Here is a 235,501-nt window from a genome sequence, read left to right as displayed (position 1 = left end):
ACCAAGTACATGGAATGACAACATGCCAATCCCCTGAGTTACAGTGTAGAAACAAGACCAGGGTAGTTAAATGACTTACCCAGGCCACGAAGTAAGCCAGAGTGGGAACAAGAGCCTACTTCTCTTATCATAGGTCTCCAAAACATGTCGCTTTTGAACTAAACATATTTTAGGTAAGAGGTTTGAAGGGACTTGTGTGAAGGGCAAGACAGCCACTGATGAAGAACAGGGCAAGAACTCCTGTCCCAAACTGTGCGAGAGCCACCACCTACATGGAAGAACAGAAGCATGACATCCTTTCACCTCATCCCATGAAGTGTGGCCACCCAGTGGAACAGCGGCTTCTCCCAAACCAGGAAGTAGACCTCGCTCAAGGTCATCATGAAAACTCCTGGGCAAACTTGGAAGTCCGTGGTCTTCTGCTTCCATCTGATCACCCATTCGCACCTCTTTGTTCCTGCCCCTCCACCTCCTTCCTTTTCTGGGCCTCCACAGAGGTGGTGCCTTTTGGGGGCTCCCTCCGAACCCAGATCCCTGGCATTGAACTTGGGACACTTGGGAAGTTCAGTTATTTCCTCTATGTACAGCCTGAGTTTCCATTACTCCCATTGGTGAGAATACAATTGCTAAGTAAGGAATTTGATTTGCATTTGCAGAATGCTTTTGGTTGCACTTTTGAAAGAAAAAAAAGAGGTGTAGCTGGAGCAGAGCTATTCCCTCTTATCGTGGTCTTTTTATCACGCCAGGGAGAGGGAGTGATAAGGATTCCTGGGAAGCCTGTGCTAGAGGCTCATCTAACCCTTGCCCTGAGTTTGTCCAGTAATTGGTGTTATGACTATATACCTATGAAGTTAAAGCACTTTTATTTTTACTGCAGAAATTAATTCATCATTGTAATTCAGAAACTCTCTAGCTCCAAACTCACTTTTTCACATTGAAATGATAGTTTTAAAAAAGTCTTTTTCAAAAACTTGAGTTTTCTTAGATACAGCTACAGTGGTTCAGCAACACACAAATACAGCCCCCATCCCTTCTCCCTTCTCTTTTTCCCTCCTTTCTTTTTTTTTTTAAATATATTTTTACTGATTTCAGAGAAGAAGGGAGAGGGAGAGAGAGATTGAAACATCAATGATGAAACAGACTCATTGACTGGCTGCCCCTGCAGGCCCCCTACTGGGGATGGAGCCTGCAACCTGGGCATGTGTCCTGATGGGGAATCGAACTTTGACCTCCTCGTTCATGGGTCAACACTCAACCTCTGAGCCACACTGACCGGGCTCCCTCCTGTTTTCCTGAGGAGCACAGACTTTGCTGTCAACAGGGCGGGATTGTTAGTTACAACCCATATCATCTTAGGTACATTACTTCATCCTCAGTTTCCTGAACTGCAAAATGGGGATAATAATAATACCTATCTCATGGGTTTCTTGTGTGATAATGAGCTCAAAGGACTTAGCATGATGCTTTGTACATAATAAACACAGTAAATATTAGTCATCATTCCTGTTTCTTTCTGTAATTAGATTGTCCTTACGTTCCAATAGCTCAGATCCCTACAAAGTGCTAGGTCAACTAATGTGAAACTGTGGGATAATGAAACTATGCAAAATAATGTGAAATGGGATGAAAACATGTGATGGTTGCCCACTATACATGTTGGAGAATGGGAAAAGTGGGGAATAATACAGACCCCTAGAGTCATTCTGGGTCTGGAACAAGAGTATATTTTCTCTCACTTTTTGAGTTAAATGAGGTTAAGGTGAACCTCGGGCTGATGAAAATAAACAGAGAGAGGTGTGACAAGTGCCTTTCTATCACAATAAATGTATGTAATCCTCACCTTGTCCCAGGCACTGTTGCAGGTGTTGGAGATAAAAGTCCCTTGTCCTTTAGACCTTCGAATCTAAAGCGTGTGGGGGAAGGCAATAAACTATAATTATATATATGACATGTCAGATGCCTTAGTATGTGCTCTGATGGGAAATCAAGCAGGGCGAGGGATTTAGAGAAATGGGAAGATTGTTTTATATAAGGCTGTTCCTTGGTGTTAAACTAGCCAATGGTATGTATAAAAGTGGATGGTTTCTTGTTTGTTGTGGTTGGTTGGTTGGTTGGTTGGTTGGCTAACTGGTTCCTTGTTGACTAAGTCACTTCTCTCTCTCCATTGTCTGGGAGACACAGTCCATGTACAGTCATGGGAAATGGTATCTAGAACTGGAGATTTAGCTGGAATCTGATTGCTAGGATCTGAGCAGGCAGGAAGGGACATAGGTAATGGCGGGAAAAGGCTGGGCTTGGCAAAGCTGCATACATGGCAGGGGTGGCACGGACAGGCAGGGTTAGGCTGCAACGAGGACTATCTGTTCTTGGTTCTGTACTAGGCTGTTTGCTCATTTTGGGTAGTCCTGACTCGCGGAAGGAAATCTGTGATAGAACAGTGAAATCAGCACAGTGATGGTGAGATTGGCTAACGACTTGGCTTACAGCCTCCAGGATCCTGGTGTCCCCTAAAGCATTACCCTAGGACGTTGCCTTGATTCTTTGGCCTGCGATGGACAGACTAATGTGAGTTCTCAGAAACATAATTACGGACAGTGGCTGTAGCAGTAGATGGACAGCACAGGGCACTGTGCTAGCTCGTGTGTCATTACTCAAGTCACAAGCTATGGGAGTTACTTCTAAAGCTACAAGTCCCACCTAAGAGGCGAGCACACACAAACACGTGATTCCTTCTTCGTGGAAGGCAATCTAATGACAGTGCTGCCAACCACAAGTGCAGACATCTGCTGCCACCAGCATGTTTTATTGCTGGGCGTGCGAATTCCCGCCTCTGTCCCTTGTTGACTAAGTCACTCCTCGAGAACTGTTCTTCCCCAGGCCTTTGGCCAGAAAGGCCACCCACTGTTGAGAGAATGGCAAGCAGGTAGCCCTGGATGTGGACAGTCCGTGGCTTGGCGCTCATTCCGCTGCTTGCCACGCGTGCGAATCTGAGCGGGTTATTGAATATTGATCCTCCGTTTTCTCATTTATAGTGATGCTGCTCTGAGAGTTGTTCAGAAGATTTAGCAAACCACCTTTAGCGGGAGTAGCCTGCTATTCTAACAGATCTCAACGGTTATCAATAACTGTCCACTCGGTGGATTTCAATTTCTTATTGCGGTTCTCAGACCTATAACCAATTTCCTAATATGCTGTCCCACAATCATTATAGCTTTTTAAATGATTTGCATCCAGTAGCATAGTGCTCATATTCCTTTTTATTCATCCTTCTCTTTCTTTGGTACAGTGGGGCCTTGACTTACGAGTTTAATTCGGTCAGAGACCGAGATCGTTAAGGAGCTCGTTAACTCAAATTACTCTATCAACTCAATGCAAAAAAATCGGCGGAGAGACAGCTGGTATCTCGAAAAACTCGTTAGTCGGGACACTCATAAGTCAAGGCCCCACTGTATTCTCTTTCTTCATCCTCATTGTGTTTCAGTTCAGTCATTGGATATATTTAATTTCTTCTCTCACGAGCCTAACATCTCTAGTTTCTCGGTATTTTCACAGACACCTCAGCAAGTTCTCTGCTTCTTAAGGTCAATTAGCCTTTGCTTAAGTCAGGAAATCTCAAAATGCAAAATATCTTTTCTTTAAATAAGTGCATAGAAACAATTCTTGTAAACACAAGTTCTGCATTAGTTTTAAAATAAGTAACAAGTTTAATGTTATACTTTGTAGAAAGAGACGTTCCAAGCTTAGTTTTTAAAAAGTATTAAATAAATAATTGTTCAGAAACACATATGGTGCTTATAAACAGACACTATCTACCAGATACTGTGCGTGTCAATATTTGGAAGGGTGCGGTTTGCAGGTGGCGACGGTTAGATCATTGACTGGCGTGATAGGTACCAGAGTCCTGGCCTGGTGGTTCTTTATTAGAACTCATTCGGTCTATTAGCTACTTTTAATTTCATTCACAAAACATTTATTGAGAAGCTAAAATGTGCAAAGACCTATGGCAGATAAGCACAAAGTCATGAAAAATGCAGTTTATGCTCCCCTAGATTGTGGAATGGCATAAGGAAAATAAGACACCCCTCCTGCTCCCACAGTCCGAGGCATAAGTCTATCCTGACTGCTTATTCATTCGTAACTACACAAATGGAACCAAACTCTCATGCTGTTGCCATGAGAGCCATTGGGAGAAACACCTGTGTTTTAAAGAACATGTGGTTTCAGAAATAAAGAGAAGGGAAAGCTGTGAAAAGGCAGTCAAACCACACTGTCCCAACCTCAAACCCCAACACGCTTGCCCCAGGGCAAACACGCCTTGCAGCCATCTCTTGCCTCAAATGTCCCCCACCAGTATGTGACGGTTAGAGACCAATTTAGCATGCTTTCTTGAAAATGTACGTGGTTTGTGGCTTGTTTGTTTGTTTGTTTTTTTGAGGATTAAGACATTATTCGTCCCTTGTATAAAACTAGTTTGATAAATATTCAGTAGATGGAATTCATTGAAATGAGGGGAAAGTGAATAATTTTGCAACATGGTTACTAATTCTGTTAGGAATCAGATACCTATGCTCTGAGCAGGCCCAAGTCACGTAAAACTGAGGCAGCTATCACCCATGACTGATATACTCAGGAAACTTCAAAAGAAGGTGGAATTAGAGCTATATTTCTAAAGACAGTTAAAACTTCAAATTTTCAAAGTAGAGGGAATGGTGTGAGCAAGGACACAATATAACAGTTCAGGCTGTATTCTCTGATGTCAGCGAATCCAAGTGTACTGGGGCAGAGGTGGTCATGTGGGAAATCCAGATAGAAAGATTGGTAGAGGCCCTACCGGTTTGGCTCAGTGTATAGAGCATCGGCCTGTGGACTGAAGGGTTCCAGGTTCGATTCCGGTCAAGGGCATGTACCTTGGTTGCAGGCACATCCCCAGTAGGGAGTGTGCAGGAGGCAGCTGAATTGATGTTTCTTTCTCATCGATGTTTCTAACTCTCTATCCCCTTCCCTTCCTCTCTGTAAAAAAAGAAAGAAATCAATAAAATATACTTTAAAAGAAGAAAGATTGGTAGAGGGCAGATTATGACTTTGGGAGGCCATGGGAGACCATTAGAAAGTATCTTAAAGTAATGTTCCTGGAAAATGAATCTGACAGTGTGTGCAGGGAGCTTTGGAGCAGGCCTGTTTCGATCTGTCATTGTCGATCGTAAATTTGGTTGACACTTCTATTATAGAGAAAGTGCAAATAGCGATATTAAAATATTTCTTCTAAGTAATTTCCTTTCAATGTGCACAAATCCGTGCACCGAGATACTAGTCCTATATATTAAAGGAGTAATATGCAAATTGACCCTGACAGCGAAAGGACCAGGAACGACTGGTCGCTATGATGCACACTGACCACCAGGGGCCAGATGCTCAATGCAGGAGCTGGCCCCTGGTGGTCAGTGCACTTCCACAGGGTGCGACGCTCAGCCAGAAGCCAGCTCATGGCTGGCCAGCACAGCGGCGGTGGCGGGAGATTCTCCTGCTTCTGCAGCAGTGCTAAGGATGTCCAGCGGGCCTACGCCGTTAGTCGGATATCCCCTGAGGGCTCCCAGGCTGCCAGAGGGATGTCTGACTGCCAACTTAGGCCTGATCCCCTGGGGAACGGGCTTAAGCCAGCAGGTGGACATCCCCCGAGTGTCCCAGACTGCAAGAGGGCGCAGGCCGGGCTGATGGATTCCCCCACCCCCGAGTGCATGAATTTTCATGCATCGGGCCTCTAGGATTGAATAAAAAGCCAGACATCAGCATCTCATCGGTAGCTATTTCAGTACATATATGTAAGAGACATTTTGAATGAAGAGCATGCAGGACTTAGTGTATGTGGAAAGGAAAAAGGTCATGTGGTTCTGAGGCTGGATATTAGCGCTTGCAACATTTTCTCAGCACACTGTGGGCGCCAGGTACTATTTTTGGCGTGTTCCATATGAACTCTTCTGGAGAAGCGGGAAGCCATTAATAGAAATGAGGTTCCAGGGAGGAGCCCCGGGTTGGACTTCCTTCCTCTGCAGCTCTGGAGTGTGGAGCGCACATGATCTTCGAAGAGAAGGTTTAGTGACCGCGGCCCCACACCCCTGAAGGGGAGCCTCGGGCGTGGAGGAGGCAAAGGGGTGAGGAGCAGTGATGGCAAATTTGCAAAATTGTTGTAGTTTTCTCAATTTCCAGATCATCTCAATCGTCTGTGGCCATGATAGACGGAGCTTAAATTTCAGAAGGAAAGCAAACATTTGGCGATTGATTTAAATCACCCGCTTCCACTAGACAGCGATGTGGGGATTTTTGGCTGCGCAGGAGGTGGGCACCCCTGACCTCCTCGTTGTTCAAGGATCAGCGGTGCAGCGAGGCAAAGTGATGGTCTGGTTGCTACCAGCTGCCATTTCCACTTGATCTCAAGATTAGTTCGTAGAAAGTGAAATGCAGTTTAACCGTTTGATTTGCTTTACGTTTTTTAAACGTTGATAGAGAAACTTTCGGATGTTTTCTTTCCCCACTTAGAGTTGCATAGCCAAAGTGGTACCCATGGAATAAGGTTTCACAAATGTGCCTCTCTTCGCAATTATCGAATATTTCAGAGAGTTCGAGAAACCATGACATCTGCTGAGGATAAGCAACTCAGGATCCGAGGCCCCTGCAGGGAAGGAGGAATGGCAATCAGGAGACGGGAAAAGGCCTAGCTGAGGGGTGTGCCACGCAGAGCAGAAAAAGCGCCCCAGAGGAAAAGAGGAGGCCTTTCACTGTTTCGTTTTGTTTTTTTGTTGTTTGTTTTTTAATGATGAAGAGTTATACAGACTAGCTCAATTTTAGGCTAACACTGTTCTGGCTGTTTATCTTTCTTAGTAGTCTGATGAAAGAGAAGGAAACATACTTTCATTCATTTTTGTGTGTGTATATAGAATTCCAATAAAATGTTCAAATAACAGCTTTCAACTCACAGACTACCAGTGGGATGGGTGTCTATTACTGCGGCAGGCACTTACTAAACTGACCTCAGTACCAGGCCTGTGGCCAGGAAAAACTGACGTAGGAGGTGAACTGTAACACAGCCTTTCCTACACATCTGGGTATGTTTGGTGCCTGACACGGTGCCTGACCGAGACACTCAATGACGCTTTGCTGAGTGACTGCATGTGTGTGGAAATGAATACATAAGAGGGTGGGAGAGGGCCCCATACACATATTTGGTTGCACACAAGTCCAGATGGTGCTGTGAAGGTGTTTGTGGATGAGATTAACGTTTGAATCAGTGGGTGTTGAGTAGAACAGATTACCCTCAGTAATGTGGGTGGGCCTCATATAATCAGTTGAAGGCCTTGAGAGGAAAAAAGACTGATGTCACCCCTGATGCGGCGGGAATTCTACCAGCTGCAGTGTCAGCTCTTCCCTGGGCCCCCAGCCTGCCCGCCTGCCCTGCAAACAAAAGGCAGAGCCGGTTTCTATTGCTTGCGATGAGCCTGGCCTAGTAAAGTAATATTTGTCATTGTTGACAAACTGCAAACACTAGAAAAGGACAAAGAAACAGAAGACATTCACATATACCCGGATTCAACTCACTTAAACTTTCCCCACGTTCCTTCCAGCTTCCTCTAATAAATACGCAAACATATTTGTATGTGTGTGGTGTTTTATTCTGCTTGTTCATTCACATTCATTCTAACGCATGTTGGTGTGTCATTAAATACTGATAATCTTACTGATGCTCTTGGTCCCACTCCAGTCCTCTTGATGTGTGCTCCCTGTTCATTATGCTGCCTCCTTATTTCCTTCGTTTTTCTCTCTTGTCATCTGGGATCTGTGCTGTGTTTTATTTGTGTTCATCTCCTAAAGTGATTTGGAAATACACGTTCTGTTGAGGTTTAAGGGCCATGTGGCTAAAATCTAGTTCTTTAGTTAAAAGCTAAGAACAGCATTTTCCCTTATGTACAGATCTCCTTTTCCCTTATCCTCTCCCTGTCTGGTGTGTGTGTGTGTGTGTGATAACATAGGTTAAGTATTTGCTCATATAAATATTTAAGAATTTTTTTTGCTTAGTCAATTTTGAAATCATATTCCCCCAAATCTGTACATGTTTAATTGGTTTCTATTATTATTATTATCATTAATATTATTAAAGAATTCCTGTACTTTGAATGATGTTCTCGGGAAAGTATATGCTGGTGCATTTTTTGAGCCCTTGCCTATCTGAGCCCATTTTGGTTACTTTCACACACGAATGAAAAGTTGGCTTGCTCAGAGAAGTGCTCTCAGACCATTCCTAGGAACTCCTAATGGCGGTGAGTCAGAGCCTCTGCCTTTCCAGCCATCCCTTACTGCGTGGCTTAGGGAAAGGGCAGGTATGATTCAGAAGAGGAATTTTCAACCCAACCTCATCTACGCTGAAGTCAGTGGAAATCCCCCACGTTCTGGCCCATGGTTTTCTCCCCTCTCTGCTCCCCGTGGCCTGGCGCGCGCACTTGTAGGCACTCCACTAGGAAGTTCAGGAGGGTCTGCCAAGTCAGCTGGGGGGCGGGGGGCGGGGGGTCCGCCGCCACGGTGACCCCACATGCTGGCTCCGTGTTAGTCCGCTCTTCTTCATGTCTTAGCCCTGTCTTCAGAGGCTATTTTTGATTTCCTTCATCTGTGTGGGTTAAGCTTCTTTGGGTGCAAGTATCTGAAACGAACTTGATGTAACCTAAACTAAAAATGGAACTCTCATAGATACAGGAAAGTTTCATGGAACCCAAGACTACAAATATCACTGCCCGCAATAAGGGAATGGAAAGTCCGTAGGACTCTCTGTTTCTTATTTCTGTTTCTGTCTTCAGTGCTTCATAGAGGAGGAGAAATGGCGATGTCTTCTGAGAGCTTGGACGATGCCACGGGAACCCTCGGACAACGGTGTTTTATCATCTCTGTGGTTCCCGTGGGCAGCACACAGCAGTGCGGCTGCTCCTGGCCCGGAGCTGAGGCCCTAACCTCTCCCACCTGCAGTGGGTCCGGAGGAGGCAACAGCTCAGAGGGCACCCCCTCTTGGCGTCTGTTAGGCCCTCCCAGGGGCGGCGGGGGAGAGGAGCAAATGACCTCCCATAGCCCTCCCACCCCCACCCCCACCCCCTACATGGAGCTCACGGGTGCCTCTCTGACGGGTTCCCCGCAGCCAGGTTTCTGTCCTTGGATCACCTCAGCCCCTCTGTTTGGACTTGCAACTTCAATTCTCTCAACGGTGCCCAGGTGTGCATGTGCCCCTCTCACCCTGTTTCTTCTCCACAAGGCGCCTCAGATCACGTGAGCCACCCTTGATATGTAGTTATCTGTGGTAGAGCACAGGTTCTCATCTTTATCAGAAAATAGAGCTCATATGTACACACGTATACGTATATACATACACATATGACTATACATAACTACCCACAGAAATCATTTAAAAACAAAGATTCACATACAAAGGGAGCACTGACCGTACAAGGACATTAATTTAAAAGACAGGGGGGCGGTGCCCAGATTCCTGGAATTCAAGGCACACTGAGGGCTCCTTGCCTCACAACCTCCTGTGAATCAGTCCTGAGCCGGACGCCGGGGCTGACTTCCTTTATTCCTGCCAGGCCCAGTCTTCACGTCCCACTTCCCCATTCAAGAAAATACTGATTTTGTTCATAGTTTCTTCTTAAGTTCTGACATCTTTTTCATTATGGGCAGGTGAGAAGCACAGTGTTGTCCAGCTAGTTTGGTATTTTCAGAACAAGGATGCTTTACTGTTACACCAATACCCAAAGTTGTTCAACGTAGAAATGGTATTTAGGTTAAATGAGAAGACTATTTCCATCACCCAATGTGCTTTTCAATGTTGTTCACATGAAAACTTACAACAATTTTATGTATAAAAGGAGAAAGAGTAAGACAATGAATTATTGTAAAGAAGTTTCCTTGTTAAAAAAAAGAAAGATGAACACATGCGATTTACTTATCTGTTCTCGCAGTCTCTAAAGGCATTGTGATATAGTAGTAGGAAGAGTACTACCTAGAGATTTAGGGAGTAAGAAGACGGGTTTAGTCCTGCCTTTACAGTGAACTAATGACTTAAATAAGTCCTATAAGTTGTCTTAGCCTTGGTATTTTCTTGGGAAAGGTTGGCCTACTTGGTGGAAAAGATATACTTGGAATACTCTAGAATTTCATCATGCAATGTGGCTAGAGCAACAATGAAATCCTTTTTGTCTCCCCAACAAATCTGCCAGGTCTTAGGCTTGCACAGAAGGGTGGTTCTTCAATCAGGCCCGTCGGAGCCATCAACTGATTTCTCTGAGGCTGCCACGCACGGAATGTTTTTGTAAATACGCTCAGAAGCATTCACAAGTCATACAAAAAATGAGTCCTGGGCCTTGACGCACATCTCTTCCCTTACTCAGTGAGCACTTACTGTGAATTGGCTATTTGGATGGAGACTTGTGCTAGGTCCTAGGGTTGCCGAGTCGGAGGTGGGCACAAAGGTGGTAAGACTAAGTCCCTGCCGGCTGAGGAACTGGCAAGCTGGTGGGAGGGGGAAATGCGCACATAGCAAAACAGCAAAAGTGGATGAATAAAAATCAGGGGGTGGGGGAGGGCATATCTTCAGCACAGCATTCATATCTCCGGCGCTAAGATCCTTGCGTTTGAGAAGTAGACTCTTCGGCTCTCAAGGCTTTAAATTCTTGGTGGAGGCTGATAAAGTGACTGCCATCTGATGCTTTTCCAAAGCGACTCTAGTGTCATCAGTCTAGCGCCCGGTGGAAACAGGAACAAGGGCCGGAAGTTAAAGAGCTCAGAGCATCCTTTTGGCCAAAAGCAAACACACTGCCCTCTCAATAATGAAAATAATTAACAAGGACTCTTTTAAGAAGGAAGGTCATGGAAGGTTCCTCACACCAGGTAGGAAGGAATGCTGCTCCCTTTGTTCCCAGATAACCCCAATTAAACACCCCAGGGCTCAGGTATTTCCAGCAAGGGTTGGTTTCTGCTGGATTAGTTCCCCCAGAGCTCTTGTTAAATGGTTTCTTCACAGTCATACCGATAAGCATCTCTCACGTTGATCAGAAATTTTAGTAATTAGTCACTTGTTGATGCTTCTCGGTGCTGCCTCCCAGCTAAGACACTGGTAAGAGGAAAGCTGTCATCACCCCACACAAACAGGAGCTTGTCTTATTGGAACCGGTACGTGTTTCCTTGAAGTGGCCTGACTAGCCATCGCTGGACGGACTGGCACCTGGTCACATTACCGACGTGGCACCCACAGTCTGTCCGGGAAGAAAGGTGTCACCTTGCCAAGTGCTGGAGAAATCTTTGTTGAGGAAGATGAGCGTTTCAAAAACATTAATGAGCCAAAGCCCGTTTGGCTCAGCGGATAGAGCGTCGGCCTGCGGACTGAGGGGTCCCAGGTTCGATTCCGGTCAAGGGCATGTACCTGGGTTGCGGGCACTTCCCCAGTGGGGGATGTGCAGGAGGCAGCTGATCGATGTTTCTCTCTCATCGATGTTTCTAACTCTCTATCTCTCTCCCTTCCTCTCTGTAAAAAATCAATAAAATATATTTTAAAAAAAAACATTAATGAGCCTAATCAGGAATCTCCTTTATGTATTCACGCAATAGTTATTGAAAACTACCAAGGACCAGTCTTGGGGGGCTATGGTTTATGGTTATTTTAGTCAATCAAACAGGTGACTGGCTGATTAGTCCCGGAGGGGGACCGGTTGGCATTCAAAGACAGAGACTAAATTCCTTCTTTGCTTGGCTATGAGGAAAAGGAATTTCCATTGTGTGGTTTAAGACTACCAACATTTCTTCTGAACGGAACAGACAATAGTAATAGAAGAGTCCCATCAGTCATCTAGGCTCATTGAGTTAATTTAACGTGCACTCGCCGTTGGGGACAGTGAAGAACTGGAGACGGTGGCAAAGCCATTCAGCAGCATAAGCCAGCCCTGCAGGAGTCTGGGAGACGCTCATTTAAAAATTCTCCAACACGGTCTGTTTATAAACAAAACAAAATGAAACAGCAAAGGCCATCTTACTCTACAAACCCACAGTCACAGACCGCAATGCATCGAAGTGACTCAGATAAAATTGGTTCTCATCCTATGGTTTCCCAAGGCGATCCAACAGTGCTTATCCAAAGGCTGTTCCACCCTCGGGACTCAGCAAGCCGCGAGGTCTGCGGCGTCTGCTGCTCAGGGAGTGAAGAGCCAGCCAGAAAGGCAGTTTCCTGTCCACGCCCTACCCCCACGTGCTGGAGGAGCAGGCGAGGGGAGATGGAGGCTGTCTGGGATGGAGGGGACAGTGACTGAGAGAGCCCCAGTTACACCATCGGAGCAGAGCTCAGAAGCTGGGCCAGGCCCCTCATCTGAGATCCCGCAATTTCCCTGGTGATCCTCCCCGTGGCCACACCCACTGCCCTGTGCAGGTGCAGGGGTGAGGACAGCCTGTGGAGGAAATGATAGTGTCTTGCTCTCCTTGGTAAATGGTGACAAAGAGGGCTGTTGGGCATGATTCCTGGACCCTGGTCCTCCCTGTCAACCTCCTCACAAGCTGACCACAAATGAACAAAATCCAAGAAACCATCCTGCGGCCTTCCCTTCCCTCTTTCCCTTCTTTGTCGGTTTTATGTTATAATTTCCACAGCAGTTCTCCATCTTTGCTTCTTTCGTCCTGCCCGGGCACCTGTGCTGAGAGCGCCGCTCTCACAGCCGCGCTCCTTCGGTCATGCCTGTCTGCTGTGGTTGGGTTTACGTCAACCGTCTGCATATTTGCTTTTCAATTGCCCCAGCTGCTTTTCTTTCTCCCATTTTTTCTTCCCTACTTTCTTTTGCATTAAATATTTTTTAACATTCCATTTTAGTTCTCCACTGACTCTTTAGCTACAACTCTTTGCAATTTTTCGTAGTTGCTTAAGTGGATTGTGATAAAGACATATATTGTAGAAAGAAATACATGATGTAGCAAGAAAGAATATCGATAGTTCTACATCAAATACCTCATCAGACCATATAGCAGTGTGGTTCCATATACTACACACATACACACACTCACACACTCACACACACTCACATGTACACACACACACACACACACACACAGTCCTTGTGCTACTGTTGTCATATGTATTACATCTACCTCAATCCAGTCGAAGGCCATTTCCTGCTTATAAGGAGCACCAGGATTCCGGAACTTTCCTCAGAGGGAAAAAAGAAGCTGCAAACTTCCAGATCTCACCAGGTAGTTTTCCTCTTTCAGGGTAAATTCCACTCCAGCTTCTACCTGCTTTTTGTCACTCTCCACTGCTTTCAGAATTTTCCCTTGTTATCTCTGGGGTTTGGTCTCACCAAGCTACTATGTCTTTACAAAAACCTAATCTTCACAGTCGACCTTTGTCAGAGAATTTTGTGACATTAGGGCCTCCCTTGAAATCAATTAGCGAACACACCCTGCTTGGAGAGGACGCACACGCTTAGGCACATGCTTTACCTTCAGGACCTAAATGCAACAAGTAGATACCCAAACAAAGACGGGACCCTGCGGTCGTACAGAGCGCAGAGGGACAGGGCCACTGAGGCGTCGCTGGGCCTGACAGCAGACCCCTCCCCCCCTGCATCCTCAGTGGTTTCTTGGATGGAAGCCTGCATGTGGAACCAGGTGACATGGCCACTGTGGACCTTCGTATGACCTTGAAGAACATGGATGTTGGGAGTTCAACCAAATGGTCTCTTACAGTGTGGGTTTCACTGTTTCTCAAACATTTTCTCATGTTTACAAAGTCCTGGAGCTAAAGCTACACTCCCTAGTTGTGATCTGTAGACTCACAGATAGGAGGGACTCACGGACAGGAGGGACACGCAGACAGGATGGCCACCACCTGGCTGTTAGAATCACGGCTCTAGAAGGCTCTAGGCGAGCGGCCCCAAGGAAAGGCTTCTTTTGGCCTTAAGGAGGGTGTCGCCTGATGGACCCCTATGCCACACATTAACATCAACAACAATAACAGACACTGTCCTCTCATGGAGGCAGGAGTTGAAAACCGTGTTGTCTAAATAGCATGGTCCTGAGATGCTGACCCTAAAACTGTGGACCTGGGGGTGGCCAGATACAGCCAAAGCAAGCAAACAAACAAATAAAAACAGGATGTCCAGTTAAATGCGGAGTTAAGATAAACAAGGAATAATTTTTTAGTATAAGTACACGCTGCTTCTCTTACAGCTGTTACACGACCCATACTTACATGAACAAACTGTTTGCCATTGCTCTGCACTTCACATTTACCTGGCAACCCCCCCCCCCCCTCCGGTTCCCATTCAGTGCTGCCAAAGGGGACAGCACTCTGGCCCAGGAAGGCTGCACTCCAGGGAGAGGGGCCTCGGCTGGGATGCTCCCGGCCCCCTCTCTGGGAGGAAGGGGGCCCCGGCAGAGAGGCCCAACTCACACGCCACCACAGCCACCAGCCGGACTTCCCTTGGAGAGCTCCTGCAACAATAATATTTAGCTGCATCAGGAGCTTTCATGGGAGTGCGCTCTGTAATTATCCCTTTGTTAATTGCCACGACATCCTGTTGAGGTTGGTGAATATTTCTACTGCCCTCATGTTGCAATAAAGTCGGCAGGGCCAAGGAGGGGGCGGACTCCCAGGGCAGCCCAGGGAGAGGCTGGCGGGGCCGTGCAGAGAGCCCAGATAAAACCAGAGAAGAGGAATGAGGATGCTCTGAAACCCCTGGAAACTCCACATTCTAAACAGCCCTCTTCTTGCTCAATGAAATCGACCAGAACAGCCTCCTGAGCTGTGAGATAATATGCTTCCGGTGTGTTAAGCCACCCAGTTTTCTGTACTTTGTGGCGACAGCCCTTAAAAACTAGTACAAATGCCATACAAATAATATCACTTTATCTGCGGATAAACTCAGAGAAACACCATCCCTTAAGGACCATCCTAGCCCTCGAATATGATCCAGTGGCCCCTCAGGGGACGCCAGCTCATGGACCCCTTCTCTCCGCCTTCCTCCCCACCTCAGTCCCTCTCTACCTCTTTTTTTCTGAGGGGAAAACACCAGTTTCTTCATCTCTTTGTCCTGTGCAGAACAGGCTAGCTCAGTAGCCACTGGCTTCGGTCCTCAGAGGCAGTTGCGTGGTTTATCAAAGAGCGAAGGCTTATTTTTAAGGAAATTCACGAAGACTCACACAGGTGACTGTGCATTTAGGTGGCCTTTAGCGGCTACTAAAAAAATACAGCTTAAAAAATACAAATTATTAAATGATTGCAGCTTGCAGAATACACATAGAAAGTAGAGGTTATCTTCACTTACATCAGGGGAAACTGAGTCTCAGGCAGCTTAAGCAACTTGCCCAACATGGAGCCAAGGTTTGAGCCTAAAACTGTCTGATTTCAAAGCCCTTCCTTTAACAACATTACCAGATCGACTTCAAAATTTGTAGCCTTGGAAATATTTGGAGGGACTTGCCAAATTTTCCTTATTTTAATATTTAAAATTTCCTTATAATTTTAATATTTTGTAGATTTGCTGGCTGTAAGTAGATATAAGACACTTAAAGAAATTTAGAATGGTGAATCCATATCTCGGTTATTCTTAATAGCATATTTTCACACTTAATAATGAACGTAATAATTATTATTTGGTCGAGCCTACAAGCCTGCAAAGCAATTCTATTAAATTTGTAGACAGTTCCTTGAATAATCAGTTTATTGTGTTATACCTTAAGCTTTGGTTAAAAAAAAGAAAAATCAAACATAGGAATATTCACAAATTTTCTTTTAAACCCTTTCAATAATAATTTTCTTTCAAATGCAAATTTGGTATTGCATGAGATTCAAACATCCTGTGACATTCTTAGCCAAATAAAATAATAAGCCACTCACTTATAAGAAGTCTTTTCTGCCAAACTGCATACCCATTTAGCTCTGGCTTGAGCGGATGGAATTTTTTAGCTTGAGTCACTAACCTAAATGAAACTTGGGTGAGGGAAATTCCTGTTTGACCGAAGCAGCAACCTCGAAGCTCATGTTATTAACATGCCCTCAGTCCCCTAAGTGTCTCCACGCTAGCGAACAGTGCCCCTCTGTCTGCTCCTGCTCGCGGGAACTGCCTCACAAACCACCCTTGGTCCCCTCGCAGACACACACTGCGCTGAGCGGGCTGGGGGCTGCCTCACACTCCTGTCAGCATAAATCAACAATCTCAAGGCCTTGGATGGAGTTCAAGCCCCATTAGCCAAGTGAAGATCCTGCGTAAACACACAGAAGACACTGAGCCCTCGGCAGGAACCGGCTCTGAAACTTGCAGGCCTAACACAAAATGAAAACGCAGGGCCCCTTGTTCAAAACGATGAAGCTTTCAGACTGTTTTCTCCTCTGCGACCTGCCATCTGGGCCCTTTCTCGCCGCATATTGAATCAGTCACCAGGTTCTACTGAAACTGTCACCTAGGTAGCTTGCAAACACACCCATGTTCCCCGGTCCTCTCAAGATGTTTCTCACTTCCGGCCACTCTCTTCCACACCCACCCTGCTCTCAGCAGCCCGCCCTGCCCACGCAGGGGTACTGAGCACCCACGTGGATGAGCCTTGCCGGACCAGAACATGGACCTCCAGACCAGTCCCTTCTCCCCGGCTTCCTTCTCTGGCATCTGCAGCTCGGGCCCCCTGCCTCCCTGGCCTTCTTCCATGCTGCCCCTCAGACAGGGCCCTCCAGCTCTGAGCCTCCTCACAGGCGGCCCCTCGGCCTGGGCCATTCTTTCTCTGCCGTCACCTGCTCTCTGGTCAGGTCTTGGCTTAGGGACAACATCCTCAGGAAACTTCCCCTGCCTCCCACCAGGATGGGTGCCCTGGCTGCCCACCCCCAAGCTCTCTCTCTGCCACTTGGTACAACTTGGTACACTCACTCTGTGTATCTCCTGCCTACGGAGGGGCCTGCACTGCCATAGAAACGCTAGAAGCACTTGTTGACGGACTCCAGGCTCTGTCATAAATTCAGCATCATGGAGCAGCAGAACTACAGTCCGTAACGAGGAACCGTGTTTGCTGTGGCTGCTGGTGCGGAAAAGGCCATAGAACTCAAATGTTCTGAACAGCCGTGGCTCTGGTGAATGGCCGGGGACCCACCTGACCAAGGACTGCCCACTGCCGGCGTCTACTGCTGGTGGGTATCAGTGTGCTTTAAAAGGTACCATTCTGAGATTCTGGGTGATTTAAAAAAAAATTCCTCTCTACTTTTCTAGTTTGTCATAATACATGCATATATTACTCTGATAACCGAAATGAACCACCCCCTCCCCAGCAAATTTTGCTTTAAAAAACAAAGTACCAGGCTAGAGGAATTTCCTATTGGGTTGTTTTTTTTGCAAATGTATTTCCTCCGGCTGGAAAGGGGAACTGCCCCCCTGCTATTCCACACGTGACAGGAGAAAGGGTGAGGAAGGTGGTATGGTGCCAATTAACAATTAATATTCTCTTAAAACATTTACATAAAAGCAAGAAAGCAAATACAGCCCAAAAGCTAGGCCCCGAGTGCTGCTGATCCAGCAATGGGGTTTCTGCTTTGAGGCCCTGAGCTATGCGACCAGGGAGGCAATGGCCTTCTCTCCCAAGGCCATGGCTGTTCAGAGCAGTGGTTCGGGCCTCACTGGACAATCTCCCTGGCATGGAAGAAGGCCAGCGAGACTAAAACACCCAGGACAGGAGACGGGCCACGAGCTGAAGATGCCAGAGAAGGAGTGGGACAGAAGGGCCCGGTCTTTAAACACTTAGTTCCTTCTCTTATATTTGTCTTCTGCTGTCTAGGTAAGAAAGGAAAAGAAACAACATTTAAGAAAGGTCTCTGGGGCAGAGTGGGCAGGGATCAGGTGTCTAGGAAAGCTACAGGGTTCGACGTACGTGAGGCGGGGCAGACCAGCACCTGATGGGGTGACTGACCATCTCGGTTTGCCAGAGACTGAGGAGCGCTTGGACCCGGGGCTTGCAACTGAGATGGTCCGGGACAAACCCAGATGAGTCGATCGCCTTGCCACCTGACGGCTTGTGAGACAGGGGATGTTTCCGGCAGGGCCCTCCCAGAGCGGAAGTTTGGACAGCCCCACTGTGGTGTCACGTGGCTCAGCATCTCTCCCCCCAGACTCCACCCAGGACCTTAGAGCAGAGCAGTACTATCTCCCAGGGCACATTAAATATATATATATACACACACACACACACACACATACATATATATACACATACACATACATACATACATATACATAGTTATTGATTTCAGAGAGGAAGGGAGTGAGAGATAGAAACATCAATGATAATAATCACCAATTGGCTGTCTTCTACACATTCCACACTGGGGATTGAGCCTGTAACCCGGGCATGTGCTCTGACCAGGAATCGAATCCTGACCTCCTGGTTCACAGTTCAACGCTCAACCACAAGCCATGTTTGCCAGGCTCTTGTAGGGCACTTTTGAGAATCAACTCTGCCTGCCGTTGGGAATACAGACCATTCTTTTATTTCTATAAAGTCACTTCTTATTTTTCCTAGAATGAGATCCCTTTAACTTTTTAAAATAATTTGTGATTAAAGAGAAAATGGGATCCTGGTATGAACTGCCAAAATTGTTCCTTTAAGTTGCACGGAATGCAAATTTCAGTTCCTAAAAAAACCCAAATAAGGTAGTAAATACTCAGGGAAGGAGGTCTGATTTATCTCTTTCCCTAAAATGATGACCTGGTAGGAAAATTGCTGATGAAGGAAAAACACGTCAGGGGTTCATGTTAACACAGAGACACTCTGCAAAGCTGTCACAACAATGATTCCATTTCTGCTGAAGTGGGTGGAAGACAGGAAGGGCAGGGTACATTCTAGCGAGGGCCGCCATGAAAATAACTAGCTCTGGGCACCTCGTTACACACATGACCTCCAGTGTTTCCAGCGCCCCAAGGAGTGGATGGCAGCGGCATCCGGGGTCTACAGAGAGGCTAGTGGCCTGAGGACAGGCGTCAGGTCTGGCTGCCTCCAGCCAGCAGCACCCCGGTCACCCGGCTGCATTTCTCTTTCTTCACAGGTAGAAAAAGTCTATTTCCCTCCTGTCTTCCATCACCTATGCCCAATCAACCCGTCAGAGCTGGGGAGTTAGACTGCCCGAGAGCTGAACCCCTGCAGCCGTGTAGGAGAGACAAAACAGAAGCTGCTCTTTACTTTTGAGAAATATCCTCTTAGTTTCCCCTTTTATTTAGGGAATTGTTCTTTGTAGAGAGCGCCTGGGAAGGCACATGAGCTAGTTGTCAGCTGAATCCAGTGGTGTTGGCAGAGCCACATCCTGGAAACATTCCATGCCAGAGGCAGGTATGTGGTCAGCCTGACCCTTCTTAGCTCAGGTGCCAGGGGGTGGGTTTCATTATCTAAGTTCAGCCAGACGCAAGGAACGGACGCAATTATCCGGGCTCAGCCAGGAGTGACAATGACAAAGAAGCCACAAGAATGAAGAATTGCAGCTTGATCCTTAACCATGATTTCACATAATTTCCTTTGTCTTAAACTCTAGTAACACTTCCTGGAATCATGCTATGTATCATAAATGCGCTGCACCAGCTCTGGGACGCTGTCTCTCCATCAGAGGGCAGCTGTCCCACCCGGTCCCAGCTTTCCCTACTGTCTCTGTGTCTGTCTCTTTCTTTTTCTCAACCCTCTGTTGCTCCTACTCAGGACTTGTCATCCGCTCTCTAGACGTGCTGGTTGCGGTCCAAGAGAGAAATACTTATATAGGGTGTCCCAAAATTCACGCAAGATTTGAATTTTGCGTGAGCATTAACAACAACAACAAAAAATAAAAGCCCAATTTTACTTGGTTTATTGAATCAGATTCTAATATCTGTTGCCTTTTGATTTCAATTTCTTCAATTTGATAAGCATTACCAAGTACCAATTATGGCCCAGGAGCAGGGACAATGAAGACCAATGAAGACCACGGCTTTGAGTATGTGCTAGCAAAGCCGTGAAGGCCATTTACCCGATGTGCTATTTCTTTCTTTTCTTTTCTTTTTTTTTCTTTTTAATATATTTTATTGATTTTTCACAGAGAGGAAGGGAGAGAGATAGAGTTAGAAACATCGATGAGAGAGAAACATCGATCAGCTGCCTCCTGCACATCCTGTGCCCGCAACCCAGGTACATGCCCTTGACCGGATCGAACCCAGGACCTCTCAGTCCGAAGGCCGACGCTCTATCCACTGAGCCAAACCGGTCTCGGCCTCTTTTCTTTTTTTTTTAGCCATCAGATTACCAAAGATCTGTGTTTCATTTCTCAGTGGCCACAACACAAGCTAAGTCCTTTGGGACCCTTGACCCTGATACCATGAACATGCCTTGTCCCTCCCTACTCACTCAGTTACAATTTCTTCCTGGCAACTGGGAAGAAGTATCTCCGTAAAAGAGAGATAGTTCAAAGGCAGGAAGAATTTCTTGTTGGTCTGCTCTCCGATGTGCTATTTCATACATAAGCATATACTGTATACTTTATGAATCAATAAAAAATTTACAATTTTTAAATATAAACCTGTGTTTTCTATCAAAATTACTTTTTGCGTGAATTTTGGGACACCCTATAGTTCTTTATGAAGAACTTTCCCACCCATTGGGAAGAGAAGGCAGAGCAGTAGCAGCAATGACAGTAATAGTAATACTACAAGTGCCTGTTATGTGGGACTTGTCACATGCCAAGTGCATGGGCCTATATTTTTTTCTAATTTTTAAAACAGTCCAATTAGGGCCCAGGCCCTGAGAGGTGACTGAGCTGAGACTTTATGCCAAGGCTCACCCCAAAATTCCAGCTTTTCGAACTGGATCACATTATTATGTTTGAGTTAATTTCTCTAGCTTACGGTTTAGGAAACTAAGAATCAAAGAGGCTAAAGGACTTGACTTGCTAAGTTCACATCCTTCGCATGAACAGGGTCTCTGCCGAAAGAATTCAGAGCCAGCGTCTGTGAGAAACTGCAAGACTTTTGATGTTAAATCAGCCCAGAACCCAGAACTCCATGAAATGGTGTGATTCTGAAATAAGAATTTGTACTATAGTTAGAGAGCTTTCCATTGTATGGGCCAGGAGTCACCCAGAGTGAAACCAACAAGGAGAATATAAGTTCTCAGGACTGTCAAACAGAACCAGGAATGAGCCTGCAGCTGAGCCTTGGGATGGACTGGCCACCAGCCTGGGAAGAAATCAGGGCTTTCTCTCTGGTTTCTGCAGACCGACTTCCCCTGTTCTTCAGGGCGGGCGGGGGGGGGGGGGGGGAGGGGGTGGCGGGAGGGGGGGGGGTGGCGGCGGGGAGAGAGCATGGTCCCTGGCTGCTCCCAAGCTTGCACATTTCAAGTCCAGCTAAGGGAAAAGATTTCTCTGTTCCATTTCATTTTCCTGGAGAAGGGCCAGTGACTGGCTAGGCCTGGGAAGGGCGGGCACCTACATGCTGTAGACAGGAGGCAGGTGACCCAGGATGTTCCAGGCCGGCCCAATCCCTGGGAACCCTCATCCCCTGTCAGCTGGACAGATGAGCTGGTGGGTGTCTGTATGTATCCAGGTGTCAGGCTTTTTAAAAGTTAGAATGAAGCATATGACAACATCCTGACAAAAACCACAATACGGCTGAAACCGGTTTGGCTCAATGGATAGAGCGTCGGCCTGCGGACTGAAAGGTCCCAGGTTCGATTCCGGTCAAGGGCATGTACCTGGGTTGCGGGCACATCCCCAGTAGGAGATGTGCAGGAGGCAGCTGATCGATGTTTCTCTCTCATCGATGTTTCTAACTCTCTGTCTCTCTCCTTTCCTCTCTGTAAAAAATCAATAAAATATATTAAAAAAAAAAAAAAAAAAAACCACAATACGGTTAAACAGTGCCTGAGTTCATAAATAAGTAGCTAAGTATTTGTTTCACTAAAACCTTCCAGAAAAAAATGTGTACTATAAATATTGTCTTTATTGTTGTGATCAATTCTTCTCTTTAAGCTTCTTATTTTTAAATTTTTTATGATGCTAGTTTAGTGGGGAAATGGGCTAAGAGAGTCCCCGTCAGCTATGCGGATGGGCCCAAGACCTTCCCTAAATATTTTTGGTACAAAGGAGTCTGCCACGATAGATTTTCCTGGCTCATGTCCGACTTGTTCCCGAGGCTCCCTTGTGAATAATTATTACAGTATTTTTGCGAGAGAGTCGGGATGGAACATTAGCAGATGTGAAATGTTTGGCCCAGGATGGTGGGTGGACGCTGCCCAGTCTAACCCAAGTCCTTTCCGTCTGGAAAATCACTGAACTACATCCAAATGATAAACAAATCAAAAGGTCAATCTGAAAAGGCTTATGACTCCTGGCCTTCCTCCTGGTCCCTCTGCAGAAATCTACGTCACAGGTTTCTACGCAGCCTTTGATACTATTTTGAGTTGATTTGGATCATTTCCATGCAAATCTCAAAGCACTGGCATCTGCAATTGCATTTTGCAAGAGGACTGGGTGGAGCACAGGCCACAGTTCAGCGTTGGAGGCAGTAGCTGTAACTCTGACATGTGGCTCTTTAACTCTAGACAATGCAGAGAGAGGGTCGTCACACTTGGCCCCCAGGAGGAAGTGCCAGCCTTCCACTCCCGCAACAGCCCTGCTCCCGGCCTCGCTCCAGGGAGCCCACCTCGCGTCGGCAGGCGATGGCCCCGCGATGTCAACATGATTCATCGTCAGCTCGTCGGGACAAACAGACTGTAGGAGGGTGCCATATGGTGATACATCCGGGGTTTTTTCTGCCTTCTACTGGGTAACCCTGACCTTATTATCACATGTTCGTGGTGGAAATGTGACGTAATTAAACTGATTTACAAAAGCCACATACAGAAACCAGTGTGACTTTTTTAGCTCGGTGTGGTTACGGTTCGCTTCCTCTGCACACTTACTGTACAGAGGAGGTTTGAGCACGGCCTGGGAGGGGGTGGGGGTGAGGGTAGGGGGGGGGGTCCGCTTCTGATCACAACTGACTTGCTGCTGCTGCTTCTACAGTGTATGCGCCCCCTCGGTTTTACCGAGGAGAGGCTCTGTGGCCTCCGTGACACGGAGGCTGTGCTCCTCTGCCTCCGTGGGCCACTCGGACAGGAGCAGAATACCGACGTGGAAACAGGCGCAGAGAGGGCGCAGGGGTGGGACACAGCGCCGCAGGCTCGTTCAGATCCAGAATGCCGGGGTGAAAAGGATCTTGATTCCGTGCAGCAACCGGCTCAGAACGGGACCTAAAAATGCATGCATTTGCATCGTGTAACGGGGGCCGTGACAAGGCAGCCTGGGTGTCCCCGTGCGCCCGTCTTCGGAAAGGGCCCAGGTGAGGTTAGTGAGCCTTGACGCCTGCTTTGCGGCCTTCCTCTGCCGTGGGAGCGGCGCCTGGCGCGAGGCGGCTCCGTTCACAGACATTCCGCTTGGAGAACAGGACGCCACGTGGCCGGGCAGCTGGTGCCGCACACTAGGAACGGAAGGAGACTGATTCTAAACTTGCCAGGGATTCACTGGAGGCGCTTGGCCCTGTTTCTTCACCTGCAGATTTTTCTGGGATGAAATCTCACGTGACCTCCCCTTGGTGTTTTCAGGAATTGCCAGGAAGGCAGGCAGGTGCATAGACAGGGGTGGGGGCGGGGGGCTCGTGGAGAAGGTGGGACCCCACCGGGGAGGGAAGCTCACTTGGTCTCTCTCCAGCTCAGAAGGCAAGTCACCAGGTTCGTGGCTCCTGGCCTGACCCACCGGGCCAGCCATCGAAGCCCCAGGACCAACGTGACGGCGGGCTTCTTCACATCCGTCTGCGCCAGCACGGACGGACCTCGAGGGTGCCATGCTCAGTGAAATCAGTGGGGCAGAGAAAGGCAGATACCCTGTGATTCGACTTACAGGTGGGATCTAAGGAACAAAACAAACAAACTAACAACACAATAGACACAGACTCACAGATCCAGATGGGAGGGGCCGTTGGGAGGGCTGGGTGGAAAAGGTGAAGGGATTCAGGAGTTCAGATTGGTAGTTACAAAACAGTCACAGAGATGTAAATGATAGCTGAGGGCATATAGTCAATAATATTGTGAGGCGAACGTGATAACCACTACACTACGGAAACGACTAGTCAATAATATTGTGATAACTGCTCGAAACACACTCGAAACATAATGAGGCTGATTCTAAATATACGGGGCCAGGTGCGTACTTGAAATATCAGGGGAACCACTCCGTACAGTACATGACTATCTAACCACTAGGCTGTACGTCGGAAACTGATACAGAATAATACCGAACATAAACCGTCACTGGGGGAAAAGCGGTCTGTCCTGTTCCCCTCGGCTCGGCCTGTCTGTGAAGCACCAGGTAGGTAGCGGGGGCGGCCCTTTCGGTGCCGATCTGTCTCTGCCGTTAGTCACCCACAGGCCATGGAGGGGCCTGGAGATCTGTGCCCACAGCCCCGCTCATTGTGGGAGGGTCTGGCCTGGAAGCACGGGGTGGAGGAGCCCAGCACCCACTCAGCATCCAGGAGGGCAGCGGCCCATGCCCGGGAGCGCTGGCACCCTGCCACAGCACCCCGATGCCAGCATCAGCAGCCTCCAGAGCCCTCTGTCACAAGGGCCGGGGGCGTCCGTGCTTGTTTGGGTTTCCGTCCGATTGGGGACATTTGGTGGCTTCACAGGCTTTCTCTCCCCGTTTTGGAGAAGAAACATCACTCTTCAGAAACGCAGCAAAGGCGATGGCAAGAGAAGGGTCATCGGTTACAAACCGAATCTGCCGGTTGGCAGGGGTGTTGGGGACGCTGCTCCCGGAGCTGCGTCTGGACCTAACTTTTCCCTCCGAGCGCGACACAGGCCCCCCACCCCCCCCCCCCCCCGTGTGATCACTGCTCCCAGGAACCTTCCTTTTCACTTCCCGAGGTGGGTCCCTCCCTCGAGAGCCCTGGCCTGGCTCCTTTCCCCCCTGAGCTGTGCCCAGGGTCCAAGTTCCGGTTCTCACTTTGCCGTCCGCAGACGTTTTTACTCGCCATGTCGGCTGTGGAAATGGAAGTTCCAGCTCCAAAGTCACACGTAGCCGCCCTCAGGTGCTCGCTCTGGGCACACGTTCCCTGGTTGGGTCCTGGAAAGCTTTCTAATAGACATCACCCCTCCCCATGCCTGGCACCCTCATGATAACCCGTCAGAAACTGTTAGCTTCGCTTCACAAATGGAGAAACTGAGGCTCGGAGCCGTTCAGCAGAACACTTCTGGGGTCAGCCCATTGACATGCACCAGAACTTGCTTCTCGGTCAGCCCCTGCACCACCTGCCAGCTTCTGTCTTTTTAAAGAGCCCGCTTGGTGCCCGGACCTCTCTCTGCTCTGCGGGCCCCATTGGAGAATAACGGGAAAGTGGGGACTCAACCAACGTCCGAGTCCTGGTATCGCACGCGCAAAACCAGGCTCTCTGCCTTGTTTTTCCAAAGACCATATTCTGTCTTTGAGAACGTTTTTCAACCCTAAGCATAACGGGCAGGGGCCCTCGAAGCATGCTGCTGTCTGAGAGGAGAGCAGGACACGCCTGCATCACTCTGAAATCCACGCGCTATGCAACTAACAGCACGGAAAGCGACCGAAGGAGGATTCGCCAGCTGTTCTGATACAATCGCTGGGTTGCCTAGAACCGTCAAAACCCACGTCTGTGTGGCCGGTGGCGGCGGGCAGTCTTCCCCGAGGGAGAAGTGTTCTCTCTCTGCCATTGCTGAGAACAGCCACATATGGTGACAATAAAAAACAGGCCAATTAGTTGGTTTTCTTATTATTTCTTTCAATTCTCTACAGACAATGCGACTCGGTTCCCATGACTCCCTCCGCCCGCTCAGCACACCACCAAGGGTAAAAAGTGATTCATGCTGCCTACCCATCACATCAGATTGTTTCAAAATTATTTTTATTGTTTTCTTTTTCTCTTTTAAAATACACGAATCTCACTTCCCACTGCTTGGCTGCCAGATCCTGCCTTCCCCAGCCTGGTGACCCCCCAGTTGCCTGCAGGTTCCTGTCGGCCAGGCCAGAGGCAGGAGAAGGGAAACCCCCTTGCATTAGGGAGTGAGGACTGGGGTCAGTCTGGTGCTGTCCCCACCCCAGCCACCCCCCCCTTGCAGGCACAGTGTGGGTGACCGGTCCACCAGCTTGGCCTCTGCCCTGATCCTGGGTTTCTTCTGACCCTGAAGTCCAGCCCCGAGTGTCAGGCAGGAAACACCCTAATCCCTGCCAATCGCTTCCTCCCTGTCCCCTCTGTCTCCTCGGAGGCTGGTCTCTGCATCAGCGTGGACGGAGCTCTCTAGAGCAGTGACCCTAAGTGAAGAGCTACCCTTGTGTGTACATCCCCCGTCAGCCTCTCCTACACCGGCCTCGCCAGGCTGATGGGGTGCCGGGGTCCAGCCCCAGCGGTCCAGGGGTTCCCAAAGGTGTGGACGGAGTCGGCGAAGAATGAAGGACACGGAGACAGCATTCAGATGATCAACATAGCCAGGTTCTCCCTTTATTCTCCTGTTACATCTGTATTTATACCATTTGATCCTATAAGCATGCCCCTATAGTCACCTCATGGTATGTTTTGGGTCCTCCCTTGACCTTCTACAGTTCCTTGTTTCATGTCCATAGTTTCTTATCTGACCTTTGCCAAAAATCCCATCTCCGTCTAGTTCTGTTGATTTTAATCCTATCCATTCTATTCCAAAGGTTAGGGCGTTTGTTACCTCCATTCCAAGGTCACTACTCTACTGTTCTCTTAAACTACAAGGAAGTAACTGAAGGAGATTATCCTAAGTAAAGATTATGTAGCTTAAGCGTGATTGTTCGTAGTTAAGGTGATTAACTACCGGCCTGGCACTTAGTTAAGGGGTTTTACTGATTTATTCCCTTCCTTAGTCCTGTTAATCCCTAACTCCAGGGAAAAATCCCCACCTGGGGAAACAACCTTTCTCGGGGAGGTGGCTCTGGTTATAACACATAGTGCTAAAAAGGGGGAGCAAACATATTAAGAACAGTATGCCATATACTCCAGGTCCCTTGGAACATATGCTGTGCAGATGTTTCTTCCCTGCAGCAACTGTGTCAAGCAGCAAGGATGGACTGGCTTCCGGCAATGGAGGTCATGACACTCGCCGGGGGAGAACGTGGAGGGGGAACCCCGACCTGGTGTCCATGTGTGCGGTAAACGTTGACAGCCGGGTCTCTGGAAGGAAGGGGCCCTGCCCTCTGCCACCTGGTGGACGTCCTCCCACCATGGCCAACCACCTCCATGATGTCACCGCATGAGGAGCTGGGGAGAGATGCACTGCAGCTCGGTCACGTGGTGCTTCCGCCAGACCCAGGCACTAGATGTCAACCACCTCGAGGGCCTGGAAAGTGTACATCACTAGGAAGTGATGAGCTTTAGGTGTTTGTTTGTTTTACGCTGAGTATAATTTCTTCCATTTGTAAGTTTCTATAGCTGTGTTTCTATGGCTGTGTTTAAGTTGGTCCTCTCGAGCCTGTGGGGGCCAGCTCCTGCGGATCGCTCCCCGCGCATCACCCACTGCGCATCGCCCACTGCTCTGTGTGTTTCTCAGGCCCTGTCCTCCCACCTTCAGCTGTGCTGGCCTTCCCGGCCTGGCCTGCTGTCTGCAGGGCTCAGGATTCTCACCAGCCAGCCAGGGCCATGGGCTTCTGGGCTCCTGGTGGCTACGTTTAATGCATACATTCCAGTCCTGATTCTGCCTGTCCTTCCAGGGGCCCACGGCACCAGCTCCTTGAAACTCTCCAACACATCCTTTCTTGCCATTATTTTTAAACAGCTCTTGTGGGCCTGCCCTTTTGCTGGCCCTTTAACTGCTGACGTTTGCGGGAGCCAACCACGGTTTTTTGGGTCTTCCCTTCTCTTGCTCTGAAGGTGAATGTGGATGCCTTCCCAATCTAGACCTCTGGCCCAGATCTCCCTTTTTTTAAACAATAATTTCTTATTTTTCAATTACAGTTGACATGCGACATTAGTTTCAGTTTTACAACATAGCGATTAGTCTTTATATAACTTATGAAGTGATCATCCCAATAAATTTAGCACCCATCTGACACCATCCATAGTCATTATGATTCTAGAGGCCTGATGCACAAAATTCATGCAAGAGAAGGCCTTCCTTCCCCCAGCTTCCAGCACCCGGCTTCCTCTGGTACCCGGGACCTGGGTTTCCCTTGCAGCCCTGGCTTCGTCTGGAAGGTCGTCTGGACGGATGTCCAATCTAATTAGCATATAGTGCTTTTATAATTATAGATTATTGACTATATTCCCTATGCTGTACTTTACATCCCCATGACTATTTTTATAACTGGCAATGTGTACTTCTTAATCCCTTCCCCCTTTCCACCTATTTTCCCAAACCCCTTCCCATCTGGCAACCATCAACATGTTCTCTGTATGTAGGAGCTTGTTCCTGTTTTGTTTATTCGTTTATTTTGTTTTTTAGATTCCATATATGTGAACTCATATGGTATTTATCTTTCTTTGTCTGATTAATTTCACTTAGCATAATACCCTCTAGATCAGCCGTGGGCAAGCTATGGCCCGCGGGCCGGATCCGGCCCGTTTGAAATGAATAAAACTATTGAAATAAAAGACTGTACCCTTTTATGTAATGATGTTTACTTTGAATTTATATTAGTTCACACAAACACTCCATCCATGCTTTTGTTCCGGCCCTCCGGTCCAGTTTAAGAACCCATTGTGGCCCTCGAGTCAAAAAGTTTGCCCACCCCTGCTCTAGATCCATCCATTTTGTTGCATACGGTAAGATTTTATTCTTTTTTTATGGCTGAGTAATATTCCATTGTCTATATGTACCACTTCTTCTTTATCCATTTGTCTATCATGGACACTTAGGTTGCTTCCATGTCTTGGCGATTGTGAGTAACGCTGCAATGAACATTTGGGTGCATCGTTTAGCTTGGTGTTTTGAGTTTCTTTGAATAAATACCGGTGAAGCCACCAGATCTCTCTTTTGAACTCCAGTCTCATATCTGTAACTCCTGACCTCCTCATGAGCATCTCATATTTACAAGTAGCATCATTCCACCCCCTCACTTGTTCTTCATTTGAACTCCTCGCTCAGGCATTCGTGCTGTCACTCATTCCACAAGGACTTCCTGACCAACTGCTCTGTGCCGTGTGCTCACCATGCAGAACTGAGTGAGCCGCAGCCCCAGTCCTCACGGAGCTTATTCAGAGGAAATGGTGTCACCATCCGCCCAGTGACCCAAGCCAGAGCCCAGGAGTCACCCTTCATTCCTGCCTCACCCACAGTGCTTAATTATAATCAGGGGTCAGTAACCCTAATCTCTCCCACTTCCTGAACAAGCCGTCCAACCCCACCAGGACTGTCTGCCCAGGTGCCTCTCCCCTGGACTCTGCAGGAAGCCCCTCCCGGGTCCTTCCATCCAGAGACCTTCTGTGTTCCAGCCCATTCTCTGCAATGCTGGTGGAATGATATTTTGAAATCACATTTATGATATTACCATTTTCCTGTATAAAATGTCCCCAAAAACCTTCATAGTCTTCAGAACAAATGTCTATGCTCCTTGGCACGATATAAAAGGCCTTCTGTGTGACTTGGCTCCCTGTCGACCTCTCGGTCTTCTTATCACCATTCCACCTGGGACCTATGTTCCAGCTGCAGACACCTTTCTCAGGCCTCCCCACCTTTTCCTCTGCCTGGAATCCCTCCATCCTCCCATGCCACGCCCACCCCCATTCTCTTCTTTGATTGCCTGCTCCTCCTACTCTACCTTCCAAACTTGTTCGGATGCAGGTTTGCCAATAGGGCTGTGCAGTAGGCATTACAAAACAAGGGAAGGGCGCCATTCGCATCTGTAGTCATGTAGATTACCATGACCCTTTTCTGGCACAGGGTGGTATATGAGACAATGCCATTAAAGTCACCCACTCTGCATTTGGTGACTCTTCTCCATCGTGGCCATGACATACCATCCTGTAATCATTTCTTAGGAAAATGAGCTTTTAAAGGAGGTGGCTGTGTCTTTTATCTCTGTATCCCTGACAATGAGGGGCGTGCAGGGCCCCTGGGAAGTAAGTAGTCAAGAAATCCTCGTTTCTTGAGCTCGGGCACCTAATCCACAAAGTCGCTCCTTCATCCGATGAGTGCAAAGCTTAAGTGTCACGCACTGGGCACAGGGCAGTCCCTGGCAAGTATTTTAATGATAGAACGTTTGTAGGAGCTTAAGTTGCTTCTGTGTTGTTCTTCACAGTTCACTTCTCTGTGCTCCCTTTCATTGGGCTGTTAATTACCTTAATCTTCCTGATTTTTACTAGAGAAGTGGCATAATCCTTATGCTATCGGTATTCAAATTGCTGGCTCTTGGGGTGGGGTTGGTGTGTGTGTGTGTGTGTGTGTGTGTGTGTGTAGGAGGCTGGGTGTAAAAGATGGACAGCTATTCCAAGATCTGGTGTGGTGATGTGTGAAGTAATGTCACACACACACACACACACACATACACACACACACACTCCCCAGCTAAAATCCAAAGGGAAGGCTGTCCCGACCATCTGGATGATCTGGTCACTCCCAGCAGCTTTAGGGCCTGGAGCCTGGCCTCATTTGCATGTTGGCACCACTGCCTTCCTGACACCCGGAATTCCTATGGCCACGCCCTCTGCTGGCTGCTGCTGGCTGGGCCCAAAGTGTTGGACTCTGTTGCCCTCTAGGGATCAGGCCCAATTCTCAGTGAATACGTCCTTGCTGGCTGGAGTATCTCCTACCTGCGTGCTCTTAGGAACTACAGGGGCAGAGAGGTGACTCCTGTCCTCAAGGTACGATGTCCATGTTCAAGGAGAGAGCAACTGTAATAATCTTGGAAAAATGTGAACCAGGAGTGAAAGTCGGAAGAACACTCAGTGCAGTGACGCAGGAGTGTCTATGCCTGTGGGGTGATGGCGAGGGATTGTACGCATGGGGCGCTTGCGACATACATTTTCTCGGATAACCCTTTCACCCCCACCAGAGAGGATGGCATTAATGAAATAAAACAGACACTTTGCTGGAGACCGAAGCTGCTGTCATCAGATGTGACTATTGACAACTGTCTTGCCAGTCAGCTGATGCTGTGTCTCATCTCAGAGGTCACACTTGAAACGAAGTCTAGTTTCAGAGGAAAAAACCCGGCGGATATGACTCACCAGTGTTATCTTTCCGAGGCACCGGCGATCTCTACCCCCGCTCACCAGCCATGTCTCAGAAGATCAAAGAGCCGAGGTAGACAGATGGCGATGACTGGAGGACACCTTGTGGGTAATTTTCAATTTCTGTCTCACAACCACGATCCTAGAAATTAGGAAGGGATACATGTAGGATAAAAGCATTTAGCTTTACTTCTTCATAGGAACAGAAAACCAAAACTATTCTGAAGTCGTGCTTTATTTTTAAAGGCAAAACAACTTTTTTCAAGCAACCTCTTTTAAATTCCTTACAGTTAAGCTTAAATCACAGTGATATTGCTAATGAGAGTCTATTTGAGTAAGTTAATTCGAATAGTGGAAAGGGTCCTTTTTCCCCTCTTCAGTCTTTGAGGGGGAAAAAAAAAAACAAAGAAAACTCCAGAATGATGCGAGGCTCTCAGAAATCTCTATCGCTGCACATGTTCAGAGAGAAATGCCCACAAACTCGGAGCTGGTGGTTTTCTCTGGGACGCACCCTCTTCCCACCAGGAAGGAAGCAGTGACTACGGCTCAGGAATATGAGCCATGAGGGGCCGCTAGGAAAGAGCGACAACTGAGCGAGAGAGACTGTGAATCGTTCTTCCTCCGGGAGGGAAAGCTCCCCAGGCTCCCCTGGCAGCTCCTTGGACAGGCTGGGCTGCATGCCTGTTGCTAAGCCACCCCCTGGCCAGGGGGAAGGGGCTGTTCTCAGGGGTAACCTAGATGACCCTTCTGGAGCAGGATGACTATTGGGGAGTTCACACCATTTTGGACACTGTGTGCAGAAACTGTGGGAGCCAGCACAGCTGTCCTTTGGTTTGCAGCAGATCAGAGAGCTTTCTGCCTCCGATTGAGGGTCTTCAGGGATTAAATGAAAGCAAAAAAGAGGAAGAAGTGCACATAAATCCATTGGTACTCCCAACCGGACGTGCAGGACGTCTCTGCTTGTGTCTGGCGGGAGAATTCTTCCGTTCCAGGAGCTCCCCGGCAGCAGGAGGAGAGGGGATGCACTGGTCTCCCTGGGACGCCCGAGCTCGGGCGGTGGGCGATCCTTTCTGCGCGTCTGGGCAGCCCCTGGGCACAGTGACATCGCCCTAATCACCTCAAGTCCCAGCAATTCACTTTTCGCCAAAATTAAAGTCCCCTGATTTGGGATCAGGAGGACATTATAAGTAAAATGAAGCTTTTGACCTTCCTTTCCGCGGGGAAATCTGGAAGCTTCTGGAGAAGGTTTCTCTGATTCTTACAAAACACAGAGAGAAGAAAGCGACAGCCGATCCTCCTCGGGCTCTGCCACAGCTGTGTGTGTGTGTGATCCTGGGAGAGGAAAGCCTCCTGTGAAGAAGGGAGCCAGCCGGAGGGCAAGCTGGCTGTTGGGTAGAGCAGACGGAAGACATGTGAACGCCCGGATCCTTGAGGGTTCTGACTTGTTGAAGTGACGAACTCTGGAGCGGCGGCACCTCTGGATTTCTTGTTTTAGGAGCGTAAGCCCCCTTGTTCAGACCACGCTGAGCTCAGTCTGAAGCCGCCTCAACCACAAGCCACACGAGCTGCTGTCTCTGTGCACAGACTGCCGTGTCCCCCGGGCCCTCTAGCAGGTCCCTCCCCTCCGCCTCAGCAGTTCTTCTAAGATGGGGGGCAACTCTGAGCCTGGAGCTCGTTAGCTCCACTGAAGAAGGGAAATGCATGTTAACACGATGGCCAACACGGGTGCTAACTGCTCCCCTGCCTTCACCGTGGGCCCTGGGTGAGGCCAGTGCTACGTCCTTTGCCTGTATTATCCTATTTCATCATCCACTTGCCTCCACGCAGTAGGGACGGTAATGATTCCCGCTTGCTGGAGGAGAAAAGGCCCACAAAACTTGCCATTCCTCAGAGTCAGTAAGGGACAGAGCTCAGGGTCAAACCAGACGCTGGCCACGCCCTTGCCCGGCGCCCTGAACTGGCCACCGGCCAATCACGGAGGCAGCAGGCACCACGGGGCAGCGACCTCTTCACCCGGCGGTTTCTCTGCATCGATACGTGAGGTCCCCGGAGGTGTGACAGCTAATGAGACTCAAGGCGATGAGGGTATAGATTTGCCGCTGGACACGGATCCTCTTGTGAGTGTATGTAACCTCTCTGTACTTCACATTCTCTGTTTGGGAGGTTGTGACAAAGGGCTTTCCACCGCCTTCTTCCTCAGGATATGAAAAGATAAATGCGATAATGTATCCGAAAGCATTTTGCCATATCGAGAGGAAAACTACCACCGAATGCCAGGCCGTTATTAATGTGATTTTAATACCTCCTCCCAACTGTTAGGGTGCGGACAGTGCAATGGGACATCTTAATTTGTTGAAAATTTTCCATTCTGCTCCTTAAACTCTCAGGAGAAAGGCTCCGTGAAAATGAGAAATCAGAATTATCAGCTATCGGCCGAATATTCTTTAATGCTCAAGGTTTTACACTGGACAGAAGACAAGGTTGCGCTGAGTTAGGGGTGTTCTTATTTTTTACATTGGTGTTTGCACAGCCTAAGTAAAGGACAGACCCTTTCTTTAAAGCAAAAAATGCTTACAGATATCGATGTCAACCTAAATTACTTTTTAAATATGAACAAACTAAAACTAGGTACAGAGCCTTAGACTGCTAGATCTAATATAATTATAAATCCGAGATAAATTTACAAATTAGATAAAAACAAAATGGCAAAACCAAGAAAAGTCAGACTAATAACATTAATCTGATGGATGATGTTGTTTTGCTGAAATAAAATAAGTTGGGTTGACGATATAAAGAGCGAAATTCTTGCTTGGTTCTCTATGTTCAGAGTTTCAGTTCTAGATGCAGGCTGTCTGGGTTAAATTCCCAGCTCTGCCTCTCACCAGCTGTGTGACTGTGGGCAAGTTAGCTAACCTCTCTGAGACAAGAATAGCACACATCTTAGAGTTCAAGTAAAGATTAAAGACAGTGACAGCTCTCAATTACTTCCCACAGTGCCCCGTACATAACAGGGACTCAGGCTACGTCAGCCCCTCTTTTGTTCCGGGTGGGAATATACTTTCTTGTGGGCCGTCTTTATTCTGTGTTTTAGAGAATATATTTTCTCAGAGTTCATATTTCAAATAACAGAAATATTTATTAATCTAAGCCCCAGTGAGTCTTTGGTTCCCTCCAAAAACCTGCAGAAATGTCTGCTGCTGCTGGTTACGCATCCACCTGGCAAGGCCCCCCCTCCCCCCCCTCCCCCCCCCTCCCATTTCCTGCAGGCTCCTCCTCACTCTTAGCCTTGCCCTGGGGTATTGGGTTGAGCTCTGCTTGGCAGGAAGAGTAACTTCCTAAAAACATTAGGGCGTGGGCAGAAGGGCGTGGGCAGAAGCATGCCCCCTTGACGCCCATTACGTAAGGGCCATGCTGAGTGTAAGGGCCATGCCCAGCGTGTGCCTGGTGACAAGCCCCGCAGAGTGACTGTTCACTGTGAATGCCCAGCATCCTGCCCAGTGGGCGAGGCCCACAGGTGGCCTGTTCCGCATTTTTAACGATTACTTTTTAAGAGAAACAACTGTGCCATAAATATATACAAAGTCAATCTTAGAATACGTCAACGTGTAGGCATATGCTCCTCCCATATTATCAGGGTTTCACAGAAGCATTATGTAAGATATTGATAATTACAAATTAAGAATTTCCAGTACATCGGGTCCCTGGGGATCCCTGTAGGATGCCATTTATTAATCCCAATATTTATTAATCCCAATATGTGGTGCATTTTTATTGACTGCTATTTTGGATTCCGTCTCTGTGTGTTTGTGCTCCTACACACAGAAGAACCAAAAGCCCAGGGCTAGTGAGTTTAAGAAGGAGTAACAACATATTTATGTCACATTGGATTCAAGCAACAAGACTGAGAACTCTTCCCTACATTGATTTGTTTTTGTGCTTTCAGAGTGCAGTTGGAGGAAGAAAAAAGAGTAATTTTGGACCAAGGAACTGGCGAGGTTGGAGCAGTTCAGGGTGTGAAAAGCCTCCTTGAGTCCCTACCCAGGATAAGTATCCAAGCACGGGACACTTTGTCATACATTTATTTGTTCACTCCCCTTCCCCCTTAATAAGAAAATCTTTCGTTTTCTCGTCCTTGGGGATTCCCCCTCCTCCTCTGGCCAGTGACACAAGGCCAACCTCACGCCAGGCAGCACGTCGGAGCCAGACTTTCCTAATCAACTTTTCCTACTTAAAATCAAACAGTGCCTGGGAGGGGTCAAGTCCTCTGTTCTCGGATCAACAAATCACAGAGGGAACAACAACATCACTTACTGTACGGAAAGGTGGCTGCGCCTGCGGAGGAGTTTGTTAGGTTTGGAGAAGGAAGAAACGTTTCTGAAGCCGACGACGAAAAGCCAGGCCCGGACTTGCAGGTTGTCCCAAATGGCTTTTTTACCTGCACGCTGCAGCCTTCACTGCACCTGGCTGCGGCACTAATTGCTGCTATTGAGTGAGAACCTACTATGCACCAGGCTGCTGACACATTTCATTTCTACCTCTCACAATAGCCTCGCCTGAAGGTGATGTATCCACACTTGGCAGATGAAGGGGCGGAGGCTCAGAGAAGTTTGAAACGTGATCAAATCACATACCGAGTCAACAGTGACAGTGGGCTTTGCACTTAGCTCTGCGCAACTCAGAGCTCCATCGCTTCCCACCACTTTACCTGTGCTTATTGCACAGACAGGACCCTCTGGGGACCACGAGGCCAGCATTCCAAGCGATGCTGCTGACGGGCCAGATTTGGGAGCCACTGGATTTTCACCAGAGCTCCTCCCATCTCATCTCATCTCATTTGACCTTGGTTTGCCCTTTTGGAAGAGAGTAGCCGATCACTCTCATCTGAACCACGTTTCTTCGTGAATGTGTCTGCTGCCACCTCGCCCTTAGCCGGACGGGATGAGCGCAGTGCTTTGTCGTCAGCCCTTTCCTTCTCCCACCGCCTCCGATCCATGGGAACGCGCTTCCCAACACACCCTTCTCCCCACCAAATGCCACCCTGCGCGCTGTCCTTAAATGTCCTTCTAAACTCAGACGTGGCTGACTGCCTTTTCTCTTCCCTGCTGCTCTTTCGTTCCAAGTCACAGCTTCTGCGAAATGTCTTCTAGTCTGCTTTTGCAATAATGGGCAGGAATGGGGATTGAGGGTAAGAGTGCTACCACTGCTGGAAGCCAAGGCTGGAAATGGGCAAGAAGCAGGTGTTATTTCCTCCTGAGACCATCAGCAGAGCCAAAGGTGTCGCAGTGGGGGAGGGGAGCAAATGGGAGGGCGGGGGGAGAAGAGACCTTTGTTCTCCTGGGCATTTTGTCTTTCCTGGGGCAGGAAGTCAGCTGGACAGACGGACATAGAGAGTCAGGTGGGGCTGGCTCTTCACTAACCCGGGCCTGAGGCCAGCTGTCAGAAACGTGCCCTTGGGGCCCTGGCCGGTTGGGCTCAGCCATTAGAGCATCGGCCTGTGCACTGGGTTCAATTCCCAGTCAAGGGCACTGGCCCTGGTTGGTGTTTGACGTCTCCCCCCTCCATCAGCCCTCTCCCCCCCGCCCCCACTTTCTACTCTCTCTAAAAATTGGTGGGAAAAAATATCTTTGGGTGAGGAGGATTAAAAAAAAAACAAAAAAGTAAAGAAGTATGCCGCTTGGTAATTTCACTAAGAGTCTTATTTTGGCCGCACAGGTAGAGGTGGCTGCCTTCCTTCCCTGGGGAGGGCCTTCCCACTCAAGGCCCGTGTGCCCGGTGGCTTTAGGCGAGGAGCATGCCCCAGGAATACCTCAGCAGTAACCAGTGGGACCATGGCATGCTTCAAAACTCAGATTTAATTAGTTTTAATGACGTGCAGCTAATTATAGATAGATAAGTAAAATTATGATGAATTTTCTTGTTGCAGGAGATAGTCATCATGCTCAGACTTCACCGAGTCACAGCACAGTAACAACACCACAGCATTAGCCGTACCTCCCGCAGAGCTTCTCAGGGTGTGGCCAGTGACTCGTTTACATCAGCGCCCCCTGGGGGTAGCTGTGGAAAATGCAGGTTCCCGGGCTCAGGGGCATCAATCAGAATGTCTGGGGCGTGAGGCCCAGGAACCACATGCCCAGCTGGACTCTCGGGTGACTCTTAGGAACGGCGAAGTTTGAGTCACAGATTAAACGAGTTCCGAGTATGTGTTAGAGATTTTTATCTGATTAGAATAAAAATCTCGACAATCTTATAAAGGAGATATTATTTCCACTTAAAAAAATATATTTTTATTGATTTCGGAGAGGAAGGGAGAGGGAAAGAGAGCTAGAAACATCAATGATGAGAGAGAATCATTGATCGGCTGCCTCCTGCATGGTCCCTACTGGGGATGGAGCCTGCAACCGGGCATATGCCCTAAAGGAGAATCGAGCCGTGACCTCCCGGTTTGTAGGTTGACGCTCAACCACTGAGCCACGCCGGCTGGGCTATCTCCGTTTTTAAGCTGAAGCTTCCAGACATCCAGTAACATTTCTCAGGTCACACCGCTAGTCAAGGCAGAGCCAGGATTCACACTGAGCCCATCTAATTCGAGAGCCGGCGCCCTTTCCAAACTGCCTCACCTGCCCACAGAGGAATCCGGGCTGCCAGGCCATCCCCGCGGCTGTGACATTTGGGCGGCTGAGACAGCTTGTGTGGGTGTGAGAGCCCCTGGCAGGGGAGGGGCCCTGCCTTCGAGGGAAACGGGTGGCAGCTGCGATCTCTCTTCTCCAGCAATTGCTGTGTGTACTCTCCTCTTACTCACGGGGGCTCCTGGCTCCATGCTCCCCGCGGCTCCGGGTGCTCTATCTGGCCTTGGACAGCCATGTTCTTGGAAACTCTGGTGGTTCGAAGCGAAGGGTGGCAGCTGCTGTCGGAACTCACTCTCCCCGTGTTGGGTGACTGTGCTTCAGGGAGGGACGGCCCCCCAACCCCCCTCCCCAGGCGAGTGATTCCTAATGAGCTGATTACCTGGGAATTCCGCTCTGCTTGCCAGTGATTCAGCCACGGGCGAGGGTCCCCCTGGGATGTGACAGAGTCTGCGGGGGGGTGGGGGGGGTGGCCTGAGAGGAGTCCTTCCTACGGGAGCTGTCCGAGCTTCCCTCCGGGAGGGGCTGTGCTCACACCTGCACAGCCACGGGGGCGTCAGCACTTGGGATCCAGGTGGACAGAGCCCCTGGGAGCCGGGCCATGAGGCTGTGCATCCCCTGAAACCTGAGCCACCTGGTACTTCCAATCCCACGTTTGCACGTTAACATCGGCTGAACGAAGATTTGCAAAAGAAAGACATGAACCAACAGCTTGGCTTGGCTGTGTACGAGCAATCGGGAGTGCAGTAGCTGTGAGAACCGACGACTTTCTGCTGGTTACCAGGATCCGTTCGCCTGCACACAGAGTGAACCGGCACTGTTTGCAGGAGCCGTGCACGTCGCCGCGAACGATAAAAAGACGAATCCTGTCGTCATGAACTTACAGTTCAGCACAACCAGACACGTAACAATGACCTCACATCACGGTGCCATCACTGAGTTCAAGTTGGATCACAGCCAGCTCTAACTGATGTGCCCCATCTTCTTTTGCCCCCGTGGCATGACCATCCGATCACTACTTAAAAGATTCGAGGCATACCGTGGAGAGTTGATGGGATGTAATGAGAGTGGCACCTCCCACCAGCCGGAGGCGGCTCAGGCCTCATCCACGGGGCTGTGGTCAGCGAGCAGGGGGACTGACCCTGTTCCAAGGGAGGATGTCAAACTGGACCCTTGTCCCTGACATGGTCTGAAGCTTCGCCAGGCTACAGGTGCATGTCCTTGCTATTGGGTTGTATCAAGAGCTAAGTCTCTTTTCTCCCTCGATTTTGTGTCCTGGGGCTCAGTTCTTGGAGGGTATCCAGAGGTTCCCTATAAAATATTCATTCAAGCCCAAACAGAAAAAAGCCTGGCCGGCTCCCAGCGCCCTCGGGAGGCTGGTGTCTCTGCGCCCGGAGGAAACCTCCCGGGGCCAAGCATCTGGCTCAGGAGGAGACGCCCAGAGGCGGAGGAAATGAAGTCCAGGAAATGGGGCTGGCTGCGTAGCGGACCTGAAGGTCATAGTTCACCGTGAGAATTTAGCCCTCTGGGGGATTAAAAAAAAGAGTGATTCTAGTCTTCTAAGAGAATGCGGTTTCATAAGACTAAAGACACTTTCAAAATTAGGAAAAAGAATTTGATCACCTATGCCCTGTCTGCTTTAAAGGGGCTTGAAGGTGGCTTAACATATGTAAGCGTGTGAAAAGCAGGGAGTGAGGATAGAGCCAGCAGGAGCTCAGGCACGGGGCTCAGGCGAGGTGGCTAATGCAGTGCCCATGGTCTCTAACCAGGACACAAAAGTGTCGTGACCCATGGTGCCGACCATGGTGCCAGATTAGAGAAAACCGTTGAGAGAGAAAGAATATTTTCCAGGGACTGAACTTTATGAGGGAATTTTTTTTGTATGAATCCTCATATGAGGGCCTTGGGTAGCACCTTCAACCATGTCTTTGCAGTGATTTTATAAAAGATCTAAAAAAAACAAAACACTTAAAAAAAGAAAACTCAGAAAACTTGAGGGAGCGTCAGCGTCCACTTGCAGGAAGACCAGAGTCTGGTGCCTTCTCTGAGCGTCCGTGCACTCAGCCCCTGCCAACCTCCCCAGGCAGCTGCAGGCAGAGAGGAACCTGTGAGACTCGCTGACTAAGGGGGCAAACTCGGCCGGGGGAGCCGCCGGAGCTCCCGGAGCGCGGACAGAGCAGTGAGCAGGCAGCCTGGTGACAGAGGCCGCCCCGTCATCCCTGGGGCCGAGTAAGAGCGTGTGTGACCACAGATGCAGGCAAGACTTACAACCATTTCCTTTTTTCTTTTTGTTAATCTTCACCCAAAAATATTTTTTCCACTGATTATTTTTTAGAGAGAGTGGAAGGGAGGGGAGAGACACAGAGAGAGAAACATCGATGTGAGAAAAGACACATTGACTGGCTGCCTCCCGCACGTGCCCTTCCCCCCCCCCCCCCCCCGGGGCCAGGGGTGAGCCGAGGCCTGCAACCGAGGTCCGTGCGCCTGACCAGAATCGAACCCGCGACCCTTCAGTCCGCAGGCTGATGCTCTAACCACTGAGCAACAGGCCAGGGCACAAGAACTTTTCTTCCATCTTCTGTCTCGAGCACTTACAGGGGCATCGCTGAGGAACCTTGGTTAGGGAGCTCATATCAGGCTGAGATAACAAGAGAGATGACTTTACCTTCACCTGTGCCAGCCAACAGGGGAAGGTACTTGTTGGAGAGAGAGCTTTGGCCGTTGCATAAGTGAAAATGTAAGAAGAAACTGCCCCTTTGCAGCTTAGGGGTCAGGAAGACATCACAGCACTTAACCTCCTGAGCCCTGCGCACCTGCAGCAGATTGGCTGGCTTTACAGCACCTGCCTGCACCCGCTTGTCCCCGCCCCTCCCCGGGGAGCCTTTGAAACTGTGCTCAGGACACTGGCCACACGGGAGGGGCTGCAAGCCTCACCCAGAGTCAGAGTCATGGTGAGGGACAGCCCCTCGGTCCGTGGGGCAGGGCCACTCTGAACCCAGAGACGGCCCTTTGGGGGCTTCTGCCGCGGCCTCAGCTGTTGCGTCCAGGCCCGGCCTGGGTCCGCCAGTGGACACGTGTGCTTTGAGTCTCTGCGTGGCGGGCGTCGTGAAGGGCTCTCACCACAAAGAACAGGCACCACACAGCCCTGTTCACTGCACAGGGAGAGGGGCACCGGGAAGGGAGGGGCGGTCTACCAGGCCCTGCAGCAAAGGCGCCAGGCGCGGCCCTGGGGGGGGGGATGCCAGAGGAGGGGGTGCTTCCTGGGGGGAGGCCTGGAGCAGGAAATCCTCTGATGGGGGGAGGGGAGGAAGGGCTGCTCCCTGCAGAACTCACAAAGCGGGTGGAGAGGCTGGGAGGACAGAGACCCCACAAACAAATGCTACAAATGCTCTTCGGCTTTACAGAGGCGGGTGGGGAGGAGGGAGAGGGAGGGAGAGAGCTGGGGCACTGCTGTAAGGTAAGCGGGGGAGCCTATGATCACACCTGGATTTTTTTTAAATTATTTTTTCTTATTGATAGTATTACAGATGTCTTCCATTTCCCCCAGCCCTGCCCCTTTCCCCCGCGCCTACCCACCCTACAGGTCTCCACTACCCCGTTGCCCGTGACCACGGGCCATGCGTGTACGTGCATACACCTGGGCTTTGAAAGGCCCCGTTGTCTTAGAGAAGGAAGCAGGAAGGACCCCAAATCACAGGAGTCGGGACGTCACCCCTCTGAGAAACTGACCTCACGGTTCCTTCAGCCGGGTGATGGTTTGGGACGAGGCCTCGGGTTCGAGCAGTGACGATCAGAGCCACCCATTCCCGTTGGCCTGACCCAGGCCCTTCCCGCCCATGGCCCTGGTATGAATACCGATGGTGCCCTTCCCTCTCCCACGTGGCTGGGTTTGGGCGCTGGATTAACGAGCACCCTCACCAGCAACTCCCCCCACCCGTCCCCCCCAGGCCAGAGTCCGGGTGGCTTCAGCGGCGCTGGTTACCTGGCTCACGGGTCCTCGGCGCCCGGGTTCTCCTCATCTCTCTCTCCTGCCTCCCGAGGTCAGCATGTCCTCAGCCTGGGTCCTCCCTGCTGACAGCGTCGCCTCGGCACCCACAGACCCACCAGCGGAGGGAGGGACGCCTCCCAGCCAACCTCTCCGCGGCTCAGGAGCCGGCTGGGCCGTGGGCACAGCTGCACCGAGGCTGTGATTGCCTGAACGCCGTTCTCTGTGCCTGGGCCCACACTGCAGGGTCTGAGATGGAGCTACCCTGCTACCCCGTTCTCCCTCTTAGACTAAGCGGGGGCCTCCCGATTTGGGGACCCACCCCTCCCCAAACCCATGGGCTGCATGAGGTGGAGGAGGCTCTGTGAATGAAAATCAGAGTTCCCTTAGGGAAGCAAAGGGGAGCGTGGGTTCTAGATCCAATCCACAGAGGATACAACACAGGGGTTGGGACACCAGGATTCTCGTGTTGGTGAGGAGTTTGGGGGGGCTTGCTTGGGGTTCGAGCATATGCCCTGGACAGGAGAATGGTTCTTCTCATTTGGGGAAGATTTTGCTCTTCGACTGAGTGTGCAGCTTTGGGAGGGAGGCGACGGAGCACTGAGGGAGGGGGATGCCCTGGCGAGTCAACCCTGGCCATCAGTGGGGAGACAGGTCACAGCCAGGTCTCCTTCACATCCCTGGTAGCGTTTGGAAGGGGAACGCTCTTTATCTCCAAAGGAGAACAAAATTTCTCATGACTAATATCTCTTGGCAGATCCTTGTGACCAGACCCACTTGAGAATCTTCAAGAAGATTTCATCTCGAAGGGTTTTTGCTGGTTTCCATTGTCCAGAAGCTGCATTTAATACCAGTTAAGACTCATCATGATCCCGTTTTCTCAAGCTTCCGACCAGAGGAGCTGGTTGCTGAGACTAAGGCAGGGATGGTTTCCCCAGGATTTTTACAAATGGATCTCATTTTTAAATATTGGGTTAAGCATTCTCCTACTGGGAATTTCTGTGAAAGCTTTCTTATCGAGTTATATACCTTTGTCTCTTGCAATGATCATGGCTGTTTCTGGAGTTGTTTTTGCTGTTGTTGTTGTAATGTCCATTTTGTATGAAGCTTGCCAAAACTCAGAGATTTACCTTTCACCTTAGAATTATCAAACCTTAGAAATACTCAGAGGCGCAAAAATACGAGTTTGAAATGGAGGCATGGGCAGCAGGCACTAGACTATCACTTTTATTAAACCCAAATATCTTTGGGCTTTTGGACCCCTGTACCCATTGTTTTAAATAGAAATAAACTCTGGCTTATATTTAAAAAAAAAGAATATTCAAGAAGATCCAAACACCTGGGGTCAAGTGTTGACTCTTTCAGGCTCATGCTGGAAGCTGAAATTTACCTCTAGAATTTGTTTGTTAGTTTGTTTGTTTTGTTTGTTTGAAATCACTGAGCCCCTGACATGATATATGTATTTTTCTCCTAATAGTGATCCTGCCTTCAAAACATTCTCTCCCAGGAGAGACTGGGCCGGACTCAGGGGAAGACAGACTTGAGTTGAGTTTGTCTCCCAGAGTCTAAATGTGTTTGCTTCTGTGTCTGAATCCTGGGCTTCATTCCAAAACAAAGTGTAAGCGCTTTAGGATTGACTATTATTTTCTACTTTCTGACCTTAGGCTCTTTTCCATGAACATAACAGTTACCCTCATCATTTTTATTAAAAAATCAGACGTTTTCCCCTGATCTTTGAAAAGGGTGGTGGTGGGGGGGGGGGGGGGATGGGCCTTTCATTTCATTTGGATGAATAAGAAAAATAAAGCAATTTCACATTTGTTGGGCACTGAATACCAAGTTAAGCTGGTTAAGAAAGCAGCAAGCCACATACGTCTAATGTGAACCATGCAAGCCCATCTAGCTTTCATTTTTTCACTCAGGACTGCTAAACTCATGGATGTAGAATTCCTTTATTATGGCAAACCCTCTTGTATCTTCCAAGCCGCGGTCTTTTTAGAATACATAGAGCAATAAGGATTCAGATTTGAGCTCCAAGAGGCTTGTGACAAGTCTCCATTCAAACACAGGCCTGCTCAGCCCCAGTTACTTGCATGGGGCCTGTTATTTCCACAAAACATTTAAGGAGCACCTACTGCGTGCAAGGCCTGTGTTAGGGGCTGGAAGGCACTACAGGCCTGCTGCTTGTGGACACACCCTTCTAGAGCATGCAGGGCAGTACCTAGTAGGACAATGCAGGAATGGAGAGACTGCTGGAGAACTAATAGGGAGGCGGGGAGGTGTGGGGAGGGAGAGGGGGGTTCCGCCTTCCCACGCTGGGAAGGGGGAGAAGAGCCGGGCATGCATGTGACCTGAAGGCCTGCCAGGCAGAGCACGGCTGCTTTCAGTGACAAATGAGCAGGGATGACAAAGATGAACTCTAGCCAACCTTGGTCTAATCCCAGCGGCTCTCCTCTCATTAACTCTAGGAAAGTGTGCAGCGTGGCTGGCCCTGCAGCCCCTGCAGCCGACGCCCCGGCCAGCGCGTGCCCAGGAGATGCCGCGGGAGCCGAGCAGGACGCACGCAGTTACTGGGCATTGAATCTGTTTTGTGTGGCTATTTTCCCCTCTGTCCAACGAGAGGCAGTAATGGACGCAAGGCATCAATCACTTACTGGCAAAATGAGACAAATGTCTAACATGGGCTGCAGCATCAAGCCCATTTCCCATTAAAAGCTGCTCCTAAATGCGGAGAAGCTATAAACCGAGCGTCATGGGGCTTGTCCAGGCTGCTCAGTAGATGCTGGGGCACTGCATTTAGGATGTGAGGTGCTGGGGGAAGAAAACCCTCCCGCAGAACATTTCAGGCAAAACCCTCCAAGCAGAAAGCCTCCCTCCGCCCGTGTGACAGGCCTCACCGCGTCTGCCCGCGGCCTCAGAAACGCACCCCTGGGTGCGTGGGGAGAACACGCTGTCGAGGCCGTGGGGCCCTGGGCCACAAGCCTTCCCATCCACCGAGGGACCTCTTTGGAGCCACTGTGAGCATGAATGAAAAAGGTTACAAAGACTCAGAAGGGGGGTGGGGAGCGTGGGGAGTGACTCACCGGGAACGTCTATGCATAGGTGTGCAGCCCATGGACACGGACAATAGTGTGGCGAAGGCCTGGGAGGTGGTGTGGGTGGAGGGGGTCAATGGGGAAAAAGGGGACATCGGTGATACTTTCAACAATAGAGAGACATTTAAAACAATAATTGTTATTAATAATAATAAAAAGACAGCGCCTGCCTTAGCAGAGTTGCTTGACACATGGCAGCCACCCTGACGGGGTTATTTTTACATCGCGGTCTCCTCTCCCGCACCCTCCTTCCTCGCCGGCTGAGAGGACAGTCAACAGCACCCCTTCCTCTCGGCTGCCTTCCTTCCTTCCTGAGCAGGACAGAACCGGTGCAGGAAGTTCACTGAATAACAAAGCATGACCTCCCGTCACCCTAGGAGACGGGCCTGTGGGGGGTGCACCCAGCTCTGATTTGTTAAGCCTGGGGAGAGTGTGTGTGTGTGTGTGTGTGTGTGTGTGTGTGTGTGTACAGGAGGGGGTGAGGGGGGAAGGCCAGCTACTCCCTCAGCTGTAGGGCTGTTCCCCTGCGGGGGCCGGGCCAGGCAGCCAGGATCCACGCCTGCCAGTTTGGTCATGAGGGTTGTTCTAACTCACTGTTGGGACACAGCCCTGGGAAACAGAGCTGTTTTGCAAGATTTCTTCATTCCTTGGTTGCACACCATCAAGTTACTCATAAATTGAATGTAATTTGAGTTTTTCTCACAAATGAGTCACATGGCAAGAACACAGAAGAGCTGACCAAACCCAGCCAGGACTCCTATTTTTTAGAGTTTGTCTTGATTCCCCCCCCCCCCCCGCCCCGTTTATACATCATTTATCCCATAATCTTTGCAGAAGAGAATAATAAAAACAGATACATGCCGAAACCGGTTTGGCTCAGTGGATAGAGCGTCGGCCTGCGGACTGAAAGGTCCCAGGTTCGATTCCGGTCAAGGGCATGTACCTGGGTTGCGGGCACATCCCCAGTGGGAGATGTGCAGGAGGCAGCTGATCGATGTTTCTCTCCCATCGATGTTTCTAACTCTCTATCTCTCTCCCTTCCTCTCTGTAAAAAATCAATAAAATATATTAAAAAACAAACAAACAAACAAACAAAAACCAGATACAGATAGGGCTGGCTGCTTTATGCCAGGAGTACCTGAGGTCTTAGAAAGAGGCTGACTTCAGAAAAGCACCCCTGACGCGGACACTGGGCGTGAGAAAGACACGGAGACGCGAACGCTCATTCGCTGCCGCGGTTTCTTTGCTTGGGGAAAGGTTCATTGCCACGGGAGCCTTTGTCCAACCGGTATATGAGCAAAAGCAGGTTTACAGTTGCTCAAATAAATAAAATAATTAATAACTAATAATACAAGAATAAACTCTGTGTTTCACATACTCACAACTGTAACCTACTTATATTTTTGGTTAATCCTCACCTGAGGATATTTTTATATCCATTGATTTTTTTAGTCAGAGAGGGAGGGAGGGAGGAGAAAAGAGGGAGAGAGAGAGAGAAATATCGATGTGAGAGAGACACATGAATTGGTTGCCTCCCCCACGCACCCCAGGATCGAACCTGCAACCGAGGCCTGTGCCCTTGACTGGGAATCACACCTGTGACGCTTTGGTGCGAGGGGAGGGCTGTGAATCTACTTGTGCCCATCGGTCGGTCATAGAGGCTCCCTGAGGAGTGGCAGGTTAGGCGAGGCGTGTCACCCTCGTGGTACAGGCATCATTCCGACGCTTTGCTCATGGCAAACTTTGCAAAAGGCACACGGTACTCTTCCTGGCGCAGCCTCAGAATTCTTCTCGGCCCAATACTCAGGCCCGTCACCAGCCGTCCACCAGTGTAGACCTTTCAGTCACCATCCTGAAGGTCAGGTTACTGTGCGAGCCTGGATTTAGGAGGTGCTGTCAGCCACCTTGGCGCAGGGAATGACCTCTGCTCCCCTAAAACCATAACCACCAGCTGCTTCTCACAGAGGGTCGGCCTAGAACCCGCTTTAGAGAGAGGAGTCGGTGAATTGTTTTCTCAAGTCCTGCTTTCCCAGTTAGCACACTGCCCTTCCAGAGACAACCCGGCCAATGAGGCCTTGCATTTCTGAGCGGAGCAAAGCTCATCCAGGCAGAAGCAGGCGTCTGCTGGCCTTTGGGCTGACGGCTGTCTAGGGCCCCCTCAGAGGGACACCTCTGTCCTCTGTCCCTTTACAGCCTGAGGGTAATCTGGTGAAGCCCCTGGTGGGCAGAGCTCTTAGGGGGGCAGAGCTGTCAGAAGCAATCCGAGGTGAAGGGAAGGGGGGACGGGGGGGGGGGGGGGTGGTGGTGGGGGGGGAGGATGAGAGGGCCGGAGCAGGGCAGAGGCCGCCTGCTGGGACTTTTCCTGGGAGAGACATTTGGGACGTGTCTTCTGTTGGTTTCGTGATTCATCCCTCTACGGGTATAATCTGCATTGATCATCTCATTGTTTTCATCGTCTGCAGCACAGAATTTAGGTGGGGCGGATGGCAGGTTTGTGGAGTGATGGGGTAGCAGCCTATACCGGGGTGCAAAGATGAGGAGTCCCCAAGACCACCCTCAGGCTCAATAATTGGCTAGAAGAATTCACGGACTCACAGCCATGGTTTATTATGGCGAAGGATACGGATCAAAATTCACAGAGGAAGGGTTACTGGGCAAGGCCAGGGGACACCAGCAGAAAGTGACACACATGTCTAGAAACTTCTAGGGCAATTTGTCAGTGTGTTTTGTCTATTGAATCTAATAGTGAGATATTGGGGCCTTTCTATTGCATGACTCTTGATTTTATTTTTCCAGTAATTCATTTTTTATCATATTTTACAGAAGTATTAGTGTGCAATGGATAGGACATTTTTAAAAAATAAAAGCTGTTCTTTATGACAGATGGTTTGAGAAACACTGACCTCAGCTCAGTCTCTTCGAACTTGGACATGGCCTTCCAGCTTCCTGCTCTCCAGTTTTCTCTTTTGTAGGATGGGAGTGGGAGAGGGTGGATTAGATCAGTATTTTTTCGAACTTTCTTTTTGACCACTGTAAGAAAGCATAGTTATATCCTGGTCCAATTGCTTGTTCTTGTTACAGGCAAAGCAGTCTGCCACTCCCTGTGTGATCCCGCCAGCCTCTTCCACGCCCTCCAAAAGGCGTGAGCCCCCACTGCACTGATCCACGCCTGCTCCTGGCTCCCACCAAGGCTGGGAGCACGGTATTAGGTGGCCTTTATGGTGACTTCCTGACACCACAGGGCCCTTGAACAAGACTGTGTGTCTGAACCTGCGGCAGGTGAGCCAGGAAACAGGAAGTGGCTTCTGCGGGCCCGGCTGGGACTAGGGATACTCACGTGCTCACACCAGTTCCAGCTACTCTGTAACTACACCGAGCGGAGGCTTCTCCTGTTATTCCTGAGGATAAAACAGTAAAAAACCCCAAGGAACTCATGGGAGGTCACCCCTGCCCACCACATTTCCTGTGTCAGGACCCAGGCTTGTGAACTGGGAGGAGCCATCAACACTCGGCTCTCTCCCGGTGTGTGGGGTCCCTGGAGGGCACAGTCCTCCCTCTGTGAATCAAATGTATTACTTGATGAATTATTATCAAATAATACGTCCTCTCAAATGTATGATTATCCTTTCTTACCACTGCAAAACGTATCAGGACCAAGTCTATAGTCAAAGAAGTCCTGATGTCTTCTTTTGGATCATCTGTGTACTCACTGGCTTTTTATAAAACGCAGAGAATTGAATGTAGTTCGGTTGGTTACCATGGGTTATGAAAACGGAAGTAGGTTCTGTTAAAAAAAGAAAAGTAACAGCAGCAGCTCTGCCCCTCCCCCTGGGAACACGCTGCCTCCCGCAGAGCTCAGAGCGGCCCCTCCCGGCAGGTGCGGGTGCCGAGGACAAGGACGGGCCTAGGGTCGCCTCAGCGGCAGGCCCGCCGGAGGATGGATGGACAGGGCGGGATTGGCAGAAACACACGCCAGCCCCTTCCTTTGGATAAAACAGAACTTAAAAATAGGGCAGCCACAACCACAGGAAGCTCACACATGAAAGGGTTTCTGAAAATATATAGAAGTCCCTTGGTGAGGAGCAAGTGGCACACCACAGGGAAGCCGACACCGCGGCCCGTTTCCTTGGCCCCTGGTTTTCATCCTGGGCGTGACGGCAGCAGGGCTGTCCTTGCGAGGGAGGCACCGGAGGGCGCCCAGCCGGTGACAGGCAGGTCCGACCTTCATAGAGGGGCTCCTCACAGTCACATTTCAGTTACCTGCCAACATGTTCTGGATTAGGTTTTATCTCAAGTTCATGGGCACTGAGATCTTGGGAAGACAACTACAGATGGCGACCCCGGGTTCCAGTGAGAGCGGGACCCCGAGAACAATGGGTTTAGAGCAAGCAAGGCAAACTCACAGGCTAACACGGGCCAAAGAAGCAGGGTTTACGTTGATGTGGGCCGCAAAAAAACCAAAAGCTTCCATTTTCATAGAAACGTAGGTTTATTTCGATAGAGACATGCTGAATACAAAGGGCTGAAATAAATGAGTCACCGTTAACATAAAATAGCACATTTTAATAAAACTTTATAATGTTTCCTGAACATTAACTTACCAGACACTGGATAACTGCACAAATTAATAAGCGTCACGCAAACAAACCTATTTTTGTTGTTCTCCAAAAGCGAAATATTTCCTGTTGCACACACCAAACAAGTCAGTCCAAGACTAATGACGTGGCCATTGGCTGCTCAAGTATTCGCTGCTGGTATCAGTGGAGAGAAATGGTGCGCCTGCGCGGAAAGCCCGTAAGGGAAATGAATGCAACGTGGTTATAGTCATCAGCCATTAGTGAATGTCGTAGTTCATTATTAATAACTAGAGGCCCAATGCACGAAATTCGTGCAAGAGTAGGCCTTCCTTCCCCAGGCTGCCAGCACCGGCTTCCCTCTGGCACCCGGGACCCGGGCTTCCCTCATAGCTCTGGCTTCGTCTGGAAGGACGGAAGGATGTCCGGAAGGATATCCAGTCTAATTAGCATATTATGCTTTTATTATTATAGATTATGTATAACAGGATAGTGTAAAAATTAAGTTACGAAATTTTTATTAAAACATTTCTTACACACTGTTATATTGGCTGGGCTGCAAAAGTATTTGTTGTGGGCCGCATGTGGCCTGCGGGCCGCAAGTTTGACATGCTTGGTTTGGAACAATCCGGTGGCCTCTAAATCCATCTGTCCTCATTATCCCCAGAAATTGTATTTTCTAGTGCAGTTGCTAGGCTGCCCTAACAGCCTAATTAAGTTTCGATCCTCAGACTAGATTTCAATTGAAAAGGGGCATTAAGAGGGGCCTGTGCATGTGTCCCCTCCTGTGTACCTTCCCAGAATGTTCTTTAGCTCCAGCACCCTTTTCAGAGGCTTTATGAAAGAACCAATATTGTGTTCAGCAAGACGTCCACTGTCAGCTACACAGACATGCCCCAAAGCACACGGCACGTTTTCATCCAGGGGCCAATAGAAAGGTACGTTCTCAACCACAAATGAGTCAAGTTGAATTTAGCTGTAGAGTCATCTGGAATTTCTGCCAGAAAATCATCTCAGCTAAAATTCCTGAAGGCCCTAAAGAAAAAGGAAAAGCTTGTTTTCAAGAGAGAGCTTAAAAGATCATTTAACTGTTTGAATCTCTGGAAATAGGAAATTTAAGGATTTTTCTTTTTTTAGTTTTTTTATTTTTTTCTAGTAGAAATGTAAAAAAAATCTAACAAATTCCATGTCTTTTATAAAATGGATTTAATCTACTTGGCAGTGAGGTAGAATTAGCAGCAGCTGGGAAGTCCATTATCTGGGGTCCAGGGCTCCGAGGGTCATAGAACCAGGCTCAGGGCTCAGAACTTAGAGAAGTTTGGGGTTCAGGAATGCTTGGTGGTGTTTTGATCCTAGGACTGTCATTGGTATTATTTCAGGCAAATTATGGATTACTTTGTAGACTGGCTGAGGATCTAAATACCATTTATGATTTTTGTTTCCCTGAAAAAATATATTTCAAGTTCATGGTGAGATTGGAGGCTGATGTGTGTGTGTGTCCCAGTGTGTGTTAGAAGGACGGGTGGATGGGTTTTGAGGACCTGCATAGCTCTACTAGTAAAGTCAATTATGAATTGAAAAAGTTGAGAATCACGACTGTAGAAGGCCAACTTGGGTACCTGTGATCAGAAAACCCCACTGTTCCCCAGGTGGGTGTCTATAGTGTGAATTTATTGCGTGCAAGTTGATCACACTCTTTCCTACACATTGTTGACCTTGACAATGTCTGTCTTACAAAGACTGGCGTTTATATTTGAGGACATTAGCAGTTTTTAGTGAAGGAGGAAAATACTTCCTTAATTTATTTCAGGCTTAAGATCAATTCTGCAAATATTGATTAAAACACGAAAGGCACTTCAATAAGCTTAATTATCTCTGAAAACATGCGATGCTATGTGTTATGTTCACTACTGTTCAGATTCATGGTTTTGAATACACTACAGTTCAAAATGCTATTTTTACCTCATTCATATGAAAATGATTGACTATGAAATATGAACCCAGAATGCCCTGGTGCCCTGAGGAAATGGTTAGCAAGACTTCAATCTTTGTTATATTATTGTTATGTTATTATTTTTGGCTAAAATGATCTCCATTTGAGTTTCCTCAAAAAACTAAAAATGGAACTCCCATTTGACCCAGTGATCCCACTTCTAGCAATATATCCCAAGGAACTAGAAACACCAATCAGAAAGGATATATGCACCCCTATGTTATAGCAGCACAGTTTACCATAGCTAAGATTTGAAAACAGCCTAAGTGCCCATCAGCAGATGAATGGATTAAAAAACTGTGGTACATCTACACAATGGAATACTATGCTGCGGTAAAAAAGAAAGAACTTTTACCATTTGCAACAGCATGGATGGGCCTGGAGAGCATTATGCTAAGCGAAATAAGCCAGTTGGAGAAAGATAAATATCACATGATCTCACTCATTTGTGGAATATAATGAACATAAACTGAGGAACAAAAACAGATCAAGAAACAGAGAAGCATCCATCAGACCGTCAAACCTCAGAGGGAAGAAAGGGGAGCGTGGGGGTAAGGGGGAGAGATCAACCGAAGGACTTTGTATGCATGCATATAAGCCTAACCAATGGACACAGACACCAGGGGGGTGAGGGCATGAGTGGGGGGGGGGGAGAGGCAATGGGGGGATAAGGACACATATGTAATACCTTAATCAATAAAGAAAAAAAAAGATCTCCATTCATACAGAACTGGAAACACGTTTTCCTGTATATGCCGTATGCCTGTTGGTGGAACTACCCATCTTATAACATCCAGGGAACTAAGATAGTTGCTCCTTCCTCTTCATCAGTATGACCACATACCTTTCCAGACAGCAACAACCTGTGGAAGAACAGTCTTTGCAAAGCACAGGCTACGCATCTGCTCTCCAGTCCACTCTGTACCTAACTCCTGGGGCTTCTGAGGCTGGAAAACAATGGCAGTTGAGGCCATTTATCTAGTCTTGTGCAGCTGCAAATTCAGTTGCTCCGGGAACGATCTTGTCTTGAAGCTCCCAATGATCTTCAACGTCCGGATTACTGCACTCACCACTCGTGTTTAAAATCCGTCTTGGCTGCATTATCAGGATCGCGTGCGATGGGCAAGCAGACAGAGGATGTGCTGATTTATTTTTTAAAAACTGTTAGCATCTCTGACCTTTATTTGAAAGAAGACAACGCTTCTTAACATTAATACTGCAGTAACTTATGAGAGAGAGAGAGAGAGAGAGAGAGAGAGAGAGAGAGAGAGAGAGAGAGGCGTTTCCAGGGAAGAACCGAAGGCCGTTTTCACGAGGTAGCACGGAAACAGCATGCAGTGCCACGCACAGACCCTCAGGGCTGTGGAGGGACCAGCGGAGAAGAATTCACAGAAGGCTCTCTCTTTCGGACAAGGATCTGCTAGACTCCCACAGCTCACAGGTGCTTAGGAGAAAATGTGAACATAGATTTGATGGAGGCTCCGCTTCGAAACGGCTGTAGGACATTAATCAGAAAAGAATATTTAACGTCTGTTCCCTTTATTCTCTTCTCTTACCTGACCAAGCACTAGATGGCCGAAACAGTGTACTCACGTGCAGGAAGGAAAGGCAACTGCCTCCGGAATCACTCCTTAAACTATCCATGAAAACCCCGGCCCTCCTGGCTCAACGCAGAAGCCGGAGCCTGGCTGGGCGGGCACTGGGGTCCTGTGGAGAAGATGGTTTGGGGGGGGTGGGGGCGGGCAGCCTGGCCACAGCAGTTGTTTGCTGGGGCAGGGAGCCGGGGTGGCTTCGAGACCCCTCAAAGGGCCAGTCAGGCCTCGCCCTGCAGAAGCCTCGGCAGCCACTGGAAGGTGGCCCCACATGGCGTGGGTCCCAGAATTTCCCTGGAGATGCCACCACAAACTCTTGTGCCAAGGGGACACTTGGCACATCCATTTTTCTTGCTGTTGAATCAGATGGGAGGGCCCAGGCCATGAAGAGCTAAGGGGGGCATGCAGGAATCTACTAATGAATGCATAGGTAAGTGGAGAAACAAACCAATGCTTCTCTCTCTCTCTAAAAATCAATCTATAGTAAGAAAAGTGTAATATGCTAATTAGACTGGACATCCTTCCGGATGTCCTTCCAGATGAAGCTGGGGCTGTGGGGGAAGACGCCCCAGTCTTGGGTGCCAGAGGGAAGCTGGTGCCAGCAGCTGGGGGGGAAGGAAGGCCTACTCTTGCACGATTTCGTGCATCAGGCCTCTAGTAAATGATATAAAAGGAGAAGAGTTAAGGGGCTTTCAAAGCCACTCAGGAGTGAGTAGGAACATGGCTCGTAAAATGGGGTTCACATCTTGTTTTGAACCCCAGCCAGTATCCTAACACGACAGGCGAAGACTGCAGTGCACAGAGGGGTGGGCACAGCCCTGGGAAGCACCCAAAAGGCCTGTTCCGGGGTGCCCTGCTGGACCAGGACAGGTACCTGGCATTTTGCTGGCACAGGGTGGATATCTGCCATCATTCTCACAGGCTGACAGTCCCATTTAAAAGCTGGAACAAGCATTTTTCATGTGGGTACAGCGCGCGCGCACACACACACACACACACACACACACTCACACACAAGCCGGGCCAGTTCTCCCAGGCACAGGGCGACGTGTCATCGCGCCCTCTCAGATGCAGGCTCTTGGCTCCCTGCAGCGTCCGTCCTGGGAGAGCAGGGCTTTCAGGCTAAATTCAGTGCCTGGGGAGCCTGCGTGCTTGGAGTGCTTCTGGGAGAACAGAAGCAGATGAATTTTTAAACAGGAAAAAGAGCGTGGATGTGTGTTCGATAATGGTCCAAGCTTTAATAGCACGGTAAAATGTTTATCTCATTTTTTTCTTTCTTAGCTAGCATGCAATCAATCTGTAACACACTGGCAGAGCTGAGGAGGACCAAGGTCTGCTCAGCCACAGCTAGATGCAACCACTCAACATTTAAAGAGACAGACCAGTTCATGGGAAAGGCAAGCTCATCGCCCGGCAAGCCGCTGTTCCGAGACCATCCCTGACCGGAGGAAGCAGGGGGCTCCCGGCTCATGCGGAGGGCCCTCCGTTCTTCCCCAGCCAGAGGAGAGGGCGGTGGTACCTCTCTGGTTTGGGGTTTTAAGAAGCGACCTGTCTTAGCAAATTGGCTCATTAAGTTCATCTCCCTCGTGGACCCTGAATAGACTGGATTCATTTCACCAGACTTCCCAACCCCCTCTTGGATAAAGGATGTGGGTCCAGGGAACGGGGTCCAGGCTGGGATGGAAGACTGACAAGAAATATGAAGGAAATGTTCGTCATGTCAAGACAAATGAATCATGGCCCTTGCTTCTTGGTTTTTTTCATACTGAGATGGAAAGAAGGGCTGGTTATGGGAAGTCAGGAAACACTGAATTGGGACATGTGAGGAAGGAGAGGGCTCCGAAGGCCCGTCTCCGTGTTCCAGATAAAGAAGTTGGGAACGGACAGGGCCACGCCGGCACCAGAGTGAGACAGAATCACCGGCTCTCTCCCAGGGCCAGCTCTCTCCGTCTCCGGGGAGCGATGGAAGGAGGTGAAGAGCAGAGCGGGAGGCGGGGTGAAGGCAGGCAGGGGCTGTGGTTTTTGGTCACAGGCAGTGCGTGCAGGGGAACCCCTGTGCACTGATGACCGTGAGGTGGATTAAGGAGGGGACACTGTCCCCCTATTCTAAATTCCCAGTGTGTACAAGTAGTTAGGGGGTCCAGAAATGAAATAATGCCACCCTGGCTAAGTGGCTCAGTGGGTTGGAGCATCGTCACGATATATCAAGGTTGTGGGTTCGCCCTAACCGGTGTGGCTCAGTGGATAGAGCGTCGGCCTGCAGACTCAAGGATCCCAGGTTTGATTCCGGTCAAGAGCATGTACCTTGGTTCCGGGCACATACCCAGTGGGGGGTGTGCAGGAGGCAGCTGATCAATGTTTCCCTCTCATCGATGTTTCTAACTCTCTATCCCTCTCCCTTCCTCTCTGTAAAAAATCAATAAAATAAAAAAATAAAAAGGTTGTGGGTTCGATTCCCAGTCAGGGCACATACAAGAATCAATCAGTGAGTGCATGGTTGGGTGAAACTGTTTTTCTCTCCCTTCCTCTCTCTCTAAAATCATAAAAAAAATTAAAAATAATGGCTACACATACTCTACCTTCGTATTTTCTATTCACATATACAGTAGGAAACATAGGGATGGTTCGAAGATACCAGGACCCAAGAACTCTGGTTATTTTCAGCACAATTTTTTGACCCACGGAGAACTGGCTTTATCCCAGATGAGACTTGACATTGTGCTTTTGTCTTTTATCCTTTTTTCCCCTTTTATATAAAATGGCAGCTCTTTCTCAGACGAAACAGCCCTTTTCCATGATTCAAACTTCGGGGACCTCCTGCATCACTGATCAGTGCATCTTGCCTTTCATGTGGTTGCAGGGGCCCGAGCACAACGTGCAGCTTGAGTCGGTTTGGCTGTGGGATTTATCACCTGAGGAGAAGCAGGGACAGTCTGCCGAGTCCCTGCGGCTGCCCCCGAAGGGACGTACTCCTGAAGTCCAAAGCCAGGTGAGAAATGGGCGTGAATGGAGTGTAATTTTCTTAACTCCATTCTGATTAGTGTCTAGGGAAGAACGATGATCTGCATGGTCCCAGCCCACACTGTAAGCCGGTGTCTCCTCCCACTGTGATGCCTTTACTAGGATGGCGGGTTACCATCTGAGCGCTGGGGCCTCATTCGCAGGAGGCAGGGCGGGGAAGGTGGCCCACAGCACACCATGAGCTGAACGGCCGCTCCCCTCGACGTGCCAGAGATATAAACTGCCGCAGGATAACCTGCGAACGCAGAGCATGTTCCGCTAAAACTATGTCAGAAAGACATGATGAAAGAAAAGAAAAAAGAAAAATGACAGGAAGCCCTAGCTGGTTTGGCTCAGTGGATAAAGCGTCGGCCTATGGACCGAAGGGACCCAGATTCGATTCCAGACAAGGGCACATGCCCGGGTTGCGGGCTCGATTCCCAGTAGGGGGTGTGCAGGAGGCAGCCCATCCATGATTCCCTCTCATCTTTCATCTTCGAAGCCAATAAAAAAATATATTTTAAAAAATGACAAGAAGCTGCTCTCTTACATACCCCACAATTCAACAGCTTGGTTTTGGCCATTTGGGGACCACTCCTCACTAGAGATACTTCGATAACAACAAACTCTCCACAGCCACAGGATACCTTGTCATTGACGCTGTTAAGGATAACTTCACGCAGATCCAAAATAACAGAGGGCGTCATTTATTGGCTGTCCACAGGAAGTCTGGTCACACAAGGAGGTGTGGTGGGTGTGGTGGAACACAAAACCTCGGTTAACTACTGCACAGAAGGTTAACTGACTCTCCATTTGCTAACCCCCCAGCAGTCCCCTGCGGCCCAGGCACCACCGACCCGGGTACAAGTACGCTGAATGAACTGGGGATGGATGGCATTGTCCATTAGTCTTGGTTTCTCTCCCACCATCTTCCCACGAAACAGGACTTGGAATTCACAAAAGTAAGGGAAGAAGGAGCGCTTCCGTCCGCAGACCATCACCACCGCGAACGGGCGAGCGTGGCATGCAGGCTCACATCTGGTCGTTTTGTCCTTTGGACTTTTTTTTTTAAAAAAAAATTAACAAATGGAATAGCATGTCTATTTCAAATATTAGTAGCATAACAAATAAGTGCAATCTCAGTCTGGCCACCAGTCTCGCAAGCCTTCTGTGTGTCTGTCCCGAGAGTGGCGACTGACATCCGGGCACGTCCTGTCCCTTGAGCCTCTGATCACAGACCCCGGTTCCCCCATCCCCACGCCCTCCCTGTTCCAAAGGCCTGACAACAGTGACTTCCCTGTTTTCACCATCATCAAAGCGGTCGGGGTGGGGAGAAATGCCCATCACACCGAGCTGGGAGCATCTGGGCCGAGCGCCTCTGCGCGAGGGGATCCATGCGCTCGGCAGCGGTCCCTGTGAGCAGGGCCTGAAGTCCTCGCCACCATGGCCCTGAGTCACCAGAAAGTTGCTGCGGGGGGCAGCACCTGTCAGCCCCCCTGCCTGCAGTCCGGCCGGGCCCGCGGTCACACGGAGCTGAGCTTCACCAGGCCGCGCACCGAGTCCTCGTGCAGCGCGTCCTGGCTGGCCAGGCCCAGCACGTGCGCCGTGCGGCTGTGGGCCAGGGGGCTGCCACCCAGCAGCCGGGGCGGCGAGGGCGCCTCCTCCGGGGTCAGGAACTGGTGGCCCACGTGCTCCTCTTTCAGGGGCAGTATGTCTGTGAGCCCGGCCTCGGCGGAGAGGTTGGGCATGGAGGAGGGCGGCGTGGGCTGCCCGAGCGTCAGGCTGGCACAGGGCGTGCCCAGGCCCGGCTTCCCCGACAGGTGCAGCTCGTCGCTGGCGAGGCTGGGCTCGCTCTGCAGCAGGGGCGTGGCCGCGGCCTGCAAAACGAATTTGGTGCTCTGAATGCACTGGTCTTGGTCGCACTGGAGCAGGAGGGAGCCAGCAAAGAGAAGCCCAGACGAGATGGCACAGGGTGGGGGGGTGAGGAGGGGGTAGGGGGGCAGGGGGAGGGCAGGGTGCGAGAGAAAGAGAAACCCGTTAGTGACACTCAGTCAGCAGGGCAGGGGGCGTGTGCAGTAGCCGGTTTCACGTGGAGACACCCAGCATGTGGTAAACCCCAACACCTGGCACCTGGGAAAGCTGCTCCAGCTCACAGCCCCCACAGGTGCCCAGGGAGTAGGGGGCAGCCTCAGCCTGCCATGCTCCTGGCCCTGGTTCACAGAAAGGACCTCACTTCAAACAATCCCACCCATGCATCATAGAACTGTCCACGGGAAACTTACATAATTTTATTAACCAACTAGAGGCCCAGTTCACGAATTTGTGCACGGGTGGGGTCCCTTGGCCTGGCCGGCCATGTGGGCCAATTGGGGCTGATCAGGGCCAGCCGGGGGGAGGGACTGCAGGAGGTTGGCTGGCTGCAGGAGGTTGCCTGTGGGAGCACACTGACCACCAGAGGGCAGCTCCTGTGTTGAGTGTCTGGCCCCTGGTGGTCAGTGCACGTCATAGACCTGGGCCCACTCCTGCACACACCCAGGGGCACTTTCCGTGGCCACAATGATGATTTGTTAAAACTGTAACAAATCTGCGTTCAGCCTCATGGCCAGGACCCTAATGAAAGGCTCTCTGGTTTACCTGGGGGAAAACTTAAGGACTTAAAAATGTGAAAATAAAAATGTAGCCTAAAGCATTTCATTAAAAGTATCCATCCGTGGGCACAATTACTGGAACCACGGATCTAAGTCTCAAAATGCTGCGTGCATTCCATAACTTCGGACACGGTTTGCCGTTCAACTGATTTCCACTGGGGACCATGGAAATCATGGTCCATAGATCATGCACCCTGGGGCCCGGGGCCAGGCTCCTCCCGCAGCAGCGCCCACAGGAGGCTCCTGCTGGCTCCAGACCGGCCACCGGGATGGACACCATGATTCTATTAGACTCCGACCAAGGACAGTGCAACGACTGGCCAGCAGGGTTTATCACCCTCGTCATATTAACTTTGCACGCTCTCAACATCTCCTTCTCGGAAGAAGCTCAATGATTAGGGAATATGTGAATTTTCTGAAAGGTCAGAGCTTTTCCTCGTTTTGCACAACCTTCATGGTTGTACATCCCATTGGAGAAGTTCGAGGGGGAAAATGGCCAACACTTCAGGGTTCCTGTGGCGACGGCCAAGGGAAGGGTGTCCTGAAGCCGCGTCCTTCCCACCTCTGCTTCTCATTCTTACGTGCCCATCTCTTGTTGATCTTTCCACTGGACGGCGTTCTCCCGGTCCCACTGATTCTCTTCTCTGTCCCGCCCACCTGTGTACTTTCCCTCCCACTTCTCTTTTTCTTCTCTTCCCACCTCTCTCCTCTCACCTTGATCTTTTTATATCCACCCCGCTCCTTTCCTGGCGTTTCTGTCTTCATCCAGTAGAGGGAGACATCACTGCTCAATAGTTTCTCTCCCAAGCCACCCAGCTCCGCAGGATTTATTTCTATCCCAGCACCAACACCCAGAAGCCATTGGGAGTATTTTAATGTATCTAACCAGTTATATACTCTGGGAAAATAACAAGCCCCAGGATATTGGACAACGACAATTCATTACTCTGAACAGGAAACCGAGAAACTCGTGTTTTCATTCCAAAACAACCCCTTTACAAGTTCTTGTTTAACAGATATGGGGTTGAACCACATGAAATCGCCCTTTCTTTTGGCCAAAAATCACCCCCATGCTGAGTCCTGACAGAACAGAAGTGGGATCACTCATGAGCCTGTTTATGAAAAGCGCCCCCTGTTGGCAGCGTAACACGGATACGTCTGCGCCAGAGCGCTGGCCGGACCTGCAGGAAGTCACTGTGGTGGCCGCTGATTCACTGCCCCAACGCAGCACGTTTTACTTGCAGAGAGATTTATGGCTTCAGGTGTTCGAATGTTACAATTCAGAAGCACCCCAGAGATCATTTACTTTTTGTTTCTGCAGATTTTCAAATAAAATCGCTCATGTTGGAAGACGTTTCATTTTACCCTGACTTCATGTCTGCGGTGACCCTCAGACACAGATACATGCGTGCACTTTCTAGATGGTCTTTATACACATTAAGAATGAATGGAATTATTACTTAGTTTGCTCCAATTCTGTCAAAGTATTAATGCTGGGCATTGTTCATTTCTGCCTGCCTATGGCGCTGTGTTCTGGGTCTCTTATAAAAACACCACAAACTTTAAAACCTACCTAAAATGTAGGCTGGGAGCAGAGCTTCCTTTTTATTCTTCTATTAACATTACCATTTAAATCTGCTTAAGTTGTACTGTTCTACAATATTTGATTTTTCAGATTATGCATGAAGAGTTCTCTTGATTTACTAGTTGAGTAAATCATCCCACTGCTGGGTTTAGCCTTGTTTTGATATTGGATTAAGGGGATTTAGACATTAGGTTAAGTAAATATATCAAATGATCTTCTAAAAAAACAAAAAGAAATCCCAACAACTAGGAACTATCTTTGTGGTTAGCATGTGACCCCAAAGGAACTTCGTAGCTACATAAACCGTGACCCGGACGCTATTCACAACTTAAAAGTATCTGACAATAGGTTTAAACATAAACTATGACCCAGGTGCCAGACAGAACTGAAACTGACCATCAAATGAGATGCACTAAGAACTGGACCACGAGTGATGCCACCGCTGTGTACACACGCGCGGAACTTCAATACGGGGTAACAATGAGAGCCAATCGGGGGAGAACAGGTGCTCAGGTGGCACTGAGCGTCTGCACTAATCCCAGTGAGGGTCCGGAATTTCACAGGTGCTCACACGACAGACGCTCTCCTGGGCTGCACGCACCATTTCAATGCTTTCGAGGCCACCCCGGTGTTTCCCTATACTTTCCTCCTGGGGACTGTCGTAGAGGGAGGCTGCTTAGACACCACATACCTGTCCCCAACCACAAACCTGAGATGGCAAGTTAACGGTGCATTGTCTGTTTTTGAGGAAATAAATCAGACCTCAGTGTTGACTTGGATGCCAGGGCTAATTAGATTTGCCTAACCTTTCTGCCCCGCACTATCATTGTGCTTCTCTGAGACCTAAAGCCTTTACCTCTCACTCCTAAAATAGCACCTATTTCCCCAGAAGCACTTTTCCTATCATCCAGGAAGTACCTTGCAGATCTGGACTTTGGTCCTAAAATAAAATAATGTGTTCATTTCCTTCCTCGGCTAAATCGAATGCCTCCCAATGTCCCTCCTTCAAGGAAAGGTCTGGCTAGAGTGCTCACGCCCCAAGGCTGTTGCAGCATTATTATCCGCAGAGTGGGTAACAAAATTGTGCGTCTGGGCTTGTGGCAATGCCGGTTGCCACGTGTCCTCCAATCATAGAGACAGGCTGCTGTTCAAGGGATGATGCATAACCGATACTGGACTAGTATCCCTCTGTATATGGGGGGAGGGGTAATAAAACTGCCCCCAATAAGTGAGATAAATGATTTCCCATAAGGCAAACAGACAAAGGGAGACTGCAATCCTGAGAGAAGGGAACTCACAAGGTGAGGCCCACAGTCAGCCAGCTCTTCCGTTGGGGAAACATCCCCAACCTGGACGCCGGCTCAGGTCTGAGCAGGGCCCAGCAGCTCTGCGGAGTGGGGCAGCTGGGTCACAGGGCAGGCCCTGGAGAAGAGGATGCTGTGCAGAGAGGGGGAACCAGCAGTCCTCGTGGGGGTCCCCCACGCAGCTGTGGCCACAGGCTCTGGTACGCATGTGCAGTCTTCCCCCTGCAGAGGCTGACAAGACAGCAGCTGCAGTGGGGCTGAGAGAGGGACACAGATACTAGAGGGCGAAAGAAGTAGTGCTGGGGGCCACTGACCTCAGGAACACGGCCAACACCTTGCTAACGGCCCTGCGATCCAGGGAGGGCCTAGGGAAACTGTGCCTTAAGGAGCAAGAATCATGCCCTACAGTGAGACCCTGGAAAGTTCAAGGTGATTAGCGAGGAGCTGGACTGCTTGCTAGAATGAGAATCAAGTCTTCTAACGAAGATAACAAAATCCAGAGTCTCTACACTATTGTCCAAAATACTCGGTATTCAATACAATGTCAACAGACATCCAGAGACAGGAAAATGTGATCTGGAGCCAGAAAAAAAGCAGTCACCAGACACCAAACCCACAGCCCCGATGTCCTTATCAGGTAACGACCTTAAGCTTCCCACCCCGGCTCTTCCCTTCACCCAGTTACTTCCATTGTTGCCCAGTTGCTCAGAGTGGATACAATTGAGCTGGCTGGTCTTGCAGTCCATGGCTATGAGGGAAATAATAATAAAAGAATAGCCGAAACCGGTTTGGCTCAGTGGATAGAGCGTCGGCCTGCGGACTGAGAGGTCCCAGGTTCGATTCCGGTCAAGGGCATGTACCTGGGTTGCGGGCATATCCCCAGTAGGAGATGTGCAGGAGGCAGCTGGTCGGTGATTCTCTCTCATCGATGTTTCTAACTATCTCTCTCCCTTCCTCTCTGTAAAAAATCAATAAAATATATTTAAAAATAAAATAAAATAAAATAAAAGAATAATAGCTAATCCTAGATGTTAAGTGCTTTGCGTACATCAACTCACTCCTCATAGAAACCCTGCAAGGTCAGGATCCAACAGTTCCCTGGATGAAAATTCTGAGAGGTTAAGTGACTTGTCAAGGTCACTCCTCTAGTAAGTGACAACCGTCGGGCTCCTCACACACGTAGTCCCCCTCCCAGCTTTGAGGGGGGCCGAGGGAAGGCCTGTTTAGGCCTGTGGCTGGCACTGGGAGGATGTCGCTGCACACCTGTCACGGCTGGACTTCTGGTCCAGGGCGGTGCTGTATACCAGCTCCAGGGTGACCCCTGCGATTTTAACATTTCTCTCTGACAGAGTCGTTCCTAAGGGCCGTTTGTGTGGGCGAGTGCAGACAGAACAAAATGTCCCGGATCGCATGGGGGGGGGGGCCGTGGCAAGGACTGATGTGTACACACTTTCTTCCAAAGAAGAGGAATTATTAGCAAAGCAAAGCAAAGCAAAACAACGCAACACAAACGAAACACCACTCCCGACAAACAAACCTAGCAAAGCTGCTGGGGCTGGGCCTCGCCTCCCTGTCTGTAAACACAGTGGACGGAGGCCACGGGCGAGCGGTCTCCCTGAGCCCCAGTGGTCGGAGGCTGCGCCTTCCCCTCCCAGTTCTCTGTGCTCAGAAGCCAGGGCCCGGGAGCCTCAGGCTCGAAAGGCCTGTCAATCACGGAGCTCTGCTGTGGGTGACTCAGGGCCACGGAGGGCAACAGCGCCACGAGGCCCCCACGCCCATTCCCTTTCAGAAACACGGAACTTCTTTAGGGAATCTGGTCCAGATAAAGCTGGGATTCCTGGTGCCCGCGGAAAGCCCCCGCCCCGCCCCGAGTCTGCCACCCAGAAACAAAGCCCGCCTTTCCACGCGCGGCCACACCCGCAGCCCCTTGGGGAGGCTCCCTCGGCCTTCGCTGGGACAGAATGAACCCTGGTCTGACGATTCGCACTCAGGTGTGCGTGGCCGGTCTGAGATTTGGCTGAACGTGGGGAACTGGCCGTGCCATCCATGGCACACTAAAGGGGTATGGGGTCAGAACAGACTGAGCAGAGGGACAGAGTGGGGTCTGGGCACCCTCCAGCCTCCCAGCCCCCCAATGACTCTGTGGCCTGTGCAAGGGGCCTTTCCATCACCAGGTGCCACAAGCTGTTTCTGGAAGAGATGTTGTGTGTCCTTCCCCTTCACAACCCCTAACACACCTGTCACTCGGCGGCAACAACCCCTTCCCCTTGCCCAAGCCTCCCAGTCCCTGGTGTCCAGGAAGCTTTGAAGGTGAGCCTGGTCTAGGGGCGCCTGGTCTACGGGGGCCTGGTCTAGGGGCGCCCGGGCTAGGGGTGCCTGGTCTAGGAGCACCAGGTCTAGGGGCGCCTGGTCTAGGGGCGCCTGGTGTAACTGGGTTAGCGAGCACAGAAGCGTAAGAGAACCCTTCCAGGGTGTCGCCCTGCAGGCAGCTCCTACCATGTCGCTCTGCGAGGCGGTGGCCCCGTACGTGGCCAGCCCGTTGGAGGGCGCGGCTGGCTGAGGCGTGTCAGGCTGGACGTACCCTCTTCTGTCAATGAGGCTACAAGAGAGAACAAAGCAGAACAGGAGGAGAGTGAGTAGAAAGCCGAAGACGCCATCAACACTGTTTATTTCTACTTGGGGGGTCCCTCTTCCTGTGCAGGGAGCTGAATGTGGGTCTGCAGCTGTCGCTGGGAAACGGGAACCGCCTCCCCCCCCCATGAGCACATTGTCATACCGCGTAGGAATGTCTTAGAGGCAACTCCAGTGCACGATCCCGGGCACACAGCTGCTGCCACTGTTAATGTCATTGTCGTATCATCACCACAACCGCCACTGCTTCAGGCCGCACACGACGGCCTCTAACTATTTTGGCATTGACCTTCTACACAACTCACTCCTAACTCAGTTCCACAGGTTTTCTAATTGCTTCCTGCATTGTGTCCTGGTTCCCTTGCTGTGCTAACGACAGCTCCCTGCTCCCACTGACCCACAACAATAATTCATGAGGTCACATGCCTCAGTTTCCCTATTTGGCCCTGAGGGGATTTATCCCAAACTGGACACAAATTCACTGGAAGAACCAAGAAGGTGTCAAGTGCAACACAACAAACAGCCAGGTCTCTATGGTCTTTATTGCACTGAGGCCGTACCCCAGTGGACCGTGTGGCCTAATCCACCTGCAGCGGCCACATCTCTTCCCAGTGGGGCCTGTGCTCCCTCATCTGAGGCGTATTCTAGGGCTTGTGCTAGGGCGTGTGCTAAGGCGTGTTCTACAGCGTGTGCTAGGGCGTGTTCTAGGGCGTGTTCTAGGGCGTGTGCTAGGGCGTGTTCTAGGGCTTGTGCTAAGGCGTGTTCTAGGGCGTGTTCTAGGGCGTGTGCTAAGGCGTGTTCTAGGGCTTGTGCTAGGGCGTGTGCTAGGGCGTGTTCTAGGGCGTGTGCTAGGGCGTGTGCTAAGGCGTGTGCTAGGGCGTGTGCTAAGGTGTGTTCTAGGGCTTGTGCTAGGGCGTGTGCTAGGGCGTGTGCTAGGGCCTGTGTTTTCGGAGCCTGGTGAGGAGCACCCTGCTTTCTGAACCTCACCTTGGAGAGACGGGCCCACACAGGGCAACACAGCAGTTCGTGAAGATATTTCCGTAGCTGTAGGGGTTGTAATTTTCTTTACCTCTTTTATTTGACCAAGATCCTTTAATCTGAAAGAAGAAGACAGGAACACAGCATCCTTCACACCAATGCCACAGTCTGAGCGACTGGACCACGAGAAGTCCGTGGGAATGCAAATCATCTTTCCTCCGTCTGCGGCAGGGATGGAGATGCTGCTCTCAGGGAAACTGGCATTTATGCCCAACCTGGGAACACCCTCAACAGCAGGCAGACTAGGGAGAACGCATTCTCTGGGGACGAGCTCTTATTGCTGCTACGTAGCGCCAGAGGCCGCTCACACGAGCCACGCGATCCGCTCGCGCTCACATTCAGTGCTCAAACAGCCGCCAAGTGGACGGCAGCGGCAGCGGTACCGGGGCCCGATTGCCAGTTTAGAGCCGTCTGAATTTGGCCTCAACGTGTTGCCAAAGTAACTGTGCAGATTCTAAGAGTCACAGTTACCAAATTAAGTAACTGTTCATATTCTTGCATCTCATCGGTGCTGGTTTTCTCGAGCCTCTACGGCAAATGGAGCGATTCGGAGACATGGGCTGATACTTAGAGCAGAGAGGAAAATGAAGAAGCATTTTCCAACAGAACGTGTCTTGTTTTGATGCCCCCTCTCCATCCGCATGAAGCAGAGGCAGGTAACCCTGCGCAAACGCTAAACTTTGGGTCTGGCCGATCCCCAGAGCCGACGTTAACTGGGAGGCAGGCTCCAGTTCGCCTGCGATGCCACCTGCCCCGTCTCTCCTTGGGCTTGGTGCGAGGGGCTCACATCACCACCGCAGAGGAACAGGACGGACCCTGGCTCCTCACCTCCTCCATCCCTCCCCGCCCCTCCTCCCCGCCTCGGTTCCCGAACACAAAAGCACAGCCCCAGCCTGCGCTGCAGGAACTCACGTCTTCATTGGTCGTCTGGTTGGAGCTGATGAGGTACGTGTGGAAGCCCAGGAGCCCGACGATGGACCAGACGGAGAAGAAGCACACCACGGCCTCCAGCACGGTGACCGAGTCAAGGACGGGACTGGGGGATGGAGTGCCCGGGGGCTGCGGTGGCTGGCGGCGTGGACGGGACACCGCAGACACCCACTTGGGCCTCGAGCGTCTATCTAGCCTCCCGTGGTGAGCTCCCTGCCCGAGGGGCACCTGGGACAGGCCCTCCCCCCGTCCTCCCGCCACCTGCCCAGCAAATGATGGACGGGCTCCCTGCACGTGACTTCTTCACGGGCCTCGGACTGTCCTCCCTGCCGGACCGCCTCGCCTTTTCCCGGTGACTCACACTGGGAAGCCACCGACAGCTGCACCGGGAAGCGAGCGGCTGGAGCTGGCAGCGGCCCGCCTTCGCCGTCGAGGGAAGGACTCCACATTGAGCATCACTTCAAGCACAGACTCTCAGTTTGGCTACTGAGCGCCGAGGGCTGTGGTGCCAACAGGTTTGTCCCCGGCCTGAGGGCGAGGCTGTGGGGGGCTTGTTGCGGGGTGACCGTGGGTGGCTGTGCCGGGGGGTGGGGGGGTGTCCTCAGGGCTCTCCCTGGGCAGCCCTCCCACACCTGGGTGCTGCCTGCTCCCACCTGCACGTGGGCTTCCCAACCAGCGGGGGCATTTCGCAGACTGGCTCGGGGTGAGGGTCATTTTATTTGGGGACGCTCCCCCCGCCCCTCAGCCAGGCCTGACACAGAAGGCTGGGAGCCCTGGAGGCTCACGGTGTTGGGTGACGGGCAGACCCGCAGGTGTTAGAGCCACAGCAGGAGGAGGCTGCGTTCTTCAACAGAGCAGATCATTGCCAAGGGTGGGGCAACGTGAAAAGACTAGAGGGTTTTTCTGTCCCCCAAATGTTTATAAAATTCTATTTACCAGATACAGATGTTTCTCAGGGGAAAAATAATTCTCACAGGCCTGGGAGTTTCAGTCTGCACCATGCATCCCCAGTAATGAACCACAGGCCAGAGAGAAGAAATACTCAGGCTTCCTGATGCCCCCACGCGAGGAAGGCACAGGTCGTACTGACAGAACCACTGATTTTCTTCAGGGCTGGAGGTAATTCCCCTTCAGACCAGAGACATGCGTACACTCCCCGGGGCAGCGCCATGATCTGCCACGTCACAGTGACTGCGCACCCGCCGGGGACGGGGCTGCCTGGGGAACAGAGAAATGAGGGGTCCAAGCTGCTAACCCACCGTCAGCATCAGGACACGCCGCTGGCTGCTCCGGGAGAGGCGGACAGCGCTTCCCTTCTCCAAGGTCTGAGCCTCGAAGCTGCGAGCTCACAGAGGCAGCCCTGAGGTAGGAGGACCTCTGGGGGGAGTGTCCCCGGGCGGGCTGGCCGAGGGGGACAGCCGGGTGGTCTGGAGTCTAGACTGCCAGCACACGATGTCCCGCTGCCCTCACGGAGGAAGGAGGAGAGGAAAGCCCAGGCGGTGTTTGGAAAAGCAGACAGACGTGGCTGGGCAGGGGGTAAACACGCAGGGGTAGGAGGGTCAGGGGGGAATAGGGAGATGCAGAGAGGTGGACCCCTCCCCATCCATGTTTCTCTGCTTTTCCCTGCGCAGCCCGGCAACCCCTTCCTTCTCCCAGGGCTGCCCCGGTGGCAAATGGTTCCGGTGGGAGGCCTGGTGTGCACCTGGGGACACGTGGACAGCGGCCTACGCGCCGAAAATGGTCTCTTCTCACTGCCTTCCGACAGGTCGCTCTCGCAGGTGCCCCTTCTAACCCCCTCGGCCACCCAAGAGGGGCAGGCTGAGGGGGCAGCCCGCTGGGAGCCATGCCCCCATGTGTGAAGGCAGAGGCGGAATGGAGGCCAGGGACAGCGAGGAGGCCAGGGGCCGGCAGCCGGGAAACTGGGTGTCCAGGGAGGTGATGCTGGCAAGGAATCTGCAGAGGCTGGCGGTCAAGCCGAGAGACAGACACATGAAACCAGCCAAGAAATGGTCGCGGGTGGAAAAGAGAGAATAAAAAACGGAAGCAAAGACTTGTCACCGAACAACACGTGACCAGCTGACCTCAGAAGTGCTCCGTGTCCCCAGAAGTTTACTTCCAGGGCGGCCGACGGCCATGCCCAATACACACAACATTCCTATGTGCGAACCATGGGAAACTGCGAGTGGAGGTGAGGGACAGCGGTGAGCGTGGCTGCCCCCAGATCCTGTCCCTTTGCAAAGCCGCCTCTATCGCCACCCCACAGGCGGGCACTGTTTTCCGGTGGATGTGGAACCTTAAAGGTTTAGCGCAACAACAAAATCGGCAGCTTTCTATATTAGTATCTTGTGCCTTAGAAACGTTTTATAAATAGCAGAAGGCAGTCTCCCCATCAGCTCACTGCGGTGTCAAAATGACACGATGCAAGGTGGGGTGTAGACCGCGGCCCACTCCAGCTCCTCCCACAGCGGCTCTGAAGGGAAATCATCACCTTTCCTGCCCATGGCTGGCATCACGGGCACATGCCAGGTGCTGGCCAAAGGCTTCACAGGGACGCACTTAACCCTCAGATCAACCCAGTGAGAAGCACAATTCCCACTTGACACCGAGGGAAACTGAGGCAGGAAGCAGTTAAGAATTTGCTTAAGCAACAGCAGAGCTAGGCTTTAAACCCTGGGTGTGGCTCTTCTAGTGCGACGACCTGTGGGCTGGCTCCTCTCTTCGTTCTTGCTGGGGCAGGCGGCTCCGGCTCCCCGTCCCCCCTCTGCTGGGGAGTCCCTGTCCGGGTCCTGCAGGAGCCGGCCCTGCACACTCACCCTGACTGCGGCACCCACACCTGATGACACAGCTGCTCCCTGACCCTCACAGATGCTGTCTATGCCAGAATAAGAATAATATGAATTTCTCTGAAATGTATAAAAACCCATGGACTGATTTTTAAAAAAAAAGAAATGAGAGGAAACGTGCCAACTCAGAAAAAATGCAACAAACAACAAACACATTTTTCTTATGACTTCAGGCGGCTTAGAAACTCCCCCGACGCAGCTCCACAGACACACACTGACCCCCGGGAAGATGTCCCGGTTTGTTCTAACCCTCTCGTCTTACAGACCGGAAGCTGCGGCTCAGAGTCCTCCAGCCACTTAGAAGAGCTCCCAGAGCAGTTCACGGTGAAACGGAGCTAGAACGTGGCCCCCCAGACTCCTGGGGGAGAGAGAACCTCCCCAAGGCCACCAGCAAAGACACACCGACCAGCGGCCCCGGAGGGTCCGTCCTACCCATCGCACGTACATCCTCACTAACGAGCAGGACTTCGTGCTCTAAGCACATCACGGCCCGGCAGAACTAAAGCACGCTCTTCTGGAATACACGTTCATGATGCAGCGCAACTCACCACTTCCCAACAGCTTCGCTCCACGGACAGGGGCATTCTCCTCCGAAGCAAGGATTTCCACAGAAAACACCCGTCAGGACAGGGGGCGTTTGGCAGTCACCACTGCCGGGGGCCAGGGGTTGGTGACACACATATTTGTGAGCTGTTTAGTGAAAAAGCCCAGCCCCTCACTTTTAAGCATGGACATGCTCCTGAAACCCTCCTCTACTTCCAGAAAGAATAAGGAAGATGAGGGCTGGGAGCGGCGCCCGGACGCCCACTCGCCCTCCTGCTCTGCCGTAGCATTTGCCTGACCCTCGCTCTCGCCTCTCATTTGCTCTGGGGGAGAATTGGGGGTTTTGTCGGACTCTTTTGTGTTGGCTGAGGAGCTGCCCTGGGATATTTTGGCTTTGGCGTTAGGTCACCTTTTTCCAGGCAGGAGCCTGGCATGACAGTGGGTCAGGAGATGCCACAAAACCAGTGGGACCGAATCAGCAGGAGCAAAGCAATACAGATAATAATCCCTGTAAACTGTGCTGGTTCAGTCTTCATGGGGCCTCTGTTACCATTTTCAACTTGAACTCAGGGAAGGGGAGATAGATCGATCGATCAATCTATCTATCTATCATCTTCTTATGTGTCTGTGTGTATAAACATACATATTTTTTTACCCATCCTTTTTTGTCTCTCATCCTGTGTCTCCTTAACAACAGAAAGGGCAGAGCAGGGGAGGGAGGTCAGCGATGTGACTCAGAAGCGACCAGGCAGCCAGGCAGCTGCGTGAGGCCTGAGGAGCAGACAGAACAAGAGCCTCCCCAAGGATGCCCATCCCCGGCAGCTGAGAACACATTGCCTACCAGTCGAAAGGGAGCCCGTGGGTTGCAGGTACGGACCTTGAGATGGGAGGTTACCCAGAATGAGGGCGGGGCCCGTCTGCAAAGGCAGGGAGGTTCTGGCTGAGGCCCGAGTGATAGCAGAAGGGAAGGAAGGAGAGATTCAAGGTGTGAGAGGGACTGGATCCGCTGCTGCTGGTTTTGCAGAGAAAAGGAGCCGTGAGTCAGGGAATGCATCAAGAAATGGGGACCTGTCTCGTTCCCCAGCAATTCAGCCAGCCCCCACGTGAGCCTGGGAGAGACGCTCCCCAGGGCCTTCAGGTAAGAGTCCAGGTTGGAAAACACCTGGATTCCAGCCTGTGGGACCCAGAGCAGGATCCAGGCGAGCCCACTGGACTCTGACCTGCGGGGCTGTGTGACAATACATTCATGCTGCTTAAGCCTCTAAACCAGTGACGGTGAACCTATGGTTCCGGTGGGAGGCCTGGTGTGCACCTGGGGACACGTGGACAGTGGCCTATGTGCCGAAGATGGTCTCATTCTCACTGACACGCGAACTCACTTTTTTGGTTGATTTTTCTTTGTTAAATGGCATTTAAATATATAAAATATCAAAAATATAAATCTTTGTTTTACTACGGTTGCAAATATCAAAAAATTTCTATATGTGACACGGCACCAGAGTTAAGTTAGGGTTTTTCAAAATGCTGACATGCCGAGCTCAAAAGGTTCGCCATCACTGCTCTAAACTGGGGCTCTTTTTTTAAAAAAAATATATTTTATTGATTTTTCACAGAGAGGAAGGGAGAGGGATAGAGAGTTCGAAACATCAATGAGAGAGAAACATCGACCAGCTGCCTCTTGCACACCCCCCACTGGGGATGTGCCCGCAACCAACGTACATGCCCTTGACCGGAATCGAACCCGGGTCCCTTCAGTCGGCAGGCCAACGCTCTATCCACTGAGCCAAACCGGTCAGGGCTAAACTGTGGCTCTGTTACCTCAGCAACAGGAAGCTCACACAGCCAGCAGTGCTACGAGGGGCCTGTCATGCACTCAGGGCAGGTCGAGGCCACCAGGCTCCTGACCGTGAGGCCGGCTTAGGAAACAGCCTCGAGGGACGGCATCAGGCTGTGGGGGAGGTCAGCAGCGCGTTGTGGCGACACCGGAAAGACAGTGGCTGAGGTTCTGTGAGTGTTCACACACCGGGCCATGGGAAAAGCCTTCACCTCCGCCTGAGAACGAGCTTCCGAGAGAAAATAAGCTAAAATTCTGCTCTGGACCAAATAAGAGCATTACCCCGCCCCCCGCCCCCCCTTCCCCCCCCACACGTGAATAGTTTCTGCAGCAAAGTCGGCGTGCCACCCGATACATCCCACTCTTGCCTTCCTTCCTTCATCAGCAGCATCTGCCTCTTCCCCTGGTGGGGAACGCAGTGCACTGGGCTCTGCAGACTCTGAGCAGGGCCAGACCGGAGGGCAGCAGACGTGAGCTCTGGCGGGGGCCTGGCAGAGCTGCCCACCGCAGCAGGCGCCTCCTTGCGATCACTCCTCCCACGCACGTGAGCGATGCTTTGGCACTGAGCATGCTCACATATATCCCAAATAGTTGATTTTGTTGGCGTAGCACTGTCTAGCAGAGTGGTTGACTTCTGTAACCAACAGCCACACATTTAGAGGCTTAAAGCAAAGCCTAAAGCAAAGAACTGAGACACAAAAGCGTTTGAAGAAATGAGCGAACCTCATAATTGGCTGTGATGGAGCAGGAGGTAAAGCTGTTACCTGTCTAGGACTTGCTACCAGTCTTTCCTTACGACTCACCCCAGGATGGTGAGATGATAAGATCCTCCCTGGGTGGGAGGGTCTGTAGTGGACGGCACCCCCCCAGCAACAAGCCCAGCCGCCACACAGCTGCACTGCTCAGCGGGGAGGGCGTGTCTGCAGGTGCCCACGACAACCCTGGGAGCGGAGCAGCTGAGCTCTCTCAGCCCCCCCCCACACACACACAGCGAGGAATCCCTGTCACTGACGTCAGTCTGCCCCAGACTGAGACGTATGCAGGTGATGTGTACGTCATCTCAGTAAAGTTCTTTTCTTAAGAATTCCCGCCGAAACCGGTTTGGCTCAGTGGATAGAGCGTCGGCCTGCGGACTGGGGGGTCCCGGGTTCGATTCCGGTCAGGGGCGTGTACCTTGGTTGCGGGCACATCCCCAGTGGGAGGTGTGCGGGAGGCAGCTGATCCATGTTTCTCTCTCATCGATGTTTCTGACTCTCTATCTCTCTCCCTTCCTCTCTGTAAAAAATCAATAAAATATATTTTAAAAAAAAAAAAAAAAAAAGAATTCCCTACCACGAGATGAGGACTCCTGGGAATAATGGGGAGTTCAAGTCCAGGCCACCTGGTTACCTGAAGACGAAAGAGAGCCTGGGCTCAGATGGATCGGTCAGTGGGGCTGGCTGGCGGGAGCCACACCAGTGAGTGGAAAACCTCAGTAGACGGGGAAGGGAGTGGGAGCCCACGCAAGAACTTAATGGGTGAACATCTGCCTTTCAAGAAGTTTAAAATACTAAGGTACATGCCCATATATACCGAGAGGCTGGGACTCGCCCACATGACTTGGGAGTGACCATCTTTGGTCCAGCCAGGGCTGTGAAAGGTGTTCCGTTTCTGAACATAGATACGGGTCTGTACGGCCCAGAGGAAGGCCAAACTGACCCCAGACAGAATCCAGACAGAGGCTCACGGGGATCCCCTCTGGTGGCCGCCCTCAGGGACACCCATAAAGATTCTGTAGGGACCACCCACTGATCAGAACGAAGCCAGTTTGTAGCTTGCAGCCTTACTTCTCCCCAAACCAACCCGAGGGAACCCAATCTTGTGGGTTCCTGGGGTGGGCAAGACGCACACTTGCTTTCTAGCTAAAGAGCACGCCAACCGAAACGGCGCACTGCGCCACTCGGAGCTGGAGCATTCGGACGCCATTCCTCGTGCAGGTGACGACAGGGAGTTCTCCGGGTGCTTTACGGGACAGAAAGAATAGGATTGCCGGGAAGACAAGCCAAGGCACGGGGCGGAGGGTACCCAGAGGTCGGTCCAACGCGTAACGCCTGAGCCTTCCACACACACCATAACCACAAAGGATATCTGGCGGGACTGTCCTTAATCGCATTAAGGAATCCTGTTTGCTGTGAACCTGGGGGGACAAAACAACATTTAGTATTAAGACCAGCACTTAGTATTCAAACATTCACCCCCAGAAAAACAGCCTGCATGCGACGCTCTCCCATCTGCACGGAAATAATCGGTGTCTCAGGATCAATGCAGGAACTGGGTTGTGTACGTGCTGCGGCCCCAGGGCACGGCCTGGATGGCGATGCCACTGAGGCTACTCAACAGGAAAATGGCAGATTCACGAGAGGCAACAGCTGCAGGGTGACTTTTCAGTCAAAGCAGATGGATGTCTGCATCCTCGCCCATAAATTGTAGTTCTGATGACTCCTTTGTTTCCCTCATTTTAATAGGAAAACAGAATACTGCATGCGGTTTTTTCTCTTCTTTCATGAAAGACTGTTTTCCCAGGGTTTGTTAACCCGACTCTGGAGGTCCTAGGGACGAGGCTACGTATAAAATACGTCTTTCTCTGCGCCCAGAGTACGCACACGCATTACGCTGAGGTCTACTACTGACTCCTTTTGGGTTTAAGACGTGTTCATGTGAGCTGTCTGTGCCGGAAAACATTTCTCTAAGGGCTCAAGTGAAGATGCATCTGACGAGAGGCAATCTTTAGTTTACGGATTGACATTATGGTTTCTGTGACTCACACCCATAGGAGGAACCGTGGCTGTTCCATTGTGGGGGTGATGCGGGTCCCTGTACTGCGCAGGGCCCTGTGTTTGGGGACATGGTGTGGCTCCGGGGCAGCGATGAGATGACCAGGGAGGACTGACAGAACAGGATGGTCCTAGTGCATTCCTGCGGCACACGGGGCTGGCGTGGCTGCAGCGTGGGAGCTGCAGGCAGGGTCCCAGGCCCCGCTGTGTGCGTGGACACCTGTCCAGCGATGGGAAGGCTGTGAGTGGACGGCTCCACGTTCTTCCTCGAGTTCCCATTCCCTCTGTGCGTCCCCCCCCCTCTGCATCGCCCCTCCTCTGTGCGTCCCCGCTCCTCTGTGCGTCCCCCCTCCTCTGTGCGTCCTCCCCTCCTGTGCGTCCCCCCTCCTCTGTGCGTCCCCCCTCCTCTGTGCGTCCCCCCTCCTCTGTGCGTCCCCGCTCCTCTGCGCGTCCCCCCTCCTCTGTGCGTCCCCCCCTCCTCTGTGCGTCCCCCCTCCTCTGTGCGCCCACTGGCCACCGCGAGGCACGAGGATGTGCCTCGTGAACTAGGATGCCAGCCGTGGGAGAGCCAACAAGGAAGGCTTAGGGCTCCTCTTCCATCCCTGCTAGGACCATAGGGCAAAACCCGCAGGGGCATGTGGCAGGTCTGAGCAAACACAACCTTGAGCAAGATGAGACCCGAAGCAATGATTTCTCTGTCCTTCCTGAACCCAATGTGTATCACTTTCCCAAACTCTCCTTCTTCCGTGAGAATTCCAGACCTCGCCTTGTCAGGGATCTGCGATAACAGGTCCTCACCCCACTGTACCCTCCCAGCCCCGTCCCCCATGACCTGGCAGGGAGAACTCGGGTGACAGCTCCCCAGCTGCAATCTTAGGCGGCCATCGGGACTAAGATCAAGCCAAATGGGGGCGGGGTGGGGGTGCTGGGGTGCAGAGCACGAGGAGAGGAAAAGCATTATTTGCGTTTGTACAATCCATTCGGGTAACGTGTGGACAGATCCGTTCCAAGTGGTTTTTGTGTGGAGACTGGATTAACAATACGCAAGCATGAAGCCACAGCAAAACTGTTTTCTGAGCTCGGGCGAGTGAAGTGTAAGGAGGTGACAGTGAACTGTACATCACAACCCGCTGTGGTCAGGGGGGCCTCCGTGTGTGTGTGTGTGTGTGTGTGTGTTCCCAGAATTTGTGTGGCTGAGCAAATAAAAACAGGCCCTTATTATCCAGAATGTAAGGGCAAGGCCATACATACAATGTGATCATATATATAGGAAAGCATTTTGAGGCAACTAAAGATGACAGAAAAACGTAATGTTTAGCCTCAGCTGGTTTTGCTCAGCGGTTGGAGTGTTGGCCCATGGACTGAAGGGTCCTGGGTTTGATTCTGGTCAAGGGCATGTCCTTGGTTGCAGGCTCTATCCAGGGCCCCTAGAGGGCAACCAATCGATGTGTCTCTCTCACATTGATGTTTCTCTCTCTCTCTCTGCCTCCCCCCTTCCCTTCTACTCTATCTAAACATCAGTGGAAAAAATATTCTTGGAGGAGGATTAACAAAAAAATATAAAGTTTAAACACTGGTTTGTAGTGTCACAGAAAGTGTGCTGGAGCAGCACATAACTCTCCACAGGTGTGAACGCAATCGCGTCTTCTCTCTGATTCTTCGGGCTGTATTCACAGATAGGATCCTGGCTGCTTCTGCCATTATCCGGCTGAAAACTGCAGAGCCACACTGGCATCCCCCGCAGGCCGCATGGGGGCGGCCTGAACGAATGTCACCCCTGTTCTTGCAGCCCCGCCAAGTGATGGCATGGCGCTCAGGCATATGTTACAAATCTGTGTCACCTTCAGATGGAGGGATTTCAGTAAGAAAAAATGGGAACTAGGATTTAAAATGCTGTTGAAATTTTGGGGTTCTCCATTTAATGTCCAAAATTGACCAACATCTAAAAAGAACTAATGTGAGTCCCACCGGTGGGGCTCAGCAGTTGAGCGTCGACCTATGAACCAGGAGGTCATGTTCGATTCCGGGTTCCCGGCTCGATCCCCAGTGTGGGGTGTGCAGGAGGCAGCCGATCCATGATTCTCTCTCATCACTGATGCTTCCATCTCTTCCTCCCTCTCCCTCCCTCTCTGAAATCAATAAAAATATATTTAAAAAGAAAAAAAACTAATGTGAAACTTTCCTTACTATTGAATTCCCCAGCCCCACACGGGCCCCCTGGGGAGAAGCGAGGAAACATTTCTGGCTGCAGCCTCAGTGCACCACCTTTGTGGTTTGAGAGCTGCTGCTTGGAAAGAAAGTGAGGCATGTACTCAGATACTTTCTGGAACATTCCAGAAAGAGGCTCTGTACTTGCTAATGGGTGGCTGTACTTCAGGAATGTGGACAAGAGGCCCCGCTGGTCTTTAATGTTGCTAATGGCACTGTAATGGGAGTTTAAAGGCTTAAATTTATAGTTCAAAGCCAATTAACTTCCTTCTCATCACTGCCTATTGTAGGAAAGTAAAAGGCCAAGAGACAAAAGAAACAGTTACGGCCTTCAGAATGGGGAATGAAAAATGCCGTCGGCTTAGACAAATACATATATCAAAGTTCTTTACATCCAAATCTCATTTTTAATCAGGTTGCTTCCTTTCAATGCCCGCCGTAGCTTCCTCATGTTCTAGCAGATAACTGAACATCTTATCCAATGTGAACCTTTAACATGTAGCTCTGTGTGCAAGAAAACCCAGGCTTTATCCCCAGACACCTTTTTCTAGGGAGGTGACTGCTCTGCTGAAGTAGATATCATGTTAAAAAATTAAAAAGCCCAGTGATTAGTGCAGCACAATATCCTTTGAGAAAACGTGGAGGTGATTCTTCCAGGGGGCTCCCTAGCGGACGAGAAGTGCAGTCACTGAGGTGGGAATAGGGGCAAGTATCAAGGAAAAAGTGGGGAGCCTGTCCCAGGTGTGACCAGGCAGCTGCCCCTGGAAGGATGGGGGATGGGGAGTGGAAAGGAGGGGGCTGAGGTGGGAGGGAGGAAGGCAGAAGCAAAGGGGGGGGGGCAGCCGGAAGTGAGGAGGGGACAGGGAGAAGGGGGGGAGAAGGAAGAGAAAGCCCGGAATGATCAAAATAGTAAATCAAACTTAAATCAGAAAACCGAAGTCAGGCAAATGGTTACATACGTAATCTGATTCCACCAGCATACTTACGAAGAATGACGTGGGTGATAACGAATGCAAATATAAAGACTGTCAGAAAAGACAGAGATAAAATAAACATATAAAAAAATCTGTAGTTTCTTTTCCCCACACAGTTGCCTACCCAGGGACAGTGGTGATCAAACCGTTCTGAAAAGAGAGGCAGAAAAGAAAAAAAAGGGGAATCAATTAATCAAGTGTCTTTTTACATGAAGGAGCCTCCCTCCCTCCCCACCCAATGCCGATAATACAACAAAAATAACACAACTACGTATTTACACAGGAGCCCTCAGAGCAAGGCTTAACATGAAGACACTTCAAGAACATGATTAGTCTTTCCACAGAACTTGTCTGTTTAAAGGAAACAAAGAGTATACATTTATTCTCATTACAATGAGAAAAGTAAGATTTCACCCTCTGGTAAAAAACAAAACAAATGCAAATATAAGGACTCTGGTTCACAGAACTGTCTTTCCTTAAGGTGGTACCAACACCTCTGACGTCAGTGCTGGGCAGGATGGTGTGGGGTCCCCGCCTTCGTGGGTACAGGTTCTCATGGAGACCATACAGAGGTCCCAAGGGGCCGGGACAGGACAGAGGGGCGATCCCTGGCCTCCCATCCCAATGACAACTGTTTCCTAAGAAATGTCTCCGCTATTTCAATAGTCGGAGAAGAACTGATATTATTATTTTAAAAATATATTTTTATTGATTTCAGAGAGGAAGGGAGTCGGGGAGAGACAGAAACTTCCATGATGAGAACCATGGATCAGCTGTCTCCTGCATGCCCCCTACTGGGGATTGGGCCCACAATGCGGGCAGCTGTCCTGACTGGGAATTGAACCCGTGACCTCCTGGTTCATAGGTTGACGCTCAGCCACTGAGTCACGAGAAGCAGCCAGTCCTCGCAGAGGATCCGGAGAGAAAGCTCAGCGTCACGGTCCTGGTGACAAGCCAGTGGCCTCTTAGTTGCCGGCTCTCAAAGGAAAGCAGTCCGACTGGCGTGCCATCTGGAGTGCCGGGCTCCGAGTGCAGCTGGAAAGGGAACCCGCGCCCAACTATGTCATTTCCCACGTCAGTGACCTACATGGGCTGTGCAGCGGCGAGGTCCACGGAAAGAAGGGCAAAGAGAAGACACGCGGATCAGCCAGATTTTCCTAAGACGCTGAGGCTGTTGTCTCGGGAGACCTCTTCCTTCTCTACCCAGGAGCGCAGGAGATGGTGAGGCGTGGAGGCTGGACCAGAAGCCTGGGACGGAGCCTCTATTCCAGCTGGAGGCCCACTCCACATCCCAGGGTGTGGAGGCTGAGCCTCTTCCAGAGCTCACGCCGCAGAGGGCAGCAGGGTGTGGGGGCATGGTTAACAGCATGGGCCCCACGCAGTGCCAGGCTGCCTCTCCCCCCTCCATGGACACCCGCTCTCACGGGCAATCTCTCTACCCCAAGTTCCAACACCAGCTCTACCCGATGGCGCAACATGCTGTCTCCAGCAACAGCCTCGCGCTGAGCCACCCAACAACTCAGCCTTGACCCCAGAGAGAACTTCCCTTATCCCTCCCCAAACACACACCTCTTCCCCCTTCCCACCTCCTTTCTGTCAACCCAGAATCCCACCATTCCTTTTTTCCTTTAATCCTGAAAATACGTTTTTATTGATTTAGAGAGAAAGAAAGAGAAAGAGAGAGAGAGAGAGAGAGAGAGAGAGAGAGAGGGAGAGATCGGTTGCCTCCCATACACACCCCGACCAGGGATCGAACCCGCAACCTTTATGGTATATGGGATGACGCTCCAACCCACTGAGCCACGTGGCCAGGGCCCAGGCACCATTCTTGACTCCGTTCTTTCCCTCCCCCTCACACTCATCCACGAGCAAGTCCCATCAGCAACTCCCACTGTTATCTAAAATTATCTTAGTTATTGCTTTTCTCTGCCCTCCCTACTCTGAGCCATTAGCAAATATCTGTCACATAAATGAATGCACCTTCTTACCACCAACAGGACACCCAGGCGATCAAGCGCATCGCCCGATGTCACAGAGCTGACGTGCAGACCTGGACCACTAAACGCCGGTGCCACCAGTGAGCAGGCGCCAGCGCCCGGCAGGGTCCAGGGCGAGGCTGCCACGAAGGAAAAAGGCCACGGCGCCCGGCTTCCGGGCGTTCCTTGCTTTCTTCAGGGAGGACCCTTATTCTCAGACTCCAAATACTCCTCAGTCCCCAGGCATGGACTCTAACAGGGAAACCTAACTCAGTGTGGAAACCAGGCTGCTCTCCCACCACACAACATCCTCCCTTCATGGGTCGAAGATAAACTGGGATGGGGTGAGGGCGTGGGGGTGGCTCGCCCAGTCCCACACGGTTCTGCTCTGAATGTCCGGCCTTGGCTCCAGGGAGGGGCGGGGGGGGGGGCAGGAGCTGCCTGGGGCCGGTCTGAACGGGAGGCTGATGTGGCAATGACTCGTGCTTTTTCAAAGACCCACCCATCGCACACACCCCCGCCTGCCCCCCAGGACAGACCACACCCCGTCAGTGTTTCCACAGAAATACACACACTGACCTCTACTAATAGTTGTTTGAAACGTCTCAGATGTTGTGGGAGGCTGATGTTAGTGTTACGTGGTTTCCAGGGAAGAAGAGCATCGAATCTGGGCACGAGCTGACACAGGCGTGGCTCCTGGGGACCTGGCTGAAGCAGCCACTGGCTGGAAGGGACAACATCTGGAGCGGGGGGGGGGCGACAGCTGGCAGCGTGAGCTGCGTGCAACCACAACATCTGAGACCTTTCAAACAACTATTAGTAGAGGTCGGTGTGTGTATTTCTGTGGAAACACTGACGGGGTGTGCTCTGTCCTGGGGGGCAGGCGGGGTGTGTGCGATGGGTGGGTCTTTGAAAAAGCACGAGTCATTGCCACATCCTTGGTTCTGAAGATGCTCCTGCCAGAGGGAGGGTCTGTGCTCCACATCTCGGCAGGATTCCTGGGAGCTATTCCCTAAGGGGCCGCACAGGAACAGAGCTGGGGGCGGGGGTGGGGGGCACTACACCTAGAAGGTTCTCTAATCACAGAGATCTGACTCAGCGTGCGTGTGTGTGTGTGTGTGTGTGTGTGCTCGCGCGCTGCTCACACCTGTTAGCATCTCACTGCCCTGGGACAGTCTGTGGTTTTCCTCTCCTTCCCCAGGTGAGGCTGTGAAGTGAGAAATCATTTCTCGTCACCCCAGTCGCCCTGGCCCCTATGCAAATGCCTGGCAGGGAGCAGCTGCTCCCCAATATGCTCTAAGTGAGGGGGCACGTCTTCAACGGCCCTTGGTGTTTCTGACTGTTGCTCCTGCTGCCAGGGGGAGACACTGGAGCAGTGGTTCTCAACCTTCTGGCCCTTTAAATACAGTTCCTCATGTTGTGGCCCAACCATAAAATTATTTTCGTTGCTACTTCATAACTGTCATGTTGCTACTGTTATGAATCCTAATGTAAATATCTGATATGCAGGATGGTCTTAGGCGGCCCCTGTGAAAGGGTCGTTTGACCGCCAAAAGGGTCGCGATCCACAGGTTGAGAACCGCTGCACTGGAGAGTGACAGCAAAGGTAAGATTCGGGCGCCGAGGGCAGGAAAGGCAGGGGCCTGTGAAACGTGAATCTGTTCAGGAGGGCTGAGCGCTGGCAAACGGTGACTCGAGCTAAAAGGGCCGTGCAGACGGCTGTTCTGTGCACGTGAATCAGCTGCCAGCGGAGGCAGAGGTGGGTCAGTAACCACAGCTCACAGGACGCTACAGAGGGGGGGACCCTCTGGGGGGGGGACCCAGAGGCTGCCGGGGAGTTCCAGTGGGGGCGGCCGTTCCGAAAAGTCACCTGCCCTCAGATTCCACGTGGGGAAGAAGGTTCCTTTAAAATGGCCAGTGGAACCATAGTCTAGGAAAAGGCGATACATCCTATTTTGTTACCTAGAGCCCCAAACTCTAGGCAATAATGAAAAGGACATTATTAACGACGAGGAAAACTACCATCCACTGAGCGCCCGTGACGTCATTATTGAGTTTATCCTTGACCACAGCCCACACTTTCCACCAGGGGGCGCTCCCAGGGAGGTGAGGAGGTGCCCCAGGACCCGCAGGCTCTGAGCACCTGCCCGGATCGATCCTTTGTCCGCCACAAGCTCTGTAGACGCAAATTCAAATATTGTGGCGTGGGGGATGGTTTCCATTTTGGACGCGTGGCAGTTAATGGTTAAATGAAGGTTTCATTTCTGGGAGAGATGGAATATAAAAAAGAGCCCTTAAAAACAAGGAGAAACGGAGAAGTATTAACATTGGAGGGGACAGGAAAATCCACTGAAATATTAAGGGAAAAGTATCCAAAATGTTCAGAATTTGAAATGTCCCAGAAGCTGGGCTCTAACCCAGGCCCCGGAGAGTGGGATGCAGGGAGAGATGAGGAGAACCTCAGGCCCAGCGCAGGCTGGATGCGCTGGACTGCCCGTCGCCATGGGCTGGGGGAGCCTGGGCCTCAGCGTGGGCAGGAGAAGGGGTCATATCCGACTCCGCTCTCCACGAGTGACTGTGTGAAACAACAGATGTAAGCATGCAACTGAAATGTGAAATCCTACTTCGAATGGTAATTAGATTTTAATGAAGTTAAATGTTCTTAAAGGCATGAAGTGGAAAAGGATGTTTCTTTAAACCTAGGACATTTTAGGTCGGCCGGCGTGGCTTAGTGGTTGAGCGTCGACCTATGAACCAGGAGGTCACGGTTCAATTCCTGGTCAGGGCACATGCTGGGGTTGCGGGTTCGATCCCCAGTGGGGGACCTGCAGGAGGCAGTTGATCAATGATTCTTTCTCATCGTTGATGTTTCTCTCTCTCTCTCCTTTCCTCTCTGAAATCAGTAAGAATATATATTAAAAAATCTTTAACCGACTCAAGTGCTAGAGGACCACATTCTTAGACACTAAATAATTCACGCTGTTCTAAAACTTTTAGTGAAATCCAAGTTCTTTGTATGGAAACTAATACAATAATTAATGCACGATAATATAAGAACGAACTCTGTTTTGAGTACGCGCAACTGTAAAACTACTTTTGCCCCAGCCTGTACTTCTGTTCCCTCAGATGTTCTGGGTCTGACCTGGAGACATAAACTTGCGAGAAAGACAGACTTCGGGATGCGAAGGGGGGGGGGCTCAGAGATGAGCACACGCACTCCCCAGACACCGGCCAGGAGCCCCCGTTGGGGGAGGTGGAGCAGGGCAAACAGGTGACAGACAGAGATGCAGAGAGAGACTTTCGTGACGTGATTGCCTGTGGCTTCTCTGGGTATCGAAGAAGAAGAGCTGCAGTCTGACCATCACAGGCGGCAGTGAGGCGAGCACTTCTCGTGTGATAAACACAGAAGCCGCTGCTCTGTGACAGGTGGCCATCCCCCTGCATCCCCAGGGCCCGAGCGTGATGGCGGAACCCGGACGGGGGCAGGGAGTCCCTTCCCAGGCTCTCACACTTGCTAAGAATCACCTGGTATTTTGCTAAAATGCAGACTCCTGGACGCGGGTATTCCATCTAAGGAATTCATACCTACTGACATGTACTTAGACCCTAACAGAGATTGTTCTGAGCGATTAAAGACTTGGTGGGATTTCACTGTATTTCGGTTATTGCCTCTCTTGCAATTTTAATGTTCATGGAAGTAACTCCTGGTTGAGAAGGAGCCTGCGGAAGGAGGGGGTGGGGAGGGGGGTTATCTGGCTCAAACGAAAGCGTGGCTCCAGCTCCAGCATGCAGACTCGAGGGGGACAGAGCAGGACCGGGAGAGGATCTGGGGCAGCCAGGGATGGAGAGGGAGCCGCTGTGAAAGGCAGGAAATGAGAACTGGCAGGAAGAGACAGAGAAAACAGCGCCCTGACAACCGGGAATGGTTTTAATTTGACACAAGAGGAAGGGAAAGGCTTCCAGGAAAGAATGTCAACTTACAGCCGAGTGAGTCAGAAAGGTGACCTGGAATGTGTCGCCTGTCCCCGGAGCTACTCCCTGAATCACTGATAATGAGCTGGAATGAAAACCCATCTCTTTCTGAGAAACAGCTGAGCTGCTCATAAGAAAACCAGGAAGAAGTCAGTGCCAACATCCATGCCCAAGGTCTTATCTGCCTGCTTACAGGGGGTACACCTGGCTCTGAGCTCGTCATATCGACTGAAACCGCTTACGAAAACGGCCGCCTCCTGCACAGCCATGGGTGAGTCTGGCTCCCTCTAAGACTTGCAAAGTGCGAGTTGCCTCACAGCGACGGCAACGTTCCCCGACTTCTCTGTCATTGTGCCAGCCTCGTGAAACCCCGGCCCCACCATGGATGATCTGTGAGAAGAAAAACCTCCCCCTTTGTCTGCTGCTGACAGATCTCGTGACTGTACGCGCTCATTTCAAGTCAGAGGTGGGGACAGTTACGGCGGGGCTGAGGCGCCCAGGAGCCTCTGGAGGGGACACGGAATGGGAGGGAGAAAACGTGACGGGCAGCTTGAATTCAAAGCATGCACAGCTCTGCTGCTTCAACCAGAGACGCTGAGGAGAGCTGACGGGCCAACCCGAAGGCTCAGGCCGCTCAGGAGCAGAAATCCCAGGGGCCGCCTCCGCGAGCAGCAGACAATCTCGGTGATTTGCCTTTCCCACTGCTTTCAAACAGCCCTGCTCTTCCCGGCTGGTCTCTGAGCCTCCGTCCTACTGTCCTGTCTGTCTGTCTACCTGCTGGGCTTCTCACTCTTCTTCAGCCCAGAAACTCCTACCGATGCCGTGACACCTGGCGTAGTGACCGGCACTGAGAAATCTGGGCTCTCAAAGACGCCCCCCATAGCCCTGAGCGCACCCCACTGTGCACTCCTCTCCCACAGCCTTCCCCAGCGGCTGCGAGGCCCTCTCTAACAAGAGCTGTGCGTGTAATGATCACTTTGGAGACCCGGAGAACGGAAGTGGACAATGCAGAAACCACTCACACACACGCACGCACGGGCCACTCCAGCTGGTCTGTGGGTTAGGAACACACTTCGGACTTCATACTGTCTAATACCGCGTTGTTCTTTATCCAAAATGCTGTTGGTTATTGTGGCTGGCTTGGTTTTGAGTTGAACTTTACTATTATTTTATCTTGTCCCCTGCCTCAAATTGCATTGAGTTTATAAATAATTTTGTGGAGACACTGTGTCTTGACTTCTACTGTGGTTCCTGGCACACAGTACCCTATTTTACTGCATTTATTTGGTGTCTAAAAAACGTACTAAACCTAAAAAACTAGCTCTCATGTTTGTTGGTACCGTTATTGTTGGTTTTCTCATCATCTGTAAGAAAGTGATCATAGTGTCTGCTCACTTATGCTGCTTATATGTTCATAGTTTCCTCATCCTACTATATTAATTAGAAAAACTAGAAATGTTACATATTAGCAGTGATAGTGGACATCCTCATTTGTTCCTAACTTTAATGTAAATAATTCAGTATTTTATTATTTTTTGAAAAAGTTAGCTTTGAAAAAATCATGTTAAAGGAATATTCTTCATTAGTTTTCTATTGCTAGAGAGCAAGTGACCGCGAATGCAGTGGCTTTAAACAACACCAACCGATGGCTTGGAAACGTTAGCGGTCAGGAGCCCAGCTCAGGGTCTCTCCAGGCTAAGATCACACGGGCGGGGTGCAGGCCTCGGGTCCTCCCAAGCGGGTGCGGTTGGCAGGATTCTCTTCCTCTCCCCTTCCCAGCGCGCCCCCCCCCCCCCCGCCCCACATCTTCAAGCTGCACGTGAGCTCCTCCTCCAGCTTGGATCGCTCCATCTTCTCTACAGGGCACTTGCGATCACAGTGGCCCATGGACAGCCCAGGATCCTCCCCCTCGTTTAAGGTCAGCTCATTAGTGACCCGAATGGCGCCTGCAGAGTCTCTCTGCCAGGTGAGGTGACAGAACCCGGGGAGCAGTGTCCCAGGACCAAGGTCACGCAGCCGAGATTCTGCCGGCCACGCCTCCAGCCTTGGTGCTCCGAGGGTCAGAGCTAGAAAGAGGTGCCAGGCTGCGGCGTCCATGATCACAATCACACACTTCCGGCCTCTGACCTATTGATAAATTAATAGGCTCAGGAACATTAGAAAATCATCGCACTCCTGGAACACGCCTTTCTCTGTCAGAATGACGAATCCTTTCTGGATGAAGCTGGCTGTGCCATCACGCCGGCTCTGACGTGCATTTATAAATGAGAATCTCCTTTCCTTCTTTGCATCTCATTTCTGTCCAGTTTTGGGGTTCGCTCTCTTGCTGAAATGAGCTGAAAGGCTGTCCAACTGCTCTCAGCTCGAAACACTCCTCAGAACACGGGGAGCCACGCCTCTCTGGCGAATTCTTCAATAAACTTCTCAGCTTTCCACTGTTGGTCATCTCGTCAAGTTTTCCTCTCGTTCTCTGGTTAATTTCCCATAAAACAATGTTTCATTGAGATTTCCATATCAACTGGTATACAAAATAGTGTATTTTCCAACAAGTAAAAAAACAACTCAACTACATTTATCTCATTTGAATCTGCTATTTTCACTTTTCTTTCAGTTTCACTAGACGTTTACCTTTTTGTTGTTTGTTTTCTACAGAATTAGTTCTGTGGTTGCTTCTTTTTTTTCTGGGTGACTGTTTTCTTCCCTTTTTTTCCCCACTCCTCGTTTATTTTGCTATTCTTTTTATATCTTCTTGAGATGGATGCTGTGTTTGTTTATTTGCTTCTAAGTTCGGTTTTGTGTTTTTGTACTTGACTTTTAAAAACTTCTTATTTCACGGACCATCCACCATCCAAGCAAACTTCCCGTTTGGGGAGAACCCCAAAATAGGTGCCAGGTGAGGCCCCGCTCTCCCGCCCCATTATACAAGCTGGGAGTGGGGCAGGGCCTGGTTGTAGAATGAAACGGGCCCAGATGCTCTGGCCAGGCCTCCGAAGCCAGCACCCACGGGCCTCCCACAGGGAGTCACAGTTCTAATCGGACGTCAGCAGCGGAGTTAGAGCCCAGGTTGGGGACAAACACCTTGCTTGTGGCCCTGGCACCTCCTGTGCTGTCCTGTTGCCAATGTGACTGGCCTGAGGCAGCCACCCAGCCTTCCCAGGCTCTTCCTGGCTTCCGAGCCCGATTCTCCAGCCTTTTCCTTCATTTTTTGAGCTACTTGATAGTTTCCAAATAATTACTTTTCTGCTTAGGTTAACTGTTTGTGTGTTTAAAATTTAGAATTCTGACTGGCATAGAGTTTTCTTTTGCATAGTTCTTAGTCATTCCCTAACTATTCCATACTTGCAATTTCGAAGTTTCTGTCGCCCAGGTGGAGGCCACCTCCCAGCTCCAGGCCAAGCTGCCCAGTTAGCTGGGCGCTGGCTCAGAGACCCCTAGTCAGGGTGGGGGGGGCGGGGACTCATGTGGGATTTCGGGACGCGCGCAGTCAGTCTGCGAGGACCTCACGGTGCATGTGTGCTTCCCTGGCCCCGGTGACTCTGCTTTAACAACTGAGCTGCGAGGGCAGAGCCGGCCCCACCGCCCGGCTGCTGGTTGTGCCGGATGGACAACAACCCAGACACTCTGTTTCGAGTGCGCAGAGCAACGCGATGACAACACAGAGAGAGACCTAGAGAGAGAGAGAATGAGAGAGAGACGGAAACAGGTGACGAAGCCAGGGAGAGAGGCATCCACTTCAGCGTGACCATCACCTCATCCCGCCAGGCTGCAGCAACGGGCCTCCGGCCACCGTGGGGACAAGCCTCGCGCTCCGCAGCATTTGGGAGGTGCGGCAGCGTCTGTCCTGTTACTCGTGGCGGCAGCATTCATGACAAGCAGTCCTGAGCCCGGTGTGGGTGCCGGCTTCCTGGGTGCTTGCTGGGCGCTATCTCCCCTAACCCTAAAGACACCTCGGAGGCAGCTCCGGGGTAACCCCGTCTGCAGGGGTGGGAACAGCGGGGGGGTGGGGGGCAGATCACCTGCCCGGGGGCCAGCTGACTCAACGCCAGCACCAGGACTCAGGCCTGCGTCTGTCTTAGGGCCATGTCCCCGCCACTGGGCTCTGCCCACAGGTCCTGTATTTGCACCAGAGTTCACTCTTCCAAACCGTCTGGGAAACGACATTTTCCTCTCTCCGCTCCCAGCGCAAAGCTACCTTTACTTGTGAGCCTAGAAAGGATCAACCCAAACCCAGTGGTTACTAAGGGAAGGGAAGGGAAGCCAGTGGCAGCCCCAGCTCTCAGCACATCATGTATGTTTCTCCCTGGCTGCAAAGAGGAGAATCCCTTCAATAACAACTTTCCATCTAAAAATAAACTAGTGGCCAGCCCTGCCATTACACCTCCCAGCGGGAGGCACCTGCTTTCCACGCTACTCCCGAGGCGGGAGGTCCACCTCTCCGGTCTGCTAATGGGCCCCACAGAGGCCGGAACGGAGCTCTGTGGACGGGAGACCTGAGCTGTATGGGCCGGAAGCAGCGGTGGTTTCCCAGGAGGGCTGTGAGCAGCTGCATCTGACAACCAACTGTATGCTACTCATTCCCCCTTCCTCCACGGTGCGGCCCCCGGTCGGGGGTGGGGGTGGGGTGCAAGCTGCAGCCCTAGGACCATCACATGACGCTCAGAGGCAGCTGTTGGCAAGGGGCTTTTGGTCCAGGGTTCCTCCTCTTTTTATTTATTAAACATATTTATTTTTATTAACTTCAGAGAGGAAGGAAGAGGGAGAGAGGGATAGAAACATCAATGATGAGAGAGAATCACTGATCAGCTGGGGATCAAGTCTGCAACTCAGGCATGTGTCCCGACCAGGAATCGAACCGTGACCTCCCGGTTCACAGGTCGACGCTCAACCACTGAGCCACAGTGGCTGGGCAGTGTTCCTCCTCTTGACGCCACCCCCAAACCTTCCCCCTCCTCTCCTTTCCCTTCACTGTTCTCCCAGTTACAGGCGCCCAGCATGCTTGGCTGTGAGAGCTGACTGCCACGTGACTGCGATTTATCGCGTCGGTTGCGGAAGGCCCCTGGCTATTCCAGACTAGGGACTCTGGTCTTCCCAGCTGGCGGTTTCCATGAGAGAGGATACCGTCTGAAGCGGTTATACCAGAGGAGACGTGCACTGTTCACTGGGGTCGACACGTCATTTTGTAAGGGGACTTTACACCTGATTCCTCAGGGTTCTTTAAGGAACACGTAAGCCTATGGGCGATGGCGGGAACACAGGAGAGAATCGGATGACCTTTTGGAAAGTGTTTATAACAACCCAAAGGGATTTTAAAACACTATGAGACGGGGAAGAAAGCTGTGCCATGACTAGGAATCTAGCCTAGAAACAAGACACAGAGGACTGAGACCAGCTGCTACAAATGAATGAACAGACGCAGTCAGGTGTCGAGTAAACATTCCACAAATGATGAAGAGAAGGGGGTTCGAAGTTAACTCCCTACCATAGTAGAAAGTGGACAAAGTCTTTAGACTCCAGGGAAGGTGTGCAAATCAGATTTTATGTGAAAAAGTGTAACTTACATACATTCCATCCCATGATATTAGTAACTGCAGAATTACAGCCCCCCAAAGGGTCTTGAAAATCCCTACAGATGGTTCCCCTGAAGATACGTAAGCCACTGTGATGTGTTGGCTTAAAAATGTCCTCAAGATGGGCCTGAGCTGGAGTCCGCAGGAAGGGTACGAGAAACCAAACAAGGCTGTCAGGGTCCCTGTAGAAACCCCGATGTGCCCTCACATGGAAGACCAGGCATGCTTTTGGTCCTCCCACCGTAGATGGCTACAGGACAGTGGTTCTCAACCTTCCTAATGCCGCGACCCTTTAATACAGTTCCTCATGTTGTGGTGACCCCCAATTTCATTGTTACAAATTGAACATAATTAAAGCACAGTGATTAATCACAAAACAATATGTGATTATATATGTGTTTTCTGATGGTCTTAGGCGACCCCTGTGAAAGGGTCGGTCAACCCCCGAAGGGGTCGCGACCCACAGGTTGAGAACCGCTGCTATAGGAGATTAGGAAACTGACCAGGGAAAGCCAATCAAAAGTATGAAGGGAGCAGCATTAATCACAGCGACAGTGCTAACAATTACAGAGCATTCGCTATACACCAGGCACTATTCCAAGTGCTTTGCGTGTGTTAAATCATGTATTCTCTCAACCATCCCACGAGGAAGGGACTGCTATGGACCCCGTTTAGAGATGAGAAAACCAAGGCACAGAGAGCTGAAGTAGCTTGTGCACGTCACAAAGCTCGTATCTGCATCCAGGCCATGTGGTGCCCGATTCCAGGCTCTTAACCACAGGCTACTTCCCACCTGGCAAGACTGAACCGAATTCCACGCTGTCCCGCCGGGAGCAAGGCTACAGGTGATCTATGTGAGCCAGTAAAACCAAGACCAGGCCCAATAGGGGAATCTTGGCCTTTCTAACCCACCGTAGAGGATTCAAGTTAGAATAAAGCACGTTTCAGATAAATAAGAGGAAAACGGCTTTGCACAGCGGGAAGTACATGATACCACTTTACTCTCCCCAAGGAGAATAGACCACCCATTCTGCCAGACTCACAGAGAATGTTGGCAATCATCAGACCGTGTGTTACTGAGGGAACAAGTTTGCTCCGAGGCATCCGGTCCTTTCTGCAGGAGGGAACGGGGTTTCGGGGCCTACGTGCTCAGGAATGTCCTGGGGTATGTCTCTTAGAGGCAGGGGTGGGGCTGAGGAAGGAGGCCTTCCCTCATCCGTTTCTCCCTGCCCTCCCTGTGCCCGGGGTCTGCTGCCATCTCCTTAACAGGAAGTGCTTGACAAAAAATTCCAAGGGGCTGGGGAGCCAGGTCCGTCATATAAATCCTGTGCTGGGCTGGCCGTGGCCTAACAGTAGGGCCGAGTCCTGCAGCTGAGGACCGCTGGGCTCCACTGTGCTCCCTCTGTCCATCCCCTAGTCCGTCCTGGGGGGAAGTCAGTAGACAGATGGGAGGTCTCGGTGGTCTCTGGGAAAAGTGACAATCCTGACTGTAGGCCCGGAAGTCTCCTGGCTCCCGTCCCTTTTTCTCTCCTTCACTTCACATGCCTCCAACTCCCCACACCAGCTGCCCCTGGAGGCACCACACAGGGCACAGCCGGCAACTCCCGCAGCCGCTCACTGGGCAACCGGGGGACCTCGGGGTGAGGTGGTCTTATGTCAAGTGCCTGCTGACCTGGAGGCTCCAGGGAACAAGGAACCCCCCTGGTATGCGTGCTCAGGGAGAAGGCCCCGGGCACTGCACGGGACAGGGGGTGCTGCAGGGTGTGAAAGAGGAAAATACAGGGTTTGGTAAGGCTTGGTGACCGGGATCAGCGGCGGGAGGCAAAGACGGTGGAACATTAACGATTACTGAGTGTTCGGTTCACAGGCTTACAGAGACGCACACACTCCCTTTAGCAAAGGCAGCCGGCCACCCCATCAGCCACGGCGTCCGAGCACAAGCAGAGCTGGGGACGGAGGCGGTGTCCGCGTCCACTCACCTACGCAGTTATCACAAAGGCTACAGTGAGAGGCACGAGGGGGCCGGAAAATCTTGCAGGTGAAACAGTATTTCAGTTTCACGGTCTGGCCATTGATGACGACTTCTTTGGTTCTGGGAGGCGAGCGGTACCCCCCTGAACTGCTGCCGTTGGCGATATCTGTGGAGAAAAGAAGAAAAAGAGCACACGCCCTTAACAGAGCACCTCCTCTGCAGGCCCTCGCACCTCGGGGGCCTGGGGTCTGCACGCCCGGCCTCGGGTCCCTGCGCCTTTCTGGGAGTCTCCTGACACCTGAGGCCCGGAGGGCTGGCTGTCCCCTAGCCTCCAGCTCCTGGCCAGGCCGGTGGGAGTGGCCACGTGACTGAGCTCGGGCCACCGGGGGGCCAGCACGCGGGCACTGCCCAGAGGGTGGGAACCTTCCCGGAGTCCTGCTCACTGTCCCCTCTCTCCTCAGTTCCCGCTCTCGCTCTCGGGACACATTGGAGCCACAAACCTGGGCCCTGAAGGACGGACCACGCCCAGGAAGACCACCCCTGAGAACTCTTCACGGGGCTACGTTGTTACATTGTTGCCTAGGGCAGTGGTAGGCAAACTGCGGCTCTCGAGCCACATGCGGCTCTTTGGCCCCTTGAGCGTGGCTCTTCCACAAAATACCGGCTCTTCCACAAAATACCGACTTCTGCGCATGGGCCACGAAGTTTCAATCACACTGTATGTGCGTGCCCCCACGTGGTATTTTGTGGAAGAGCCACACTCAAGGGGCCAAAGAGCCGCATATAGCTCACGAGCCACAGTTTGCCGACCACGGGCCTCGGGAACTCTTCACTGAGCTGTGTTGTTACAATATCCAAAGGTTTGGTTTCACCTGTTACAGCAGCTAGCATTGCCCTCATTATACTGTGGGTGATAGTGAAGCTGGCCAACCAAGGGGTCCGGGCTGCCTGTCATTACTTGAGCCGATTCAGCAGAGACAGGGTTGGATCATATATGAGCGTTTATTCCAATACTGCGGGCAGCATGGGAGAGCAGCAGGTCAGCCACAAAAATTTGCTCTGCAGCCCCCGTAAGCCAGCTGCTTAGACAGAGTAGGACAAAGATTACGTGGGGGAGTAGGCAATGCAGGCTGGGGTGGGACGCCATTGTTTGGGCAACTAGGTTGTTAATCTTTCCATGATAATAGGCAGTTATTGAATGAGAATGGACTGCATGGGGTGGGGGTGGGGGGCGCATACAATTCCCAGCCAGGTTAGAATGTCCTTTCTTTAACCAGCACAAGGCAATCAGAGTTGACAGCATGATTAATATTTCTCATAACCATAGCCAGTCCCCAATATTCTATTTTTGCCCCTAATGATAGTACGTCAGGAACACTTTCTCCGGTGTACTGCAAATTGAGCTCAAATAGCTCTTCATTTTGCCCACTGGCCTCCTCAAAAACACCAGGTATTGGCTGTGGGGAATAAATAAATATGTATATGTATATATATGCAATCATTACGTGTATATTTTTAAAATAATGTCTATGCTTTGTTTATTGTCTGACCTTATTTTTTAGAATCCTTTTTTAAATGTTGAAGAAAATAGAAATACATCTAATTTTTAAGTGCCATGTTATCTTACAGCCTGGTTCTGGTCCCTGAATCCCAGGGAGCTTTTCAAATTCCCCGAATGCACGGACCCTCCCCAGCCCATTACATCAGAGACTCCGGGGTGGCCCCGACATTGCAGGGAGGAGAGCCCTGCTCTGCGGGGAGAGAAAACACCCAGTCTCATCCCCGCGCAGACCTCACAGCCCTAGCAGGCTGCCCGGGAGAACGGGGGCAGCTGGCTCTGCGGGAACAGGCCACAGGCCACAGTGACGGCGAACAGCGAGAATATCCGTGCGGCTCCGGCCAGGGCTCTGATGGGGAGAACACAGGCAGAGCGGGCCTGGGGCTGCAGGAAACCACGGGAACCTTCCTGTTCCTCAAAACAGTGTTGATACCAGAAAGGCAGCTGCTCACTTTAGTCCACACACACTCGAAGGACACGCGGACAGCGGCCCTGCAGCATACACCTGGTAAATTTCCAGAGGCGGGAAGGAGTCCCATCATCCACTCAGCCCCACGCACACTCAGCCTGACTTCATCGGTGGAGGACAGTCTGGCCCCAGGGGTGGGAAAGGCTCCCCAGAGATGGGACCCCGCAGCCGACGCTGAGGACCACGCTGCAGGGCCTGTCGCTCCCCGCGTGGTCCGGGCGGCACCCACGCACCAGCGCCAGGATGCCCCTGAAGCAGCGCCGCAGACTCTACATTTGCCAAGACCCCTGGGGTTCGTGCGCGTGCGAGTCTGAGAACATGGCTCTGAGGCCTGTGGGTGCTCCCCGCCCCCCACATCACCCACGCCTCTTACCCTCCCACTCCTCCTGGCTATGTACCCAAACACACGCCCGAGTCCCGCTCACAGGAAGCCGCTTCACACGCCACTCCCAGCCGCCCAAGCGTTTTCCGTGGAGACCCCACCCCGGTGACCCAGAACAGCCAGAGGTATCTGCAGGGCCACCCTCACTCACCAACAGAATCCACCACCCACATGGGATGATTCCAGGCCCCCCCTTCACCCCAATCTTCTTTAAGAGGCTCTCAGAGCCCGGTTGGCACGGCTCAGTGGTTGAGTGTGGACCTAGGAACCAGGAGGAGATTCGATTCTCGGTCAGGGCACATGCCCGAGTTGCAGCGTGACCCCCAGTGTGGGGCGTGCAGGAGGCAGCTGATCACTGATTCGCTCTCATCATTGATGTTTCTATCTCCCTCCCCTCTCCCTTCCTCTCTCTCTTCCTCTCTGAAATCATTGATGTTCCTATCTCCCTCCCCTCTCTCAGAGCCCCGAAACCTGCCCCTAGCTCTTTAGACCAAGGCTTTGGTGTTTGGAAAATACCACTGGCAAGGGGAACCTTCTGAGTGATTACTATTCATGGAAAATTAGTTCCACAAGCGACTGGAGAAGGAGAGGAAGGAGAGTTGAACCCGAGGGGGAGACGGCAGTCTGGTGGGCACGGAAGTGGAGGCGTGAGGAGCAGACTCCCGGCTTTACCTCCGTGAGGACAACCCTTCTACTCAGGACGATTAAACTGCTGGGGCGCCATCCCCAGCAGGACACCCTCCTGGCATGTGCCCACCGGCCTGGCACCCCAGTGGCTGCCCTAAGGGACGGTGCTAAATGCAGCAGACCTCCAGGAGGCCCTGAGCTCCCACAGCATCCACACTGGAAGTGGAAGGATCTCAGCCAAGGAGCTGGTGCTTCCCTGAGCTCCAGGATGAAATAACTGGCTTTGAACCCATCAACGTGAAGGTCAGATCTCTCCCGGTGCCAACTGGGTGCCACTGGGGCCTGAATTAATTATGACCTGGTGCCTCCCCAGCCTTATGTCGGCTGTGAGATCTACTGTGTCTGTTTAGCTCTTGCAAACATGGGTAGAAAAACTAGAAAGCAGATACAGGTTTAAAAAGAACCAGAACCCAACCAATAATACTGTATTTGTGTTCATTTAATGAGAAGAAGTTTAAACACCGATTTGTTAAGGAGATGTTTTAAGAAGCAGGGATGACAAACGCATCCACTATTGCAGTGGTTCTCAACCTTGGCTGCACATTAGAATCACCTGGGAATCTTTTTTTTAAAATCCTGATTTCTGGGCCTCATCCTCTGGAAATTCTGTTTCTTTGTTATGGGGTGGGGCCACAACATTAGTAACAAAGAAACAGAATTTCCGGAGGATGAGGCCCAGAAATCAGGATTTTAAGAAGATTCCCAGGTGACTCTAATGTGTAGCCAAGGTTGAGAACCACTGCTCTAGAAGGACCACTAAGCGCCTAGTTCTGGGCGGCAACGACTTGGAGGAGGGAGTGTTCGTTAGCGCACCTTGAGACAAACTAGTGATCTTGTCGTTCCAAAGCACATTTTCGAAAGATTAAACCTTTGATATAAAGTGAGCTGAAGGCCAGAACCCAACCTGGCCTCTGGGCTGGACAGATGCTAGGATGTTCACAGCTACCACAGCTCTCTTTGGGGGTTAGGGGGTGTCTGCGACATATATCCACTAAGCAATGCAACTAAAGACAAGAAAAAGAAAGTGCTTAGTACTTTTGACCTTTTTAATTTTAACCAACTGAGTTAATCCAAAATATGCTGATAGCTAAATGAAAATTGATGACCCTCTTATTTTTTGCCAGATTATATTTTCCACCTGGGTGCCCAAGCCTTTCCCTCCAGTGTAACAGAAATAAAGGTGGCTTTGTCCTTGCAAAGTTTTCATTTGCCTCCAATTTTGTTAGAGTCCCCTGAGCACACACACAAAACTGCTGTGCTGTGTGAATGAAAATCGATTCTTCCACGGAGGCCAAAGCTAGAAATATTTGTTTTTCTACTCCACGGCACAGCTTCTGCGTTATCAGAATCCACCACGTATTATATGATGACAGAGATCAATTTGGGCAGTCAGCGTTTGCAACACTGTAAGACAAGCAGATGAGAACTGGGCCCTAGAAATCATGCCAGGGCAGGGCCGTGTTTCATTATTATGGCCAGGAAAACCCGAGAGTCTTTCATTGAAATCTGAGTGGCACTCATACGAGGGCATCAGCAAAGACCTGAGTGCAAGAACTGGCTTACATCTCATTCTGTACAGTAATGAGATGTGATTGTACCTTTAACAAGGAAAAGAAACTTAAGGCTGCCAGTACAGAACTAGTACATAGTATCTATAAATACATCTATTTTATTTTTATTTATTTATTAAATGTAATTTATTGATTTTTTACAGAGAGGAAGGAAGAGGGATAGAGAGTTAGAAACATCGATGAGAGAGAAACATCGATCAGCTGCCTCCTGCACACAGCCCACTGGGTATGTGCCCGCAACCAAGGCACATGCCCTTGACCGGAACCGAACCTTAGTCCCTTGGGTCTGCAGGCCGATGCTCCATCCACTGAGCCAAACCAGTCAGGGCTACACTCTATTTTAAAGGAAAACCATGCTCATCCATTATGGTCTCATACTCTTATCTCTTTAGTCAACCCAGATTGGTTAAAATGAATAAGAATCTTCAGTGACTAGAATCAACCAATCAATATCTATCTACCTACCTATCTATATGCAAGTTCCAAAAGTGTGTGTGTGTATAAAGTAAAAGCATAATATGCTAATTAGACCGGACGTCCTTCCGTCCTTCTGGACGAAGCCCGGGCTGTGAGGGCCGAGCAGCCACTGCCATGGCTGTGGGCGCTGAGCCCCTTGCTGCGATCGGAGCCTGTGGGCTGCGGGGGAGGGACCAGAGGTAGTCAATGCACCTCATGGTGACTGGTCGAGCGGTCATTCCGGTCATGATGCTTATGGCTTCTGGCTTTTTATTATATAGAATGGAGAACAACTTACAGTAAACCAGAGGCCCGATGCATGAAATTCATGCACGGATGGGATCCCTAGGTCTGGCTGGCGATCAGGGCTGATCAGGGCCCAAAGGCCCTGGCAGGGTTGGGAGAGGAGGCGACGGTTGCAGGTCTGGGTGTGGAAGGAACGGACGCCAGATGCCAATGCCGCCCTCGGTGCCCCACCACCATGCAGTTCCCAGCCTCCCCGCCTCCTCCTTTCCTCATTGCCACTGGGGCCTGCTGGCTTGGGGGAGGGACAGGGCATGCAGGCCGGGGGAGGGACCACAGGAGGTTGGCCACTGGCCCTGAGGAAGGAGCCAGCCCTCGGCCCCCCTGGGAAAGGGGCCATGTTCTCTGCCACCCACCCCTGGCTCCCCATCCCAGCCCGGGACCTGAAGGCCCTGGCGGGGTTGGGAGAGGAGGCAACAGTCGCTGGGCCAGGCGCAGAAGGAACGGACGCCGACACTGCCACCACCAAGTGGTTTTCCACCTCCCTGCCTCCTCCTTCCTTCGCCACCATGCGGATCGGAGCCTGCCGGGGGAGGTTGGCTGTGGGAGCACACTGATCTCCAGGGGGCAGTTCCTGCATTGAGCGTCTGTCCCCTGGTGGCCAGTGTGCATGATAGTGACCGGTTGTTCCGGCTGTTCGGTTGTAAACGTCGTTTAGGCTTTTATATATATAGATGTCAACAAGAAGGAAGTAGTGAAACAAGTTATGATATATGGTCATACACCTATTAACGGTGGAGTGGAATGGTTCATAATATATTAAAATCTGTTTTCAAAATAATGTGCAATGTGAGTCCATATTTTTGTGAAAATATATTATGCAGAGAAAAAATACTGGAAGGATACATCAAAATATTAACCATGAATATCTCTGATTGGTAAGATTAAATAAATTCATTAAAAATAAAGAATTCTTATGCTTTTCAAGATGTCTACAACCTATATTATTTTGTAATGAACAATAACAACAAAAAGATTACTTTTAAGAGAATTTGGAAAAGGACATACATTTGCAAAAGGGATTGGGGTAGTTTTGGCTCCCTACAGTTCATAAAGTTAGACGTCAATGGAAATACCTCTGCTGCTTCAAAAGCTAATTATAAATTCATAGGTTTCATCAACGGTTTTAAAAACATGTCCTCTCTACCTCTCCTGAAGACTGGCTGTGAGCAACATGTTTTTCAGGCTCCTTTTCATCCCTGAAACTCTTTAAGAAGGAGGCTCTGTGACTCATCTCGGGCCACTGGTCACTCTTGGACGTTTCATTCTCCTCTTGGGCCTCCGGCAGCCACACAGGGCTGGACGAGGCCACGTCACACACTCAGATCACAACCCAGGTGATCTCAGCGTCACAGTCATCTCCAGGAGAAGTGCCTTCGTGCTGCTGGGTACCGCGTTCTTCCATCTGCGAAGTCTTGTCCAGATATCGTGCCAGGAGAGAGCCAGGGAAAAGAACATTTTCCTGGGCGTAGGAGACCCTGTTACATCGTCCACGCTCTGCCACCGCCACGTGACGTAACTCTCTGGGTTCCTCAGATCTATGTAATGGGGGCTGGAGGGATGACTGAGGAGGTTCCCGACTGCTTTGGGGTGGAGGACTCTGTACAGGGCTTGTGTTCCCCAACTTGTAGACTCCACTTTGCTCTGTGCTCTTCAAAGGCATGTGACTGAGTAGGAGTTAACGGAATGACTTGCCTGCGTTGTCTGTGAGCACGTGTCTTGTACTTTGCAGGTGGAGTGAAGGCACTGTGGGTAAGCACTTAGTGAGTGCTTGCTGACCTGGATCCAGCCCCCCCTAGATCAGCATCCTAAGGCAGTGGTCGGCGAACTCATTAGTCAACAGAGCCAAACATCAACAGTACAACGACTGAAATTTCTTTTGAGAGCCAAATTTTTTAAACTTAAACTATATAGGTAGGTACATTGTTATTAACTTAATTAGGGTACTCCTAAGGCTTAGGAAGAGCCACACTCAAGGGGCCAAAGAGCCGTATGTGGCTCGCGAGCCGCAGTTTGCCGACCACGGCCCTAATGCAACACGTTCCACTCGCAGGGACTAAAATGAAATGATTCAAACACCCCAACTTCGGATGCAGCATGAGGATGTGTTCCTTTACGGACAAGAGCTCATGGACAGGTCCCCAGGTCTCACCGAGGGCCCCACCCGCCTCGGGGAACCCACAGCGGCCTGCAAAGGCCCAGCTCTGTGAGGGGCCTGGTGCCAGGTCAAAAAAAGGCCAAGAATGAGCTTTCCCTAACCCTGACCCAGATTGCAGGAGTAACTGTCTGCCCTCACTGCCCATCGGGACTTTAATAAAGGCCTGCAGGTGCCGTGAAATAAAAGTGTAAGCAAGGAACAAAATTCAGTTGAATTATTTACTAGAAGCACCTTGTGATCAATAACAGCACCGTCTAGACTGAGACAAAAACAAGGCAATTTCATTTTCCTTTGTATTCTTTCCCATGCTCACAGCGACGGCCAACTACTCACTAAATGTCTGTGGGACTGGACTGGATAAGAAGCAAATTGAGTTTCCACTTCTAGAGGTTAGCAGGCAATGGCCACCAATTTGTACATATTGTAAAAAATAGGTATGCGTAATATAAAAGACAGTTCCTAAATGCCTACTGTTCTCCCTCCAGCCATTCAGACATAGGTAGCTCTGATTTTTCCTTCCCTTCTGACAAATAGTGATTTACTTGGTCCCAAGCTTGGTTGGCATGAACAGTGAATGACAATCTGAATCTTTATGCATTTGTCTCTGATTATCCAATGAAGCCCCCGCCCCACTCCCAGTACATGTCAGCTGAGACCACCACAGAACAGTTTTATTTGTAAAGAATGTGACGCTTGTTTCTCTGAGGTATCTGGTCAGCAGGGTAGGAGTGTCTCAATTCTTTCATCAATTTTTTAGAAGAAATGTGACAGAGGGATCCTTTGTTTCCAGCCCAGTTTCACCTGGGAGCCCCCTACCCTTCGGTATTCTCAGCGTGAAGCACGCCCTTGGAGCTGACCTGACTAATGGGTCCCGGGTGGCCCCATGCAGGATGACAGATGCCTGAGCCCCTAGCCCCCACAGTACCGCATGGTTCACTCTTCAGGCTTCTAGAACAGTCCCAGCACTGCACTGCAGCCCCACAGCCTGGCTGACCTAGATGTTCGGCCTTCATAGCCCTCGAAGGCTCTTTCACGAAGGGGAGAGGGTGTGGGTAGTGAGCAATCTCCCGACCTGTCACCCACGCCCTTCTTGGAGGGTCTGGACCACAGCCTCTCTGCCTGACCAGGGGTCCTCACCAGCCTCGGCCCTGGACAGTGCCAGTGGGTCTGCCCTGCTGGCTGGAGACCCTGTCTAACCCCACCCCCATCTTTTTTGCATCTGTACTGGATTCCTCCCATCGTCTTGTTATTTTGGTTCCCACATTCATCTCTAAAATGCGATACAACTGGAAAGACAGCTCCTAATGCTTCTTCTACAAATTCTAGGTCTTCAACATCTTTTCTCCCAGACATTTTTCTGTGCAAAACATGTATAACCGGTGCACTACAGAATAACATCCAAGACAACCTGGAGCTGGAAATGAGGAACACAGAACAGTGAAATCAATGAGTGGACTATCACTTTAACGGAGAAATGGAGTGTCCATGAAATAGGAAGAGCACTTCTCCTCTACGAAGGTGCGCTCTACGACTGCAGTGAGGGTCCCCCTCTCCATCGGAGACAGCGGTGGCAGATTCCTCCCACCGGTGCAGGCCCAGAACGGCTGCAATGGCCAATCGTACGAACAGGAAGAAGCGAGTGGCTAATTCCGGAGTGGGGTCCCCAGGGTGCATGCAGGGAAGCTGGGCTGCCTGGGAGAAGAGAGCATCAGCCCAATGGTGTGGCTCAGTGGCTGAGCATCTATCTGTGAACCAGGAGGTTGCGGTTCGATTCCTAGTCAGGGCACATGCCCGGGTTGCAGGCTCCATCCCCAGTAAGGGGCGTGCAGCTGATCAATGATTCTCTCTCATTGATGTTTCTATCTCTCTCTCCCTCTCTGAAAAAAAAAAATGTATTAAGAAAAAAAGAGAGCATCAGAAGGTAGCCAAATGCGGTCTTGGCACACCTGGTTCAAGAGGCTACCAGGCAGCCAGGTGCTGGGTGGAATCGCTTGCCACAAAGATGGCATTGCCTCTGACAGCCACTGTGTCTGGTGAGTCTCCTGTGCCGTGTGCTTCTGGGATCGTCATCAGACTCTCTGTGCCCATAACTGCCACAATGTGCAAGCAGTTCTTAAAATACTAGAGGTCCGGTGCAAAAAATTTGTGCACTCGGGGCGGGGGGGTCCCTCAGCCCGGCCTATGCCCTCTTGCAGTCTGGGACCCCTCAGAGGATGTCCACCTGCTGGCTTAGGCCCACTCCCTGGGGGACCAGGCCCAAGCTGGCAGTCAGACATCCCTCTGGCAGCCTGGAAGCCCTCGGGGGATGTCCATTTGCCAGTGGGGAGCAGGCCTAAGCTGCAGTCGGACATCCTTAGCACTGCTGAGGAGGCGGGAGAGGCTCCCACCACCACTGCTGTACTGGCAGCCGTCAGCCTGGCTTGTGGCTGAGCAGAGCTCCCCCTGTGGGAGCGCACTGACCACCAGGGGGCACCTCCTGCATTGAGCGTCTGCCCCCTGGTGGTCAGTGTGTGTCATAGTGACCAGTCGTTCTGCTGTTAGGGTCAGTTTGCATATTACCCTTTTATTATATAGGATTGATGGAAGAAAACCAACCACCATTCATCCTCAGGGAAGAGCAGTTGTTCATGGCGTCTATCTCGGAGCGCTCAGCGGGAGGCTGTCATCCACGGTTTGTGCGTTTGGAGCTGTAATAACGCTGAAGCGTGATGAGAATCTGAAGTGCTCACTTCCATTTCTCTCAGAGTCGGAGGGGAGCCCAGCCCTGGTGACTGGTGACTGCAGCCCTCCCCATGGCCAGATGTTTTCTCCTGAGCCAGCTCCTCCCTCGGGCTCGGCCAGGGATCGAGAAGGAGCCTCCATCAGAGGAGAAATCTCCATCCCACCTGGATTTCACACTGTCATACGGCTTCACACTCCCCAAGTTCACTGGGTGATGTTTGCAAAGCGCCACAGCAACAATTTTTACTTTAGTAACGACTCCCCAGAACCACCCTGCGCAGCCAAGTGGAAAAATGGAACCATAAGGATCTGAAATGAATTGCTCAGACAGAAGAAATAAAATCCAAAACGCAATTCTTTGTCTTTCATTGCTTTAGCCTGAGTCCAATCTTTCTCTGTCGATGGGCTGTTGCCTTCCCCATATTAGAAATTCCTCCTCCCCACACACTTGAATTCCATTTCAGACCGAAGCTATTGGTTTTGCTTTCCTCCGGAGTTGGGAACGACTGGACGCTGGGCTCTGGACGGGCCACGATGGTCACTGAATGGCCCATCGGGGGCTCCGAGGCAGTTCCCTCTGGTGACCGCGTGGGCCCAGGCAGGAAAGGAACCGCAAGCCGCGTTCCTGCACACCGGGCAGCGGGCGGGAGGCAGGTGGCGTGGGAGCCACCAGCTCAGAGCAATCCCCAGCCATTCTCCGGAACGGCAGCGGGGAGCTTAGAGCTCCGCCGTCCAGTACGGTGGCCCGGCCACTGGTCGCTCTCTGACACTGAAAATGTGTCCAGTCTCCGTTGGGATGTGTTGCTGGTATAAAACACACACAAGATTTTAAAGATGCAGTATGAAAAGGAGAATGTAAAATATCTCCAAACTCTAACTATTGATGACATGTTCAAACGGTAACACGGTGAAAAACTGGGTAACACAATAAAACATATCACCACAATGGTTTCATTTGTTCCCTTTTACTACAAAATGTGGCTTCTAGAACGTTTAAAATGACATGTGTGGCTTGCATTTGTAGCTTATGATCTATTTCTGTTGGGTAGAGCTGGTTTAGGAAGTCAAAAACCTGGTGTAGCCTTCCTTTCTCTCCTAGTCTGTTCCTCAGGAGACGGCGACCTCTCCTTCCGAGGCCGCCCCCAGGCCCAGGCCTGCCCAGGCCTCAAGGTCACCTCCTGCCAGAGCCGGCCTCAGGGTCAGCCTCGCCCTCCCTGCTCCGATCTTGGGGCTGGCAGCACTGACCTGTCTGCTTGGGCTCTTCACCTCCAGCTTCCTCTGAAATCTGGGAAGCTATTTGACTATTCCTACACATTCCCGACATTTTTGCAAACTAGAGTAGCATTTTATTGCTTTCAGCCTTTCCCGACCACCTGGATTTCAGACCTACTCGGGGGCCCGTGGCCAGAGTTCCATCACCCCGCACGGCCTTCTCGGGCCCCTGTCCCAGCGCAGGGGTAAGAACACGGTCTTGGCAACCAGATGGATTGCTATGGTGGTGACGATGGCTCTGCCATTTACTCACATTTTCTGTTGTAAGTGATTTGTTCTTTCTGTGCCCCCGTTTCTCCTACAATTGCCAAGAGGTTGACATTAACGTCTGGGACACATGACACACTGCGGGGCACAGGGTGTGAGCCAGGGAAGGCTTAGCCATGCTCCCCTCTCCTGGGTCTGCCTTCGGGCCTGTTGAACTCTGGACTGAGCAGCTATTACCTGTCCTGCACGGGCCAGTTCACGAATCATTACTCCTCACTCTCGTCCACCCCCCTGCCAGCCAAAGAAAGCTAACGTGGGCGCCTGAATTTCCCTTTCAGCCACCAGTTTCTGAAACACCTCTCTTCTCCTATTCGTGGTCTCCCCACCCTGCCCCCAAATGCCACCCCCTTAGGCAATTCTGAGCCCTATCCTCACGTCTTTTGAAATCCCGGTGGAAGACTTGTCTTCTCCAGACAACTCCCAGTGACGAATCTCTCTCGATTCTCTCCTAGGCCCAGGCGCCCTCTCACAAACTCAGTTCACTCGGTAGCACGGGGTCTCGACCAGAGATTCTGCCCCGGGGACACTGTCAGGGGATAATTTTATTGTCACAGCTCAGGGATGGGGTGCTAGTGACATCTAGGGAGTGTTGGGGAGGGGTTTGCTACTGAACACCCTGTAAACACAGGATGTCTCCCCCGCCCCGCCCCCCGAGAATCCTCTGGCCCAGACTGTCAATAATGCAGAGACTACACACTCTGCACTGCAGTCACCTATCCTCATCGATGTTCCTATGTTAAAAAAAAAAAAAGCCTCTTGTCCATCCTGGCCATCTGCAAGCCAGGGAGACAGGCCTCAGGGAAGCCGGACCTGCCTGACACCTTGATCTTGCACTTGCAGCCTCCACAGCTGAGAGAGAATAAATGTCCGTTGTGCTTAAGGAAAAGCCCTCCGTGCTGGCCTCCAGCCAGGTTTCTTCTGAATCTTCCCTGGTACTTCAGAGGGTGCGCGTTTCAAGTAGATTGATTCCAGACAATGATTGTTTTCTAACTGAACAGCCAGCCAGGGATATTTGTCATTAAATGTCTCGGGATATGTCATCACAAGATACAAAACGGCCACACAAATGCATGCAGCACTGTGCACCTGTAGAGAGAAGCATGAGCATCTCCTGTAGGCACCAACCAGAAGTCTCCGCCTCCAGGAGGGCTCAGCAGTCGGCCTCGGGTCAACAGCAGCCGCAACGACCCAGGGAACCCGTTCGCCACGCTGTCCTCTCCGCTCTCTTCCAAGAACTTGACCTTTTTGTTGTATTCACAGGGTTGCCATATATGACAGCAAAACCTGGTCATCTGCATCTGGAAGAAAATGTCTCTTTTTTTCTAAAACGGGAGTGGCGGCGGCGGAAGGGGCATCAAGGATCTCAAGTGGATGTGGAGTCGTCAGGGCACCAGGGAGCAGGACGCCGGGCCACGTCCCCGCGTCTGTCACCAGTCCGTCCTGAAGAAATGACAGGAAACAGTAGGAGGAAAGACCATCCCCCCACTGCACCTCTGGGGGCAGCGCATGTTGCGGGTGGAAATGGGGTTCTTCCACGGAGTCGTGAGAGAAGCCCTCGGGGGACGCGTGCAGAGGAGGATGTGAGCAGCAGCGGCCAGGCTGACGGGAGCAGAAGCACAGGCCTGCGCCAGGTGCCTCGGTCTCCTCCCGGACCAGGTGGCTCGGCTCCATCTCTCTGGGAAGCAGTCCAGCTTCCGGAGCCTCGGCCAGGCACCTGCACCTGCCAGGCCGAGGGGGGCCAGGGCCCAGAGGCAGAGCTTCTCTGTGGCCCATTTCTCACCTGTACGCCTGCCGCCAAGGCTGCTAAAGAGCACACACAAGCTTTGTGAAGATGGTATCTTCTTGGGTTCAGGAAGGGGTGAGCTTTCTTTCCAATGAACCAATTTTCTTCCTAATTCTTCCTGGGCTTGTGCTGGGCCCGCCCCCATCCAACCCCTTTCCTGGACCTTCCGGGGTTCTGTGCCCTGACTCTAACTCCACGGGGTTTACATAGCGTGGAAGTGACCAGGCCCTGAACTCAGCCCTGCCCAAGGGGAGACTGAGGAAGGAAGATGGCAGGACGGGCATTCTCGTGCTACTCTCAGGAATTCTTCCTCTGCACCGTGGGGAGCAGCATCACGGGGAGCAAAAGGGCCGCCCTGCCCCGGCACCCATGTTTTAGTTGCTGGCTTGAAAAGCCTGAATTCCATGCTGTTAAGGAGACCTGCACCCTCGCAGGTGGAATTTGTAATAATAATTAGATAAAAGGGCTCTGGCTCGGAGAGAATGTGTGCCATCTTTTTAGACAATGCTCTGCCGACATTCCAAGCTCAGTACCGTAGACCTGAACCGGGGGGTGGGGGTGGGGGGTGGCTTACACAAACAAAAAGCAAACAGCGTCAGGGCTCACCAGCAGGCTGAGTGGGCCTCTTCTCAGGTGCTTCCAAAATTCCCGTCGATGGTTTGACGCAGGAGTGTTACCAGGGCCCAGTCAGAGGTCCTGGCCTCACTGGCGCCAGGACAGCCCGACCCTCACCCTCCCAGGTGCATCCTTGTACCTGAGCGCGTGCATACGATTTACACCTTGTAAGATCACATGTGTCCCCTGGGTGCCCCTGTGAGGATCATGGCTTTGTAGCAGCCCTTGACAAAACACACACAACGGCGGTTCACACTGACTGATCACACACGGCGGTTCACACTGTCTGAGCACACGCGGTGGTTCCACATTGTCTGAACACACACGGCAGTTCCACATTGTCTGAGCACACATGGCGGTTCACACTGTCTGAGCACACACGGCGGTTCACACTGTCTGAGCACACACGGCGGTTCACACTGTCTGAGCTCACACGGCGGTTCCACATTGTCTGAGCACGCACGGAGGTTCACATTGTCTGAGCACACACGGCGGTTCACATTGAGCACACACGGCAGTTCCACGTTGTTTGAGCTCACACGGCGGTTCACACTGTCTGAGCTCACACGGCGGTTCACACTGTCTGAGCTCACACGGCGGTTCACACTGTCTGAGCACACACGGCGGTTCACACTGTCTGAGCTCACACGGCGGTTCACACTGTCTGAGCTCACACGGCGGTTCACACTGTCTGAGCACACACGGCGGTTCACACTGTCTGAGCTCACACGGCGGTTCACACTGTCTGAGCTCACACGGCGGTTCACATTGTCTGAGCTCACACGGCGGTTCACATTGTCTGAGCACACACGGCGGTTCCGCACTGTCTGAGGTCACACGGCGGTTCGCACTGTCTGAGCACGCACGGCGGTTCACACTGTCTGAGCTCACACGGCGGTTCACACTGTCTGAGCTCACACGGCGGTTCACACTGTCTGAGCACACACGGCGGTTCACACTGTCTGAGCACACACGGCGGTTCACACTGTCTGAGCTCACACGGCGGTTCACACTGTCTGAGCTCACACAGTGGTTCACAGCGGTTCACATTGTCTGAGCACACACAGCGGTTCACATTGTCTGAGCACATGCACACGACAGTTCCACACTGGGAATGACAACGGCTACACCTGGCTTTAGGGATCAGCTGTCCCTGACAGGAGGCGGAAGGAGTGTCTTACACATTCTTTGCAGGTGCACGGCACCCAAGGGCTTTGGTAACCATGGGATACCCAACCCTCTCCCCTCTCCCCCAGTTCAAGTATGAGGCCTGGAAACCTGTGGCAGGTGCTCAATGGCAGCGCCTCGGTCCTTCACACTCAGTGGGTCTGTGTTCAGGGGAGTTTGCTCGGCCATGATCTGTGGTGCTGGTCCCCAAGGTGAAAACATGGGACGCTCTCCTAGATGAGCCCACACTAGGTCACTCATCCAGGTACTGTTCTCAAGGCATTTCCCACTTGGGAAACAGACCACAGGAAGGCGATCCACCCATTCCCCAACTAACCCCTGAGATGCATGAAAACTTGTGGTTGTTCAACCCTCCAGAGATGCTCAACTCTGCCTCCAGACGTGTGGAATACATAAACGGTGAAGGATCTTCAAGGGGAAACTGTGCTTCTCAAAGGGTGGCCTCCAGCCCCGTGTCATTAACAACTCCTAGGAACTGTCAGAAATTCAGTGACGGGCCCCACCCTGACCTACTGGCTCCGACTCTGGGGGTGGGCCCGCAGCCCCGTTAACAGCTCCTTCAGGTGGCTCTCTGCCCGCTCAAGCCTAAGGACCGGTGGCCTCATGAAATGGCATGGAGTGTGACCCTGATAATTAACAGCACAAAGAGTCTGTTCAGGTATTTCAGATGACTCCACTGTTTATAACCTCACAATTACACGGACAGAAACCCAAAGAAGAACTTGGTAAGAGCATAATTCCCCATTACCACGGTGCCTTGTGCTCAGTGAGCACCCGGTAAATACACGCTCAGTGAGCGAGGGGGTGAATGCATGTTATGAACTTCTCCTTCAAAACAAACAAACAAAAAAAGATGAAGTTAAAAACCATTCGCCCCAGCTTTTCTTTCAAATAGTCCAAAACAAGATAAACAGTCTCAATAACTCTGAGATTTCAGGAACTATTTAGGTGCAACTTCTTGTCCTCCAAGTCTGTGCTGCCCAGCACAGCAGCCACCAGCCTGTGTGTCTCCTGGGCACCGGAAGGTGGCTGCTGGGGATTAACGTGCCTGAGAGTGAAATACTCAGGGACAAGACAGGACCAACATAAAGAAGGTAAGAGATTTTTTAAGTATTTTTTTATACTGAATACCCATTGAAATGATAACATTTTGGATATACTAGATTAAAATATAATATTAATTTCACCTGTTCCTTTCCATTTTTTAAATTGTCGCTGCTGGAAAATTTACAATTACATGCAGAGCTTGCATTGTGTTTCTAGTGGATGTACTGATCAGCACATCCCCGGGTGTGACTTTTTTAGTGAGGGCCCCTGGAGGTTCCATCCTATTGATTTCCATTAAATGTAAGGAGCAAGTCTCCACCCTTAAAGGAAAATAGATTTTTCAAGTGCACTCTCCAAATTTTGTTGGCATTCACCCACTGGGAGTTCTGTTTTCTGAAAGGTGTTAATCTACAGTTTCCAAACAAGCGGTCCTCACCTCCATCACCTGTGTAAGCCACACCTTTTCCTCCAGGAGCCTCAGAAGGTACATTTGGGTCCAGGACAAACGTGAAGAGTTTTTTCCTCACTCTCCATGGTGGCAAGAAGAGCCTCACTGAGGACCCCGCCAAGCTCCCCACGGGCAGCCCTACTCCCCCGCCCTCTCTCACTTGTGCCTTCCAGCCTCTGGACTGGCCACAGCTGGGCCGCTGCCCATGTCCACTCTGGGGACACAGCAGATACCCACGACTCGTGTCCTCAGGCAACAGTTCTGAGCCTCAGATCTTTTCACAAAGTACCATTGCTCTGTCTCCCACAACTCAGACCGTGTTCCAGGGCACAGAAGGGAAGGGAGGTACAGCCCCCAAAACTGGCCACCAGTCCCCCTCTATAGCATTCAACCCTAAAAGGAAGAAGAAACTCACTCGGAAAGCAAACCACAAGTCGGTTCCATTATAACGAAGCGTCAGAGGGTAATGATTGTGGCATAAATTCATAAATATCACAGCCCCCAAAGCGACATCTCAACACAGCGCCGTTTTCGCAGGGGGTACTGCTCCCTGGTCTGTTAAATAAAACAAAAAAGCTCTTCCCGAGAGAGCCTCAGTGGCCCACCACCTGCTGCTTCTCTGACCATCTGACTCCTCTGGCTCCTGTCTGCTGCTCAGCGTGGCGGGCTCCCCTCCCAGGCTCCCTCCCCGCACCTGCTCAGCCTCCCCTGCCTCCTCCCAGGTCCCTCTCCTTCCTCCTCACGGACTCCTTTGTTTCCTTTGGTTCCTGAGCTGCCTTTCCCACTACACTACCCTCATAAGAAGAAAACTCTTCCCACTTCCAGGCCCCAAGAGCGGCCCATTCTGCTGATGAACCTTCTCCGGGGCTTTCTCTCCTGAAAAGCCATTCTCGCCTCCCCCCTCCTCCCACCCAGCGCCCTCTCTAGATCTCAGCCCCACACACCCCGCCTATTCCTGGGTGAAGTGCTGTATCTTTGACTTCCCTCTAAAACCTTCCTGGTGGACTGACTACTCCTTCACTCAAAAGAGCTATTGTTTCACCCTCTTGCTTTACCTCCCAAGCTTACCAGTTAAGTAATGACAGCAATATTCCCGTGAGTCATTTAAATCTCACTTATTTTGCAGCACATACAGGATACCTGTTGAATTTACATGGGTGTGCACGTAGCTCTGCATTCTAAAGTTATTAACGGAATATGCCTTTCCTTCCGTTTAAGTAGCTGAACAGGCTAACGAGCCTTCTGAAGTATTCAGATTCCTGGACTTCCATTGCCAAGCAAAGGAGGAAGAAGGATTTCTTTCTGGAATCAGAATGGTAACGCTGGGATGGACCTTTGCCTTCAGCGAGTGACTGTACATACAGTGAAATCAGGGCCCAGAGAAGGTAAAACTTTCCCCAAGGTCACACAGCAAGTGGGAGAGCCCCTTCCCATAGCCAGTTTACTTCTAATAAAAACATATGGACTTTGAAATCGGTAAAGCACTATCCAAAGAAAATGGATTTATTGACATAGTTATTATTAATAAGCAATAATAATAAGTAATAATAATAATAAGTCAGCGTGGCTCAGTGGTTAAGCATTGATCTGTGAACCAGGAAGTCACGGTTTGATTCCTGGTCAGGGCACATGCCCAGGTTGCAGGCTCAGCCCCTGGTGTGGGGTGTACAGGGAGAAGCCAATCAATGATTCTCTCTCATCACTGATGTTTTTATCTCTCTCTCCCTCCCTCTCCCTTCCTTTCTGAGTTCAATAAAAATGTATTTTTTTAAAAAAGAATAAGATACCACTTACAAGCACTGCAGGGAGGTTGTTCCACTGAATGGGTCTGCGGTTAAAATATGACCTGAGAGCTTAGGAGGAGGGGAAGCAGACGCTGACTGCGGGAGAGGAAGTCGCAGGTCGGGTCATGGTCACGGTCACCGTCACCACTGAGAGGTGGGAAGGAATCAAGGCCGGGCTTCTCAGCTTTCAGGAACCACCGCTGTCTTGTTTAAAAGGCAGCTCCTGGCTCAGCTGGCGGGCGGGGCCTGCGGTCCTGCCCGTCTCCTAGGCTCCCAGGTGTGTTGATGTGGCTCTTTCCTGGACCTCGGACCTCGGACCTTGCTTTGAGTAACAAGGATTTAGGGTTTAGGTTTCAGAAGCAAACAAGTCCAAGGAGAGGCACAGGACCTCATGTGGAGTAGGGGCCCTAGGGCCAAGTCCGGGGGCTGTCACCGAGGAGCTCTGTGCAAGCACAGGTGGATGTGTACCTGTCTCCCTCTGAGCCTCGCCTGCCAGTCTGTAAGCTGAGGGCTTGTCCAGGATGCTGGCCAGGGCTGCTGGGATGTCACGCCTGCAGACAGGAAGCCCTCTCGGTAGCTGGGAGGGTCTCCGCATCGGCAGCTGTCTCCCTGCCCCAGGGGGAGGGTGGCCTTTGATCTCCAGTCACATGCTCCGGACCACCTGTGGCATATTCTTGAACCACATGGTCCCAATTTTTCCACCCTTTTCATGCCATTTGGTCTTTCGCTTCCCATGCTCCCTCGAGGCTGACCTTTTCCTCACCCTTGTTGCTGCATCATCCTTCCCCTTCCATGGCCCGGGGTACAGAACTGATTATAATTGCAGTGCGTTTCCTTTCTTTTTAAGCAAAGCATGTCAACACTGTTCTATGCCATCATTTTGCTGATTGAACACAAACTCGTGAAAGAATGTGACACTGGTGCTGAGAGATAAAGGTTTAGAGAGAGAGAGAGAGATTTAGAGAGAGCGAGACTCCCCTTACCTGAAATGAAGTAAGACCATTGCTTTTAGGGAGGAGTTCACCAATTCTAAAAATTCCAATCTTTCCTACAGAATTGTGCATATGTACACATAGGCAAGTCACACCTTCAACTGTGTGAGGAGAGGCACCCAGTGGATTCAGGATGGGAAGTACGGGAGCCACTAAAACACTATGTGGATTTAGGAACTTCGATTCCCAAGCTCAGAGCAGCCTGAGCTCGAAAGTGTGATCTCATCAAGTTAAAGGGCCCCGTCATCTAAATTTCTGTTCCTGTGAGAAGGAGCCGCGCACCGCGTGCCTCCCACAGAGCCGCCTGGAGGGCCGCTAAGGGGACCCTGCCAGGGCATCATGGGACGGTGGAGCTGTGGGTGCCGCCTCCGTCAGTGTCAGTCTCCACTCCGACCAGCACAGGCCCCATCCCACCCTCACAGACGAGTAGATACGTTCAAATCAGGAACTGGCTTTGGTTGCCACACCATGGACACTCCCACACACTGGCGTTTTATTGGAAGAAGTCAGACAGGCCCCAGTGAACTTTCCGGATGAAAATGCCCATCCTTCCAAACCCCGTGGAAACACAAAGTCTCCAGCTCCTTCCCTCCCTCAGAAGTAAACCTTCAGAACCTCGTGGTATTTCCCCGAACACCGAACACCGTAATTTGGACGGTGACATCTGGTTCCAGCTCTCCCGGCTGGGATTTGTTTTTAAAGGGACAGTGAGGCATTCTGACTTTCGGAGGCACCACCCTGTGTTTGTGCAGGAGGATGGCGGCCTCCCCTTCCCAGGCATCTGTGCACACTGCACAAAGCTAGCAACTTCGCCCTGACCAGTTTGGCTCAGTGGATGGAGCGTCGGCCTGTGGACTCAAGGGTCCCAGGTTCGATTCCGGTCAAGGGCATGTACGTTGGTTGCGGGCACATCTCCAGTAGGGGGTGTGCAGGAGGCAGCTGATCGATGTTTCTCCCTCATCGATGTTTCTAGCTCTCTATCCCTCTCCCTTCCTCTCTGTAAAAAAATCAATAAAATATATTAAAAAAAAAAAAAAGCTAGCGATTTCCCACAAACAGGGATCTACTGTTTTTATTCCTCGAATGCCAGCTTCTTCAAAAGCCTTTGTCTCTTCCAGAAGGTATTTCGGACACAGGGGACGCCCGCTGCCCACTTTCCCTGGCTCCTTCACAAGCACCTTGGGGAACCTGATGGGGGACGAGTCCGACATCACTGGAGAGGCCCCTGTATCGCCAGGCAGCACCAAGAGGCGCGCCAGGTCACTGTAGCTTCCCTGTACAGTGGGGCCTTGACTTACGAGTTTAATTCGTTCCATGACGGAGCTCGTAACTCAAATTACTCGCAAGTCAAATCAATAGTGAGACACGTGATGCTGGGCTGATGTGGCGTTCACTGTAACGTTCGCTGCACCAGCTAGCGGTGGGGTATCTGAAGCTGACTTGTAACCCGAAGTTTAGCTCGCAACTCAAAGCAAAAAATCGGCCGAGAGACGGCTCATTATCTTGAAAAACTCGTTAGTCGGGACACTCGTAAGTCAAGGCCCCACTGTACTTCTTCCTTCTCTGCCCACAGGGGCCAGGATTTGAGAACCAGGCTCTCCAGCCACCGTGATGTGATGGGAGAGGCAGCAGATGGGACAGGAGAGTTGAGGGCTGCACGATGGAGACAGACTATGACGTACGGGCCACGGGAAGTGCCACCTGCCCCTCAGGGCCTGGCTCCCCAAGGTAACTAGATGGTGGGCAGTGCCGTGCTGTGGTTCAGGGCACGGACCTGCACGAACCCCAGCCCTGGCCCAGGGACCTGTGGGAAATCACGTTTCCTCCTGAGCACCAGCTTTCTCATCAACGCAGCCGGAGCACTTACAGTGACGCAGCGCCAGTGAGCGGCGGTCGTGAGTGTTGGGTGAGGTCGTCATGGGAAGAGCTACTTGATGCCGGCTGCCCGGCACGGGAGAAGCCCTCGATGAGAACCAGCTACTGCTATTATTCTACCTGCTCATCGTGGGCAAATAAGCCACTGCTGTACAGGACAAGCACGGGAACGTTTCATTCTAAGGGGCGCAGCTAAATGCTTAAGCGGGTGCCTGGAAGGGACTGTCCCAAAGCTAATGAAACGGCGTCACAGTCAGTCTGGGGAGAACAGGGCGCAGAGCAGCGGGGGGTGGGGTGGGGAAGGCGGGGACTCTGAACAGTGCGCTGAGCCTCACAGAATGGTCACGAGATGCCGAAGCGACCACTGCAACAAGAATTCCACAGAGGATAAGCTGCGGGCACTCTGGAGGTGAGTCGGGGATGCAAATAAGAATTGGGGAAAATGGTCAGAAAATGTCACCTTCCGAAAAGAAAACGGGCAAAAGTCAAATTAACCACCCATGCTGCCTGCTGGCTTTTTTCACCTTTTTTTTTTTTTTTTTTTTAGCGTATTCAGAAGTATGGACATCTAGTGTGCAGTGCACACAGTGCTCGCAAAGCGTGTGGAAGATTTAACCACAGATCAACCACAGACAGCAGAATAATCACAAGGCAAAAAATAAAAAACCATAAAAATTTAAAGTAACTTTATGGTGAATACTACCAATAGAAATAACTAACAAAAAAAGAAATCAATAATGGTTTAAAAAATGTACATGGTAAAATATTAAATCACCAGGAAAATTTGACTTAGTGGATATAACAGTTCTGTAAGAAAATTCATATTGCAATGTTTGTGATGTAAAAAAGCAGTTATAAAGTTTATGTAGAGAAAGCAATTACTCCAATAAAAATAATTTTAGTAAAATAAAAGTGTAAGTGGGAAAAATTGGAAATGGTTTAGCTTTGCAATAGAGAAAACTGACTATGGTCTTAAATCGGTGTAATAGTGTTCTCAGAAAGTATTTTCTTCAACAGAAATCCATTGGTGCTGTTAAAATTGCAATTATAATATTTCTACTGTGAAACACAGAATGAGAGTCTTTGGGGGGAAAAGTCTGGCAAGTGGAATAGGTGCTGACACCATCCTGTCCCCATGGAAGTCCTCCCAGGCCTTGGGCTCTCTGGGCCGGTGCAGATGGGGCTGCCAGCAGGGCCTGTGCCTCCCCAGCACCCAGAGCCACCGAGCCGCCTTCCTAACCCTCCTCCAGGGAGGTCGACTCTGAGGCCTAATTTAGGAATCGGTGCGAGATAAACTTTAGTCTTAGAAACACTGATTAGCTCTGTGTGCTACAGGAACGTGTTTTGTATGAGAATTTGACCGAAAGAGTAGGGGTGGGAAGATGAGAGAGGAAGAAGGAAGAGGAGGAAAAGAGAAGGAGGAGAGGAAGAGGAGAGGAGGGGGAGGAGAGATGAAGATGGAGGAGGAGGGGGGAGGGGGAGAGGTAAGAGGGAGGGCTGGAGGAAGAGAGGGACAAAGAGAGAGGGAGGAGGGACACACACACACACACACACACACACACACGCGCGCGCGTCGCACTGTCTGGCAGAGCGGTGTTCTAGCCGGTAGCACAAGTGCCCAGTGAACAGAGTTCAGGCTCTGCCACAGCGCAGGCGACTTTTTGAAGTCCACCAGCTTCCTGGGATCCGATTCCACCTCCCCGGCAGGATCATTCTTGGTGTCAGGGCTACCTTGTCACAGGAGAGCTTCCTAAGTAACTCATTTCAGCCCGCGGCTGACTTCCTGGCTTCCGCGTCCTCAGGAGGGTCGGGGCGGGAAAGAAGGTGCGCGGTGCACGTGGGCGTGGGCAGAGCGAGGCCCGCTGCTTTGCTGCCCGGAGAGGTCGATCTCTAATCGACACAAAACGCTCTGATCCCAAACCAGTCGCCGAGTGTCTGGCTGTCCGAGTGAACTAAAGAAATGGCGTTTCCGAGACTCGTTTCCAAGCAGGACTCCAGGGACCCATCGAGGCCTCCCTGGGCCCCTGCTGCCCTTCTTTGCTGTCTATTTGGTGACAATACAAGTTACCGGGAAAGTTCTTTCAGAAAAACACTGTGTAAGGCGTTTCAGGAGACTTGTCACGACTGAGACACACAGCCTCCCGCTCACCAGGAGGCTGAAGACGGTGTTCAGATCCTCGGCAAACCTTTAACAAGTCACCCAGAGGGCTGACTTCGGGCGGGTATTATGGGCTTCTAGAAGTAGAGGTATACTACAAATAATTAGAATTAATAACCCTAATAATAAAAAGTTTCTAAGTCTCATTTTTCATGTTTTTAGTTGGATAGCACAAAATAAATGTGCTAAGATTCCACTGAAACATAATGTTATTTTCCACAGAAACACATGGAGGGCTCGATATGAAGTATTAGAACCCCCACTACCAGCGCTGCCGTCCGTTCCTACCACATTGCGGGTCGGTTTTTATGAGAATCTATGTTTGCGGAAGGTGAAGAGAAAACTGGGTGGGGAAAGAGGATAATTTATCTTAGAAAAGTACTACCATTCTCTGAGCTAACCTGACAAGAACCCTACAGGATGTGTGTCACGGTCCCCATTTACGGATGAGAGCAGGAGGTGTGACATTCAGAAGGTGCAGACCAGCCTAGGGTCACACAGCTCAGAGCGGGAGCCCTTCTTCCTCCTCTCTCCTTCCCTTCTCCCTCCGTTATAGCTTTGGCGGATGTACTGTGTTATAACTTACACACCGTGATAGTGTAGTTGTGATAGTGTAGTATCCATTACAAATGTGTAGTAGAATGGTTTTAGCAAATTTATTATCACTGCAACCTAATTTTAGATCATTTTCATTACTCCAAACAGTCCTGGCATGTCTGTGTGCATCAACCCTCATCCCCCCCAACCCCCAGCCCAGGCCGCCACCAACCTGCTTTCTCTCTCTAAAGATCTGCCCTTTCTGGGCATTTCATGTAAACAGAATCATAGAAGCACAAAACTCTTGTCTTCCGATCTGGCCTCTTTCACTTCGCATAACGTTTTAAGGTTCACCCACGTTGTAGCTACGTGCTCATGTGATGTGGCACAGACGGCGCAGTTTCTATAGGCTCGTCCTGTTCCCTGGAGGACACTGTGCCCGAGTCCCCTCTCTCCCCCCTGACATGTCAACCTGGAAAGAACGAGGGCTGAGACTTCTTCCATTTAACTTCTTCCCCACAAACGTGCCTGGAAGTGATCAAGTTCAGTGATAGCCTTAATAAATTATTAATGTGCTAGAAATGCAAAGCCTGAAAGCATGAATTATTTGAAATCCCAAGATGCAATGACTAAGAAGGAGCTGTATTTAAGGATTTTCCTCCCCCTTCTTCCCCGCCTCAGGACACAGGAAGGCTGCTTCCCACCTGACTACTCGCCATGCACTCCCACCAGCAACTCCTTTACCGCTCTCCTCCCAGGAGACAGGGGCGAAGGATAGAGGCAGAAGCTCAGAGAAGGACACAGCTGTGCCTCGGGGCCTGGGGATGGTGGACCAGAGCAGACGCTCTCTACTGAGGCCCAGACCTGCACCCATTGCCCTGGGGCAAGGGGATCTTCCAGCCGAGTGAGGCTGGGCGAGGCGTCCGGGCGTCGGGGGAGCAGGGAGAGGACGTCTGCCCATGGTTTCTCATGCGTCACCTGACATTCACGGAGCCCTCACTGCCCTCCGCCATTCCTGTCCAATTATCACCGCGCCCCCAAAGCTACAAGTTCCCAAATGCACACTTCCCAGAAAAAGCTCTAATTTAATATAAAAAAAGGACTTTAAAAGTTTGTTGTGCGAGGGATTAGGATTTGTTTTAATAGCTTTCAAGTGGATTGCGGTAAACTTCATCATAGGATCTCATTATCTAAGGAAAACTGAAGCTATTCATCTCAATACATAGATCACAAATACATATCTTAGCTATGCTGTAATAGAGAGATTCTTTCTGGTCACTGGCCGGGGAAATGAACCAGTAGTTTCAGGGTTAGTTTATAGTTTAGTCTCCGTTTCCAGGTTTATACGATGGGGCCAGAGTTAGGCTACGATCACAAAAGAGCACAGGCACTGACCGCAGACTGGCAGGACCGATGTGGACACCTGGGTTTCGTGGAAACAGCAGGACACGGAGCTCAGTGGCGATGCTCGGTGAGGGGCACCCCCAGCCGCCGCAGGGGCACCCGTCCTGTCTTACCTCTGGCCACCTTCCATCCCACCTTCTACTCAGGTCATCCTGCGGACAGAGTGCGTGACGGCTTCGGGGACTCCGCCGCAGCTCCTCGTCCCGGCAGCGCCCGGGCCCTCTCGCGGGGCACCTGGGCTGGGCACGGGGGGAAGGGACCCAGGCTAAGGGCACATCTTCAGGGTTACCTATTTGCCTTTCCAGGTCGGCGGCTTCATCAGGCGTGGCTCGCGGAAGGACGCCGGGGTCACTGAAGCTGGTGCGAAGCAGGGTCCCCATCACGAAGAAGAACAGGATGCCACCAACCACGGGAATGGCAGGCGTGATTTTCACTGCGAGGTACGGGCAGCTGCCAGCAGGTGGGAAGGCGGGGGTGGGGGGAGAGAAAGGAAAGATAACGTCAGTAATCAGCAGTACGCAGTCTAGATTTTCCAAGAAGCTAAAGGCTTCTTTGGAGAAGCGAAATTGATTTCCATTAAAAATTCATCTATGCTCAGCATTTACATTTGGGGAGGCCTACCGGTCTCTCCCGCAGACGTGTAACCCTCCCTCCCCCGCCACAACCAGCCAGGCCCTCGGCCCCCACAGCGCCTCCCGCACAGACGCTGGCGGGAGAATGGGAACAGCCTGCTGTCCGATCAACACCGGACATACAGACACAGCCATGGGTCTGTGACCTTCCTCCCATCCCTGGAGACACCAGAATGAGCTGGCCTTTCCTCACTGGGTCACACAACCTGGGGCTCAAGATGCTGAGAAATGCAGATTCACCCTCAAAAGGCAAAAAAAGATTTTTTAATCAATATTTTTGGAGTTTATCTATTAAAAGAGGTTAATGAGCTATGGAAATGAACTTGCAACCAGTCTCCAGAAAGAATGAAAGGGGGTTCGGTGGCTGGGAGATTATACCGCCTGCTCTCCAGGAAGGACTGGAGCTACCATGGCTGAGCACGGCCAGCGCATTCTGGGAAGCCCGTCACGGTCCCCAGCCCAGGAGCTGACGTGCAGCCTGGCGGTGGTGGCCAGGGAAGGGGTCCTTGGACAGACTCAAGTCCAGGCCAGCAGGGCTCTGGGGGCCAGGGACCAGGGCAGCTGGGCTCACCACGCCCTGGCCCACGATCGCGGCCCCCTGACGCCACAGAGAGCGAGAGAGGCCGAGTGAGAATTAGCTCAGTGCCTGAGACTGAGTGAAGGACGGGGTCTGGTAGCCGTGGCCATATCTATTGTCACCACGCTCAGCGCCATCATGGGCGCCGAGGACCACAGCACGCAATCACAGAGCTGTAACAGCCAGAGTGAAAAGCGCCTCCCCGAGGCTCACCTCATCAGTGACTCTCTTCCAGGTACTGAAGGCGAAACTGGGCTAGAGAAGGATGAGGAGGTAGCTGGGCTCCGTCGTGGGGGTGTTGGGGGCCAGCACCCCACGCCCGTGCAGTGCTTACCGGGGGCTGGTAAGGTGCCTGATGGGATGGCAAGGTGATGTCCAGGCCTCAAGGACCACAGGCCATGATCCCCTCTGCCAGGGCCAGACACTGGCGAGTCAGAGGCCGGGCCTCCAGGAGGATGGTGACGTGGACATAAGGGTGGCCACTGTGCACTGCAGGCCCACGGCCTCGCCTGAATGCCCTGCTCTGAAGAAACCCAGAGGCGTCCCAACTACTCTAAGAAGGTGGACAGGGACCCCAAACACCACCAGGTGGGACTTCCTGCCAGGCGGGTGGCCTCCAAAAGAGTCATGATTCAGAGACAAAAATATATGCCATTTCTAACATCTCTTCCTCTCTCCCACACCGAGCACCTGCAGAAACTGAGCAAAACAAACAAACGTCATGTCACCTCATCCGGACTGCCGGTTGTGACTTCTCTTCACAGGATTCATGGGAAACCATAAAAAACCACTGTCACTCCTGCTCCAATGTGGCCCGCCCAAACTCCCAGATACTTGGAGCCTTTTTAACATCCTCAGGGATTCTCAGAGGAAAGCAAATTTAGCAAAGAGAGCAAGAAGATATAAAAAACTTGCCCTAGCTGGTTTTAGAGCATCAGCCTGCAGACTGAAGGGTCCCAGGTTTGATTCCAGTCAAGGGCACACGCCTGGGTTGCGGGCTCAATCCCCAGTAGGGGGGCATGCAGGAGGCAGCAGATCAATGATTCTCTCTCATCACTGATGTTTCTCTCTCTCTCGCCCCTCTCCCTTCCTCTCTGAAATCAATAAAAATATATATTTTTTAAAAAGATATAAAGAACTTGCTGTGGGAAAATATATGTGAGAGAGTCTACCTAAAAAAATCCCCTCTGGGGAAGTCATCACTTAAATTATGAAAAGGACTTTATAAATACAACTAAGCCTGCTCTGCATAAAAACGGCGATTGCTGCCCTGGCTGGATGGCTCAGTCGGTTGAAATGTGCCATACAACAAAAGGTCTTGGGTTCAATCCCCGGTCAGGGCACGTATAGGAGGCAACCAATCCATGTTTCTCTCTCACATCAATGTTTCTCTCCATCTCTCTCTCCCTCTAAAATTAGTAAAAACAGAAAAGCTTCAAGTTAAATAAGGATTGAAGAAAGTGGCAAATAGCACTCAGTGTATACTCCTGGGTTAGTAACGGGAATATTTTCCTGCACCTAGGAGTCCCGAGACGAAGACTGAAGGTTGTAAAGGATGCACCTCCTCTCACATGGGCTCGTGCAGAGCTGGCATTTCAACTTGAGACACGTGGAGAATAAAAGTCTGGTCAGAAAATGACCGTCTTCCCTTTAGAGACTCAAAATAAACTGACAACAAAAATCACATATATACTGCACCGAACCCAAACTCCAACGCGGGGCTGCAGTGGGAGCAACACGTGAATCTGAAACACAACTTTCTCCATCTCCCTCTCAGACCTGCCCCTGCCCTTGCATGAACACGCGGGTCCAGGGCGTCCCCGGCCATGAGATGACGGGAACTAGAAGTGCACAGTCCCAGTGAACGTGGACACTTCTAACTCGATGAGTTAAACCTCCTCCTCGCACTCATCTAGCAGGTGCATCTGGCCCTCCGTGGCTCAGGCTGGAAAGTGCTGATCTGAACAGCTCCATCCCAGGTGGCTTTTGTATTGGGGGTCAACCAGATGTTTAAACTGCGCTCTGAGTCTGTGAGTTCTTCAGAGCCCCCACGGGACCCAAGTGTACTGCCTTGAGGCACCGTTGCCTTCCTTCTACCCAGAACCCACCCTTCTACCTCTCTCTCTCTCTCTTTTTTTTAAAAAAAATATATTTTTATTGATTTCAGAGAGGAAGGGAGAGGGAGAGAGAGATAGAAACATCAATGATGAGAGAGAATCATCGATTTGCTGCTTCCTGCACGCCCCCTACTGGGGATGGAACCTGAAACCTGGGCATGTGCTCTGACCGGGAATCGGACCGTGACCTCCTGGTTCATAGGTCAACATTCCACCACTGGGCCATTCTGGCCGGGCTCCTCCCTCATCTCTTTGCCCCCCACCCCCCACCCCCGTTCCTGTCTTGTCTAAAACCTGGCTGCACCCAATTCCTTGGCTCGGGCTTCCTCACCGGAGGACCAGCCCTCTGCCCCCCACAGGCCGCCTCTCAGTCTGCCCCCACACTGGCAGCTCTGTCCCACACGGCTCCGCTCAGAAGCCTGCACCCCCCCCCCTTTTCCTGCCACATCAAGTTCCAGCTCCTGGTCTGCCATCCATATCCTACTGCACACGCCCGTCTTGTCTCTCCTCCTCCTCGTCCTCCTCGTCCTCGTCCTCTGTCCCACTCCCCTTTTCGTGAGAAGGGCGGGCGGACCTCTCGGCCTTCCCAAACAGCCCCCCGCCCACCAGTCCCATCTCAGCTCCTTAAAGCCTCCCCAACGTTCAAGTTCCTCTAAAGCCGCTGTGAGAAGCTGACCTCGGCTCTCCCCAAACAGAAGGGAGGGCTTCTTTGTCTGGCCCTCCCCGATATGTTCGCTTGCCCCTGCCCTCCCTGCGGGACTGCGGCTCTCTGTGGACAGGCCTCCGGTGCCTGGCTGGGCTGAAGTCCCACAGGGCGAGACCCGCCACCGTGCGCCATGCATGGCAGGTGCCTGGTGACACTTGTTGAACTCAATGACTGGGACCCACTGACTGACGTTTACTGGAACACGGGAAAGAGGAAAGTGAGGTCAGCCGGGGCCTCCACATCACCATGTGCCTGTGTCTGGGCTCGCTTCTCTGTCCCCCAAGCCTGCCGGGTCCCCTGACTTTCTTCCAACAGGCGCAGAGGCTCTGCCTGTCCAGGAGGCTTCCGTGGCCGCGTTTACAAGGTGTGGACTCTCCTTGGTTCCCTGAGTCGGGCACGTAAATGAACACGGTGCCAGCATTAACTTGAACCTCTAACCCCTCCACGCGCTAAAGTTCTAGCAGATGAAACACCTCATGTTGGTACAAGTTGGTACAAGACGAGGTGCGCTGACAGTCCCCTGTCCTATCAGCCTCCATGTGACAAAGAACCATGTCAGTTTCTCCTTGAAATTCTGGACAATGCTCTTTACAAAAGCAGCAGAATTCACGCCCCTCAGCAAACCCTGAGGCCAGAGCTACACACATCCCTTCGAGCTGCTGCTCGGAAAAGCAGGGCACGTCTGCAGTCCTTCTGGTAAAGAGGAGGCAGCACGCAGACCTGATCACTAGACCTCCAGAGGCCAGGCCAGTGGGGGAGCTCCACCAGCCAGCCCTCCGCCACTGCAGGGCCTGACAGCCAAAGCTCCACAAAGAGAGAAGAAAACTCCTAGCCCGAGCCCAGAGCACTGGAAATGGCTCCTCCCCATTTCTGAGCGATGTCCCGAGTGGCATCTGCGAGGAGGAGCCCCCTTCCCCGAGGCTCTGGGTTTGATACAAGATGAGGCTGCAGCTGCCACAGCTGTAGACACCAAGCGGAGTCCTCTTTCCGTCCGAGGAACCGCGACCTACATACAGCCAGGGCCGCGCGGAAAAAGGCTGCCAGCGTCTCCGTCTTCCTGAAGCTCAGCGGGGAAGTGGCTGGAGGGAGGGCACGGGACGCTGAAAGCATGCATTTCACAGCAGAAAAGGAATGGGCGATGGTGGCACCGGACCAAACCTGCTAACGGATGCACAGCCTTCGGAACGGCCCCTGCTCCCACGCACATCCCTGCGAGCTGAGTTCCGACGTGATGATTGAATGTCTATTGTAAACTGCCAGCTCCCTGTGCTTAGAGTTGAAGAAGGGCCTTCCAGGTAACGAGTAGGAAGTGAAGCACTGCCAAGGATGGGAAGGAGTTCTTTCAGTTCCAATGGCAATCTTCTCAACTCACACACACACAAACACACTCACACACTCACACACACACACACTCACACACACACTCACACTCGCACACACACACACACTCACACACACACACTCACACACACACTCACACACACACACACACACTCACACACACACTCACACTCACACACACACACTCACACACACACACACTCACACACACACACACACTCACACACACACACTCACAGTGATTTCAGAGAGGAAGGGAACGGGAGAGAGAGAAACATCAACGATGAGAGAGAATCATTGATTGGCTGCCTCCTGCACATCCCACGCTGGGGATCGAGCCCACAACCCGGGCCTGTGCCCTGACTAAGAATCGAACTGTGACCTCCTGGTTGATAAGTCAATGCTCAAGCCCTGAGCCATGCCGGCCGGGCATCTTCTCAAACCTTTAGGAAAAACACTTATGTGCGCTTTGGTCTTCATACATGAAGGGTGGAACTGTTTGCTGGGAGCCATATTACCGGGCACCATGCAATTAGTGTGTTTTGTCATTAACTATGACACAATTATTTTGCCGTCAGATACTGACGTCCCAGAATCAATGCTGTCAGTAGTCCTGCTTTCATAGTCAGAGGCTGACTGCTTCACATGCTGGAATTTGACGTAAAACTGGTTCCTTGGACAGAATCCTGGGACAAAACTAACTTCTTCAACATTTCAGATAGAAAATCTGGATTTCATTATCGGGTAGCGAGGTCTCTCTGTTTTTTTCCACAGAACATTCTTTGGGGAAAGATTAGCTTTCCTTAAAAAACAAAACCAAAACAATATTAACAAGATGTAGCAGAAACATTAAAACCAAGAGGCCTTGGGAACCAAAAGTGGAGAATCTTTTTCCATATCAAAATGAGTCATCTGTTAATATTTTGCCTGCAAATGGATGCACAGAAAAAAAAAAAATCCTGTTAATTGTGGCTCAGGACCCATAACTACAACATGGCCTGGGCTTGATGCTTTTGTTCTGTGGGAACTTACGCATACGGATGCTATTCTTTATACATCAAAACAAGGTCGGCAATGAAAGCTGGTACAGGAAGTGTAAGTGGCCTTGCTTTGTTGATGCTGCATCCTAGCGGGTCCCTGTGCTCCAGAAATCACAAAGTTAACCTATTATTTTAAATTTCAGGGTCTTCATTGCCATGCATTTCCATAATGAACAGTTAAGGCAAATGATCATAAAGTGAAATAATCTGAGCCAATGACTCACACGTCTGAAACAATAACAGAGTAGCTTTGTGAAGAATGGAGGTTGTAAGGGTTATAATAAAAATGATCGTTCTCCTTTGCGTATGAGTCACTGTAAAAATAAATGTATTTTTCATGTATAGGCAGGGACATAAACACCATTAACTTTATGGTTTGTTCCTTAATCACATACACAGAAGTGTACCATTACAAGGCAATGCTAAGTACATTCCTTGGAGACAAATCGAGGGGAAAGGAGATGCAGAAATAGCATCCACTCACAATGCCAGGATGTGGAAAAACAAAAAGATGACTTCATAAAGCTCCTAAGAGCACCATTCCTCTACGAGACACCCCATGGCAGCACCCCGTGTTTGCAAAGCTCCTGCTTAGTAATTGCACACAATCATGAATCTACCAATATGACATGTAAATAAACAGGGTCAGGGACCAAAGCGGGGAAACGTAACAAGAGAAACCTGGCAGGAATAACTCAGACCCAGAGAGCAGGGGTGGGTGAGAGTGGAACTCCGCTCATAAATCTGTAGGCTGTAAAGATGACTCACCACGTCATCAAAAGCTCCGCAGGCTCACTGTTACAGCCATCTCCGTCTACTTTCCTATTGGACAAATGTAGCTTCCAGGCTCACGAAGGGAAGGAGGCGGAGGACCCACCCTACGGACCGGGCACAGGCCTAGGGAACCTGGTGCTCCCCTGCAGGCCTCCCCACCAGGTGCCGGCGTACCACAGGGATGTCTCTGGACACAGTCCAGTCTCGCCTGAAGCCTGTCGAGCTCCTATGTGACAAAGTCATTGTCGTGATTGTTAATTCGGGGGTCCCCAGACCACCCAGATAGATGAAGTTATAGACAGAGAGCCTGGGAAACTGTAGTTTACAAACACAGGCGTCCAATCCAAGTGTGTTCACAGCCCGATACACCCATCTACCATCAGGAATGTGCAAGGGCCTACGAGGGAGAACTGGTGTTTCAAAGTTTTTGCCAAGTGATTTTGAGTTTGATTCAAAATTCCAGGAAGCCAAAGGTTTCTGATGGATGTGTAAACAACAGGAGGGAAGCCAGCACTCCTCTGCCCCGAGCTGGCTCTCTATTACTGAGTTGTACGGGTTCCTTACATGTTGTGGATATCAACCCCCTATCGAATGTATCATCTGCCAGCAGATTCTCCCAGGCAGCACGGGGCCTTTTCGTTTTGGGTTCCTTCGCTGTGCAGAAGCTTTTCAGTTCTATGTAGTCCCGTTTGTTTATTTTTACTTTTGTTTCTCTTGTTCAAGGGTATGTGTCCAAAAAGATATTACCCAAACTGATGTCAGATAGTTTACTTCCCCTGTCTTCTTCTGGGAGGTTTATGGTTTCAGGCCTTCCATTTAAGTCTTTACCCTGTTGCGTTTATTTTTGTATATGGTGTAAGAGAGTGGTCCAGTTTTATTTTAATTTTTTTTGCATGTCATCTGTCCAGGTTTTTCAACATGAATTCTTGGAGAGACTGTCATTATTTTTACCTCCTTTGTCATAGATTAATTGCCCCTATAAGTGAGGGTTTATTTTTGAGGCATCTATTCTATTCCGTGATCTATTTGTCTGGGTTTTTTTTGTTTTGTTTTTTGTGCCAGTACCACACTGGTTTGATTATTATAGCTTTGTCACATAGTTTGAGATCTGGGAACATGGTGTCTCCAATTTTGTTCTTCTTTCAGGATGGCTTTGGCTATTCGGGGTCTTTTGTGGTTCCATATAAATTTTAGGATGATTTGTTCTGTTTCTGAGCAGAATGACATCAGTATTTTGATAGGAATTGCACTGAATCTGTAAATGGATCATATAACTCAAGAACAAAAAATAAGCAGTAGGTATACCAGCTATGAGGAAAGACATCGACAAGAACACAAACCCCTCCCCTGATTTACTGTGTCCAGGCCTCCATGGCTGACTGATGAGCAACAAGGCAGAGTCTTCTCAGACCTACCTGGACCGACTCCACTGTCAGGACAGGGGTCTCTCCAGGTTGTTCAGTCCCTGCCCTATCCCTGGTGCCCCAGACACTTCCTGTGGCAGAGCAGGCACGGGAGAAGTACTTGCTAAATCGAATTTAACAGAATTACCAGAGCAGACCTGAGAGATCGGGGTTCATGCCGGGTATGCTGGCATAAGATAATTTACGGCAAAGACCATCATGCAGTTGAAAAACGTAAAGAAACCATGCATGGGGATGAGCAGACCCTCATTCAGCGCCCTCCCTGCTTCTGCTGGCGACGCCACAGCTCCCTCTCCCTTAGCTCCCCCTCCCTATTCCCATCCCCACACCCCATCACTTCTTCCTACTCCTGGAGGTCAAAGGGGGCCACCTCCTTCAGTTTGCAAAGGCAAGAATTACCAAGTAAGTTTTCCTTTATGATGTTTCCCTAAGATTGAAGAGGGATTGAAGATTTGGTTTTCAACATACCCACCATCACAACTCTTAGAATCAACACTAGAGGACAAATACAGGCTAGAACAGCCGATCCTTTCGGACAGCAAAGGTAGTAAAGCCATAAACTCACAGAACAATGCAGTAAGTAATCAAGACACCGTGATTTGAAAAATAGTATATGGTACTTATATAAAATGGAAATAGGATGCTTTTGACTCGAGAAGAAAAAGGCTACACATGTACTAAAGAAAATAAGTGTTTTATTACCCAAAAGGAGAGGAATAAAAACAAAATAAGGCAAGTGGATCAGCAAGCCCATGACACCAAGTTGGGGGCCACCGGCAAAGACAGCTTCAGGGCACAGATCTGGTAGGAAAGTGACCAAAATTAACTTCTGCAAGAGTTTCTGGATACTGGGTGGCTGCTCATTTATTTTTCCCTTCTCACGTTCACAAATGATTCATCCTCCTCCCCACCCCGCCCCCACAAGACACCGCCCATGGTATCCACGATTCTCCTTTGTCAAGTGCTCCTGCCCTAAAAACCGCTGAAGGCATCCCTCCTGCCCGATTGGGGGCAGGACTCCTACCAGGTAATTGTCCAGCCCGTTGGAAGGCAAGGTCAGAACAGGCAGGCACAGAGGGGAGGCCCACCCTTGCTAGACACATGGATGTGGTCACATGGTTTTTAAAGTAACTGGCAGCTAGACAGAGCCTGCAGGGAGAAGGGGAACTTTACATTTTTTGATCAAGAACCTATGTTTTGTTTTGTTTTAATTCTCACCCGAGGATGTTTTTCCATTGATTTGGAGGAAGAGAGGAAGAGAGGGAAAGACAGAGAGAAACATCGATATGAAAGAAACTCATCGATTGGGTGCTTCCTGCATGCGCTCGACCAGGGCCGGGGCCGAGGAAGGGCCTGCAACCGAGGTACGTGCCCTTGACCGGATTAGAACCCGGGACCCTTCAGCCCACAGGCCGACGCTCTATCCACTGAGCCAAACCAGCTCAGGCAAGAACCTATGCTTTAAGCAGAGTCACATGTAATAGTTCCAGTATTCTCTACAAAAACTCTATGAGCTGGGTAATATTGAGACTGTTTACAGACGAGGAAACGAAGCCCTGAGAGGCTCACTCATCGGACCGAGGCAATCCAGCTAGGAAATTCCAGAACCAGAATTCCAATCAGATGAGGGCGTCTGACTTCAGAGCCATGTGCCCACGACACGTTCTCTCAACAGTGCCACCGTGCAGCCTCTGCACTCTCTGGATAAAATACAGTAACGGCTGCATCTTTTTATAATGATCTCCATCGCCGTCACTACGTGTAGCTGAGAAGGCCTGAAACGGACTGAGCCTCACGGCGCCTTGCCAGTTCGGAGACACAGCTTCAGGAGTCATGGCCGACGGCACCGCTCCATGATGGATGGCCAGCAGATGGGAAGGAACCTGCCAGAGAGACAGCTGACGCAGGACGCCGCCTCCTGGCCGCCGAGAGCACGGCGGGAGCCCGACGCGGGGGCACCGCAGTGGGAGGTGGCTGCTGTCCGAGGCGAGCTACGGCCCCTGACGCGTGGGACACGGGGGAGGGAACACGGGCCACGTTTGGTTCTGCACCTGCAGGAGGGACACACGGGGTCTTCCACTGCTCAGGGCAGCTCCTGAGCTGGAGGTAAGACTCAGGAGCCCGGAAGTCAAGAGCGTTTCTCCTGGGCTCTGCTTCCTACTTCCACGGGATACATAACGAGCCCCGGGACTTGTACACGGAGCGGGGTTTGGATCCCCGAGTCCCTGGTGACCAAGCCTGGACACTGTACGGCGAAGACTGCTCCTCTGATATCAAAACACATTCACACCAACCGGCCTTCACTTGGCTTGCGGGGGATTCCGACAGGTATAAAGCGAGAGCAGATCTCCCTCAAGTTCCCAGGGGAGGCCCACGGAGTGACATGCTTCCCGCGAGGAGAGGGCGGGGAGTGCGTGTGCAGGTAACGTTCTGCTCCCATCACACTCCCGTAGGAGGTGAGACAAGGACCCTCAGGAGGACCCAGGGCGGGGGGAGGGGGGGGGTACCAGGTAACACCAGGAAGTCTGCCGCCTCTACCAAATATTTCTAAGCCCAATGACACCCTTTTTATGAAGCTTCTAGAACTCTCTGGGAAAGACTGAAGACCCCGTGCTGCTGACCAACCCCCGCCTTCACCACCCCCCTCATCTAGTTGCACTTTTCAAGTCTATTTTCTGGGGTTGAACTTTCATATAGTCTCTCAGTTTTCTTTTAAGCCACAGACTTCTGAGAGAACCATCTTTTCAGTTCATGTAAAAACAGAACAGGGTTCCTGAGGATTGCCCAGTGGCAACCATGACAACTAGTTAAAATGTAAAAAGAGGAGGTCAAAGGGCAAAATAATGCCCACTAGCTCTGGGGAAATCGCAGAAACAACCTTAAGGGCAAGGGTGGAGCGACCCCTGGGAAGACACTTCATGGGTGACCTCCACCAGGCCTTTGGGCAAAGCAACGCAGGCCCGGCTGTCCTGGTGGCATCTGGGAGATGGACGGCCACGGCAGATTCAATGACGACACGACTGCCGCCACATTCCCTGACGTTAGCCAAGAAGATGGCAAAGCTGAGCATCACCTTGGGGGAGAGGGGGGGCGGGAGGCCCAGAGAGGGAAACGTCAGAAAGGCGGCCCTGAGCCAGGCCTCATCCGTCCAGGGCTTGGGCCACGCTGGCCAGTGGTTTAAACAGCAGAACGAGTGCATCCCAAAGAAAGGCCAAGTTCTGAGGATGGCCTTTCATGTCTCCAGAGACAATGGCCTGACAGGGCTGTCACGTGGCTGCCAAAAAGCATCACTTCAGGTCGTGAGCCCTGGTGAGACTTAATGATGTCGCAACAGAGGTCCACCAAGCAGGGCGCCGGAAGAAAGGCTCTCCCATGCGCTCACTGCGCCTCCATGCTCAGGGGCGAGGCCGCGCGTGGAGTGCTGGTTCTGGGCGCTCTTGAAGACTCTCAAGCAGTTTCCCTCGGCGGGAAACGCCGCTAAGCTGCCCAGGATGCCAGGCTGCGGTGCTGCCTACATGCGGCGGCAGGCTTTGCAAAAACGCTTCTCCGAGCAGAGCTCTTGAACAGGACCTCTAGGAAAACGATGCACTGAGCCAAGGAACAGCCATTGCTGCTACCAGTGACCGAGAGCTCTCCCCCAGAGCAGCAGGAGGGGCCCGGGGTCTGGGAGGAGCGGGGACACTGAGGCAGCCAGCCTCGCCTGTGGCTACCTGCCTTCCGGTTGCCCAGCCCTTGGGAGGCTCAGTGAAACCTCGGTGGCCGTGTCTTGTCCAGTCTATGGAGAGAAGATCCACGGAGGCTCCAAGGGGCCTGTGACCCCGGGAGCACTGTGAACACCTCCTAGGAAGGCAGGCGTGTACCCGGGTACCTGTTCGGAAATGCACTCCCGCACTGGCTGCTAAAGATGCTAAAGATGCTGCCCCAAGTGCCACAATGCTCCCCAGCTGCCCCACCCTCTCCCACACCCCCAGGACCGTGACATAAGCCAGGAAATAGAGCCAATGTCTGCCCAGGTCGGAGGCCTGCAGGTCCCAGCTCCAGAAGTTCGTAAGTAATTTGGCTGTCAGCTCTGCCCATAGGCCTTAAGGGGGAACCAGCTTCTCAGCCGGTGTGGTGCACACGCCTCAGTCTCATCAGAGCAGACGGGTGCACAGTCACTGAAGAGGGGACAGGGAGAGGGGCCACTTCGCGGCTGGTGCAAATGGGGGGCAGGTCGTGAAGCCCCTTCCCCATCCGTGAGCCTGAGGGTGGGCATGACTCCTAAATGCTGGAACAACTGCTGCATGAAGATAGCAAGGCAGCCTGGCTGACATGGCTGGGTGGTTGAGCATCAACCTATGAACCAGAAGGTCATAGTTCGATTCCCAGTCAGGGCATATGCCTGGGTTTCAGGCTCGATCCCTATTGTGGGGCATGCAGGAGGCAGCCGATCAATGATTCTCTCTCATTATTGATGTTTCTAGTTTTCTCTCCCTTTCCCTTCCTCTCTGAAATCAATGAAAATATATTTTAAAAGGGAAGTGGAATCAGGCCAACTGGCTTCAGCTCTTAAATCTGGTGCTTATTTTATAGGTTTGAGAACCCTGTCCTTTGGGGTTTTGTGAAAGTTTCATTACACAGGCATTACCGATTCAACTTCCAGCTCCTCTCCCCTCCGTGAGGTCAGGAATGGGATGAAAGTGCCCACCCTCTGACCAGCCCCCATCCCCAGGCGCTGTCCAAAGGCACCTCAGTAACTAACAAACACACCTTTGTTCTCCCTCATCACTTTGGAAATTCCAAGGGTTTTGGAAACTATGCGCCAGAAATGGTAGACGAAGGCCAAATACATATCATAAATCACAACCCCACAGCATAGCAGGTAGTCTCCTGGACAGTCTCCTATCCCTGGAGGGAGGGCTGGGCCTAGGGACTTGCTTCTAGAAAATGGCAAAAGTAATGGGTATCACGCCCAGAATTAGATGACAAAAGTCATAGCAGCGTCCCTCTGGCTTCCTCTCGCTCTCTCGCTGGCTCTCTCAGAAGGAAGTCTGGTGGCAGCTGTGAACCATCTCAGGGGCTCCCGCGGCCAGACTCAGGACGGAGATGGCCTCTGGGTAGCAGGCTCCTGGTGAGTGAGCTCAGCAGCAGATCCTCCCCAGGCAAGCCTCGAGGTGACGGAATCCCCAGCCCTGTTTTGAAGGCAGCCTGTGGGACACCTGAGCCGGAGGACACAGCTCGGGTGCACTGGATTTCTGACCCAGAAATATGAGATAATAAGCGGTTGTTGTTTTAAGCTCCTAAATTCCGGGGTAATTTGTTACACAGCAATCACTGACTAGCACATATGACTCTCTCAGGCACAGACTGCATTTGGAAACTGCATATGCCAAGTAAAATGAAATCCTCATCTTCCTCTAGTGCAGCGGTTCTCAACCTGTGGGTCGGGACCCCTTGGGGGGGGGTCGAACAACCCTTTCACAGGGGTCGCCTAAGACCATCGGAAAACACATATATAATTACATATTGTTCTTGTGATTAATCACTATGCTTTCATTATGTTCAATTTGTAACAATGAAATTGGGGGTCACCACAATTAGGAAGGTTGAGAACCCCTGCTCTAGTGAATGGACTGGCATCCCAGTGCACAGAGCAGATCCTGAACATCCTTTCTACCTGTGACGTGCTCTGACTAGCTGAGTGGTACACAGGGGTCCCTCTGGAGAGAAGGAGAACTTACGAATGATTCGTTTGGGCTCTGTCTCTAGTTAACTGAAGCCTGAGTCACCTTTCCATGGGCTAAATGGCTACGTTCAAGGCAATGTGAAAACTTTATAGAAACCATGGCCAGGGCAATCTGTGAAAACTTTATAGAAACCATGGCCAGGACAGTCTGACTTCTTAATATGTAAAAAGAGAAAGCAGATATTCATGCACAGCTATATGCCACAGGGACCTTAAAATTAAACGAGGGAGCTGGAAACTGGCTACCTTCTTAAAAACTGCAAATAAACAGAAATTCATAAAGTGAGCGCAAATAAGCCCTTCTGGCATCTCCTGAAGATCCTCTGAAATCTCTCTATTTACCCACTGCGTCTCTTTAATCCTGTGCAAGACGCCACCAAACATCTATTTCCCCTTTTGCCTTTCCTAGGAAAATGTGTCCACCTTTTCTATAAAATGGTAAGAGATAAATACTTAGCAGTGAGCCTCTGTTTTTGCGTGAGTTTGAAGAATATTCTTTCTGGAATTAGGCTGTGCCAACGTTTGCGCTCCTGTGGGTTTATTGTTGTGAGTGGCATGAAATAATAAAGTCAGAAGTCTTTGTGGTGGGTTTGCATAGCAGCAGACACGCCTGTCCGCTGTCCCCCCTCTCTAACTCCCATTAGAACCCTCATGGTGACACAAAGGAAAACATGTCAGCAGCAGTGACGGCTGCAGATAAGAGCACTCCACAGGCCACAGGCCAGGGGTTTTCCCACTGAGAGGCTGCTGGTGGGGACGAGCAGAGAAAGGCATCTGTGGATTACACATCACACATTACACAAACCATAAAGCAGACAAAGCAGATGGCCCCCAAAGGGCAGGAAAGGGCTTCAAAACAGAAGAAAATAAAACGGCCATCAACCCCTCTAGTAATCAAATAAAGGCAAGTTAACAGTAGCATTTGTAGATTCACATGGGCAAGTGCCCCCAAGACTCCAGAGAGAAGGAAGGAGGACAGGGAGAGGAGGGAGGGGGAGAATGCGGAACGCCCCTCCCTCCCCCAGGCGGGAGCACGGAGGTGGGTGCAGCCCTCTTAGAAGATGGCCGGGAAATACCGCCCGGAGCCTGGCAGTTTAAAGTCCCTTCTGTTTTAAGCCCTTTTTCTGTGGAAAGAAGGAAAGGGGGTGGGGAGAGGTAAGGAAGTGAAAGGCAAGAAAAGAAAAAATAATTAATTTACAGCAAGTAGACTTCTAGAAGCAAAAAATTACTTTTACATTACTTTTAATAGCAAAAAAAAAATTATTTAAAAAATGATTTGGGCAGCTTTTTGAGACAAATAATTTCCTTAAAGGCTACACCACCCCAAAGAGGCGGCCGAATGGCCTTGCCTAAGCCTGTGGTTCCCGTGTTAGTTATTTCTCTATGATCACAGCAGCAGAGGACAGGAGAACAGGGCCGACCCTCCCAGAGGAGAGCTGGGACACTGTCAAGTCCACTCCTGTTCGCGACACAGACGCACCAGTTTCTCGTTAACATCGGAGTTTAACTTGAGATGATACGTCAGGTCTAAACTCTGTCTGATGGTAGAATGTCTCATTTTTAGTTGTGAAAGCTTTTGACATAATATTCACATTTATAAAGGCAGGAACTAACATATGGAATGAATAGGGGACCTGACCCGAAGACTGCATTTAACTTCACAAAGCCTGTGTGTGGTGTGCAGGTATCATGGCAGGTGATGAAACAGAGTCACTAAGCAACCTGCCCAAGGTCATCTAAGCCGCAGTGAAAGGGCAAAGCACCCAGGACCACCTCATGGCACAGCTGGAGCTCAGCGCAGCCGCGCTGTGAGGTTTTCCGTGCCATCTGTCACACACGCAGGCAGTGTTCAAGTTAGTTAAGTTCATGCAACCTTCTCCCATTCTCCCCTTTACCGTGTGCCCTGAGAGTCTCTAAAGCCCCACTCTGCGCGTGGATCGGGGGCTTTGACCCGACCACCGAGGAATCGTGGCTGCTCCCCATGCTCCTTGGAGGAAGAGATGTGGCTGCGGAAGCTGAAGCCCCACCCCCACCCCAAGAGCTCACTGTTGGCCCCCACCCTCCCTGAGCCCCACCTCTCCAGGAGGCAGGGGACCCCTTCTCACACCTGTGCAGCCTCCTGCTCGGAAGCTAAGGTTCGGAGGGAAAATCACGGGAGGCCTTTCCTCCAGGCTGCGCCCGGACTGTCTGAGGCCACCCTCTGTGATGGGCGGTGGCACTGAGCTGGGCAGTAACTCACTTATCTGTGACGTCCGGCTCCAACCACAAAACAAAACAAAAGAGATCTGACTCCCGTGTGGGCTCTTGACTCCATCTCCCCAGGTCCCCGCTTTTTCAGCTATAAGTAAAGGTGGACTAACTGCCCCCCACGGGCTCCGGGGCTCAAACATTCTATGGCTTTAAATACACATCTACACACACATTTATCTTTCTCCCTCCTCCCCACCCCGCCCAATCTACTGACACAAGATAAACACAGTGCAGGGACATTTTATGTGCATCTGAACGTATGTGGATTTGAAATGGTGTGACTGTAAACATGTTAATGAAGCTCCATTTTATGTGCAAAAATCCAGCACATCCCTCTAAATTGAAAACATTATCAAGGACCTTATCATTTTAAAGTTGGCAGAGAGTGCACTGCCAGCTACGTCACACTACTGCCCCTCCCTGTGAGTACAGTACTCGGTGCTCCTTCCCCAGGTAAAGGGAATGCCAGCCGCCCCTGCATCAGCATCCTGTGCTCAGGGCCCCTCCCCAGGTAAAGGGAATGCCAGCCACCCCTGCATCAGCATCCTGTGCTCAGGGACCCTCCCCCAGGTAAAGGACATACCAGCCACCCCTGCATCAGCATCCTGTGCTCAGGGACCCTCCCCCAGGTAAAGGACATACCAGCCACCCCTGCATCAGCATCCTGTGCTCAGGGCCCCTCCCCCAGGTAAAGGGAATGCCAGCCACCCCTGCATCAGCATCCTGTACTCAGGGCCCCTCCCCCAGGTAAAGGACATACCAGCCACCCCTGCATCAGCATCCTGTGCTCAGGGACCCTCCCCCAGGTAAAGGGAATGTCAGCCACCCCTGCATCAGCATCCTGTACTCAGTGCCCCTCCCCCAGGTAAAGGACATACCAGCCACCCCTGCATCAGCATCCTGTACTCAGTGCCCCTCCCCCAGGTAAAGGGAATGCCAGCCACCCCTGCATCAGCATCCTGTGCTCAGTGCCCCTCCCCCAGGTAAAGGGAATGCCAGCCACCCCTGCATCAGCATCCTGTACTCAGTGCCCCTCCCCCAGGTAAAGGGAATGCCAGCCACCCCTGCATCAGCATCCTGTGCTCAGGGCCCCTCCCCCAGGTAAAGGGAATGCCAGCCACCCCTGCATCAGCATCCTGTGCTCAGGGCCCCTCCCCCAGGTAAAGGACATACCAGCCACCCCTGCATCAGCATCCTGTACTCAGTGCCCCTCCCCCAGGTAAAGGACATACCAGCCACCCCTGCATCAGCATCCTGTACTCAGTGCCCCTCCCCCAGGTAAAGGACATACCAGCCACCCCTGCATTAGCATCCTGTGGCCAGCATTTGTGTTTCATGTCTGAGAGCACATGGAAATGACCTTGGTGACTATCGTGTTGCTATTTCAATATTTACTGCTATTATAATTTAAAATCTTTAAAGAACATTTTATAGGAATGTTTACATGTAGATGCCAGGGCTGGTATTGGAAAACACTAGAAAGTTAAGGAAAGAAATTTAGAGATTATAAAACACTATTATTATGTGTAAATATTGTGCATTTAAAATATTTTGCTCAAAATGAGAAAAGAATCATGCTTTTGAAGATCACATCTCCCTCTGTATAAACTTATTCCTATGGGAAAACTTGCCTCAAATTATGTGAGTTTTGAATCACTGAGGTCTTCAGGAAGTCATCTCTTGCGTACACTGTGAGTACCTCTGTGACGGGCTGCTGTAACTCACACTTAGCTGTGACGTCTGACTCCAAACCACAAAACAAAGCAAGAGAGATCTGACTCCCCGTGTGGGCTCTTGCCTCGATCCTTAAACATGTCCCCGTAGGACTTAGGTGCCCTGACAGCTGGGAGGGAAGACCCAGAAGCAGAGACAGCCAGAGCACATCACGGGCCGGAACGGAGGGAAACAGCTGACCCTCCTTGCAGGTCCCTCCACCTGGTCAGATGGGGGCAGGGCCACCCCTCAGGCCAGCACAGGGCTGGGCTGGGACCCAGGGAAGGCCAAGTTCTGGAAGGATCCGCACCTCAATTAGACTGGACAGTTTAGATCTGGAAGGGGACTGGGAAATCATCCCTTGTCCTACCAGGCCCTTCCCTTTCCCTTCCACGCCGCTGACATGCCACCTCTCCGTCTTTCCTGAGCAGCACCTCCAGCTCATCGGTGCCACCAACGCACCCTGGCACCCCTGTCCCCCACCGCAGTCTCACTGCTGACTCCTTATTTCTCTGTCTGGTCAGGGTGGGTGGTTGGCTTTTCGCCCCTCGGACCTAGCAGAGCGCCAGGCTCCAGTGGGCACCCTGCCGATGCCTGTCTGTCTGACGCCACACACCAGGTGAATGAATCCTTTAGAGGGGCGTGCCCAGGACCACACAGCGCCTGGCCCCTAGGCCTTCCCCTGCTGGTCATCCAGACAATGATGGTTCTGGATCTTAAATGGACCGGTTGCAGTTGCCTCCAGAACCCGACTCTTTAAATGACCAGCACCGGCTTTCCTGACGGGTCCTGGAGCCACGGCCACAATCTCAGCTGCGAAACATCTTTTCTCCAGACACACCAGCGGCAGGTCCCACGATTTCTGGGCTCTGATGGAAGCTAATGGCTCCGAGAGAAGGGGAACGGTGCTGGAGAGTCTATTTCGTTTTCCTCTTACCGAGAGCAGCGGCTATTAAGAGCAATCTGTGCTTAGCGGCAGGAACACGCTGGGCCAGCTCTCCTGGCGCCCCAGCTCAGCGCCTCCTCCAGAGGAACAGCTTTTACTTAGAAGTGTAAGCGTTCCTTAGTGGGGTCCTCGGTAAACTCTCTTGGGGAGCTGATGCAGCAGTTACACACATGCCTGGTTCCATGTTCCCAAACACGAGGACTTTGTTTATTTTCTGGGCTCTTTTGAACTTGTTGTTATTGATGACGAAATCCTACTTGTACACAAAGGCAGAAACATAAGCTTTTCCTGACATTAGGGAAAATATTTCTTTGGAACGTGTAGAATATGTAACTCCTCAGGAAGGATGATGAGAAAGCTTTAAGAATGTTTAGTGTAGTTGAATCCTAATTTCTAAGGAGCGCACAAATTAGAAAATACAGACATCGAAAGACGGACATGATCTGTTCCAACAAATCTACCCACTTCTAAATAAGCAGTTAATTTATTCTCACTCTCTTTCCCTAAAGAAGTCCAGGGTGTGTGTGTGTGTGTGTGTGTGTGTGTGTGTGTGTGTGAGATGAACCACACTGTGTTCTACGTAGCACAGAAATGTACCATCTTTGAAAGATGGATTGTAAAAACCCTAAGGGAGGAAAAGGACAAACTGAGAGCAGAGCTGTTGATCTTCCAGAAAGATGTGCAGCCGTGAGCTACGGAGACGCCTCTTGGGGGGGCAAGTCAGCCTGGCAGGGAGCCCACCCGAGACAGCTGGGCAGCCACAGGTCAAGGTTACAGTGTTCAAATCCTGGCTCACGCGTACTTGCTATGTGACCAGCAAGTCACCTCCCCTCCCTCTGCTGGAGGGTCCTTACCTCTAAGGCGAGGCTAATCAGCGGACCTACTGAGGAGGGAACTGTGCACTGTTACATGTGCGTTATATCACCTTTAATATCAATAAAAGAGGAAGTTCTCAAGGAAACGGCAGAGACACAGGCAGGAAGCGGCAGAGCTGTGGTGGCTGAAGCACCGCGCTTCCTGAGGACAGACGCCTGGAGACTGGGGGCCGTGTCTGGCCCGCAGATGGGCGTGGCTGGCTGGCAGGGCGCTGTGTCACATGGAAGAGGTGACATGGGCTGGTGAGCCCATTGTGGTCTGCACAGGCCATCACCCCGGCGACCCTCCCATCTACGCTTCCTGCGAGCCCCCCAGAGCGGCTGCACTGGCTTCCCCTTTGCAGAAGCCTGGAAGCAGCACCCCTTGGAAGGCAAGCCGAGAAGGAAATCGGAAACATGCCTACAAAAGAGGAGGCAGAGAGTCGGAAAAGAATCCCAGAGAGCAGCCACAGGAAGCCAGGAGAAGGAAGTCCCCGAAGAGGACCGTGGCCATCCCTTCTAATGCTGAGGGTTAAATGGCACGGGACCTGCCGGGTCGCCCAGGACAGGCGGCGAAGAGAATGAAACAAGACAGGCACCTGCCTGCGGATTTGTGCCCAGCGCCTGCAGGACTCAGGACACTGAGGAAAGAGAACCTTCAAAGAGCGGGGAGCTAGGGCACTGGCCAATAGCCTCAGTCATTCAGGGTCAGAGTAGGAAGCTGTGCCAGCCCAGTGCCATCTACTGCCCAGTGTGCAGAGGGCCTGCTTTCCTTCAGCTACAGACAACAGCTCCCACGAACACTCCGCCAGACAAGTGAGCCCATGAGCTCAGCAAAATTAGCGGACGTCTATGCACACCATCTGAGCTTTCTATCCCTATACTCTGGAGAGACCTGGGAAGGTTCTGGCTTGTCATTGCTAAGTTTACTATCACTTGCGTAGTTCGAGGGAGGTACCTAGAATATAATCAAGATGACTGAGAAGGATGTTTGCAGGGAATTACAGAGGTCTGCCTTATCTCAAGCACAGATAACAGTGAGCAAGGGGGCAGGTAGCGGCAGCCTCCTGCCACTAGGAGAGGTGAGCAGGCCGTGGGGCTCTTTACCAAGAGATTCCCTGAGTCTCAGAGTTGGATCTGAAAGAGACCTCAGAAATCTCAAGTTCAGCCCTTTCACTTTACTAACGGAACATCGAGAGAGAGTGACAAAGTCACACTGTCCTGCGCAGCCACTGGGGTTAGACAGTGACTGGAACGCTGGGCTCAGTCTATGGTTTACACTTCGAGTGAGACACAGCGTTCCTAGAGGGGGGAGGGGTGCTGGCTCAGGTGGATGCCCCCACAAGCCTCACCTTCTCCTGAAATAGGACTTGTTGCTGAACCACTGAGAGATGCTATTTTAGGCTCAGTTGGTAGAAACCCTTAATTAACCACAGGAGCTGTGGTGTTTTCCCACTGAGGATCCATGCCGGGGGGGGGGGGGGGTAAGGAGACGTGGAAATCACCAAACAGGTGTGCCGTCTGCACTAAAGCTCATCTGTTATATTCCTGAGTCACACAGGCCCTGCTGTTGAGCTTACACCTCATCTGCTCAGCGTTTCACCACCTGGCTTCCTCGCCATTCCCTATGACCAAGGAATCCTCTGGCTTGTTCATTCCTCTTCCAAATTATTTATTAAAAATATGCAATAAGGCAAATATTGACTGGTCACTACAGAAACGAAAGCCTTACACTTCTGACCACAGATGAAGGCTCATTGAAGTCCTCTTTTAAATTTGTTTTTTACTTCTGATCTGTGCCTTCCTAAACATGATTTTGAAGAGATTGCAATTTTTTTCTAGTATGTATCTTATAAATGTACACATACCATATATAGTACATATACTTCAGTTAAATCAAACGGTATATGCATCTTCTGTTCTACAAGATAACACCAACTTTTCCCCAAAAGTGGTGGCCAAATTATACTCCCACCAGCGGTGCCGGAGGTGTCTGTTTCTCTACACACATCACCGCCAGCACTTGGTATTGTCAGGTTTCTTAATTTTTGCCAATTGAGTGGAAGTAAACGAGTGTGTCATTGCAATCCCCATTTGCATTTCCTCGATTACTAATGAGGCTGAGCATGTTCCCGTGTTCTTAAGTTATCTGTCGCCTGGCCCCTAATAACTTTAGTCCTGCGTAGGAGGATGGAAACAAGACACCTCAGGAAACAGGGTCCGAGCTCCCCTGTAATGGACATGCCCTTGGTTCTGTGACCATTTAATTCTGCCCCCTCAGAGGCAGCCTGTTGCTTGGAGAGCTGAATTCAGCTCACGTGTAGGCACATGTAGGCATCACGGTCTAAGGCAGTGGTTCTCAACCTTCCTAATGCTGCGACCCTTTAATACAGTTCCTCATGTTGTGGTGACCCCCAACCATCAAATTATTTTCGTTACTACTTCATAACTGTAATGCTGCTACTGTTATGAATCGTAATGTAAATATCTGTTATGCAAAAAAAAATATCTGATACGCAGGATGTATTTTCATTGTTACAAATTGGACATAATTAAAGCATAGTGATTAATCACAAAAACAATATGTGATTATATATGTGTTTTCCGATGGTCTTAGGCGACCCCTGTGAAAGGGTCGTTCGACCCCCAAAGGGGTCACGACCCACAGGTTGAGAACCGCTGGCCTAAGGGAATCCCACCTTCTTTCCAGTAATTGCTTTAGGAATGGAGACGTGAACCACGTCTGTCTACTGGAGGCTTCTAGGGAAATCTTCCCTTTCTTTTACAAGCAGCAGTGGGAAGCCAGGATCTATCCTACACACCAGATGGGAAAGAGGAAGCAGGGGGTCCTCACCAGGAGACCAGTCCGAGAATGAAGTGGTCCTTGTGGAGGGCAGAGCCGACCCATGGAAACGGCCTGGTCCTTGATCACCCTGCTAATCGGCCAAGTGAACCAACACCGAACCACCCTACCTCTGGGCGCCACCTCATGTAAACCAAGAAATTTCCGCATAGCGTGAGCCAATCTGAACCTGGCTTTCTGTTACTTCAACCAAACGCATCCTGATACAAGCTATGTGGTTTAAAAACAACATAAAACGGTGAGGTGAGCCATGAACAGCACTCCTGATGCTTGTAGAGAGCTGGCCAACAGGAAAAGGTGGAATGTTGTCTGTGAACTTCAGCTCCCCTCATTGTCACTATGTTAGAGGGTGAGAGGTGAGGGGAAGGCAGCAGGGATAATATTCAGAAATCTGGGATTGCTGAGCACAAGTTTTATTACCAAAGGCAAGCTCTTAACTACCTGCCCCCCCGACCCCCGCCCGGACCCAAAAAGGAACATTCAAAATAATTACTAATTAAATTCCAGTCCAGGCATCTCCTCAGTGGGCTGGCCGGTGCTCACGGCTCTCCTAGCTTTCTCTCAGCACGCATGTGAAGCAGGCAGCTCAGATGCTGTCAGAGTTCCTGCTTGCACAGCGCCATCTTCACCTTCTTGGTCTTCCCTCACAGGATGGACATATCCTAAAGCAGCGGTTCTCAACCTGTGGGTCGCGACCCCTTTGGGGGTCGAACGACCCTTTCACAGGGGTCGCCTGAGACCATCGGAAAACACATATAGAATTACATATTGTTTTTGTGATTAATCACTATCCTTTAATTATGTTCAATTTGTAACCATGAAATTGGGGGGGGTCACCACAACATGAGGAACTGAATTAAAGGGTCGCGGCATCAGGAAGGTTGAGAACCGCTGTCCTAAAGGAAAGTGCTCCCCTGTCTTCTGCTTTGTAGCCTCCTTTCCACCAGAATGAACACGGTCCTGCTGCTAACTCCCGTGGACCCTGAGAGAGCCATCGCTGGCCTCCCTTTCTTTCTTTGTTACAAAAACAACACTGCAAGACTGTTGGGCGGTCACAGCAACACATGCTGAGTGGCTGGTGATGAGCACTGGCCGATGCTGAGTAAGTCCGTGAGTGCACAAGGTCCAGGGCGGCCAGGTGTGGGCAAAAGCCACGGGTTAGCCTTAGGATCCCTTCCAAACCAGAACATAAAGTCAGTCCTACGTCCTGAAGAGTCTGGAAAAGTCTTCCTCTTTGGAAGAAGTAAAACATTATTAAATTATATTCTCATCCATAAAGGAAAATGTGAACAGCATTTGTGTCTGCTGAAGAATGATGATCTTATTATCAAATCAGATTCATAAAACTAACCATTGATATCCTGCTACAGGCAAAGCTATCAGCTGCACAAAACAGTAAGGCACGAAACCCGTAATCTTCATGGTGCTAGTCCTGTCGGTGCATCCCACAATACACCGACACGGAGCGCTCTGAACATGGATGCACTCCTTCGTAACCTCGTGCAACACAACAGCTGACAGGTTTACTATCAGGTTAAATGTCAGTGCTATGAGCTGTATCTAGTCACAGGCTGTCCATGCAATCCTAAAGAATAAAAACTATCCAAAGACACAGCTGATTTAGAGTAGAACAGATTCCTGGGGTAAATTATTCAGAAAAATACCAAGAAATAGTTGACCTCCCCCCCACCCCCAAAATCAGATTATTTCCATTTTGCTCATTAAAAAAAAAAAAGTATCCTAAAGCAATAACGTAATTGTCTTAGGAACATTTAGGTACCATAAAGTACGTCGAATTATTTTCTGCAGGGGAAAAAATCTGATAAACAGCCTGGGAGGAAGGAAGGAATAATCGCGGAACAAAAGGAAAGGAAACAGGAAATCCAAAATGAGTCCACCCAACTCTGAGTATTGTTTCTACAAGAAAATTATTTAAAATTTCAGATGCCAGGACCGAGGAGAGGAAAATGGGAATTTTCATTATTTGCCTCCTTTTCACCATTAACTGTCCTGATTGTGTCTAGGATTCCGATCCAGGAGGAGAAACCTTACATTAAACCCAGTCTTTCCCATACACAAAATAATGCACTTTGTAATGAGCCACGATAACGGGTCTCTTCTTGCTGAAAATGGCAATTTACTTTGTTTTTCTAAGGAACATCTGCTGTTGTTTTGGAAGGTTGCTAAGGAAAGGTTTTTGTGTTGTTTTGTTTTGTGTGTTTTTTTAAAGGTGCTACAAAAGAGCAAAATCTTTATTCTATTCTTTACTGAAAACATATCACATTTAAAATTTCAATTTTTATGTTAAATTATGAAAGCCATTTAAGGCTTCGCTCCTTCACCTCCACGAAGGGGCCGTGGACTCCAGTGCCATGGACCCTATTCACTCTGGGGCAATGGGGTGGGGATGGCAGTGGGGGTTACGACCGTGGTCCGTGGGATCCCCCAACTGGAGACTTAGCAGAGCCGCTATCCTGATACCCACATCCCTAATCCCTCCATCAGCAAGTCACATCAGCTGTCAAAACACTCCCCGTCCCAATCACTTCCTATGTCTCCATTGCTGGCCCCAGTCAAGTCCACCCCAGACTCCCACCGGGAATCTTGCAATAGCTTCTGCGTTTCCCGCTTCCTCTCACGCTCACCAATAGCCCGCTCTCCATACTAGTACAATTGATAACGACTTTATACTTAGAACAAAACCTAATCCCTGGACCACTGTCTGTAAGGACCCTGCGGATCTGGCTTCTGGCTCTCTCCCTGGCCTCATTTCTACGACTCTCCCCTTGTTCAGTACACTCCGGCCACACTGACCTTCTCACTCCTCAAATACGCCCGTTCCATCCCGCTGCAGAGCCTTTGCACTGGCTGTTCCCTCCCTGGAACTCCATTCCACCAGATATTCCAAAGCCTCACCCTCTCCCATCTTTCATGTCTCTGCTCAGTGCCACCTCTTCAAAGATGCCTTCCCTGACAAATCCACCCGAAACAGCCTTATTTCCCCAGGTCACGATCTACTGCCTTACCTGCTCTCATTTTCTTCTAACCGTCACAATTATCATGTGATATCACATTACACAACTCTTTGTGGATCTGCATATTGTCTGTTACCCCTACTAGAATGTAAGGCCATGGAGGGCAAGGACTTTGTCTTGTTCATTCCTAGAACATGGTCCTAAGAACAATGCCTAGTCCTCACAAAATATTTGTTGAATATTAAATGGATGACGCTATTGCAGACCTAAGAGTTGCAAAATCCAAACGCACCCCTACTTCTTAGATAAAATAAGATTACACCATGATTATAAGCAGGTGGCAGCTTGTATGCTCAGGGTGATCCCAGCGGCAGAAACCAGCGCCTCGGATGACACAGCTTTCCTGCGCCTCCCCTCCCGTGAGCCGGCCTTTACAGGTGTCCTTGGGAATGTCAGCCCCTAAACCCTCCTGGTGAGGTGGGTCTGGACGGAGGGGTTCAGACTGAATGTTTCTCTGCAGCAAAGGGCGGCCACAGTAGCGCCCACAGGCCCCCGTGAGCCCTGCGCCCCAGTGGAAATGTAGCTAGGAGAGCTTTAAGATCTGCACAAGGCTAATGGCATTAAAACCGGGCAGGTTGTCAGCATTTTCTGCATGTTTTTTCTTCGTTAAGTTTTCAGAAATGAATACATCATCTAACCACAAATAAAAACAGTGTCAAACACAGTTCCACTTTACCAAAGCTATTAAGAACCCATATGAATCAAATTATGTTAATTAAGCAGGCGGGGGGCGGGGGGGGGGGGTCATACTCTGCTCAGTTATTCCTGCAGAGCAGCCACAGAAGTCAGTGCAAAGTCAACACAGATAAAAGCAATAGGTAGCTTTCATTCAATAATAAAGCCTCAATTTAAATTAACAGATGTTTTGGCACCCCTCTTTGGATACATTGCGACCTTTATCTGAATTCCTTATTTTTATTTTAACATTTATACATGCAAATGGAATAAAGTAAGACAAGAGGGGGCATGAATAAAGTGCTAGCATCTGTTTCAGTAAGATTCTCTTTCTCCCCATTCAAAGGGACAGATGTTTGCTAAGGGATCCCAGGGACTATGTGTCTCAAAGACCTTCCATAAACAGAAAACTAACGTGACGTCTATAATGGTATTATTCTGCACCAAATCCCTTGAGTCACTGATTTGGTCTGGACCCCAAATACTGGCTGGAAGATGTACAGTAATTCCCCATCCTAGTCCAACTGATCAAGCTGAACAATATGCCCCCTAACGCACACCCTCCCACCTCTGCTCATGCTCATTCTGCCTGGGCACCCTCCTCAGTCACAAATGTCTTCTGTCGAATCCACACCCACGGCAGACACCACATGCAGTCTGCTCTCCAACTCTCCGCCGGTCTCTCTTCCCCGGACTCGTTGTTGCTAATATGTCGCCATTCGCAGTGCATTTTACTGTTTCCAGATAACCAGTTCAGGGGACAAGACAAATACTATTAGTCCAGGATATAGATGAAGAAAAGGCTTTTTCCCTGAGCTAAGGGATCTACGGAAGCTTGGCTGTCTTCATTGCCCTTATTGTCTCAACGCACACCACTGGCCGATTGGCCTGGCCGCTCTGATTAGGTTACAGGCGATAAGAAAGTGTGTCTCCTGTGGTAATGACTTTAAATGTCGGCTGGCTGGGGTGGCACAGAGAGCCTTGGAAAATGAGATTCCGGTTCTGAGTGTGTAACTCTGATCCCATAACTCATGAACAATGTATGCTCACAGACACCGCGTCTCCTTCACAAATCTCAGGTTGTCAAATCCGCAGGCTCAAAACCTCTTGTAAATGCGACGGAGGTTCTGGCTTCCGTGGGCCCCCTGGAACCTGCCCCTCAGAACTCCTTCCTCACGGGACTCACGTTGTGATAGGCACATGACACACGCAATCCTGACCACACCCCAGTGGGGTAGTGTCGTCAGATCCACTGCCACTTAGCAGAGACCATGGCCTTTGGGGACCACTCACAGGACAGTATAAACCAGTGATGGCGAACCTATGGCACACGTGTCAGAGGTGACACGCAAACTCATTTTTTTTGGTTGATTTTTCTTTGTTAAATGGCATTTAAATATATAAAATAAATATCAAAAATAAAAATCTTTGTTTTCCTATGGTTGCAAATATCAAAAAATTTCCGTATATGACACGGCACCAGAGTTAAGTTAGGGTTTTTCAAAATGCTGACACGCCGAGCTCAAAAGGTTCGCCATCACTGGTATAAACTCTTAATCCTAATCTGTGAGTGCCAACATCCCACCAACTGTGCCAATCTATACCTTTCAGGTTCTCCTAACCACTGAAGTTCCAGAAACCCCTAAAAACTACCCCTTTTCCAATTCCCTGTTAGCAATGGAATCCACCATTGTTCCTAAATGCCTCCCCACTTTCTCATTACAGTCATAATCACTCTCCAAAGCACGGAACAACTCCCCAAATCAGAGAGCCTTCACGTTCAAAGTCATGAAGTTATATTGGATTTTGCCCTCAGTCTCAGACCTTCCTTATCCACCGCTACTCTGGGCGGGCTCCTGGCTTCCTCTCAGCCTCCAAGGCCCCTGGTGCCGGTCTCCATTCTGGCAACAGGTCCAACAACTGTTCTCCCTAATCCATCCTACTCACAGCGGACAGGAGGAACGCGCCCCCCCCCCCCCCCCGCCTCTGCTCTGCTACATGGCCCTGCCTCTATGCCCGCTAAATGTTTGATGTTGCTGTGTTCACAAGAAAAGCAGATAAGAAGAGATCAAGAGGAAGTGGTGAAGGAAATATCGAGTCTGGTTTCTGTGACCTGTGTCAAAGGAAGCCTTTGAAGGCTTATGCAAGCTGGCGTGTGTATCTGTTGCCATAACAAAGGACCACAAACCGGTGCCTTAAAACAACAGACACTGACAGCTCTGGAGGCGAGATGTCTGAAATGCAGGTGCTGGCAGGGCCATGCTCTCTCTGGAGGCCCCGAGGAGAATCCTCCCTTTCCTCTTCTGGCTTCTGGTGTTTGCCCACGGTCCCTGGGGTTGCCTGGTGCGCGGATGCATCACTCCAGCCACACGGGCGTCTTTTCCTGTGTCTTAGCTCGTTCTACCCGCTACTTCGGATACCATCGACTGGACAGCTTATAAGCAACAGTTGGTGCCTTTAGGAGGGGAGAGAGGCTCCAGAGAGTCCCAGGCCCTTCCACCACGTGAGGACCCAGTGAGACGGCTCTATGAGCCAGGAAATGAGTTCTCTCCAGAATGTGACCCTGCTGCTGCCTTGGTCATGAACTCCTGCCTCCAGCACTGTGAGAAATACGTTTTTGTTGTTTGTGAGCTACCCAGTCTACGGTATTTTTGCACAGCAGCCTGAATGGACTAGGACCCAACATAAGGAGGGCAGCCCCCTGGGCAGTGCTCCCTGTCCAGCCCCCAGGGGCCCCAGAGCCACCGTGTGCCTGTGCCATCTCCTGCAGCCACACCAAACATCAAGTCAGAAGAGAGCAGAAGGCAACACATGTGCTGAGCACCATCGTGGGCAAGCACGGAAGTGGGACCACGGGTCCAGGGGTGACACAGATGTGGTCCCTGTCCTGGGAGGTTCACCGGTCCGTGAGCTCTCTGCTGATGTCTGAGCCGGAGCTGCACACTCAGCCCTGCCTGCCTCTTGCAGTGGCCTCCACCTGCCTCCTCACCACCTTGCTGCCCACCATCCTGTCTCATTCTCTCCTTGTCCTCCGTATGTAACATTTGCCATCACTTCCCCTCTGCTATCTTGTCTCTCCTCAACACAGTCCTGATTCTCTTGAAGCTGACTCAGCTGAGCCCTCCACTCTGGGGTGCCATGCCCCCTGCCTCTTCCTCAGGGCTGGTTCTGGCAGCAAACTCACGGCCCGGGTGGGATTGGGCTTGGGCACCACATTTCTCTCACCAACACGCACGCTGGTAGCCATTCCCTACTCCGGATCCTCCAAGAGCTCCAGCTGCCTGGTGAGCCACAGACTCCTCGTCCTTCCTTCCACCCCAGCCCGCTTCCCGTCCACTCCAGAACAAAGGTGCAGCCATTCACCCGGACTCCTCCACATCCTCCCCAAATGTCCGCCCTGTCCTCCTTCCACACCTTCCTAGACGCCATCCGTTCCTGCCTCCCCTCCTGACAGACCCCGTGTCCCCAGCACCTCCTGCACGGCCACCCCACGATGGTTAAAGGAATGAAACAGGAAGTGCAGAAGGCACAGATTCTGTCCCAATCTTAAGCCACCTTTAAAAGTCTCAGGGTTACACAGGACAACAAAATTAGTGCTTACTTAAATGCTCCACAATATAGACGCCTGGGTTGCTTAGTGCTTGGCCAGAAATCCGCAAATGGGAGCTTTGGACAGGGCGGGGGGGGGGGGGGCGGTGCCTGGAACACTCAGCCTCCTTGGGGTGCACTTCTCCTACGTCCACTTTGAAAGGAGAGAAAAACGACCCGACAAAGCACTCCAGGAAGCCCCTGCCCCGTTTAACAGCGTCACACAGCCGTACAGAGAGGCTGAGATACCAAGTGCAGGTCAGGCTAGTCCTGGGAACGTGAGACAGAAAAGTGCTGCTTCTTTGTGGCCAAGAAGACAAGAGGCAACGCTCCGGCGATCGGCTGTCGGCGAGCGTTTCATCACTCGCCTGTTGGTTTCGCCGTCCCGTACGATTCAAATGCAGGCTGTGTTCAGGGTATGAAACGGATTGGAGATACACATTCAGGAAATGGAATGGATTTGAGGCTTCAGAGCCTACAAAATGCAATTTCACGTTTTCTCTCTTGGAATGTATGAGATATTTAAAACGTTATTTCCCTTTAAACTGCCTTCATGAAACAAAGTGAACTATGGTGCCACAAAGGGTCTCCCGAGAAGGGGTGTTCTCCCAGGGCCGCGCTCCACGGGGAGAGTCAGCATGTTCCTCTTCATGAGAACCTGCCAGCGTTGGGGGCCTCTCGCATGGATTTGGGGGGAACAGCCGGAGCCTGGGAGTCCAGTCCTGGATGCCTGGTGTCCTCTCTAGACCTCAGACCACCCTCTTTCTAATGGAAACAGGAGCAAGTGCCTGGTGCACCCTCCAGACAGAGGCTCAGATGAGGGGATGCACCCAGGTTACTGTCGTCACTGCCATCCGACTGCAGCGCCCCAGGGAGAGGGGGCCGCGGAGGGGTCAGGGGGCCGCGGAGGGGTCGGGGAGGACACGCACCCAAGGACAGGTGGCCTCCCATCTCGTGTCAAACAGCGAGCAGTGCCCAGCATGAGAGTGACTCGTGGACTGTGCCTTGGCCTCTCAAACATTTAGGGGTCTTAAGGTTCTTAAAGATAATCAAGGAGAAACTAAGATGGCGGCATAGATAAACACCGGGAAATAGTCGCCTCACACAGCAATTGAAAAATATCCCAAAGGACGGAGCAAACATCGTCCAGAACAACAGGAAGGCTGGCTGAGTGTAATTTCTACAACTAGAAGACAAGAAAAGCACGCTGAGAGCCAGAGGAGCTGCGGAGGCTGAGTGCAGAGGTACGGCGGCGGCTCGCGCGCGTTAAGGGGGTGGCACCTGAGGACGCGGCTGTCTTTTTGAATCACAAGCTCCCGACTGCTCTGAACTCCGGTTCCGGGAAGTCTCTGGGGACCCAGGACTCATACGGGGAGAGGCTGCTCTCTCAGGCGGCAGCGGGCGAACTTGAGGGCAGATTTCCCTCAGAGGTGCTTGCAGCCATTACCGGGACACTGAGACGCGCGACTCCGGGCGCGGAGAATCAGCCATAGCTTCTCTCTCCGCCCTTTTGACTCCCTGAGACCCCGCCCCACCCAGGCTGCGGCAGAGGCTTTTGCATGTGAATGCCCCGGCCCTTTGCAACCTGATAATTACCTACCTGCAGCCGGGCCAGATAGACCCAGAACTTCCAAGAGAAGGCCCAAGGCCCCGCAGCGGCTTGCAATGCTTCACAGCTGAGCCTCTTCGTAGTTCCTGCTGTGTGGCCTCAGGCAGGGGCTGAATTAGCACCTCCTTAGATCCAGGAGCCACTGTACCCAGTGGTCAGAGGGGGTCCATTCTCCCACTTCAGACACAGCTGCTTCCCACAGCCAATTGGCCTGGAGGTCAATTCCTCCCAGTGATCCTACATCAACCAAGGCACCAAGAGTGCACCAAGAGTGTCCACCCCAGGTAACTGGGGAGGCTGAGCCACTGGGCCCTACAGGACACCTGGCGCGCAGGCCACTCTATCAACACAGGGAAGCAGCCAAAATGCGGAGACAAAGAAACAGGTCACAATTGGCAGAAACGGAGGAGGCCAGACGACTGGATATAGAGTTCAAGGCCACGTTTATAAGGTTTTTCAAGAATTTTATGGAAACCGCCGATAAATTTAATAAATCCCTCAAGGAGTATAGTGAGACCATGGAGGTCATGAAAAAGGACCAACTAGAAATTGAGCATACACTGACTGAAATAAAGAATAATTTACAGAGATCCAACAGCAGACAAGAGGATCCCAAGAATCAAGTCAACGATTTGAAATGCAAAGAAACAAAAAATACCCAACCAAAAAAGAAAAAAGAAAAGAGATTCAAAAAATACGAAGATAGTGTAAGGAACCTCTGGGACAACTTCAAGCGTACCAACATCAGAATTATAGGGGTACCAGAAGGAGAGAGAGGGCAAGATATTGAAAACCTTTTCGAAGAAATAATGACAGAAAACTTCCCCCACCTGGTGAAAGAAATGGACTTACAAGTCCAGGAAGCGCAGAGAACCCCAAACAAAAGGAATCCAAAGAGGACCACACCAAGACACATCATAATTAAAATGCCAAGAGCAAAAGATAAAGAGAGAATCTTAAAAGCAGCAAGAGAAAGACAGTCAGTTACCTACAAGGGAGTACCCATACGACTGTCAGCTGATTTCTCAACAGAAACCATGCAGGCCAGAAGAGAGTGGCAAGAAATATTCAAAGAGATGAATAGCAAGAACCTGCAACCAAGATTACTTTATCCAGCAAAGCTATCATTCAGAATGGAAGGTCAGATAAAGAGCTTCACGGATAAGAAAAAGCTAAAGGAGTTCATCACTACCAAACCAGCATTATATGAAATGCTGAAAGGTATTCTTTAAGAAGAGGAAGAAGAAAAAGGAACTCTTACCATTTGCCACAGCATGGATGGAACTGGAGAGCGGATAAATACCACAAGATCTCACTTATTTGTGGAATATAATGAACAACATAAACTGATGAACAAGGACTGATCCAGAGACGGAGAGGCACTGATTGGACTGTCAGGCCTTGGGGGGAAGTTAGGAGAGGGTGGGGGCAAGGGGGAAAGATCAACCAAAGGACTTATATGCAGGCATATAGGCCTAACCAATGGACACGGACAACGGGGGGGTGAGGGGATGAGCGGGGGGGGGGGGGGGGGGGTAGAGGGTACACATATGTAATATCTTAATCAATAAAAATAAAAAAAAGATAATCAAATCCAAGCCACTCATTTCAGAGCTGAAGCAACTGAGGACATGCCCAAGGCGGCTGAGGGTCAGTGCCCAGCCAGGACGCCCGGGCTCCTCCGGGAACCACACTTCTTTATAAACGAGGCACCCCAAACGGCGTACAAACGCACTCCTTGGTCCCACTCCTTCCGGGCATTAAAGCTGGGGGACCTGGTATGTTCAGTGGGCTGACAATCAGGCTGAGGACTAAGCATGCCCCAGGGGGCAGCTGAGCGCAGACAGTGCCCAAGGTCAAGGACCACTTCCAAAGGCTCGCCAGCCCGAGGCGGGGACACAGGCTGTGTGCTGCCCCCCAGCCCAGGAGATGGCAGGACCTGGAGCTGGAGCCGCTGAGCGACGCCTCCAGGGGAGCCCCTCCACCCCAAGTGCCTGAGGCTCAGAGGACCACATCCCGGGCTGGGAGGGGGTTTCCCATCACACCGACCTCCTGACGCCGCCCACTGGCCAGAACGCAGGCTTTTCTGAGTCTGGTCCCAGCTGTGTGTTGGGAGAGCTTTCCTTCTGCTGATTCTTTCCCCTAGAAAACCTGTGTGACTGGCGTGCTTTCGGTTCCGAGGACGCTGACACAACCAGCAGCAGGAGAGCAGGGGTCACTGCGGCTCTCGGGGCCCAGCTGCACGTGCGTCCTGGCCGCTGGAGCCCCTCACCCCCGGAGGGCACGGGCCCTGAGCAGGCCGGCGAGACAGCCTGGCTCTGGGCTGCGGCCGTCCCGGCGACTCTGCCCGCACACGGGTCCTCACCAGGGGTCCCGGCTGTCCCGCCCTGACCTTCTCTCCAGGGTCCCAGGCCGCAAGCTGCGCGAGAGCGGGGACTTGGCTTGGTTGCCTGGGACAGTCCAGCCCCGAGAGCAGGGCCTGACTCCGGATGGACACTGGGGTGAAGAACAGGGCTTCCTTTTCTGGGTCGGCTGTCCCGCCCACAAGAGCAGAACTGCCCGAAGCTCGCTCCCCAATTCTAGAACTGGCTGTGCCTCCCCAGGAAGCGACGGCTGACGGGGAAGGGCAGGGAACAGGCAGGGCGGACGGTCTGAACCCCGAGGGGGAAGCAGCACCCGGTTTCTGGAATGAAAGGGGGTCAGTGTGGTGGACTGAGGGCGAGGGCAGGGGAGGCGGGACGAGGCGCACCGTGGCCCAGGCGGGACCCAGTGCTAACTCCCAGCCGGGAGGTGACAGGCGGGGCTGGAATATGGAAAGCCCCGGAGCGGATGCAGGGAGGGGAGACCTGTACTTGGGAAGGGGGTGCCGGTGGGTTAGGCCAGGGTGGAGGGAGAGGAGGGGGTGGGGCTGGGGGGCTGCTAAGTGGGACAGACGAGGTGACGCTCAGGGCGGATGTGATGAGGGGCAGGTCGGTCTGCAGGGAGAGCTCTGCGCTTCTGAAAATGGCAAATCTGCACCAGAGATAATTGGATAATCAAAATAATTAATCCTCAGGATTATGACTGAGCTGCCTGCCACGTGCAGGCTCCATGATTACTCTCCAATTTCCTATTATCTGCCAGTTTATGGGGCCAGAGCTGCTGATGGGGTGACAGCCAAGGCCACTTGTCACTGAAGCCAGACTTGAGCCAATTGAAGGGGCCCAAGGCTTGGGGACTCCTCACCAAAATGGATGATTTGAGCCTTTGGTTTCTGAGTTCAACAAGTTAAATTTTAATGTAGAAATTCACATTCAGCTCATTTACAGAGATTGATTTAAAAAATAAAAGGGAAAAGCTATATGATCTCATTAAAAATGTATTCATCAAATCCTACAGTTTCTCCCTTTACAAAGCCTTTTGATGAATGTATCTCCTTTCTTTCCATTTCCAGGGACAGTAACCAAGTCCAATCAATCATGCTATAGATATTTCCTGAGTACCCACCTCCTACATGCCAAGCAGTGTGCCAGGTGCCTGGGGGAGCAGGAAATACTAGTAAATGTGCCTCGTGCCCGTTAAGCACACAGAAGAGCTGCAAGTGTGGGCTCTTCATCACCAAGAGGTGGACGGACCTCCACCGTCACTGAGGAGGGCCCTCCTGTGTGCCTGGCCCTGCTTCACACACCTCTCGTCCTTTCATTTGCATGCCCCCCGGGTGGGCACACGGCCCCGAATGTGGCAGTGTGGGATGAGGTGCCAATGGGGGTCCCCTCTGATGAGGCACTAAGAAGTGCCCGGGTTCAGGATGAAGTTCAGTGTGGGAAGTGGTACCCTCACATGACTGTGACCACAACTGGCTGCCGCTCATATCTTCAGGACACAGCCTCAGGGGATGCCCTGCCCCCACTTCCCCCCGCTTCTAACAGCTCCTAGATCTATGGACCCCACACATGCCTAGTTTCTGCCTCACCCCATCCGCCTTTTCACACTGAGGAACGTAGGTTCAGACAAAGTGTAGAAGACTTTAGGGGAGTGGGCCGTGGTCATGGGTGATGAAGCAGGCGAGGTCCCAGGGAGGTGGACGTGGATGATGGATGGGAAGGGCGGGAGGGCGCCACGGGCGTGCCGGCCGCTTAAACACGGTTCCGAGGCAGCGGGCTACACTCAGTGACCGCCCTGGAGGGCCTGCCAAAGCAGGGATGGCGCCGGTGACATTTCCAGAGGACTGCGGTGCCGGCTCTGTGCTGGGACAGAGCGAAACAACTGGTGGCTCCAGGCAAACACACGGCAGAGGTGGACGGAGCCAATTAGAATCACGACCTGGGCGGCTCTGGAGCTGCAATTTCAACGCTGGACAAGCATCCGGGTTGCCTGAGCTTTTCGCTATTATAAACAAGACGTCAGTGAAGAGCCCTGTCTGCTCTCGGCTCACTGCGGCAGGACAGCGTTGTCCCCGAGTCACCAGGAGCACACCTGGGAGCGGAGCCGCACACAGACCCCAGGCCCCGGCTGGCTGACAGGCCAGCAGTCCCACCGACCACACACACACAGCCACCTCGTTCCCCAGCGCCGAAGTGAAGGAAAACATCCGCAACGGGAGCTGCAGGTGTGGCTTTTAAATTGTAACCGTTCCAGAAGTTAAAATCCAGTCCCCGGAGCCCTGCGCGTTCCTGCCAGAGACACAGTCAAGGTGGGAGAGCAGGTCTCCCGCGCGGAGCAGGGTTCCAAGGCAGCAGCTGCACTGAGTGGCCGGAATAAAAACAACTACAAAACCCACCGCAGAAGCACGCGGGAGCTACAGACACGACACGCTGGCTAAGGCTTAGCCCGGGAAAGGTCTAAGGAAAGGAAAGGCACCGCAGGAGAAGGGAAATCACATCCCCAAATCCCCAGCTCCGACACTCTCTCCTGGAAACCTTTCTCCAAACAAAACTGCCCCCCAGGGTGGGTCAGGGCGTGGCACAGTGCAGCCCTCCCACCCAGGAAGCAGAGGCCCTGGTTCTGCTGCAACATCCCATGCACCCCGGGGGGGGGGGGGGGGAGCTCCCCCAGGCCCAGACCTCCAGAAGGGGGTAGGGCCTCAAGTTCATTTCTAGGCCTGAGAGTCTATGATCCCAATATCTGTATCATTTTAAAAGGAAGCAAATCCTCCCATTTCTATCAACTTCAATATCCCCAATTATAAGGTAGTAAGGAATTTTCAAAGAAGTTTCTGGCCCCAGTTTTATTCACTTGGGTTCGTAGCCCCAAAGTCCTTGGATGCCTTTGTATTTTTCAGCATGTGGATAGATTTTAGCAGGTTGCAAATAGAAGTAAAGAGCAGTAAGTCATGCATCTTACAGCCCCCCCAAATACAGAAGCCTGACCTCCTCGCAGAGTGAGCGCACGCGCGCGCGCGCGCGCGCACACACACACACACACACACACACACACACGCAGAACGGGATGCAAGGGCTCTACCCACTGTCGCACGCCCTGAACCACTTCTTGGCTATTGTCTTGTCAGAAACCCTAATAACCGCCCTTACAGTGGAAAGGATTCCAGGAATTAGCTGGAATGACCATGAGGTGGTTTACATCTCAATCAAGGCCATCATCATTACTGGGAGCCCACATCCACTTTGACATCTTCCAACTCTGATTTTATATGCAGGAAAGCAAGTTACCAGTTAAGAACAAAATAAGCGTGAAGAGCATATTTCATCCAACGTTAAGGGTAGTTTCACAACAAATGCCGCATGCCCGAGGCTCCAGGTCAGACGCGCTGCTTTGTTAGGCATAACCGCACACGGAAATGTTTGCAGAACGTCAGCAGAGAGAAAGACACTCTTTCTGAAGATGAGTTGATTAGAGCAGGGCTGGGTGGCAGGGTTTCTTTCCTCTGTGCCACCACACTCATTTCCCTACAGTCTGGTGAGTCCTGGGAGAGACTCAGATTGGACAAGCTGCCCAGAGAGAGAACCGTGATCACACACGCAGCCAGCACGCGATGGCAGCCGGCTCAGGTCCGCTCTCACACTGTCTCATCACCGGATGCGCTCTGGGGATCACTAGATGTCATCAAATCCTCACTTGAGACCAGAGAGGACTGTTCACACCAAGAGCAACAATTCAGGCCAATTAGGCTGGGAGCCCAAGGGCTGCGAAGAGGGTGCTGACTGGCTTGACCTTCACCTAGATCCGTGGTCAGCAAATCGCGGCTTGGCAAACCGCGGCTCGCAAGCCACATGTGGCTCTTTGGCCCCTTCAGTGTGGCTCTTCCACAAAATACCACGTGCGGGCATGCACGTGTAGTGCGATTGAAACTTCGTGGCCCATGCACAGAAGTCGGTATTTTGTGGAAGAGCCAATATTTTGTGGAAGAGCCACACTCAAGGGGCCAAAGAGTTGCATATGGCTTGCGAGCCACAGTTTGCTGACCTAGATTGCTTTTTAAGGGAGAAGCAGTGAATGAAATACAGACACTAGAATGTTCTACACACTTGCCCTCATTGTACTCAGGCACTCGAATCAAACATTTCCAATTGGCTACTATCAGAGCCCAAGTTATACTTTAGCATAATTTCCTAGAAAAAATACAACTCCCAGAATTTGAAGATCAGAGCATGAAGTCACTTTTTTGTGAGCGTTCTTTGTGAAGTAGTATCGATGGGGATGTTATGTGCCAGGAATTCATCAAGTTATGAAAAGGTCGCTTAGCTTAATCAACTCACTGAGATTCATTCTGAGCGCAAGCCTTCTCTGTGCGCCCCTACACTCATACCGGATTCGGGGACACTGGTTACAATGTGGTGGAGAGGTCATAGCCATATAGAAAGCAGTTTCCATGACACGTCTGCACGCTACCCTCACCAGCAAGCAGCCTCTGTGTGACGGACAGACATGATCATTACAGAAGGAGCAGGCAACCCCCTGCAGGAGGGTGCTTCACGGCCAACTCATTCATACAATCAGTCAATTAAGACTGCCTGAGCCCCTACCAGGTGCCAGGCACAGTTCTCAGGGCTGGCACTGAAGTGATGAGTAAGGTAAGGTCCTTGCCCTCACGGGGTGATCAATGGGCAATGAACCCAGATTCACTGGACGAGTTCAATTATTGTGGTGGAATTACGGCCATGCATCACTTATGACAGGAATACATTCTGAGAAATGCATATTAGGTGACCCTGTCCTTGTGCAAACATCACAGCGTGCACTCACACACACCTAGGCTGGATGGCACAGCCTACTGCTCCCAGGCTAGAAACCTGTATGGCATGCGGCTGTTCTGAATACGGTAGGCAGTTGTAACACAATGAAAAGTATTTGTGTATCTCAATGTAGAAAAGGCACAGTGAAAATGCAGTATAAAGATTTAAACGGTGTATACCCATACAAGGCGCTGACCGTGAATGGAACCTGCAGGACTGGAAGTTGCTCTGGGTGAGTCGGTGAGTGAGGGGAGTGAGTGTGAAGGCCCAGGACATACTGTACACACTGGAGACTTTATAAATGCTGTACACCAGCATCACCACAAACACGTAGTTGCTACGACGTCAGAACAGTTGCATGTCACTAGGCCGGAGAAGTTTTCAGTTCCATGTGATCTTATGGGGCCACCATCAGGTATGTGGTGTACTGTTGACCAAACATTGTCCTGTGGCACACAACTGTACTGCAACAACCAGTGTCTGCACCGTGACATGAAAAGGCAGGAGGACACCGAGGCAGGGTGGTCTTCATGTGTACAAGCCACACAAACCCTGTGCAGAACCTATAAACATCATTCTTTCCACCACTCTTACTTCTAAACAATGTGATCAATTACAAGCAACTTGAATAGCACAATCAAAATAAGACTGTGCTGAAAGACATCGACACAACAAAGAGCCTCAAGGACATTCAAATGCAACCTACTACACATCTGGGGTGAATGACTTCTCTGACATATTTGCCCCCTGAACAACATGCTCAGGTTCAAGGGCAAACATCTCGCCACTTCTGTTTACACCTTCAAGAGGGAAATCCAACCAGCCGCCTGTGAGCTCAGAAGCCTGAGGCAAACGCAGTGCTAAAGTCTGTGTGAACTCCTGTGCAAGGGCTCTGAGGAAAACTGAGAAGGGGGGGGGTGCACATTCTATAGGAAGTCCTGTGCAGAAGGCGTTCTCAGAGCCCTGGGAGGCAGCCCTCCACGCCCCTGCTGGGTGTGAGGATCCCATTTACCAAAGAGGGGTGATGGCCAACTAAAAATACGAACCCGGTGAAAAAAGTCTTTAGACACCCAAAGTGATGACAAACTCTTACATCGAACTCAGGATGTGCCAGTCGCGGTTCTAAGAGCTTTACCTGTCTGTACTCACTGAAGCCTCAAGACACCCTATGAAGGAGGCACTGTATTGCCATTTCCCACAAAAGGACACTGGGCACAGAAAGTTAAGTAACTCGCCCAAGATCACACAGCTGTCGGCGGCTGCGCCAGGACCTGCGATCCGGAAGCTGGCTCCAGGGTGCGTGCTGGCCTCTGAAGGCGGATCACAGCGGGAAGACAGGAGAGGCCTCCGACTCAGTGCAGCTGGCTCACGTCATGTCTCCCCATAGGCCACCCCCAGGTGCTAGAGGGGTCATAGGTCAACTCACTTCATGGCTATCTATCTATCTATCTATCTATCTGATTTCACATGCTCATACTGATCTTAAAGGAAGTATGAACCTGACACGGTTTTCCACCTAAATATTTTTCTATGAGCTTTATTAAATAATTAAATATAATGAACACTTGTTAAGCACTTACTACGTCCCAGGCGCTACTCTAAGTGTTAAGGACACAAAGCTAACCTTTCGAATGATTCTGTTACTGGGAGGGTGCCAGCAGCAGACCTGAGAGCCCAGGGACAACCTGAACAGACAGTGTCCCTCTCCAGAGGCAGCCAGGGCACCACTCTTTGACCTCTTGGTCTGATCAAAGTGTGGATCATCCACTTCATGGAAAGTCACTTCCAGCAAAATGATCAGGAGGAGAATAAAATGTGACAATGGAGGTGTCAAATCTGAGTCTACCTTCCTCTATGAAAAATAAAATAACATTGGTCCTGTGGTGAAGGCTGGGAAGAGGTGAGAGGTTGTTATAAGAGAACCATAGTTGTGCTGGTGAAGTTCTAGTTTAGATTAGATGATAAGCTTATGGGTGTTCCTTTTATCACTTTGCTTCATAACTTACATGCAACCTATCTAATAATACATAATACAAAACTCTATCATCGTTCAACTTTTCTTAATCATGACTGCTTCCAGGCAGAGGTGACTGAAGGTTTAATATATCGCAGACTCCTGAGCACATGCTTAATGCAAAGGTCTCCAATGATGTGCTCCTAAACCAGGACTTCTCATCAATCCAGGATGTGGCACTGCACTGTTTTAATTACCTTGTAGCTCTGTGTTAAAGTCAAATTGATTTAAACAGACAGACATATAACTAGACAGCAAAGGGCATTTAATTAATGTCTACGAGGATAAAACCCACAGCACCAAAACACAAAGGAGATTGCTCATTATGTTGCCTATGTCAAAAGAAAGTTAACATCATTCATACAACAACATGATAAAACTCCTACTATATTAACAAAGAGAGTAGGGAAAGCCGTTCTTGTTTCCTCCAGCAACATAAATAAATGACAAAGATCCCAGAGGCAAAAGACAGTGTTACAACTTCCTAGATGTAAATAAACACTATAGCTATGTGATCCAGAGCTACACTGTGGTTCCATAGAGGCCTAAAATAGAGAAAATTTCAAATAATTGTTTGTAATTTTATCTTTACTGTAATCCATCTTTGCCCATGAATGCCTAATACTGTTTAGCCAAGTAAGCTTTTCCTTATGATAAATTTAAAATACATATATACCTTATACTTAACTTGGGGGGGGGGGTCTACATTTATGGATTCATATAAATATATTTAAAAATCAAAAGTGAATACAACTCTTAAAATGGGCCATAGAATTTCAAAAGCACCCATCATCTTGCTGTCTTTGCTTTTCAAAGTGTTAGTGTAGGTAGCTACATATTAATACAGAAAGGAAGCAAATGGAATCGGCCACTGAGAAGCCGAATAAGCTGGGGCCTGCTTCACTAGGAAGCTACAACTGCACACACTCCCCAGGGGACCACCGGTCCACTCCCCGCAGACTGCTGGGGGGAGGGGGAGAACAACAAAGGGGCGCATGCCCAACAGAAGCCAAGATGGCACAGGGAGAGGCGCTTCTATGAGGCATGAGCAGAGAGGCCTGTCAGTGCTCATGGGAAAAGGATCCGATTGGATAAGGGACACAGAACCCCAGACCTAGGAAGTGGATTGGTTAGGGGGAGGGTCCGGCACCAGCCCACAAAAGCTTAGGAAACTGCTTGGTTAGTTTGAAGAGGAGCCTGGTCCTTTCCCAGCCAGGATAACAGAACCCAAGCTAAACAAAGCCCTCACTCTCGCCTGGTAATGCACGGTAGCCCCCATTTGTCCGCTAGGATTCTCTCTCCAAGCAGCCACGCGGGCCTAACAGCCACGCGGGCCTAGCAGCCAAGGCCGGCAGGTGTGCAGACTCTAAGCGCGGGCCTGGGCACAGCCAGCCGGAGCGCAGCCAGGAAAGAGCCAGATAGTGACAGAGGCTGGACCAGAACGAACCAATGGTGCAGAATGTCTGGACACTGGGCCTGCTTCTGGGCCTGATGAAGACAAGGCTGGGACAGACGGAGAAGAGACCCCAGGAACCTGGGGCAAGCTTCTATTTCCAGCGAAATGAATCCTCCCACTACTCCTCACTCTCCCATGTGGGCCCCCGAAAACGCTTTTCTCCTGACACTGCAAGGACCCGCTTCCACTTGCAACAAAAGCAGTGTCTACAAAGCAGTAATTTCATTCAGAAAAGTGACACGCAGTGTGGCGGCCTGGCCAACTGATGTTGTCGGGTATAAACTTGGTACTTGTTTTGTCGGCATCTAAGAGCAGAGCGGCCCTGCGTACACCTGGAAGGACCACCCACGCCTCCCCAGTTAGACCCTTCCTCACGCTTCTGCGGTAAGTGTCTGATAGGCTCCTGCTGGAACACGCCTTCTCAGCTGCTTTTCATGGAAAAGTACCACCTAGCAAAGGAGCGGGGATGACAAAAGGAGAAATTAAACTCTATACTGATTTTAGACATTTCACATAGCAAATGTGGATTTGGCATTAAAATTGTGTCTTCTTCTCCCAGAATCAAATCTCCACTCCACTTCCTCGCTGGGTCAAAGCACGAGTATAGTCTGAGGTCAAAGCACGAGTCGCACTCTTGGTCCTGGAGACACACGCGTCTCTCTCTGTGAACAGCCCACCGGGGCCCACATCCACTCCCCGCGCCCAGATGATGGGACAGTGGTTTCAGGGCCAGGGTTAACCTCCCCAGGTCTCCTCCAGGCACAAGGGGCAGCAGCCTTGGGGCACACACTGTCCCGTAGCTGGATCCTGCAGCCACACGGTCAGCCACCACCAATCAGGGGGCTCTGGGACAAGAGGAACCAGGGCCTCCGCAGGCCCCACCGCCCAGCTGTGGACAGGGGTTCTGACCACAGGCATCTTCGCTGGTGGCAGAGGGGCGGGCAGTGACGGAAGTGCCCTTCCCTGGCCTCACCTGCAGGAATGCCACCAGCACGCTCACCGGAGGATAGCAGCACCCTGCTGAGCCCTTTGTCTACAGCATTTCACCTGATCCACAGGGAGGCACCACTGTTAGGCCCATTTCACAGATGAGGGAACAGACACACAGGGTCTCTGAGCAGCATCTTCAAGATCTGGCCACAGAACACGCAGCTGGCTCAGAGCGGGTGCTTTCAAAGGCGGAAACAATTAAACGTTTGTTTCATTCCCTCTGCTCCAGCTTCTAAGATGTTCTTCTCTCCCAGGGGGGTTTACAACCACTGTGCTCAGCAAAGCAGGTTCAGTGTTCTGCACAAAGGCAGCCATTTTCCCAGCAATTCCGAGCCTTCAAACTCTTAATTTTAGATAGCTCCCTCCTGTGATAATCTCCCCCTCCTCCCGGGACGCACATTAACCAGCACAAACCACATCGAGCAGAGGCTGGAGCCCCTGGGGAAGCCGGCTGTGCAATGGAAATCCCGGCTCCTGGGGGAGCCCAGAGGGAGAGCAGGTGTGCTTGGGGGCGGGGGGTTGGAAGGGGTGGGGGGGAGTGGTCCACAGGATGGGGAGGCTCGGGGGCCAGAAGGCCAGCAGACACAGGAATCACCAGGAAAATGCAAGCTATGTAAGTATTTAAAACTGAATTCTTCTCAATTCTGGATAGTTTGCTCATCTCACAAACATCCTGGAGGCCTTCCTGCCGGGAACAGACTTGTCCTCACACACCACGACCAAGTCAAAGCGATTCCCAGACCCCTCTCCAGAGGTCCGAAAGGAAATCCTAGGTGGAAACTCAAGAATCTGAGCTTGAAATCAGGCCCTGGTAGATTCTGAAGACCACGTCAGGCACTGGAATAGACCCCAGAATACAGAAATGGAAGGGCCCCACTTCACACACAGGCCTTCGCGTCTCTAGGGGAGACTCATGTGGCACCTCCCGCCCCCGTAACAACCAAAGGAGTGGTCAGCGGCTACCCCAGCCCTCCAGGCTGGCCAGCCGCACGTGTTAAGAGCTTTCTACTCTTAAAGAATTTTTCACATTGCAAAACTTTGTACCTCTGCTGACATTTGGAAGTCATGGTGACATGTGTGTGCATACATGTACTGCCCAAACATGATGCGCTATTAGCCCTGCTTTTTAAAAACATGTCATTTTATCTCTGACCCAATTTCTTCCACTGGATTCAGGAACTGGAGATAATCTATGCAGTATTTTTAACTATGTCAACATGGTACTAATGTATCTCACTTTAAAATTTCTTGATAGTTTTTCAGGCATAAATAAATGCATGCATTAGGTTATTTTCCTGAAGTTTTTCTAACCTGTAAAATAATAGTTTTTAAAACTATATAAGTAACAATGAAGAACATTCATAATTCTACAACTCTAATACACTGCCATTTTTTAATATTTTTATTTTCAGTCTTTCTTCAACTATATTCATTTGAACATACTTGTGGTCAATGACTACCTACAACTTTCTAACACGCTTATCATCAATGTACTATCATGGGCATTCTGCATGTTGTTACATGATCTGCCTTGTTATGTTTATGGTTGTATAACATTTCACAAAGTCAATGTATCATTATTTACTTAATCATTCTCCTATGGCTGGACATTTAATTTTGGTTCCTTACAGTTTTTCAAATGTATATATAATAGCATTTTAAAATGTATTGATTTTCTACACTTAGAATAGAATCCCAGACACTGGCTTATCTAGGGAAAATGGAATTGAAAGACAGTGGAATACTGGACTTTTTTTTTTTTTTTTTTTGGCTGTTCAGAAACTGTAACTTTCATAATATAACAACTCACAAGTTATCATTTACTGAACACATGCAATCATCACAGCAACATACTTCAAAGTAACAGTAGTCTCCACTTTACAGAGGTGACATGCCCAGGGCCACACAGCTTCCTGGGTGGGGGTCTGGGTCTCTCTGACTGAGGCCCATCCTTGTTATAACTCATGGTGAGGCAGAGGAGGGGAGGGATACTTTAAGATGCCTGTGTAGACATCAGAGCTGTCTGCCAATCACTTCCAGCTCCCCTCCAAAGTACAGGCGGCTCGGAGGACTGCATTCTGGCCCCTGTGGCTTGGGGAGCCACACAAATAGTTCTGGCCGATGAGCTGGGAGTGGCAGCGATGCAGGTCACTTCCTGGCCAGAGCATCTAAGTGATAGAGGTTACCCTCTGAACGCTCTCTCCCTCTGCCACACAGCCGTCACCCTCGGAGGTCACTGCTGCTGCGTCCGCCTGGAGTGGGGAGCTTAGAGCAGAATCCCAGCTGACATCAGTGGTCACGCAGCTTGAGCAAGAAATAAACTTCTCTTGTCATGAGTCACTAAAATTTTGCAGTTGTTTGTTACCACAGCACAGCCCAGCTTATCCTGCCCGAGGTGATGCCCTTCCACTTCCAGAGTGGCTGTCACATAGGCCTCTCTGGGGCACAGCTGCCCAGAAACACGGCCTGTGTGACATTCGTTTGAGTGAAGGACTGTGAATGGTAACGTGGTGTGCAACCCCAGTCATTCACACCCTTACAGAGGCAGGCTCCTCAGCTCCCCGTGAGAGAGGACAGTGCGTTGGGGGCTGTATTTTGAGCAGGGTGACAGGTACGGAGTAGAGGGCTGGGCACGTGGGACTCACCTACTGAACAGCTTTGCCTCCCACCTCTTGCCTCAGAAAGACGTGACTGTCATTCACACTGAGACCTCACCAGCTGAATGACCTTAGGTCTTTTCACATGTCTGAGCCTCAAATTACTCCTCCATTAAAAGGGAATAAAAATATCCACTTCATAGGATTCTGGGCTAATTAAAAGAGTAAGAATGTGCTTATTAGCACATAGTAGTCCCAATATATTGTATCTACTGCTTTGATTATAAAGCATGTATCCTCCCAGACATAAAACAGGAAAATCTGCCAAATCCTCCGACTGTAGCAAAACCAAGTCACAAAAACACAAGGCCTCCTTCCACCCGTTTCATCTTAGACTCGGGGAATCATTCCGAAAACATGGTTTGTCTTTGGGGTAACCGAGGTAGGGGAGCTTCTTGCCATCAGGGGAACTATTTGAGGGGCTGCAGTGTTTGCCAGATCGGACATACAAATGCCACGGGGCTTCTGGCAATCCCGAGAAACCCTCCTCCTAGCTGAGCGGCACCCTCTCCAAGCAGCCCCACGGAGCAGATGCACGCAGACGGCAACAAGGGGACAGCTCTGCACGCGCCCATGTTCTTCCCACTGCCCCACCCCCACGCCCGTGCACCACAACGGAGCTAAAGCACCACAATGAATGGTCTTTTAAGAATGTGGGTGCTGCTGCCTCTGTGTCCAGAGCCCAGAGGAGCTTTAGTGACCACTAGGAGTTACAATTTCCTGGGTGCCTCCGCTCAGAGAGACGGCTGCCAGCCACAGTGCCTTAGGCTCCCTCCGACCAAGGACCAAGCCTCTTGCGTGTCTGTGCTCCCTTCCGACCGTCGCCTCCTCTCTCCCCTCAGCACTCCTTCCTCTGGATTCTCTCCCTGGCGTTGCCCTTCCCGCCTATAACCCGGGAGTTGCTATGCTGTATGTTCCTCCTTCAGTGGTGCTTTTCCAAACTTTAGAATGTTGATAACCTGTCGTTTTCCTGCTGTCAAGTTTTCTCTGATCCCTAACATGCTACACAGTACAGTACAGAGTCACTCAATAGGATGGATGACCGTCCAGGCACCATTCACAATAGCCAAAAAGGGGGAACAACCCAGATGTCCATCAGCTGGTGAATGGGCAAGCACCATGGTTATCTGTGCAGTGGGATATTATTTAGCCATCAAAAGGAATGAAATACTGACACATACTACAACATGCATGAATGTTTAAAACAGGACGCTAACGGGGCCCTGGCCGGTGTGGCTCAGGTGGCTGAGTGTCATCCCATGTGATGGGGCCCAAGGGACAGGCTGGCTTTCCCTCTGTGGGGACGGGGCAGTAGGGAGTACATGGCACGCACAGCATGCGCTGAGCTGTCCCAACAGCATGGCAAAGGCCCAGAGTTGCCATGGGAACCGGTGCTGCTGGCGGGCACAGTCAGACAGGTGGACGTGAGCTGGGCGCCCAGAGGCTGCAAAGGACTCTCCCCAGTTTCCACTAAGAGACAAGCGATTGCATCACTCAGAGTGGCTGGGACCGGGCAGGGAAGGGGCCTGACCGCCCGAGCTCAGACTGTTCCGGAAAGACTGGCCAAGCTGCCCTCGGGGCAGGATACTGAGCTCAGCACTGCCTCGGGGCAGGATACTGGGCACAGCACTGCCTCGGGGCAGGATACCGAGCACAGCACTGCCCTCGGGGCAGGATACTGGGCACAGCACTGCCTCGGGGCAGGATACTGAGCACAGCACTGCCCTCGGGGCAGGATACTGGACACAGCACTGCCTCGGGGCAGGATACTGGGCACAGCACTGCCCTCGGGGCAGGATACTGGGCACAGCACTGCCTCGGGGCAGGATACTGGGCACAGCACTGCCTCGGGGCAGGATACTGGGCACAGCACTGCCTCGGGGCAGGATACTGAGCTCAGCACTGCCTCGGGGCAGGATACTGGGCACAGCACTGCCTCGGGGCAGGATACTGGGCACAGCACTGCCCTCGGGGCAGGATACTGGGCACAGCACTGCCTCGGGGCAGGATACTGGGCACAGCACTGCCCTCGGGGCAGGATACTGGGCACAGCACTGCCTCGGGGCAGGATACTGGGCACAGCACTGCCTCGGGGCAGGATACTGGGCACAGCACTGCCTCGGGGCAGGATACCGAGCACAGCACTGCCCTCGGGGCAGGATACTGGGCACAGCACTGCCTCGGGGCAGGATACTGAGCACAGCACTGCCCTCGGGGCAGGATACTGGACACAGCACTGCCTCGGGGCAGGATACTGGGCACAGCACTGCCCTCGGGGCAGGATACTGGGCACAGCACTGCCTCGGGGCAGGATACTGGGCACAGCACTGCCTCGGGGCAGGATACTGGGCACAGCACTGCCTCGGGGCAGGATACTGAGCTCAGCACTGCCTCGGGGCAGGATACTGGGCACAGCACTGCCTCGGGGCAGGATACTGGGCACAGCACTGCCCTCGGGGCAGGATACTGGGCACAGCACTGCCTCGGGGCAGGATACTGGGCACAGCACTGCCTCGGGGCAGGATACTGAGCACAGCACTACCCTCGGGGCAGGATACTGAGCACAGCACTGCCTCGGGGCAGGATACTGGGCACAGCACTGCCTCGGGGCAGGATACTGAGCACAGCACTGCCCTCGGGGCAGGATACTGGGCACAGCACTGCCTCGGGGCAGGATACTGAGCTCAGCACTGCCTAGGGGCAGGATACTGGGCACAGCACTGCCCTCGGGGCAGGATACTGGGCACAGCACTGCCTCGGGGCAGGATACTGGGCACAGCACTGCCCTCGGGGCAGGATACTGGGCACAGCACTGCCCTCGGGGCAGGATACTGGGCACAGCACTGCCTCGGGCACCTGGGAGGCCCGCCTTGGGAGAGTGCTGGTTCTCTTACCCCCTTGCTAAAGAGAACCAGGTTAACTAGATGTTAACTGTCGGATGTCCTGGTTGAAAGCAGGTCCTACCGGGAAGAAGGGCTAACTAGGCTGGTTCACTTGACTCCACTCCACAATGTCCCGAGTTCCTGGGGGAAAGCGTTGTGAGGGTGGCTACTGTCCAATGCGCTTGGGATTTTTACTTCGTTCACTGTGACTTTCTGTCTTCCTCCCCCCAGGAGTTCTGTTCCTAAGGAGACAATTCTCAGAAAGGCTCTCGGGAATCACAGTGAGTCAGGGCCTCAAAGCTGACCGGCGAGCCTTGGTTTCGAAGGGGCACCGAGATGCAGGCGGCCGGCCTGGGAGTCGAGGCATCATCTAAAACTGCCAGGATCTACCATCTAATGGCACAGCGGGAGGACCGAAGATGTCTGTGCTTTTCGAAAACAAAAATAAGTCTTCCTTTGCTAACTGGTCCAACTCAATAAGCAATCATTAAAATGTAAAAAAAAAAAAAAGCTACTTTTTACTATGTCATGTGGTAGATTAAAGATGGCTGCAAGCCGAAGCCGGTTTGGCTCAGTGGATAGAGCGTCGGCCTGCGGACCGAAAGGTCCCGGGTTCGATTCCGGTCAAGGGCATGTACCTGGGTTGCGGGCACATCCCCAGTAGGGAGTGTGCAGGAGGCAGCTGATCGATGTTTCTCTCTCATCGATGTTTCTAACTATCTATCTCTCTCCCTTCCTCTCTGTAAAAAATCAATAAAATATATTAAAAAAAAAAAAAAGATGGCTGCAAATTCTTGGCTGCTTCTGCCATTGAGAGATGAAATGTAACCGCCCTCCCGTTGACCTGGGCCGGTCGCAGTAACTAATGTGAGCAAGAAAATGTCCCAGAAGGTTCTGCTGCGTCTCTAAGGCATCAGAGCCCTGCAGCTCCAGCCCTGGCTCCTGGGAATGCGGCCTCTGCAGTCAGACCGCCCGAGGCCACCAAGCCCGGAGGAAGCTGAGGCAAAGCACATGGAAACGCAGAGATGCCCGCCAGCCTCCACGGTTCCAGCCACAGCCACAGCCACAGCCACAGCCACAGCCACAGCCACACAAGTCTCCCTGGTGCGTGAAAAAGCCGTGGGCTTCCAGCTCGGTCGGGATCAGATGGAAGCTGCCGGAAATATCCCAACCCCACACTGCGCAGCCAAACCAAGTCAACCCACAGAACCAGGACAGCATGAGAAGTTTGTTTGGCGCCACCACGCTTTGGGGTGGGTTATGAAACTATAATAGCTCATTCGAAAAGGCAAAAAAAAGAATGCGGTTATTGTTCATAAATCATTTGCAGAAGGGGGGGGGGGTAGTGAATTTGGACAAATGATAGTTTCACATACATTTACCCTAAAATCGACTTCATAAGTTACAGATGTAGTTGAAGAGTAGAAGGATTCCTTTCATATTAATTGACCACCACTATGTACAAAACTAAGAACAAGTTAAAACTTCCTGATCTGAGGGAACCATGTGTAGTCACAGGAGTAAAAGGGTAAAGGAATGACTTGTTTCCCAGGGGGATAAATTATTCGGCACAGGTAATGAAGAACACAGCTCCGCAGGCACGGGCATTAAAACACACGTACAAACTGGACGTCCGGCTGCAGCCTTCCCGGGAGCAGGGGCCGTCCCATCAGCCTCGAAGCTCAGAGCTCCAGAACGTACTCCTCTTGCATAACTGAAACGTCACACCCTTTGACCAGCATCTCCCCACTTCACCCTCCTCCCGGCCCCTGGCACCCACCCGTCTACTCTCTGCCTCTATGGTGACTATGTTAGACCCTCCTGTAAGTGGTATCATGAGGTATTTGTCCTTCTGTGTCTGGTGTATTTCACTGAACATAATGTCCTCCAGGTTCATCCGTGTTTTCGCATTCGGCAGGCTTTCCTTCTTTTCCATGGCTGAGTACTACTCCACTGTGTGCATAGACCACATTTTTAAAACTCACTCATCCATCCATGGAAAGTTAGGTTGTTTCTGTATCTTGGCCACGGTGAGCAGTGCTGTGGTGAACGTGGGACTTGATCAAGGAAGTAAGGTGTCCAATGCCCACCCAGAGAGCCTCCCTTGGAGCCATGTCACATGCTGAACCCGGATCCCACCCAACGGGGCTTTTAAATTTGTGTCTAAAGCATAATTATCCTAAGTTAGTTGCAGAGTCTGTGTTTTTTCTTTTTTGTTCTTTGTTGCAGAGTCTTCATATAATAGTCTGAGGAACCGCTGTACCTCTGGCAGGGGTTAGGGGCTCTGAAGGGTGGCTTCCGAGAGTGATAAATGGTGAACCCTGGAAGCCCTGACTATGGCCATGTACACAGAGGCCGGCTGGAAAGTGCTAGAACTGCACTTCCTGGTGTCCCCTCTATAGGGTAGAAGAGTGTCACTAGGTGGCTCGCCCTGCCCACCATGGTCCCTCTGTTCGTCTGCCTCTGCCCTTATTTAGCAGCAGGGAGGTGTCAGCTGAGGCCAGTATCTCGCTGCCCTGCCCTTAGACCTGGTGTAGGCACTACCACTGGTACACACTGTCCCAAACCCAACAGGTACCCTCATATTTTCATTTTAAATCTACAAGAAGAATGTATTTGTAAGGGGGCTTCTAACGTAAAGACCCTAATGCAAAATACAGCTGCTGTCACAGAAAGAGCTAAGACCTAGGAGGCATGACCAGGGAGCGGGCTTTTTGCCAACCCGGACGCCTCTGCCATTGGGAATGACGTGAGCCACAGGGCTTGGGCCAGTAATGAACCGCACATACGAGTTCAGGAAAGCCAAGTTCCAAATCCCACAGCCACCCATCTGCCTGATTCCTATGTCTTGCGATAGTTGTATCCTGATGCCCCTTTTAAAGCTATTTTCAGTGCCAATCATTATTCTCCAGGGAGGGTGGAACATTCACACCCAGTGTATTTGCAGAAGATAGGAGACTGCCCACAGGTGGGCTGCTTTCCAAGGCGTCTTTCCCTACTGCGACCCTTGCCCCTGAACCATTCGAGGTGGACGCCTCGGTTGAAAGAGATTCAGTGAGATAGTGTTCGTGGCAGCGGCCACCTGGGAATTTCCCAGGCCCTGGAGCGCCTGTGTTATTTCAGATTCCAGAACAGAAGGACACAGCAATGACATCAGCTTCTCCACCAGCAGCGACCCCGGCTTTGCTGCTAGCTACGCCGATCGCCATGGGAGCAGGCAGGAAAAGGAGTCTTCATTCTATTCACTGTCCAAACAGGAAAAAACAGAGCCAGGAATTATTTGCCTGCCTCTGGCCGTTACCAACCTCTGCGACTGGGAGAAGCACCCCTGACCAGAAAACCGCTGTCAGGAGGCACACGGTGAGTCTCTGCACCGCCCAGTACATGGCGCCACTCTTCCTTGAAACCCTTCCTCACTCATTTCTTTAAAATGCATTTTTCTTGATATCAGAGAGGAAGGGGGGGGGAGAGAGAGAGAGAGAGAGAGAGAGAGAGAGAGAGAGAGAGAGAGAGAGAGAGAGAAAAAGAGAGAGAGAGAGAGAGAATCATCAATCCGCTGCCTCCTGCACGCCCCACACTGGGGATGGAGCCCACAACCCGGGCATGTGCCCTGACCGGGAATAGAACCGTGACCTCCTGGTTCATAGGTCAACGCTCATTTGCTAATGAAGCAAATGGAGAATGTTTAGACACAGGCCCAGTTTTAAGCACGCTCTTTTCTGCCTCTGTTCAAGTCAAATGTGCAAGTGAGAACTGGAGCTCCTGATTGAAACAATACATATTTCAGACCCCTCGGATGCTTTTCAAAAAAGGATTCCTGCACGGGTGGGAAGCTGGAGTAGGTGACATCTAAATGATCCTTTCCAACGTGGAGAGTTTATTCTTTATTCCCGGAGCAGCAAGCTCCTGCACACTCCTGGCCACAGAGACTCAGGAAGTGCTGTGTGGGTGTCAACAGCGATCCTTGGAGAAGCAGACACAGGAACTTCTTTTTCAAAGACGTCGCCGCTGGGTGTTGACAGGTCAACTCAGAGGAAGTGGGGGTCCTGCCCATTAACTGTCCCCTCTCGCAGCTACCCCTGCACCCCACTTAGGGACGCACAGGCCACTGGTGCACCGCCAGGTGCTCCGAGCCTCCTCGTTCTGGAGATTCCAATCCTGAGGCTGCCTCTGTTCCTGACTCCCCCCAACCCCAGCCCTTTCCGCACCAGGAGACCACGCTCGTCAGTGACTGACACCCAGGCACAGGAAGGCTTGGCCAAGCTTCGCTGCCACACAATGGAAGGTGTCTCGCTCTGTAACTCCTATCGCCCCTCCAACCAAGGGTCCACACTTCCATCCACCACCACAGAAACAAGGACTCTGTCTCCCTCCTAACACCGGGGAAATCGGAAACGCTGGTTGGGAAGGCGATACAGGAAGAGGCCAAGGAGAAACAAACTTGCTCTGCCTCTAAGGCCGGGGGCCACCGGGACACAGTCATCTGCGATGCTGTCATTCAGAAACAGCAGGGGCTATATGGCACATTTTGGACATTATTACAAATGTCAATCATTTGTTTTCCAGAAAGTCCTTTCATAGATGCTTTTGGAGAAACGGCCTTATCCTACGTCTCCCTAAGCTTCCATATGGATCAATGCTACTCTGATAAATAGCTCAGAAGTGTGGTTCCGGATCATTTCAAGGATAGGAACTATTTTTTAATGTTAAAAAATTATGTGCAACCCCATATGGTAGCAGTTGTATTTTCTATCTTTTGATTATTGAGAAAATGTGTCATTAGAGAAGGCTATCATGAATTCAGCAATGCTTTTAACTGAATCTATGTTTCATTAGTCACACAGGACATGTGCTTGAAAACACCCAACAGCACACCCATACACATAAGGTACACTATCTACTGCTACAGACAATGCTGGATTCTTGACCCCTTGAAGTAACCCGTTGTCCCCGTCTCTCCCAGGCTGAGGCCCACCGATGGGGAACCAGCATGACCTATCTTCTTGTGTGAATTCTAAAAAGCAAAACTTTACTAGGTAATCCAAAGGAATTTTGCATTGACATTTTCAAGAGGAAAAAGCAAAACCACTTACTACTAATTCTCCTTGCATGACACCCTTCTACCTGTGGAGTGGTATCACACAACGTAGCAGATTTCAACAGAATAGATTTTCTACCGTTTTCTGTTATCCAACCATCAACAAACATTAAATTTAAAAAGGTACTAAGGACTCACAACCCTCTCTGCTCCTGGGGACTATCAGAGTCTAATTAAAACTCACAAGATCAATGCAACGCCTAACGAGAAAAATCACCATGGGAACTCTGGAGAGGAGAAAAGACTTGTTAGCAATCACATAAAATTACCCCAGGTTCCCGTCCCCCTCCCAGCTCCCCACGAAAACTCTCCTCTGGGCTGGAACGCAGATAAATGTCAGTCACCAGATTCCCGGGGACACTGACTCGGAAAGAGGAGAAACAGCCCCCAGTGCATGGGGTCGGGTGGGGGACAGGCACTGGCTGTTTATCCCTCTTCCCTGCGGAGCCCATCTAAGCAGTGTTTTCCGAGTTGGTTTCTTTGGTGTTGTGTTTCTTGTTGTTGTTGTTGAATACATTTGTTATTGATTTCAGAGAGAATCATCGATTGGCTGCCTCCTGATCCCCCCACACTGGGGATTGAGCCCGAACCCAGGCATGTGCTGACCAGGAATCGAGCTGTGACTTCCTGGTTCATAGGTCAATGCTCAACCACTGAGCCACGCCAGCCGGGCTGGTGTTGTGTTTTAATTCGTCCAAATTTGCTCTTCTTTGTCACCGGGACAACCCCAGGCCAACCCCAGGCCAGCATGGAGGTCGAGGCTCTGCACTGGGGGACCCTCTGCCAACGCTGCACTTGGTTGGGAGGGAGCTGGAGGGAGGGGTGGTGCCAGGCAGTGGGCGCTGGATTCAACCCCTTGCAACACCTAAGCCAAGACTGCAGAGTGCATGCAGGAGCACAAGCCAGTCCCCAAGGAGATGCCACTTCCAGGCATAATTTCTGACATGAATCTCACCTCTCAGCAGGTGACAGGAGAACCGTTTCTCCTTACCGGCTTGTGAGAAAGGCAGGGGGAGAGAGAGCATTTACATGGGTGGCAGAGATTCGAGTGAACGCTGTGAGACCTTCCCTGCACTTCTGTGTATTCTCACTGACAAAGGCCGAAAGGAAACCAGTGCAGGCCCTGTTGTGCCTTTTAGATCATTACAGGGCGTTTTGCTCTCGAATTCCTAGAGCAAACTGCCAATTTCACATTGGGTTACAGAAAGTACCATTCCCAGCTGACCTTGACCAGCCCAATCCACAGAACAGATTCTACGGTCCCAACTCTTATTCCTGCCCCTGAGCCCAAGGGCGGGTGTGTTCACTGTGGCCAAACCGGTGCAGCCCCGCGGCCTGACACCGAGCCCGGCCTGGGCCAGCTCGGGTCCCGGGACGTCACTGACAACTCAGGCGTCAGACCCGCACGGCCAACGACCGGAATCACTGAAGACGCTGCTTCACAGCAACTCAGAGCCTCAAAGCAGAGAAGCCAACCGGCTGAACCAACTTTCCACACAACTGCAGACTCCTCTAACCCTCCTCCTTCCGTGGGAAAGTTCGAAGCTTTAAGCAACGGTGGCTAGAGAGAGGCTGGCGTGGACCGGCTCCTCTCCCTGCCCACCCTGGACTTGGCAGCAGCACAAATGGCCCCGGGGCGGGGGGGGGGGGTGCGCGGCAATGCTTTGCCTTCATTCCTGACACTTTTTCAGGTGTCGCAATAAATTACCCCCTGGCTGCCCCTAACAGCTCCGGGCGCTGCGCTGGGCAGCTGTCACCCATCCCACTTGGCACAAACCGAGGTTCCACGGGACCCGGGACTAAGCCACTGTCACTGGGCCAGGCCTCGATACCCGCCTCCCCCCCCCCCCCCAGGCCTCTTTCAACTCCAGGATGAGCAAGGGGAGGGCCGCCTGGACCACACACGACAAACTGGCACCTGCAGTAAAGCAAATCCACCGAAAAGATCAAGGGAGGTGCTCAGGCCCTTGGGCGTGGTTACAAAACAGGCTAACAGGACAGGCACACGGTGGGGACTGCCTTTGCCCAGGCCTAACCCGGCACCTCTGTTCAGAATCCAGGGCCAGGAGCTGGGCAGCTTCCCCGGGAAGCAGAAATCAGGAAAATTCCCCCCCACCCCCCCACCCCCCGCCACAAAGCAGAGGAGGCTGTTTGCACAACCACAGCAGCAAACAGCCAACATCGGGAACACCAATGATACACCCGAGCCATCACCAAAAAAGCCATTAACTCCCCTTCCCTCTGTTCTCTCTGATGCCCACGGTCAGTTCTCCTCTCCCCCCCAGGAGTCAGCCGGGGGTGTGGGCTGGTCCATGGCAGCCATCAGGGGATGTCATCTGACGCTGAGATAAGTGCCGGGGAGCACGCTGCTCTCACACACAATGGGCCAACATGTTTCTCCAGCTCCCTGGCTGAACTAACCGCTCTATCCGAGAGAAAGGGCTGCTCCGCAGTCATCTGCCCTCTAACAAGGGCCGCTTGTCTGCCCAGCTGGCTGGAAGAAAGGTTACATCTGTGCCTCGTGGAGACCATGACAATGGTCCCTGCACGGCTGGGCCTGCAGAAAGAGCAGCTGTGGCCAGGAAGCTGGGAGCCGCCCAGCAGGACCCCACCACCCAGTGGCTCTAGGAGCCAGAAAACAACAAGAACAAACAACAAGCCCAGCCTCCTCGGGGCTCTGGACTTCAGAAGAAGCCCTGCGGAAAGCTATTCTCTGCAAAAAGCCGGGGGTGCTTCCCCTTCCCGTGATGTACCTGCTTCAAGTGGGGTGTGAAGGTCAGCGATGAAAGGAACCTGCATGCCCACGTGACCTTCAAGACCCACCTGCTCCCCTTTCTTGCTTTTGTCCTTTTTGGGTCCTGAGTCATTCTACCTAGAGATGCAGTGACCGGCCCCGGGCCGACCAGGACCACTAGTGCAGACTGGGAGATGCTTCGAGAACTTGGGAAGACAATGCTACTGCAGCAAATGCCTGCAATAGAAGCATTTTTAACATTGGTAATAATTATGTTGTGTGTTTCTCCTTTATTTTATGGATAAACACGTTTCACAGCCAGGGGTCTTCTAAAAGCTTTGTGTTGCCTTTTCAGAGAGGCCTGCTGGCCTCCCAGGAACCGTCAGGCCACGAAAACGCCGCTGGAAAAACGGCGGGCAGAGCGCTTCCATTTGCGAGAAATACAGTTGTTAAGATAGATGACACCTAACCCGAGGCCTGTTTTCAACCAAAGTAACCAACATTGTTCCCAGGACCAAAGGCACATAAAAGGATGCTTTCGGCCAACTGAAATCTGTAATGTGTTTAGACTGTGGCCCAGACAGCATTTAAACATGATGTCAGCAGCAAATACACATTAACCAAAGGAAGTACCAGGCTGGACTGGAGCTGCCATGAGATAAACCCTCCGTAGACATGGAGAAAGCTGCCGGATTTTCAGACAGTTAGTGTGCTGGAAGGGAGATGGGAGCACTGATCTCGGCCTGCTTTTCATTTTGTTAGTTCCTGTTTAAAGGTGCATTAGAAGCATTTCCCCCCAACTGATTTCTAGAGAAAGTGGGAGGGGGGAGGAGAGAGACACACTCACACACACATCGATTGGTTGCCTGCTGCACGTGCCCTACTGGGGCTGGGGACCTGCAACCAAGGTATATGCCTTGGTCCTTCGGTTTCAGGGCCGATTCTCTAGCTGCTGAGCCAAACCGGCCAGGGCCATTAGAAGCATTTGTAACATTAGTAATAATTATGCTGTATGTTTCTCCTTTATTTTATGGATAAACATGTTTCATAGCCAGGGGTCTTCTAGAATTAAAGAGCATGAGCTCTTACCATACTGTATTTAGAAAGGCGACAGAGAATCACTCTTCGATATCAGAAGGAAAGTATATTCACCAGCAGCAAAGACTGAGGTCATGGAGGGAACAGGAGCAGACAATGGTTAAAAATGGCAGACACGTATCTTTTGACTTTATTTCTTGACCCTTGACCTTCAGGGTGGCTGAAATGCAGATGTGATGGCTGGAGCAGCTGTGTTGGACTATGAGGTAATCTTGGGAATGTCAGTCAGGTACAGCTAAACACAAAGGAGTCTGGACTTGCCTAGCCGGTGTGGCTCAGTGGTTAAGCATCGACCTATGAACCAGGAGGTCAAGGCTCGATTCTCCATCAGGGCACGTGCCCCGGTTTCAGGATCGATCCCCAGTAGGGGGTGTGCAGGAGACAGCCAATCAATGATTCTCTCTCATCACTGATGTTTCTCTCTCTTCCTTCTTTTCTCTCTGAAATCAATAAAAATATATTTTTTTAAAAAGAGTCTGGACTTGAGAAACGTGAGCAGCGCTGCCACACCAACCCTAGCCTATGAGAGAGAAATAAACACTTATTTTGTCTGAACAAGTGATTATTTTTCCTATTCCTCACAGACAAACCTCAACCTACAGTATATACCCCTCACCTAAAGCACTTGTAACAGCAGCTGCCAATGAATAAGCAGGGCTGTTTTCAGGGCCAGGACCGGAAATAATGCATTGGCCACCAGAAGTAAGTACATACGTGGGGTCATCCGTGGTCCCTCCCACAAAAAATAATGACCATAGAGTGAATGAAGTCTAAGAGAAGTTCAGGTGGACCACCTCGCCGCCACCTGGTCTTTGAAGGCAGGACACTGCACCTCTAGCACCTATACTGTGCCTGGGACACAGCGGGTGCCCAATGAACACCTACCTAGTGAATGAAGCTGGCGTCAAGGATGGCTAGCCAATCTAAGCCCAAGTATGAGAGGACCCTTTTAAGTACAGAACAAAATAATAACATATAAAACTCTCAAGTTTGTATGAAATGTGCCTTGGAATCAAAGCCCTTCGATGGTTCAAGTTTCAGGGTGGAGGGGCCTGGGAGAAGGGAAGTTAACAGTTCATGCAAAGTGAAAGCTTTATTCTGTGGGATCAGAAAGAGTGAGCTTACGGTCGTCCAGGTTTCTGTGTATCGTACCCTGTCATTCAGATTTCCTAAAGCTTAAAGATAAAAGATCAACACAGAGACCAACAGAACGTCCTCAATGAATCTAAGGAACAGAGATGGAAAAGAGAGATCCCTTCAGAATTCCTGTCTGAAGAAACTTCCCCTAAGGACCTGCAGATACCAAGGCCAAAAACACCTTCTGTTTTCGTAGACAAATCCACCTCATAACAGCAGCCTTGCAGGGCAGGTTTCTATCCCGTAAAAAGCTGTATCTCGCAGGCAGTGGGGGAAACCAGAGTATTGTATTTATTCCTCTCACTGGAGGAGTGACTGTAGTTTCCTTGTTAAAAAGCACACTTCCCATATTCCAGCGTTCTTTATAGACTTGTCAAACACCTTTTTCATTTCGGTTACAAAATCTAAGCCCAAATTTCCTTGACAGTACAGAAAACTAAGATATCATGAACTCTACCAAAAGTACAGGCTGAAATTTGAGAGTTTCATGGGGGCTGCTGTATTTTAAAAGTAGCATAAGGTCTCTGGATCTTTTTTTAAAAAAATCCATAATTGTGTTAGGTAATTTATACCAGAACATAAACACACACACACACACACACACACACACACACACTTCCAAGAAAATCCGACCTCAGACTTATTACTGCTTGAAAATGAGGCGTCGGAGCAAAGGTGGTGTATTTCATGTTGGAGAGGCTGTTTCATAAAGCAGATGGGCTAAGTGGTTCAGGGACAAACTTACGTCCTTTCAAGTGAGTCCATTCGTAGAAAAATGCTAAGTGCATTAGGAAATTAGTAGCGCAGGTGGCAGGCAGTTTGGAAATACCGGAAAAACATACATCTGGCACTGGAAACCTGCCCAGTCCAAGGTTAGGTTTGGGTGGAGGGAGGGCTCGTGGGCACCCTGACCTCAGCCCCAGGACTTGCTGCCCTGGTAGCAGTACCGCTTTCCTGCTTCCCCCAAAAAGTACATACCAACTTCAATAACTGGCATTCAAGAAACAAGGCTTCCATAAAGCAATGCGAGTGTGGGGCTTTTTGTTTTTAATTTCTGTGAAATGCTTCTACCCTAAAGAACCTAATGGTCTCTTAAGTTCATTCTTTTCACTGTAGTCTAGCAGTGACTTGATCTATTATTTCACCATCTCATGTATTCATTTATTAGTAACTGCTTATTGAATGAATACATATTTATTAAATCAATGTTGACTGAATGGCGAGCCTACTATGTGCCAGGCACTGTCCCAGGACCTGGGGACACGCTGACCTTTTGGAGCTCTTAATCCAACTCACAGAATGACTCGGCTTTTAAGGAGCAGGTACAGACGTCACCTTTCTCTGTCCCAGACAACAACACGCGACACAGAAAACAGCCAAGATCATCATTCCTCCATTTGTTACTTCTCCAAATACCTCAAAAATTGTTATTACTTCTGATATTGATTTGTGCTAAATTTATCAAAGAAAGGTGCACCGAGGATTGGCAAGGGTGAGCTCTGGTGAAGGTCAAGATCACAGCAAAGGATACTTGGTTTCTTTGGAAACCATGAGCGTGGCATACGCATTCTAGTTCACCTGCCTCAACATTCCACCCCACAGGAGGTCCGAGCTCACACGTAAAGAAGGACACCAGTTCTACAGACAAAACACCAGATTTCTTACATCAAAATATCTCCCGCAGGTGACAGCAATAATGAAATAAAAACACTAGCCTGTTTTCGCATGAAGAGACCATCATATTGTAGGAAGTTAGAATCCGGGTAAACTAACAGGCTGGTTATGGATAGGTGCCTTCGGGAAATGTGAGTTAGGACTCTCCTTGGGTAGCATCTCCAGAAAGCACAGCTGCCTGCTCCGTCCCAGCTGTTGGCACACCTGCAGTGGCAGGCTGAGCTCAGGCTGCAGAGGTGAGGAGGGTGTCACAGCCCATCGCCAAAAGGCATAAACTGACTGGCAGTAAACACATGACACTTTTAGAAACTGGTTTGTTTTTTTACTTCTCTCTTGAAGTAATGGGGTTGATCCATGCAAGGCTGGTTAGTTCCAAATACTGCACACCAAAGTGAAAGGAGAGGAATAGCAAGTGTTCGGGAATTCCTCCAGTTCATGGAACAGTCTGGTGCTTTACTTCTTTCTTGAGTTCTTAACCCAGTGTATTTCACAGACTGGAAGCCATTCCTCTTTGAAGACACTTAGATGCTAACATTGATCAATATTTACTGAAGTTGTTACCATGCATCTCAAAAGCACCATCAGATAAGGCTCATGATCTATTATGGAAAAATCTGCAAATTAGCTTGGTTTGAGAAATACCATAAAATGGGTAATTTCCTTCACCTCACCTTGTCAGCCCATAGCACTGATGAGTCAGAAAGCAGAGGTAATGGCTGTGCTTAAAGAATCCTCATCCTCATGCACGCTCATCACATGCTCATGTCTGCTAAGTACTTCACATGTAAATATCAGACAGTCCTCAACACAGGCCTGCGAGATCTACACTGTCCTCATCCGCACGGCACAGTGAGAACCCAGGGCCAGAGGACTCAAACCTGCTGGAGATCACACGGCTAGGAAGTGGGAAGGCTGCCGCTCCCACAACAAGCTGTCTGACGTCAGAACACATGGGGGGGGGGGGGGATTCCAGGTAGCGGTTTGCCTGAGGTGCCTAACTCGCTGAACTCTCCCATCCATGACAGGTCAGAAGGAAGGGTGACACCATCTGATAGCACTTGGAGAGCAAAGCTGAGCTCATGTGCCCAGGACTCAGTTAAAGTAAAAACAATGAACAGTGGGCTCGAAGTTAAGGAAGACACACACACACAAGACTGCACATGGTCTGATTCCACTGAAATGAAACCCTAGAAAAGGCAAAACTCCGATGACAGCAGATGGGTGCTGCCAAGAGCTGGGGGCGGGGGGAGAGGGGGGAGGGTTCAAAGGGGCACAGAAGATGAGGAAGTTCTTGACTATAACTCGGGATATCTCCACAACTGAACACATTTGCCAAATTCATCCAACTGCACACTTAAAATGGGTTAATTTTATTTTATGTAAACTATACCTTAATAAATCTGATTCTTAAGTGGGCTTAAAAGGAAATTGAATAATATTCCTATAATATACAATGTATCCTCTTTCTATTCCTTTTTAAAATGTATTTATTGTTGACAGAATTACTGATGTCCCCCACTTTGCCTCTCTCCACCCAGCCCCTGCCCCACCCTAGGCCTTCCGAACACTATTGTCTGTGTCCATGCACTATGCGTATACGCATCTATGTCTAAGTTTCACGTAAACCTACGTTTGGTGGAAAACTCTTGAATGTATTTGAAGAACCAAAATCTTTCATAGTTTGAAGTTCCTATTTCCTTATGAACCTAACCTCACCCCACAGGAAAACTATCCTTCCCTGACTGACAAATGTTTGTGATTGTTTATGATGAGGTCACGGTTCTGGGCACCTGGAAGGTGCAAGGTCTGAGCAAAGAGGCCTTCACTGAGAGTCAGATGATTTTTACTCCCGATCTGGCCCCTCTTCATCACGGCTGTGTGACTGTGGGCAAGTCACTAAACTTCTCTGAACCTAAATTTTCTTCTTTATATAATGGGATCATGGTGTCTCCCTTTAAGGGTTTATGAGAACTAAATGGGCTGATTGTAAATTTTTATTATTTTAATGTGACAAGGTGTCTTTCAAAAAGTAGGGCAATAGTCTCTTCAAGACACTGACAATGTGCTGTGCTCCAGCACCTAGAGCTGAAAGCATAAATTCTAAAGTTTATTAAATTTCTTACTTGTCCTCTCATTGTTCCAAGCACACCTAATGATTTCAATAGAAGATGATAATAGGACGGTAAAAGGGTAGATCAATACATGTTGGTAGAAGTGAATGCAATATAAATTGAGAAATAGTATTTGTTGAAATGAACTGAATAGTGAACAAAAGGCTTTTTTATATTGTTTGTGAGGTTGCTGTGCTCAATTTATCCACCCACACACTAGACAGGAAGAATATTCATTTAGTAAATAGACAAACTTCATGATACAACAAAGTTTCACTCGGCAATTATCCCAAATATATCCTTGAAGTCAGATTTAAGAACCATGGTTGCAAGGAAATCAAAACACTGCGGACAAAAGCTGATGGTTTCCCTGGGGAGAAAAGCCCCAACAAGCATGGCGTACAGGACAGGAGAACAAAAGTGCCCACTCACACCCACCTAAGCATGTGGATGCTACAGGTCAAGGTGAGAGCCTAATGACACGGGTTTATCCTCCTTGACAAATGTCTTCACAGGACCTGGAAGGTCAAGTCCTAACTGAGGATTCTTGCCTCCTAGGCTTTCCTCACCCAGCTCCCAGCCCGCCTTCTCCCCACCATGGCTCCTCCCTACCCCTCATGTGGGGACAGCCCGGGATTCACCCACCTGCCTCCCCCGACAGCCACCTGCCCACCCCTCAGTCTTAGGGGTGCAGAGCGGCACGGGGAAGAGCCTGCATGGCCAGTGTAAGTGGGTCCAAGGTCATTTGGGCAAAGAATTCTGGGTCCAGAGCAAGTTCTCCGAGAAGGGGAGCTGTGTCCATTTGGCCCCTTGGTCTCCTTCGCCCATGGGGAGACACACGCCACAGAAAGCCCAGAGCAGGGGCCTCTCCTGCCCACACTGGAGACTAAATGCACACATAAGACCTTCAGCAGATAAAACAATATTATAATCAGACACCATGTATCGATAAATTTTTGCAGCTACATTTGTGTGTGTATATATACATACAACGATGCATCAGCATGTAATTCAGATATAGCAAGTCACTAATTACATGAGACAGACAATGTGTCAAGAGAAGGCCTGGCATGAGTGTGAAGACCGGGTATGCATCAGGGAACAGAAGATGGGCTTCCGGAGATGGCAGCTGGACGGCAGAACAGCTCCATCCAGGGAAGGACTGAACCAGGCGCCGTGTGTTCAAATCACCAAATCAGACGTGATTGCAGGGAGCAAAGGGAAGTGTGGGCACTTCAGCTTCATGTCGGAATAAGGTTATAAACAGAGAAGCGTGATCAAATGACAACGAAGCGTCACCGCTAAAACCCATGCCACCAAATGGATTCACTCTTTTGGGTCAACACTGTGTACGGAGCCTTAGCTGGTGCGAAGGCCCCAGACCCAGAGGTGGCTGTAGGCTCGAGCAATGGCTGGGCGGGGGTATTAAGTTTAATGTCTTGGTTTCATGACACTAACTAAACTCTAGGCACTTGGAAGCATTTAGTTTTACCTCCTAACTCCCCACTGCAATCCCACACCAATCTCTCTCTCTCTCTCTCTCTCTCTCTCTCTCTCTCATTCTCTCTCTCTCTCTCTCTCCCTCCCCCCCCCCGCCCCCACCGCCCCCCCGACTTTTTCCAAAGTAAAACCACCTTGTCTCAGTTGGGTTTTTTCTACATCTAAATATAGTTTTTAAAAAACAACATTAAAGGCCTGGTATAAAAAAGTGGAAGAGGGATGTTTCGCTTTCAGATCAGACTCTACTTAAATAGATTTCCCAGATAACACCTATGGGGCACCAGGATTAGAAGAACTTCGCAGCCCATGCAGGCGGCCTGCACTGCTGTGGCCCTGGCCCTGGCCCTGGCCCTGTCCCAAGAAGGCAGAGGAGACCCGTGAGTCGCTGTGACGCGAGGCTGGCAAAGCGAGGCGCTGCACCCCTGGCACACCCCCGCTGGCCTCTCCAACTCCAGTCTGAAAGCATCCTCTGTTGCTTTAAAAATAGAAACTATTTTGGCCAGACAAGCACATAAAATGGAAATGTAACAGGAAGAAGACAGGAGCAAGACAAATGAAGCAAGATGTTATCTATTTCTAGCCCAACCTGGTTTTGTTGATTTTTAATAAACTATGATGGCCCTTGTTTAAACAAAAATGCTGCAAGAAGCTGGCAAATTAACTCTTAGAATCCCTCTGTCCCGTGGGGTAATATTAACTTATCTCCAATAATTCAGAGCGCCCTTTTCCATGGTTTTACATAAATATAACTTCCAGAGGTACGCTGTGATGGGAGGGGAGTGCTAAAGCCCAGTGCCAGGAGTCACTGGGAGTGTCCCCGGCCCCCGCCCAGGCCCCATTCTATCCACCTGCTCAGAGCCACTGCCCCCAACTCTGGCTTCCACGAGAAACCCAACTTCTGGCCACATGCTCATCTCAGGGCTTTGCCTTAGTCATCATACCGACCCTCCTGCGTGACCCTCCCCCGGCAGTGGGCCCCCAACCCAGGCCACCTGGGGACAGTTACCTACGCTGCTTCAAACTGGTAGCAAGGAAACAGCTACCTCCCTTTTACCCAGCGATGTTCTTTGTCTAAGTTTGGATAACTCTTCCTTTAAAAGTCTTAGAATTGTTGCTTTAAAAAATGAAACACCCAGCAGGAACGCTGCCAGGGCAGAGGCCGCCTCCAGAGCGCACCTGCGGGAGCCGAAGGGGAGGGGCTCGTCCTTCCTGGCCCCGCTGCCCCCAACCAGGCTGCCTCTGCAGGGCCAACAAAGGCACACTGTTCGGTGGCTCAGGGAGCGCTTTCTCCATCAGGATAAGAGAGGCCTGGGCAGAAGGCCAGGGGGGTGATGTACTGCAAACATTTCTCTTCTCTTTAGTTGATGGAAATAATATTTACTTTGCCGTCCACACACCAGCACTCTAGGAGAAGGCGTTGCAGACCCACGGGGAGCTCTGGAGGCAGGAAAGAGGCTCTTGTGTTCCATGACGAATCGACTCATCTTTCTCGGACCAATCTCATCTCTCAGAGCAGCACCGCTGCGGCCTCATTAATGAATGCAGCCTGGGAAGTTTCCATGGAACGTGTGCCTCGGTGGAGCTCCGCTGCTCCTATTCTGAGGCCGGCTAGTAAGCACCCCTCTATCAGTCCTACAGTTAATACAGCGGCATCATGAGGATAAAAGATGTGCATCCTGAGTTAACTTAATGCTAATGCTGAACCTTAACATACTCACGACTCAGCCTGTGCCGCCTCTTTTTATAAACTTCACCTCCTTCCATTACTGAACCTGAGAGTGAAAACGTATTTATATTAACACGAAAGACTTTCCCTATTGTACACGGAGGAGCCAAATATTTGTACCAAGGAACAAACAGGTTCAAACGTAACACCTGTTAGAAGATTCCAAATACACAAGAAATGAATGATGGCCGGGAGAGGAGCTGAAGGGAGTGGGGAGACAGGGCCGGAGACTTTTCACCGGAATCCTTTTGTCTCTTCTACTTTTGAACACTGGGAATGTAGTGTCTATTGAGTAAATAACGCTGTGTGCATTTTTTAAATAATAAGTTGGCTCCAGATAGCTCTGAAAAACTGATCTGAGGTTGGAGAGGAATGTGCCCAAAGTCGTTTTCATCCACACCCGGGAGCTGCGACTTTCAGGGGAGTTCACACCCAGCCTCCCTCCCTCTTTATTTATTCATTTATTTATTTTTAATCCTCACCCGAGGATATTTTTCCACTGATTTTTAGAGAGAGAGAGAGAGAGAGAGAGAGAGAGAGAGAGAACTATAGATGTGAGAGAAACATGTCGATTGGTTGCTTCTTGCCCGACCTGGGCCCAGGCTGGGGAGGAGCCTGCAACTGAGGTATGTGTCCTTGACCAGAATTGAACCCTTTGGTCTGCAGGCTGATGCTCTATCCCCTGAGCCAAACTGGCCAGCGCCCACCCTTCCTATTGAATTGTGTGGCCACTGACTGGCCTGGTTAACCCAGCATCCTGACGGTGACACGGAGAGCTGAAGTCACGGTGGCGGTTCTGCTCTGCGGCCACCTGCCTCCCTCCAGGCAAGTGCCCACTCAGACTCCTGTCACCACGTCACCTCCCCACACCTGGGCCGCGCTCTCAGTCCAGAGCCACAGGAGGCCTTGCTCTGGTGGGACAGCACGCTAGTTCCGACTCATGGGCCCCAAGGATATTGAAAGTCAAGTTCATGCTTCCCAAGTCAAGCCCATTCTCAGAGCTCCTTACACACGAGACCGGAGCGTCAACCACTCTGCTGCTTCCTGCAGTCCCTGAAGCAGCTCCCAAAGGGAGTTCAGACGCTGGAGAGAGAGCGAGGACTTGGAAGCTTAGTGGCACAGATTTTACTTCCAAACCAAGGTCAAACACCTGAGCCAAGGTGGCAACCTCAGAGCAGGCCCCCCCTTACATGGGCCAGGAGAAGGTGCGGACAGCCAGCTTCTGCAGGCTCTACTCACACTGCCCACCGTCCCCTCCCATCCCCGAGAAGACACACACCACGCCCTTTGTCTCATGGCCTGCAGTGCTTCCTGGCAGGCAGCATATACCTCTAACCCCACCATCCAGACCGCCCAGACCTGCTTTGGCCATAGAATGTGAATCAGTGTGACACCTGCCACATCAGAGCAGAAGCTCGAAGTTCAATGTGATGGTTCGAACTGGCATCTTGCTTCTGCCCTCTGCCATGAGAACGGCACGTCCAGACATATGCTGCTCCCGGAATGTCAGAAGCCATGCTGGGCCATGCCGTGTTACACGAGCAGGAAATACACACTCATTGTTAAAAACCAGTGAACGGCGCGTTACAGTAGAAAAGCTGATGCACTGCCCTAAGGCACGAATCACATGATGATTGGGTTTGATCTTCAATTTCTTTGCAAATGTGGTCCTGCTGTGGCTCCTTGGAAGGACTCGGGTGACTAACAGTGACGCTCAACATGCCTGAGCTTTTCCAATCGCACAGAGCACTGGATGGCCGTGGGACTAATGACGGTCAGTAATTGATGGAATTTACCATTAAGCAGTGAAATTGAAACGATCTTTATTTATCTTTAAACATTTTTAAAAAATATATTTTTACTGATTTCAGAGAGGAAGGGAGAAGGAGAGTGAGACAGAAACATCAATGATGAGAGAGAATCATTGATCAGCTGCCTCCTGCACGTTCCCTGTTAGGGATCGAGCCCGCAACCCGGGTATGTGCCTTTGACTGGAATCGAACCTGGGACTCTTCAATCCACAGGTCGACGCTCTATCCACTGAGCCAAACCGGCTACAGCTGAAGCAGTCTTTAAACATTGCACTGCTGGGCTGCTCCTGGCTCAGTGGAACTGACTGATCTCAGCCTCCTCGTTTATTCTGACATTCTGGTATTCATTACCAAACGCTGTGCACGCAGAAATTCTTTGCATAAATATTTACTGGGCACCACCTGTGTACGAAGGACGGTGCCAGGTTATTCTGTTGCTGTAAGCTAAGTAAATTTCCCTGCAAACAAAGGTTATTTTCAAGTTTTGCAAAGTAAATGGTACTATGACTGAGTGCATTTTAGTGTGAAGACTGACAAAGCAGGCCAGGTGCTAAATGCAGAATACCTTTTTACATCACTAAGCGTCATTCCCCCATTTCTGGGGCGGCGGGCGAGGGGCTTTAGAGAACAGAGAGAGAACAGAGCCTCTGAAACCAGACCGCCCGCTTTAAACAAGAGATTCCACCGCGCAGTGGCTGTGCGACCTTGAGCAAGACCTCGCTAAGCCTCACTTTCTGCATCAGTAAGAGCATCCATCTCACCGGCTTATCATAAGAATACACGAGAAACCCACATAAAGCTTCAGGCAGAGATCTTGGCAACGAGTAAGAAGACAACACACATTATTGACTACTAGAGGCCCGGTGCACAAAATTTGTGTACGGGTAGGGTCCCTAGGCCTGGCTGGCGATCAGGGCCTATCAGGGCCTTCTGGATGCCAGCCAGGGCCTTCCTTCGTTCCACGCCACCCCCTAGTGGTCAGTGCACGTCATAGTGAGCGACTGAACTCCCAGAGTCGAACTCCCGAGGAGACACTTTGCATATCAGCCTTTTATATAGATAGATAGATTAGTCAATAGTTATCCGTTCTGCACCCATGGTCATCAAGTGGAGCTATTTCGTGTTGTTTTTCACTTAACAATTTTACTGTCCCAATGCTCTCCACTAACAAATAAACTACTATAGTTGAGATATGCAGACCTTCTTCCCTGATTAAATCCCACATGTGAGTGAGAAGGAAAGGAAGCCCATACACGTTCTGAACATAGATTTACATTCCACAGGGAGCCTTTTCTGTGTGGAAATCGCACACACACTAAAGAATGGAGACGTTATTTCTCTTTCATCCTTTACTTTTATACAAGACGCTTGTCTAGATTTGCACATGTGCTTGTCAGAGAGAAATTAACACAGGGAATTTTCTTTCCTTCCTCCCACACAGCACATCTGCCAATCTAGTGCTTGCAGAAGCAGCAAGCCATGCGCAGGCTGCAGCCCCAGGAACAGATCGCCAAATGAACAGAAGCTGGGAAATCAGAACAAGCATTTGGCGTCTGCCTGGGAACAACCTCCAGCGGACAGCTCTCTTCTCAAACACCGGCAATGGCGGGGACTAACGCAGGAGCTGCGCAGCCCGGGCAGGTGTGAGCCACCGAGATCAGACACACAGACAGACCTCTACTTCCCGACTGCCACGGCCTCCCCTCCCAAAAGCTGAGTTGGGCGCCTCTTTGCAACTTCCACTGGCGACTTACCTGCAGACACGAAACTATTACAGACACGTGAAAGGGGCAGCAATGAAAATCTAGGAAACTATTAGGTTCTGGGTTAGCACTGATACGGTCAAAGACCCTAGAAAGACCTAATAAGTCACACAGCCTGCTTCCCTCCCTGCAAAAGTTCAAGATCTATCTAGAATAGGGAATTGTCTACCTGCAAAGTTTAAGGTCTAGCACAGGAGATTGTCTACATACTTGTGGGTAGAAGGTACCAGATATTTATTGAGGTAATACTGTGTGCCAGGTTCTGCAGGAGACACAGAAATGAGTGCATGCCACTAATCATCAGGGAACTAATACTGACTGAACAATATTACTCATCATTCATTCATTCAACAAATATTTACTAAGCTTCTACTGTAACTAGGCCCCATTGCTGATACTGAGAATAAAACAGACTTGAAAATTCTGCCCTCAAGAAGCTTAACGTTTTAATTGAAAGAATGAGATAAAAAATAAAACATGTATTATATTAGATAGTGATCAGAATAAAGGGTTAAAATGAAGCCGGGAAGGGGGTGATGGGATCTCCACTGTAGATACTAGTAGGGTGGCCATGCACCTACAGGAGAGTGGGAGGGGGGCATGACAGAAGGTGACATTTGACTGAACACCTGAAGGAAGAGAGGGAAGAAGCCATGCTTACCTCCAGGGGAAAAGAATTCCCAGCAAAAGGAACAGCAAGTGCCCAGATCACGAAGGGGAGTGACTGGGTGTCGGGGGAGCAACTCGGAAGCCAGGGTGACCTTGAGCAAATGGACCAGGGAGAGGGTGGGACCGAGCTGACTGGGGCAGGTCAGACAGGTGAGCTCAGAGCCTCCCCAGTCGCTCTCAGAGCTCTGACAGCCCTGAGCAGAGAAGAACATGATTTAGGCTGTGTTTGAAAAGATCACGCCTGTTGCTGCGTTGAGAAGAGGGTTGGAATGGGGCAGCGGGAACGGGTACATGCATCAGCAGGTAATAGTGACGAAGGCCTGGGCGGAGGCAGCCGTGGAGGTGGTGACTACGTCCCATCAGTCACATGCATGTTCTTTAACACACGGGGCAACAGAAGGGCCATCGCTCTGCGTTTCAGTGTCTGACCCCTGGAAAGCAACACGGAGAAGTGGGCGCACCCTGTCGGGACTGAGCACCCATTTCCTCATTTATAAACGGGACAATTAAGACGACAGTGATCAGACCCGGCGATGACCTCGGGCAGCCGTGAACCTGTGGCTGCCATCAGAGGTGACTCCTTAAGCCAAACCATGTTCCTCCCAGACAGAGAGGCCTGGTCAACAGCCATGAGGAACGGGGAAGCTCGCTCCGGGCACAAACGTCGAGATGCGTGAAGGCAGCCTTGCCAACAAGATGCTCTTCAAAGAGAGGCTCGAACCGATCACTGAAGCAGAAGAAAGCCTCACACCCCGTGTGAGAGCAGGACCACGGTCACCTGCTGGGCTCTCAGCTTCCAGGTGTGAAGGCGACAACCGCAGCCTCGGTCACTCAGACTGCTCTTCCGACGAGTTCCCGTTCCCTCGGAAATGGCGTAGCTAAACACAACACGGCATTCTGACAGGGGCTGATGAAGGCCAGGCCACGCCGCTATTCACACACGGAGGTGCGTTTGCCGCAAGGAGACACCAGGTCTGCCTGTCTGTCCACGGCCGTGGCCGCCTCGCCCACGAAGGACTTGTGTTTGAACTGGTCTCGTCGAGGCTCTGCTGTGTGGATGGACAGTTTCTTACACACAGACTTCAAGTCCACTTTGAACTCGATTGCTATCTTTCGAGACATTAACAAATCCACCAGATTTGGGACCGGCATTGTGGGAGGAGCTCCCCGCCTGACCCCCAGGAGAGGCACCGGCAGCAGGCCCAGCTCCCTGCTTGGGTGCCCTTGGAAAGCGGCTCACTCTTCCCCCGACTCAGATTCCCCATCTGTGACATGGGCATAGCCCTAGGACAAGCATGTCGAACTCGCGGCCCACAGTGAATATTTTTGCGGCCCAGCTAATATAACGGTATGTAAGAAACGTTTTAATAAAGATTTCGTAGTTTAATTTTTACAATATCCTGTAATTATTAATAATGAACTACAACATTCGCTAATGACTGATTACTACAATCGTGTTGTATTAATGTCCCTTACTCGCCTTATGCGCAGGTGCACCATTTCTCTCCACTGATACCAGCAGCGAATATTTCAGCAGCTGACGGCAACGTCATTAGTCTTGGACTGACTTGTTTGGTGTGCGCAAACAGGAAATATTTTGCGTTCGGAGAACAAGAAAAATAGGCTTATTTGCTTACTAATTTGTGCAGTTATTCAGTGTCTGGTAAGTTAATGTTCAAGAAAAAAATATTAATTTTTATTAAAATGTTCTATTCTTTTATGCTAATGATGACTCATTTATTTCAGCCCTTTGTATTCAGCATACTTCTATCGAAATAAACCTACCTTTCTATGAAAATTGAAGCTTTTGTTTTTTTGTGGCCCACATCAACGTAAACCTTGTTTATTTGGCCCGTGTTAGCCTTTGAGTTTGACATGCTTGCCCTAGGGCAGTGATGGCGAACCTTTTGAGCTCGGCGTGTCAGCATTTTGAAAAACCCTAACTAGAAATTTTTTGATATTTGCAACCATAATAAAACAAAGACTTTATTTTTGATATTTATTTTATATATTTAAATGCCATTTAACAAAGAAAAATCAACCAAAAAAATGAGTTCGCGTGTCACCTCTGACACACGTGTCAGAGGTTCGCCATCACTGCCCTAGGACCTACCTCACAGGGTCGGCTTGAAATGAGAACACATATGAAATATTTAGTAGAGAACATCCACGCTCAGTAGACAGACGCACAGGGAGCTGCAAAAATAGTACAGAGGGGTCCTGTGCCCCTGGCTCTCCGTAACATCTGTTATGAGCTTTATCTTTTTTTAATCATCACATATTTTGAGGTAAATTCATTATCAGCCTATTTCACAGGCAAGAGGTCAATGGGAGAGCTGGGATCCGAACCCAGGCAGCCCGGCTGTGGAGCTCCCGTTCCTCGCTGTCCTCGTCTTGGCTTTCTGAAGCCTAAAAGGGCCTAATAAACCCCAAGCAGGCTATGCTTCTGCCCTTCCCACATGGCTCTGCTTGATCCCACAGACTGCAACTTCCCTGACTTTATCGTTCACAGACAAATGCCCTGTCTTCTGAAACGGCTCCCGGGTGGGCTAGGAGAGCGTCCTGCTTTCACTGCGGCTGCTGCTTGCACAGGCTGAGACCGGCGAGAAGCGCTCTCTGAGGGTGACTCTGCATGGCTGTGCCACGGGCATGCTCGGTGGGGGTGGCAACTCCGCTCTTCCTGGAGTCCCACCGACTGTGGCTCAGACCCTGGGTGCGTCTTGGTGCCTGTGTGTAAATGACTTGCTTGTCTAACTTGGTGCCTTCCCAAATAAAGGCAGGCCAGAAGTCAATACCCACCCAGATTTCTTTTCTTTTCAGTAAGAGCTATCTTAGAACCAGTCCTCCAACCTTTGCAAAGCTTCTCCTATCTTCTACAAATTCTTAAAGCTAATTTCTAGTGTCCTACAACTGAAGTTGCTATTTTCTTAAGGGCCTTAAGATGTTTTGAGAATGAAGAAAGGAAATATTTAGCAGAAAATAAGAACTGTAAATGACTGTACTAAATGGGGAAAATGACAGGGTTTCTTTGGCCAAGGAATTGTGCCAACTCTAAGTGACAGAATGTTTTTTTAAAAAGTCCCTAATGACCCTTGCATGCACTGCAATAAAAAGTCTTTGTTGGCAACATGATTCTTTAAGGGGTAAAGAAGCTAATTCAGCATGAATGCTCAATTCTGGATGAATTCCGCTCTTGGAACTCACTACCGTCTGGACAATACCCTGAATTATCACTTATAAAATGTATTTGTCCAAGGCTTTCCCTCCTATCCCCATAGCCAAATACATCCACAAATTCCATAGCTTTGGCTTAAATGGCTATTGGAAATAGTGTTCTAACTTCCTGACACCAACACTAATATTTTGGCTGCTTCTAATATGACATCCAGACTCCTGGGTTTCAAAAACAATGCCTGGGATAAGGGAGGCATATCCTGTGGTACAACAGGAGGAACAATTCCCTGCTACTCCCTGAGCAAGTCCTTTACACAGGCACAGCTTCTCTTCCTAACAATGCTAAAATGCAAGTTTAACACAGATGTTACTATGGTGACGCACACTGGCAGGTTCACACGGGGTTTTACATTGTGCCACACCATACATAACTGTGAGGATAATTTGTTAACTCCAGCTGATAAAAATGCAGAGTTCTGCCTACACCTGACATTTGTTTTCCAGTCTCACTGCTTTTCTGTGCTTCCAAATGCAATTCAAAGCCCAGATTTTAATCTTACAATCTCTACAGTTCTCTTATTTGGCTAATTTAGAGATTTCCTTCCTCCTCCAACAAAATAAAAATAATCATTTCATATAAAAAAAACCAATCCTATTTCTAGAATCTATGAGAACTTGCCATAAAGCGTGTTTATCTTAAATGCCTGCTTTCTTCTTGTCCAAAAAAGCCCACGTTTGTGACACTCAGCATCCAGTTCAAGAAGTGTATTTTTCCGAGTACTTTATTACACTTCATTTCTTTTTGAAGATTAAAAATTTTTTCATGATAGGATTAATTAAAACTACACGAGATCCTTAATGTCAATGATCTGTATACTTAAAAAGGGTTAAAATGGTAAATTTTGTTATGTATACTTTACTTCAATAAAAAAGTTTACAGGATATAGGATCAGCCTAGAGGGTACTATGCTAAGTGAAGCAAGTCAGAGAAAGACAAATACCACATAATTTCACTTACGTGGAATCTAATGAATACACTAAACTAACAGAACAGAAACAAACTCACAGATACAGAGAACATTCTGATGGTTGCCAGATGGGAGGGGGTCGGGGTGAAAACGGTGAAAGGGATTAAGTACAAATTGCCAGTTATAAAAATAGTCCCAGTGATGTAAAGCATAGAAATATAGTCAATAATATTATAATGACCATGTATGGTGTCAGATGGGTATGGGACTTATGGGGGGTCACTGGTAAGTCATGTAAATGTCTAAACACTATGTTGTACACCGGGAACTAATATAATATTGTATGTCAACTGTCACTGAAAAGTTTTAAAAACAGTTTTAAAACTTTTTAATTTTTTATGTACATGTATTTTAAAATTATTATTATTGTTATTTTAATCCTCGGCCGAAAATATTTTCCATTTATTTTTTTAGAGAGTAGAAGGGAGGGGGGGGGGGGAGAGAGAGAAACATTGATGTGAGACACATCGATGGGTTGCTCCCACAAGCACCTAACCAGGGACAAGGATAGAGCCTGCAGCCAAGGTACGTGCCTTGACTGGAACTGAATCCCAGACCCTTCAGTCCGAGGGCTGATGCTCTATCCACTGAGCAAAACCGGCCAAAGCTTAAATATATTTTGACAACATTTTTCCCAGCCTTACTGAGATCTCATTGACATATAACAGACGCTGTGTAAGTTTAAAGGTATACAACATGTTGATCTGATACACTTACATATGGCAAAATGACTATCACCACAGCTTAGCTAAGAGTGCCATCATATCACATAATTGCTATTTCTTTTTTGTGGTGAGAACATTTAAGATCTACTGCCTTAGCAACTTTCAAGTATACAACACAGTATTGTTAACGATAATCACTGTGCTGTACATTAGATCCCCAGAACTTATTCATCTGATGACTGGAAGTTTGTACCCTTTTGCCTGGACAAATTGTTAAGGAGTCGCAAGCAGACTGTGGTTCATCATCCACTCCTTCCCATTCAGTCTACTCCTGGCCCAGCCTCTTCCATATTCACATCTGGAGAGCCCTCGGTTCCTCCTGACGATTTCCTGGGGCTCACGCATCCCTTCCCGCAGCCCATGCAGACCTAACCTCTCCTGCAGCCTTTCCTGATCTGCTCCCAACTGAGTTCTTTCCCGGCCCTACTTAAACGTCAGTCTCCTCACGGGGCTGACCTCAGCCAAGGGTCAGGAGAAAGTCCTCTGACTGAGCTAATTTGAATCAAAGCGTTTGGTTAACTTAATCTTTAAGGGGACATTTACCTTTGAAAGAGGACGGTCATTAAGCCAAGTTACAGTGGCTGGCTGGTAGAATTTTAAGCTCCTGTAAAGATGTTTCAGGTCAGGCAACACTTACTGGTAACCAGCGGAAGGTAACCTCAGCCGCATGGGGAGCCACTGCAGCAGCCTTTAAAGACACCGGCTGCCCACACCCCGCCCCACTCGGAGGTTCTAGCACAGCAAGTCTGCAGTGGCGCCCAGGAATCAGAATTCAAAACAAAGTGCTCTCGTTACATGATAGCTCAGAACACGTAACTTTGAACTAGCCTAGTCCCTTTAAAAACTAAAAATTTATCCAATAAAGAGAAAGCAAACCTGGGTGTTTTTTTTACGATATCATCTCATAGAAACACTAAGGCGTGTACCTTTAACCAACTGTGCTTTCCCTTCCTCAGAGCAACATCCGCGGGATCCCACAATTGATCCGTATGGGGAGAATGAATCATGGCGTTCACAGGACCATGCCTCCCAGTGTCCGATACACCAATTCGTTATCCCACAGCATCAGCGGCAGAACTGCATCGAAGAGCCGTAGCCTCCAGCAGCTTCTCTGGGTGCGCTCGGCCATTTTATAAAAAGTAACAAGAAAATGCGGCGGCTGAGCCCTGAGGGAAGGACTCTTAAACTAGGGTCCCCGGGGACCCATGAACCCACGGGGTGGACCCAATGCTACATATAAGCTCATCAGGAACTTCTCTGGGAAGATGAATCATTATTCCCTTTTTGAAAGATCAAGACCCTCCGTCTCACCGCAAAGACAAACGCACTCGCGGTGGGGTAAGAAGGGAATGAGGGCCCGTCCCAGGCGCTCAGGGCGGAGCGCAGCGGCGGGCGGCTTTGCGACGCCGCTATAAAGAGAATCTGGGTGTCCTCCGGAGGGGCACGGAAACGGCCTCCTTCCCCAGGGCACATCCACTGGCCCAGTTTGGTGTCCCCACTTCGCCTCCGTGGGCACCACGGCAAGATGAAAATGTGCGGCGAAAAGCTTCATGGGACGGGACACGATGCCCCCAGCAAAGGCATCGTGGGATTCCCGCTGCGGCGCCGGCTCACCCGCCCACAGGTGAGCACTCTGCCCGTGGGGCCTTCCTCCTGATTCACACACTCCCTGGATGAGGGGTCAGACCTCTGACTACCTGTAAAGCTCTCAGTTAGGACTGAGGGTTCAGTGGGATACACAGAGGTAACCCCAGGACCTGATACGGCAGCTCCTCCCGTGTGACCACAAACCCCACGGCGCGATGGAGGATGCTCTGAGCCCAGAGACGGCAGCAACGGCCTGCATCGTGTCTTTGTGTGAACGTCAAAACAACCGGCCACTGGAGACCCCCAGGACGCTCATCCTCTAGGCCAGCGGTTCTCAACCTGTGGGTCGCGACCCCTTTGGCAGTTGAACGACCCTTTCACAGGGGTCGCCTAAGACCATCCTGCATATCAGATATTTACATTACGATTCATAACAGTAGCAACATTACAGTTATGAAGTAGCAACGAAAATAATTTTACGGTTGGGTCACAACATGAGGAACTGTATGTAAAGGGCCAGAAGGTTGAGAACCACTGCTCTAGGCTCAGCTGGCGGTCCAGGAACGGGAACCCCGCACAGACCCCTCTCCGAGACCTTAGCCACCAGACGGGGCCATTAGGAACCACGCCACTCGAGGATTCTCTCCCCGTGCAGCAGGTCCAGGTTCATTAAGCAAATAGCCCCATGGGCACGATCAATGAAGGGAGGAGACCGCAGCTGCCTTTTCTACAAGAATCCCGGCTCTTCCCACGATGTAAAGCTTATGGAGTGCTCATCTTCACGTGGCCCAATGCACCCTGACAAAAATCGGAAAAACTGAATAAAATGTGGTGAAAGATCCATTTTTTAAAAATCCTCACCTGAGGATTTGTTTTTAGTGATTTGAGAGAGAGAGAGGAGAGAAACAGCAGTGTGAGAGAGAAACATCTATCTGGGGATTGAACCCGAAGCCTTTTGGTGTGCAGGACAATGCTCCAACCAGCTGAGCCACGTGGCCAGGGCCAAAGTTCCACTTTGGAAGTCGGAGGATAGGAAAAGAAGCCCGATTTCAGCTATTGCTGTGGCCTAATGCCTCGCAGGATCACTGCCAGTGACCCACATCCCTGTGCATTTGGTGGGAGCGCCGCTGAGCATTGTAAGAACTGGTGGGCGGTGACCACCACAGCTGAAATAACCTCATCAGACAAGGTTCTCACAGGGCTTACAGAGCAGAACGGAGAACGCTAGGGCCGTGCCAGCCACGGTGGGGGCTGACACGAAACCCTGGCTCCCAAGGCAGTTCTCACTCGCTGGGGGGGGGGGGGGGGGTAGCAGGAGGGATCCCCACTGCATCCAGTCTTCATCTACTCAGGACATCGGAATAGCTCCATGACCCTGAACTCAGACTGTAATAGAACTCCTGTATGTAAATACATGACTTATAAGTATATGTAAGCTAGGTTCTCTTATTTGGATTATTGGCAATTAATCACATATTCGTTATAATACTGCTTTTCTTTCCTATTTTCTTTTTATTGTTGGCGGTTGTCATATCAGAGCTGGATTTTTCTAAAATGCTTTGGCATGGCTCTCGGCAGAGCCTAAAACCACCCATGAAGCCTGCAGCTGGCTGAGTCGCACACAGGCACAATTTCCAGGAACGGGTGCGTGTGGAGGGACTGGACCGTTTCTCCCAGCCACTGCTACCGCCTGTACCCCCCAGCGCAGTGCTCCCTGGGAAAGACGCCAGCGAGCCCCTGGGAGACATCAAAGCATCCTCCATGTTCACAGCGCACGTCACGTCACAATTTGTTAACATCTGCACTGGAGAAGGACGCTTGCCAAGGTCACCAAGGGCCACCAGCGGTGCTCTGGACCATGAGGGGCCGCATCTGTGCACATGTTTGCACACGCCACGCTGTCCGGCTGCCGGGGCCAAAACCTGCCTTCAAGCACGCCAGTCGTGCAGTCAGAATCGTTAGTGCTGGAACTGACCTGGAGCTCACCCGGCCACTCCCCGACCGTAACCAGGACAAAACAGTCGCCTGGAGGCCCGACAGCTGTTCCCCAACATCTCACCGCAGGCCCGCCTGCGTCCGAAGCCTCCGGTTTGGGCCTAGCCACCACTTCGGTAACCTTTTGCTCCCTTTTAGTGAACACCTATCACTTTTGCATTTAGACAAATAAAAAGCATTACCTGGGAGGAGGCTGTAATTATTCAAAGGAAGCCAGCCTCCTTTCCGCATCGGGAAAGACACACGATGGTATCTGGCATTTAGCTTGCAAACGTGTGCCCACATAAAATTAAAATCATTAGTGATAGGGGCCAACGTAATTCGATTATAAATTCCTTTTACCCAAATAAGTCTCAAGACACAGAGGGCCTGTGCCAGCAATGTGTGGGATTTCATGCCCAAACGCGAACGTGCCATCTGCTAAGGCACACGCAGAGGTTCTCAAAGAAAGTGACCCAGGCCACTGAAATCTCCGTCGGAAGCAGCTGCCCTCCGTCTCTGAGGTGAGATGCGACAGGCCCGTGGCCACAGGAGCAGGACTGTCCCCACGGCCGATTTTAAAGCTTTAAAACGTTTTCTTTCCTTCCCACTGGATCAGCAGGATAGTGCTCCTTTTGGAGCAACCATCTGGACTCAGAAACACAAAAATGGTCCCAGAAAACAGCACATGTTTAAATGTCAGGGGTATATGGCAACTTTGAGAAGCGTGGAAGAGCTGCTTTGCCCACTACATTCTTCTTATTCCTTTACTAATCATCGAAGGATGACACTGTGGCTCCTGTCAGTAGTTTAAGTAGCACGAGAGCCATCGTGCCATTCATAAAACCATGTGGCAATCGCTCTAATTAGATTTCTAGCACAAAACAGTTCTGCTCTAGGCAGTCTCAACACCTTTTATTCTATCTCGCAGGAAATCGAGTTTTGAATTAAATTATAGCGGAAATTATCCAAGAAACCGCCTGCTATTGGAAGGCTAGCAGACGAAGGAAAGAAACTGCTCAGGGAAGCAGCGACGCCGTCCCATCTCAGGTGACTTCCGGGCGCTGCTCTTTCCACCTTCTATGCAGCTGCTGACGCCCCAGGAAAAGCAGTGGCGACACACGGCTCGGCGGGAGGCTCCTGAAGCATGGGCCCTGCCTGCTCGCTCCTGGCCCCACACAGCCGCTTCTTCAAATGGTGTTTTAGTGAAAAAGGGGTGAATAATGTGATGTTCATTCTACACAGTGGCCATGCATCCACTCTGTCCAGTCCTGGAGACATAAACACCAGTAAGATGAGGTTCTTTTGTTTTCCTAAGATGTTTTCCATTTATTTTAAAAATAAAATCTACCCAGCACAAGAGGCCTCAAACCGCGTCGTACACACATTTCCCCACAAGCCTAAAGAAACTGCGAGGGGACTGTTTCCTTACATGGCCTGTTCCGAGCTGACTCACGAGCCCTTTACCTCACGTGTGCTCCTGGCTGAGCACTTCCATGAGGCCCCGGGAAACAGCTCCAGCAACAGCTCATCACAGAGCCGGAGGGACAGTGCCGGGCATTTGTTTGGTTTACTGTGACCACCGGTTCAGATGAAGTTTCCTAAGGAGTTGCAGGAACCCTGGGATCAACAGCTGAGAGAGGTTCAACATAACCCATGCTGGTAACAATGCAGAAATGTGCCCCTAAAGCACATCAACTCTACTAAGGCCTTTCGCCCTGGGTCCTCCCATCAGAATTCCCGCCCACTGAGCGGCTCCTTCGCTCTTTCCCGTCACCGTGGCATTCCCTTGCATTGGATGTAGACTCCGGGGCTATCACTCCTGGAATGGAGGTGGGGAACCTGAGCACACGGATGACCCAACAAGAAAGATTCCCGTCCAGCGCTGGGAGCCTGGCACTGATCTCCCTGCTCCGTGTGCGGGCCGGCCTCCAGGCCCTGCCACTTGGACCAGCTGAGTCATCCACTGGATGAATTACCAGCCCCCTCGAGCCTTGCCTGCCTCATCTCTAAATAGGAATAGTGATGGCACTAACAGGGGACAGCTCTCCTGGAGGTTAAATTCAAAAACCGCTGCACAGAGCTTCCTAAAGGCTCTCGGCTACTATTCCCCTAGTCACACTCATTCACCGTGTGCTCCAAGTACAACCTGGCAGGTGGGAGTAGGTGAGCCAGGGGAAGGCATCTGCTACCTACAGACCACGTTGTGAGCACACAGCAACCCTAGGACAGCTCTGTGAAAGCCCCACCCAAGAGCGTACCGCAGCCAGGCTGCCCAGTGCACCCAGGCCAGCCCACTGCCAGGCCGGTCTTCCCCCGGGCCAGCCACCCAGCTCGGCATGAATGGAACCATTCGTCACGTCCATCAGATGTCACGGCACCCATGCCCGGCCCGACTGGACTCCCCACAATACAAAAGCGCTGCAGGGCCACCACTGATCGGCAGTTACAGAACCACAGACCACATGTGGTAGCAGAGCGATGGCTCCACAAGACGTTCACGTCCCAATCCTGGAACATGTGAATGTGCTGGGTGACATGCGAAGGGAATGAAGGCTGAAGGGGGAGTTACGGCTGTGAAACAGCTGACTTCAATAGGAGGCTATCCTGGGGCCGTGGTCGGCAAACTCATCGGTCCACAGAGCCAAATATCAACAGCACAACGACTGAAATTTCTTTTGAGAGCCAGATTTTTTAAACTTAAACTATATAGGTAGGTACATTATTATTAACTTAATTAGGGTACTCCTAAGGCTTAGGGAGAGCCACACTCAGGGGCCAAAGAGCCGCATGTGGCTCGCGAGCCGCAGTTTGCCAACCACGGTCCTGAGTTATTCTAGTGAGGGCCCTTAGAAGTGGAAGAGAAAACTGGGAGCAAGGACCAGAAAGAAGGCAGCGTGAGGAGGACTCCGTCCAACATTGCCGGCTTTGAAACAGAGGAGTGAGGCCACAGGCCAAGGATGTGGCAGCTGCCAGATGCTGGAAAGGGCAAGGAGTCAGATTCTGCCGCAGGGTTTCCCGGAGGGACGCAGCCTGTCGGCATCTCCATTTCCGCCCAGTAAGACCCATTTGGGGCTTCTGAACAGTAACAGTCACCACCTCGCCCCTTCGCTCCCACGCACATGCACACACAATCTCACACCTCCTTGATGAGAAGAAACTCAAGGTGCTGAATGTGGAGAACCGTGACTCACCGCTCCCATCAACCAGGTACATGACTATCAATGTTCCAAGTGAGACCACAGCAAGGGCTCTGAGCAGTGAAGGACAGCACCCACAGACCGGACCAAGGTAGGGTGCCGGGAGCCAGTCCATGCTTGCTGTTTCAAGGGACCTGGCATATATGGCATACTGTTCTTAATATGTTTGCTCACCTTCTTGGCACTGTGTGTTTTAACCAAGGTCTCTGAGAAAGGTTGTTTCCCCAGGTAGGGATTTTCCCCTGAAGTTAGGGAGGGAATAAAACCTCTTAACTAAGTGCCAGGTGGGTAATTAATCACTTTAACTACAAACAATCATGCTTAAGCTACATAATCTTTACTCCCTGGAATGGAGATAAGAAACGCCCTAACCTTTGGAATAGAGATTGATAGGATTGGAATCAACTGGTATAAATACAGATGTAAGAAGACAGAACTTAGAAGACAGAACCTACACAGAACCTAGAGACAGAAGAACTTCGCTGGAGAGAACATGGCAAAAGATCCTGGACAGAAACTGGCAACAGAACCTAGAGACAGAATCTAGCGAGAGAACATGGCAAAAGATCCTGAACTGAACCTGACTACAGAAATTGGCAAGAGAACCTGACTAGAACCTGGTGACTGAACCTGGCTGGAGAACCTGGACAGAACCTGGCTGGAGAACCTAGCGAGGGAACATGGCTACAGAACCTGGCTGGAGAACCTGCAGAACCTAGCAAGAGAACATGGACACAGAACCTGGCTGGAGATCCTAAGTAGAACCTCTCTGGAGATCCAGACCAGAACTTGGCTGGAGATCCTGGCTGGAGATCCTGGCTAGGCTGCTGATCAACTGAACACTGTCTCCGTGTCCTTCCTTCTTCGCCGACTCCGTCTACGCCTTTGGGAACCCCTGGACCTGCTGGGGTTGGACCCCGGCAGTAGGGAGATGAGGCTCGATGTAAGGGGACACTGAGTCTAGGACACTGGGGCAGAACAGCCAGTGACCGGAAACGTGCTATAATTAACTTCGTAGTCACCCCACACACAGGGAAGGTTGCCAGGGAATATGCAAATGGTCTGGTCTCCGGCCTCACAAGCCTTTGCTAAAGGTGACCAGCCGGGCAGGATGGCCTGTCTCCGTGTCACCCACAGGTGCCCTGGCCACCAGCTGCAGAGGCCTCCCTGCAAAGACCAGCTGGGAGAGTCGCGGCGCCGTGTGTGCGAGCGCCTGGCTCGTGCAGGGATTTTTAAAATGGGAGATTTCATTCTCGATGACTTGTCATTCCACCCAATGACACATCTCAAAGCTTATCTTTTCATGGGCTAATTTTAGAGTGTTACCGTTCACAGATCACTAGCTTAGAAAAACATCACCCCGCTTGGTGATCCAGTCCACTCTCCCTCGCAGAGCCCACAGCAGCAGGGCTGCGAGGCCAGGGGCACTGCAGGGTGCGGTGGCCTCGTCTGTGAGGTGGGCAAGCAGCCCTCTCCCTTCAGGCTCTGTGCTGGGGCTGCCCCGACAAGGGGGGAAGCAGATGCCAGAGGCGATTTCAGGGTCTGGGCGCATTCCGACCTTGCCCTTGCAGAGGTTCCCGGGTCTCCTCAATAGTTTTTCTGGCAGGAAATGCGGAGGTTGAGGAGGTGCTGAAAAGAGTGCACGTGGAGGAGAGCGGCCCCCAGGGAGGAATTCAGTGTCCTGGGATCACGATGCCCCTACAAGGGCCTCGATGCTGTGACTGGGAGTCCCGCCATGCGTTCTCCTCAAGCGCCACAACCTCCTAACCAGGGTCTGCATTAGAAGATGCTTCCACAGGCTAACGGAAAGTGGGTCAATTTCATCTCCTATCTCTGATCCTCATTCCTGTGGGATTAACAGCCCTGCTGCCCTTGAAGTACAGTCCAATTGAATAGGCAGGCTGGCCAGGCCTGGACCCCTCTCTCCTCCTCCCTCCTCCCCGCGAGCCTGCACCCCAGGATTCATCACTTTGGTTTCTCTCCTGCCATTGTCTTTGGCTTCCCGGCCTCCTGGTCCTGCATGTTCTCTGCTACGTCTTACAGCCCTGCAGGAATCAAGCCAAGTTCCCCACCTGCACACCAGCCCCATGCTCCTAGGCCCTGCTGGGGGAAACCACAGAGCAGGGCGCAGAGTCCCCCAAACATGAGTGGTCCCCAATCCTAGAGGCCAGGAGTCCCGTCTCACCTCTAGGCAGGTGCCCTTCTTAGTTCACTAAGTGACACATCCAAACCTCGGAACTTCACATCTCCCCGCACTTGGCCTCTAAGAAAATCCAGGGCACTGGGTGAAAATGCCCTCGGCGGCCCTTCCACACACCCTCTCGCCTCCCTCCCTTCCCTCTTGTCTTAGGGCAGGGACGGCCCTCCCCTGCCCCAGGCTAACACCCCACACCCTCCCCAGGGCCCTGGCTCTTCAGCCATTCCCTTTCTCATCTATGTTTTCTACCTTTCCTCTGGACTGACTCTTCCCCTGCCTTCTCCTCCAGACACTGCCTTAAATTCCTCCTTCCCTTTTATGAACCGGTGGTCCACGGTGGATGCACCACTGCAATGACATCCCTGTTTCCACAAAAACGCTCTTGCTAAGGGTACCAGTGACCTCCAGGTTGACAATAGTCTCACTCCCGCTCCTGACACTCCCTCCTCACAAGGTTCCTGGGTCCCCATCATCCTCGTTTTCCTTCTCTGGCTTCACCATTCCTTCCTGGTCTCATTTGCTCCTCTCTCACCTTAAAAGTTGCTTCTTCCAGAATTCCCTTCTGACTGTTTGACAACTCCCCCTGGTTCTGTGTCACACTGAGAACAGAACCTAACAGCGCCAGCTCTGTAGGCACTCCATCAATGATGGCTGAATGGAGGTCCCCAAACTCATCACTTTCCCCCTCAAACCTGCTTCTCTTTTTGGAATCCTATCTCAGCAAATGGCACCACCGGATCACCCAAGACAAGACCTCAGGCCACCTTACATGTCCCTTTCCTGTCCCCTACCTCCTGCCTCTAGTTAGTGATCAAAACGTTTGGCTTTGATCTCCATAATGTCTCTCACATCTGGTCCCTCCTTCCCACTGCCAGGACCATCACCTGATGCCAGTGCTCATCATTTGAACGTGAACCAGCATGATGGCCTCCTTCGGACCTCCTACCCTGATATGGCCACCAGGGATTGACTATGAAGGCACCTCATGATCTGACTCTGTCTGGCTCTATGGGAAAAAGACAGGGAAGTAGGTGGAGATCCATTCCAGCCAGGGGATCGGGAGCCTTCCATGAGAGTGGCTACTGAGATGAGCTCAGAAAGACGGTAGGATCTGTCCAGGCAAAGAAATGTGGGGTGGTGTGGGTGGGAAGGCAGTGTGATGAGCATTCCAGCCCAGGCCCAGGCCCAGAATGCACAGGGGTCCCAGGGTTCTAAGTGTGGAAGGGGCATGGTGGGCACTAGAAGCCACAGGTAGCCAGTGTGGCTGCAGTCAGGGAGCAGTACTGAGCACCCGTGGCTGGTGAGGACCAGGGGCGGGAAGGCCCAGGGCCTTGGGAGGCAGGTTAGAAGGGTTTCCGCTTCAGAGCAATGAGAAGCAGGGGGGTGATGTGAGCAGGTCTGAGTTTTCAAAGATCACTCCGTAATGCTGCTTAATGAAGTAACGATGGATACTTCCCTAAGGTGATAAAACACATCTCAACCTAAGACTTAGCATGTAGGATGGGAAGACTGGTAGCATTTTACTACAGGGAACAAGACACAGCATCGTTCTTTAGGGAGCCGGCCAGTACACTTGAGTGAGAGAAACTGCACATTTAAAAATCAGAATAAATGTAACAAGAATTGGACAGAGGCATATGAAAAAAATTTAGACTAACCTGGGGGATGCTGAACACTTGAAAAGTCTATGGACAGAAAGATTCAACAATATAATCATGTTGATTCTTCCTAAAATAATCTGTCAACATAGTGCAATCCCAATCAAAATGAGATCTTATTTTAGAGTTTATATAATTGTACGGTTATAGTGTAGCCATGTATGAAGGAGTGAGGTGGGTGGGGCTGGGGATGAGCTAGGCTTTGCCGTGGTCCCAGTTGAGAGCTGAGGAGGTCTGGGCTGGGCCTGGGGTGGAATGCAGAACGGGGGATGTATCTGAGATGTTTACTTGGGGGAAATCGTTGGACATGGTGATTGACTGGGTCTGGGCGGTGAGGGAAATGTCCAGTGAGTTTTGTTTCTGTTTGTATATTTTACTAACCAATCAAATCTCCTGCAGGCACCCCCTCTTGACTGAAATCACTGCTGGCGACAGGGCTTCTGGGCGAGGGCCTCGCCACCGCTTCAACAAGGCCGCCAGAAAGGCCGTGGAACCAGCGGCCGACTGTAAGGAAGTGCAGCACCGATTCTGCTTCCTGCCTGTCCAGCAGGCTTCGGTGTGGATCGCTAGCGGGCAGAAGGGTTTCAGCCTCAGAAAGCCGCTGACCCCTTTCCCTCTGTGCTTTTTGCCCCTGTGATTCCAAACTGTGCTAGAAAAACACAGGGCAGCGATCCTGTTGGAGTTGGGCCTAAATCCGGCTCGATGTTTACACGGGGCTGTCATCTGTCAGCGCAGTCTCCCTTTGAGGCTTGCCTTTCTCCCGTTCCGAACTCTTCCCACCACGTTTTCAAACAGCACAGAGTTTAAATCTACCGCACAGCAGCTGCCTCTCAAAGCATCTGCAAAAATTATTCCAGTGGACGTGCCGTGGATATGAGAAAGGCGTCTATTTGTTTTGGGTACAAGGCACGTGTCTGTTAAAATTCAGGTGGCTAAGCCAACGCCCGGTGGGAAACAAGCTGAGGTGCAGCTTCCCTCACCCGTTCCCCCCCCCCCCCCAGGCGGGGCTTTCCCCTGGGTCCGCAGGAAGCACTGATGAGGTGCCTGAACCCGGCCCGGAAACTCTCCTGCACAGGAGTCGCCTGGGAGTCCAGGTGCAGGTGCTGAGTCTGCAGGTCTGGGGGGGCCCGAGACTCTGCATTTCTAATGAGCTCCGAGGCGATGCCTTCCTACCGATCCCCAGCGGCACGAGGAGGCCAGAGCCCAGGTGGGCTCGCAGTGCAGAAGCCACGTTGTCACTGCAGCTGGGGGCTCGTTCTCCTGATCCACCACGCAGGGCTGTGTCGCCGTCTGTCAAAGAACCTGATGCGACGAGGATCATGCCCACAACCTGGGCATGTGCCCTGACTGGGGATCGAACCCGGGACCTCTTGGTCCATGGAGGACACTCAGTCCCCTGAGCCACACCAGCCAGGCAGCAAATTCTCCTTTAAAAAGAGAAGTAAAATGCACGTATTTAAGCTGTTTTTCCTATATCTACACGGATCCATGTTTCTGCACACACAAGGCCTTTGGGGTGGTCATATTGTGGGAAGAGACGCTCTGTTCTGCAAGAAAATGTGCAAAAACAGAATTAAAAGGTACAAAGTTTTACAAATACCAGGTAAAGACACAGAAAAGCACAGAAGAGGTCCATGCCAATGCCTCACATCTTCTTTTCCTCCTGCTGGTATCATGCCTATCTGGTAACGAGGGGGCAGAGACATCCTCAAAAATCATTAAATTAAAATAGAAACCATTGTGTGCTCAGTGGATGGCCATGAGGAGTTCCCAGGTAACTTGGTTTCGTTAAGACAATGCAGAGGAAACCCACTGCTCACACTGCTTCTCCCACGGTCCACGTTCACCTGAACAGTATGGAAAGCTCCCTGCCGTCCACTCTCAACCCTCATTCCTCTGCTGCTGCTGTCCCCTAACTTAAAAAACCGCAGCGGCAGGATGGGGGCCTGGGAAGCCGCTTCCTGCCGGCTGCCGTGGGGCCTGATGGGAAGGGCTCAGCACTGAGAACCCGCAGCACGGGCTCCAGGAGCCTCGCCCGCCCAGCGCCACCCCGACCTCGCACTGCTCCCCTGCCGCCGGGTCTTGCTTTGCTCCCTGTGGTGTCCCGGAGCCTGGCACAGTGTCGGGCACGCTGGACAGAGATAAACCAGCATGGGGATGCCGATCCCGCCCCCACAGCTCAGTAACTGTGTCTGGGGTGTCCACGTTTACCAGGTGGAGGGCGTCGGACACTGTTGACAGTGGGACCTGGTGGTGGTCACAGTCAAGAATGATGATCCCAATAGATGCTCGGTGAGCAAACTAATCTGAATAGTCCTGTTATCTGACACAGGGGCTCCACTATCTCATCACGCGGTGGTACCACCCTAGAAGCATGAAGTTCAGGCTCAAGGCTCCTTAAACAAGGGGTCCTGGCCACCAGACAAGTAAACGACGTCCACACAGCAGGTCCTAGACTCTGTGTAACACAGTCTTTCCCAGGCGTGTCGGCCTGTGCGGTTCTAGTCTCGCCCAGAGCAGCGGGGCCCTGCGGGCTCGGGGCAGTGAGCAGGGAGGAAGGACAGGTGCCCCGGGAGGCCACCCCCTCGCACCAGGCGTCCGCTCCGCACCTGGCTCGGGCCCTGGCTCTCTGTCCCTGCTCTCCCAGTGGAGATCCGGGCGGCGAGAACCGCTTCTCCAGCATTAGCGGAGGAATTGTGCCTGGGTCTCCAAGAAGCTCATTTAAAAACGCCTCCCCCCAGGCCCTTCCCCTTTCCTATCACATCATCTCTCATCCAAGCGAAATTATTTAACGTAGAGGATCTTTGAAAATGGAAGGAATCATCTTTAAAACTCCACCTGGGTCCTCCTGGACCAATTATTTCCATGACTGAGAAAGGCAGGCAGCGCTGTACCTGACGCTGGCGTGACCTACTTTCCGGCTTTATATAGGTCCCCGCATGCAGCGCTGACCTGGCTCCGCGGTGCCTTTGAGTGATCCAAGAAAAATAAACAGTTCCGAAAAACTGAAAATGTGTGCTAAATTTATGCAAAGGAAAAAAATCTCCCAAGGAAAGAAGAAGGCTGTTCTGAATGTTAAAGAGGGGAGAGAAACTGCAGAGTGAAAAAAAAATAGCAAAATGTACTTCTCTTTAACCACGATGGCATCTGCTTGTCAAGGCCGGGAAATGCAGCCCTGCACTCCTGGCTCAGGTCTCCGAGATGCAAGCTCCCTGGGGCCGGGCCTGCCTCCCGGCCTGGCCCAGCATCAGAATCGCAGGAGTGAATATGTTGTGTTTGGTATTTTTCAGGTAAGAAAATTGTACCTCACCTAGAGTTCTTTTTGCCACTAACTTTTAATCCATTTTCCCAAAGCATTTCAGGATTTTTAAAAATAGACATCATGCTCCCGACAAATTCTTTTCTAACGAGCTTTTCTCTCATGAGCGCATCTCACCTGTCCTACAAAAGCCCTGATGTTACACAGGTCCATTCGCAGTCAGTGGGCATGCCGGTGGTCTTGTCCATTCCTGACAGAATGCACCTCGCCTATCAAGTCATCTGAGTGGGGATTGTTTTATTCTTTCCCATCCCTTCAAAGCTCTTTCATAAACTGGCAATAAAGACAATATCCATAAACTGTTATGACCATATCACTGAGTAATATTAGTTAATGGCTATGTAGAGCCCGGAACACAGCTCAGAACATAACAGAACTATTCTTAAAGGGTTTATTGATGGTGTATGGATTGGAAAGCTTGTCAAGTCCGATATTATTGGTGTAGTTCTCCTGACAGTCAGTGGGGCCAGCCTGGCACCCACCTTCCCTGCCAATATCCTGCCAACACCCTCTCTATGAAGCCCGGCCCTTTAGGCCTTTGAATCCCCACAGAGGTGACTGCAGCGCTGTAACTAGCGAGCCAAGCGAAGGGAGAAGAGACAAGGAAACCCAATCGAATGTTACTGAAACATCTAGAAAAACGTGTGGTCCAGACAGGGAGAATGAAAAGGATTCAGGATTCGATCGGGCAGGTAAGAGATTTGAGAAGGAGCTGTGGCCTGAACGAGGGTGCAGAACGAAGTCTCCCTACAGGACATTAAGAATGGAAAGAAGTTGTGAGAGAATGCCATCAGGCTGTCACGCGAACTCAGAGAACGCCACCACCACCTGCATGGAATGGACATGGAGTGGTCGCCGACATCACGGAGACAATGAGCAGGTGGCTTCAGGAGAATGACCCTGCACACATGCAGCCAGGGGTCTCTCGGACGACAGCCACAGCCCAGCGGAGATGGTCAGTCCCTCACAGTCACGTGCTGTGCCCTGGGGACCTTGAACTACAGGACCAAGGCTCCCTGGGAGATCCCCACCTCCCGGCAGAGTGTGAACCAATGCAGAAGATCCATTTGGGTTTTCTTTTAAAAGCGGAAGGGAGAGCTGGCACCATAGGGACTGGTTCTAGTGACCACAGATGCCAACTTCCCAGCTTCTCAGATCGTCAGAGCTGGAGGGAAGCTTAAGGATCACCAGGGAACTTTTACAGATGAAGACAGGAAAGCACAGAGAGAGAAGGGGGGCTGGCCAGGCGCACACAGCTGCTTTCATTCTTAGAGAAACAAGCCAAGCACTCCATGCTCCATGCAGAGCTGCCCCGCTTACCAAATAACCCACAGACCGCCCCCCTCCTTCTGAAAGGAGGGCGAGAAGCAGAGCTCAAGATTCTGCACGAGCCCAGTCCTCATGCTTGGAAACCAATGGGCTGTGGAGGTGGTTGGAAGTGTCTGATGCCGGGGATGCCTTTTCCTCGTGCAATCGAGACAACACAGGCAAGGAGAACACAGCTCAGTGTCCACCACAGGTCGACGATGGCACCCGCCAGCCACTCTGGGGAGAACCTGCAGAAAATCCCGTCTAGAAAGAGTGAGGGAAACTCAGCTTCGGCCCCAGTTCATCTAAAGTTCAATAGTGACCCCTACCCCAGGGCTCTGTCCACCTGAAACGGGCTGGTGGGTGGGAGAGTCCCTGGGGGACTCAGAGTTTCCGCTCCGGTCTGAAATCGTTGACCACCTTCCTTTCTTCCTGCTTTTTCTTAGCTCCTCCTTCTTTGGTAGGCATTATTAGCATTTGGTATTTACAGATATAGCTACAGAGTTTAATTCTGTCTAATGCACCATCACCAATGTGAAATGCTCCAGGAAATTCTGTCTATGTCAGGAAGTCCCTGGAAAGCACAGGGAAATGTCTTCATATGCAGGGTCTGTGGTACTAGATACATGAGGCACTGCCCTCACCATCCCGGCTGAGGTCCGAGGTGAGTGGACTGTGTTGGAGGACAGAGGAGGACGTCCAGGGCTTTAAAGTAAACCTTCAGCCACTGGCAGCGACATCCCAGGTGGATTCTGCTTCCTCTGAGGCATCTCCCGGAGACTCCAGGGAGATGGGTTCCTGTCCTGAGGCCAAGCCCTTCATCCGGGCTTTGGTGCCTACCCTCCAGCCTCCTCAGGGACCCCGCACTGTAAATAAACCCTCCTTCTCTCAGCCTCATCCCCCCTTCCAGCTGCTGACCTACGGCTGCCCTTCCCTCACGGCCACACTTGAAAGAGCAGGTGCTTCCTGCCTCCCACGGACTCCAGCCCCTCCAGCCTGGTGTCCCCACCATCGTTCCACTAAAACAGCCCTCGCTGAGGTCACCAATGGCCTCCCTGCCACCAAACCTGGCATCTGCTTTAGCAAGGGCATTCATTCCTGCGATCACCCTCCCAGAAACAGGCTCTCCCTGGCCCGCCCCCAGCAGCCCCTCTATCTGCCTCCCCCTCTCTGCCACTCCTCAGTATCAGTGACATCCTGCTCCGCCCAACCTCTACGTGTCCGGGAGGCCTCTCCCTCCAGTTAACGGTTTCCCTAGATGCCTGTGATACACAGATAACCCCCAGGTTACACAGAGCACCTCAGATTCAACAAGCCCCAATTATCACCAGTGCATTCTCTCTCTCTCTCCCTCTCTCTTCCTCTCCTGGCCCCATCCATCCCACACTGCAAACCAGGAACCTAGGACTGACCCATGATCTCTCCCTCTACCTCACCCACCCCCATCCCCACATCCAATCTAAGCAGAGGCAACGATACCTAACTGTACCTTCTCCAGGAATCTCCCCACTCCTCTCCATCACCTCTGCCATACCTGGACCACACCCCACCTGGTTTTCCTCAACCACCCTCCAGTTCTCTCCCTGCTCCACTCCGGCCCCTCTAATTGGCTCCCATACTTAAAGCAGAGTTATCATTTGAAAGCACACTTCTGATAGTGTTCTATCCCCTCCCATCTGATAGCTTCCAACTGCTCCTCTGAAAGGCCTGCCAACTTCACCCAGTTACCTTCCCACGCCTCCCACTACAGGGAGCAGAGGACGGGCACAGCCCAGCAGCCGCCTTGGAAGCCCAGCCCAGCGAGCGTGCGTGCTGGAGGCCATGGCTCCTGGGGGCTGCCCCAGTTGATGGCTGAATGCTGCAAAAATACTAAGACAGACTCTTTCCTGGGCCCCCTTGTCCTCAGACTTTGAGTCAAGGACTCCCAGAAGCTCTGCCAAACCTCCCTGGACCCCACAGAATGCTGCCAGACTAACTTCTCTCCCTCCTGCCCTCGCGGGGGTCAGATTTGGATGGTGTAAAAGGCTGTTCCAAGCTTCTGACTTCCTCCTCATTTTCCCCTATGCCCTCATAAAATCCTTGCCTGTTAGATCCCTCTGCTTCTGCTTCTCCAAGGACCCAGACCAACACAGCCCTCACACTATAAGCCCATGAGTGCAAGGACCTCGTCTGTCTTGGTTGCCAGTTAATTTCAACACCTAATGCAATCATACCAAATGCATATTTGTGGAATTGAGTAAATCAATTAATACATATTTTTTGAAGGAACCTGGAATACAAACATCCAAAATCTCTTCTTGATTCTACGCCCTTTATTCAGTGCCACGTGTATTTGCATTAGACACTGAGCAGACTCCCGAGGCAGTCGCCGAGTGAGGGCAAGTTCCCCATAAGTGGTGGCGGGTCCCTCTGCATTCGTCACACGGGCTGTCAGCGCCACATCCACTCCCAGGGCTGGAAGTACATGCACAACAATGCGAGGGTCACCTCCGTGGAGCCATCCCGCACCGCCAGCAGCGCCTGCCTTTCTGGAGGGAGGGCTACATGGCAACGGACAGAACACCGTCCCGTGGCAAGAGCAGTGCCCACGGGAAAGCGCCACTGCTGGGAGCCTGGGCTCAGGCACAGGACTTCCGGAGAAAGGAAGGGGTCGCTGTGGGTAGGAAAGAGTCTTGAGGTTCCGTGGAGACGTGCGTTAGACATTAAAAGACATTTCAGAAGATGCAGCGTAGAAAGGTTTTTAGCACCCACACAGCCTTCCCACTATGTATCTGAATGTGAGAACATTTTGGCTGCCTTCTGACTTTTAAAAAAATGCTTTTAAAGAGAGACACCTAAAAAATAAAATAAAAAGCCCATCATTCTGAAAGAACACTGTATGCCACCTGAGGTCATTTTAAAACTGTGAGCGAAGAAAGTCTTCTTCCTGGGGCGAATTGTGTAAGGCGGTGACGTCACACCACGGAGTGCTGGCACAACAGAGGAACTGTCCCCTCTAAGACACTGAATGGCGGGGTGAGAACAGGGGTGTTCGCAGTTCTCTCTCTACAGAAAGGCTCCAGAGCCTCTCGTGAGCAAAACCTCTGTCCTCCAGCTGTTTGGAGTCGTAAAGATAGTCTTGATCTGGTAGGAACAGAGAACCAGGAAAATTACCGGGCTGCCCCTCCCCTCAGCAGGCCCCCACATGGCCACTGCTCCACACGTTTTTACATCTCCTCCCGCGTTCACATCCCCCCACCCCACCCCCACCCCCGATCATGAAATCTCTTCAGTCTGTCACTCAGCAAGGGAGCTAACCTCCTTTCACTTTGCTGGTGAAACCGCTGGCTCTCCAAAGCACACAAAAGCATTTGAAAGCTGTTTTACGTGCAACCTCGGGGGGGGGGGGGGGGGGGGAGGGGTAGCGGGGCGGGGTGGGAATACTGATTCCCAAAACCTTTTCTCCTTTGTAAAGATCTTACTTTCCAACGCTTTATGAGCACAGGTGCTCTCCTTCAAATTTATTCCCAGAACTTCAATGCCCAAACTTCAACCTATTATTTTGCTCTGGTTTTAACCTGTGTACGTACGTATCTGTTGGACTCTTTCCCTCCCCAAGTGCGCTATGGCCCTCTTCACTCTCCAGCTGGCCAGGTGCCTTCAGTTGTCTCACTATCTCCACCTGAATTTGGAAGGCAACGATCACTCCACGCTAGGACAGCTCCCACTGCAAAGCGCATTCCATGACGCAGCCATTGATGAGACATTCAGCACACTGTGGACCCACGGCTAACCTCCCCAGCCCTGCCCCGTTTCACACTGACCCGCTGATGAGCACGATCGCACACACATCCAATCCCTGCGGGGTCCAACCCCTCAGAGGCATCTGGCAAGTTCCTTTAAATGTTTCCTTTGAAATAATTATAGACACACGGTAAATAGTAAAACAGTACAGAGGACTCAACCTTCTCACTTCCCTTTTCCTGCCTTTCCTTATTTTCCTTAACCTTAACCTTTCACAGACTTGACTGTCTATGTCAGCAAGTACCCATCAGCCAACCTGCCCCAACAGTGACACCTCACATAACTAAACGAGGTTGGTGACACAGTGCAGTGAACTGGACCATGAACCCTACTCAGATGGCACCGTTGTTCACATACTGGGTGTCTTTTTATATGAGGTCTTTGCCTGTGGTTTTATGGCATTTTATTACATTTATGGATTAATCAAGATGCAGAACTGTCCCAGCCACTTAAAGAACTCCTGCTGCACTTCATGGTCACAGCGTCCCTCCCCGTCCTAACCCCTGGCACCCACTTGTCCCCTCCCCATCTCTATTGTGTGGAGAATGTTACAGAAATGGTGACACACAGATATAATCTCTTGAGATTGGCTTTTTTCACTCACTGATAGCTTTTAATAAACAGAACCCCCTACGTTTTACCACTACTCCCCGTCCAAGCCCAGCATTCTGATTCTGTAGGTCTAAGGCAGCTGTGAGCAAACTACGGCCCACGGGCCGGATCCGGCCCGTTTGAAATGAATAAAACTACAAAAAAAAAAAAAAAGACCGTACCCTTTTATGTAATGACTAGGGGCCCGGTGCACGAAATTCGTGCACTGGGGGGGGGGGTGGCGGGGGGAGGAGAGTGTCCCTCAGCCCAGCCTGCCCCCTCTCACATACTGGGAGCCCTCAGGCGTTGACCCCCATCACCCTCCGATCGCCTGATCGGCCCCTTGCCCAGGCCTGACGCCTCCGCCAGAGGTGTCAGGCTTGGACAGGGGACCCCCATCTCCCCCCCATCACTGGCTCTGGCCCCCGCCCAGGCCTGAGGCCTCTGGCCCAGGAATCATGCCTGGGCAGGGGACCCCCATCTCCCTCTGATCGCTTGCTCCACCCCCCGCCCAAGCCTGACGCCTCTGACCCAGGCTTCAGGCCTGGGCAAGGAGACCATCATATCCCCCCAATCCCCGGCTCTGCCCCCCACCCAGGCCTGATGACTCGGCCAGAGGAGTTGACCCTCATCACCCTCCGATCACCAATCACCGGATCGGCCCCTTGACCAGGCTTGAGGCCTCCGGCAGAGGTGTCAGGCCTGGGCAGGGGACCCCCAGCTCCCCGCGGTTGCAGGCTCCGCCCCTGCCCAGGCCTAACGCCTCTGGCCTAGGCGTCCGGCCCAGGCAGCGGGGACCTGCAGTGGCAGCGGGGGGCGCCGCGATCGTGGGCTTCGCTTTAGGCCCAAGCAAGGGACCCCTAGCTCCTGGGACTGCCAGCTTCGACCGTGCCCAGCTCCCATCGCTGGCTCCACCCCTACTTCCTGCTATCACTGGCCAGGGCGGCAAAGGCGCCTGATTCTGATCATGGCTGGGGGGCAGGGCAAAGGAGGCCCCAGGGCTGCCTTTGCCCTGCCCCCCAGCTCTTAGCTCCCCCCTGGGTTTCCAATCACTGTCAGTGGCAGGGGGCTTCTTCCTGCTTTCCCTTTCGCCTCCCTGCATTGTGCCTACATATGCAAATTAGCCGCCATCTTGTTGGCAATTAATTTGCATATAGCCCTGATTAGCCAATGAAAAAGGTATCGCTGTACGCCAATTACCATTTTTCTCTTTTATTAGTGTAAATGTTTACTTTGAATTTATATTTGCTCACACAAACACTCCATCCACGCTTTTGTTCCGGCCCTCCGGTCCAGTTTAAGAACCCATTGTGGCCCTCGAGTCAAAAAGTTTGCCCACCCCTGGTCTAAGGTGAGACCCAAAAGATTTAAAACGCTTCCTGGGGAATCCGTATCAACTGTAGTGTACAGGCCACTGGCCTCGCCCATTTCCTCCCAGCCATGGGTGCCTATGGTGTTAAAGATGGAGTTAAATCTCTTGCTCAAGCAGGTAGCACTGCACCCACCACTTCCTTCACCTGTCACCCTGCAGGACGGAACTGGGCTTGTCTGATGCGACAACTTCCTCAGAAAGTTCAACCAGCTTTCGCTTCCTTGCCTGTTCTTCTTAAGATGCCTAATCATTGAGATTGTATGAGGTTGTTTTTCAAAATTATATCTGGCTCAAAAGTCTGCAAGCTTTTATATGTTAGTTCTGACTTTTTCATTCAGAAGTCATTTCTTCACACAAAATACGCTGCAATAAACCCAGCCAGTTTACTAGAGAAGCATTCCCTAGGGCAGTGATGGCGAACCTTTTGAGCTCGGTGTGTCAGCATTTTGAAAAACCCTAACTTAACTCTGGTGCCGTGTCACCTATAGAAATTTTTTGATATCTGCAACCACAGTAAAACAAAGACTTATATTTTTGATATTTACTTTATATATTTAAATGCCATTTAACAAAGAAAAATCAACCAAAAAAATGAGTTCGCATGTCACCTCTGACACGCGTGTCATAGGTCCGCCATCACTGCCCTATGGTCAAATAGCCCGAATGACATCGCAGAGTCTATCTACCCATTCCCGCTTTGATGAAGGGTGATCCTATATAATAAAAGGCTAATATGCAAACTGACTGAACGGGAGAACAACCGGTTATGACGCACACTGACCACCAGGGGTCAGACACTCAACGCAGGAGCTACCCCCTGGTAGTCAGTGAGCTTCCACAGGGGGAGTGCCGCTCAGCCAGAAGCCAGGCTCATGGCTGGCGAGCGCAGCACGGGTGGCTGGAGCCTCTCCCACCTCCGCAGCAGTCAGACATCCACAGAGGGCTCCCGGACTGCGAGAGGGCGCAGGCCAGGCTAAGGCACCCCTCCCCTTACCAAGTGCAAGAATTTCGTGCACCAGGCCTCTAGTTAGAAAATAAGAACAATGTATTTCTTGATGCAATTTGGCCAACTTTGGGGACATAGAGGATCCCAAGCAGAAGAGAAAAACAGGTGCCACTGGGCAGAGGCAGCTCCTGGTCTCAAACAGAAGCCAGCAGGAGCCTGGGAGCAGTGCCACGCGAGCCCCACTTTCGAGAGGCCCTGGAAGCGCTTTCAGAACAGCTGACCAGGAGAGAGACCAACCTCTCCCCGGGGCTGCCACGTGCCCTCGGAGGAAACAGGAAACCAGAGAATTACTGTCACAGGATGACTGGGAAGGTGAAGGAAAGAAGAAAAGAAAACCTGAAAAGAATAAGAAAATTGAACCGTGACCTCCTGGTTCAAAGGTCAAGCTCAACCACTGGGCCACGGTGGCCAGGCCACACTCCAGTTCTTACTAGCTGGGTGGCTATGGGCTGGTCGCCCACCCGCTCTGAGCGACAAGAACATTGTAGGCCATTTATTCTAAGGACATGTGATATGTGCAAAAATTCCTGGCCCACACGGGGCACCTGTTACATTTATGAAAACACAGTTATATATCCAGGCATTTCCAACCCAAGGTTAAGAGCCATGCTTCTGACGTGACAAGCAAGTGTACACACTAACACCGGGTCCCTGGGAACCCGACAAGCAGGACTCAGCTCCCCTGCCCTGCAGGCAGGCAGCCTCTTCTGCACGTGGGGACCCAGCACCGCAGGAGAATGGGGAGGGGGCAGAGGAGCAGCACGGAGCAGGCCCACGGCCGCTGCACAGAACCCACTGAACAAAGCGTTACAGCGAAGGGCCCTACCTACATTCAGACGTCACGGAATCATATCTTTATTTCCATAATTTTCCAGCAGGGAGGAATGTCCTGCTTTATTTTTTATAAAAATGTCTTATTTTAATAAAAATATTTATAAAATAATAATTTTCAGACAGCTGGAAGTAAACCATGTTGAAGAAGAAATGACTTCCTGAAATGGACACAAAGGTGCCGGTAAGTTAGAGGGAGCAGCCAGCACTCTGCCAGCAAACCCGTCTTAAACAGACAGTCCTAACTCAGCAACCGAATCCCACCCAACTCCCAGAGCAAAATCCTCCTCTAAGTACACACCTGTGGACCCTCAAAGGGTGAGGGATGGCCGAGCAGACACACGGTCCCTCTGACTTCAGGCCCCTCTTACCTGCTCGCGCTTCCCCGTGCACTTCTCGGCGCCGTTCCCTCCCGGATCCGGGTCCTGCACCGGCCCTCACATCCCAGCGGCTTCCTGCTCAGAGCTCAGGGCTGGAGGGAAGGCGATGAACTGCTGCACACTCGGGAGCTGGTACGATCGATGCAAAACTGGACGCATGACCTCTCCCACTGGGAACCAATACTTATAGAGTCCCTCACAGGACAAGGCTCAACTCAACAAACAAATCCAGGGGTGTATTATCCCAATTAGAAGGAGCAACGGGGAGGAGAAGAAAGGGGTGGTCGCAGTGGGAGTGGAGCTGCAGGGTAATCACCCAGCATTCTCAATCAACACCCCGTCTGAGACAGCCTGCACGGGGCACATGCGGACCCCTCTCCACAGCACCGAGTCATTAGGGAGCCGGGACAAAACCTCTCTGCTGTGCCGTGCTTTACGCTGAAGGTCAGTCTTTACGTCCAAGCACCGACCACACATGCCATGTGGAAGCATGACCAAGCGGTGATAATAAATAATCATTTATATTTAAGTAAGTCACTGCTCGTAACTCGGCTCCCTGTGCAGATATGCACTGTGGTCTTCCTCACCCACACCACATACGTTCCACACCATATCACCAGCATCATCAATGCAGACTCTGGGACAGGTTCGCTGACCACATGGCCACACTCCAAAAGAGGAAAGACTCCGGAAAAGCAACGCTTTGGAGCCTACTTGGGGAAGCTCGTGCACTGGACCTGGATGAGTAAAAATGTTCCCCGATGGGTTTCTCTCCTTGTGTCATGTTTCTGGAGTCAGACCCTAAGGTAATATGGTCCTGAGCAACTTCGAATACAAACCGTTTTTAATGAGTCGAAAAAATAAATAAATAAAATGGAGGTGATTTGGCTCCATTGCTCGTGGCACCCCAAGGCTGAGCTCCCCCACTTCTAAAGGCACGTGTATAAGTGCTGTGCGTCGATGGACTGGGGTACTGGACCCCACCCACTGCCTTAGTTCCCTTGGGCAGCTTCATTCATTAACTCTTAACTCTCCATGGGAAAATCTATCAATGGCAAAAGAGTGCATGAGGAAGAGGAGAAATCTGAGCAAGCAAACGAAGAAGGTGCCTATTTTCACAGTGATTCTGTACATCTAAAATATGCAAAAATAAAACAGTTATTTAAAAACAAGCTATCGAAGCAAAGAAACGGATCCAACTTCTATTTAGCGTGTAGGAGCCAAGCACAGCGTTCAGTGCTGCCAGGTACGTGTTCTCCTCAAAGAGCCGCCAGGAAGCTGCCAGAAGCTGCTGTTACCCCACTTTTAGAGAAAAGCGAGGCTCGGGCGGCTGTACCCTGAGGGCAGTGGGGAGAAACTCTCCATAGAGCAGCTCACGGATGTCCCCTCAGGCTCAGTACTGGGAACCCCAACAAACAAAACACCCCTGTTAGTGCAGGGGCATGGACTGCCTTTTAGCAAACACCGTTCGCCACTTTCAGAAAATCCTGTTCGTAGGGACAGCAGGCTCTCACAATAGATGGCTGCATCTGTCTTCTCAGCGGTAAAATGGGATGGTAACAGTACCTACTGCGAGGTGGTGTGAGGACGAAGTAACATAACGCATGGGAGCCCTTACAGGCACCTGGCACTTACAGGCAAGCCACACTGGGAAACATCCTCGTGCTCGTGTGCCCACCTGTGCGGTCCGTGCCAGCACCTGTCTGCGCTGGTGCTGGTGCTGGTGCCAGTGGTGGCTCAGCAGGTGCCCAGGCCGGGCAATCGGCACTCTGAGCAGGCCTGCCGCCTTTCGTGGCCCCTTTCATCCTCCAGCACCGGTGGCTGAGAGTGTGTGTGTGGCGGTGTCACATCAGCTAATGAGATCATACTTGCTAAACTAAGCCAAGCTAATGAGCTCGGCTTAGCTAATTAGCTCTACGGGAATGAGCTTTCTTCGCCGGTGAATCGGAAGACCCCAAGTTAATGCATGTGCTGGTTGTTGAAAACTGGGAGTGCACTTTGCCAGAGATAACGGGCAGGTGAGGGCAGAGCTCTGTCAGGCCGGCCCCACGCCCCTTTGCACCTTTAAGCAAGGGAGCAGGTGCAGAGGGCGGGTCCCAGCTCTGTGGGCAGGAAGAGGGAGACTGACTGTCGTCCCTCTCCTAGGTGCCGGGTTGTGTGAGGATCAAAAGTGGAAGAAAAAAATAAACAAAATAAACATCAGAGACTATTCCATCCCAACCTAACTACAGGACCACGAATTTCACAAAATGAATGCTTCAGTTCATCACCCACAAGCTTACTCACTTTCATTATGGCTGGCGACATATCAAAATGGTATTTGCTGAAAGGGACAAAAGAGAGAAATTTTGTGAAAACCCCTTTCCCATCCAAAAGTGCCTATTAGGAAATCTGTTGGCATGTCCCTGTATGTGCGAAGAGCTTTCATGAAAGCAGGCGCTCAGAGAGAAGCCACGCCTGTGCCCTCGGGGGAGAGCAGCGTAATTTTTATTGTGGAATGCAACGAGACCAGGCCAGGGAGCAGGAGTAACTACGCAACACCAGCCTGAGAGTGTCAATATCTACATGAGGATGAAATGACGGCCGCGCAGCACTTTTCCCAGGAAGGAACACAAGCTTCAAACAAGCAATTATCAAGAGTGTCACGGTGAAGACATTTGTTGACAGTTATGAGGATGGAGAACATCACACCCCCTAGGCCATCTGAGTCCCCTTCCTGACGTTGAGAAGGGCTGACTCGGTGGGAAAGCCCCTGAGGACCATCAGAAGATGAGCAGCCCCCTACCTCCGCTGGCAGGCAGCTGAGCGGCCTGGCGAAAGCCACCTCGCCTCCTGGGCCTTCGGTCTCCTCTGCAAAACGGGGAACCCTTCCCAGTTCTACCACTACACGATCCGAGGGTCCCACAGACAGCTGGTGAGAGTCTAGAATACAGTTTACAGAGACATTGACTAGAGTCAACACTAATCATGAAAAAAGCATTTGAAAAGCACCAATTTTTACGTACTTTCTTGCTTCTATATAAGGCGTTTAGACGTCCATTATTTGCAACACCCATGTTTCTATCTGTCTTGGACCTCTGTGTCTAAACACTGGGTTATACTGACGGTCACTTCCATGCCTCCAGCCCATACACAGTGAAGTACTGCATGCATGGGAACCTGGACGTGGATGTGCCTGCCTGGGTTGGCTCCGCCACTCCAGGGCATCACCTGTTTTAATGCAATTCCAGAAGCACTGATTTAGTGCCTACTGTGTACCACACACTAGTACCAGATGCACAGGACCCAAACAGCAGTCCGACAGGCCATGGGTTCAGTGAGCTCCCAGCTGGCAGATGATGAAGGTGGGCACAAGGGGCAGGCACCAGAGATGCAGGAGGAGGGTGCTGGGTCACCTTCAGGAAGGCTGCAGGCAACATGCGTGCCTGAGTGAGACCAGGAAAGCCGGGGGTGTGCATCTCAGAGGTGCAGGGTTGGAAGAGGGAGGAGTGTGGGTGGAGGACCCAGCAGGAGTGCCGACAGGAGGTGTGAGGACCTGACGTCCATGGGACATGGCGGCAGGGTCCAGGGTGCTAGGCTGTGGCACAGTGTTTGTCAGCTTGCAGGCTGGGGGTCATGAATTCAATTTACTGGGCCAGAAACATTATTTAAGTGAACTAGTCTAGAATAAAGCATTAGAACTGAATAAAATAGAGCTCAGCACACATGTGCTGCTTCGGGAACTTTTCATCTCTATTGTGTGTGTGTGTGTGTGTGTGTGTGTGTGTGTGTGTGTGTACGCGTGCATGGCGCACTCTGGATTTCCATGATGACTGCTTGGTGTGGCTCACTCTCTAAAAGTCTGAAAAAGATGCTGGTCAGCTATCCAGGCATCATCCCCATTGCCCATTGCCACCTTCCAGGGTACAGAGCACAGTGGTGACCCTGGCACTAAAGACGATACAGCATTCTCACAGGGGGAGGGCGGGACTAAAGACCATGACAGCATTCTCACAGGGGAGGACACAAACACGGGCCGGAGGGCTGGGCTGGCACTCTGCCTCTATCCCAAGAACTATCTAGAGCAAGACCTCCACGAATTATATCCAGAGCCAACCACACATGGTTTAGGACATCAGCAGGGCAGGGGTGTGAAATATAGAGAAAAATTCAGCTTCAATCAGCTTATTCAGAATTTGGCAACTGGAAAAACATGAGTTTTGTTTTTTACAATTTAGTTTAGTATACAAATTACATTGGGTGGTGGGGAGGGGGGCTGGCCACATGAATTTCTTAGTGTTTACGGCTTTTTAAAGAAATCCTCACCCAAGGATATGCTTATTGATTTTAGAGAGAGGGGAAAGGAGAGGAAAACACCAATGCGAGAGAGAACATCGATTGGTTGCCCTCTGCATGCACCCCAACTGGGGAGCAAACCCACAACCTAGGCCTGTGCCCTGACTGGGAATCAAACCTCCAACCTTTCGGCGTACAGGAGGATGCTCTAACCAACTGCACCCCACTGGCCAGGGCGTGCTTACAGCTTCTGAAGGCTTTAATCCAGCCCTGGTGGAGACAACACAACTGATTCTGAGCAAAACCCTCCTTGCACCAAATGTCATCATCCCCATCCCTTTCCACCCTGGGCCTGTGTCAACAGCAGGCACGGTGAGTGGCACCAGGACGACGGTCGCCCAGACAGCCTGGCCGCTGGAAAGGGGTTCACAGAGAATAGGGACGAGCAGGTGTGGCCTCAAAAAGGCTGTGACATGCGAGGGAAGGTGCACAGGGAGAGTGACTATCTGGGCTGGCTCCAGCCCCAGAGAGGCTCCAGAAGGGGAAAGTGCATGGACAACAAGAGATTCTGGTTCCAGAACTTTCTTCTTCACGAGACTACTAAGCTTCTGGGGGTTCTATTGTCTTCATATGAGTGACAATTAGCCAATAAGTGCCTTTTACCTTTGAATCAAGAACCTTAAGAAGAAAAAGGCATGAATTATAAGAAGAGATCAAAGCCCATCTAAAGAAAGGGCACAGACCTGCAACTACACAGAACAGATGGAAACACCTTTACTTTTTATCTCACGGCACAGTGCTCACGGAGACTCAGAAAATACTAACCTTGGCCCTGACAACAGACCTTAGCACCTCAATTTTCCCAGCACATACGTACTCTCCACTACATGGCACCCTGTGCCTGGCATGCAATAACTGCTCAACAAATATTTCTAGAGTAAAAAGACCAAGGTATATTAGAAACAGTAAAAGAAGAGTGAAAAATTCATGAAGAAAGACATGGAAAACATAAACCTGAAAGAATGGAAATGGATCCCTTGCCCAAAAGGCTGCACTCACCTATCTGTCTAAGTGCTGTAATCAGGAAGGCGGGGCTGATGGGCCATCTGAGAAGAGCCATCGCGGGTTCCCTTCCAGAACATCACAGGGCTTCATCGGCGTCGGAATCATCGTGATCAATGTCTGAGGCCAGACACTCCCAGCAGAACCACTTTTCTTTGGAGGCTGACTTAACCTAATTGACTGTGGACACTGTGGGGATAAGCAAGCTAGGTGCCAGCGCGGCACTTTCTGTCCACCGCACAGACGCAGCCGGGCAGCCTCCCCCCGGCGCTGGTCGGCGGAGATGTCAGGAGCAGCCTCGCTGCTGGAAGAATCGGTATGGCTACCGAATGCCTTTCTCCGACAAAGACAGAAATAAATGAGAACAGCAAAGTCTGTTCTGAAATAAAGAGAAATAGTATGATTTCACACACTCTACTGCAGTCCTAGAAAACATGCCCACAGTCTTGCAAACTCAAAAGACACAGCACTTCTTTAAGGTTTTTTTCTAGAGCGTCAGTAATACTCCCAGGATTCTATCTTAGGTGGAAAGAGAGGCAGAAACCATGAAATCTTTTAAAACCTTCTTTGGGAAGACAGGGTTATCACACACTGTGAAGGAAATTTAGCTACACGTCAGATTCAGCCTGGATTCCGGCCTCATTTTCCCTTTCTCTCCCCAAATGCAGGCTGGCTCACAGGCCCCGAGATGCAGACCCAGCGGGGACGGAGCAGCCACAGCCCAGGCTGTAGGGCCTGTCCTCCGCCAGCCGGCCACTGCCATACCCTGAATCTGTGTCCAGTCCTAGTCCCACATCCCCACCCTGATCTTGTCACGCTGCCTACACCGGAGGCCCTCTTCTGCAACCCTCCAGAACTAGAGCCCGGCCGGGCACTTTTGGGCCCCACCAGCCCGGTCCCCCTGGGCACAAAGCTTCTTGCTGGCCCCGCCATCCATGGCACACCTCCCTGTCTCCAAACTCTACCAAATTAAGTTACCAGAGCCGCCCTCATCCCATCTGTTGCCTGCCAGGCTGGTTCCCTCTCCCCCACCAACGCCTGGGTCATCCCACTGGCCAGTGGACCTATGCAACATCCAACTGCCGTTACCTGTAGTGGACACTGTTGTGAGCCAGACGGATGACCCCTCCTGCCCTCACCACACCCACCGTCTATTATTTCAGGGCAGAAGCATTCCTTCCCCGGCCGCTGGGATGCTGGCCTCTGCTAGTGTGGGCCAAGCCTCTCTCAGGAAACTGCCTGCAACTGGAGAGCTACCTGGTCCAAGGTCCTGCCCCTGCTGGGGCAGCGCACAGCAATGGCCGCTTGTGCACGAGAGGAAGGGGCTGCTGCTCATTGCCTGGCAGACCAGCAGGAGCCCTAACTGCGCTGCACCTGCCCAGCGCTGCGCCCTGCACTCCCACAGCTGTCAATCCGAGAGCAGCTCCTGGAGAATGTCCTGCGGGCAAACCTCTGTCAGGGTCAGCGTCCTGGGGATCTACCCGTGCTGTTCACCAGGCCAGTCTATCCTTTAGGTCCTCTGCCTCCTCTCATTGGAATGCCTCGGGATTCGCAGAGAACTAACGGGTCCATTTCATGCACCGTTTTATGGTGTCTGATGAACAAGCCCTTCTCGGGGGATGTATGAAAGTCTCCAGCATGTCAAATCCAGTGTAATATGAGCACCTACAAGGATGGAAGAACTACAGACAGAACAATGGCCGCCCAAAGACGTCCACGTCTTAATCCCTGGAATTTGGGAATAAGTAACCTTACACTGCAAAAGGGACTCTGATGAAATACAGACTGAGATGGGGGATTACCCTGGGCCATGGGGATGGGCCCAACCTGGTTACCGGGGTTCTTCAAAGTAGAGAGCTTTTCCTGGCTGCAGTCAGAGGGAGATGTGGCTGCAGTCAGAGGGAGGAGGGAGATGTGGCTGCAGTCAGAGGGAGGAGGGAGATGTGGCTGCAGTCAGAGGGAGGAGGGAGATGTGGCTGCAGTCAGAGGGAGGAGGGAGATGTGGCTGCAGTCAGAGGGAGGAGGGAGATGTGGCTGCAGTCAGAGGGAGGAGGGAGATGTGGCTGCAGTCAGAGGGAGATGTGGCTGCAGTCAGAGGGAGAAGGGAGATGTGGCTGCAGTCAGAGGGAGATGTGGCTGCAGTCAGAGGGAGGAGGGAGATGTGGCTGCAGTCAGAGGGAGGAGGGAGATGTGGCTGCAGTCAGAGGGAGGAGGGAGATGTGGCTGCAGTCAGAGGGAGATGTGGCTGCAGAAGACAGGCTCAGAGTGCTGGACCATTCACCAACGGAGAGAGGGGGCACATGTCAGCTCTAGAAACTAGAAAAGACTCCCCAGAAAACAGCGCAGCCCTGCTGACACCCCGATGCCAGTCCAGGGAGACCTGTGCCAGATGGTACCTATGGCACTGTAAGATAATCAACTTGTGGTGTTTCAGGGCACTAACTCTGTGTGTGTGTTAATTTGGCAATAATAGAAGAAAGAAGAGAATGAAAAATAACTCATTTATTTCCACACTTTATCTCCCCTTTTCTGCTTGATCAGGGCTACCCTTCAGGGAAGCCTGAGATCATTCTTGAAAACACCAACCAGGATCAACTCTGGGTAACAGGAACAATGCTGGTCCTGGATAAGTAATAACTTTATGATGATGAGTGGGCTTCTCTAACTATATCTATTTACCTTTAAAAACACAAGAGCATGCCTTTTGAGTTATCTATGCAAAATACGCTTATAGCTAATGAAATAGGAACACAAACTCAGTCTTTCTCCTAGACAGAGCAGTAATCACCATTGATGTGTGTGTGTGAGGACCATGCTGGAATTTAATTTGCATGGGTTGCTCTCTGAAAAAAGCAGGAAAATTTATATCAAGTTAGCAAATGTGAGATAATCTGAGTAAAAAATTCTTCTCCCTGGTTAGAAAGACAAATAAACTATATATAGTTGCAGAATTTCACTTGACTTTGGCTTATATGTTCAAAAATGCCCTTATCGGCCATCAAGAATGTGGGTATGGGAAATTCATGACATTAAAAGACCCCAAAATAGTAGTATTCAAGATGACAAATTGTGTTGATTTATAAATCCGAGGCCCACTCGAAAGCTCAGATCATTGGGCGCCAGGAGCTGACCGGGTGCCCGCTGCAGGCAGCCTGGCTCTGCAGACGCAAGGCCACCACCGGCTGTTGTTGGAAAGGCCCTGGTGGGGGAGACGCGTGGCGGGCAGGTGAGCCAGCTTCATCGTCACCCGGAGAAGAGTGAGCACCCCGCACACAACAGTCAGTGTCGAAGCGGCCCCCCTCCCAGGGCTGTTTCCGCGCTCAGCCCTCTCCTAACCCACAGGCCGGCGCTACGCGGAGACCTTAGACAAAGAGATGCGCGTGTGTCTCTCTTAATCCATCGCGAGGACAGAAAGGCCTTGGACGCTAATCTTAACCGTTCCGTGTGGCTTTCTTTCCACACAATGTGTTATCCCTGCAAGTGTAACAGCTTAGATGGGAACTCAAGAAAGGAAGCTGGGACTGGTCCAGGCATGGGAGGATGAGGGCCTAGATCACGAGGACTCCAACTTCTTTCCCTCTGGGACACGCGTGGCAAAGGACACCCCTCAAAAGAGCTCTGGGGTTGGCACAGTGGTGGCTGCATTATCCAGCGGCAACCCCTTTCTCTCCTACTCCGGGCGCACTGGAATGAAGCGTGAGTGACGAAAGTGAGCTTTAACTTTACCATAATTTTGAGAAATTCCCCAGCTTTAGCACTGCAAGGTTAGCACTGTTAGTCACACACTAACTGCTGCACCTCCAAACCAGTCTCAACACTTCACTGGAGGATTTCTGGCAGAAAGTCCTCCAGTTACTACAGCTGTCCAGCAACGCTCCCCAAAATGCAACAGCTTGAAAACAACATTTTGCTCACGAATCTGCAACATGGGCAGAGCTCGGCAGAGATGGCTCACGTCTGCTCTGTTCAGCTTCGACTGGGACGCTATGTGAACCATGGAACCACGTGAGGGTTCACTCACTCATGTCTGCCTCTGGGCCGTCAACCTCACACAACCAGAGGCTCGGATAGCTGGGGGTCCATGGGCACCTCTATCTCTACGTGGCCTGGAGTCTCTCAGTGGTTCTCAACCTCCCTAATGCCGCGACCCTTTAATACAGTTCCTCATGTTGTGGTGACCCCCAATTTCATTGTTACAAATTGAACATAATTAAAGCATAGTGATTAATCACAAAAACAATATGTAATTATATATGTTTTCCGATGGTCTTGGGCAACCCCTGTGAGAGGGTCCTTCGACCCCCAAAGGGGTTGCGACCCACAGGTTGAGAACCGCTCCTCTACGTGATCAGTGTGTCATGTAGCTATAATCCTAAAACGACAGCTCCAGCTCGGGGCTCCAAAGGTGCATCGAGAGAGGGAAGGAGAGAGAGAAGAGAAAGAGAGAGAGAGAGAGAGAGGAAGAAGAAGGAGGAGGAGGAGGAGGAGGAGGAGGAGGAGGAGGAGGAGGAGGAGGAGAGGGAGGGGAGGGGAGGGGAGGGGAGGGGAGGGGAGGGGAGGGGAGGGGAGGCCATGCACTAGTTTCATGTCTTTGAAAGTAATGGAGGAAAATGAAAATAAAAAGACAACAGACTTTGTCAAGGTAGTACTGGGGACACACATTTTGCAGACCTGCTTTATTTCTATTACCTGAACAAGGAGAGCCAGTAATTTCTCATCTCAGCAAGTAGAACGAATGACTCTAATAGACCCCAGCATTTTGTGATAAAATAAGCTGTTTCTCTGTATTTGTGAGACGTTTCTGAAAATCACCAAAGGATCACAGACTTCTGAAGCTTAAACGCTTTCCCGAGGGAGACCACCATTCCTCCACTGACCAAGTTATCTCAAAGCAAACCATCCAGCCAGGCCCATGGGCCACACCCTCCCTTATCAGCCACCTTCCCACTGTCACATTCTGATGGCTCGCAACAGCAAGACCAGTTCCCATTGATTTTGAGGCCAGCAATTTTTAAAACCCAGTTTAAAGACGTATGTAAAGTATTGTATCCCTGTTTTTTTTCAAACGATGTGTTCTGTCAAAATGTGCTTTAAATGTCCTAAAATAAAAAAGGTCTCTTTAGTATTGAAAGAAAGCCTACTTCAAAAATCTCTAGAAAGGGACAGGGAAGTGTATTCTAATGGTATGTTAGCTCTTAGCTGTGAAGGTCCAAGGAGGTAGAGGCAAAAATCGGCCTAAATTAAGGAGAGTGCAACTTCTACAGATTGGAAGAATGGAGTTAAGAGAAAGGGACACACACACACACACACACACACACACACACCTGTCACCGTTCTCTTCATCCTGGGCCTGATCTTGGCAGAGGAAGAGATTGTCTGTCATGTTCAGCATCAGGGAGACAGAAGAGTCTGTAAGGGCTGAGGGCTGGCTGGTTCGACTGGAAGTCCCTTCTATCAGCACTGCCAACTACAGCCAGCTACCTGAGAAGAGGTTGGTAACAGAACCTTAATTACAAGTTCTCTGAGGGGCTATATCTAAACTAGACAGGAGATCAGAGAAGAGCTTCCAAATCCAAAGTATTGTAAGTGAGGGAGGAAAAGTGAAAGCCTTCTTTCAAAATCAATGAAAAACTAGCATCAAATTAAACTATGAAGATGGAATTCATGATAAAGTACTTCGCTCATCATAAAATTTTATAATTCTTTAAATCTTGCTCTTAAATGTATACAACTTCAATGATTAGTTGATAGTCATAATTTATCATTTGGATAAATATTTTATTATCATATAAAAGCATAATGGAATTAATCCCTTGCTAAACTCTATTTCAGTAATCCAGGCCTAGGCATTGAGTCTGGATGTCATAGACATTGCTAGGACACACTTAAGAAGAAATTAAAATCCATGGAGAGGAGGCCTTGCATATCCTACCCTTTAAATGATAGTAAATGCCAAGAATCGGTGAGAAGTCAAAGAAAGAAAGATCAGCAAGAGTATGAAGAATACATTGAGCATATTTATACAAATCAAGTATTATAGCAATAAGAACTGGTTACATATATAAACACCAACAATCTGAGAAACACAATAGTAAGTTTTTCAAAATGACAAATTGATCATGGTAAGTATAATCACTGCACTCTAACAATGAGAGCAAGTGGTATCAGCTACAGAAGCACTGTTTTTAAAACATATCAGGGAACTGAGGCTGCCAAGAAGTCTAAATATGTCAAGCCCTTCCCCCCCAGAAAAAGGCCAACATCTGCTTTCATTCCTAGTAAACTGGCAGGAAGTACAGAAATCCACCACAGTCAGGAGTAAGGAGAAACCAGGAAAATTTTTAAACAAGTTTAGTGGCCATGTGTGGACTGCCACATGGATTGGAATCCCACGGAACCTCAGCCACGGAGTAAGTCGGCACCACCAGCCAGCTCTTTCCAATGGTTCGTCACCAAGCACAGCAAGAGCACACCGAAGGCTGGGGCAGGGCAGGGGAGCTGAGAGGCATCTTCCCTGCGGCCTATGGGAACTTCCCCAAGGGTAAGGCAGGAGTCAGAACATAAAACTGAACAAATCTCCCTTAGGTGCTTCAGGCCTTCACCCAGGGCCTGCAGCAGTCTCCACAAGCTGAGGCCAGGCCGCTGGGCAGTGAGAGATGTCCTGAGGTACAGACAGCCGGGGCTGGGCTGAAAAGAAAGCTACCAGGAACCCAAAAAGCTGGCGTTCTGGCTGACAAATCTTCCAGTTCGGTGAGCTGGCCTTCGGCTGTGGAATGTAAAGAAATCTTCAGAGTTTAGGCAGGGCTCAGATCCCACTCCCTGCTAAGGGGAAAGTCCTGATACTTCCCTCAAAACACCTACAGTCAGTGATTAAGTGAATCTAACCAAAGCTTTGGCAAAACCCACACTCATTTCAATTATAAATGAGAGTGACTCAGCCCAACCACCAGTGACCTGATAGAAGAGGTTGCCCTTTTAGCTTACTACAGCCTCAGCTCTAGCCTGTTTGGCTCAGACCAAAGAGTCCCAGGTTAGACCCGGTAAAGGGCAAGTACCTTGGTTACAGGCTCACCCGGCCCTGGTCAGGGGGCAGGAAGCAATCAATCCATGTGTTTCTCTCACACCAATGTTTCTCTCTGTCTTTCCCCCTCTCATCCACTCTCTCTAAAAGATCAATGGGAAAATATTCTCAGGCGAGGATTAACAAAAATAAATAAATAAATACAGCCTCTACAATTCTTTTATGCACAACATCTGTTACTCTATCAAAAATTATGAGGCACACAAAAAGAGTTTTATAACCCATAATCAAGAGAAGAAATAGCAAAAGAAGCAGACCCAGAGATAATATAGATATTGGAATCATTAGACAAGGATTTTAAAGTCACTACAAAAAATGTTAAATTATTCAGTAGAAAATAAGGACAGGAACAGATGGGGAATTTCATCAGAAGAATGAAAATTATTTTTTAAACGATACTAAAAAACTATTTGTAAAATAGACAAATGTTCAAAATAAAAAATATGATATCAAAAATGGCTCAACATAGACATAGCAGAGAAAAGGATCAAGTAAACTTGAAGACACACTAATAGGAATTATTCAAACTAAAACACAAAGAGGAAAAAAAATGGCATCAAGTATCCAAGATGTATGGGACTATATGAAATAGTATCACATATAAATAAATGGAGTTTCAGGAGAGGAAAGGGGATAAAAGATATTCTGATGAAAGATACTAATCCACAGATTCAAGAAGCCTCAGCAAACTCCAAGCAGGATAAATATCAAGAAAACCACACCTCAGCATGTCATTGTTCTGCTGTCGAAAACAAAAGATAAAGAGAAAATCAGCTGGGACAAAAACTGACAGGGGGAAATGCTAAAAATAATAGTGAACTGCTCATAAGAAATAAAAGAGGCCATATTTATGGAAGAATTAAACAAAAACATTTAGATGGTCCCCAACTCTTATCTGAGCCCCCAATTCCTAAGTGTAACTAATTATAAGTATCTACTGAGCACTACTTTCCCCTTCCTAACAACCCCACCTACAAAAGAATAAATGTACTTCCTTAAAAAGCTTAATTTAAATTTTCCTGCCAAGACATAATAACTTTGCCATGAATAAATTATGTGTAACACTATCCTGCAAAATAAAAATCTCCAGATTACACAGTTATGGCCCATTAAATAATTCACCATCACTATCATAGAGTCATTTTCTGAATGATTTGGTACTCACTTCCCACTAGCTGCAACTGAACACAATAAAACATAAGTAATGGACAGTATCCTTCTAAGCTTTATCAGGTGAACTCAAGTATCTGAAATCAAGAATCTATAAAATGCTAAATTATTCTAGGTGTTGACGGTTGTTAGGTAACTTTCATACATGTCACAGATCACTTTATTGCTTAACACATTAGTTATATAAGAAAAAACTAGAAAGAAGCCTTGGTGAGCCAAGAGAACACCCCAGCTCTATCATTAGTTTTCTAAGTAACAAAAAAAAAAAGTTTTTATTATCTCTGCTTCAATTAATGCATTTGTAAAGGTGTGATACTTGATTCTGAATTCAGAAGAACTATATCAAATAGTCCAAGTTTCTAAGGCAAATATGTTCTATAAGACATTATTAATTATCAACTTTATTATTGTTCACTTTACAAAATGAGAAACTGAAGACAAAAGTTTTTTTTCAGTGTTGCAATATTAGCATTATTTCATTCAGCAAAGAAGATATTACTGAGAACCTGCCATTTACCAGGATGCATCAGCAAATGGAGTCCCTACCCTCAGGAAAATTACATGTGTTGCTCATACACACAAAGGCAAGGGTCCATGCCCTCATGCCAAGAAATCATTAATAAGGTTTTGAAGCAACCTACGATTTGGATGGGGCCATAGTGGGTTATGAAATGTCCTTGACACTAGGTACTAATGTTCAGTGGTGAGGTCCTAATGGCCATCAACCCCATGGGGTTCCACGATTCACAGCATGGCCAGCATTCGGACAAAAAAAGATTGGGCATTTTCTGGATGTTTTCTGAGGTGCTAGAGAATTTGATGCCGTTCTGAAGAGGGTGGTTGAAAAAAGATGGGATGCTTACATGTTATAAGCGCAATACCTTCTGCTAGATAATAAAGGCCCTCTCATCTGCAAAGGAGAAATTATTGGAAATGGTGCTTTTGTTTATGGGGACAGTCCTTTGTTCCGTCTTCAAGGTGACTACCAATTATTCATCAATTACAGCAGGTCCTCAAAATATGCCAATTTCATTCAACATCGTTCATGAAAATGTTGAGGAGATGCCATATGCCACAGAAACTTAATTCTTGTTTATATCAGTTAGCCTATGTTTCAATTGGTTTCATTATCCATTTTGCTTAAAGTCACAGAACCTATCAAGGAGGACGTGAAGTGGGAACTTACTGTACTTCAGAGGTGATTAGCCAAAGGTGGAAGAGGAGTAGGAAGAGGAGGAGGAGGAATACATATGGCTTTTAAAAAAAAATCAATAGACTTCTAGTGATGAAAAATTAGAGAATGTTCCCACATTCTCAAGTGTTTGAATTCTAGTAACACCTCCAAACTGTCCATGGTGACTGGGAGGCATTCAAGGGCACGATCTGAGCAGGCGTCCCCTCACCTCCCAGGATGCTCCTGAAAACAGGAATCTGCTCTGCCTCCCAGTTCATCTCCTTCTTCCTGCCCTTGTGATCAAGAGACTATGAAATGCCAATATTCCAGGACCAAAGACATTATTTTCAACTCGAAACAGCAGCAGACGCGTGTGTGTGTGTGTGTGTGTGTGTGTGTGTGTGTGTGTAGACAGAAACTGGCAATGCTCACTGATCTTTCCCACTGCAATCATGGGGATGTGAGATGAGGACAGCGCAGGGAGTCTCTGATGAGCCAGCCCTCCAGGAGCAGAAGCTGTCTCCGTAACTGCAACCAGCGTCCCCCCTTCCCTCTTAAATACAGCTGTGAGAGGTGTCGCTTTGCATCCACACTCCATCTGGTGAATAAAAGATGCCAAAAGACAAATAGCCCTGCCCTACTTGGAAAAGACGGGCAGTTGCATCAGGTTGCTCCTAGTAGCGCTCTTTCCTGTGTCCACGGTTCTGAGATGGCAGCTCCCAAAATGGAAATGAAATCCAGTCCTCGCTTCCTGCAGGCTTGCTCAGTGCTCTTCTTCAGGGGCTGGGAAAGGACGGACCCAGCCTTCCCTGCAGGACCCACTCTGAAGGGACAAGGGTGAAGCCACTCCTCAGAGGCCTTTATTTTAAGCACAGACTCCGCAGTTCTGCATTTTCAGCCCTAATAAGCTGTCACTGTCATGCTTGCTTATTAACCCACATTCCCCATCCTTCCAAGGCTCTCAGAGGGGGAAAGCAGAGTCCTCCAGAGGCTATTTCTAAGGTTTCCTCTAATCAGAGGCACTGTTTATTGAGCACTTGCTATTCTCCATCAGACACTGTACTAAGTACACACGTTCATTTAATCTTCACAGCATTTAAAGAAAGATATTATTAATCCCATTGAATAGACTGGGAAGCTGGGGCTTTAAAAAGTCAAATAATTTGCCCAGGGTCATTCCTCTGGTAAGAATCTTGGGAATTGTCCATCCAAAATCCATGCCCCACTGCTGTGTATCGGAGGAAGCGCAGCACCAGGGGCCAGAGAGGCCGCTGGCTTTGCAGTCAGAGCCCTGCCGCTAGTTACTGTGCAATCTCAGCGGTGTTTAAGCTCTCCAAGCCTCCGTCACTTCCTCTCCGGGGTGGGAAGAGTGATTCCTCCCCTGCCTTTCTCCCAGGGTGGAGGACAGGAACAGCACCTGTTGCTGCGCTCCGGTAAGTTCACTTCCCTGGCACGGACCTCCTCATCCGTCTGTTCAAGGTTGAGAATGAGAGAGACGGGCAGGGAGTCCCAGGATAAGGAGGCCTAAAACTAACTTTAGAAGTTACATGTCTTCTTTTCAAAATTTGAATTTGCCTTTGTGTAACTGTATGGGAAAGCATAGGATCTAATGTTTGAAAACAAATTCTACTAATGTTAAAGTTATCTAGACAAGAAATCAATCAAAATAGGCAAGCACATTATATGTGCTCAATAAATAACTAAAGAAAGGGCAGAGGAATCAGGCAGGACGCAGACAAAACAAGCATTTTGTCTGGATCACTTTTATTTTAGCCTCTTTGTATTTCATTACCTATGCATGTAGCTAATTGGTTCCCTGAGTCTCTATCTAATTAATTTAGCCAAAGTTATTTTCACTCTACAATTAGCAATGACAAAGAACTTAAAAGCAATACAAATATTATTTGCCAAACCATCATATTCTATAGTCTGAACAGCCCTATGTTTTTTCTCAACTGAGGCATCATGATAGGATGGGTCTACCTTCTTGAAATTTCAAATTGTGTAATTAAGCAACACTCATGGAGACCAAACAGACACACACACACACACACACACACACACACACACAGCTGATATAAAAATGAAGCTGCCAACAGCAGCTAACAAAACCCCAGGGCACATGTTGATTCCTACAGCCATCAGTTAGCACAACGCTGATGCAGAGAAGGATCCGTGACAGCCTGCTAATGAGGACTTTTGGGAACTCTTGGAAGAAAGAAGAGAAGATGAATTTATGATGGTTTAGTTCAACTAAATGTTTGAACGAAGAAAATAAAAAGTGGCAACTAATAATTGGTGTTGGGGGACCCCTAACCATACAGTGGGGATTTGGGTAATATAGCAAATGAAATACTCCTCCTACATGAAAGACACTTGTGGCTGATGCTCTGCAACACAATCACAAAATTAACCCGTTTTCTCCACTTTCTCCGCTCTTAAAAAATTGCTAAAAGGAGCAAAAATGCCAAAATAGATCCCTTCCAAACTTTTCTTTTAATATATTTGTGTACTGATTTCAGAGAGGAAGGGAGAGGGAGAGAGAGAAACATCAGTGATGACAGAGAATCACTGATCAGCTGCCTCCTGGACGCCCCCTACTGGGGATGGAGCCTGCAACCAGGGCATGTGCCCTAACCTGGAATCTAACCATGACCTCCTGGTTCATAGGTAGATGCTCAACCACTGAGCCATGGCAGCTGGGCCCTTTAAAGCTTTTTTAACAGTAGGAACATAGTGAATACTCTCCATCTACAGTAAATGACCACCTGTAATGAAAGCCACCATTAATTAGAATGATGGCATTCATTTCTATGCAACCACATGGCATCATCATTCCGGTGCCTGAATTTAAGTCTCAGAATACAAACTCACCGGGCACATCTCGCCCCCTCCTCAGTTCCCAGGTCTGTAAGGACAAGGGCGACTCCGGATGAGGACAGCAGCAGAAGGGACAGAGCATTTCTCCTGCCATTTCTAAAGCCCCGTCACAACCTTCCCCTCCTGTCCCCAGGTCCCCCAACAGACTCCACCACCTAGGCTCAACTGTGCACAAAAGTTAGCCTGCGAGGAGAGACCTGGGTATTTTACATAGTCAAAATGGAGGACCTGTGTGTGAAAAGAACCTGGGGGTGGAGAGCAGCTTAGATTAGAACGAGCTCTCTCTCACCTGTTCTAACTCAATCCTGTTAAAACTGTTCACCACAGTCAGATACAAAGTGTTTCCCCACAGAGGGCCTTCAGTACTACATTGGTACACTGTCGAGAGAGCACTGACTGAGACAGCATTGTGAATATCAAACTTCAGGCACAAAATCAGAGCCTATTAATACTAATCAGAAACAGAAGTAAAGAAAGACAGGGTTTTAATTAACTCTATCCAACAGAAGGAGATAAAAGGGTATGATGCCCCATAACAATCAGGATATGGGAAGCACAAAAAACTCCCAGGAATACACTGCTTTTTTGATTCTGGGGGGAAGGAGCTACAACTTTCATTGAGCATAAGATACCAGGAATTACGTAAGCGGCTGCACTGCAAATGTTGGCCCCAATAAGAGCAATTGAAATCGATTCTGGAATGTGGTTAAACTGCTTTATCTAATACCATTAATAAATACGAAGATCTTTCATTAGTTGGACAGTAGCTTCTGGCCAGTTTGATCTTCCTGAAGATAGCCAAGACTTACATGCACTTTTGTTCCAGATAAAAGCGCTCAAGTCCCAAAGTACAGCTCCTGGAATGAGAAAGTTCCAGGCAGGGCCACACTTCTCCTGGACAGGTCTAAAGTCTCCTTCCACCTGTTCCCGGATTCGGGAGGGGGAGGCCAGGTGTTTGTTTGGAACACTGGCTGTTGAACGTTTTTTAAAAAGTGGGCCTTTTAGAAATATCGTGGCAAATCAGAAATTGTTGTACAAGAGAACGTCTAAGCAGAACGAAAAATGCCGTTCCCCTTCCGGGCCACACTGGGCGGCCTGCACTTTGAAACCTAGAATGACCAGGACTCGTCATTATTCAGCAAAGGTATGCACCGTAGGAGATGCAGTCCCCCGAGCTTAACAAGGTGCCCTACAGCTTGTGCGCAAGAAGGGAAGTCGCTTCTCTTTACCCCTGACCTGAGACTCTGCCTCGTCCCCCTTCCCGCAGGTTACATCTGGGTTTGCTAGTCTCCAAACTACACAGAGACAGCGCCAAGAGTCGCCACCTGCGCGGTGCCACCCAACCCGGGAGGCAGCAAGGCTGGTGCACCTTACAAGTGTCTCCACGCCCCGCGCCTTCCTCCCAGGGCCGACCCAGAAGCAAGCACCTTCCACAGAAAAAGAGGGAGAGAGGGCTTGCATTATATAACAATATTCCGTAGATAAAGCTTCTAGAAAACGAAAGTACCGAGGGGAAGGGAGGGAGGGGAGGGGCGGGGAGGCGAGGGGAGCCCGCGTGGGGAGCTTTCCCCGCCACTTACTCGAAGGCGAAGAAGAGCCCGCTGGTGACCAGGATGAGGACGAGCGTCAGGTAGAAGACGCCCGTCTGCCGGGCCATCATGATCCTCCCGTTGCAGAAGAACTTGTTTCTTCCCGGGAAGACCTCCCATTTCCTCCGGGCCGGGATCTTCTTCTTCTTGTGGGGCGACTCCATGGGGGAGGAGCTGTGGGTGCTGATCTGACTGTACTCGCAGTCTTTCATGGGCCCGCCGCCGCCGGGAGACATCCACGAGGGAAGCCGGCGTGGGGCGCACGCCCCCCGAAGCCCCCCGGCCGCGCGGGCCCCGCCGAGCCACGACCGCCGCCGGCCGCCCGGCCGCCCCTCGAGCCGCGGCGCGGCGGCCCCTAGGCGGGATCCGAGCTCGGTGACAACTTTGCGGAGGACGCCCAGGCTGGCCCCGCGGGGAGCCCCGCTCTCATCGCCGGGTCCCCTGCCCGGAGGGACGCTGCTCGCCCGCAGCCCGCGGGGGCGCTCAGTCGCTTCCAGCCCGCGTGCCGGGGCGCCGGGCCCCCGCGGGGCGCGTGGGGCGCGTGGGGCTGCCTGGCCGCCCCCGTGCTCGCCGCGCGCCCGCCCCCTCGCTCCGCTGCGCGCCCGGCCCCGCCGCCCCCGGGCCGCCGGCCGCGCCTAGGCTCCGGCCCCGCCGACCCGCGAGCGCTGCGTCCGGGGAGAACACGAGGCGGCGGCCGCGGAGCCGGCTCGCTCGGGAGCCACTTGTGCGCCTCGGCCAGGTTCAGTCTAATCCTCCCTCGCGGCGGCGGGTCTTCCCCAGGAGAGAGATGGGAACTGGGAGGCCGCTCGCGGCACCGGCCACCCCTCCAGGGGTGGGGACACCCCGCACGTTATTCGGTCCGGAGCGGGCTCGGCGACACCCGGGAGCGGCTCGCGCGGCGACCCCGCGCCAGCGCCTGGCAGCGGCGCTGAGCCCGCGGCCCCCGCGCGGGGCTGCCGGTCGTGGCGGCGGCGGGCGGGCTGCGCGGCCAGGGCCCCTCGCTCCCGCCTGTCCCGCAGGAGCCGGGCGGCGCGGAGGGCCGCGGGGGCGGAGGAGCGCGTCTCAGGCCGCGGGGCGAGCGCCACAGACACTTGTTTGCAAGGCTCAGCCCGGCGCGCGCCGCGCTCGGAGCGGGTCCGCCTCCTGCCGGCCGG

At 50.7% G+C, this 235,501-nt stretch overlaps 1 protein-coding gene across 2 annotated transcripts; it reads right to left on the bottom strand.

Annotated features, from left to right (window-relative positions):
• Window positions 1-56,793: 56,793 nt before the first annotated feature.
• ZDHHC14 (zDHHC palmitoyltransferase 14) lies at window positions 56,794-234,583 on the bottom strand (the record flags this gene model as incomplete). 2 transcript variants are annotated; one of them, XM_081095109.1, is made up of 9 exons in its annotated part: window positions 56,794-58,031; window positions 64,143-64,245; window positions 65,265-65,374; window positions 66,228-66,330; window positions 73,593-73,641; window positions 77,473-77,610; window positions 90,955-91,113; window positions 116,912-117,072; window positions 234,339-234,583. In XM_081095109.1, 9 exons carry the CDS (start codon window positions 234,581-234,583, stop codon window positions 57,633-57,635), a joined length of 1,467 nt encoding a protein of 488 aa, XP_080951235.1. In that variant the 3' UTR covers window positions 56,794-57,632. The 2 variants fall into 2 exon arrangements, with proteins under 2 accessions (XP_080951235.1, XP_080951236.1); XM_081095110.1 differs by having other exon boundaries at window positions 56,794-57,986.
• Window positions 234,584-235,501: the final 918 nt, after the last annotated feature.

This window comes from Myotis nattereri (genome assembly GCF_964212035.1).
Source record: "Myotis nattereri genome assembly, chromosome: 6".
Classification (NCBI taxonomy): domain Eukaryota; kingdom Metazoa; phylum Chordata; class Mammalia; order Chiroptera; family Vespertilionidae; genus Myotis; species Myotis nattereri.
This window is presented reverse-complemented; position numbering and strand designations above follow the sequence as displayed.